Source organism: Vigna unguiculata, chromosome 7 (genome assembly GCF_037176805.1).
Source record: "Vigna unguiculata cultivar grain cowpea cultivar isolate G323 ecotype 2 chromosome 7, ASM3717680v1, whole genome shotgun sequence".
NCBI lineage: Eukaryota > Viridiplantae > Streptophyta > Magnoliopsida > Fabales > Fabaceae > Vigna > Vigna unguiculata.
In genome coordinates, this window is record NC_140798.1 from 736352 (window position 1) to 1016573 (window position 280222).

General features: G+C 28.7%; 22 protein-coding genes, 2 non-coding genes and 11 pseudogenes across 41 annotated transcripts; 16 read left to right on the forward strand and 19 right to left on the reverse strand.

Annotated features, from left to right (window-relative positions):
• Positions 1 to 4385: 4385 nt before the first annotated feature.
• Positions 4386 to 6276, reverse strand: LOC114190651 (protein LIGHT-DEPENDENT SHORT HYPOCOTYLS 3-like). Of its 5 annotated transcripts, none has more exons than XM_028079616.2 (2): positions 5448 to 6276; positions 4386 to 4694 (listed from the first exon to the last, which is right to left on the reverse strand). In XM_028079616.2, exon 1 carries the CDS (start codon positions 6084 to 6086, stop codon positions 5475 to 5477), a length of 612 nt encoding a protein of 203 aa, XP_027935417.1. In that variant the 5' UTR covers positions 6087 to 6276; the 3' UTR covers positions 4386 to 4694; positions 5448 to 5474. The 5 variants fall into 5 exon arrangements, with proteins under 5 accessions (XP_027935417.1, XP_027935415.1, XP_027935416.1 ...); XM_028079614.2 differs by having other exon boundaries at positions 4386 to 4753; XM_028079615.2 differs by having other exon boundaries at positions 4386 to 4779.
• Positions 6277 to 14056: 7780 nt separating this feature from the next.
• On the forward strand, positions 14057 to 17837 carry LOC114190537 (uncharacterized). The gene is made up of 8 exons (XM_028079463.2): positions 14057 to 14358; positions 14479 to 14574; positions 14933 to 15016; positions 15399 to 15559; positions 15811 to 15928; positions 16353 to 16488; positions 16823 to 17001; positions 17418 to 17837. The coding sequence occupies exons 1-8, from the start codon at positions 14113 to 14115 to the stop codon at positions 17655 to 17657; spliced, it is 1260 nt and encodes a 419-aa protein (XP_027935264.1). The 5' UTR covers positions 14057 to 14112; the 3' UTR covers positions 17658 to 17837.
• A 942-nt stretch (positions 17838 to 18779) lies between these two features.
• LOC114192193 (PH, RCC1 and FYVE domains-containing protein 1-like) lies at positions 18780 to 25480 on the forward strand. Of its 3 annotated transcripts, none has more exons than XM_085676172.1 (9): positions 18780 to 18900; positions 19842 to 19928; positions 20048 to 20137; positions 20225 to 20311; positions 20397 to 20498; positions 20743 to 22794; positions 22905 to 23030; positions 23909 to 24324; positions 24987 to 25480. In XM_085676172.1, exons 1-9 carry the CDS (start codon positions 18832 to 18834, stop codon positions 25189 to 25191), a joined length of 3234 nt encoding a protein of 1077 aa, XP_085532298.1. In that variant the 5' UTR covers positions 18780 to 18831; the 3' UTR covers positions 25192 to 25480. The 3 variants fall into 3 exon arrangements, with proteins under 3 accessions (XP_085532298.1, XP_085532300.1, XP_085532299.1); XM_085676174.1 differs by having other exon boundaries at positions 18785 to 18900; positions 24998 to 25480; XM_085676173.1 differs by having other exon boundaries at positions 18842 to 19377.
• Positions 25481 to 26961: 1481 nt separating this feature from the next.
• LOC114192194 (uncharacterized) lies at positions 26962 to 28247 on the forward strand. The gene has a single exon (XM_028081829.2). It carries the CDS (start codon positions 27138 to 27140, stop codon positions 27831 to 27833), a length of 696 nt encoding a protein of 231 aa, XP_027937630.1. The 5' UTR covers positions 26962 to 27137; the 3' UTR covers positions 27834 to 28247.
• Positions 28248 to 28847: 600 nt separating this feature from the next.
• Positions 28848 to 28919, reverse strand: TRNAD-GUC (transfer RNA aspartic acid (anticodon GUC)). Its single transcript has one exon. It is a non-coding gene; the product is annotated as a tRNA-Asp (tRNA).
• A 78-nt stretch (positions 28920 to 28997) lies between these two features.
• Positions 28998 to 29069, reverse strand: TRNAD-GUC (transfer RNA aspartic acid (anticodon GUC)). Its single transcript has one exon. It is a non-coding gene; the product is annotated as a tRNA-Asp (tRNA).
• Positions 29070 to 32908: 3839 nt separating this feature from the next.
• LOC114189998 (malate dehydrogenase, cytoplasmic) lies at positions 32909 to 36424 on the forward strand. The gene is made up of 7 exons (XM_028078734.1): positions 32909 to 33098; positions 34008 to 34166; positions 34280 to 34455; positions 34972 to 35249; positions 35342 to 35477; positions 35566 to 35677; positions 35968 to 36424. The coding sequence occupies exons 1-7, from the start codon at positions 33056 to 33058 to the stop codon at positions 36060 to 36062; spliced, it is 999 nt and encodes a 332-aa protein (XP_027934535.1). The 5' UTR covers positions 32909 to 33055; the 3' UTR covers positions 36063 to 36424.
• Positions 36425 to 40376: 3952 nt separating this feature from the next.
• LOC114189999 (transcription factor MYB14-like) lies at positions 40377 to 42750 on the reverse strand. Its single transcript, XM_028078735.2, has 3 exons — positions 42419 to 42750; positions 42059 to 42188; positions 40377 to 41201 (listed from the first exon to the last, which is right to left on the reverse strand). The coding sequence occupies exons 1-3, from the start codon at positions 42549 to 42551 to the stop codon at positions 40706 to 40708; spliced, it is 759 nt and encodes a 252-aa protein (XP_027934536.1). The 5' UTR covers positions 42552 to 42750; the 3' UTR covers positions 40377 to 40705.
• Positions 42751 to 53870: 11120 nt separating this feature from the next.
• On the forward strand, positions 53871 to 58149 carry LOC114191000 (cryptochrome-1-like). Of its 2 annotated transcripts, none has more exons than XM_028080114.2 (5): positions 53871 to 54957; positions 55358 to 55579; positions 55820 to 56526; positions 57021 to 57654; positions 58013 to 58149. In XM_028080114.2, the coding sequence occupies exons 1-5, from the start codon at positions 54648 to 54650 to the stop codon at positions 58027 to 58029; spliced, it is 1890 nt and encodes a 629-aa protein (XP_027935915.1). In that variant the 5' UTR covers positions 53871 to 54647; the 3' UTR covers positions 58030 to 58149. The 2 variants fall into 2 exon arrangements, with proteins under 2 accessions (XP_027935915.1, XP_085532334.1); XM_085676208.1 differs by having other exon boundaries at positions 54676 to 54957; positions 55268 to 55579.
• Positions 58150 to 61142: 2993 nt separating this feature from the next.
• On the reverse strand, positions 61143 to 65468 carry LOC114189772 (putative inorganic phosphate transporter 1-3). Its single transcript, XM_028078458.2, has 3 exons — positions 65344 to 65468; positions 62557 to 63593; positions 61143 to 61968 (listed from the first exon to the last, which is right to left on the reverse strand). Exons 2-3 carry the CDS (start codon positions 63571 to 63573, stop codon positions 61381 to 61383), a joined length of 1605 nt encoding a protein of 534 aa, XP_027934259.1. The 5' UTR covers positions 63574 to 63593; positions 65344 to 65468; the 3' UTR covers positions 61143 to 61380.
• Positions 65469 to 69154: 3686 nt separating this feature from the next.
• On the reverse strand, positions 69155 to 72333 carry LOC114191902 (serine/threonine-protein phosphatase PP1-like). Of its 3 annotated transcripts, none has more exons than XM_028081350.2 (4): positions 71934 to 72333; positions 70060 to 70619; positions 69773 to 69970; positions 69155 to 69526 (listed from the first exon to the last, which is right to left on the reverse strand). In XM_028081350.2, exons 1-4 carry the CDS (start codon positions 72106 to 72108, stop codon positions 69488 to 69490), a joined length of 972 nt encoding a protein of 323 aa, XP_027937151.2. In that variant the 5' UTR covers positions 72109 to 72333; the 3' UTR covers positions 69155 to 69487. The 3 variants fall into 3 exon arrangements, with proteins under 3 accessions (XP_027937151.2, XP_027937152.2, XP_027937153.2); XM_028081351.2 differs by having other exon boundaries at positions 69155 to 69523; positions 71934 to 72250; XM_028081352.2 differs by having other exon boundaries at positions 70060 to 70630; positions 71941 to 72139.
• A 4628-nt stretch (positions 72334 to 76961) lies between these two features.
• On the forward strand, positions 76962 to 77562 carry LOC146884499 (uncharacterized). Its single transcript, XM_085675830.1, has one exon. The coding sequence runs from the start codon at positions 77023 to 77025 to the stop codon at positions 77299 to 77301; it is 279 nt and encodes a 92-aa protein (XP_085531956.1). The 5' UTR covers positions 76962 to 77022; the 3' UTR covers positions 77302 to 77562.
• A 6698-nt stretch (positions 77563 to 84260) lies between these two features.
• Positions 84261 to 85078, reverse strand: LOC114192286 (ethylene-response factor C3 pseudogene; annotated as a pseudogene).
• An 11180-nt stretch (positions 85079 to 96258) lies between these two features.
• Positions 96259 to 96693, reverse strand: LOC114189870 (ethylene-responsive transcription factor ERF098 pseudogene; annotated as a pseudogene).
• A 1864-nt stretch (positions 96694 to 98557) lies between these two features.
• Positions 98558 to 99341, reverse strand: LOC114189873 (ethylene-responsive transcription factor ERF098 pseudogene; annotated as a pseudogene).
• A 9848-nt stretch (positions 99342 to 109189) lies between these two features.
• LOC146884500 (Holliday junction resolvase MOC1, chloroplastic-like) lies at positions 109190 to 113797 on the reverse strand (annotated as a pseudogene). Its single transcript, XR_014996831.1, has 4 exons — positions 112381 to 113797; positions 111133 to 111244; positions 109838 to 109910; positions 109190 to 109317 (listed from the first exon to the last, which is right to left on the reverse strand). The product of XR_014996831.1 is annotated as a Holliday junction resolvase MOC1, chloroplastic-like (transcript).
• A 181-nt stretch (positions 113798 to 113978) lies between these two features.
• LOC114189876 (ADP/ATP translocase 1, mitochondrial-like) lies at positions 113979 to 114979 on the forward strand (annotated as a pseudogene). The gene is made up of 2 exons (XR_014996508.1): positions 113979 to 114448; positions 114558 to 114979. The product of XR_014996508.1 is annotated as an ADP/ATP translocase 1, mitochondrial-like (transcript).
• Positions 114980 to 120314: 5335 nt separating this feature from the next.
• LOC114192188 (ethylene-responsive transcription factor ERF096 pseudogene) lies at positions 120315 to 120947 on the reverse strand (annotated as a pseudogene).
• A 6123-nt stretch (positions 120948 to 127070) lies between these two features.
• On the forward strand, positions 127071 to 129123 carry LOC114190753 (RING-H2 finger protein ATL16 pseudogene; annotated as a pseudogene).
• Positions 129124 to 131191: 2068 nt separating this feature from the next.
• Positions 131192 to 133977, forward strand: LOC114192559 (transcription factor bHLH104-like). The gene is made up of 5 exons (XM_028082312.2): positions 131192 to 131384; positions 132176 to 132238; positions 132539 to 132616; positions 133062 to 133224; positions 133427 to 133977. The coding sequence occupies exons 1-5, from the start codon at positions 131293 to 131295 to the stop codon at positions 133688 to 133690; spliced, it is 660 nt and encodes a 219-aa protein (XP_027938113.2). The 5' UTR covers positions 131192 to 131292; the 3' UTR covers positions 133691 to 133977.
• Positions 133978 to 136936: 2959 nt separating this feature from the next.
• Positions 136937 to 140383, reverse strand: LOC114189985 (CASP-like protein 5B3). Of its 3 annotated transcripts, none has more exons than XM_028078718.2 (4): positions 140224 to 140383; positions 139170 to 139341; positions 137838 to 137970; positions 136937 to 137450 (listed from the first exon to the last, which is right to left on the reverse strand). In XM_028078718.2, the coding sequence occupies exons 2-4, from the start codon at positions 139295 to 139297 to the stop codon at positions 137256 to 137258; spliced, it is 456 nt and encodes a 151-aa protein (XP_027934519.1). In that variant the 5' UTR covers positions 139298 to 139341; positions 140224 to 140383; the 3' UTR covers positions 136937 to 137255. The 3 variants fall into 3 exon arrangements, with proteins under 3 accessions (XP_027934519.1, XP_027934518.1, XP_027934520.1); XM_028078717.2 differs by having other exon boundaries at positions 140219 to 140378; XM_028078719.2 differs by lacking the exon at positions 140224 to 140383 and adding an exon at positions 139494 to 140137.
• Positions 140384 to 142940: 2557 nt separating this feature from the next.
• Positions 142941 to 151958, reverse strand: LOC114189885 (1-aminocyclopropane-1-carboxylate oxidase homolog 7-like). The gene is made up of 4 exons (XM_085675872.1): positions 151927 to 151958; positions 144063 to 144530; positions 143542 to 143863; positions 142941 to 143189 (listed from the first exon to the last, which is right to left on the reverse strand). Exons 3-4 carry the CDS (start codon positions 143689 to 143691, stop codon positions 142941 to 142943), a joined length of 399 nt encoding a protein of 132 aa, XP_085531998.1. The 5' UTR covers positions 143692 to 143863; positions 144063 to 144530; positions 151927 to 151958.
• On the reverse strand, positions 143698 to 144620 carry LOC114189886 (1-aminocyclopropane-1-carboxylate oxidase homolog 3 pseudogene; annotated as a pseudogene).
• Positions 148551 to 150660, forward strand: LOC114192111 (uncharacterized). The gene is made up of 5 exons (XM_028081700.2): positions 148551 to 148751; positions 149740 to 149854; positions 149940 to 150029; positions 150188 to 150286; positions 150386 to 150660. Exons 1-5 carry the CDS (start codon positions 148684 to 148686, stop codon positions 150485 to 150487), a joined length of 474 nt encoding a protein of 157 aa, XP_027937501.1. The 5' UTR covers positions 148551 to 148683; the 3' UTR covers positions 150488 to 150660.
• On the reverse strand, positions 151325 to 152641 carry LOC114192110 (enoyl-CoA delta isomerase 2, peroxisomal pseudogene; annotated as a pseudogene).
• A 2695-nt stretch (positions 152642 to 155336) lies between these two features.
• On the forward strand, positions 155337 to 161980 carry LOC114190380 (DNA repair protein RAD5B-like). Its single transcript, XM_028079231.2, has 18 exons — positions 155337 to 156132; positions 156740 to 156873; positions 157003 to 157138; positions 157225 to 157278; positions 157431 to 157577; positions 157676 to 157827; positions 157920 to 157998; positions 158092 to 158301; positions 158404 to 158547; positions 158629 to 158781; positions 158993 to 159060; positions 159159 to 159281; positions 159366 to 159465; positions 159690 to 159802; positions 159892 to 160543; positions 160620 to 160691; positions 160779 to 160877; positions 161347 to 161980. Exons 1-18 carry the CDS (start codon positions 155428 to 155430, stop codon positions 161467 to 161469), a joined length of 3264 nt encoding a protein of 1087 aa, XP_027935032.2. The 5' UTR covers positions 155337 to 155427; the 3' UTR covers positions 161470 to 161980.
• A 3869-nt stretch (positions 161981 to 165849) lies between these two features.
• LOC114192262 (uncharacterized protein At4g14450, chloroplastic pseudogene) lies at positions 165850 to 166364 on the forward strand (annotated as a pseudogene).
• An 11993-nt stretch (positions 166365 to 178357) lies between these two features.
• LOC114191739 (uncharacterized) lies at positions 178358 to 181247 on the forward strand. The gene has a single exon (XM_028081107.2). It carries the CDS (start codon positions 179026 to 179028, stop codon positions 180835 to 180837), a length of 1812 nt encoding a protein of 603 aa, XP_027936908.1. The 5' UTR covers positions 178358 to 179025; the 3' UTR covers positions 180838 to 181247.
• Positions 181248 to 184722: 3475 nt separating this feature from the next.
• On the forward strand, positions 184723 to 189701 carry ATBET12 (Target SNARE coiled-coil domain protein). 2 transcript variants are annotated; one of them, XM_028079232.2, is made up of 6 exons: positions 184723 to 184944; positions 186866 to 187022; positions 187978 to 188034; positions 188113 to 188172; positions 188267 to 188352; positions 189333 to 189701. In XM_028079232.2, exons 1-6 carry the CDS (start codon positions 184931 to 184933, stop codon positions 189358 to 189360), a joined length of 402 nt encoding a protein of 133 aa, XP_027935033.1. In that variant the 5' UTR covers positions 184723 to 184930; the 3' UTR covers positions 189361 to 189701. The 2 variants fall into 2 exon arrangements, with proteins under 2 accessions (XP_027935033.1, XP_027935034.1); XM_028079233.2 differs by having other exon boundaries at positions 188267 to 188305.
• A 10898-nt stretch (positions 189702 to 200599) lies between these two features.
• LOC114189506 (AT-hook motif nuclear-localized protein 20 pseudogene) lies at positions 200600 to 202313 on the forward strand (annotated as a pseudogene). Its single transcript, XR_014983930.1, has one exon. The product of XR_014983930.1 is annotated as an AT-hook motif nuclear-localized protein 20 pseudogene (transcript).
• Positions 202314 to 217869: 15556 nt separating this feature from the next.
• LOC114191788 (ethylene receptor 2-like) lies at positions 217870 to 222422 on the reverse strand. 2 transcript variants are annotated; one of them, XM_028081181.2, is made up of 3 exons: positions 221964 to 222422; positions 219266 to 221088; positions 217870 to 218840 (listed from the first exon to the last, which is right to left on the reverse strand). In XM_028081181.2, the coding sequence occupies exons 2-3, from the start codon at positions 221003 to 221005 to the stop codon at positions 218301 to 218303; spliced, it is 2280 nt and encodes a 759-aa protein (XP_027936982.1). In that variant the 5' UTR covers positions 221006 to 221088; positions 221964 to 222422; the 3' UTR covers positions 217870 to 218300. The 2 variants fall into 2 exon arrangements, with proteins under 2 accessions (XP_027936982.1, XP_027936983.1); XM_028081182.2 differs by having other exon boundaries at positions 221698 to 222422.
• A 10094-nt stretch (positions 222423 to 232516) lies between these two features.
• Positions 232517 to 233248, forward strand: LOC114189535 (pectinesterase inhibitor 1-like). The gene has a single exon (XM_028078123.2). It carries the CDS (start codon positions 232564 to 232566, stop codon positions 233101 to 233103), a length of 540 nt encoding a protein of 179 aa, XP_027933924.2. The 5' UTR covers positions 232517 to 232563; the 3' UTR covers positions 233104 to 233248.
• Positions 233249 to 237360: 4112 nt separating this feature from the next.
• Positions 237361 to 252870, reverse strand: LOC114192134 (TNF receptor-associated factor homolog 1a-like). 2 transcript variants are annotated; one of them, XM_028081744.2, is made up of 13 exons: positions 252735 to 252870; positions 251704 to 251921; positions 251518 to 251629; positions 250833 to 250921; positions 250647 to 250715; positions 250430 to 250562; positions 248407 to 248565; positions 247597 to 247945; positions 244611 to 244723; positions 243579 to 243726; positions 242507 to 242979; positions 242221 to 242419; positions 237361 to 239040 (listed from the first exon to the last, which is right to left on the reverse strand). In XM_028081744.2, exons 2-13 carry the CDS (start codon positions 251876 to 251878, stop codon positions 237634 to 237636), a joined length of 3426 nt encoding a protein of 1141 aa, XP_027937545.2. In that variant the 5' UTR covers positions 251879 to 251921; positions 252735 to 252870; the 3' UTR covers positions 237361 to 237633. The 2 variants fall into 2 exon arrangements, with proteins under 2 accessions (XP_027937545.2, XP_027937546.2); XM_028081745.2 differs by having other exon boundaries at positions 251704 to 251906; positions 252735 to 252869.
• Positions 252871 to 257121: 4251 nt separating this feature from the next.
• LOC114190844 (protein unc-13 homolog) lies at positions 257122 to 262006 on the reverse strand. Its single transcript, XM_028079890.2, has 5 exons — positions 261299 to 262006; positions 259652 to 260536; positions 259109 to 259558; positions 258782 to 258968; positions 257122 to 258481 (listed from the first exon to the last, which is right to left on the reverse strand). Exons 1-5 carry the CDS (start codon positions 261875 to 261877, stop codon positions 257538 to 257540), a joined length of 3045 nt encoding a protein of 1014 aa, XP_027935691.2. The 5' UTR covers positions 261878 to 262006; the 3' UTR covers positions 257122 to 257537.
• A 6100-nt stretch (positions 262007 to 268106) lies between these two features.
• Positions 268107 to 272632, reverse strand: LOC114192484 (uncharacterized). The gene is made up of 2 exons (XM_028082218.2): positions 272112 to 272632; positions 268107 to 268651 (listed from the first exon to the last, which is right to left on the reverse strand). Exons 1-2 carry the CDS (start codon positions 272348 to 272350, stop codon positions 268594 to 268596), a joined length of 297 nt encoding a protein of 98 aa, XP_027938019.1. The 5' UTR covers positions 272351 to 272632; the 3' UTR covers positions 268107 to 268593.
• Between the last annotated feature and the right edge of the window lie 7590 nt (positions 272633 to 280222).

A 280222-nucleotide genomic window follows, 5' to 3' on the forward strand; every position in this document is an offset into this window, starting at 1 on the left:
CTATTGAAACAAGGTTCTATTGTGCTTGTTATATATATATATATATATATATATATATATATATATATATATATATATATATATATATATATAATTAGAACCTTGTTAATGTAGTATTTTCTTCATAGGAGTCATTACATTCACCACATTCTCATCATAGTTCACACATCACATTCTCATAAAATCTTAAATCACCACACCATGTTGTATATGTATCTTAGCTTAAATCAAAGATCCCAACTGTTAAAGTAAATAATCTAAAATCAGTTGTCAAAATTTCAACTCGATCTAACAGTTAACGAAACAAAAATCCTATTTTTTCCCAAGATAACTCGATCAACAAAAACAGGGTGACGTCCAATGTTGACTAAGTGGCGCCCAACTCCAACAAGTTAGTGAATTCACTAACTTGGTTGCGCCCAATGGTATTAAAGTCTCGCCCAACATAGCTAAGTCAATAGCCATTATTTGGTTGGCGCCTAGTGGCACTGTAGTGGCATATTACACTACACCATAACTAAAACTCTCTCTTTAAGTTTTTAATTTAGTAATTTGATTCTTCTTGAGCTATTTTCCACTTAATAAATTTCATGTAGTTATAATGTAACTATATCTTAGCTTAAGAAATACCAAATTTAATCAATCAAAGGTCTCAGAGAGGAGTAGACCAACAACCAAGGTTCTATAAGGACAACACACTCTTTGATACCAATTGAATCAAACTCGCTTATCTTTAAAGAAATTTTACCACACTAAACATATTACACACTCATCATTGCCATTTTATAACCACAATTTCCAGTCAGTTAATCATTTCATTCATCAATTAACTAGTTCAATAAAAATTTAGTCATTGGAGACTAAGATACTATTTCACATACTTATTTCCCAACTGCACAACTCAGCTATCAAACTCAACATATAACACAAATTTGTCATTCAGTCCGTCATCAAACATAACCAAAACAATAAAGTGTCACTTGCCCATTTAAAATCCAAATTTACAGTTCAATCAAGTCACACAACTTAAGCATCAATTCAATTAATTACTTTAAACATGTACAATTATCACTCTAAAACACATATACTATATTCATCATAAACCATCATCATCATACATACCTAGCTTCCTTTATCTTGGTTAAACAACCCTTTAATCATAAATGTTCCTTAGAGTTTTATTTCTCACAATATGCTTTAACTACCTATACAAACAACAAATTATATGTCTAAGTAGATATTTACGATTACAATTGAACATAGATTCACTTTGAGTTATTTTAAATGCATCATGTGTGTACTAACTAACTAACAAAAAGTGAACTTACACTGTTGGAGATTCTAATTATTCATAAGTATAAACCTCTTTGTCATGAATTTATTAGTAATTTTTGATCGTCAAACAGATGAGAGACGAACTTTAACGGTTAGAGAGAAGGCTTATAAAGTTATCAAAATTCTTGTTAAATAGATGATGATTTTAATGAACTTCAATTATTATAATTTTGTTTATAATTTAAGCATTTATTATTAGAATATTTTAGTGTTCGATTTTTATAAAAATCATCGATTTGAGCTATGTTATTGGTTTCACATTCAACCTACTTATTTTGTCATATAAAATATTACATAAATTTTTATACTATATATTATTTTGGATTAAAATATCCTAAATAATTGTAGTTGTAAATGGAAAAACTTAGATGAAATACTAATTTAGATCTTTCAAATTCTAATTTTAAAATAACAATTATTTTAAAATAAGTTAAAATTCTCAAAGGATAGATAATTCGAAACTAATAGAACACTAATCCCTCCGATTGCTAATATAAAACATTTTAAAATAATCACACACAGCATTGAAAGCAACTTTTAAAAATACTATTTATGTATCAAATCGGTCTTCATTATTAATAATTTTCAAGGGTTTATTCTCACCATTCTTTAGTAATAAATATAAAACTCGCCATATATGATATGATAAAGATAAAATAAAAAACATATATAAAAGTATAAAAAATACCAACAACTTCTTATGAGAAGTAAAATTACTTTATATTGAGTTTTTCCTATATATCAAACTTACTCGGTTGTTACACCACAAAAAAAATATATATATATTTTTCTTACAAATCCTTCCTATAAGATCAATAACCATAAATTAGAATATTAATTAGTGTAGATTGATACTCTAATTGAGAAGTAAGCAATGTGTCTGATTTGTGACAGTAAACCCACTACAAAGCATACTTAATTAAAGACATTATTGCTTTAATAAATTTCTTACACACCTTTATCTTTTTCTTAATCAAACATCAAACATCTCGACAAATTAACATTGGGAATCTGTACGGAAAGATCTGTAGTTAGTGTAATTCCAAATCCCAATTGAAATCATTCTCTTAAATTATGTATTTATATCTCACTTCATCATTTTCTTCAATCTTCATGTTTTATCCCCTTAAAAGCAATGTGAACGTATATTATTAAAGATTGACTAAAAATTATAATGCTTTTGTTTTTGGAATATTTGATTAATAATGATAATGACTTCAAGAAAAAAAAAGTCTAGCAGGATAGTTATTAGATTTATTATTTTTCCATTAAGGGTAATTTTGGCAAGTTAAAGTAAAAGGATATAAACTTAAAAGGAAAAGTTACAAAGCGTGGTTATTGACTATTTTCCATTGCTAAAGAAAGGTGATATTGATATAATATTTATATATATTATCCAAACTTATTTGTGATTTCTTGTGAATTGGACCTATAGAATGTAATTATGTTTACGATTATCGATAAATAATATGTTGACAAGCAAATATGGAGAGTATATTGCAGACATTTTTTTGTTTGAATTTGGATTTTTTACTAGTTTTTGTGTGTTGCTTTTATATTATGTTTTTATAATAGACTAATTATCATTAATTTTAATGTTTTAAAATATTTTAAAAAAAATTTAAAATATCAACAGTATATTTTTAATACTTAATAAAAAATGGTAAAAAAAAATCAGTAAATAATCTAGACACTTTTTCTCCGCTCAAATTTAGTAAAAATAATATAAGGATGGTCCTGTCCATTACTGCATGCATGTGAATTATGTATTTTGCTTTGGCCTATTCTCATATATTGTGTTTGCTGGGAAAATGTTTAACAAAATACATGCAGCATTCAGAAAGAAAATTACCTTTTCAAAATATAATTATGAAACTAAATATAAATTTCTAAATTGTTAAGTTTAAAAGCTTCTTAAAATTTCTATAATAAACACAAAGCACAGAATCATTTTTATTAATGGATTTTTTTCTTTCAAAAACTGATTTATTCCACCAGAAACTGTTCCCAAATGCAAACAATCTGACACTGTACTAATTAAGTTTCACAGAAGATTTATCACATGTTAAAATATTTCAAAAAAACCATCTGTTCTCCAAAAACAGACAAACACATAGTTCTAAAAGTTAACATTCCTCAAACCACAGAAACATTAACACAATGTTTTCTCTTCCATGTCAGTTTCACCACATTTCTCTGATATCTTTTGCATGACATGTATAATTTTTTCTGTATCTCTTCTGAGATCGATGGTTATCTTCATTACTCCAACGCAAAGTTTAAGAGCATGTTTCTTCAAGCACTGTTTGGACTTCAAAAGTAAATTATATCAGTAAAATAGAAACTAACCCTCTTCCCGATAATAAAAGTACGTTTTACACTATTTAACATAACGAAGATCCAAACACAGATTAAGACACTGAACATGTGATTTTGAAAAACTAACTGAGAGAAAACTCTTCACTGGTTTTTTCACTCCCGCTGAAGTAGGAGAAGTGATCAGAAACCCCCAGAAAGAGAGAGAAAGAAAGAGATTCATTAGATGCACAGACTCCAAGAACCAACCACTAAGCTAGTCACTGCATGTAGAATTTTATGAGTTATTATTTCAAAGGTAAAAAAGCTTCACATTTTCTAATTTTATCACATACATATGTTTCTAAAATTTTTAGAGTGAAGAAGAAGAGACTTGAGACGCAGCATGAGATTGGACTTGCAGTCACAACTCACATTAAAAATTTGCTGATTTGCCCTGCGTGCCCAGAGGACTTGCGCCATATCCAGAGGAAAAGTCTCTCCACAGGGGCCCCCTACCCTAGTATCAGAAAACCGAAAAGCACGAAAACATAGGAAAAAATAAATAAAAATAGATGTACATTTCACACGTACATAATACTATATAGTAAATAGTATAATGCTAGAAATTAACCAGTGGATGATCAAGTGTGTGTGTGTGTGATACTTGAAAAACACTCACTATTAATTCATGTGGAAGGGTAAAAAGAAGACACAAGTAATAGCATTTTACCACATCCAACAAAGAAGACATGGAACATGATCTGCAAATTCATTACTCGTCATAAATGACCCTCCTTCAAGTACATAAACATATTTATTACAAATTTGACAGTGAATAGGTCACACAATAACCCCTCTCACTTCTTTCACACCCTTCGAGCTAGCCCTTCTACCAGTAACACTGCAGTTTCCATAGCACAGTTCTTCTTTTTCCTCAGGGCAAGTCTTACATTGCAGGTTTCAAATCAAGCAAGCATCACAACTGCAACCCTTATTATTGCAATATTATCAAACCTCTGAACACTTCCCCAGCCACGTAAATTATACTTGCCTGAAATTTCCTTTTGTCAACAATAACATCAAGGGAAGCCCTCAACCGCAATTTAAAACCTTCAATAACCTCACATGTCAAACAAATCACAACTTCTGCATAATATAAGAAAATACATAACAAAGAGAAACAAATGGAAACAACTTCACGTACTATGCATATATTACTTAGCATACAAAATGCAATTCACAGCAAGATATATCAAGCATTTAAACTATATGTGTAGACAGGTAGTCAAGCTCAGAAAGATTTAACTTGTGTTGATAGGGTTTGAATTTTGTTGCAATTTCTGATAGTTTAAAACATGACAGATAAATACATTCATGGTTGCAGCTGAAATGCAATTGCACAGACAAAAAATGGTTGTTGAGACTAAAATAAATCTCAAAGTTCCAGATACAATTACAGTTGCAGACAGTTAAAACTTCAATCATATAAATAATAGTAATATAACATGCGACTTTATTGATCTGTCTGTCTACGTAGTCATATATGTCATGAACTTTGTGAAGAAATTGTTAAATGGTTTACTACTATTAGAGTTTTGATCGATCTTTGTATGACATACGGTGAGGTTTCATTAATTCTTTTCTAGGTAGGTAGAAGAAGGCCATGGATTTTTGTTAATTCTTCTAGAATTGTTTTTAAAACTGAACCTCGTATGTAGAAATTAGTTGGGACCATGAACATGTGGTGGACCTGAAATTGTAGACTATAATATAACAATGATGATAATTTGTAGAGTTTATGGTTGAGTCCTTACTATATATATGCATATATATTATATATACTACTGAGAGGTAGCATTTGATGAAGGTGGTTGAGGTGGACGCTTGCGCTTTTTTTTCTCGTAGCTGATGCCTCTAGCTTTGGCCTGAGAGTCACGAACTTCACGAAGGTAGAGTCTCACAGCACGAGCACCAAAAGGGTTGGCCTCAGGTTTTCCACCGTTCTCTTCAAACGCAGCTCTGAGACGCCCTATGAGGGCATCAAGGCTCCCCCATGCTTGGCGCAGAGGACAGGGACACGGTGCAGGAGGGTTTGGATGGCCAAAGAAGGGACAAAGGTGTGTGTGAACCTTGGTTTTCCCGAACTGGTCGAGGTATCTGAGGAACTCAAGAACATGGGCACCACTGCAGCGAGAGAGGGAAAGTGGGGGCCTGTGGTTTCTGAGGTACTGCCCGAAAGTGTTCCAGTCTCTACGCTTTTGGTTCTCGTAGCGGCTTGGGGTGGAAGGTGGTGATGAAGAGGTTGTTGTCGTTGTTGTTGCTGATGTTGTTGTGGAAGACGATGATGCTGAGGAGAAGTTTAAGGATGGGGTTAGGTTTGTGATAGTGTTGTTGAGGCCTGTGTTAATCATGTCTTTGCTTGGAGAGGATTCAAAATCCTGGAATGAGCTCATGGTTGGTTTGTGAATTCTGATCTAGATTGGACTCTTTTCACTGGTTAACATGGTTGAAGAAGAGAAAAAGGAAAGGAAGAAGAAGATGAAAATGAAAACCTGATCAGATCAGATTTGAAGAAGAAGAAGAACAAGAAGAAGAGGGTAGTGTGAGAGGAAGTGTGTGAGGAAAGAAGGGAAGGGTTGGAATAATGTTATAGGTGAGAGAATGAGTTGAAGAGAGGGTAAAAGAATAGTGATTAGACTATAACATGTTTTGGTATGGGGCTAGGTTGAATTTCCTTTGGTTTTTGTGAATTCCTAGAATACTTTTGTAATATTCTAAGCTTGGTTTTTCTCTTTCTTTGAAAAAGCTATTTTACAGAAAAAAAAAATTCAAAATATTCTGTGTATGTGATTAGAGAACCAAGTTCATGCTAGCATGCTTGAAAATGCTCTAGAGTGTTGAAACCTGCATGAAGCTAGGTTTTTGTGAAGAAATTTTTTTTTTTTTTGTGAAGGGATTGCAAATAGGGTATTGGTGTGAGTGAGGCAAATGGAGAAAAGGGAGGGTGTAAATGAGAAAGAAGGGGTGGTGTGTTTTGGCCTTTAGGGCTTTTGTGGAAATGAAAATAGGTTGATAGTGACAGTGAAAGGTGACTGATGCAGACAGCATAAAGTCATGGAGGGTGAAAAAAATATGAGAAAAAAATAAATGAGGGAATAACATGATTTTGTTGCACCTTCCTTTTGGGTTGATTGACAACACCTTTCCTGAAATGACAACTTTGCCCTTCTCTGTCTGATATGACTAACTTTACTTCATGAGTGGGATCATCATCAGCCAGAGCCTGAACACACATGCACAGTAGTAGTGTAGGAATAATAATTAGGGTTTGCAGAAAAAAAAAAATGAAGAAGAAATCATCCTCATGCATTGCATTTCAAGTGTTAATCCCCAGAGATTTCTCTGTTACAGATCATAATCATGAAATCATTGACCACAAAAGCTTCATTAAATTAATACCTAATTGTAGAACTTGATAGATTCTGTGTTAAACACTTAAAAGGGAAGAACAAGTCATTTCTATCACACACACTCAAGTTTAATCTGTGTTAACCTTCTGATGAGTTCATGTGTAGTTAAAGTTCTTTTCACATTAACATTATATCATTTTAGTAATTAGTAAACTCAAATTTTTTGATGAAATGAAGGGCATTTAAAGAAATCCCTAAGTGTTTGAATATATTTGTTTTATACAGTCAATCAAATATTTGAATACAGTAGAGAAAATAAATACTGTCTTCTTAAAGTGAGGTGGATTCAAAGAACTGTATCAGTATATACAGTCTCAATGAAATAATAATGATTAAAAAAAGATGCAGTCTAAGTAAAGATGTAATTCCATTAGAATAATTTTCTTCACTATAAAGTTACCTGGAATGAAAAAAATAATTTACAATGTAATTTTATATTTTTATTTGACTAGTGTGATAAGTTGGCTGACTTTGGTATTAACCAGCATAAAGGTTATATATATTTTTCAATTTGTTGGTAATATAAACTTTATTACATATAATGTGTATATGTGCACAATACAATATAAATGCTTGTTTTTATAATTATAAATTATACATAGCAAATAAATACTTCTAGATATATAAAAAGTATATTGTTGCTAGAATGCATAATTTATATATCATATATTTTTATTTTTAATTATTGATACAATAGAAAATATTAAAATTCAAGTTGTGATTAAAGAGAATAAATATTAAAATGAAAAATAAAAAAAATTAGTTAAAACCATCTGTCATACAAACTTATATATCAGTACGTTAATATTTTAAATTTCTGTTGCCGAGATTGAAAAGATCAAATGTATTTAAATTTTGAAATATACCTAATCAAATCATAGATATATTTGTTATTAAATTTTATATATTACCAATAAATTAATAAATTTATAAAGAAATATTTTTATACTAATCTAGTTTTTAAATTATATAATTTAGTATCATTGTCTAATTTTTTATTAAAATTAAAAATAATGTTAACTAATGTCAAGAAACTTGTCAAATATGTTTCAATTGTAAACACAATCAAATAAATATCTAGAAGTATATTTATATTGTATTGTGCACATATAAAAAATTTGTGTGGATAATTTTTTTTATAGTATATTTTAGAAGAGAAAAAATAATAAATTATTTTTTTTATAAATTAAAATATATTAATGCATAACTTAAAATAAATTAAAGAAGTAGCATGAAAAAAGTCTACAAAATTAATTATTCTAAATTTTTGAAAAAAAAAATAGTTTCAACTTTTCTTATATTTATTTCTTTTAAATTTTGTATAAGTAAATATGTCAAAATTAAATTATGGTTTCTCACTTTTAGTGTGATTTGCATGTGAGAACCGAAAATAAATTAATATCTATTTGTTTAAATTCATATAATGATATATTCTTTATGTGAATTAGTTATATATACTTAAGTTGCTTTATATATGTGAACTAAACTTATGTTACAGATTGTAATAAAGTTTAATTGAATGATGATATATTAAAACAATGAAAATTTGTATGTATATAAAATCCCTATACGTAAAGAGTAGTTAATCTGAATTAGTTAAATTTAACCATGATGCTCGGCTGATTTAGATAGATGCATTATATTAAATTGAAGTGAATTTTTATATATGTCTTTGGGATTATTATTTGGGATTATTTAGAAATAATGGGATTATTTACTAAAATGTTCAACTATTTATGATAGGAAATGAAGAAAATATATAAGTGCTTTTAGCTGTCGCCAGCTACCTATAACTGTTTCCTATAACATAATGGAGTGTGATAATTAGATCATGGATAAATTTCTTTTGAGTTCTAATGACATTTAAAAGAAAAAAATTACTCATTAAGCACTTTTGCAAAAGAAATTAAAAAAAAAAACTATTTTTATTATAGGTTAAAATTAGTCTATGAATAATAAGTTAGAAATAACTAAAGAAAAACTTCATATATAAGTTAATTTTTAATTTTAATAAATATTTTTCAAGTCCTCTAAAAATATATATATTTAATGCATGGAAAAATAAAATCTTAAATTTCATTGTGTAGGTGGTTGCTACAAAAGTGACAATAATGTAGATGATGAATATTGCAACTCAATAAAAGCCATTAGACACTTTTGTAAACTACTTCACTTTTTGTGGATAGCTACTTTTTAAGAGTACACACACAAAAAAATAATAATAAAATTCCTCCAATAGCACTTATTTGTAGAATGACTTTTGTAACTTCATTTTCAATACTAGTTGGAAAAGTGCCTTATCAACGTCTTTTATTTTGTTTTTTTTAGAATTAGTTTCATTTTACTCATTTTTTTTCTACAATAATATATAACTCAAATCCACATTTTAAAACTACTAATTATGTTGTAACAAGTTTGTATTATCTTGAATTCAAAGTGTTAAAAATGGAGTTTCACTCTCACAACCATTAAAGTCACTAGCCCCTCTTCTCTATATATATAAGAAGGAAAAGAGAAAAAAAAAAAAAAAAGGTAGTGTAGTTTAAGGGATAAAAAAGAAAAAATGAAAGTAACAAAATCAAAATATAATCAGAATTATTTACATTCTTTATATCCTATTTTACCTAAATTTAAAACCTAATTTTGAAAAGATGAAGGAGTGTGAAATACTTGTATATAGATTACAGTGATGTCTGTAATCCGACCAAAGTTGGAGAATTTGATTGATCCATGATGTTGGGTTTTGGTAGTGAGCATTAATTTTCTCCATCAACAAGCTAAACATTTTGGATATAGATTTGACTGATTGTAGGTAGACATGGTTACAGCCTCATTTGTCACAGCACCACCACTTCATTATTTTGAAGTGACTGCAAAATCTTTACATTTTATTTTATTTATTAGGTTAGAGTTTCTTACTAAGTATATTTTAAAAAATAAACTTACAAATTGCTTTTATCACAATAAACGTATCAAAAATCAAATTTAATTAAATTTTAAATAGCTTATAACTTCTTTAGGTATTTTTTATTAAATATTTTGTTTTATTAAATACATTTTATTTATTTATTTTTTAAATATCTTTCTATTTGATTTTATTGTCAATGAGATAGTATATTATCATTTTCATCTTTAAATTTTTAACTAATTAATTATTTTTTTTAATCTCTTTAAAGTTGTTGTTCAAACTTATTTTAACAAAAATGAATGGATTGATCAATAAATTAAAAAATGGTATCTTGATCATTAAATTAAAAACAAAAATATGAAAGTAATAATCAAACTATTTGTTAATAATAAAAATCAAACAAGATATTTAACTAAAATAAAAATAAATAAAAAATATGTAAAAATATATAAATTTATGCTGTGTATGTATCTTAATTAAGTAAAAAATTATTAAATCTATTAAAGAGGTATTTATAAATTTATTGTGAAAATTTGTCAATAATATAGTATACAAAATATTTTCTCATAAATTCTTAATTTATTGATCTATCAATAATGTCATTAAATATATTAGTGTTATATTTCATTAAATTAGGTATTTGGTTTCCTATATATCCTATTCTATAGTAATATATTATTACTTATATTTTGATAAATAAATTAAATTGAAAATAATGCAAACAATTCTGGGTTTCAATAATGATCAATTGATGGCTCCCAATAAATGATGTGTAAAAACACACCAAATGGTGATGTTATGGAACGACTTGACATGCACTATGCCATAGTATATAAGAATAAATTAATTAACAAAGCTCATTTTTTTCCATGTAAACATTATCACGTTGAAATCATAATGCATACATTAATCATGTGCTATAAAGTTAGACAACTGAACTATTGATGTAAAGGATAAAGTATGGTGGTATATTAATCGCACAAGAAATTTAAAAAAGAAAAATCACACAAGAATAACTATAGATTATATTTTTAGTAATTTATTGATTTCTATATTTATTTTTTTATTCTTGGTATTTACATAAATATTTTGACCTTTTACCTTTAAATTTTGGATAATTTAATTTTTGTTAACTAGTGACTACTTTTTGTTGTATAACACACACATATATATATATATATATATATATATATATATATATATATTTTGACGGATCTTGACCAACATTGTTGGGGAAGCCAAAATAATACACCCAAAAATACATCTCATTATTGTCACTAACACAATAAAAATGAATACATAACTTAGTATAACGATAACTAAAAAATAAATCACAAATATCTAAAAGATTGTCTTTCGTTCCTTCAGATCTCTAAACTCATCAATAATTGAATCATAACTAAAATTTTCAACTATTTATTTTTCAATGTAAATAATCATATTGTCGGCAAAAAATTCATCTTCCATTTTATTCCGCAATCTTATTTTGATAATTTTCATTGCAGTAAATGATCTTTCCATTGTAACTGTAGAGATAAAAAGAGTTAAAATAGGTAAGAATGGAAGATGAGAACAATTTGTAAGAAACTCAAGACATAAACATATAAAAAGGCTCATTAAATAAATTATTGAACTAATATTTTACTATCAAGTGACGAGGATGGAAGATAATGAAAGAGAAATAAGAAAAAAAATAATAGATCTTTTTATTTTCAGAAACAAAAAAAAAAAAACAAATGAGAATGAAATACGAGAACAATTTATGAAAAATACAACTTATAATGAAAATAAATAATAAAAAATATCTTGATAAATCTTTTTAATTTTATTTTTTATTATATTTGATTTTATATTTTATTATTTATTAGTATTAATGATTATGTTTATAAAAGAAATAAAATATTTAATTTAATATTTATATCAAAATAAAATCAAAATATCTAATATCTATAATAAAAAAACCAAAATACCTATTATAAAAAAAAATCAAAATTTTTGGGGTGGCCATGGCCCCCTGCCACATTAATAATCTGCCAATATAAATATATATATATATATATATATATATATATATATATATATATATATATTATCTTTGAGTTATTTTAAAGATGAATCTTGTTTATTAATTCATTTATACGAGGAAATTATGATTGAAGATGAATATAACTTGGAGTTTATTAAGTTAATATAGATTTTTAAGATATAGATTTTTTTATCTAATCACAATTTTAAGATTTTTTTTTATAATGTATTACATTTGAAAAAAAAACGTAAATCTCAATTTATTAAATTAAATTATTTTAAATATATATTTAATTATTTGTCTTTACTTTTAATATTTGATTGATTTTTTTTTGTTACCAGAATATATGACAATCAGTTTTAAATGCTCAATCGTATAATCTTCATTTAATTCTATTTCAAAATTTATAAAATTGTAGTTTTTTTTTTTAGAATTTGTAGTTTTAGACACGTCCATAAATTTAGGACTAATTGTGGTCATATTGTTATGAGTTGAAAGAGAAAAAGGAGTGGAAGATGAGTTGAGAGAAAAAAAAAATAGAAGAAAAGGTGTCCTGAAAAAAAAAATACAGAAAAGGAGTTAGGAAAGAAAAAAATAAATATAGAAGAAAATATTAAATGAGAAATAAATAAAAATGAAGATCCAACAAAGAGGGAAGAAACTATAACCATTAAAAAGATGTTTTTACTGATCAACAATGTGAATAAGAACTTTTAATGAGATATTGCAACAATATATTATTTGAGGTCAATCAATTCAATAATAATGTACACAAATTATAGTTTTAAATTGTAAAATTAATGAAAGAATGATCTTGACATCATTTTCTCTCGAAAGAAATATACTCATAATGTTAAAAAAACGAATATACTTAAAAAATGAAAGAATAATATCATCTTAAATATAACTATATTTATTTATTTATTTTAATTTAACAAAATTTGAAGATCAAAACACATTAATTCTAATTTTAAGTTGAAGTTTAGATATTACAAACAAAATATCTAATAATACAATTACTTCACCTAACCTTATATATCTTGTTGACTTAACATATTCACCTGTGACGTTATCATTTACCAACAAGACATTAAGAACACATGTCAAAATACTATATTTTTGTTTTGGACACATAAAAAGGCACAAAGAAAAAACAAATAGAAACCAAACTATAATATGGATATTTCAAATAAACCAAAATGATATTAAAAATGCTCATTCATCGAAAACACATAATCTCTGCTTAATTCTTTTATGATAATAAAAACTAACTAATAATACTGAAAAAGTTGATGATGAAAAGTAATTTAAAAGTATTAAAGAGAAAACTAGAGTGAAATATTTGTAGAATATATGTTTAATTTTATCAATTATAAAATAAAAAAACTCCATAGATAAATACATATTGAGAAAGAAGTTGAGAAAAGAAAAGAAAGATAAATATGATTTTAGTCACAGTAAAAATTAAAATTAGTCATTTTTAAAACTTTAATCAAATTTAGTTTTTATTTTTACAAATTCATAAATTTAATTATTTTAATTAAATTTTGTTAAGTTTATTTAACATTTTAAATGTATTTTATGATAATATCTTAGTCCTCAACTTTATAAATTTATAAATTTAGTCATTTTAATTAAATTTTGTTAAGTTTATTTTTAACACGTTTTATGATAGTATTTAAGTTGTTTATCATTTGACACATTTTTACTTTGATGCTAAAACGAGTTTTGAGATGTCTAATAAACTTACCAAAATTTGATTCAAATAACTAAATTTACGTATTTTTATCTTTTAAATTAAGAAATTAAATTAGACCAAAATTTAATAAAAAAAACTAATACCAAATTTCATTAAAAATTAAAAAATAAAAACATATTTAAACCGAATATATATATATATATATATATATATATATATATATATATATATATATATATATATATATATTAGGCACTGTGGAGCCCACCAACTTCTTTAGACATGAAAATATCTTTGTGTATGATTTATGTTGTCTCTGCTTCACTTGTAGAGTCTTGTAGAGTGAGTAGAGTCTGTGCAAAGGATAACCTCCAACATGGCTTCTATGTGTTCCTTCAATGCTTCTTTTTCTTCTTCTTATTCTTCATGTCAAAACCATTATCTTTCTCACCCTCTCAAATCACCATTGCCCTTTATTCGCTCTTTCACCCTTCCAAGAAACACTAAGAAGAAGAGCAGTGCAAGTGTTTGGCCTCTGTTCTGTGCCCTCAACAACCAGCCGTTGCAGTACAGGAACGTAGGAGACTCCGACCTCAACATCAGCGAAATCACTCTTGGCACTGTATGTCATCTTTTTCTCCTACATTCAAACAAAATAAAAGGAACGACATTGTTATTGTTATTGTTATTGTTATTCCTTCCTTCGTTTTCATTTTGGTTGGTACCACGTTGTCGATTTCAGATGACCTTTGGGGAGCAGAACACGGAGAAAGAGGCTCACGACATTCTTAATTACGCGTTTGACCGTGGCATTAACGCTCTCGATACTGCTGAGGCTGTAAGATTGTTCTTCATCTTCATCTGCATTTGCCGTGTGTGTTTAGATGTAGCTGAAGTGTTTCAATTTTTTATTTTATTTTTGTTATTTATTTCCCCCTTGTGAAATGATTTATGACAGTGTTAAAGAAACCAATTACTGTAGAAGATATGATTGCTGTATTGTTTAAGAGAGGAAAGGTTAGAAATTTAGGAAAACCAAATTTCCCAAATGAGTTTTCGTTTAATTGATGGATTTTAGAGATCATTTTTCTTAGAATTTGCCCTTTCAACCCACTCAACTCTACAAATTAGTATGTAAAATAAGATTGTCCAAGCCTGTAAATAAAAACAGACAATTCTATGTCTCTTGATTGCAGTACCCAATTCCAATGAAGAAAGAGACACAAGGAAGAACTGATCTCTATATTGGTAGTTGGCTCAAGTCTCAACCTCGTGATAAGGTATTGAATGCTCATTATACTCTAAAATACATTGTCTATTGATGAAGTGCTAATAATCTGATGACTCACAATAGTTTATAGTCTTTTATTTTAACAATAATGTGTAGCAAATGTGATTTTAATTTAGATCCGTGTAATTGCAATTATACATCTATTATGTTTCAAGAAATTTTATATATTTTTAAATCCATATCTGTCATTGTACCTATCCTATCTAGTTATTAGCATAGTATCTGATACACTTATCTTATTAGTATATCATAGTTTTGCTATATATGATGATGAACTGATCCTGAGAATTGGTTTTCAACCGTTTTGGATGGTTTTTGCTGAGTCCACTCTCAAGAATTTGAAACCATTTGTGTAACATCTCTGTGAATAGATTATTGTGGCTACAAAAGTATGTGGTTATTCTGAAAGGTCGAGTTACGTGCGTGAGAATGCAAATGTTTTGCGAGTTGATGCTGAAAATATCAGAGAAAGTGTGGAAAAAAGCCTTAAGCGCCTCGGCACTGACTATATTGATTTGCTGCAAATTCACTGGTGAGTTTACACAACGCAAACATCTGTGTCTCACTTATCTTTTTTTGTTACATTATTAGTTGTGTATGTAATTTGAACTTGTGTAAATCCGTGGGAAACTTGTTTATAGTTTTCGTTGTGCATTTATGTGATATATCATCATATCAACAAACAAGTTGCAAGTGTTCTCCTATTTGCATCTTCTTGAAACTGAAAGGTAAAAGTTTTTGAACTATTGATTTTTGAATATACGGTGCACTGCTTCATTATAGGCCAGATCGATATGTTGCACTATTTGGTGAATTTACTTATGATCCTTCAAAATGGAGACCCAGTGTGCCATTTGTTGAGCAGTTGCAAGCCTTCCAAGAACTTATCAATGAAGGAAAGGTGACTGATGTCTATTAATTCACTTTATTCCAACTGAAATTATTGATATTTGCTTGTAAGTTGTAACTTTCTTTGCTTAATTTTAGTGTTACTTTTTGCGGAGAAAATGAAGTTGAGAAATGGTAGAATGAATAGTTTGACTCTCAAAAGTTTGGTTGTTTTGCTATGTTATGTGGCCAATGTCTCATCCTATTACAAGCCTGTAAATAGAAACAGACAATTGTATGTCTCTTGGTTGGAAGCATGAACCTATAACCTTCTTGTCCAATCAAGCTAGGATTCACTGTCTCATCTGCTTACTTTTCCAAGAAATTTGTGCCAATCGTAACATGAAATTCTAATATTCTGATCACAATGTCATGTTTCTTCTCTAGTGCATGAGATTGGGATTCAGTTTCTTGAGATTTCTGTGTGTGCATCACAGGTACGCTACATAGGTGTTTCAAATGAGACTTCTTATGGAGTGATGGAGTTTGTCCATGCAGCTAAAGTTGAAGGCCTTCCAAAGATTGTCAGTATCCAAAACAGCTATAGCTTGCTTGTGAGATGTCGTTTTGAAGGTGAGATTGTGACATTCATCATGGATAGCTTTCTCAGCAAAAACATCTAGAAGAAAAAAAGAAGCAAAATCAAATGAACTTTTACCTAAACTGAAATAAGTAAGAAGTGTTGGAGATCCAATATTGATTAGAGATATGACAAATAATAATATATAGATGGATGCAAACCTTATCTTTCTAAGATGAAAAAGGGATAACTTGAATCTTTGCAATAAAAAATGGTCACATGATTTAAGGATCAAAGTGCATATATGATTCTATGTTGAACGGGGAAATTGTACTTTTCCATTTTTGTAAGCTTCTTTAAATTCTTTGTTCCTCTAATTTTTTGCAGTTGATCTTGTGGAAGTTTGTCACCCAAAGAATTGCAATATTGGCTTACTATCCTATTCCCCACTTGGAGGTGGATCACTCACAGGAAAATATATAGATATAAACTCTGAAGCTTCAAAAAGAGGAAGGTTGAACCTCTTTCCCGGTTACATGGAAAGATATAACAAATCAGTGGCAAGGGTACACCATCTAGTTCTTATATTTGGAGTTTAGTTCTGTTTGTGTAAACTTCTCTGCAAATACATGTAAAAGTAGAAAAGAAGAGAAAACGAACTAAATTGAATATGTCAGAATTGCTGAGATATCAAAGTTCATAATGATACCTAACATGATCTTATTTGGAACTAAATTGAACCGAGGAGTTAAAATCAATTGATGCATGTAAGTTTTGGAAAAGCCAAATAAGAGAACTGTTGTAGAAGTTAAGTTCATACATTTATTTGATCTTATATGAGAAATATAATTCATATAATCTTTTCATTTTCTTCTATAATTGTTTGCAGGAAAATTTATACATATAGTTTTAGACTATGTTCTAAAATATGGTGACGATACTGAAGAACCTCCCTATTTTTATTTTTTTTGCTGGATTTCAGGAAGCTACTATAAAGTATCTTGAGTTGGCGAAAAAGCATGGTCTAACTCCTGTTCAGCTTGCACTTGGATTTGCAAGAGATCGTCCATTCATGACTAGTTCAATTATTGGTGCAACCTCTGTGGAGCAGCTAAAAGAGGACATTGATGCTTTTACAACAACTGAGAGACCCTTACCAGAAGCAGTCATGGCAGATATTGAAGACATCTTCAAGAGATACAAAGATCCTGCAATTTTTTGATCATTATACCCTCAAGTTCACATTTGATTGCCAAATCACTACCATTGATTCAACCTGTTCCCCCATTCCTCTCCTCTCTATTCTTTTTGTCATGATTAAAACTATTTAGGCATTTCACTCAATGTCTAAGACAAATATAGCCATATCATGCAACTAATCAGTATCATTATCGGTGCAAAACTAGCCCAAAATTCATACCAAGAACCAATACAACTTAAATCAAATTTCACACAAAAGAAACATCAAACTTCACCATTTCTCAATTCAATCTCGTCATATAGGATTAATATTTAAATTTAAAGTAGCTTCCATTACCCGAGATAAAAAATTCTGGCTCAAAGATTACTCTAACAACTCTAGTTCTTAGAGGATGTTATAACTAAAAAAAGAAAACTCTTTCAAAGATCAAACACATCCTCATAATCACAATCATAGAGAGTTTCACCTTGAGCCATTTTGAATAACATGTATGGACCAAAAAATCACTAACAACTCAAAACAGTACACCATGCAAAAATTAAATTTAAATTTTGATCGATTGGATGTGTAAAACTATTTACAAGAATAAGATCAATTATTTGAAGAGAAAACAAAGAATTTTTTTTATAAAAGAATTTTAAAGAAATAATATTTTTTATAAAATGAAACTCTATTAATAAAACTTTTATTTATAGTATAAGGTTTTAAATAATAAAACAATTGAACATTGAACTATCTACTATTTTCTTGATCTCTACTGCTAGAGGTTATTGGAGAATTAAAATATGATTAAGTCAAATATATTAAAATCACACTTTTAAGAAATAAATTACATTCCCATATACATTCAAACAATATATAATAAATAATACATAAATAATATATCCATAAATTCTTGTCCTCAAAAAAAAAAAAAAAACTTAAAAACTACAAAGTTAAATTTAATTTATTTATTTACAAAAATTAAAAAAGTTATTTTAATTTATTTCTTTTTTTAAATTTACTACTTCAATATAATATTTTGTCTCAAAGAAAATAGAATTTAAAAATGAATAAAGTCAAATATTACTCAGGTTATTTTATTAAGAACAAATGGTTTAACTATTAAAATAAAATTATATAAACGCTATTAGCCCAAAAATAGCTTCTTCTTTTTTTTCAGTTTTAAAAGTAAATTTTGAACTGAAAACCAAACATGTCATTAGTCGGGGAACGTGGAAGCAGTTTCAGAAGGGCGCCAATATCTCATTCCCTTTCCTTTTACGTAACTTTCGCATCTCTCTCTCAATTGCTCAATCCAATCTTGCTCAGAAACTGATCACACACATGTTGATGCAACTTTCACACCCTCTTTGAAAATTTTCAATCTTTTTGGGAGGGACATGATTGATCGTCATCTGGGTCATTCTCTGATTCTGATTCTATAGTACATTTTCAATCTCTTTGGCAGTGCCATGATTAATCGTCATCTGGGTCATTTTCTGATTCCGATTCTATAGCACATGTCATGCACAGCCACCACTGCCATATATGAGTCTGGGGTTTTTATTCTTCATTTTCCTTAACATTGTCCAAATTCTGGGGGAAAATTTTCATCTTGAGGTTTTCGGAGACTTTGATGAGAGGCCTAAGTAGAAAGCATGACGCTTGAGCTTTGTCCTCTTCTGTGGTTTCCTTACAATTTCTCTCAGATGGAATGGCAGATCTTTCTATCTTTGGAAGTTCTGAGCGTGTCGAGCAAGTTAGTTTCACCACCAAAAGCTTTTATCTGAAAAATATTTAAAAGAATGTTTGCTTTGGTTTGTAACAGAAAAATATTAGAACTTTTATTTTATTTTAATTTCTCACATTAGGCATGGATATGCTTGTTTGTTTCAAGTGAGTATTCATTTGTGAAGTTGTTATCATGAAAAGAAAAATCGAAATATTGAGGAATCTTTTGTTATGGTGTATTGATTATAGAACTCTAGTTAAAATTTATATGGGTTTCCCTGGATAGAAGGAGTGTAGTTGGAGATAAGACATGCCTTCAAAGCTTGCCAGTTTGTTCATTTCAAAATCACTTTATCTAAACGAGGAAAATACTAAGGAATCTTTTTTTTTTTTTTTTCTGGAATAGAAATTATCACTGTGATATGATTCTCTAGAGATTATGTTGCTTCGATGCTCCACTTAATTTATTTTTTTTCTTGTTTCTTTATGAAGGCGTTCATTACATTAAAAAAGGGTACTCAGTTAGTAAAGTATAGTCGAAAAGGGAAGCCGAAATTTTGTTCGTTCAGACTCTCATCGGTGAGTGTGTGTGCTGAAGAAAATTCAGTATACTGTCCAAACAATGGTACATGCTTATTATTTGTATATTGAATTTCATATCTCTTCAAGAATGATTTCATATTCTGTGGCATTATCAGGATGAAACAAAGCTGATTTGGATTTCTCATGGAAAGGAAAAGAATCTAAAATTAGCTTCTGTTTCACACATCATCCCAGGACAGAGAACTGTGAGTTATATGTTTGTCTTTGGAGCCTAGATTCATGGTTATGTTAGCACTCTGATAAAGATATCATGGGTTTCCTTTTAACTGCAGGCCGTCTTTAGAAGATACTTGCGTCCTGAAAAGGATTATCTGTCATTTTCACTGATTTACAAGAAGGGGGAAAGATCACTTGATCTGGTTTGAAAACACAGTAATTTTAAATTTAAATTTGTCAATTTCGTATAAATTTTGAATCTGTTGCTTCCCCTTTTCATATCGTTAGATCTGCAAGGACCAAGCAGAGGTAGAGATATGGTTTTCATGCCTTAAAGCATTAATTTCCACTGGAGACCGTATTAAGCGTGGAATAAGTGATTTAACCAATGTGAGTTAAAAAAAATTGTTTAAATGACAGTTTATTTTCAACTTATCTTAGTTTATATATTACACAGTTGCTACTTCCTATTTTTAACTACTTGGTCATGGAAACCATGAGAATTCTTGTTAAAGCACAAGTTGTTTTGCACGGGTGCACACACACACATGTATATATATGTGTGTGTATTATTTCTAACATCTATGTTTTTAGAGCATTTAGGTAAATTAATTCTTTTGACTCTCTCTTGCAGGATAGTGTTGACTTAGTTGCTGGAACACTAGAGTTCGCATCAAGCATTGGCCGTAGCAGGTTTTCTTTCGAATCGGTATCTCATGACTCTACTTCGTCTTGGTCCAGATCGGATACAAATATGCTACAGAGGACAAGTGTCGGAGATGGTTCTCGTATTAGCATATCAAGTATTAGCCACTCAAGTAGTGTAGGATCAGGACTAGATGACATAGAATCCCTTGGTGATGTTTTCATATGGGGAGAGGTTTGGGGAGATGGAAATTCATCTGATGGATTGGGGACTCAAGCTTCTAGTAAGATTGATGTGTTGACTCCTAAGGCATTAGAATCTAATGTTGTTCTTGATGTCAATCAGATTGGGCCCGGTGTACGTCACATTGCTTTAGTTACAAGGCAAGGTGAGGTTTTTACATGGGGAGAGGACTCTGGTGGAAGACTTGGCCATGGCTTTGAAAAAGATTTTGGTCGACCTCATCTTGTAGATTCCCTAGCAATTACCAACGTGTCTTTTGTTGCATGTGGTGAATACCATTCATGTGCCGTGTCTGTATCTGGTGACTTGTTCACCTGGGGTGATGCTACAAATAGTTCAGGACTTCTTGGTCATGGCAGTGATGTTAACTACTGTATACCAAAGAGGGTGAGTGGCACTTTAGAGGGACATCAGGTTGTATCCGTAGCATGTGGCGCATGGCATTCAGCATTAGCAACCACCCTTGGGAAATTGTTTACCTTTGGTGATGGAAGATTTGGTGTATTAGGCCATGGAGATCGAGAGTGTGTATCATATCCAAAGCAGGTACAATTATTGAGTGGACACAAGGCTATTAAAGTTGCATGTGGAATTTGGCATTCAGCAGCTATTATAGAGATTATGGACCCTTCTGGTTCAAACCCTTCATCCAAGAAGATCTTCACATGGGGTGATGGTGACCAGTATCGTTTGGGTCATGTTAACAAGGATAGTTACCTTCAACCAACTTGTGTAGCTGCCCTTGCTGATTATAGCTTTAACCAGATTGCATGTGGGTACACTATGACAGTTGCACTCACTGTATCTGGTCATGTTTTTACAATGGGAGGCACATCATATGGTCAACTAGGAAATCCAAATTCTGATGGAAAAGTCCCAATTCTAGTGCGAGATAAGTTGGTAGGTGAGTTCGTGGAGGAAATAGCATGCGGAGCAAATCATGTTGCTGTATTGACTTCAAGAAGTGAACTATATACTTGGGGTAGAGGTGCCAATGGAAGACTAGGACATGGAGACACAGATGACCAGAAAACTCCAACCTTGGTAGAAGCCTTGAAAGATAGGCATGTTAGGAGTATCTCATGTGGTTCTACCTTTACATGCTGTATATGCTTACATAAATGGCTTTCTGGAGTTGATCAATCTGTTTGCTCTGATTGTCGACAACCATTTGGTTTTACCCGAAAAAGGCATAATTGCTATAATTGTGGATTGGTGTTTTGCCATCCTTGTAGTTCAAAAAAGGCTTCTAAAGCAGCATTGGCTCCGACACCTAGCAAACCACATCGTGTGTGTGATGGTTGTTATGCTAAGCTAAAAGGTGGTGGTGGTGGTGGTGGTGATACTGCTTCAAACTTAAGTAAAGAAATTAGTCGTCCTTCTAGTTCCTCATATGGAAGGGAAAGATTTGAACGGGGAGAGGTGAAGTCTTCCAGAATTCTCTTGCCTCCCATTACAGAACCCATAAAATACCTTGAGATCAGGACTATTAAGCATGGAAATATAGATGAGACTTCTTCCATGATTCGAGCAGCTCAAGTTCCTATATCTTTGCAACTGAAAGATGTGGCATTTCCAATTTCGCTGAGTTCTGCACAGAATTTTTTCAAGCCTCTTATTCAGTCAGGTCATCCTCAACCTCCACCTCCACCAATTAGACCTATGTCACCATATGCTAAAAAAAGACCACCAAGCCCACCTCGTTCTACCTCCCCTGGATTTTCAAGAAGCCTTATTGATAATTTAAAGAAGAAAAATGATCATATGAGTCAAGAATTCTCAAAATTGCAAAACAAAGTATATTTCATAGTTCATTCCACTTTCATATCTATTAATTATGTTCTTTATTCTCTGACCAGAACTTGTCCCAATTAATAAAATTTGTGTATAATTATTTTCTTGCATAGAATAAAAGTTTGAGGCAGAAGAATGACACACAAGACATGAAGATTCAAGAGCTTCACAAAGTTCTTGAAGAGGAATCTTCTAAGCTTAGGGAAGCAAAGGATTTTATTAAGTCCATGACAGATAAGGTATCATAATTCTATATTTTGACTTAACAGTTTAACTCTAGTTTGTTCAAATTATTCTTGCTCGAGTCTTGGAACAATGTTTTATACAAATTCCTATAGTGTAAAATGGAACACTATCCTATATTTATGTGTATTTATTGCATTAAGTTTATATGAAACAAACTCCATTTTGTAGTCCGGACACAGTTTTAGCATCTCTTGCATTTATTTTATCTCTTCAAAGAGATAAATTTGGAAAACCAAGACTGCATAGACATCTTATGATCGGGCAGATGTCCATGACAATCTACTGTTCTTCCAAAGTCTTTCAGCAAGAATTAGAAAATAGATGACTATCTCCAATGATTGTCAACATTCCCTAAAACTGAGCAACAAAAAGCAATCATTTAGTTGCAGTCAGGTTGAGTTTCACAGATACATAATTATTGTTACACTGATTTAATATTATCTGCCATCTTTAATATTGATAACTATTATGTTCTAAGACACCTTAAAGGATCAATAACTTTCTTCAAGCTGAAAGTTAATTATATTTTATTCTTCATATATTTCTCCTGTAAATCCTTGGAGAAGCTTGTCCAAGTACGCCTTTATCATACTTAGGTTTAGATTAGCTTCTAGCTAATGAGAGCTTTTCGATTGAGATAAGTATTTGATTCCTAACATACAAAATACCCCTTATAAGTTTATAGCCTATAGGTATTTATGAAGAAGTTAGCTGCAAAAACTTTTGAAAAGTTAAGACGCACAAGTTGATTTTACCATATGCAAAAGGTTTAATACATTTACCTCCTTGGTTTATTTTATCTGCTTTGACGTTATTGCTTGTGGAGAAGTTTGTATCAAGCTGAACTTGCTTCTGCATTTCGTTTACTTAGTTGAGTGAAGTGATTGAGACTTTGCAATCTGAGACTGGCAATGAGACTTTGAGAACCATGCATGCTCAAGCTGAAGAGTTTCTTGATGAAGAAAAACGTTTGGAAGCTTCTTCCTCTCGACTGAGCCTCAAGTCTAAGCCACAAAGTGCACCTGATTTACCTTCCTCGGATAGTAACTCTTCTGGGGTTGTTCCATCCCAAGACGGAGAAAATACTTTTGAAGAAACCAGCAACTCATCTACATCTAGTACACTAGTGAGTCCACCAAACTCAAGAAATATTTCAAGATTAAGGGACTCCAGCATACATTTGACAGAAGGAGAAAGATCAATCATTGAACAATTTGAGTCAGGTGTTTATGTCACCCTCGTTGTACTACCTAATGGTTACAAAGTTTTCAAACGAATTAGATTCAGGTATAAGAACTACTGCTTATTTAACCAATTTCCACATATTTTCTGTGTCATTATGTTTATCATTGTATATGTTGATCGCTTTTTAGCAGTTTCATAAAAAATCCTGCTTCGTAATGTGGCTACTGCATGTAACAATTAATATTTTTGGTTAAAACGGTAACTAGATGTTGAAATCTCTTAAGATCTTCTATTTCCATTCAGACCACCAATCATGTTATATGATATCCATTTGCTCTTTGTGGAGGTAGTGATGAGCATTGATAGCTTCTCAACTTTCTTTTTTTTTGTTTGTTACTACTTGATATTGATACACTCGTGTATATATATATATATATATATATATATATATATATATATAGAGAGAGAGAGAGAGAGAGAGAGAGAGAGAGAGAGAGAGAGAGATTTAGAAAGACATTTTCTTCTTTTACAGTATTGGCATGAGGAAGGCAAATGTTACCCTTATTATATGAAAAGCTTCTATGGAATTTGGTTTTTGATTTTTTTTTTTCCTTACTTAGTTTGATGGCAGGAGGTTAACACTTTGAAACATTATAATCCACTATATTATACCGTTAGAGTATTGATTTTCTTATTTTAATTGTTTCTGTCTTTAATATTATATCTATCTGTTTTCTCTTTTCCTTTTTTTTTTATTGGGGGAGGGGTGGTGCAGTAAACGAAGATTCAATGAGCAGCAAGCAGAAGAATGGTGGAACCAAAACAAAGATAAGGTGTATAGTAAATACATTCCACCACCACCCACAAAAAATGCCATTACTGGACCATCTGTTACCTCTACAAATGCTGAAGAGAATAGTGAGGCATGACCTTCTTCCTAATGAGGTAGCATCAGTCTCTCAAGTGTAAAAAAACTATATTAGGCTAATTATTGTAAAAAACATGTCAGTATCTACAGCAGTCTGGAAATGACATGGAATAGAGCATAGAATATGTAGTATGGTTTAGAGGTAGCAAAATTTACTTTTGATTAATATGATTTGGATCTCACTCTTACCCTGTAACTCTTCCACTATAAATCCCTGTACTAGTTTTTTACTTTTGGCCTTCAAACACAGCTATTGTTATTGGTATTGTACATTGATACATATGTAATTTAGCTCCTCTAACAAATCTAGAGATTCAATTAATAGACGAATGATGAACTGTGCTACAACCACACTTTACATAACAATAATAAGAATGATACTAACAATTCCATACTTGTTCTGTTAAATTTGATGTAGCAGGCCCTTGGTTCTACAGTGGAAGCAAGTGTGAACGATTAAACTAAATATCCTGAAATAGTTGTTTCAGGCTGATGTTACTACTGCTAAAATGGATATGTTAAATAGAGTGAGTTTCCAGATTTTAACAGAAAGGAAAAGGCTATTTAAATAAATTTCTTCAAACACTTACAAAAGAAAAAAAAAATGTAAAATGAGTCAAGTTTTTCATGTTGTGACTTAACTTTTATAGAAGATTTTTCATTCAACTTTTCCAAAACCAAATGTACACAAGTTATTTTAACTTATGGAATAAGTTCAGTTCATTTTAATCCTTTTTGTCTATAAATACTTATGAAGAAGATAATTTAAACAGGACCATAATACTATTATGAAAAATATCCAAACTCTACTGTTTGATGTTATCTCTTTCTAAGCAAAGTGGAGGGGGCGGTGTTATGTTTTGTGGTGAGTCAAAAATCACTATCCTCTCTAATTGGCTGCCAAACATGGCCTAATCACAATGCTTTCAAAACAAATGGGGAAAGAGTGGTGTAAACTTTTAGTGCCAGTCCATTTTCATTCGTCTAGTCTATTCAACAGGGGACATTCAAATCCGCAATGTCTTCCTTTGGAAAATGAAAGCAGATGTGTCCATAAAATGGTCATTTCATTGATAGATTGAGATAGAGGAAAAGTTAGTACTACAACTTATCCTAAATTTTTATCATAAATTGTTCATGATTACTAATTAGTGTATTTCAACTAACACTCAAATTATTGAAGAGGGTGGGAGTGATTAGACTTAGAGTGCAGGTAAACTGATTTTAAGAAATCTGAAGATGAAGTGATTTTAAGAAGTCTGAAACTCACATTAATTATTAGAGAGGGTGATTAGACTTCAGTGTAGATAAAGTGATTTTATGAACTCTTGAAAATGAAGTGATTTGACCATAATATATTTGAAAAAGATTTATGACTACACAAAACTTAAGGCAGTGGCAATCTAACTGAAACAAAGAAAATGTCATTCTTTTTCCTTTTCTGCAATGGGGAGCGGGGTTCTGATCAGTGATCAACCTGACTTTTACATTAGAAATAAAGAAAAGGAGCCCACAATACAACTCAAAAGTTGCATACTGCCACCACATGGGAAAACCTATAATATTGGTCTTTACAGAATATACTTTTGCTCATTTTTCTCACTATACTTAGCACCCAAGGTTGCTTCTATGCTGTCAATTCTGCCGAAAGTGTTGAGCTTGGACTGATAATTACACCCTTAGATCAAGATTTCATGTTATTTCAATTCATGCCATCAAGTGCAATTTTTTGACAAATAGTGCAGAAAACAAAGCAATGGCAGTTGAGTAATTCTTGTGACAGAAATGTGCTAATTTGAGGCACCAAAAAGATGGTAGCAACTTGTAGAACAAATTTATTGTTTAAAAACTAAAATGGGGCATCAAAGGGTTCCTTCATGAGATTGAAAACCATTTCTAAGAGTTCTTTCCCTCCCTTTAGATAAACATTCTTTCTTCTTCCAAGTACTCTTTCTCTGATCAAACCAAAAACACCCTTCACTTTGTGATGTCTCGCATGAGGCTAGGTAAGAAGCTTCAACCTGCAAAGAAGGCATGGAATAGCTTTTCCAACACAGTCCAATACAAACTCCACAAACTCAACATCCCCAAGTCCTTCAAAACCACCCTTCAACGCCTCCTCTCAGCTTTTCACTCCCTTGGCCATCTCATACACTCTAAACTTCATCACTCACTCACCACCACAAGGCCTCGTGCCACTACTTATTACCATGTTCAACACAAGCACTGTGCAGCCATACACATAGATGACCTCTTTGACAAGGCCAATTCTGTGTCCATGCATGCCAACGACAACAGAAGTGTTCATGCACAAGGGCAAACAAGCAAAGGCAAGGAGAAAGAGGAGCATTCAATCTTAAAGGGTAATTTGGTTGGTGAGTGTTACACCCAAAGCCAAACCCTTTTGAAGAGAAATTTGATATATGAGTGTAGCAACCAGAATCACCACAGTGAAACTACTGTTAAGAGAAGTTTAACTGATAAGCATAGCCCGAATCAAAACGGTGAGAGTAGTGGATTGAACACTATAGAGGATGCATGGAAAGTTGTGGTTGCTAAGTCTCCACAACTACATGTGGATCAAAAGGCAGAAGAATTCATCAGCAAGTTTCGTGAAGATATGAGGCTTCAGAAAGAGAGGTCAATGCTTGAATTTCAGGAGATGCTAGCACGAAGTGCCTAAAGAAATTTCATCACATCACAGCAACTATTTCATTTTTCTAATTTGACATATACAAGATTGATGTATACATACATACATGGAGCATGATGGTTTGATTTGATACATAGTTTCTTTTTCATTTCATTTTGGATTCTGATGAGAATCAAAGCGAACACATAATTTCTTACAAGTAGTTGTTTGTGTGAAGATGTATAGGGAAGTAGTGTTTGTGAGGGACTTTTTCCTTTTTCTTGTGTAAACATAATTTGCATTCATTCTTGTTTTGGTTGAAAATAAGCATCTGATGGATTGTGCATTGTTCTGTAATCTGACAGATAATGAAGTGTGTATACAATGTATTTGAGGGTTTTGTTAAGCTTTGTGTTTGTGGTGAAAAAAACATTTGCTTTAATGTTGTCTGGTTTTTCTTGTCAATTTGTTGTTTGTTCTTGTCCAATGTCCACATGCATCCATTTTCTCTCTAACTTCAATTATTTTCAGTTGCTTTCTCAGGAAATAGTGATTTTTAGGAGTTTATCGAACTCATCCAGCTCACAAGATGGTAAAGTGCCTCAACTTTAATAATGATGAACTAACATCTAGAAAAATAATTTCTCTATCCAACAAAGAGCTATAGTTAACTTTATGTATAAATAATTAAAGATACATAAACGTAATAAAAAATAATTTTATAGTAATGTAATATATCCCCTTATAAAATAAAGTTAGCCACCTCATATATAATATTCTTAACTACATATTAGCAACTATATACAATTATATTAATTTACTTTTGACCACTTATGAATTAACTTCAGGAAAATTGGTTTATCAAATTACATTCTATTTCACTTCGGATGTCAGAAAAAAAAAATTGTGACAGGTAGATTTCAGTTTTAGTTATTAAAAGCTAACCAGTTTGGTATTCGTGTGATGCAATATAAAATACAATGTAGTAAAATGAAATCCATGTAACCCAATGATACAAAAAAAAGAAAAAAAAAAAAAACATGAAATTATAAAATCCACAGAAAACGCCGTTGCCGGGGATCGAACCCGGGTCATCCGCGTGACAGGCGGAAATACTCACCACTATACTACAACGACAAGCTTCGATACTAAAAATTAAATAAACTTTTTTATTAGTAAATACAAAAATCATGAAATTATAAAAATTCACAAAACCGCCGTTGCCGGGGATCGAACCCGGGTCGTCCGCGTGACAGGCGGAAATACTTACCACTATACTACAACGACAATCTTTGCTTTGAGCAATTAAATGAAGTATTTTATAAAATAATATATACCTCAGATTTATGCATATAAACAAAAATATTACGATTAGGACAACTTCAATGCATTCACACTTATATAATTGAAACATATTTTTGGTTAAAGATAGGTTATAATCAATTACGAAGTTCGAGAATGGATGTAACTCTTTTTTTGGATGTCCATTTTCTAAATAAATAAAATATTAATAATATTATATATTTCTTTTTTTTATTTATCTTTAACAAAAATTTTTTTACTTTATTTTTTATTTATTTATCTTTACCATTCTCTTTATATACCATTTTTTTTCTTTATTAAATGGAGGCTAAAGGACTTTCAATAATTGCACTTTTATTGTCAATCAATAAAATTAAATGGATAATAGAAGCAATGACTCATTGATGATTTAAAGGTCATTGTAATTAGTTAAGGATAAAGTTTAGTTAAAAGAAGCGAATGAAAGAAAAATAGAATGAAAGAAAAATAACACAAAACATTATTTGTGACTTTCAATGCAAAACAAGCATAGGTTTGAGCTCTCAAACATTAAATGTGTGTTTTGGATTACCGTTTGAGCACAAAAAGGTTATTGAAGAGCATTAAAAGTCACATTCACTTGTTTGGCAATTTAAAGCAACAACTTGATCATGAAATGATTTTTCAAAGTTTTAGTTTTAAAGACACCTTAGTCATGAAATAATTTTATCTAAAAGTGCTACAATAGTCTAGTCATTATATAGATCAATATAATCTAGATGACTATTGAATTTGATCATAACAAATAATATATAGTTTTATCTAACTAAAATATTCATAAGATAAATTTACAAGAATGTCGCTCTAAAATGCTTATACTTTATACTATATTATCAAATTGTCTTATCTCCATAAATTTTATACGATGCAAGTTCATACAAAAAAAAAACACAGCATGACACATAGTAAATTTTTTTAACAAGACAAATATGATGTTCAAATCTATTACAGTGTTTATAAATTTAGCATATGACTGACTCACACATTCTCATAGAGGTACAAAACTTGTTCTTATTGTTGTATGTTAAAATAGTTGTTATTTCAAGAATAGAATACTTAGAACTAAAGATAATATAAAATAAACAAGGCTACCAACTTATGATAGAACTTTGATATGTGATAAAGATCAACATACCACTCATAATGTTCTTATTCAAGATGCATATAAATAAAAGACATGTCATATAAATGAACTAAAAGCTTTACATAAAATATCAACATATTGTTCATGTGCTTTTATCAAATTTTCTCTAAGTATTAGATCATAATAACATGTTACGAAACAATTTATAAATAGTTATTTTTTTAGAAGAGCTTCACTTTGAGAAATATTTAACTTGTAGAGAATTTTTATTTTTACATATATTATCTTTAGAGAGTTATACTTGTAGTCTTATAACGACTTTTTTGTTGTAAGGAGAATAATAAATATTTTTAACACCGAATAGAAACTCAATTAAAAATACCTAAATTTATTAAGTACTTAGCGCTTAAAAAAGTCGAATAATAATTATGTTTTTTAAGAAGTTAAAAAGACAACTAAAGGTAATTCTGAGTACTCATTAATAAAAGTACTTGTAATCACATAATTACCTCTAGATTATTTAATAGCCATTATCTTGAGAAAAAATTGCAAAACATTTTGAAGTTCTATTGAACTTCTTATATAGAGTCAATACAATTTGTTTTCAGTTATAAATTATATCATTAGTCATAACTATTTTGAACATACTAAAATATTATGGTAAATAATCGATTTAGTAGTCATATTTCATTTTTACTGTAATAAGAAAAAAATTATAGTCTCACAGTATACAAATTATAATTCTTTTAATTTTGTTGGAACTTTGTTAATTAATGGTTAAATCATATGTTTGTTTTTTTAATAATTGTTACATGTATCGATTAAAATAAAAATAATAATATAACAATTTTAATTTTTTTATAAATACACGGGACAATTATTATAGACAAAATTAACGAAATTAAAATTTTTATACTAAAATTATAATTATTTCTCTCTTAATTATAGTACAAATGAAATATGTTTACCAACTATTTATCTAAAATATCATTAAATAAAAATATAAATTTAATTATAATGAATTTTAACCTAAAAGAATGGTGTATACTTTTGATTTCTAATGATGAAAAGATAATCAATTAGACCAAAACAATTATCTTACTTTTACATATAGTTTAACATTAATTTTTAGGGTTAAATATGTTTTTTGTCCCATAATTTTAGAATTAGTCTATTTTGAGACTTTGAACCAATTTAGTCATTCATCTTTCGAAATACATGGATTTAGTCATTTTAATCAAATTTTGATAGGTTTATTTGATGTTTCATACACTTTTCAAAATTGTATTTGAGTTATTTATATTGTTTGACATATTTTTGCTTTAATGGTAAGTCAAATACTATTATAAAATGTGCTTGAATTGTAAAATAAATTTAACAAAATTTAATTAAAAGGACTAAATCTACGCATTGAAAAGATAAATTACTAAATTAGTTTAAAATTTTAAAATTTGTTAGGATCCAAACAATTGATATATTAATTGAATTAGTAATTCACTAATCCAGTATTTGACCAATTGATGACCAGATTCTGATCACACTCCATGTTCAAATGTCAATGGATATATAATATATAATTTATAGAAAATATTAAAAAAAGAAAAAAGAAATAATTTTATGAGGTTAGGAAAGAGATTCTCAACCTTTGAAAAAGCTAAAAACTAAGGTCCACCTTTTACTACACATGTGGCTGATGATGTCTCATTACACGCCTCACACGAATAGAACTGTGCCGTGGACCCCACATCAACGGATGCTCCGTGACCACGCAACCTCTCTTAATGATTCTGTTAAGCATCTACACAGAATATCCCTTCTCCGTCTTATATTTATTATTTCACAAGTTTCACCCCGCCTTTGCGTTATATTTTAAAATTCGTCAAATATAATAAAAAAAATTCACTTCGTCTTAAAATAACTATAGTTTTATTTTTCTGTACATATCGGGAATAATAGTGAAAGTTCCATTATTAAAATAATATTAATTTCTTAATAGATGTATGATTTTTATCCTTTACAAATTCACATATTAATATTATTATTTTTAAATAAATAAAAATATAAAATAAAATTTGTATTTTATGAAAGAAATGCAACAAAGACATAGGTAAAAACAGTTAAACAAAAAGTTTAGTTGAATTGAATTTGATTCTATGCTGAGTTTTTTTTTTTTTTTTTTTTTTTTTTTTTTTCTTCTGTTTCTCTCTTCAAAATACATTATATTGAATGAGACATCTTGATTTTTTTTCTCTTTTGTAATTATTTACAGGTTAATGTATTAAAAAGACATGGTCTACTTTGTTACAAAAGTGAAAAACGTTGAGTTAATTTATCTTTAAATTTAATTTGTGATATTTCAAATAAATTAAATTTAACTATTTGATTGTTAACATTCTACTAAATATAATTTTATTTTCCATTCTATTCATACAATTTTTAAACTAGTAGGGCCACATTAGCTTTATCCAGAAATATTTATGAAATAAAAATAAAAAAAAGGTTTCTTTTTCTATATAAGACAGTTAATTTATAAATAAAAAAAGTTAAAAAATTTTATATATAATTTTATGCACAAACTAATTAATTTATATACATGTTTTTTTTTTTCTAACAAGAGTTTTTTCCTCTAAAAAAATAAAAAATAACATAGTAACACTCCTCTACATTATTTGCATCTTTTACGCTGGTAGAAATATAGAGTCAAAGCGGCGTCGTTTTACGTCTTTCTAACCATCTCCACAGAAATAAATACCCAAGTCCACCCTCACTCCCTCACTCACTCCTAGTGTTCTTCATCGCTTCAACCCTCTTCGTTCCTGTTCCTTCAATTCGTTCCATTTCTTCCAAAATGGCCAAAGACCCAGTTCGTGTTCTTGTCACCGGCGCCGCAGGTAAATCCTCTAATATCCAGAATCTGTTTTTTGTACCGTTCATTTGTTTTAGATTCGTCACGATAGCTTGATTTTACCCTTATGTGTTTTCAATGCGAGATCTGTTGTCCGATTGTTGTTTTGAATTGGTTTGGTTGTCTTAAATTATGGGTCTGTATGAAAATGATGTCTTTGGCTGTGTTTGAATCTTGATCTGCTTATGGCTCAGATCTGTTCCTGTGATGAACAGTGGTGAAGGTTTATGTCTATTTGTTGTGATCCCTTTTTATGTAGATTTGCTTTAGTTGATTTGATTTGTAAGTTTGGCTTGTGATTCTAATTTAACTGTTTGTGAAGTTTTTTTTTTTGTTATAAAGAAATGGACTTTGTTTTATGTTTCATCAGGGAGTGAAAGTTGAAACTAGTTTAGTTTTGAGTATCTGCATTTCTTTTGTCATCTTATGGTATCGTGGTATGTTTCTTCTCTGTGATTGTATGAGAAACATCTTTCTGTGATATTTTTGTGTGGCAAGTTGACTTACTATCTGTTGATTGTATTGTGTGTTTATCACTGTTCTATAAGAAACATTGTTGTCACGGTACACTTAAATTGAACTGAAAATTGAAGCCTTAGTCAATTTGAATTTTTTTCTGGTGGTGCACTTTCTTTTGTTTCTTTATACCATTTTATATTGATTTTTTGTTCTTGTTTTGAAAATGGTGTTTCTGAACTCTCTCTCTGTTTTTTTTTTCCTTTTCAAAGATCTATGGGTTGTTTTAAGTTATTTGTATACCTCGTTAAAAACTTACAATGATGTTTTCTGGTGGTATGATTTGTTGCTATCAGCTGAGTTTGGTCTGCTTGTGGATGCATGGAAATTTATTTGTCATCATGTTGATGTGCTAATAAAGTGCTTTTATCTATTGTAGGGCAAATTGGATATGCTCTTGTCCCTATGATTGCTAGAGGAGTGATGTTGGGTCCTGACCAGCCTGTGATCCTCCACATGCTTGATATTCCTCCAGCAGCAGAATCATTGAACGGGGTTAAAATGGAACTGGTTGATGCTGCGTTCCCTCTTCTTAAAGGTTTGACAACCCTTGTTGAGTGTTGCTTAAACAACATAGAAACTCGATCTTAGAGTTGAGATATGTTGTTTTAGTGGCTTATATAATCAATAGTATGAATTTTTTTGTTTCAGGTGTTGTTGCAACAACTGATGTGGTTGAGGCATGCACTGGTGTCAATATTGCTGTGATGGTTGGTGGATTCCCAAGAAAAGAAGGTATGGAGAGGAAAGATGTGATGTCTAAGAATGTCTCAATTTACAAGTCTCAGGCTTCTGCCCTTGAAAAACATGCTGCTGCCAACTGCAAGGTAATCCCTTTCATCTGAATCTGCAGTCCTTATTAGCTAGATTTGATTAAATTTAAACTTTTTTTTTATTACAAATCTTGTTGTATTTTGTTGGGGCATGTTGATTTTGTCTTCTAATTGAAAGCTGTTAGTTTGTTGGTTCACACAAGTCCAATGAAATATAAGCAGATATGCTTATCTTATTTGCAGCTTTTCTGCCATTAACATATTTGGAGTTGCAATGACTTTATATGTATCCCCGTGATTAGGTTGAGTTTTTGTACTTGCTTGTTGAACTTTGACCACTTTTAGGAGATTCGAAACTTTATATGAACTATGCATTATGGAATAAACTTCACCTAGTTATATATGTGCAGGTGTACTGTATATATGGTGAAATTCTTGTTTCTTGTGATTCCATCTTAATAAAACCTGTCTATTCATGGAATGTATACTGCATGTTATTTTTTTCAAAAACATGTTTTTTCAGTTGTGTTTTATTGGAATATTTATAAAAGATGTTGCATTACCCTGCAGGTTCTGGTTGTTGCTAACCCAGCAAACACCAATGCATTGATCTTGAAGGAATTTGCCCCATCAATTCCAGAGAAAAACATTTCTTGTTTGACTAGATTGGATCACAACAGGGCCCTGGGGCAAATTTCTGAAAGGCTTGGTGTTCAGGTTTCTGAAGTGAAGAATGTCATAATCTGGGGTAATCACTCATCCACTCAGTATCCCGATGTTAACCATGCAACTGTTACAACCCCAGCTGGGGACAAATCAGTCCGTGAACTTGTAGCTGATGATGCCTGGTATGTTGCAAATAGTGTAAATTATGGTAGTTTTTTTTTTTTTTTTTAAGATTGTGTTTATTGAAACATTGCTGCAAATTTTCATCCTCAAGGTTGAATGGGGAGTTCATTACAACTGTTCAACAACGTGGTGCTGCAATCATCAAAGCTAGAAAGCTTTCAAGTGCACTATCAGCTGCTAGCGCTGCCTGTGACCATATTAGAGATTGGGTTCTTGGAACTCCTCAGGTTTGTTAGGCATTTGTTTGATTTTTAATTCAGGTTTTGTATGTGTCTCCTGCTAAGCTAATTGTTTATTTTTGCATTGCTATTTTAGGGCACCTGGGTGTCAATGGGAGTATATTCCGATGGTTCGTACAATGTTCCAGCTGGACTGATCTATTCATTCCCTGTCACTTGTGCCAATGGCGAATGGACAATTGTCCAAGGTTAGTTTTTGTCACATGATACTTTAACAATCACTTCTATGGATGATACTTTCTATGCAACTAAAAGTACGGGCCAGTTTGAGTTTCTAGAACGTTTATTCTTGACAGATAACATTTATAAAACTCTAATAATTAACTGAGCCGAATCATTTTTAGCTGAATAAAGGCTTTGTTGTTTTTCTATTAAACGATGTTTTTGTAATAGTTACACTACTTTTTGAAACAACCACTTGTTCTAACTTGAATGAATGCATCTGATAATTGTTTTATTTCTCCAATAATTTGCTCAGGACTTCCAATTGACGAGTTTTCAAGGAAGAAGTTGGACTTGACAGGAGAAGAGCTTTCTGAGGAGAAGGCATTGGCTTACTCATGCCTCTCTTAGACACATTGGCTTTTGTGATCTATCCCTGTAGGTCGGGATCATGTTTTTGCGTATACAAGTGTAGCTTCAATTTTGAATAATTCTCCAAGACACAAAGGAACTGAGTGCAGAGAGTGTGCTTTTCATTGGCATTACTTGTTGTTTTGCAACATGTAATCCTTTTAGGAGGATATTTGAGTTTACAGTTTTAGTCATGGTATTTAATATATCATGAGCCGCATATTTAGTTGGATTATGTGCTTCTTTAATGCTTTCTACTTTTTGGTGTGCTTGTGGTGCCTTTATGTGTTGGATGCACTAGCGTGCAGACGCATACCTCAGCTCTTGTGCAATAACGACATCATCCATGCTTTTTACCTCTACCATCTCTTTCTCACACTCCTTAAACATATATGTTATTAACTTTGTTTTAATTGAAACATGTATAACTCTTCAGAGAAATCTTGAGAAATGTTCACTTGTTTATTATGCTCTATGAGTAGGTCTGATGATTTTGAAGAGATATAAATACAATGGTAAACTTGGAAACCTAAGTTACTATTTATCCAAAAAATCAGAGTTTACGACAAAAACTCTTTTTTAACTTTTAGGCAGATCAATCTTATCTATGGCTGCCAACATATTCTACTCTTTTATTAATCTATTTAAAATGAAGTTATCATCAAATTAGGCTTATGACCCATCACTTAACACTGCTCACTGATGCAACTAGAGATGGCAAATAAACCCGTGCCTGTGGGTATCATCCGAATCCGTTCCCGTTTTGACGGGGAATCCCCGCTTTGACTGGGTATGGGTATGGGTAATACCCGAAATTTTCAACTGGGGATGGGGATATATATATACCCGCCCAAATACCTGTCCCCGCTTAAATTACTAAACTATTTATAATTTATTAAATAATCTAAAAAATATATATAAATAAATAATATATTTACACATAAAATATAATATAATATAATATAATATAATATAATATAATATAATATAGTATATATACATATAAATAAAATATACTTTTATATATATATATATATATATATATATATATTTACACATATACATGTAATATAATATAATATAATATAATATAATATAATATAATATACATATAATATATATACATAATAATATAATATAATATATATAATATATACGTATAAAACAAATTAATCATTTAACTAGTGAGATCTTTTATAAACAAATTTATAACATTACAAATTTATAAAAATTTAAAAGAAATATATATATATATATATATATATATATATATAAAAGCATAAAATATCTACGCATATACATATAATATATATACATAATAATATAATATATATTATTATATTTATATTATTATATAATATAATATAATATATACTTAAAATAAATATATATCTATAAAAAATATATATATATATATATATATATATAAACATAAGATATCCACACATATAATATATATACATAGTAATAATAATATAATATATAATATAATATAATATATATAAATAATTATATATATATATATATATATATATATATATATATATATATATATATATAAACATAAGATATCCACACATATAATATATATATACATAGTAATATATAATATAATATAATATAATATAATATAATATAATATATATATATATATATATATATATATATATATATATATATATATATATATATATATATATATATATAACATATTTCTCATTCTCTTTGTTTTTTGTTATATAACATATTGACAATTGCTTCAGTTTTAGATCCAAGGTACAAGATGGACATGTTAAAATATTATTTTTATAAATTGTATGGTAATGATTTTGATCTGAAACTTAGTAGGATTCGGTGCTATGATTTGGTTTTGGAATATCAATCAAAAAAGAATGAAACTTCTTCTTATAGAGCTACATCATTGGAGTTGGGAAAGGATGTTGATAATGATGCGAATGAATTTTTAGAGTTTATGGCAAAAAAGAAAAAATCTAGAACTACAGTTATGAAAACAGAGTTGGATTATTACTTGGAAGAAGATAATTTGCCGGTTACACAAGAATTTGATATCCTATCATGGTGGGTTAAAGTTTCCAACCCTTCAAGCAATTGCAAGGGATGTTTTAGCTATTCCAATAACAACTGTAGCTTCTGAATCTGCTTTTAGTACTGGTGGTCAGATATTAACTTCTCACCGTAGTCGACTTCATCATATTACTATAGAGGCTTTGATGTGTACAAGAAGTTGGATATGGAACTCAAACCATCTAGGTAAGTTACTCAAATTTATTAATATTTTTTGTTAGTATTTTTTGTGAATTCTCATCTAATATTCTACATTTGGTGTTTGTAGGTGTTAAAAAATTAAAAGGAAAAGATGTTCTCATGAGTGAAAATGAATCTGATGAAGAAGGTACATTATATTCTAGTAATTAAAATTTTCAATTTCAATTATTATATCATATCTAATTTTTCATTTTTTTTCTATGTGTAGGTGGATCGAATGCAAATGAAACCACTGATCATTTGTAAAATTAATAAATATTTTGGTTATTATAAAATTTTAGTAATGTGTAATTTTTTAGCTTTTATATAATTATTTGAATTTTATTTAGTTGTTATTTGATACTTTAATTTGAGATTTATACTATTATAATATTTTTCTTAATATTTGACATCATGAAAATCAAAAAGAGTATGTTATTTTAATATTGAATATTTTGATAGTATCATGATTCCGTTGGTGTGATTTTTAAATTTTTTTTATAAAAAATATTTAATTGATATATGGAACAATAAAAAAATGGGTATGGGTATAAGAAAATACCCGTTATCCGGTGGGGATGAGGATGGGTCAAAAGTTGTATACCCGTTGGGTTTGGGGATGGGGATGGGGATGAATTTTTATTATGGGGATGGGGATGGGATCATGATACCCGTACCCGCCCCGCCCCGTTGCCATCCCTAGATGCAACTTCATTTAAAATAAAATAAAAAGCTTATATTCCATATTCAATTCATAGCATATGAGTCTTTAGATAAAAGAATTTTTTATTTACATGAATCTTAAACCTTCCCCGAAGAAAATAAGATCTAAGTGAGAATTTAGACAAAAAGTAGTCATATTCATAAAATAAATAGCAGCTTAACCTTACTAAATATATTGGTGAATACCAAATAAAAAATACTCACTTAATAACTTAAAATAACAATATTTGTTTTATTTTTTATTTTAAAATTCTAATAATATTAGTATATTATTAAAATAATACATATTAATATATTATTAAAATGAATTATTATGTGAACTTATTCGGAGAAACGTCAAAGAATTATTTTCTACTAGATATGAGTTGTGATTGGTTAATGTGTTATTATGATTAGGAGTGAGAAAATACACTGGATTTGTCAAGGGATACTCCGTTAGTTTGTTTTGACCATGTTCATCAATTTGATGGACTAAAATACAGTAATTTCGTTTTTGACGGTTGACCTTTTTTCTTTTTAAAATAAAAAATAATTAAAAAGTTTAATTTTTTCTGTTATCTTTTTTAAAAAGATGTAAATATATAATATATAATAATATTGTAATTTAAATTATTAATACTTATATATTAAATTTTAATTATTAGTTATAATAGAATAATATAACATATAAATATAATAATTATTTTAATTTATCTAATTAAAAATATTAACTAATCAATTAAAAATTTAAAAAATATTTTATATGATTAAATATGCTTTAATATTAATTTATACGTATATTAAAAAATTAAAAAATTAAAAATTTGAAAATAAATTAAAAAAATTAAAAAGAAAATGACGGGGTAACCTAACCAACCCATTAACCGGTCAGGGACAGGCCACCTCTAACCATGATATCACTAAAATTCTTTTAACTTCAAATTTGCATTTATTTTTCACTTTGATGTTATCATAAATATTAGTCCATGCATTGCACTTATGTATCTTATAGACTATAATAAAAATTAACAAATTTACCTTTTAACTAATAAAAGATCATTTGTTTAAAAAATATTCTATACTTTTTTTTTTTTTAAGAAAGTCATTTTCTAAGTGTTGTTTTACTTGTCAATCTGAGCAGAGAATGATACAGAGTGATTTTTAAGCATCCATGGGTGACAAAATTTACTTTTCAAAGCAGCCAAAAATAACTTGCAAGTTGCAATTATTTGTTGGACCAATTCAAATTTAATAATTCACATGAGTGAATTAAGTGATGCTCTCAAACATAAATCCAAACAAAAACGACAAGCTCAAAACAAAATAAACAACAAAACACAAGAAGAGTGAAAAAATTGAATACTCCATCACACAATTTTTTGCTATTACAATTTCAATAGCCCTAACTTAATGAAACTTTTTCTGACTAAAACTGAGAGTACTGCACAATATACATAAAAAACAAAGTTAGTGTATGTATATTTTTGCCCTTTTTTTATGCATATATTACATCATAACGCAATATTTTTTTTAACCCTTTACACCAATTTCTTTTCTCAATGAATGACTCTAGATATTCCTTTTAACAGTCAGATATAATTAATTTGCTAATATAATTAATATTGCTTTTAAGTATATTTTTTTTCTATCTGCCAAATTTAATGATGAAAAGTTTATCAGAACTGTGGCAACTCTATTGAGTCTTCTGATCTGATGAATATGTCATACCAAAAATCCATGCCATCATCAAAGTTTGAACCAAAACTGTGTTGTTGGAAAGTTTCCACAGAATTAAATTGTAGTTCATTTGAAATTGTCCAAGAATTTGATGGCATAATCATGGTGGAGCTTTCATCTTCAACTGTTGCCTCTGACCAAAAGCTTTCATCAATAGGAGGCATTGTTGTCTCCTCGGACTCTGTGTCTTCACTCTTGATCATGTTGTTGTTGTTCATGTTTTTGAATGATGAAAAATCACTTGAAGAAGTGCATGCTGATGCTGATGATGATGATGTTAGGGTGCTGGAATTGGAATCAGATCGTTTGATTTTTTGATTGGAAACAACCCTTTTGGTATCTGAATTCAGCAACTTCTTCTTCAAATGAGTGTGCCACACATTCTTAATTTCATTGTCAGTTCTTCCTGGTAGTTTTGCTGCTATTGCTGACCACCTGAAAACAAACCATTATGTTAATAATGTTCTCAGACATGCTAACCTTTTTGCATCAGATTCTTGTTTCAGTTTCTAGGTTAAACTGTTATATATATATATATATATTTGCATGTGTCTGTCTAACATAGATATGTTAGAAGTTGCATGTGATTCGAAAAGAAATGGTATAAATAATAGGACACTAGTATTTTGACACCATATTTTTTTACTATCATTTGATACTGTTGTTTATTATTATTCATTTTTTTTAAATATAAAAATTAACTCTTGTTAAGACTATTTTACTTTTGTAAAAGTTATGAAATGGTCGTGTCAAACAACCTTTTTCTTAACAAGTTAAGGTATATAGACTAAGAATCAGATAAGAGTCTTGATGATCAATGTTTTAAAAGGAAGTAATAAAATAAATGATTTATTAAAATAAACTAAAAAAATGGCTAGGAAATTCATTGAAATTCATTTACAGTAATTTGTTTTTGAGGAATATTAAATTAAGTGATAAAAATCAGTTAATGGATCCATCAATCCTTGATTTTGTATCAAATTGAATGTCTTTCTACATGTATTAATTAACTAATAATTAAGGAATGGACCCAATTTCTTTTTAATTTTATAATCAACATTAATGAAGTTTGCCCCACCACTAAATCTTGATCGTTTCAAAGAAAACAAGAAAGAGATAAGAACCAAACAAAAATTAAAAACGAAATTCACTTTCATGAACAGAATCACACACATTATAGTAATTTCACCATATTATTAACCAATTATTATCATTACTATTATTATATTATTATTGAACTTTGTTTCATAATGCGATTGATCTGAAAGATGAAAGAAGAAATATGAACCCACCTATTTCCCAGCAACTCATGCATCTTGATGATAATCTCTTCTTCTTCACTCGAGAAGTTTCCTCTTTTGATGTCAGGTTTTAAGTAGTTAATCCATCTCAGTCTGCAACTCTTTCCACACCTCAATAGCCCTGAGAATCATACCAGACAACTCAGAATATAAGATCAATGAACACATCATCACAAATCATCAAAAAACTAAAATATACCAACTTAATCATATAAAAAGGTGAATGGAAGCATGCTAATTATTCATCAAAAAGATTGTTTTCTTCAGTTTATCTGTTTTATAACAGTTGAAACATCTACGAGACACAGACACACAGACACGGATATAGACACAGACACAGATATGAAGTACCTGCAAGCTTTGGAAGGGCACGCCAGTTTCCATGGCCATGTTTTTGGATGTAAGAAGTGAGGAGTTGATCTTCGTCTTGAGTCCAAGGACCCTTCTTCAATCCCATCTTTTCACAACAAGGAGCTCTAACCATCTTCAAAACTTGGTGTGGATGTATATGAACACTGAAGAACAATTATAAGTTTTGGTTTTGGTGTTTTACTCTTGTGTGAAGAAGTTTTTGTGCAAGGATTGTTGTTTTTGTGTTCCGAAATATGGGTATTTATACATGGTTTTGATATTGAGCACGCCACTGTTATCAGCCAGAATGGTCCAACGCGAAGACCTAATAAACCATTTTCATATTCAAACCATTCAGGCTTTTGCACCTTCTACGAAATGGAGCACCTCTCACTTTCTCTCTCTATCTGTATATTCAGAAAATCAAATATATATATTTTGGAAATTCTAAATTTTCTATAAATGTTGTTAACATATACAGAATTTAGCTAAATATAAATTCCTGTGTTTCAGATGAGTTCAAAAAGTCACAAACAAGTTAAAAATTGAAATAAATGATAGTTTTATTTTATTTTTTAACCTTTGAGACACATTTTAAGAAGAAAGTTTTGATAAAAAAATATTTATCTTGTATATTTTTTTATGCTTTGCTTTAGTATAATTATGAAAAGTGAGAGTGGGAAAAAAATGTAAAATCATTTTTGAATTACAAAAGAGAAGTAAAATATATATATATATATATTTATTGTTTTAATTGTTTGTTTTCTATGCTATAAGAAAATAAATACTAACTACATAAAAAGCATAATTTGTTATTATATGTATATAAGATATGAAAAAAATTAATAAAATGCTTACAATATAATTAATAACTTTTTTATAATGTTACAAAAAGAGTTTTACGTATATATTATTATTTTTCGTGCTTTTTACATTTTTGTGTTTTTCATTTTTTTAATTCTAATCCTTTCCTTTCGGTCCTTGTAAACAAACACATTCTAAAATTGTAATAGAGTAAATTTTAATAATTGTTGTTGATTTTGTTATGTCTGCTTTTTATCGGAATAATTGCAAATATTTTATTTCAGATGTGAAATGTCTCATTTCCAACACCACAAAGTATATTAAATATCTTATATCGATTACCAATATTTCCAAATTATTATTTGGAGTAATATTTTTACTTTACAAATCCACTTTGTAGGATTATAAGGTAACTCGTAATTAATTTTGGTGTTTAAGTAAGATTAAGGAATAGTTTGAAATTTTCATTTCATGAGTTGAATATTATTCCAAACTCCGTCAAGTATAAGAAATTATGGGTTATATAGGTCTCTTTGTTTGATTGTAAGTGACATTTATTGTGCGGATTCATTTCATCATTTAAAAGTCTAAAATGTTACATCTACTTTGGCACAAAATATATAATACAAATATCATAGCTTATCTTATACTACCATTTTTAGACTTTAATTGACTTCTACTATTTTCATAAAAGTTTTAATATTCTCATTAGTCAATTAAAAATCATGATTAGGGTATAAGATGAGTTATTATAAAAGCTAAAATAAACTTATCATATATTATTAGCTTATATATGATTTTTGTATACTCAACTAAATAAATATACATTATTTATTCTTTCTTTTATACATATATCATATTAAATTTGCATATAAATTTGTACTACTTTTCATAGGTAGTTATAAATTAATTTTCAACTAAATATTCATATAATTAGTACATGAATTTGTAGATTAATAAGAGCTTACTTGACTGTAAAAATTATATTATCTAACTTGATAACTAGACAAGAATCTGCTCCTATGTGTAAAGCACAATCATGTTAAGGGAACATTAAACCAATTTAATCTCCTTATATTGTTATTAAAATCTATAATAAATATGTTTGAATATATGAATTATAATTTTTATTTAAAATTAATAAGTTAACATTAGTTTTTTTTTTGTACTTTTTATGCAATTTCTTATAAATATAATTTTTAGTTGATAAATAAAACCAAAATATGATATATGAATAGGGAAAAATTTGTATTGCCTATTTTTATGTATTTGTATTTGCAATTATCAATAGGAAATTGATAACCATGTATGTAATAATATAGTTGTTTCTGATGGTTAATTTGTTGAGCGTGTAAATTTAGTTTAATAATAAAGTATTGTATTATCGAACTTTCCTTTATATTACATTGAGAGAAATATTTAAGACCTTTGCAGCTTGGCCTAAACACCTCGTTAAGCTTATTTAGAGCTTGCTTTTGATATTGTTTTAGTTATGTTATTACATTTGAAATATGTGATGATACGAGCGTAACATAAGGTAATCAATTCTATTAGATACATATTGTGTGTTAGGAATAATAATTATGTTTTTGAGGTATTATCTGCTTTGGAGTGTAAAACTCCGTCACAGTTTTGTTTTTAAAAGACATATCAAAGGGACGAGTATTTAAATTGCGTTTGACATCGACTCCTAAATAATGTGAGACTTATTGGATGTATCGGAACAAGACCCCAGTTGAAGGCAAGTGGAGTTGTCATTCCCACATACAGCGCCAATGTTTCGACCACAAGTCCGATAACATCATTAAGAACAACCACCACGTTTCTGATGTATTCTCCGCTCTTGAGTGTGAAGTTTTATCACAGTTTTGTCCTTAAAAAATAGACCAGAGGATGGAGAAAGTATTTAAGCAACACTTGCCTAGACTGAATGTAAAAAATTATTAGGTGAATCAATATTAAAAGAAGTTGAACCCGGATAATTTTGTTTAAATAATTTTAAGTATTTCATATATATATATATATATATATATATATATATATATATATATATATATATATATATATATATATATTCGTTTGATTCTAAATCAATTAAGTGCATCATATTAACATAAAGGACTTGTTTTATTAAATATATAAAATATTATATTAGTTTTTAGACTTTTTGGTTTTCCTTTTCGAAATAAATTATGTTTTAAAATTCTTGACCTTAACATACTTATTTAGAATTGATTTTTTAAAATTCTTCCATTATAGTTAAACATTTTATACTTTAACTATAAAATGATGTTGAATATATTGTTTATTGTTGATTCTGAAAAAAAAAATCGTCTCTGCAGAAATTATGTTATATTAAAGATTCAGTTACATACTCAATATTATGCTCACTCAAACGGATATCCCACATGCCTAGATATACCAACTTTTGCTTAAACCAATAATTTAAGTCACTAGAAAATTCTTAGAAACCAATTTTTAGAGATTCAATTTAATCAATAACTAATTTAAATAATAATTTATAGATTAAAAATTATTGATATCCAAAAAAAAGAGTCTATATTATATATAAAATATTATATTTGGTTTACTTATAACTAAATTGACTTCAAACAATACCTAACAGGATTTTAGGTACCAAGAAATTAATGACACTAACTAATTGATAACTAACGCAATAATAGCTTCTAAGTTATAAGTCACAAACCAAGAGGAATCTATTGTTAACTATTTATAAAACAAAAAAAATTATTAATTATTAAAATAATTATTATTATAAATAAAAAATTATAATTGTTCTATAAAGTTATTTACTGAGAATTTGGTTATCAAAGTAATTAAATTATAAATTGGTCAATAAATATTAGTTATTAAGGTTTTGAGTACAAATTTTAAATTAGTCTCTTATTAATGAGTAACAATTTAACGATTAATTATACTTTTATATTTATAATATTGATTATTTTAATAATCAATAATTTTCTATATTATAAATTGGTATCTAAATGGGTTACTACATTACCTACCAATTTTTATTACTAAAATTGATTATAAATCTAAAAGTTTTTTGATAATAAACCAAATATAATTTTTTATTTATAATATAAACTATTTTAAATATCAATAATTTATGAATTGATATCTGAATTAGTTAGTGTACTAATTATTATTTTTTTCTCTAAAACTAATCGTCATTTAATATTTTTTTTTCTTTATTAAGGTTTAACGTGATTAAACTATAATGTTATTCTTATTAAATAAAATTGTTCTTGTTGTTCTTATATACCTAATTAATTAGTCAATTGTCTTGAAAAATTCCACACGATTATTTCTAATGAAAATAAAAATACATAACAAAACTATTTCAACCTTTTTTTTATATATATATATATATATAACTAAAAAACAGAGGCTAGACAGAATGAATCAACTTTTTTTCATGAGCTGTTGAATGTTTTGCTTTATCCATGCATAAGACAAACGACAGGCTTGCACTCTTAGATATTATAACCTAATTTTGAACTCACGTGCCTTCATTTCTGTTGCCACTATTACAACTTGTCCATTTGAATTTTGCAGTCTCTTTCAGACCAAATCCTATGCAAACATTTTAAATTAAGATCGACAAATACAAAACCTTAATATTCTTGAACAAAATTTTTTGGGTTAAATATGTTTTTTTTTTCCTTAACTTTCAGTGAATTTTAAAATTAGTTCATTTTAAAATTTTGGACCAATTTAATCATTCATCTTTTAAAATACATGAATTTAGTCATTTTAATCAAATTTTGTTAAGTTTATTTGACATTTCAAATGCGTTTCGTAATTGTATTTGACTTAACATTAAAACAAAAATGTGTCAATTAATATAAAAAACTCAAATACAATCCTGAAATACGTACGAAACATCAAATAAACCTAACAAAATTTGATTAAAATAACTAAATCCACATATTTCATAAGATGAATAACTAAATTGGTTCAAAGTTTCGAAATGGACTAATTTCAAAATTCACTAAAAATTAAAGGATCAAAATCATATTTAACCTAAAATTTTAAGTGTGTGAAGCTATTTTGTAGTTTTTTTAGTACTTTTATAACCTTGTGTTGGCCATGCATTAATTAATATTATTTTTTGCCCACCGTTTAAATTGCATCAACTTGAAGAGCTATTAAAATCTATATTGCAACTTTGAATAGTTTATAATTAATTTTTAACCTTATTCAGAATAATGTGGATAGAGAAGTGTATATACAAGCATGAACATGTGCTTAGGATATTCATTATAAAAACAAAGATGTGACAAACAATAAAGTCAGAAAAAGAATGCATAAAAGAATATAATATGTTACTCAAGATCTTGTAACTTATATCGAGCAACTATAAACATGTTATTATTAGAATTAAGAATTTTACATTAACTATGAATCAAAAAGTTAAGAAACGTGTATAAGATAAAAAATTTACAAATCAATTTTTGTAAAATTTTAAATTAAAAATGGTCTCACAATATTTTATAAATTATTCATAATTTATTAGTGTTATAATTTTACAACTTTTTCCTTTTAATGAGACTTGTTCCGGCAATAACTTTATATTGCTTAGAAATTAAAACTAAAAACATTTTAAATACTCCTCATTCATTTAACTTTCCAAAAAAAAAAAATTAAGTAAAAAAATCATAACTAAACTTTTGTAATACTATATTTTGACACTTCTAAATTTTTTATCTCTAGAATGAGTAACTAACATAAATTTAAAAGAAGATTTTTAGGCTCAAAATCAAATTTTATTTATTTCATAGAGATTAAATAATAGTTACAAATTTTAGAAAAATGAAAAAAAATTTATAAAAATTCACCTATTTTATAGATACTAAAACGAACATTTAAATCCATTAACAAAAGAATAATCTCCAATAGTAATAAGAATGCCTTTTAATTTTTTTATATTTTTATTTAAATTTATTACACATAATTAGTATTTGTATTTTATATAAATTAATATATCTATCTATACATAATGTTTAGTCTATTTTAATAAAATCTTGAAGATAATTTATGAAAACAACTTACTATGTATGTAAAAAAACTTAACCATATATATATATTATATACTTTGAGCATAAAACATTTTATACATAAATGATTACATGATAAACTCTTATTTTATTGACACTTACAATTAAATTGTTTCTTTAACACTTAAGTAGCTTTTCACTATAGATCTTGAACATCAAATAAGACAAACTAGTTTGATGACTACCCTTGCATTGAAAACTAAGAAAAAGTGTATGCCTAACAATCTTTTGCCGTTATTGTGGAAATATTTTGCTGCTTTTTTTCAACATAAAATGTGTTTTAAGAATTTTCTTTTTATAATGAAAATGGTCAAATAGAAAGGAGATTCAATAATTGTTATAATAATATATAATGACATGTTGAGAGTGTTATCATAATTTTCAAATTCTTTAATATGCATGAATTATTTATTTTATGCCGTAACTATCTTCGTTTAAAATTTTACGTCGATTAGAGATAAGACAATTTTATAATATATAAATGAAGTGAACTTCTAACGTGATATCAGAGTCATTGGTAAAAAAAAAAAAAAAACTTATCCTAAACATTTAGGTCTTACTAAAAGTAAGGGTGCTTTATATTTATATTAATACTTGCTATGGGTATAAGTTTTGAATTTTTAATAGTTAGAGTAATGGAAAACTAAAATGGATTGATGCAAATTTGATAGGCACAAATGTTTTACAACATCTTTGTACGTACCTTCTGAAAAGATACAGCATTAAGAAATAATTTAAAAAAAAAGAGCAAAATAATGACTTATTATATTTTTAGTCCTCGTTCTTTAACCTTTACACAGTTTTTATTAAGTGTTAGTTATTCACATTTTGATTTTAAAATTTGTTAACATTTAAAATATAATGTACTAAAACAAAATCTCATTCAATAGTTATTATAGTAAACGTTAGAATAAGTAAAATGGAAGCTGGACGCATTCAATATATATATTGACACCGGAAAATATATAAAATATTTATATAAAAATGAAAAATTAGCTTCGAAATCTATTCATTTTAGTTAAATTATTTACATTTTTCATTCATGAACCTTCGTATATCAATAATTTTCGTGTTATACTTTTTAGTGAGATTTGATTTTAATCATTAAATGGATCAAAACCATTAACGAGTATTAAATTATGATTTTCTTTTTTATAAATAATCTTAAAAAGGGACGGAGAATTCTCTAATAACTGCATTAATTAAACACATCATCATTTGAAATTCCAGTTCCAATAACTGAGTATTTCTTTTTAATTTAAAAATCAAAATTATATTTTTAGAATAGAACTCTCCAAAAAGAATAGTATTTTCATGTTAATAAAAAGTTATGAAAAACAAAACAGAGAATTATATCAATTTTGACCATTTTCCCAACATCCGTAAACAATTCTCAAAACATATTTGTTGTTTCTTTCTCCAATAGATAGAGACATTCCGTGAAGGAGTTAATTAACCTTTGTCGTTAGCTTTTATTTTTTATTTATTTATTTTGAAGTGCATGCATCTTGAAACGCCCTTAAAATATATTTTATTTTTAGAATTATTAATTTAGACGACCACGTGTATTTGAAAAACAATTAATTTAAAAATCATTATAAAAAAAAAATGTTAGCATGTCTGCTAGATAATTTATTATCCAACAATATTTAAACCTTCAGATATATAAACATGCATATTTCAAGACAACAGTATAAATTTATATACTAAAAAAATAAATAAGCCTTCACATAATAAAATAAACAAAAACATGCAGTGACGATGGGAATTGCAAGAACAAAATTGAGTTTTTTAACAGAACTATTCAAAGAGATTGTTGCAAGTTTGATCTACTTGTGTTTACTACAATTTGGTCAATATTAATTTCAACACATTCAATTAAATGACATCGAATCTTATCATATTAATTAATTATATTAATTAAGGTATTTTTCTAGTAGTAATTATAAAATCCTTTTTACTCTTTCACTTTTGTGTCCCATGATGACTTTAATCTAGTAAATTCAAGAGTAAAGGAATGAGCGTTGGGGGAAAAAAAGTAAATGAGATATTTCATAATTATAGGGAGGTGCAGGAAGAATTTACCTACAATTTGTTCGGCCATTCTTTTTGGGCCGAATGAAATCCAATTAAATTGGGCCATCATTTGCTCTGTTGGTGTTTCTTCTCTTCATGCCATATTACATTATAGCATCTCATAATTAAATTTGAAACTATTTAGTAAGCTACCTACTTTAAAATATTTTTGAATTATACAATCTAAAATTATATTTAAAATTTTTTAATTTGAAATATAATTCTAAATTATTTAATAACAGAAGTATTATAAATTACACATTTTATAAATGTTTTTAATTGCATAATTAATTTATAAATGTTTTCCAATTGTATTATATATTATATAAAAATGTAATTTTTTTTATTCTATAAGTGCCTAATTCGAATATATTGTCTAAAAATTCGTTCTTAATTACCTAATCCGTAAAACACTACTATAATAATTACAAGTCGTATTCTTAATAGAAATTATTTTGAAAACCTACCCAAAAGGTCTTTAACATATTTTGAAAAGATGGAGATTATTTTTATTTAAAAAATGAACAACGTTATTTTAGGGCTTAGCAACGTATTAAAAAGTCTTTTGGCAAGGTAATTACTAATTATGCAATCTTTCTTCCGTGTATGCGCAACTATGATGCAATGATACTTTAATTTGAGTAATGTATTCATGTCTGACACGTATTGTGTTCAATATTTTAGGATATTTTATCAATACTTATTAATGAAATATCTAATTTATAACGTCATAATATACTACAAGAAAATATTTGAAATTATAATCAAATTTAGTGACAAAAAATAATTAGTCATTATATAGTGACCAAATTGACAATTAAAATAATTTCAAAAAATTATAATTGGTCTTTAAATTGATATTTAGAATAGTTTCAATTATGAATTAGTTTCTAAATTGGTCATTAACATTAGCTATTAGATTTTGACTACAAAAATAACTGGTCTCTAATTAAGAAATTTGGATTCACACAATAACAATCATATAATTATTATATTTTTTAAGAATTATCGTACATGTTTTAATATTCATATATTACGTATTGTATCTTATTATTTTGAAAATAAACGTATCGACATATCGGATACGTGTCGTATCCGATAAACATATCATATCTATGTTTTTTGATTTTTATTTATTTTATTTAGACCCTGAATATGGCAATAATTTTGTGCCTTGTATCGTGGATCACAGGATCAAGATTTTGACGTGTTTCATAACTTTATTTTCCAGTTAATTGCTTTGACTCTGTAATTATTATAGTTTGAAAGGTCGAAATTGCAGAGATGATTTTGTCAAAACTACCATAGATTTAATTTAAAGCTTGGTTTTTAATGAGCTTTTGGATCATTTTCAGGAGTTTACTTGAAGTAAATTCATTTGAGTTTAATATATTACTGTATACAACAGAAATATATTCTTTATATTTAATAGAGCTGTATATAAAAAAAAAATTGAAATAAAGTTTTGATAAATGTATTAGTTAGTCTATGTGTGTCTCTCAAATGTCTTCTTTTGGATTGAAAAAAATAATAACAATTAATCAAATTTTGCAATTAATTTTTTTTTTTTGTGGACTATATTTATGCACATTTAAAACAAGGAGCTTAAGGCATGTGACTTGTTCTCCTTCATGTTTTCTTGCTGATTCAAAACATAATTAATGTCTTCTTCTTTTCTTGGTTTTGTTTGTTTGATTCATTTGTTATTCTTTTTCTTCATTGAATTTGTATGAAGGAATGCAATTAAATATAAAAATGAAAGAATTATTCTCTGTTGAGTTTTTTTTTCTGTTTTTTACTGAACATTTAAACACACTATTTCGATATTTTAAAAATAATTTTAATATATTTTAAAATTTAAAATTAATGGTCATCCGTGTATTTTGAAGACAAAAACAAAAAATAACAGACAAGAATCAGTAAAGAATCCAAATTCTCTCAAAATATAATCGACCTTGCAATTAAACTGATATTAATTAATGTTACTGTAGTTTAGTTGAATAATTTTTGAATTGGAACTTAAGAATTGCAAACACATGATTCTTATAAAAGTAACATTTTTAGGTTATAGAACATTTATTAAAGGAACATTTGTTTGTGATTTGGAAAAACAGGGAAGTTGATTTATTTTTCAAACAGAAAAAGCAAAACATAGGAAGGATACCAAAGTCAAACACAATTTAAATCAGGGAAATTAATTAAACTTTTGAAATATTTGAAGTTACTCAATTAAGTCTAAATGTTAAGTTGATTAATGTTTGATGCCTTTATATTTTTCCAAAAATATAATAATATAACAATAATATGTCCATTAGCAAATTGATTTTAATCATTTCAGTGATACTATTATAAAAAAGAAATCACATGTTCTCAAATAAATTGTTTAACATTTTTGTAATATGATTTAGATATAATCAAGTTTCAAATTTCTCATAAATTTGATTATTTTAAATTAGATATTTATTGATTTTTTTTATTGGCTGCTTAAATTAAAAATTTTATATTTTTTAATTGGATTTTTCTGTTTGATGTAGTTGATATTTTTTTTCATATATTAAAAATTATGAGATTTTCTAATTTACACAAAAGAATATTATAATTAATGCAAAACAGTATATGACTTTTATTGCTTTATATTAAAACAATAATATTTTTTTTACTTAATATTAATAATCAAATCTTAATATTTTAACATAAGAAGACAACAAAACAATAAGAGAAGTTTTTATACAAATTTTACATCTATCGTTTTATTTTTAATTTTTTTTTCAAAGAAACATTTTCTTGCTGATGTCGGTAGATGCCAACAAACTTGTGAATGATTGGTAGAAAAAAAAATGTTACTATATAAAGTTAGGTAATACTATTAAATAATATAAAAATCATATCACTTATATTAATTTATTTTTTTCACCTCGGATTTTTTTTTCATTTTCTTAAAAATTTGGATTCTTTATTAATTTTTTTATATTATTTATCTATATACTGATTATCATTAATTTTAATTTTTTAAAATATATTTAAAATATTAACATAATATATTTCTAACACTAAATAGAATAATATATTTCTTAGACCATGTAAAAAAGTACAAGATTTTAAACATGGACAATAATATTTTAATTTACTTTTTTTTTATTCATTTTTAACCATCACTTCAATCACTATTAAATCATCATATCATTAAAAAGAATTAAAATGAATGATAATCGGAGTATTAGGTTAAAGATGAGTAAAAAACGATAGATTAAAATATTATTTTTTTATGATATTTAAGAATGTTTTTCCTGTTGTTTTACCACGTTAGGAAATTACATGGCACGTGTGATGTGTCTGTGAGGCATTATGACCAGCGTCCTTCAATGTGTTCTATCACACGTGATCCACACACATAGACTTTGGTGGGATCCTCACCTTACAAATTTTGGAAAAAGACAATTTCATGATTCAATAACTTTTGACTTTTTGCTAATCCATATTATAGTCTACCTCACTGGGTAAGCCTAATTCACACTAAATTAGTTTTGATTTGCTCCTTCAATGAATGACCCTTCAACAAAACTTCATCATGGCTTGGTAAACGCTGAACATCTACCTCATAAGTTTTGAATTGGGTTTGTTTGTGGCTGGAATTCAACAGCTTTTATCAATTACTCATCTTTTTTTGGCTCTGTGGTTTCTGAATATGCAGTCTTTCTTGTTTTGTTGTTCTTGATTTTGAGGTGAACCGTGCTATTTATGCCCCAGAGCCTTCTTATTGATCTTTAGTCTCTTTTGGTTAGTGATTGGAGCTTTTTTTCCCATTTACACGTTTTTATCATTGGTGGGGTTTGAAATTTGGATTGATGAGTGTGTGAGTGTGAGACATGTGGGGAAATATTTCTGAGTTGAATTTAGGTTGCATGAAATACAGAAAACAAAGAGGCAAAGAAGTTGCAATTGAAGATTAGATAAGATAATCAACCCGTTGGTCTCATATCTTCAAAGTCAAGTCCTTTTTTGACAGTGATTTGAGCTGTGTGGTGCTGATTCTATAAATAGCTTTGTGTTATTGAGAAAATTCCAGATCGAAGTTTTACAGCCATTGCCAGGGTCTTCAGCTGCTCTGAGCTGTGTTGTGCTGGTAAGAATATTCAATAGGAAAGCACAAAGTTTTAAAGGTGAGCAATTTGCTTTTTTGTGTGTAGAAGGAAGCTTGAGGTGAAGTAATTGTAGTTTGATGAGGGTTAAGGCTTTGGCTTTGGCATGTGAAATGTGAAGAATCCTTTATGGGTATGAACAAGACTATTGTTTGGTTTAGGAGGGACCTTAGAATTGAGGACAATCCTGCATTAGCTGCTGCTGCAAGGGAAGGTTCTGTCTTCCCTGTCTATATTTGGTGCCCCAAAGATGAAGGGCAGTTTTATCCTGGCCGAGTGTCAAGGTGGTGGCTGAAACATTCTCTTGCTCAGTTGGATAATTCGTTGAAATCACTTGGAGCTGAACTTGTGCTGATCAAAACTGATAGTACTCTTGAGGCTCTTTTGGAATGTGCAAATGCAATTCAAGCAACAAAAGTAGTGTTTAACCATCTCTATGGTAAGTGTTGCTGTCCAACAAGATATAGCTTTTTACAGAGTTACTTTGTTTGTTAAAGGTGCTTGCCATATCAGTATTGCTTCATAGTGTTACGTATTTTGATGTTATTAAAATATTTGAAAACCCAAAAGTTGAGGAAGCAAGTAGGTTTCTACTAAAATATTGAATTTTCTCAATGGCAAGATTCACTTAATGGATCACATAATACCATTATATTTGGTTAAATTCCACATTCTGAAGGATTATTTACCATGAGACTGCTATTAACAATTTATCTTGAAACTTCATATGATGTGGTAAACATTGATAGGAGTGCTTCATACTGAGCAAGAAAAAAAAACATTATGAGCTATCTCTTCAAAGTACAATGCTAGATATATGCTCGCTATTCTTTTGTCAGATCCAGTTTCTCTTGTTCGTGATCACAACATCAAAGAAAAACTAGTGAAACATGGTATAGGCGTGCAAAGCTACAATGGGGATTTGTTGTTTGAGCCGTGGAATATATATGACGAGAGTGGACATGCTTTTACAGCTTTTGATCCCTTTTGGAACAAATGTTTGCAAATGCAAATGCAAGCTTTGTCATCTATTCCTTCTTGTCAACTAAACCTAGCTGAAGGTATCACTTTAATCAAGCTACTGTGATTTTATTGTTTCTTGAAAATATGATAATTGATATCAGGAGTTTAGATATTAAAATCAATGAGAACATATCATAACTGCTTGTGACAACAAACATCTAAGTGATGATGTTTTTCTGTTCCTATACCATTCTGTCTTCATATTGAAATACAATTGTACACATAAAAAAAAAGAAGTTTCAGATTATAATTTGTTTATCTTGTTCTCCTAATGACAGGCAAAGTTGGGAAATGTTCAATTGAAGAACTGGGTCTCGAGGATGAATCAGAGAAATCCAGCAATGCATTATTAGGAAGAGCATGGTATCCAGGTTGGAACAAGACTGAGAAGGCTTTAAGAGAATTTGTTGAACAGCACCTACTTCACTACTCCAAAAAAAGGTTAAAGGTTGGTGGGGACTCCACTTCACTCTTGTCACCATATATTCATTTTGGAGAACTGAGTGTGAGGAAAGTTTTTCAGTTGGTGCGTGCCAAGCAGATATTATGGGCAAATGAAGGAAACAATGCTGGTGAAGAGAGTGTAACTCTTTTTCTCAGGGCTATTGGACTTAGAGAGTACTCACGTTATGTTTGTTTCAATTTCCCATTCACATTAGAGAAGCCACTTCTTGGGAACTTGGCATATTTTCCTTGGGAAACTGATCCTGATAAATTTAAGGCTTGGAGACAAGGTAGAACTGGTTATCCTCTGGTTGATGCAGGAATGAGAGAACTTTGGGCAACAGGGTGGATACACAACAAAATAAGAGTCATAGTTTCTAGCTTTGCAGTGAAAATGTTGCTCATACCATGGAGATGGGGAATGAAATACTTCTGGGACACACTTTTGGATGCAGACCTTGAAAGTGACATCCTGGGCTGGCAGTATATCTCAGGTTGCTTACCTGATGGCCACAAGCTTGAGCGCTTGGATGATCCTGCGGTATGTCATGTTTTCTTGTAAATTTTTAACATTTTCTTTGTGATAGTAGGTTGCAACTATCTGAGATTCATAATTTATATTCATTTTTGTGCTTGTATGATCAACACAATCTATACAATATCTCAGAATTTGTTGTTGTATTTGATTTTGCTGAAGTGAAGTTTCTTTCCTTTTTTTCCACTTTACCTTGTTTTCTTTGCTTCCTCATGTGTCAACATTCAAAATCTGAGTTTGACTAGACAAATTACTTCCTAGATTTAGTTTCAGATTTTCTTTAATGCATTTGGTATCTGTAGAAAATTTTCTGTTCATATGTACTTAAAGATTTTTGAAGTGACTATATCTGGTTTTATATTAAGATAAACAACAAGATCCTTTTATGGTTGAAATATACATAACAAGCAGAAAATACTACTCACTCAAAGCATTGGAAAATCCTAACACATTAAAGCTAGCACTAGAACTTTTCTAATTTTTTATCACTTTGGGAACAGATTCATGGGGCTAAATTTGATCCAGAAGGAGAGTATGTACGTCAATGGCTTCCTGAGTTGGCAAGAATGCCAGCTGAGTGGATTCACCATCCTTGGAATGCACCCCTTACTGTGCTAAGAGCATCAGGAGTTGAGTTGGGACAAAACTATCCAAAACCAATCATTGACATAGATGTGGCAAGAGAACAGTTGACAGAAGCCATATTCAAGATGTGGGAAAATGAGGCAGCTTCAAAAGGGTCTGGTTCAGAAGGAAGACATGAAGTTGTTGATGAAAGTGAAAATTTGGCCATTCCAAAAGTTTTCTTGAAGAACAAGGCTCCACCGGCCAACTCTTCATCTAATGATCAGAAGGTGCCAACACTTCACCAACCCCAGAATGATCCTCCTAATAGAAAGAGATTAAAATGTTCTGCAGAGATCAATCATAAGCAGAACAGTTCACAAAACCATAGCAAGGATACTGGAGTGTCAAGCATTGATCAAGAGGTTTCCTCCACAGCTGAATCTTCATGCATGAGGCAGAGTTCAAGCACTCATTCGTTCTCTGTCCCGCAACAGTGTTCCTCATCTTCCAATATGAGGTGCTCATGGCAAGATCAGCTTGACATGGAAACCAGTTCAAGCAAAGATGGTAAGTATACAACTATATTTGCAAGGGTCTAAGGAGTTCCTCATGAACATTTAGTACACTACTAAAGGTTTTCACTTTAAAAAAGCAAATATTAAACTATTTCTGTTTTTTTATACAGTAATGTCTTTTTAATATATAATTTCAACTCTCAGATTCTTAACCAGTACCATGAAGATACTGGTGATTAGTGTTTGTGATATTTCCAAAGTGTAAAAGAAGTTAAAAGACAGTTTTAAACAAAGAGCATTAAGCATGTTCAGTAGTTCATGAAAGCTTCTAAACTATTCGGACTTGTACTATTTCTTGGGGAAAAGTGTTTCTATTGGTATGCTGCTAATAGTTAATAATTGCAATGCAGGAGCTTTGGGAGGATGATGCTGCTTGTAATCATAAATGTAGAATATAGTATTAGTTACACTTCTCACCAGGGAAAACAAAAGTGCCATATTTAAGTTTTATTGTATAATGTTTTCAGTTTATGTTTACTTTTCTATATCTCCTATCTCATTAATGCATGCATGCTTAATTTCAATAAAGGCTTAAAGATCTTGAAATCCAAATAGAATAACACAGGATTGAAACATCAGACAAACATATTTACCTGATCACTTTGGAAGGGTAAAAGTATATACCTATCTCATCTCTTGTTTTGTTCTTTATGATGACTTATCAGAATTTGTTAAGTTCTAAAGGTTTATTTTAATAAACTTTTCCACAACTAATGCTCGAAGAAGGAAAAATTGAATAAACTTTCCCATAATGAGTTAAAGTTGGTTTTTGCATTAACTATTGTTGGAGATGCATGCTCAAACTCAGGATTTTCTTTGTCTACCCTCTAGTTCCTTAGGATTGTACTGATATAAACTGTTGTTCAGCATTTGCTTTAGTTGCTAATTATGTATCTCTTACAGCTATATGATTCGTCATGTGTCTTCAAAGTCCTACATCAACTAGAGATAAGATCAATTTATAATATATAAGTGGGTACAATCCTCACTTTACAAGTCGGTTTTGTGGAATTGAGTTAGGTTTAAAGTCGACTTCTAACAATGAGACGATTGGTAAGGTGTGCATGTATACTGAAGAAACCATTATGCTCATAAACAAGTTCTGTGGGTTTCAACTATGTTGCAGTTAGCACTTCAAAGAAACTATTTTGATAAACATATGTTTCTCGTACTCATTTTATGTACAGTCTTTTTTTTTTTTTAAATCTAAATGAATCTAAATTATACACTAACCAAAAATAAAGAAAGTTGCAGATTTTATAAAAAATAACATTCATAAACTTCTTGTTTTAAAATTTTAAATTAAATATAATGTCAATTATTTATGTAGATTGAACTTGTGTTTTATTAATATTGTGTCTAATTTTCTTTCAAAAGACCCATAAAAAACTCACAAATGGCAATTAAGAATATTCATTTAATTTGGTTGAATAACTATATATATATATATATATATATATATATATATATAACGTTTTTGGTGTTCACACTTTTATTTTTCAAATGTATTCCTTACATAATTATTTTTTTAAAATTAAAATAATTATTTTATCACATATATGATTTTCTTTTAAATTTAACTATTTTTTATTTGAATTTTTTTATAAATTTAACCATATTTTATTTTAAGAAATTAGGTACAAAATAAATAAAAATTACCTACAATAAAATTATAAAAATTATCTGTATTTAATTTTTTAATTGTAATAATAACAATGATAATGCCATTATTAATTTTTATTATTATAAAAAAATAACACATATACGTGTGTTTTCATTAATAGTCATTAATAATAATATCAACCACATAAAAAAAACATATGTAGACGACTTTTTGAAAATTTATAAAAGTCATATGTAAAAGTTTATATAAATTAATTTATTTATAAGTTAATTTTCTTTTGTGTATTATTTTTTAATTTTTGTGGAGAAATTTATCCAAACAATAATGTTCCTCAAGTCTAACGAAAATTCCATTAATATATACGTAAACTTCATAATATTTAAATTCTTACTTTGGTGATGTCGTGGCAACTACTGGTTGTTTCTTTCTTCGTGTTCTGATATACAAAAAATAACTATAATAAAGTGTAATGAGAAAAATAACTTTCTAAAATCCATACATTTTTCTTTTGGGAAAATGTTTTCCAAAATTTGTTATAAAAATTTTGTGTTACTCATCTCTGACATGAAAAATTATACTTTTGTAATATCATTGGAATTGACTTTTAATAATTCTGGATTAATTAATTGTAAGTTACAATGAGTTCATTAATTGTTCACAATCTGTAAGTAATTGAGTTGTCATGCTTACGATAATTTAGTTACTTGATTATTTTGATTTAGTTTTTTTATAAATTATTAATAAATAATTAAATTGTTTATTCGAATGTCAATTCCTATAAAAGCAATATTTTATTCAACCAATTGCACAATATTTCCACCGTTGACATTTGACTTTGCAAAAGTTAACAAGTGGAACACCTTATGCTATACCATTACTAAGTTTATATGTATCCTCTAAATAAATTATAATATTTATATTGAATAAATACATATTGTGAATATATTATTAATCTTACGCTATTAGTTCACTAAAACTCTAATTTCTCACAGCGTTTGTGAAGTTATATCCTTTTTAATACTTTTGAATTATACTTTGATTATATTATGATTGTTTTTATGAATTTTTGAATGCATTGGTAATGAGTAGAGGTGTCAAATCTCTAACAAATTATGTTATTTTATTTTTTAAAAGTCCATATTTTAAGAATAATATGCCACTAAAATCTCAAAAAACTAAGTCAAATGTAAAATAAAAAAGTTTATTTGATAATAAATATTTTAGTGTCCTAAATAGATTTGTCTAGTTACCAAACCAAGTAATTTCTGAGTTTAGATTCTTTACTTGTTTTCTGGTATTGTTCTCTACTGAACATCAAAAATACATTGTGTTGACGTTTTAAATATTTTTTTAACATATTTTAAAATGTCAAAATTAATGATAATTAGTATATTATGAATACACAGTAAAAAAAACAACACAAAAAAATAGAGAAACAGCAAAAAAAAATCAACAAATCATCGAAGAATCCAAATTCATCCATATTCGTACTTTCCTTGGATGAATACCATAAATATATTGTACAATCATGTGAAGAAAAATGATTAAGATATATAATAAATTTTAATAATTACACAAGAAATTAAAATAATATTTTGAATAAAGTTAATTTTAAATATAATAATTTAATAAATAAATGAATATAGATCATTCTATTGTATCCTATCTTTTTTTTTTACTTCTAAGTCCAACCTATATTTACGATTTTATTCTCATTATTTATATAACAGTATCAATGCGAACATATATTGTATCAAAAGTGTTAAATATTATTATTAATTATCATTGTTTTTAAAATATCAAGGCAATTATATATCAAACATATTAATAACTTTCTAACAAGGGAGAGTTCAAGATTTTGCATTTAATTAAGATAGTGTAATGGTGAATTACACTCGGAATTGTTTATTTATTATATTAATCTAAAAAGGAAAAGTACAATTACCATGTATCAATCTTAAACAAACAAAAACATACAAACTAGCACAGCTACTACATAATTAATCATGTGCAAACATATCTCACAACCATAACCAAGTATTAATTAAAATGTACAAAACATTAATTTGAACACAAACTTAGATCAGACTTGAATCAAACACGAATTGCCCTATCAGAAACTTCAGGTTCAGCATCAGCACCTGCATCATTCTCCCCACTCAACTCCTCCAGTGACTTACCCTTAGATTCTGGAACAAGCAAGGTGAACAACATTCCAAAGAAGTTGATAACCCCAAGCATGATGAGTGAGTTCTTGATCCCAATCCCTGTAGGGTACCCTGCATCGGTCTTTGTAGGGTCCTTGCTTTGTGCAGCATATAGGAACCCAAATGCTCCCACAATTGCACCAGCCTTTCCTGCAGCAGCAGAGATTCCATGACAGGTTGACCTAAGCCTTGCTGGGAAGATCTCTGCTGGCACAACAAATGTGGTGGCATTTGGACCAAAGTTGGCAAAGAAAAAGGTGAGAGAGTACATCACCACAAACCCTATTCGGTTTGCTTTCTTAGTCCAGTGATCATAGGGTATAGCCAACGCAAACATGAACACTGTCATGAAGAAGAACCCCATCAATTGGATTGCAAAACGCCCTATGTGATCAATCAGAAGCACTGTGAACCAGTAACCTGGCACAGTGCTGCACAATGCTATCAGTGTTTGTGCTCTTGCAATCCTGTATACCTACAACAGAATCAGTGTCAAAACAATTTATACATGATTTTATAAATTGCACTCATTATACACCAGTGTAGTTTTGATTTTTTAACTCGTGTTATAGACAAAGATCGTCGCTTAACCGAAACATAAAATGACGCGGTGACATTTTTGTAATTTTTTCAAGTTTTATGTCTCGATTTAGCTTATATCTGAAGCAGAAAACTTCTTTCTGCTTCAGTTATAAGAAAACTGGTGCCAAAAAGTTGGCCGGTATTTCAAAAATGTCACTATAGTTATATTTGGTATCGGGTGAAATTGAATCAGTGTCAAAAAGGTTTTTTGTCTCGGTTAAAAATTGAACCAAGACCAACAAGTTGGTCAGCATTTCAAAAATGTCACTATGATTATATTTGTTCTCAGATGAAATTGAATCGGTGTTAAAAAAAATTTTCTACCTCGATTAAAAATTGAGCCAAGGCCATATTCTTTAAAAAATTCTGGAACCAGAAAAGAATAGTATAAATAACCGCTCTCAAATACCCTGATGACTCTTGATGACTTATAAGAGATATGTACAAAAACCGTAGTTAGTTCGTGAAATTTATGTAGTACCTCATGAATTGCATTCATTTTCTGTGCTGGGGGGATCCAGCCAATTGCACTGAAGATGTCTTTTTGGAAAAGGTTCTGGCTGTAGAATGCTATGTCCAACAAGAACCAAGTGGTGGTGGTTCCAACCAGATGCAGGCCATGGCGTCTGAGAAATTCCTTGCTGAACAAACCATATCTATGGCTCTCTTCCTGACTCAGTTTCTGCACCTTCTCCTCTTCAGCTTCAAGCTCCACCTGCAACACCTTAGACATGTCCGAAGCAGCTTGTTTTGCATTCTTCGCCACAAGGGCCGTGTAACGTGCAGTCTCAGGCATTTTCATGCGCCAGTAGTAGGTGAGTGCTGCCGGAAGTGAACCAAACATCAAGATTATTCTCCAGACATAGTCAAATGAATGCACGATGGATGCTTCTGGATTTTGTTCGTACGTGGGAAGGTTGTACTTTTGGTCGTAAGCATAAGAAACAATCAACGCGACTATTCCACCAGCCAAGATTCCAAACCCTTGCATGGCAAACACTGCTGCAATGAACGCCCCACGAGTCTTCTTGTTGGCGTATTCAGACATGATGGTGGCAGAAAGAGGGTAGTCACCACCAATCCCAAACCCTAGCCAGAATCTGAAGAAGCAAAGTGTGGCCAAGACACCCTTTGGAGTGGACCCAAAGGAGAGTCCCGAGGCAAGGGAACACACCACCATGAGCACAAGAGTGAGACCATAGACCCTTTTTCTTCCCAGTTTGTCACCGAGCCAACCAAAGAATAGTTGACCGGCTAAGGTGCCGCAGAGTGCAACACCGGTGACAGAAGCTTGAACTCTTGGAGGAAGCGTTCCTGGTTTTGGTGCTCCTGGTTCTGTGTAGTAGAGTCTCCCTAAGAGTTTGGTAACCAGGGAAATGCAGAAGAGGTCGTAAGCATCGGTGAAGAAACCCATTCCTGCTATCACAATTGCTGTGAAGTGGTACCATTGTGTCTTCGCCACATCAAGTGCATTCAACACTCCTAATTGTCCTGCCATTACTGCTCAGAACAAGCTTCCTGCACATGCAAACAAAATATCTTACAATTTGAATTTGTTTCTACTTCACTAATACAAAGGAAAATTATATTTTAACTCCCATCTTTTAACTTCGATCTTATCATGTTTTAGTTTGAGTTATTGATTCTTTAAAAAAAAAAAGATAATGATACATTCTAAATTAAGTTAAAAAATAAAAGATGAAAGTAAAAAAATGAATACATATTATCCTTCTCCTTCCATAAACCTTATATAACTTGCCTCATGAAGTGTCTCACTTTTCTTTTATACATATTTGAAGAATGAAATTTCTCTGGTATAACTTTCAGAAATGTTAGAAAATACTAATTTACTGTGCAGCTCGAGGTAGGATATACTATATATATATATATATATATATATATATATATATATATTCTACTTTTAATGTTGGAGAAAAAAATTGTAATGATTTCCTTATACATACTTATAGTTAGAGTAATTTTCTCATTTCTTAAATGTTGAATTCACGAGAAATAAAGTGATGAATAGTCTTCATTATATTGAAATAAATGGAATTGACATAATAAATATTAACAATATGAATTATTTTTTAGAAAATGACCTTTTGACTACTAAATTTTGACAACTTTTTTTTTTAATCTTAGATTGCATTTTTTAAGTGATTTTTTATTTTATTTTCTTATTTTCAATATTTTAAAACTACCTCAAAAATAACATTTAATGTTATAAGAAAAAATTATCAAAATTTAGTAGACAAAATATCTTTGTTCTTATTTGTTATGACTCGTAGGCCATTTTTACTAATTATAATTCAAAATCATATGCGTCTTATAAGTGTGCCTATCTTATCCGCAATGCATGGTTCTATACCTAATTAATATAACATTAGAGCATAAAGAAGAGAAAATGTGTATTAAATAACAATCTATACATGATAGTTTGGAAAAAAATGCTGCAGCTAATTTTGACCTTTGCAAGGGATGAGGTAAGACATGGATAAACTGTTGTTAACTTTGGAATTAAAAAACTTTAGTGATGATCATATTCAAATGAAATGATACTCTCACTAAAATATCTGGCATAACAGTTTCCTAATTAAAGTAACTATTTTATATGGAAGTATTTTGGATAAAGGACTATATATATTTTGAAAGATTTTTTTTTATTGAAATTTTGTATGTCCCTATTAAAATAAATGAATTAAAAATATAGACAAAAGGGCAAAGGATCTTTGGTTTGTATACATTTGTCTCATTTCTAACTAAATATACTGTCTCATTTACTCACAGACCAGTGGATACAGAAATTTCTATATTACACACAGATAAGTTTCATCATCAACTGAGAATTGGACAATGATATTTTGTCTACTAAATTTTGACAACTTTTTCTTACAATATGAGGTGACATTTTTTAAGTGATTTTGAAATATTGAGAATGAAAAAATAAAAAAAATAGAAAACCACTTAAAAAATAACACCTAAGATTGTAAGAGAAATTTGTCAAAATATATATAATAGCAGTCAAAAAATTATTTCCTTGAAAATTTTGAGATTGCATATCATGTCGAGATCTATCGGAACATAATGATAACTTTTTCTTACTATCTGAAGTGACATCTTTTAAATGATTTCTCTTTTTTTTTCATTTTTTAAAAATCACTTAAAAGATGACACCTCAGAATATAAGAAAAAATTATCAAAATTTTAGTTATCAATTACAACGTAATTTTCAAAGCAAATCAAGAGGGATTGAGAGAGAACAAACCTGCTTGCCACACCAGAGTGAAGGAGTAGAAGAAGTATTTTGTAGGGATTAAGAATATGGCATGGCATTGAATGCAGCTTCACACACACACATATATATAACACAGTACCAACCATCCCTAGAATTAAAGACTTCCAGAGTCAAAAGAATATACTTAGCATCTGCAGCATATGCTTGAGCTTTCATATTCTTGTGCATGTCAACTCTTCAGAAACAACATTAAAATATGTTGGTTTATGTAATGTCAACCAGGTATAATATTGTTCCTACTTGGATCAGAAACAACTAAATAATCAAACCTTGTATTAGTTGCAAAACCAGTATTCAACAAACAACAATGTGTTACCTGTACATGTTTATTTTCACTTTATTTTCTATATACTCATCACATTTTCATTATCATTTTTTTTCACTCCAAACATATATAAAACTAATACACTTGCTTGATGATAGCGTGCACGAACCTATTATTCCATTCACTACACTAACTTTCGTAAAAGACAGCAAAAAAATAATATTAGGGTATTGTTTAATTTGGACTTTGGTGGCTTCATGGTAATTTGTCTTTCAAATCCAGGTCGACGAATGAAGAGAGCGTTTGTAAACTTTATATATATATATATATATATATATATATATATATATATATATATATATATATATATATATATATATATATATATATATATATATATATATATATATAATCATAGGTTAAATATGTTTTTTGTCTCTCAAGTTTCAATGAATTTTAGAATTAGTTTCTCTTCGAAACTTTATATCAATTTAGTCATCCATCTTTAGAAATACGTGGATTTAGTCCTTCTTACCAAATTTTGTTAAGTTTATTTGACATTTTAAACGCATTTTATAATAATATTTGAGTTAACATTGAAGCGAAAATGTGTCAAACGGTGTAAACAATTCAAATACTATCATGAAATGCGCTTGAGATGTCAGATAAACTTAACAAAATTTGGTTAAAAGGACTAAATTCACGCATTTTTAAATGTGAAAGACTAAATTGGTCAAATTTTTTGAAAAATGACTAATTCCAAATTTTACTGAAACTTGAGAGACCAAAAACATATTTAACCCTAAAATCATTTTTATTCTTAATTAATGGGAAACTTTTAAGTGTAATCATTGTGATTTTTTATACACATTTAGAAAATATTCAACATGTGTCTAATTTATTTTGGTCTTTTTGTTTCTAAAAGTGGTTTTAGAAAATCAATTTTGAATAATTGATTTTTAAATAAGATGGGAAGAATAATAATTCTCGTTTAAAAACTATTTTAGACATGAGAGAATGAAAACAAAAATGGGAGGAAACTTTTTTCTCGTTCTTCAAATTTTTAGAAAATTGGAAGTTTTGATCCAAGTTGATAAAACAAAACTACAAAAAACTAAAAGAATATGTTTTATCAGTATTTAATAATATAGTGTTTTTCTTTTGTGATTTTTATTTTTTGTACGAGTATATGAATACTGTTTTTCGATGAAAATAAATGAGACAAATTGGATGAAATGCTCAAACCTACACTCTTCCCATCCGTTATCATTCTAGTCATGTTTTTATATTTCAAAAAAAAAAAAGATAGATTTTATTAAATATTTTCTTAATTTGTGATTAAAGTAACTAAATAAATAAATAATGAGAATAATATGTAATTAAGCCAATAATTAAGCACACAACATGACACATGCAATGATGCAACTCAACAAATTGATAATACAAGATTTGACTAACAACTCAAAGTCCCGTTTATGGTTTGCCACATTAGCAATTTGCAATTAAACTAAGATTTGTACGCGTAAAAAAAAGAGATTAAACTAAGATTTGTACGATCAAAAAATTAAACTAAGATATGATTCGTGGTTGTTAATTAATAAGTCAATCATACAATACTTACCGTATAAATAAGATTTTGTTAAATAATGTCAATAAATAAGAAAAATAAATACTTATAAGCTCTCATACTTTAATTACAACTTTTACACTATAAACAAATAAAAAAACGTGAAAAAAACAGGAATAAAACAAGAAGCCAAAGAATTTAATATATAAAAGCAAACATAATAGCAGTAAGAAAAATTAAAAACTTTAATAGAAGTAAGCAGAAATACTACAAAATTAGAGAAAGAAAAACAAAAACAATTGAGAAAAAAATGTTACAAAATTTAAAATGGAAAAGTAAGAAGAAATATGAAAAAACAGTAAACTGATAAAAAATTTCAAAGCTTTATTACAGAAATTCCTTCTCGAAATTTTTAACTTGTCACTCAATTTTTTTTAAATGTGAAGTTATTTATTTAAACATTTATAGATGTCATAATAACACAAATAATAACTTTTAGCCAACAACCAATTTTATATTTACTAAATAATACTAACATACTAAATTAAGAAAACGTACAAGTTTCAAACACACACTTGTTTTCTTTTTTTAACATGTGGACCACAAAGTAGCACATATAAAGATAATGTCACTAATATACAAATAAAAAACATTGTCCTCTAGTTATTATTTTTTTGTTCTTTAACTATTATTATTTTACCCATCATATATCAATTATTTTGCTTATATCATATTATTCGAGTCAAATCACGCGCCCGCATTTTGTTACCGTTAAATTATGTAGTAGCAAGAAAATATCTTTAATTGATCTTATGTGTGAATAAAAGAAATTAGTTGGTGTCACAATCAATAAAAGTCGCATTTGATTTACAAAAATTACTTTAAGTGGAAATTAATGACAAACAAAATCATTTTTATTATACTTTGAGGGCACTTAGAAAAAAAATAATTCATTTATTAAAAACTAATTATACTTATCACATCATCTTTGAACAATAAGAATTATCTGAGAGAAAATCAATATGACATTTATCTTGTTCAAACCTCGGGCAATATTTTAGTCCATAATTCTCAAGAAGATTATATAATTTATTTGATATAATTATAAATATAACAAAATCAGAAAAGAAAATATTCATAGCATATCTCACTATTTCACAAATTTCCATCATTAACTTCTAATAATATTTTCTTATAAAAATGTTTTAACAATTTTACGCTAAAGAAAATGCAAACTCATCCAAATTAATTTTACAATAAATCAATCTCGAATAAAACTAAGTCACATATAATTGTTAAGTTTCATTGATAAATAACTATTTAATGAACAACCGAACCCTAAAAACCCCAGTGATATTTAACTGATTATCTTTTAATCTAAGGAAGTTTACGAATCCACTAAATAAATAAAAAAACAGTAGGAGTAACAATATACCATATCAAACCCCAGAACCATCAAAATGTTACGAAAAATGATTTTTTAACTACTAAATTTTGATATTTTTCTCGAGGTGTCATCTTTTAAGTAATTTTTTATTTTTCTTTTTTTTCATTCTTAATATTTAAAAATAATTTAAAAAATGACACCTCATATCATAAAAAAAAGTTATCAAAATTTAGTAGTTCAAATATTATTATTCAAGAATGTTTCTGTTGTACATATTATTCAGTCAATACATGTTTTTGTTCTGTTAGGATGAAGTGTTCTGTATATTAAAACAGAGTGTGTTTTCATCGTGCATAACATGTAACGAAGCAAGGTTTTGTTGAACACAGAAAATATGTTCTCGTTATTCACAAATAACCTTTCTAACCCAACATAATTAAGCTTTAATTGTTGGTATTAGACAATGAAAACACGTTTCATCGGACATGTTTATGGAAAAAGTAGCATATTTATAGTACAAATAACATTTTAGCATATTGAAATGAATTGCTGTAACAGGAAAGAAAACAAAAATGCATATGCTGCCATTTATAATACAACAGGGGACATATAACTGTCTCTCACATAAAAAAACTGAAACAAAGGAAAAGTGAAACCTGACCCCTCAAATTGTGGTGGCAACATTGTACATGATGAGAATGTTCCACCACATAAAAAGACATTGAGCTATACTCAAAAAGAAAAAAAAAAAAAAAACAGAAATTTTCCTATGTTCTTCATACCCTCAATTTGCACTGTTGGTTGAAACCTTCCTTCACATTGAAGTGAACACAGTTGTGACTTTGTTCAAGTCAATTTGTCTATGTTACAAACTTTATTATTGGTCTATGTCAGCTCAATGAGGACGTACTCTTGTAGCATCAAGAATTGCCTGCTTCAAAACAAAAGAAAAGATAGTTCACAACTTGTTAGGAATTCAAGTGTAAGTCTAAGTTCTATATTGGCTAGAAATGAAAAAGTAGAGCACTATATAAGGATAAAAACTCATAAATCCATTATTTAAGGTTTTGAATTGAGAGTGGTGTCAATACCTTATATAGTTAGACTCAAATCTTATTGGATACTCCAAAATAAAAATTATACTTTACTGTAATACCAAGAATATCGTAAAGAGCACTACCTTGAATGTAGTTTTGCTCCCAAAACCAAACTTAGGCTTTCTGGTTTCCACTGGCCTGAGTATCTGAAAAGAGCACATAAGTGTCTCATCAACAGTCATCATAGCTCCAGCATTGTCAAACTCTCCACAGTAGTTAGGAGCAGAAAAGATAGTCACAAGTTGTCTATTAGCAAAAAACTCATATCCATCCTCAACAACCTACGAAAAACCAAACACACAGACATAAACACTTGAACAAGTTATACTCAAAATTTGTATATTTCAATGCATATAAAAAAAACAAAAACCTGGTGTGCTCTACAAATCAAGTCAAGATCATGCTTTTCAAGAAATTGTGTGACCAAGTTGGCACCAAAAGTATATGAAACTCCACGTTCATTCTCTCCCCAACCCTCAGTTTCTTTACTGGGATCAGACCACAAGAGATCACAGAGTAAACCACTCTCAGGTACTTCTGTTGGACGTGGCAAACTGTTTATCTGACTTAGATTGTGCAGTTCGGGAGAGAGTCCTCCGTGCATGCACAAGATTTTTTCATCAATGATGGCTGCCACAGGCATGCAGTTGAAGCAATCTGCGAATATTTTCCACAGCCTGACATTGAATCTGCGTTTGCATTCATCATAGAAGCCATAGACTCGGTTTATGGAAGCACATTCATGGTTTCCTCTGAGTAGGAAAAAGTTCTGAGGGTACTTGATCTTGTAGGCCAAAAGAAGAGATATTGTCTCAAGACTTTGCTTTCCACGGTCCACATAATCACCTAAGAATAAGTAGTTGGAACGAGGAGGCAAACCACCATGCTCAAAAAGTCTCAGAAGGTCAGAATATTGACCATGGATGTCTCCTGGTGACATAGTGAAATCAAACAACATATTAGTTCCTTCTACAGATAAAGATATCATATATTTGTCTGGTTTTAATTCTATTGACAGAAATATGATATATTTTATTTCTTTTTATTATTAGATATTTTGTATTACGATGATATATTAGATTTTATTTTTCTTCTTATATTATAGAAGATTGTATTATATATATTAGACAAGTTTTGAATAAATCAATATGAAAACTTTTATTGAGTTGTTTTTCATCAAATACTTCATCTCTTGTGTATATTTTTCCTTCTCATGACTTATACATATCTTAACACCTTCCATGTACTCATAATCAGAAAACTTAAGATACTTGACTGAGAATAGTTTTGTGAAGTGGTCAAGAAACTTAAAGCGGATGATTCAAAACTTGTACAACAAACAAGAATCTGAAGTGACAACTTAACATTCCCAAAAAGTAAATTTGACATATTCGAAGAATATAAGTTCTGCAACATTCTAACATAGTCTAATTGTTTTGGTCTCTACTTAACAGGTAAGAGATTTAACACTTATAACTAAAATCTCAAGATAAAATCAATGACCACATATTTAGGCCAACATATGTTCTACATATTCTAATCCAAACACGACACACTACAATCAGTAGCATTGCCATATCCAACAATAATGTTTAGTTGTTCCATTTGCCAATAACAGCAACCATGGTCCAAAGTACTTTCAGCTCAATTGTTTGAACATAAAAAATCTTACATATATATGTATATAAAACCTTCACCTCTCACTTTTTTTGTATCGGTTTTTTAGTACACATACATAAAAAAAAACAAGATTTAACACTTAAATAGTACAATCACCCCATGAGACTCACTATTTGTTCAATTTATCTTTTTTTGTCACATCAAACAAATCATCAAACAAACAATTTTTCTTTTCTAGTTCTCTGTTTCACTATGCACATATGCAGTATCTTCCCATGAACAGTATGCCTCAAAATCAAAAAGGGACAGCTTTTTGTTGTCCCAAATTGTATTCTAAACCATTTCCCTATTATTTAGTATGAAACTAAAATGTTGAGTTGATATCAATAGCTCCTCCAAAACCACATGGTTCTAAAATCTCATTGCAACTACTATTCACAGTCAAAACATTAATAGGTAATCCAATAACGATCCGATAACAGAGAAAATAATAGATCTAATAAACAACAATAAACTTATAAGGTTTTATAAGGTTATATACTGTAAACTCAATGTAAAATTTCTTATATAAGAAAATAAAGATGTTAAATTAGAAGGAAACAAAATGGGAAGGCAAATAGATACCACATATCTTAATTGGTGGCTCAAGTTCTAAGAGATTGGGCTGCTTCAAGAAGATATCCCTAGAAACCATACAAAGGTGTTTGATTTCTGCCTCTGAGAGCTGCACCTGTTTCCCTGGTCTCCCTCTGACTTGAAGCAGTCTAGTGATTATGCCATCAAGAACCCCACGTTCCATTGCCCTCAAAGACAACCAACACCAATGCAAGAAGAAGGGAAAAAGCAAAGACCAGGAAACTTATGTTGTTGAGTCTTATATAAGTAGCATTTCATTGGAAAAAGGAAAGAAAATAGGGACATAACTTGAACAAAAATTAAGGAGGGAATCAATGCCTTGGTTTTTGATATGTAATCTTTTGAGGGTCACTTTTGGTTGTGTCTTGGAAACGAGTGGTGGCAGTTGAATTGGAAGGACAAGAATATATTCTGTTGAGGAAAGACTAGAATTTAAACCAAACTATTAGGCAATAACAGAGACTCGTTGTGGAGGGAAGAAACGAATGAAGAATAAGATTAAGGAAGCCATTGAAGAACAGAGTGGAATTTTATTTACTGGTTCACTCAGTCTTGGTAGTGTTCAACATATTCTCTGTAGTACGTTTTTTCTAACTATGATCAACAATTTGTCTTATCAATCATAACGAATCATTTTTTAATCTTTTTACTTACGTTTTATATGATAAATGACAAATTTAGTTCATCATTATGTAAACAACAATTCAATTCTTGAGAGAACCAAAAATTTTATTTTATTTTCTTAGTATATATATATATATATATAAAAGAGGGTTAAATATGTTTTTATCCCTTAACTTTCAATGAATTTTGGAATTAATCAATTTCTCGAAACTTTGAACCAATTTAGTCCTTTATCTTTCGAAATACGTGAATTTAGTCATTTTAATTAAATTTTGTTAAGTTTATTTGACATTTCAAGCACTTTTCATAATAGTATTTAACTTTAACATTAAAGCAAAAGTGTGTCAAACAGTGTAAACAACTCAAATACAATCCTGAAATGTCTACGAAACATCAAATAAACCTAACAAAAATTTAATTAAAAGGACTAAATCTACGTATTTGGAAAGATGAAAGACTAAATTTGTCCAAAATTTCCAAATGGACTAATTCCAGAATTTCATGAAAGTTAAGGGAACAAAAACATATATAATCCAAAAGAATACAACTTGATACCTAAAATTTATAACTTAATTTCTAATTAGTTTTTTTCTTTTTGCAAAATCTATCTATAGATATTTGTCACATTTTCTTAAACATTGAAATCAGAAATAAAAAATTCCGTTATTTTATAGACTAAACTGATACCAAATGTACTTTCAAATTCCAAAATAACCATTTATCCATTTTAATATTTAGAAGACTCAAATTTGAAGCTTTTCACATTCATACTAGTATTATTTTGGTAATTTTAGACTATTTTATTATTTATTTGAAATTATTGAAACTTATAAAATTATAAACGTAATGAATAAAAATAAAAGTTATTAGTTTTTCTTTTTCTTGCACTTAACACCGTGTGGGGCCAAAGAAATCTTTGAAATTGTTGAATTTAATCTATCGCAAATGTTATTATGCTATGAGTACGCGTGAAAGAATTTTTTTTTCTTGGCTGTCATTAATTGATAGATTCTTTTAATTTCCTTTTCAGAAACTTGTTTCTAAAAATTAATAGTTGTTCAGATATTAAAGAAAAAATATTTAGGAAAAATATAAACTGAATATATCTTTGCTATATATTATAGAGCTACTTACATAAATGACTGTTTTAAATAGTTTTAAATAAAACTAAAAAATATTTTTATTTAAACTTTGAAGTGGGTGATTTGTTTCATTCTACGAAAAGTGTAAAACAAAAAACTTAATTAACCCTTATAAGTGAAATAAAAAGTAAGGAAATAGTAAGAATTGGAATATATGCTAAATAGAATAAAATTGATGTGATGTTTGAATGGATATAAATGAAAAGAAAAGATAAAAAAATTCTCTATATTTAGTTGGATGACAGTACGTAACTAAATAGACATTATAAAAATCTTTTTATATCTATAACTAAGTAAAAGGCTATAATGTCAATGAATATTTTATTTGACTTCTATAATTATAATAGTGTATTGGTATTATTTTTTAAATCTCTCCTTAGTTTGTGTATACTTCTTAAATTATTATATTTTTAAGAAAAATGTTGTTTGTTTCTATTAATAAAAAAATAATTTTTGTATTTTGGAAACAAAGAGTGAATAATAAAGAGGAATAATATTAAATGATAGTAAAAGAAAATATGGTGTCAAGATATTAATATTTTTTTTAATAGTTATATTCCTACACACGCATGCATTCTGTACATAGTAAACTACTCCTTGTTCATTATTTAATCTTTATTTTATTTTTTATTTATTTTTTAAAAATACAAAAAGCACTGGACATCTGCTTTTTCTTAGTAAATAAGAAAATAAATTGAATTTAAAAAAGAAAAAAATTAATTTATTGGTTTTCTTAATATTTTTAAATTTTTGAAAATTAGCTTTTAAATACTAAACCTGAAAAAGCGAGACCCTTTCTTCTACTATTTCCTCCTGGTTAATAAATTTACATATTATGTGAAACGTTTTTTAGAACTTTCTTTAATCAAGGCAAATAATTTTTTATAACTTTTCCGGTACTTAAATTTAATTTTTGAGAATATATTTGATTAAATGTTTTAAAAACTATTTTTTAACATAATAAAATCTCGTGATTTAAAAAAAAAAAGGTAAGAAAGTAAGTTTTTAAAAGTATTTTCATAGTCAAAACTATGTACATTTCTATAAATTTTCATATTACATTAAATTTTTCTTGCAAATTTGTTAAAAAAAATTTGCAAAAAAATAAATTTCTGTCATTTTTTCTAAGAATTTTAATTGACAAGTAATTTTTTGTAGATAATCATTTCCTCATAATTTATTATGAAAAGTGTTCTATAAAAAATAGTTTACAAGAAAATTGATAACAATTTCTTACAATTTTTTTTTTAATAAAATTTGTAAGTATTTTATAAATAAAAAATAAAACAAAATTATCAGAAAATATTGATTTTTTTTAATAATGATAGTTTACAGCCATGAAAATGCATAATATATAAGATTTGATAAAGAAAAGTAAAACTAACAAAAGTTTTTCAATCTATTAATGGTTAGTTAAAACTGATAATTAATATGTTTATTAATTCTGCATAGTTTGTTAGATAAGAAAAAGGGGTTGAAAAATTCTTAAATTAAAATTTAGGTGTAATTAAAGATTAAACTTGTATGGTAGTGAGAGTGGGTAAAGAAATTGAGGTTGACGTGGACTGAACAGTTTTGAAATTTCTTCAAAATTCTAGAATCATCTCTGCAAAGTTAGACTTCCTAATATTGTTGAAGAGTTTGAATGAACAAGTTATTGTATGTAGTAATTTCAAAAGTATGAACTCACCTAAAATAGTTTCTTTTTTTTCTATTATAAAACTAAGATGAATGGGATAATGAATTTTATTAATCACGATAAATGGAAATGTTAAAATATAAGAATGAAACTATGATCTGTATAGGTGGGTGCCTCTGTGCTACAGCTTGCAATTTAGGATTACATAATTATTTTATCTCTCTGATTTTTTTAAAGACTTTTCAAATATTTTTTTCAGAATTGGGATGAGTAACGGTTTAAAAATAAAACAAGTAAAGTACTCATTTTAGTTATAAAAAAAAAATATCAATTTTTTTTTACTACTAATATATTTTTATTAAATTAATTATAAAATTATGTTTAACTAATATACCTCTATTAAATTAATTATAAAATTATATTGAAGAAAAAAAAACTTAAAAAATTATTTTATTACTAATATAGCTCTACTAAATTAGGTATAAGTTTATGCTTAAGAATAAAATTTATTTAAAGTATTATTAGTGTATGTTTTTGATAGGTATTAAAAATGATAATTAATGAGATAAAACCTTTATTTAGTAAATTATAATTTTATTTACGAAAAAAAAAGTTGTTAGATATCTTTATTCTCTTATAATCAATCCGAATTCTATTTTCTTATTTTATCTTTTTATCTCTATTTGACTTCTCCTCTCTCCTTACTTTCTTCTCTTGTAAGAGTCATTCTTTTAAGGTTTTGGCATATTACATTCTTTCAATCTCAGATTATTTGGGTACCAATTTTTTCATTCTCATTATTGGTTAGTATGTTTTTTTATTTGTGTTGCTGTTGTTTTTATTCTGTTTTTTATTTGTATTAAAATTAGAAATATGTTTCTTTTATCCAGTTTTGTTTTTCGGTATCAAGAGTCTTTTTTTGCATATATTTTAATGAGGAATTGAATTTTCTTTTTACAAAACTATTAAATATAGTTGGGATCACTATTCTAGTCAATAATATATTAATTGAAACATTATTGAAAGTTGAGTTTTTTGTAAAAAGATAATTAAAGTTTAGGAAAAACCTAAGTTTCGGAAAAAACGTATTAGACGCAGAAAAAAACAATTTGAGGAAAATATTAAAAGTAAATTTGTAAAATCTCTTCAAAAATCATTTAGAATCGATTATTTTTTGTATATTGTAGATAAAACAATTACTACATATTTGAACAATTTAAAATATGCAAAGATATCTATGTAGTTATATCTAACACATAAGTTAAACTTAAGAAATTGTTCTGAATTCACATATATACCATAACTACCAAATAATAATAACAATCAACAATCTACTAAACCTATCTTTTAACAAGTTCATCCACTCACAATCTACTAACCTACCATTATTATATCCCACGCCAAAGACAAAATCTGAGGAATGGGTCAAAACTTTATCAAACTCAACATTGAGTGCAATAATGATTAATCTTATCTTCATTACGAGTACAACTCAAACAAGAAAAATCTATACACTAATTTAACCTTGATAGCAATGCACCACCAACAATGCATTAAAAAAGACACATGCCATTATAAGATAGGTTCCAACAACACTATAAATATGCCATCTTATGCCTCTTATACTTGCACCATAACTCACAAACATAAAACCCAACATCAAGAACAAAAAATGTCTTCCAAATTCATGTCCTTGTGTCTCCTAGTAATACTTGGAATGACCCTTCTGGTCACCGCTTCCCTAGCTGATCGTCGTCTACTTTTCACGGAGGAATCCTCCGTAGAAGACGGTCATGACCACCACCATCACCATCACCACCCACCTAAAAAACACTGGCCTCCAACCACACAACAAGTAGAAAACAAAGAACACACTAAGGAGGAGGATGGCCACTATAAGCCTCCTCACAAGAAAAATCCATGGAAGAAGCATCCTCCTTTGGGAAACTAGTTTTGCCATGCATGCATGCACTCTTGTGAAGTATATATATGGTTTAATTAGAGCCTAATCTTTTGGCTCTTGAAATAAAGAAGTTTGATGTTATTTTCTTGTATTCGTAAGTTGGTGTCTGCTTTGAATATACTTTGGCTTTGTCCAAGGAATACATGTGCATGCTACATGCATGCAATTACGTGTAATCTAATTTCTATTTTTGTAATATGCAGCTGTGTGAGAATTTGATATTAATGAATTGAATCTGTGTTTCCTTTATCATTGGTTTCTTTTACTTTTGGTTTTCGGATTAACGCACTTCATCGTTTTACAATGTTGTGTTTGTCAGTGTCCAATTGTGGTATATTCACTCTCTTGCTCTTGCTTCACTCTTAATTGTGATAGATGGCAGAAGGTTTAAATAATTCTGGATTAACACTTTCTCATACAGTAAAAATTCGTTTAAGTCCGCATTTTGATATTGAGGATTTGATACAAATTTTATTGGGATGCGGACTTATAAAGTTTTATGAGTCATATTACAATATGAAATATTATGGGTCATATAATTACAATATTAAATATTATGAGTGTCAAAAATTTTTAGGGATTGTGAAAATATGAGACATGGAAGATATGTTACATAAGGAACTTTATTTTATTTTATTCATATGAGTAGATTGCAAGATTCTCCTTATTTATTATCGGATCAAATCAGTTAAATCAATCTAAGATTCATATGACAATTCTTTACACAATTGTCAATCGACAATCTCAGGTGAACGAATTGAAAATAGTTGTCAAATGACTTTAGGTGATTTTTTTTTTCTGAAAATAAAGTCACAAAATTATTGATCCTAAAATTTTCCATTTCCAAATGCGGATTTAAGCGGGATGCAAACTTAAATGAGTGCAGACTTAAGTGAATGTTGATTGTAATTAATCTCAATCAATATTTACTAAATATGTATTTAAAGGTTTTAATTATGAAAAATTGACAAATATTTAATTATATACTCTATGGGCATTATTAATGTCAATCAAAAATAGAACTGCCAAATAATTTCTCCAACCACGCATGCTATTTTTAAAGAGCCAAAATCAAATTTCTTTCAAAATTCAGATATGAAAAATATAATTAATTATTAGTTTTATAGAATATTATTCTAAATAAATCAGACTTAATAAAAGAAGTTCGCTTTAATCAAAACCTTTAATGTAAAAATGACTTATATAACAAAAATAACTTATTACAAGAAAATAATTATTTAATATACACTAATTCATTAATAACATCAAAATTTCACGACATATATAATGAACTTAAAATTATATTTTAATTTATAAGCATGCTTTTTGAAGATTAGCTTTAAATTTAAACTAAACTAAACTAATATGTTCTAAATTATTTTTTAATTAGAATGATGGAAACATTTTAAAAAATATAATTCAATTTTCTAAATGAATAATCTTGCAATAACCTACTTTTTCGAATAATTGAAAAGGACCATTTTAAAAGAAAGAGAATTCCATTTTGTAGAGAGAAAAGAATATGGTAAGAGATAGTGTAAGGACATTTACAAAGAGAAATAAGAAAAACAATTTTGAGTTCTTATTCATAAAATTTAGACAAACACATATCACAATATTTTATTATATGTTATCTTGTTTACATATTAGTTTCTTTTTCGTCTAAATAATATTAATTTCAACTTCAAATTTTCAATATTAATAAATATTAAAAGAGAATTACAATCAATTTAATTAATACTGGCTTAAATAAATATAAAATCATATCATATCATAAATTAAATTAATATTAATTATTCAATCTTATATTTACTTATATTTAAATAAATATAAATATAAAAAATATATTGGAATCAACCTAATCAATATTAATTTAAATAAATATAATATTAAAATAAAATAAAATTATAAATTAGACCAATGTTATTTTTTATATATTCAAATTTTTTTTTGAACTTTTGAGTTAAAATTAAGTTAGCCGACTTCATTTAAGAATATGATGGAACTAATACTATAATATAAGTGTCACTTATTAGCAATCTTATTAAGATCTTTCAAATATACTTATATCACGTAATTATTGGAGTAATTTGATAAAAATAAATTCTCTATCGTGTTCTCTGATTTAATATTCACAACAACTAATATACTATTATATTTTATTAAATATATTTTATCAACCCAATCATTAAACTCTAATTATAACTAGAGATAAATTTTATTGCCCAAATTGCTTCGTTTTAGAAGACTTAAGTCTACACCTTATCATAATCCATATATCCCAATTCTTTTTCGTTTCAAATTACTTGTAAAAATATAATAATTAATTAATCAAACCCAAACATATAAGCTACCTATAGCTTATATCTCTCATAATCTTATTTTGAAACTTTGGTACAAATATCTTGTTTGCTTGTGAGAGTAAGGAAGAAATTATGATGGAACAAATATAAGTAACAACCCACTTATATCAAATAGGAAATATATAATATTTACTCTTTATAATATAATAACAATAACACTTTCTATATGTATCAAAAGAAAATAAATATGTGTTAAATAAATAAAATAAATCTGTCATGGTTATTTTCAGTTATTTAAGAAAAGTACAAAGATTTTACAAAAATATAAATATTATTTTTAATTAATTAAAAAATAAGCTGTTCTATTATTATGGCTCTCACAATGTATTATTTTAATATCATCTTTACATCAAAGGAACAGGGTAGTGAGTAAAATTCACAATACTAAGTAAACAAGGGGGTGAAGTTAGAAAAAATAGGGTTGAGAATAAGCCCATGGACTTTTTAAATTTGGACAACCAGATGGCCCAAAAGAAAGGATTGAATATCCCATGGGCTTGTGAAATCTATTAAACAATTAAATATTTAATAACATTGCTAAACTTCATTAGTCAACTTGTAATTATTCTATGCTTTGGAGAAAAGTTTGGTGAATGATTTGATGATTAGCCTATAATGAGAATACTTGGAGCATTTGTACTTCTCTTTCAAAAATGTTAGCCAAATTCACTTAATCATGGAAGGTGGGAAGCATAAACAATCAAAGTTAAATCACATATTTCCACTAAATACCAAACTAACCATGCTAATCCTACATTAAACAAATACCCTAATTAAGATGAAATTTCCACTAATATTCATTAATCACACGGGAATGATTAGATTTTAATAATTATATTTTAATGGGTTAAATATGTTTTTTGTTCTTTAACTTTCAGTCAATTTTGGAATAAGTCCATTTCGAAACTTTGGACCATTTTAGTCTTTCATCTTTCGAAATACGTGGATTTAGTCTTTTTAATCAAATTTTGTTAGTTTATTTGATGTTTCGTACGCATTTCAGAATTGTATTTGAGTTGTTTATACTGTTTGACACATTTTTACTTTAGTGTTAAGTTAAATACTATTATGAAATGCGCTTGAATGTCAAATAAACTTAATAAATTTTGATTAAAATGACTAAATTCACGTATTTTGAAAGATGAAAGACTAAACTGATCAAAAATTTCGAAATAGACTAATTCCAAAATACACTAAAAGTTAAGGAATAAAATCATATTTAACCCTATTTTAATTATTCATGTTATCATTTTAAATTCTTGACATTACTAGTATAATCTAGAAAATTCATGAGACAACAAAGTTGATATGTTCCACTTTAAGACCACTGGAAGAAGAAACGAAGAGAAAATGGTGGAAAATTAAGAAGGATATAATAATAAGCTAAACCCACGTGAGTATTAAAATTCAAAAGAAGTCACAAGATTTTGGATTGTGGTCCATTTTCTGAGTTTAGACCAAAAAAATGAATTGGCAGAAGAAGCTTCTTTTTGCCTCAAACTTGGACTGTAAAACCTGACCAGGTGGAGTTTAATATTATACTTAAGAAGTTTGGATTTGATAACGTTTTTGGACATTCCACCAACTTTGTATAAGGCTCTTTCCTTGCCCTTTCCATTTTCATTTTCTTCAAAATATTTTTTTTCTCCTTCTTTACTTTTTTCAATTCATTTTCCACAATTAAATTTTGGTTTATTGGTACCTGTCTCACAATAAAAATATGTTTTTGAATAACAAAAAAAAAAACATGGTATTAAGAACTTGCTTGGAAAAACTTGTGCATAAGAAAGAGAATTCTTAGTTTATATACGAATAACATTTTAAAATGAATTAAATATATATGTAGTTCTTAAATTTTGATATGAAATTGGAATTCGTACATGTTTTCTATTTCAATAAACTTTGATTTTCAAACTTAAAATAATCAATGGATATAATCATTCTAATTCAATTACAACGGTGTTTTATGTTTATGTTTGAGTTGTTTACACCATTTTATACATTTTAACTCAAATGTTAGTCTAGACAATTGATTATCACATAAGAAAATTAACATCATTGAATTAAAAGTACAATATTCAGTTCTAAATTTTGAGAACTAAAATATATTAAAATTTGAGATTAAGATGAATTGTAATTTTACATTCAAGTCTAGAAACTACAAACATATTTAATTCTTTTAAATAATTGGTTGTAATAAATTAATTTTACTTTAGAAAGTAATTTCAATTTTTTTTCTATTTATCTCTCTTGGTTTACCGATGCCAAGAGTTACATATAATATATTTCTCTTTTCTCATCTTTCTTTTTTGGATGTATCGAACGCATTTCATGTTAATATTTGTATTATTTCACCATTTGACGCATTTTCGGTTCAATGTCTGTTGAAAAATTCGTTTGACACCTCAAAAAGAGTTAACATAATTGGGTTAAAAAGATTATATTCATTTATTTTTAAAATTTAGGGGTCAAAATATATTGAAGTTTCAGATAGGGATAAATTCCAATTTTGGATCAAAGTTCAGAAACTAAAAACATACTTAACCCTATTTAATCCTATAAAAACATGACATGTGTAAATCTCACTTTATACATCAATTTTGTGAAATAAGGTGAAAATAATACTAGTTATTATGACTTTTGACTTATTAATCAACCATCTTCATTTGAGTCTTTGATTTTTGTAAGCAATTAGTTATTAGTTATATAAGATAGAGAAACCTAGCCTCCTACCATGGCAAGATAGGTATGCCACTTGTTTTGAACATATATATATGTCATGAAAAGGAACCATTTATACGTCATAAACCGTCTTTGAAATAAATAAATAAAAGTGTTAAATCAACATGGGACCCTAAATCATGCATCATCGATCAAACAATTTTTGGAAATGTTATCATCACTTTTTATGATCGTTATCGTCATAAAACTATCACATAAAAACACTATTCCTTCTTGTCTTCCTTCATCACACAATTACTTCATAAATATAAAAAATTGTCAAAAAGTCTGAAAATTATGCACCCTTCAAGACAAAAGTCATGTCATGCGTAAGAAGGAATTTAAATTTTCTATTAGAATTTTTTATGTTGTTCCTTTACTATATTTTTATATTATACTGATTATTACTAATTTTAATTTTTTAAAATATATTTAAAATATTAACACAATATATTTTTAATACTCAATAAAGATAACATAAAAAAAATCAATAAAATATTCGGATTTTGTAAGAAGTCCCGTGCATGGTTACACGTGTGCAAATATTGGCCTTACAAATTGACTCAAAATGCTACAACAACTAAATCAATAGTTAACTGATTTAGAAAAGTAAACTCTTACTTGATAAATGTTTTTGTTATTTCAATGTTAGAAATTATAATATCTAAAGATGCAATATGCTATATTTTAATGTATGAAGGACAAGTTTTTCTTTTGATAACTTTCATGAATTTAATACTCAAACTATTGGTTTCAATTCTTCTCCAAGTTTTTATTTCCTTGAATTTAATAACAGTAAATTAAAAGTCCCACAAAAAAGACAACCTAGTATCGAAATTTTCTATGGGAGGAATTAATCTTTGGTTGTCAAGTAGAGAATATACTCTTGGGTATGTTTAAAATAATATTTTTAAATGAAAAAAAAAAGAAACACAAATTTAATTTTTTAAACTTATGTTAGTTTTTTTTTTTTCCTTTTTACTATAAGAATCATCAAATTTTTTGAATAATATATATTACAAATCTAAAAAAAAAATTGTTTTCTTTCTTTCAAAATTTATCCTCGAGCATATTCCTATAGCGTATACCTTATAAAAGTCACACATCCAACAGTAAACTTTTAAAATAATTCACACGTGCCAATAGAATGAAGAAAAAAAAATTCAAGAAATTCAATTGTATTAAATTAAATACACATGAATCTCTTAAGGAATCATGCAATAGTTTTTTTTAGAAAACAAGAAGAAAAGTTGAAATTATTTATACATATATTTATCCAAAAAAGACAAGACTTATCTACTACGACTGTTCCTTTTATGTATATTAACAAGCCAGCTAAAAAGAAAAGGTCCCAAATATTACATATTTTGAACTTAAAGAGAAAAACAAAAAGAAAAAGTTCAACTCAATCAACCTGATTTGATAATTCTAAAATGACAAAATAGCAAACAAAATTAATAACATAGAAAAGTCAGTTGAAAGGACCATAACTCGTAGACATATCTTTAAGACTTAGGGTTTTACAAGAAATAAATAATGAAAACAAAAAATATACGAAATATAATTAAACATTAAACAAAAACAAACATGAAAAAATGGGAGTAAGTCGAACGAAGAAAAACTTGTATAAATATTTATGAATTAGGGTTTACTAATGATCTAAGCACATGATTAAAAAATCATAGGAAATATAACTAAATAAGATAATAAAAGAAGAAGAAGTAAATAATAATAAAATAGCTTGTGCTAATTTGCTTCAACATATTAAAGATTAAAAATAAGAAAAAAGTATACTATGACTCTATTTTTTACTCTTATCATTTATTTAGTGTAGGTCATTAATTCTTTCAAAAATAAAGATAATGATACATTAATTAGTGATCTATATTAAACCACGTTAAATAGTAAATGATGAAAGTAAAAAAATAGAAATCATAATATCGTTGTCCTAAGAATAATGATTCTTATGCTTCACCAAATACATCTAGCATCACCAGAAGACATCATTAACAATTGTTCTAAATACTCTTCTCCCAAGTCTTCCAACACAACCACATTCTCTACCCTAACAACACCATCACTCTCTTGAGTCTCTTTCTTCTTCTTCTTTGCAGCCATTTTGCGTCCCAAGGAATGTCTTCTCTTCAAGGCCACAACGGGAGAGCAACCTTCAAGTTGAGAGAGTGAGCAATCCATGTCTCTCAACGACTCCCTCACCTTCTCCACAGGGAAGTTGAGTATCGCGGCAGAGCCCCGCATGGCAAAGGCGGCTTGGTCATACGCCAACGCTGCGGCTTCGACGTTGTCGAATGTTCCAAGCCATACTCTTATGCCATGTCGGGTGGAATCTCTTATCTCTGCCGCGAACTTTCCCCATGGTCGTCTCCGCACACCTCGGAAACTCTTACTATTAGTATTACTGTTATTACTACCTTTGTGGTGTTGTGAATTCACCTCTTCTTCTTTGATGATGAGTTTGCATGAGTTGTTTTTCTCTTGATATGATGTGATCATGCCATAGAGAAGCATCTCTTCTGGATCGTTTTCGTTGAAAGGGAGATGGTGATGAGGGGATCCCTCTGAGGATTCTGAAGAGTGTGATGAATAGAGAATGGAAGAAGAATCCATTGAAGATGGTGAAGAAGGGATACGAAGTAAACAGAGTTGCTCTGTTTTGGATTAGTTTTGGAACCCACGGCTTTTCGCTTATATAGGCAATGAAAATTTTTTAGTCAACACCTATACCTACTTCACACTTGAATAAAATAAAAAAATAAAACCCTTAAATCCACTTTAATTTTTTCTCCATACAAATTTGTAAATACAAAACATTGTTCCAGTCATTTTTAATTCTTGGTTTTTAAAAATTAAATAATTTTAATGGCTATAAATATGTCATATAAATTACCAACAATAGATATAGTTAAAGTGTTTATATGAAAGAAAAAAAGATTATTATTCTAGAATCAATTGGTGTTATGTTAAAGGTGATACCGTTGGCTATTCCCAAACCATGTTTCCAATTTTCTATTTTTATATTCTTCTTTTTGGAGGATAAACAGAGATTAAAAATTACAATAGAACTTCTCATTTATAATATTCATGTTTGGAATAAATTAATGAAACAAAGTGTGTTGAATGTTTTGGTGGGGAAAGGAAGTAACATGTTAATATAGAAATGTTAATTTACTATAGTTAATAGATACTAATGACAAAAATAATTATGTTAATATTTTTTATAATAAAATTTTACCTTTTTATTGATTAAAACTATATTTTATGATTTATTTCTATTGTTTTAAATTAAATTTGAATTTTTTAATTTTTATTTACATGTTAACCATTTAATTATACTTTTTCACTTCACTAACAAGTTCTTATAAGTAATTATTGTAATTTTGACATCTTAGCTATATTAATACTAAAAAACTCATCAATTATTTATTATATTAAATAAAAAATAAAAAATTGAATTCAAAACATAGAAAATTTATTCCTAATTCAAATAATAAAAATTACACCTCATGAACATATACAAAATATATTTATTATATAAAAAAATTTAAATAAATATATGAAAATAAAACATTATATTATTTATATTATTTTTTATTAATAAAAGATAAACTAATAAGTTTATCATCGTAATATTTTTTTTCATCGAAAAATATGATAAACTTTAACTTAAAGTATTACATAGTATTCTAATATTGGTTTTTTAATACATCTTTAAATATTTCTGATCAAACATCACTCTTTTCTATTATTTTTAATTAATTTAGTTAATTTAGTGGGGAAATAAATATTATAATATAGTTAAAATAAATAGTATAATATAATATCATATTTTTGTCTTTTAGTGGAGGCTACACAAATATTATTTTTATTCTCAAGTTGTTTTCCTTTGTTTTCTTAAAAGTAGTGGGGGCCTGTTTTAATTTAAAAAAAATAAAAAATGTAAGATACAGATGAAATAGTTCCAACTAAAAATGGTCCAATTTAATTTAGAGGTTACAACTTTTTTTATCTAATTAGACTTTTATTTTTTAAATGGTGGTGTCAGGTATATCTTGATAGCAAAATAAGTAACACTTCTTACTGAGTAAATAATTTTCGTGTGTACATATAGTTTTCTAGAATTACTCACTATTATTTTATAATAGTGGTCAAAAGTAAGAAAACGTTTATTTTTTTTATGTAAATTTAAATAACTTATCTATTATATTTATTTTAAAATTTTATTTCAATATATACATCACTATTACATTTTTTCTTCCTGTTATCATAACTATTTTTTTCATATTAATTAGATTAAAGATACAATTGAAACCTTTAATAAAATTAGCTAAAATTGTCGACTCATTTTATGACAGGAGTGCATCCCTGTATTTACGGCGGAACATTAGGTTGAAAATCATTGAACATACGTAACACACGTCAAGCTCACAAGGAAATTCATTTGATTTTTATTTTTAAATATGTTTGGATAATGTTTCAAAGTTTCATATTATTATAAAATATATTCCTGTAGTTTAAATTAAGTATATATTTTTAAGGGAAGCAAAATGTAGAGGAAAAAAGAAAAAGAAAATGCAAAACTTCATGATTTACTTTAAAATCATTCACCTTTTTAAAACAAAATAATTTAAAAAATATAGGCATTCTTGAGATAAAATTTATATTGAATAATAAGGTAGGTATGTAAAGTTTAACTTGAATATAAATAAGTTAAATATTATTTATAAAAAAAAACATGTTTTAATAAACTACTAGTTTAAAGGGTTAGACGTTGATGGTTAACGATATTTTTCATGTATTTGCAATTTATGTAGTAGTGTATGTGACATCAATTATTTCAATTATTTTGTGGTAAAGGTTATGTGAGCCGTATTATAATCAAATTGTGATATTTGAACTGTTATACTTTTAAATAAAAAGAGTTACACCTTGACTAATAGTTATAGTTTTTGATTTAGTAATAACTGTTTGATCATAACAATTGATATCAGAACTAAAATCATGATAATAAATGATAAATACATACGTAAAGAAGGAAAGAAAATAAAAACATGTACATATAAAAAAAAATGTTTCCAGGAAAAAGAAATTTACGTTAAGAAGGGTCAATTTTATGTTCTTTCACTATCATGTTTGTTGTTTTATTTGCAATGAATTGTTTGGTCGATTTAAAAGTTAGAAAGAAAAGTAGGATTAGTAGTGTTGATATTGTATTGGACAAAAATAGTTGAGAAAGCTCCAACGTAGTGCCATGGTGGTAGGCCCCTCAATGTCTTTTTAACGGAAGAATCATAAATTAAAAGGGTTCACATTCTTAATTAAAAAGAAAAGTCATCATAGACACAATTTTAATATATTTATTATAAAATTAATGCATTTATCATGTATATATAAGGGTTAACACTTTTATTTAATTATTTTTTAAAAGAAATATTGTAGATAATTCACATAAAAATTAAGTCATTCAGATACAAATTACTATTTCACTATTTATAAGTGATTCTCACTATTTATACTATGACAAAAAACAATTCTTGTAAAAATTTTTAATAAATTTTACGAAAAATCTGATGTAGTTTAAAAAAATTTTAGTAGTGTCTTTTTTGTTGTGTTAAGTTTTATTTCTCTACTTATTTATTTTCTTTTAATTTGTTAGAAATAAATGGAAATAATGTATGAAGATTTACAAGATTATAAATTTCAAAATCTCAGACTTCTTTCTTAAAAAGAAAATTGATATGCTGGTAAATTTATTAACGAGTGATCATAACAAAACTATTATAAGAATTAATGGTTCATTTGAGAGTGGTTATCACAACTTTATTTTTCCAACACTTATAATAGTTTTGTTATGATCACTTATTAGTAAATTTATCAGCATATCAATTTTCTTCTCAAGAAAGAAGTGTGAGATTTTGAAATTTATAATCTTGTATAATTAGTTTGAGTTGAATAAAACAGTGTTTGGGTTGCATGAAGAGTATAAAAGCATATTTGATGTGAAAAACAGCATGGATCTAAATTGATAAAGTTGGATTAAAAGCATATTTAAGAAAGGGTTGATTTCAAAGTTAAAAAGTATGTTGAAGCTAGATTTCACCACTTTGTCCCTCTCTTATATCGATGTAATTAAAATTTATAAAGATGCAATAAATCATGTTCTGGAAGTTCTCGTTAAATGTAACTCTAGGTCCATTCTTGACACCTAGAGTCTAGAGTCTAGAGTCTTGAATCATCAAACTTCAGAATGATTCTCGGTGAGTGCTTGAATGAATTACTTGCATTAAGATCATGACTCTATAACCAATTAAAGCCTTATTAAATCTATTCCTAGCATCTAAAAGCAAGAAGAGAATTAGTTGAACCACAACTTGGAACCAGTTCTCACTCAATCCAAAACCAGTAAAATAAGACAAGTGATCAGTTCATTCAACAACAAGTATAAACTAATTCACAAACATATAATGAAAGCATATTTTGATAAATGAAGTAGTACCAATACTAGAGAGTTTTAAAGAGTTACATCGTTACTTCAATACTACTAGATGAGAACATTACAACATATTACAGTGCTTGATGTTTTCTTTTGCAATGGATTTGGTAGTGTGGCTCAAGCCTCAACTATGCCGCTCAACTTCACTTGTGCCGGTTTTACTCAAAATTACTTGAAATTTATTCAACTTTTTTATTTTTCCACTTTGACATTATATTGATGTTGGGAGTGATTTATACAGAAATTCATTAAAATCAAAACAAAGTAAGTGTCAAATTCATCTCAAATTTATCGCATATTAAATACTTATCAACATTATTGAAGATTTGTAATTTTGTACTATAAGAGTTTGTAATTTTATTTAGAAGAAAATGTATGAATAAAAAAACTATATGTTAAGCAATAATGTTCTTAGAAAAAATTATATAGAAAAAATAGTATATGTTAAATAATATTATTTTTGTTACAATTTTTCTTGTTTTTTTATATTTTACTAATATATATGTTTCATGTAATAACATGCTACATATGATAAATGAACTTTGAAATACTGTTTTTTTTTTTTAATAAATACACATGGATATATAATTACATGGTTCTTTGGTTTTTGAATTGTGTACTTCATTGGATAAATTTGTGACTGCCACAACCGTTGCATCATAAATGGTTGCCATTTACACATGCAATGATTCGACGAATGGGAATGTAATGAAATTATGTGGTTCACTGAACACTGACACAAAAGTGCAGTGTCATGATTATAGGAAATTATATGTAAAAGAAATTTTTTAGGTTTACAAATCCATTTGAACTTCTATAAACATTGCATCAACCCAGAATTTCATCTTCTTCTCAGATGTTATCAATGCTTGACTTCTTCACTGTGACTTCACTTCACTTTCAAAACTTGTCATAACCCTAATTCACGCTTCACTTTACTAAAACCTATGTCTAATCTTCTAGAATTATACCATTTAGTGTAAATGAGTTGACGCAAAGAATTAGGATATAGATGTGACAACTGAGATTTTAGCATTGCGAATAATCATTAATTTGATTCTTCAATGCATTCTTTTATTTAGTCGTTTTGATGAGAAAAAGAAAAACTCTAGATTATTTTTTCTATGTGTAAATATAGTTTGTGATGAAATAGTTTTTCATTTATAGTTAAATTGATTCTTAAAATCATAATTCTAATAATAAACATTCCTACAAAATTTAGTCGTAAACATAATTATAAGATTTCTTATATACATTTAAAACATTTTTTTTAATAACATTTCACACATTTAAGATTAAATAAAGGAATAAGTTTACATTTTTGTTAAGATTTTGGATATAAAAATATATTTAAAAAATATAAGAGATGTATTATATAAAATAACTTGTAATTTATTTATCAATGTATTATATACAGAGAATTAAAATGTAACCGGGAGTATTCTTAATTGTTTTAAACTTTTTTATAAAACTCTCTTATAATCTAATATCAGTAATTGATCTTTTAAGAAAGATCACCGATGTGATATAATACCAATAAAATATTAACTCAATTTACACATAAATTATTGGTTTAATTAGTTGAATAGTACCTACTTTGGTTTGGATGTGTCAATTTAGTACCTGTTTATAAAAAAATGTCAATTGCATTCTAATTTTTAAAGAAAATACTTCAATTAGGTCCCTTTCAGAACAAAATTAACAAAATTTAGTGATAAAAATCATAAATAACAAAACATGGGTTAACAATTATAAAAATGCAATATGTTATAACGTCATTTTTAATAAAAGGTATGAGTATAACATTTTCAATAATACTCACATTTTTTTAATTGGGACTTAATTAAGACATTTTTTCAAATATCAGAATAATTTTAAAAATTAATTTAAATAGAAGTATTAAGCAAATATTTTCCCAAGATAATGAGTTTCGAGTCAACTTAGTTGGTAAATATAGGGTATAATATAAGTCACAATACTATCTATTATTTGATTGTTTTACGTCAACTTTCTATTACTTGTTTTGTTCATTCAATTATAAAATGAGAAAATTGCTATCTCTACTTATCCTATGTTAAGCTCCCAATGATTTCTTTTTATTTTCTTTCTTCTTCTTTTTTTCATTAAAAGAAACACTTCCTCTTTCTGGATTTCCTATTCTATGATTTATCTAAGTTTATGGATTAAAGTTAAATAGCCTCGTTTAGTAAATTTTATCATTAAATAAATCGAGGGAAATTGTTGATGGAAGTGAATGTTAGTAAAACCTTCTTGGTATACATTTTTATGTTAGAAAAGTGAGAAACTAACAGAGAAAATAAGTATAAATATATAGATTAATTATCTTAGTATTGTAGTTTTTTCTTTTATTTTATATGCAATGATAATCGTTAATTGTTAGTATATTATAACTGAGAAAAACAACATTCTTTTTTTTCAAATCCTTCAAACTAATCTTATAACTTAAATATCAGTGAGAGAGTTAAATTCACAATTTCTTTTTCACCGTGTCTTCCAACTTTCTTATTAAGTCATCTTATAACTCCTAATTACAATATTGTAGTAAATATATATAAAATACTTTTTTCTACACAACAACTTAAAAACCTAAAAAAAAAAACGATTAATTCAATAAACAAGTATGACGATAACTGAAATATGAATACAAATAATCACATCGACAATTAAACAAATTTAAATGAGTGGATTTTTCGAATAATTTGTTTTCCCTTACATGAATTTGGGATCCTCTTAAATTGGGTAAGAAAGGGTTAATGTGAAAGGTTTCATTAGAGATTATGTGAAGCCAAAATGAAAAGGACCGTTGATCTTGAAAATTATTGTTTGTTTTTATAATAAGTGTGTGTGATGAAGAATGATTATCCATAGAAGATAGCACACATAACTATCAATCACAATTGAAAGTGGGTTCATTCCCCTTTAACCCATTTTCCTAATTTCACCAAATTTAAGATTTTGGTTAAGCTTTTAATATTCTCACCAATGGAATCACAGTGTTATTTGAAGGATCTTTCATTGTCAAACTTTAACCATATCCATCAATAAGCATCTTTGAAATCCATGACTTTTCCCATATGCATGCAGCTTCTCAGAAATTCAAGAGCTTAATTTTAATTCTTTCAACTCATTGTTATCCAGATATTTATAACATATTTTATCATTTTAAAAATTATAAAAACCAATCATAAATAAATTAAGGGTTAAATATGTTTTTGATTCCTCAAGTTTCAGTGAATTTTGAAATTAGTCTCTCTTCAAAATTTTATACCAATTTAGTCATTCATTTGTAGAAATGCGTAGATTTAGTCATTCTTACCACATTTTGTTAAGTTTATTTGACATTTTAAACACATTTTATGATAATATTTGAGTTAACATTGAGGCGAAAATGTGTGAAACAGTGTAAACAATTCAAATACTTTTCATGAAATACGCTTGAAACGTCAAATAAACTTTACAAAATTCAGTTAAAAAGATTAAATTGGTCAAAAATTATAAAGAGAGACTAATTCCAAATTTTACTGAAACTTAGGACAAAAACATATTTAACCCATAAATTAATAGTGATCAACTAGTTTTACTAACACTGTATATGTAACAAAAAAGTTAAATATAAAAAATCATTCTCTATATACTTGTCTGTTTTATTCTTACAAACAAAAATTTAAACATTATCAATTAAAGGAGGAGTTACCTTCTCTTAGATCTTTAAATTATTGAATGGATATTCGCTTTTATTATATTTTAATGAAACGAAATTCATGCCTGTTATTTTATTTAAATTTACACTTATATTAAAAAATGTATATAAATATAATAATAAGTTATTAAAGTATTCATATATTTCATTATGAATTATTTTATATTTAAAATATTTCTCATACAAATTTTTCTTTTTATTAATATTTTCTTCGTAAAATTTTGGGAACTTATTTCTTTCAAAAAAGTTATAAAATACTTCTCTTTTAGGCAATAACAAAAATTAAATAATAAAATAAATTATTATTCAGATAAAAAATATATACTGTAAAAAAATAAAGATTAAAAAGAATATATAAAAGTACTATCAAGTATGTAAACTAATTCACGATGAATTTTTGTTTTTTTTTTGTCGTGGTCTATACTGTATCTCCAAACATAGCACTTTTTCTCAGGATCCATTAGTATATAATAAAAAGATCATTTTTTTTTCTTTTCATTTAGAAACTTTAATTTTTATATTTAAAAAACTTCTATTTTAATGTTCATATATTTTATTTAAATTTAAGTCAACATATTATTTATTAAATAAATAAATGAAACTTCGACTTTACTGATAATATAAAGTGAGTACTTATTTAAAAACTGAAAAAAAAAATATATATATATATATATTATTTTTCTCTTTTACTTAAAAAAAATTGCAATTTTTTCCTGTTCGAATAAAAATTATGTGACACATAAGCACACATAGTCAAAAAGGCAAACACATCTACACTCGCAGACAAAAGGAATTATTATTATTATTATTATTATTATTATTATTATTATTATTATTATTATTATTATTATTATTATAGACACAGACGCAATATTATTATTATTATTTATATAGATTTGAGTTAAGATAAAAAAAGTAATTAATTTTTTAAAATTTATTAAATGTAAAATTAGAAAATAAAAAATATAAATATATAAAAGAAAATTTTAAAATAACATAAGAGATTTTTAAAATAATAGTTAATAATAAATTATTTATAAACTAATTAATTTTTAAAATAATATTAAGAGTAAAACTGAAAAACGAGATGTGAACATAAAAAGAATATTTTTTTATATATTGTTATAAATTATTATTATTATTATTATTATTATTATATATATAAGATAATTTTAAAATTTATAATTTTTTTTAAAATTCCATAAGAAAAATCGCCACGCATCTGATATAAAACTGTCGTAAGAATGTAAGAATAATAAATTTAAAATATTTAAAATGAATTCCATGTAGAAAAATACGCATATGTATACGTATTATCAAAAACACTGTGTATGCTTAAAAGTAAAACTATTCACATTTATAATTTAATATAAGCATGTATAAATAGGAAAGTATTGTAAAATGGACTGTATTCTAAAGAAAAAAAAAAAAAATTAGTGGGGCCAAGAATAGAAAAATCAATTTGGGCTCTGGACTTAAAATTAAAAAGGCTTAAACAAAAGTATGATCATAATGGTTTACGGGTGTCAATAGGAATCAGAAAAGCCATTCTCTTCACAAAACATCAGAACTCATCTTCCTCCTTCTCACATGAACGAAAATCACATTCTCTCTTCCATGGTCTCAAGAAAAAAATTAATTTTGATTAGATGGGTAAGTATTCAAAAACTTGTGGGATTCACAACTGTATCAAATCTTACACTTAATAAAATAGAAAGTCCAAATATTGTGTTTTAAAAAATTTGTGCAACACTTGACAACTCGTATAATTTACCGCTAAATTAGAAGACAAATTTCATAAAAACAAAAATAAAATTATTTTTGTATTTTATGAAATATACAGTGTACAACAATATATGATGAAAGTTTCAATAGGATTGAGTTTCATGATTCAATTCAAAGCAAAAAATACCAAACAATATAATAATTCCTTATCTAACATTCATATCTTTTCTAATAAGCCACAATGTCTTATTGACAAGTCTAAACTTGAATAATAAAAATTCAATATCTAGCAATTTTTGTTACGAGTTCGATTAATGATCAAGATTATGATATTATGAATAACTAAATTTTCTATATCTATGTCTAGCTGTGAAATCTATTAATTGTTTTATCATAATCAGGTCTTCCAAACTATCTTTAATAGAATAAAAGAGTGATGGAAAGAAATTATATTGAATAATATAATTTACAAAGAATTAAAAAATACATTACACCTAACTCCCATGAATAAGGGAGTTAACTACTCCTTAATATTATGAGTACTAGAATCATGATGAAGATAAATGTCACTAACCTTTGTCATGTTCTCTAAAAGAATTATTTTTTCCTCTTTCACCCAAAAGGGAGGTTTTTTCCAAAATGCGTGTTTATTTCTCATAAGGGTTGTTCATTTTAACCTTTGTCAAGTCCTTTATTTATAGATTTTTCAGATTGAACTAGGCATGCAGCTTTATATTTGATTTTTGTATTAGAGTAACCAACTTCATGAATATATTTTCTTGCTGATAACTTTGGTAATTAAATTTTGTTGATATTTTTTCTTAATTTCTTTTATATTTCCACTTATTTACACAATATTAAATATGCAAACCAAATACTTATTTATTCCATTTTTATTAAATAAAATGCTTATCTCCACTCCTTCCTCCTCTTCATTTTCCATCTCTTGATCCTCGTTGGTTTAAGTCTTTCCATCCTCCTTGATTGTAGAACCTGCTTGCTTTGAAGTTGGATTTGGTAACCAAATTAGCTTAAACATTAGATTGAAACTAGATAAACTACTGGGATATATATATATATATATATATATATATATATATATATATATATATATATATATATATATATATATACATATATATATATATATTATGTTACTTAATAAATTATGTATGTACTCTATTAATTCAAACAGATATGATAAAAGATGGATGGTGTGAAAAGGGGGACGAGACAAATACCTACATCTGCATTTTCAATTAAAAAGTTCAGTATTCTCCATTTTGAGAAAAAAATATTATGAGAGATTAAACTTAAATTTTTCTTATCTTTGTATATAATATATTTCGATTAATTGTGTTATTAAAACGTGTTCAAGCTTCATACTCCTAATTATGTTTGAAAACATATTTAATTAAAAAAAAAAATTAAACCACCGACAACATCCATCAAAAACAATTCCCAAAGGAAACTTATCCTCAATGCTCATCATAATATAAAAGCAACGACAAACATTACAACTTAGGCAGAATACTGAAACAACCATGTCCCAAACACAGAAAATGACTAATACCATACATAACTTGTTCACCTTTTCTTTCCCTTATCGTACTGAACATCCTCTGTTCAAATACACCAAAGGATTGTGAATGGTTTCTTGTTTCAATGATTTAAACAAGGATAATGATATTTTGACTACTAAATTTTGATAACTTTCTTTTACAACATGATGTGTCATCTTTTAAGTGGTTTTGAAAGATTAAAAATGAGAAAAATAAAAAATGAAAAACCACTTAGAAGATGACACCTAAGGTTGTAAGAGAAAGTTGTCAAAATTTAGTAGTCGAAGATCATTTTCTTTAAAAGAAAAGGTGATTAGATTCAACAACACTCAACCTTGTCTGTTATTTTTTTTCTTCAAACTCAAGAAGCTCCTCCAACACCTTATCATCCAAATACTCAAACTCAAAAACCTGTCTTTGTTGTCAACCATTCGCATGAGTAATGGATGATGACGACGATGACAACGACGATGGTGATGGTAAATTTTGAGGATAAACCCTAACATGAGAACGGTACTCATTAGGAAAATTCAAAATTGCAACACGACCCCTCATGGTAAAAGCTGCATGATCGTATGTCCTAGCTGCTTCTTCGGCACTCTCAAATGTTCCTAACCCCAACATTGACCCTTGCTTAGAAGGGTCTCTGATCTCCGCCGCATACTTCTCCCACGGCCGCCGTCGGATGCCGCGGTACCGGACTTTTGTCTCCTTCAACTTCTCATGCTCTTCCCTTTGGATTTTCTCCCTGGAATATGCTTGCCTTTGGTTATCCATAATGTTCTTTGTGTTTGTTACATATCCTTTAGATAATATTGCTACTTTTGACCCTTTTGTGAACGTGTAGATGGAAGTCCCTTGATGAAAAATGTGAAAAAAAGGGAAATAGTAATTTGTTTATTTAATAATGAAAGTACATATACTTGACATTTTTCAAGAGTGATGTTTTTTTATTTTATTTTTTTCCTTTCTTATGTATGCCCCACTTTTAGAAGTACTTATATTCCAGAAAAATTATGTTAGATAGTAATAGTTATGATTCTTGTCAAAGTGTGTTAAATGGAAATCGTGTTCACACTCATTTCACATATGAAAAAAAATATTGTCTGAGAATCATGTGAGTCTTACTGTATGATGTTCTATTTAAGATATGTTTGGTATAATAATAATATAAAAGCACACTTTAATTATTTTATTTAAATTTTAATTTTTAAAAACTTAAAAATTTGACATTTGTGTTAGTTGGTATTAAATTTTATATTATATGTTAGCATACTTTGAAGAAGTTTTTTATAAGGTTCCAATCATAATTTTATAAATTAATTAAGATTCAGGCACTAAAGATGCCTAAATAATCAATTGAATCACTTATTCATAAACTATGTAAATAACATTAGTTAGCAAACGATGTATTATCCTATTATATTTTGATATGTATTTGATATAAATTATTATTATTAATAGATCAATTAGTAATTGAATCTTGCAATTTGACCATATTTTATTTTTATTATTTGTTTATATTATACGTTTATTTCTTTACTTATTGAGAACCATTAATGAGTATTTTCATTTACATTTTGCTAATTCTACTTTAATATTAGGCTAATTCTTTTATTGTTCACAATTTAACTCACCTAATAAACTCCGTAACAAAAACAACTTTCCATTTCCCTAAAACATGTTATCTATTTAATAAATGTTGTTAAGAAATTATTCATGACTGTACGGACGTTGACTACGGAAAAATGTGTCTCTAAATTATTTAGGTTACAAATGTTGAATAGGATTGGACTATGTCAAAGTTCATGAATGGAGCAACAATTAATATTAATGTGAACAAGGGGAAATATTTGTCACCATATTTTCACTTATCTACACAATATTACAAAATATTAAATATGCAAATCAAATATTTATTTATTCCATTTTTATTAAATAAGCATTTTATTTCTACTCCTTCTTTCTCTTCCTTTTCTATCTCTTGCTCCTTGGTTTAAGCTTTTCCATCCTCCTTGATTGTAGAACCTGCCTCCTTTGAAGTTGAATTTGGTAGCCAAATTAGCTGAAGGATTAAATTGAAACTAGATAAACTACTAGGATATATATATATATATATATATATATATATATATATATATATATATATATATATATATATATATATATATATATATATATATATTTATTATGTTACCTAATAAACTATGTATGTACTGTACTCTATTAATTTAAATAGATATGATAGGAGATGGATGGTGTGAAGAAAGGGAAGAGACAAATATCTACATCCACATTTTCAATTAAAAAATTCAGTATTCTCTAATAAAATAATAACAAATTTGGACAATATTGATGAGGAAGGTTGAATTGTTATCCTAATCATGCATGAAATTTTTGAGAAAAAAAATATTATGAGATGAAACTTAAATTTTTCTCATCTTCCTATATAATATATTTTGATTAATTGTGTTATTAAAACGTGTTCAAGCTTCAAACTCCTAATTATATTTGAAAACATATTTAATTAAAAAATAAATAAACCATCGACAACATTCACCGGAAACACCCAAACAAAACTTATCCACAATGTTCATCATAATATAAAAGTAACGACAAACATTACAACTTAGGCAGAATACTGAAACAACCCTGTCCAAAACACAGAAAATGACTAATATATCATAACTTGTTCACCTTTTCTTTCCCTTATCGTAATGAGCATCCTTTGTTCAAATAAAAGGATTGTGAATGGTTTCTTGTTTCAATGATTAAAAGAAGGACAGTGATATTTTGACTACTAAATTTTGACAACTTTCTCTTACAACATGATGTGTCATCTTTTAAGTGATTTTGAAAGTAATGAGAAAAATAAAAAATAAAAAACCACTTAGAAGATGACACCTAAGGTTGTAAGAGAAAGTTGTCAAAATTTAATAGTCAAAAGATCATTTTCCTTAAAAGAAAAGGTGATTGGATTCAACAACACTCAACCTTGTCTCTTATTTTTTTTCTTCAAACTCAAGAAGCTCCTCCAACACCTTATCATCCAAATACTCAAACTCAAAAACTTGTCTTTGTTGTTCACCATTTGCATGAGCAACGGATGACGACGACGACGATGATGGTAAATTTTGAGGATAAACCCTAACATGAGAAGGGTACTCATTAGGAAAATTCAAAATTGCAACACGACCCCTCATGGTAAAAGCTGCATGATCGTATGCCCTAGCTGCTTCTTCAGCACTCTCAAAGGTTCCTAACCACAACCTTGACCCTTGCTTAGAAGGGTCTCTGATCTCCGCCGCATACTTCCCCCACGGCCGTCGTCGGACGCCGCGGTACCGGACTTTTGTCTCCTTCAACTTCTCATGCTCTTCCCTTTGGATTTTCTCCATGGAATATGCTTGGCTTTGGTTATCCATAATGTTCTTTGTGTTTGTTACACATCCTTTATATATATTGCTACTTTTGACCCTTTTGTGAACGTGTAGATGGAAGTCCCTTGATGAAAAATGTGAAAAAAAGGGAACTAGGAAGTTCTTTATTTAATAATGAAAGTACATATACTTGACATTTTTCAAGAGTGATGTTTTTTTATTTTTTATTTTTCATTTCTTATGTATACCCCACCTTTAGAAGTACTTATATTCCAGAAAAATTATGTTAGATAGTAATAGTTAAGGATTCTTGTCAAAGTGTGTTAAATGGAAATCGTGTTCACACTCATTTCACATATGAAAAAAATATTGTCTGAGAATCATGTGAGTCTCACTGTATGATGTTCTATTTAGATATGTTTGGTCTAATAATAATATAAAAGCACACTTTAATTATTTTATTTTAATTTTAATTTTTAAAAACTTAAAAAGTTTACAGTTGTGTTAGTTGGTATTAAATTTTATATTATATATTAGCATACATTGAAGAAGTTTTTTGTAAGGTTCAGATCATAATTTTATAAATTAATTAAGATTCAGGCACTAAAGATGCCTGAATAATCAATTGAATCACTTATTCATAAACTATGTAAATAACATTAGTTAGCAAACGATGTATTATCCTATTATATTTTGATATGTATTTGATATAAATTATTATTATTAATAGATCAATTAGTAATTGAATCTTGCAATTTGACCATATTTTATTTTTATTATTTTTTTACATTATACTTTTATTTCTTTACTTATTGAGAATCATTTATAAGTATTTTCATTTACATTTTGCTAATTCTACTTTAATATTAGGCTAATTCTTTTATTGTTCACAATTTAACTCACCAAATAAACTCCGTAACAAAAAGAACTTTCCATTTCCCTAAAATATGTTATCTATTTAATAAACGGTGTTAAGAAATTATATGACTGTACGGACATTGACTAGGGAAAAATGTATCTCTAAATTATTAGGTTACAAATGTTGAATTAGTTTGGACTATGTCCCAGTTCATGAATGGGAGCAATAATTAATTAATGTGAACAAGGGGAAATATTTGTCACCATATTTTTTCTGTGTAATAAAATGTTTAGAATAATCTTTAGAGGAGTTCAGATTCTATACTTTTTTTTTTCCTTTACTGAATATTAAAAATAGTATTTTAAATTTTAAATTTTAAATCATTAAAATTAGTGATAATCGATATATTATAAAAACACAGTAGAAGAATAATAACAAAAAACTCAGTAAAAAATTCAAATTGTTTTTAAAACTCAGGTAAAACTAAGATTATAGGGAGTGATTTAAAACGTATTTATATTTACTCATTAATAAGGTTTACATCAGCATGAGTTCAAACTCATGTCACTGTGAAACACAAGTTCATTTCTTAATTAATACTGGACCAGCATTTGTTGGCATTTGCCCTCAAATTACACTTGAAAAAAAATCTAGTTATTATGTTAAGAAATAGAGTATTAAGTAATCAAATACTAATAAATGAAATTTGTGTCTTTTTTTTGTCCTTTAAAACGTTATAATACTTTTTTATTCCTTTTTAAAGTGTTATATATGTAAATTACTTTTGAAACTAAAAGTTAAACAAAAAAAATAACTATTATAAACAAAAAGAAATTAAAATAATGATCAGAAATCTCACATCAACTAGAGATCAGAACAATTTTTAATATATAATTGAGATATAAATTTTGTTTTAGTTTTATAGATTTTAATTAGACTTAAAATCTATTTCTAATAACTAATATTTTTATGAAAAAAAAATCAATAACTAATAAGGAGCAAAACATGTTTAAACCTAAAAATATTTTCTATTAATGCAATTATTTATTGGTTGTTGGCAATTTGTTTTTTATTAGACTGATATTTTATTTACTTGTTTTAAGAAGAGAAAGACTTTGAAAAGAATAATCTAACACAAAATTATACGTAAATATCATTTCTTTTTACATTAAAACAAAAAATTTAAGTTCCGACGGTTATATACTTACACCGATTAACGATGTAATGAGTTTAAATTTTATGATATTCACTCTAAAAAGTTTATACATTCAACTTATCGAATTATATAGTAAAAAATATAACATTAGATAAATATATATTTTAAGTATATAAATAAAAACAAATTAGATTTAAAATCTATTTTGTAACATAATATTATAGTTATTTAAAATTTATACTAACGAAATTTATTATTGAATCTGCTATGTTATCCATTAGCAAAGTTATGAAATCACCATAAATACGCCTGAGAAGTATATATATTTAAGGTATATTACAATATATAAATAAGTATAAATTTCATTTTATAAACCAGAATTAGATTTAAAATACATATTTTACTGTAATTATATATTATAAAAATTAATAGGCTTTGCTTATATAATTAGGTTAAGAACATTTGGTAATCTCAATAATTGACATTTTAGTTTTCCGATCGAGTTTTTTCATATTAAATGTGAATTTATGTTAAACGTAAATTTATTTTATAGCATCTCGATCCGTCCAACTAGTATTTATCATCGATTGGAAAGTGGTATAATGAAAAAGGCTTTTTTTTTTATATATTTTCAGATCTAACAATATTCAATAAAAGGGAATAAAGCAGTGATGAAGAAAAATAGATTATATACACAAGTAAGTAAATGTTTTATTAAGGGTGAAATATGTTTTTGTTCTTTATCTTTCGGTGAATTTTGAATTAGCCTATTTCAAAACTTTGGACTAATTTAGTTCTTTATGTTTCGAAATACGTGAATTTAGTCTTTTAATTAAATTTTGTTAAGTTTATTTGACATTTTAAATGCGTTTCATAATAATATTTGACTTAACATTAAAGTAAAAATATATCAAATAATATAAACAACTTAAATGTGTACGAAACATCAAATAAATTTAACAAAATTTGATTACAAAGACTAAATTCACTTATTTTAATATATTTTGACAGATGAATAACTAAATTAATCTAAAATTTTGAAATGAACTAATTTCAAAATTCATTCATCGAAAGTTAAAGCACAGCAATATATTTAACCTTTTTATTAAATATGTTAGGAGAAATTGTAACGATTATTTGAGAGAGATAATTCAAAAGTTAGGAAGAGTGGAATTGACTTGTGAATCGATTGAAAAGCAGACGTGAAACACGTTGAAGCTTGAAGCACATGTTAATCATGAAATCACATTTCCTCAAGTACTCATAATATTGATGGACCATTTGAAACATTATAATTAACAACAATTCCATCAACCAATAACTTCATTCACAACACTTTCTGCTTTCTAATTACGAATCTATATCTCTCTGTATATTCTTAGCAGTGAAAAATAAGAATCAAAAAAACTAAAATGAGTTAATTTATAAGTTCAAATAAATTTACGTATAAGCTAATATATATATATATATATATATATATATATATATATATATATATATATATATATATATATATATATATATATATATATATATATATATATACTGAAAATATTTAGTACAATTTAATAAAGCATCTTATGTTATTTATACTTTTATGAATTGTTAATTTTATAGATAAATGTTATTTATGATAAATAGTTTTTTAGATTTATTACATTTATCTTATTTTAATCACATTTTTTACTATGTACTATTTCATTTTAGATTTATTATTCTCTACTATATTTATATTCCTCTACATATAAATATAATCATTTGCATGAAAAAAAACCACAACAAAACCTGTAACTTATTAAGTGTTTCTCCTTTTTGTTGCACTTGATTGGTTATTCGTCGATGTAGCTTGGAAGAGAAACATATATCGTTATGCATGTCTCAACTTAAACTTTTTCTAATCTTTCATTATTTAATCTTATATTGTTATTCTTTGCTAAAAAAATTGTTTGGTTTGATTAATCTTTCTTTTATTTATATCTATGCATTATCTATAATAATATATAAAGAGATTTTCTTTTTTGTGTCCACATCTCAAAATACAAATTTACCCTTTAAAATATAATTATTTATAAAATTTTTGAAAATTGACCATTACTTTTACAAACTTTTTTATAAAATCGTTTATCTCTGCTCTTCTCTTTTTCTCTATTTATCAACAATTATTTTCTCATCTTTACTGATATATTTCACTTTATTTTTAATAAATATAATTTTATTTTATATATTATAACTTAATAACATTACATTATCATCACCTACTAATATAATATCACATATATTTAAAAAATGCGTACACACAAACGCGACAACGCCTGTGTGTACGTTATTGTTATTATTATTATTATTATTATTATTATTATTATTATTATTATTTATTATTATTATTATTATAAATTTTCTAGACAATTTTTTTTGTTTATTTTTCATTATTCCTTTTATGACTTTTTATTGTAAAATTAGTGATAATATTATATAATATGTTTGTCATGACATGAATATGATTATGTCAATTAAATAAGTCTTTTATAGGTAAAAAAGATATATTTTTACTCGTAGCAATAAAAGAAATTGTGGCACGTTAATGCTCTATTTGTTTCTAGGTATTTACTATTCACGCAGACAGAATTAATAATAATAATAATAATAATAATAATAATAATAATAAATAATCAGTTATTAATATTTCTACCAAGTTTTTTTTTTAAGTCTCTTTTGAATAATGAAATTGAGTTTGAAGACTTTGTAATTAGGTTGGAGACTTTGATATGCTTAAAGCTAAAAAAATACAGTAGTTAGGAGATTCAATTAGTAATTAAACAAGTTATGTGGAATTATAAATGTATGAATTCAAAATTTGTTAGATATTTCACCCAGGTAAAAATGTTGATTAATGAATTTGATATCATCTTTTAGCATATTTCTTGAGAATTTAATATATGGCACAAGTGGCTTCTTATAAACTTTCAAAAGCTAATTCAAATTTGAAGGAAACTTCCAAATAAATATGAATCGTTCTATATAAATTGTTAATTACTTATAAATGATCGGAGAGAACCGGTAGTTACGTACTTGAAAGATCCAACTAGCCATGTTGATAAAAAAAAAAATCAAATATATCATTACCTATTGATTATATTACATTAAGTTGTGAATTATATAACAAAAAAATAAGTCAAATTTTTTATAGTTTATATTCGCAGAAAACATTCAAAATTTTGTGGGCAATAATAGTTTTATATAGATTTCTCACGGTAAAAAAATGTATGGATAAAATGAGAAATGTTTCTCATGAATTCTTACTTTGGGTTGGTAATTTTTTATATGTATTTCTATGGAAAAGTTCACATTTATGATTCGATGCTTTAATTTGGATCACGCATCCATATCTGACACGTGTCTATATTTGATATTTTAGGATATTTTACCGATATTTATCAATAAAATATTTAATATATATAAGTAGTACTTTTGTGATGATAATAATTTATAAATTTGTATGTTAACTTTAATATCTATGATTTCAATTTGGATTCATACAATAACAATCATATATTTATCATATTTTAAAAATTAATATATATTTTTTAATATGCATATATCACATATGATATCTTATTATTTTCAAATTAAATGTATCAATGCATATTATATCCGTGCATCACAAATTCACATATATTCTTGGTGGATAATTTTGCACATATATTGTCATAGATAACGGAGCAACCTATTTTAGGAATATTTCTCATGAATTTTCCTAATAAAATTTCATGCTCATTTACCACAAAAAAATTCATGAGAAATATACAATTTAAAAAAGTAATTAAATATTAATTTTACTATATAACTAAATTTATGCATTAAAAATATTTAATTAACTAAACTTATGCAAGTTTTCATTTTCAATATTCAAGTGAGATAGAGACATATTTTCATGGTGGAGAATCGTGATGAAATGAGTTTTATTTCAATAAGATTATTATTGGCCTTTGATTTTGAAAGAACTGTATTAAACATGCAAGTGTTGTCAAGAAGATCAAAAGTTTTGGTCAGTTCCAATGAGTGAATTGAATTCAATAATGAAATCTTGGAAATTTAGACGATGGATAAACAATTTAATTGAGAAATAGTTGTGCGCTTATTGAAAAGTTATAAGTATAGTAGTTGTTCTAAATTATTTCATTAAAGTAAGCAATTCCTCTAAAGGATATTTATAAGAGTGTGTGTTAGGATCCAGATTTACCATTTGAGCAAAAATTATAGCTAATAGTTAGTGATTTGGTCTATCTAATCTCCATCATAGGACAATTATGCAACCCACAATAATCTCTCACTTAACAATTGTCCATTATGAATCAAGCACTTATCACTTGGCTCTTAACTCTAATACCAATCGTTAGGATCAAGTGTTTACTACTTGGACAAAAGTTATAGCTAATAGTCAGGGTACAACTTTTTTTACTTAAGAGTATAACACAAGTCCACGTGTCACGATTCGATTATGATCCGGTCCACTTGACTTCTACCACGGGATAATTGATGTCACCTAATGTTATTGATTTTATTGAAGAATAGATAGTATACCAATTTGAAATCCTAAAATATGATATTGATAGGTAAAGTTACAATGTTTATTGGAAAAAAAAAGTAGTTTTATATGCTAACTCAAGAAATATAAAGATGTATGGATCAACACATTATTTTACTAAGAAAATGGCCAATTTTGTTAAATTGAGAAACATATTGGATTTTATGGGCATATGAAATTCTCCTAAAAGTTAAGTTAAGCCTCCAATTTTGGATTATGATGTTCAACAAATTAATTGATCTTGATGAAGAGAGAATCATTGCTTTAGAAAATACAATTTGACTAAAAGAAGGAAGGCTAAGAAGAAGTCTTTTGCTGAAGCTGCTTATGTGTGGAATTGTAGCTATTCATAAAGAATATAAAAGGTTTAAAGAGTGATTTGTTAATTATTTCACAACTGTATTAAATAGTCTAATTAATAATTTAAAATGTTTTAGTATTGTTGTTAAAAGAATTTGCACATATTTAATTAATATGTACTTTTACTAATTTGAACTTGGAATGTAAATATTGTTTATTCAAATTTCGCAAACGATAATCTATTACATATTAAGAAAATAAGATACCACTAAAATTACTACATTATCCTTTTTTTTTTATTGATAAGTGTCATAAAATGTAGTTTTTCGTCATTTTAAAATTGTGTAACAAAAGGACCTGGGTTCAAATCCTACAAAAACCAATTTGTTTTTATTTTTTCATTTATTTATAATTTCAACTATAATATTAATTATAAGTAATATTATTATTTGTAATTATTAATAATTATTATTTGTAATGTTTTTATAAGTATTATTATTATTTGTAATTATTAATAATATTATTATTATAAATATTATTTGTAGTGATAGTAATAAAATTATAACCAATATTAGTATAATAATTATTATTATTATTATATGTTATTATTACATATTATTATTGATATTATTAATATTATTATTATTAATAAAGAAGTAATTAGAAAAATTATTAACTATAATATACAAAAATTAATACTTAGTAGTAAAATTATTAGTATTACTATTAGTATTATTACTATTATATTTTGTTATTATAAAAATTATTAACATTATTAGTAATAGTAAAATTGTTGTTGTTATTATTATTGTTATTATTATTAGTATTATTAACAATATTAACATATAATATATTAATATTACGATTATATATGATTGTTATTATTATTAAATTTATTGATAATATTAATAGTAGTAAAAATATTAGTATAGTATTACTTATAATATCAATATATAATATATTAATCTTTTTATATATTATGAAAAAAAGAACTAGAAAAATTTATTATTACTATTATTATTATTATTATTAATGATATTATTATTAATAAAAATACTATTATTATTATTATTATTATTTACGGTTATTAGTACCGTACTTATCATAAATAATATTAGTATTATTATTATTATTTCAATTTTGACACAAGATTATACTTTAATTATTTACATTTTTATTATTTGGATTGTAGTATTTAAATACACATTTAACTTTTATATACTATGAGATTATATTTTGAATTACTTATATTTTTATTTGTTTTTTCTTTACATTTGATTAATTAGTTGAATCCAAAAAAGTAGTTACTAAAATTAGTAAAATAATAAAACTAAAATGTAATTTTTCATTATAAATAATCATTTAAATTTTTAAAAAAATAATTTAGTATTAGTATTAGTATTAATATAATAATTATTATAATTATTATTATTTTTTGTATTTTTACTTTAAATAATATTAGTGTTATTATTATCATATTAATATCAATCTTAGTGTTATTATTTGAATTGTAGTATTTAGATACACATTTTACTTTTATCTATTACGGATTATATATTAAGTACTTGTATTTTTATTTGTTTTGTTGTTGATTTATCTTTACATCCGAGTAATTAGCTGAATTAAAAAAAGTAGTTACTAAAATTAGTAAAATAATAGAACTAAAGAGTAATTTTTTTATTATTAATAATCATCTAAATGTAAAAAATAATAATATGTTGAGAATTGTACTGACTTGTAAGTTGAGAATTGTACTTTCTTATAATAATATGTTAGTGTGTTTTCTGTATTTTTTTATGGAAGAAACCCTATACCTATTTTTCAAGTGGTTGGTTTTTTATTTTTCTAATTATATGATTGTATACGGGTTGAAATATCCTAAATTATCTCATATGTATAAATTATTTCGATCAATAAAAGTCCATTTTTTGTATGTCACAATTCGCTCTTTTTCTTTAATCGACGTGAGATCTTTAATATATATTTATGCCTAAGAATGAATGTATCAAGCATGAGATTAAATATTTATAGATGTAAGAGTATTATTGTATCTTTTTGATGTAAAGTTTTTTAACATTTCAAATATAAAAAAAAAATTCAAAAGTAATTTTAATTTGGTGGTTGTGATCATTGACTATTTAGTATGAAGTAAACATGATTTTACCATAAAATTATTAAATAAAAAAATTATATGAGCAAGATCAATTTGAAGGTGCCAAAATAAATAGATATATATATATATATATATATATATATATATCTTGAATAGTGAAAATTACTTTGAGATTTAATATTTTTGGATGGAAAAAAGGACATTTTAATTTAAACTTCCGACGGAGTCTGATAGAATGTATAGAAATAAAACATTTTTCCACAGATACATTAAATCAAAAGGTTTGGATTAATAAATCATTAAATATGATATTTATTTATTTTAAATTTTCCTAATCCATATATATGTGCTAGTGTCGGAAAAGTATATAAAGTTTCATAAAACAATGAACCAAGAATCTCAAACACCCCACTATATCATGTTATACACGCTATTTTGAATTATTATTGTCTGTTATTCATGTATCTATAAAAATGATAGTTTTGTCTATTTAGATATTGATGTTTGTTATTAATATATTTAATTAAAATCTCAAATCAAACTATGCATAACTATCGATCCTTAAATCCAAAAGGGTAAAAGTTATCTTTTAACATGATTCGTGGTTGAATGATTAGTTAGATTGACAATAATCAAACTATGCATATATTTTTTTCTATTCATCAAACTCTTCACTTAATTCCCTAAAGTCTTCTCTCGATTGAATTTTAAATCAACCAAGCTTTTTACCTTATTTGCATACACTTTTGTGATGGTTATCCTTAATTATATTCAGAAGTAGAATCAAATGTTTGAAGAGAAAATATTGGCATGGTAATAAGATAACAAACAAAAAGTATACAATACTATTTAGGCCAAAATTACAAAATGGAAAGAGAGGGCAGAAGAAGAGAACTGAAGCTCTTAAATATGCCAATTTTCATGTTTCAAATTTGTCACAACAAGATGGTTCCAAGCTTTTGCTTTGATCTTGACCATATGCTGCAATTAGTAAAGCCTCTGCCCTTCCTAAAACATCACAAATTCGTTAAAATCAAAGCATATTTAGAAGCAAGAATCAATCACCAAGAACACTATCTTTTCAACAAATTTTCAGAAAACCTACAATTATGGCTCATGGATGTTTCACACTTGATAAGCCATTGATAATTTAGTGAAGGTCCAATTTTCATCGTGTTTTATAAAGTTAAAATGCGTGTTTTTCAAAGTTTGGAGACCAAAATCATCAAAGTGGAAGTACAAAAACCTTGATCACATTTGACAGAAGGGACTAAAAACATATTTTTCTCTAAAAAAAGAGGAATCCAAGCAAGAGAAATATTATCCACAACATGACACTGGAAGGATCTTTTCAGTTGAGTAATAAATCTGTAGTACTGGAGTACAAGGCACTTGGATAAATTGTAGGATCTTCAAAATTTTAGCAGCAAATTTTTAACATGATTAAAAGAACCCTTTTGAAGACATTAATGATAATCAAGCACCGACATGATAGTTAACTAGATATAAAACAAGTCAAGACAGGTACCATGATCTTTTTTCCTACTTAACATGGAAGTCAGTGATGGAAATAATGTGGATGCAAGTCTCCTGCTATCATCCTGCAGTATAAAATATTCAAATGCTATTACTAACAAAGCAGACTCAAAAAGATTTAGGAAAATACACTAGCGTTGTGAACAATACAGTGAATGGATAAAATGTCAACTTGTTGCTCAAATTTCATTTACTTTAACATTGTTGAGAGATGGCATGTGTTGAAAATTTTGGGTTTTGGGTAGAGAGGGAGGAAGATACTTAAAGATAATGAAACATTGCCTTTATATTCACTAAGATGTATTACAAAGTGTTGATGCATTGTTTGATATGCTCATAAAACCAGGGTTAGTATATTTGGTCATGCGTCAAAGTGATGTAGAATTGGTTAGAATTGATTTTCTAGCCCAGAATCAATGTGTTTAGTTTCCAACTTCAGTTAAAGGATAAAAATTCACGTTAAATGAAAAGCAACTAATTGTTGCTTTTATGCTAGAAAATTGATTCAGCTGGAATCAATTCTCCAAAACCAAACACATGACCGAATCAAGTTTCAAATAATGAATCATAAATTTATTTCTTGAATCATAATTTTGTATCGAACCCTATCCTAAACCCAGATTATAAGAAATATGATGTGCAAAATAATTCAAAACTTACTGTAGCAAACTTGAGAACTAGTACTCAATAATAAATTACATTGCCAGGGATAAAAAAAAAGTAAGCATCATTATCCCAGAATAACTAACCATCTGATTGAGAAATGTGATATACAATATCAATTGATACTTCATCCAAAGGTCCAATAATATTTTCAGAAAATGCACATGAAAAATGGTAATATCGGTTTAACATTTCAGATGTAAATCATAATCTTGTGACTTCTTACATTAGTGACTTTTCTACTTGAAACCAGCCAAAAGCAAAAATGAAAAATATTCTGGGTATTATTAACTTGATGCAAATACAGAGTGATACAGGTAGAAAGAGATACAAGGAACAAGAAAAGGAGGTAAGGTCCTAAATCTACTAGAAAACAATGAGAATTCTTACAATAGTCTCAAAAAACAAGAAAATAGAAAAAAATAAGTCAAGACTTTAGCGTGCAGACTAATAACTGTTACGAAATGACAAAAACAGATAATTGAACCAAATTCTATAACGATTCGTTTTCTACCATTATTATAAATAGCCAGAAATAGTTACTAAAAGCACATAACCCATAAAAGGAAGTTTAGAAAAGGTTTGCACATGTAGAGATATTGAGATAAAAAAAATACAATATACCAATTGGAGCATCAAAACTACGAACTAACTGAACAACAGACTTCGCATCTAAGCGCCTTCGAGTCCTATTTTTCTGGCCAACAAGTATTTTCACATGAGGAGAGTCAAATACCTGCACATGTCAGAGTAATGATATGAATACAGAGACAATGTTCAGAAACATAATCTAGTAGCTGTTTTCTAAATATGAATCAAGAGGCCTAGAGGATCTAATGCCAAAACAGTTCACAAAAATACAAATATAATTTACTGTTAAGATCAATCCTCATCCAGATTCCGTTGCCTCGTTGTTATGCAGAAACCTAGGTGTAATACCATACACACCATTAGTCCTCAGCCATATTGTAATTTATCAATTACTCCCCACAAAACCTAATCGATATGATTCTTTATCTAAGGGATGCGTGCAAATTTTCCTGACAGTTTTTTTTTTTCATTATGATGATAGCAAAGGATCACTCGTTTTGACTCCTACTGAGAATACAAGTTTTTATGCACTGTACTACTACTTTAATACAACCTCTCATAATTTTAATACCAAACCACAGTTCTATTACTATCAGCATCATCCCTTCTTCATATACCTATGTATCATTACCATTTCTTCTTGCTACCAGATATGCGTAACTGTGCATGCTTAAAACTTTCCAAGCCTCAAAACTTAGGCACAAATCCATAATCTCATCCTTCATACTACCTTAAGCATCTAGGATCCTTTTGCATGCATTTTAGAAAAAAATGTGCCATTATATATCTAGTAAACTATCCCCGGTAGAACTCAACTATTCACTTCAGATGTATACCTTCTTCCTCAACGGAACTTCCAATTAAACAAGTAAATAGCATAACAGGGCACACGTTACAAACACCAAAAACACAAAGCACAATCTCTACCAGTCAATTTGCAACAATATCTACCAGCATATAGGTGTTAGAGATATTACTGACGATACTCTATTAACACTGCTTTTACTCCACCACACTTAACCCCGACAAATCTTCAGGAAAAAACCCAAGTGGCACACATGTATCACTTCAAAGTTTCATTCTTATTTACCCTGATAAGATTTTAAAACAACACTCCTCTGCCGCCATTGAAACCACAATATAAAGGCATTTGAAGAATTGCAACAAAATCTCTACCATGACAGCAACTTAAAACCTTGAGTAACGCTATCAATGCAACATTACCGTGCTGAACAAAAAGGAAATGACTTTAACCAACAAAGACGAAAATAAACACGATACCTGAGCTGAACAAACGGAACCGTTCATTTTCAACAGAGACATCTGGGTCAATTCCAAGGACCCATTTGGAGCCGTCATTTTGTTGGGTCGGGTCATGCTCAGAATTTAAACGAGGGGTCTTTTCTGGAAAAGGGTAAGAGAGTGAAGCTAACCAATTTTCTTTGAATTGGGTATCAGAAGCCTTAACCCTGCGCTTTTTCTCAGGAACTACGATTGGAGGGTCACTCAGATTCTGGGTTTGGGTGAGAGTGGAAGGAGAAGCAGAATGAGAAGAAGAAACACAAAAGGCCCTGAAGAAGATTTTGGGTTTGAGTTTGGGAGAGAGTTGGTTCGTAATATGGATTTGGAATTGGTGGTAATGCGGTGTGAATTGTAGGGATTCCATGAAAGAACATAGAGTATCTTAATACATGGCAGGGTGGTGGAAGGCTCCATCATAACTCTTAATACCAGATGAAAAACCAGAACGGAGATGGAGCTGACCAGCAACCTTGTCCATGATTGAAGGGTGTTGGACCTGATCAACCATGGTGGCGTTCCTGAAAAAAAGTGTCCAATGTTAAATAAAGTTAGTAAATTTAGCAATCTGACTGTAAAAAGAAAAAGCATTGACCATGAGCACCATTAACTAATGAAAATCCACATTTAATAAAAAAACCATTTAATGAATGTTTGATGGTCAAAAAGTATACACAGAAAGTTTAGAACTGAAGACACCAGGAAACCCAAATGTTCATCAAAAAACGAACAACTGAGTCTACCTATAGTAGACGAAGTCCATCCCCAACATGACAGGCAAAACGCAACCACAGTGATAATCATAATAAACATAGGGATGATCGGTAAATTTAGTTAATAATGATTAGCCATGCAAAAATAAATTTTACAGACTGAGGTCCTCAGACGGAAAGGTCAAGTAAAACATGCGCTGCAATTGACTTGGAATACAATTTTTCAGTATATTCATGATATGTTTTAAAATTAGTAAAATCATAATCAGTAAAAAAACTAAAAGAAGAAAATTGCCTTTGTGGGAGTACAAATGGCATAGATCTCAAAAGCTATATCCTTTGAGAACAGATCCACATTCTACTTCCAAAACCAGAAGGGACACTAAGACAGATAAAAGAAAAAAAGAAAGAAAAATTCACGGGTTCAAGGTCGATCCATGCAATACGTCAGATTTATATCCGACCATAAAACATAAAAAGTCAGCCTAAATTCAATAAATTCGCATGCACCATTAAAGAAAAGAAAAAAGACCCATCAATCAAACAGGAAAAAGAAAAGACCTTTGTACTAAAACCTTAATCACAAATCTTAAACCCTAAATAGCGCCTGCTTACAGATCAAACGCCTTCGCGATCAGATCACATGAAAACAAACAAACACAGATCTCTCTCTCACTGCTTCAATTTTATGAAAAAAACAACAATGGCCGAAACACAAAAGAAATAACTGATCAGATCGAACAACAGATCATCAGAAGAAGAAAAAAAAAACACCCAACTGTACAAAGTTGAAAAATTGAAAAATAAAAGATCATGGGGAAAAAATGAATACAAGACAGTAGATGCAGCGTCCAACACCCTTCAATCATGGAGAAGGTTGCTGGTCAGCTCCATCTCCGTTCTGGTTTTTCATCTGGTATTAAGAGTTATGATGGAGCCTTCCACCACCCTGCCATGTACCAAAGACCCTCTTTTGGGAACTACTCAAATGCTGCATTGCAGTATCCTGTGATGTCCTGATGCAAAACTACTATGATTTGTCTGCTGCTGCAACAACAACTTCCCCTGTTTTTGCCGTAGCCCCAGCGGAGAAAGGCCATTTTCTTATTGACTTTCTCATGGGAGGTGATTCTGCAGCTGTCTCCAAAACCGCTGCTGCTCCCATTGAACGTGTTAAGCTTTTGATCCAGAAGCAGGATGAGATGATCAAAACTGGAAGGCTTTCTGAGCCCTACAAGGGTATTGGTGATTGTTTTAAAAGAACAATGGCGGATGAGGGTGCTCTTTCTCTATGGAGAGGAAACACTGCAAATGTCATCCGTTATTTCCCCACCCAGGTTAGTTATCTCGTAATTTTCGTTTGGACAAAATAGACACTGTTCTCTAGAGATTTAATTGGTGTTGTTCTTCAATCAGCTTAGATCTTCGCTGTTTGAATTCTGTCAGGCTTGGAACTTTGCATTCAAGGACTATTTCAAGAAGGACAGAGATGGCTACTGGAAGTGGTTTGCTGGGAACTTGGCCTCTAGAGGTGCTGCTGGTGCATCATTGGCAATACTCGTCTTGCCAATGATGCTAAGGCTGCAAAGAAGGGAGGAGAGAGACAATTCAAGGGTCTTGTTGATGTCTACAGGAAGACATTGGCATCTGATGGTATTGCCGGTCTCTACCGTGGTTGTAACCTCTCATGTGTTGGAATCATCGTGTATCGTGGTCTGTATTTTGGATTGTACGATTCCGTGAAACCAGTTGTCCTCACTGGATCATTGCAGGTTGGTGTTCTGTCCTTATTACTGCTATTTGTGATATATGGTGTTGTGTTGGGTCGTAGTTACTTAGTGGTGATATATGTTGTGTTGTGTCGTTAATATTCACAGTGGCAAGACTTTAAATGGCAGTAGTTATTTTATCACAGTGGCAAGACTTCTTTATTGATTATCAGTAGGCAAGATTCAGGAACATGCATAGGACAGTACACACAACTTAATATTTATTGATCACTACGCAAGATTCAGAAACAAAAACATGTAGAGGACAATACACACAAGTTCATTACCAACAGTACTTATACATTAAACATTAAACATCAACATTGGAGCTGAAAACAGCAACACAATGCCATTATACGGCAGCCCAACAACATACATCTTAATAACATAGCAAAAACATCTCAATTCAAAAATGAATCTAACAGCATTTTACTACACAAACATGAACAAAGAATCCAAATGCACGATTAACGGCAGCAGCGAAATTGAAATTGGGGGAAAATTTAAGCAACACCACACCAACAATTACGATTCACAGAATGGGTCCAATCCAATCCAAAGAAGGGCAAATCACAGCAACAACAACCAGATATAGACCATAACCTCCAATTATGGGAAACGAATTTTAGGGTTACAAAAATCAGAAATTTAGGTTACAAATCGAAAAAAAGGGAACCAGAACGCAAAAACATGTCTTCGCGGTGGTCGTGGCGGTCGGAATCGTCCGCGAATCGCAGTCCGATGGTGGATCTGTGTTCTCCCTGCACTGCGTTCTCTCGCTGCTACACTGCTTTCGTGTTCCTGGCCAGCGACGTGGTGGATGTCACGGTGGAGGAGAGACGCGAAGTGGTGGATGTCACGGTGGAGTTAAAATTGGTTTTCTTTCTAAGTAACCCTTGTGATCTCCATTGTGAATGCAGCTTCCCTTGCCTCCTAGTTTGGCCCCAGTTAAAGTCCCAATTTTTTTCTGTGCTTATACGTTAAATCCAACAAATTATTTACCGCAAGCACTGCATTATCTGATTTTTAGAGTGTCAGCTTATCTAGTCTGCATAGCTATTCCTCTGATTGGTCAAAAGAATTATTATTGCTCTCACTTGTTAAATTCCCCTCCTTGCAGCATGGATTCGATGATTATCATTGAAGCTTCCAAGCTTCGAATGAAGATGAAAGAAGTAACTGGAACTCGATGCATTGTTGGGAATCTTGAAGGAGTCGTCTTTGAAGTTACTCTTGAATAAAACACTGAATATGTGGTTTTTGGTTTTCAGAAATAGACATTACATGTGACAGAAAATTTATTTGGGGTGAGCAATGCTTGGTGTTTCTATTTCCATTCATAGCTACTCCTCTGCAGAAACCATGGTGTTGATGACTCAGGCACCATGGGCTTGATATGGGGAAGATAAAGAATATGCAAGAAAGAGAGTATATCTTTCTTCTTTCTCCATGGACCAATTTCGTCTCTTTCTTCTTGAACACAAGGAATCTCAGCCTGGGTCCCCCAAAATATGAAATGATGTAGTTGCTCCTAAGGGTTTTTTAAATTTAGATTCCTGCACCCAACAAATTTTATTTGTTCTTCACAATCAACTCCGGAAAGAAATAAAAAAACCTTTCTGAAAGATTATTTTTTGGAAAAATTTAAAAATTTAAAATATTAAAACTCCGGAAGGAACAGATCATAACGTTCGAATGAGTTATATGTGAATAACAATAACTTTTGATATGAAAATCGATCGGAATCAAACGTGAGTTTAAATCCCATATTAACTAAAATTGAAAAAGTTAAGCAATTAAGATTCATAAATCCACTATCTTAAAGTTTTGAATTAAGAGTGGTGTTAATTTTTTATGTATGGGTTGTGCTCATGTTCATTAGTATTATATCTCTCCAATGATCATTTCTCGAAAGATCCAACAAAAAATGAATTAACACCTTGTATGGTCATTAGATAATTTATATATATTTTCTTTTATTAATCTACTGAAATATCTTTTATTAAAATAATCATATCATGAATCGTTGAGTTTTAAGACAAAAAATAAAAAATACTTTGAATATTTTTCACATGAAGATAAGGATAGGGATAACTCTTCTTTATTTTATATGTTTAGTCTTTTAATATTTTTTTTTTGGATTCAAGGATTGAAACAAGTTTCTCTGGTTACTCTTTCGACACGCCTTTATGTATATAGACTTCTCTCTAAGGAAAATACTCCTTAGTCTTCTTTCCTCTAGTTAGAATTTTAAGAGAGATATAAAAGAGGCTAATGGTTGTTTTGTTATGTGAGTTTAGAAAGTTTAGGATGAGTAGTATTGTAGTAAATATAAGTTGTAGAAAGTAGCTTTGAAGATATTGAATGTACGAGTTTAAATTGATTTTTCATAGATATTACGATAAGTGGTATTAGCTTCATCCACCACTTCTAAGAATGATGGTTGTCTAATTATAATTTTTTAGATAATTATAAATTTTTTAACTTTTAGAATTATCTAGACTTATTGTTACAATTTCTAGATATATATATATATATATCTAAGTAAATATGTTTGTAACTTGATCTTCTATCCTACAGTACTTAAAATTTTCTTATTTTGTTTCGTCTCTCAAGTGAAATGTGTTTAATATCTATGTGGTTTGTTCTTCAATGATGAATAGATTCTTTGTCATTATTGTAGCGAACATGTTGTCATAGTAAATGATAAAATAGTTATCTTTTTACTCTCTTATTTGTCCATGCATTCTTTAAAACCATAATATTTGACTTGTAGTTTTTGTAGCTGCCACGTATTTTGCTTTTGTTATTGATTGTTCTATTGTTAAAATCCCGGTCCAGGTGAGAATGCATAACCTTTTTTATTTTTTCGTCTCATTTGTCGATCATATCTATCATTGTCATTGTAGTTAACTAGTCTTAAATTTGTCATGGTTTTGTACAATGTATCAAACTCGTACATTATCGATCTTGTCTACTTATTAACAATGTTGCCAAGCAATTTTGAGTTTGTCATAGTTTTGTAGAATACCAAACTCTCTTGTACATTAAAGATATCTTAAAATTCTTTTTATTAATCCAAAGTGAATTCGACTTAATCTTTGCATGAACCTTGATAAAAGACTTATAACGTACATAATATATGGTCTTGTGCGTGTTAAATATATAGTAAGCTTTCAATTAAGCTTTTGTTGTGTGATGTGTCACCTTCCAATGCTCAATCAATTTTTTTTGTAGCTTCTCATTTTACATCTTGAACTTCTTTAGCAAAGTCTCTAGGTTTTTTAAAAGATAAATATTTTTTTTTTTATATATATATACATATATATGTATATATATATATATATATGTATATTTGTATATATTTGTATATATACAAATATATATTTGTGTTTAATATTTTTTAAAAGATATATATATATTTGTATATATATATATACATATATATGTATACATATGTATGTATATATACATATATATGTATATATGTATATATACATAAATACATATATACATATATATGTATATATATGTATATATATGTATATATATGTATATATACATATATACATATATGTATATATACATATATATATATATACATATATACATATATACATATATATACATATATATGTATATATATGTATATATACATATATACATATATGTATATATACATATATATACATATATATACATATATGTATATATACATATATACATATATGTATATATGTATATATACATATATATATATATATATATATATGTATATATGTATATATACATATATATATATATATACATATGTATATACATATATACATACATATATATGTATGTATATACATATATACATACATATATATATATATACATATATGTATATATGTGTATACATATGTATATATGTATACACATATATACATATATATATATACATATGTATATATATATATATGTATATATGTGTATACATATATACATATGTATACACATATATACATATATGTATATATACATATGTATATATATATATATACATATATATATATATAAATATATATATATATATATATATATATATAAATAAAGAGAATAAGAATATATATTAATCTTGAGTATTAATGTATAGTATTGATTCATTCTTATTCCTTTGTCTTAAAAGAGAAAGAAGAGTGTTGTCTTAAGAGAGAAAATGTATCTATTATACAAGACAAAATAAAATATTATCTGTTTCTCTCCTTATGTAAAAGTAACTTGTTACAGTCAAATTGATCGAAGGTAATGAAATATTTTTGAACCTTATGAATACCAATATTTTAAAAATAATGTAAAGTTAGTAGTACCAAGAAGCATGTTAAACAATTTATTATCCATGTTAAAAAATTTGATGGTTTTTCAAATTTGGAGTTTATTTTTATTCTTGTTTAGGGTCTCAAAGGTCTTTTTGTTGTTTTCCTCTCTATTTTCTAAGTTTCAATCCAATACTTTTGTTGTCTTATGCTTTTAGTACGATTAAAAAGGAAAACGTTCTAACTTTTTCATCATAACATAATAGCTGAAATTGTTGATATTTTGTCCCTTATATTTTAATCTTATTTTGTTGAGCAAATTGTATTATTATTATTATTATTTTTATTTATCTTCTTAACTCTCTTAGAAAACAAGGATTTGTTAGGAAAACTCTTTACTTTCAAGTTCCTTTTTGTTTTTGTCTTTATTTGTTGTGCGAATTTATTTTTTTTCTCAACAAATCTGCACTTGATATGCTGGGTAGGGTAGTGAAAACTCCAAACCTAAATATTTAACAATTTTTATTTTATAAAATAAAAGAATAGACTTTGTAATCTTTATAAGTGACATTATTCCATAATAGAAGGTATGTGGATTAAATTATGATTAAATCATATATAGTACTTAAATTTTTTCTTTTTTACTGTTGAATTATACAAATTAAACTAGTTGATTTGCTAGACACAATATTATCACAAGATATGTGGATTTATAAACTCTTGAATAAATTTAGGTTGTCACTTAATATATCTGTTTAGTACATTAATATATATATATATATATATATATATATATATATATAAATAATATCTTCATAATATCTTCATGTAAAAAATATTCAAACACATTTTAATCGAAATATTTGAAAATTTTACATCTATATTTTGTAGAGAGATTATTAGGAAGATTCAACACCAATAAAATATGAATTTAACTCACACATAAGAGATTAACATTATCTTATATAAAATTTTTTATGAATTTATTTGTTTTCATCTTTATATTATTTTTAACTTTCTCATTTTTAATCAATAAAAAATTTAGACTCACATTTAAATTTCTCAAACAAAGATCAGACCTTATAACCTTAAAGGTAATGTCTCGCATGGTTATAGAGAGACAAAGTTTTGAACAGTTTTCGGAAACAAATATGATGAGACATACCTTGTATCAGGTAAAACTTAATACATATCATATTTCACTTGCCATGCTTATTTTTGTCTTCATCATAACCAAGAAGCTCCTCCAACAATTTGTCATCAAAGTACTCAAACTCAAATACTTGACTTCCTTCTTCATTTTTTCCTCTTCCTCTTCCTCTTCCTCTTCTTTCCACGTGTCCATAACCTGAAAAGGACACAGACGAAGAAGAAGACGAAGAGGAAGAAGCAGATGCCGGCGAAGGAGGGTATTCATCAGGAAAATTTAGGACTGCAAAGGGACCTCTCATGGCATATGCAGCTCTGTCATAGGCTCTAGCAGCTTCCTCTGCTGTGGGGAATGTTCCCAGCCACAACCTTTGACCATGTCTCATTGAGTCACGAATCTCTGCTGCATATTTTCCCCATGGCCTTCTACGTACTCCTCTGTACTTTACATGCTCTTCTTCATCCATGGCTTTTCCCTTTGAACCCTCTTCTTCCATGGATCATACGCTCTTCTTGCTAGAGACACTTCGAAGAGTATATATCATATTATATATGCAGATGCAATATTTCTAACCATGTGTTATTGTGACATGTGCAAGGGATTAAGGTGGAAGCTTCCTCCACAACTCACATAAATATAAACAATGTTACTTCAATTATTTATTACTGTTAATATCATCTAATTTCACATTAATCATATTTAAGTTCAAACTATGGATAGATTTTAACTACTTTCCCTTTATTTAAAAATATATCTTTTCGACTGTATCGTTCAATTAATTATATATGATTCTATTTCCAATCATTTGTTAATATTGAGTTTAAATGAAGGAAAATGTAGAAAAATAAAATGTAATCAATAATATGAACTCATTTTCTTGATCAGGGTAAAGGTTGCTTAATTTCATTTATGTCTTGAGTTTGAAGGAAGTGATATTTTTTCCCTAAAGTGTTATTGATATAAAAAATTAAAAATATTGTGAATGAAATTTCAATTATTAGTTGAAGCATATTTGTTTACAGTATCTTTCTCTTTTCGTGTAATTGAGTCTGGAGAAAGAATATATATGAAATAAGTTTACTTTTTATTTTTTATGAATTGGTAGAATTTAGTTTTATGTAAAGTTCTGATTTTAGTTTTTTTATTATATTACATCAACATATATTTTTAATACTATTTAAAAAAAATCATATGAACATTTTTTATCTATATTTAAACGTATACAAACATATTAGAAAAAACATTGATATTGAATATTGATTGGATGAAAATCAAATTTTATTTTACAAAACCAAAAACTAAAATTCTTTTAATTAAAAATGAAAAATAGTGATTTTAAATTTTTAGCAGTATGAAAAAACAAAGGAAAAAAAAATTTGAAGCCAAAATTAAATCTCTCATTTTATTTAAAATAACATTGTTTAAATTTTTATAATTTGATGTTATAAATATATGTATCGATAGATTGATCACACACACAAAATTTGAATGGCTTTTTAACATTTATTGCGGGTTTAATTTTGAGATTCGTATGTTTATTCTAAGAAAATTATATATAAATGTGTTCTTAACTATTTAGTATGCCCTATTATTAATTGGTTATCAGTCATATCATATTATGTCACAAATGCTAGTGATATTATAACTTATTTCTTTTCATTTCTTTTATCACTTTTGATTTGTCGACACATGGTTGGTGAGAAAATGAGAATAGTAAAATAAAAAAGTTGATATGTTTAGTAGAGGACAAATAAATTGAAAATAATTTAGTAAATTATAATTTTTATTGTAACATTTCTATTCATTATTTTTTATGTTTGCCTTTAATCAAACACGTTTAAGCTCAACGTTAACTGTTTCTTGTTTTCTTTGATTTTTACCATTTTCACTCGTCATATTTTTCTCCTGAAGCATGTGAGAAGATCGAATTTTATATTTCTAGGTCGTTTTGACCATAAACTTACAAAATAAGTTCTGTTAAATTGTTTTTACGGGGGTTAAGTTATTATTGGAGGAACGGCATTAAGTATGAAGTTGTCTTTTTTTGACCGATTTCTTCTTTTTTCTTTTTTTAAATGTCATCAGAAAGTTGATTATAGATTTATGTAGATCTCACAATAAAGTCGTCATTTTATATAACAACTTCTCTTTTAGTTATTTATTTTCTTTTTAACATTACAGTTTTAATTTTTTTTTTCAAATTTTTGACTTTTCAATATATATTACAAAATTTTGTTAACAGGATTGTATTTATTTTCTTGATAATTACTTTTTTGGTAAATTTTCTTTTTGTTGGTACAATAAACTAATTTAATAAAATATATTAGATAATAAAAATGACATAATAAAAATGATATAATAAAAGGAAAAATGATGAAAACCGAAAAAGTAAAAGAAAAATTATAAATTTTGAAAATAAAAGGAAAAATAATGAAAACTGATAAATTTGAAAAAAAAAATAATGAAATCTGAAATATTTGAAAAAAAAGAAAAATAATGAAAAGCGAAAAATTTGAAAGAAAAAAATAAAAAATAATGAAAACAAAAAATTTTGAAAAAAAAATTGAAAAATGCATTCGATGTTAGAGGACGACTTCACTTCTCAATTGAGACATAAGTCGTCGTCTCCAACGATATTATGGAGATGACGATATTGTTTTTTTAAAAAAAAAAAGTAAAACCGGTCAGGTGGAAGACGACTTCATTCTTAATGTCGTCCTCCCTCGTAACGACTTGATCCAATTTTAAAAAACAAAAATCAATGGATCCTATTTTACAATTTTGTAGTGAAACAGACCCTGGAATAAAATAAAAAATAAGAAAACCGAAAAGATCAGTGTTTTTCACCTTAAATGGGAGGAGAAAATATGAGTGTGTGTTGGTTTTTTCCACAAAAATATGTATAAAAAAAGTGAAGCATAATAGGAATAACGTTGTTAAATGTTGAAAAAAAGGGTAGTAAAGTGTTTGCATGTGACGATGAAGAAGGTTGTCTGGTGTGGTTCACGTTGAAAAGTAGAGCGTCCATTGTATCTGGATGGTCAAGGAGGTGGCTCTTGCTTCTTTTCAAACTCTTTCTCTCTTCACTTTAATCCTTTCTTTTTCTCCTTTTTTTGTTTCCTCAATTCCATATATATTCAGTAGTCATCAATTCACAAAGGAAATAAATACTTCATCTTAAAGAAAAGACAAAAAACAATCACAAATTCAAACACGTGCTCATCTATACTTGTATTAGTTGGTAGGTAAATTAACTGCAGTCAAATGGTTGGTTTCCTTTGCTTTTTTTTTAATCATGTTCTTTTTTCACTCCAAAAACATATAATACATACAAAATTTATATATATATATATATATATATATATATATATATATATATAAAGTTTTTACATTGAATAGAATTAAAAATGTTTAATGATATATAAGAAAAAAAATCTACAAACATTAAGTTGTAAGATTTTACATTCGAAGTGATGTCAATCTTTTATAAATCTTGTTGTAATAGAAACTCAATGATAAAATTCAACTAGCACTTGTAAAGATGGTTAGAAATTCTGAATATAACTTAAAAATATCATATTAAGTAAGAATGAAAAAGTATGGTAGGACGATTAAGCTATATATAAACTAATTAGATAATATTAAGGAGTATTTTTTGTTTGGAAGGTATGGGTTTCATTAGAACTTTGTACATGGAAGATAACCTAATCGCCACAGGCATGGTTTTGTAGATTCACTAATTATGCTTACTTTTGTGTATATTCACATAGCAACCAAAATTATACTTTGTTTCTAAAGGAAAAAATGGAAATGTTACAATTTTTATCGTCTATGTTGATGACATAATAGTTATGAGAGATATTTAGAAACATTAGGCATTGAAAGATAAGTTGGCAAAGAAATCAAGATGAAGAAGCTTAAGCTTTTGAATTACGTACGTTATTTGAATTGAGGTCTCAATATCATATTCAAGTATATTTCTCTCTCAGACGAAAGTATGCATTGAATTTATTGAAAGAAATTAGGATGACAACATGCAAACCAACAAATTCTCCAATTGAAGGGAGATTGAAGTTGTATATTTGGAAGATCAAACTTTAACTAAATGGGAAATATCAAATACTTGTAGGAGATATCATAAACTCACAAGAAGATTGTTGTATCTCTCACACGCTATACCAAATTTAGTTCATCCTCTTATTGTGTTTAGTTAGTTCATGCATAATCCAGGTGAGAAACACATGGATGCTTATATACGGATTTTAAGGTACATAAAAGCTACTTTCGGAAAAGGAGTTATGTTCAAGAAAACTCCAACTACAAGGATGTATGATTTATCACTATAACAAAACTTTTAAATAATGACCAATTTTAGTGACTACTAGTTATTAGTAACTATAGTGACAAATTTAGATACTAATTTATGAAACTAAAAGTTATTGGTTACTAAAATAGTCACTATTATGAATAAAAAATTATAATTGGTCACTAAATTTGTCTTTTAAAATTAGCTACCATGATTTTAGTTACCAAAGGAAATTGATCATTAAAATTAGCTACTTAGATTTTGTCTACCAAAATAAATTAGTTTCTAAATCAATCTCTAATTAATTAGTGACCAATTTAGTTACCAATTATAATTTTTTATTTATAACAATGACTATTTTAATAACGAATAATTTTTAATTTTGTAAATTAGTATCTAAATTGGTCACTATAGTAATTAACTATTTTTTTATTCTAAAATTTATTGGAGGACATCTTATCATGTAGAGAAGCAATAAGCCAAAAGTTATAGCTAGATCTAGTATAAAAGCTTATTTTTGGATTATGAAAACTTGTGACTCTAACTATATATCCAAAATTTAGGATATGCACGTAAACATCTTGTTCAATTATATTGTGATAATAAAGTTATGTGATATTCACAATCTTGTCCAGGAGACTAAATGAAGCATGCGGAAATTGATAGTTTTTTCATAAAAAAATGTTTGATAAAAATAGTTTGAAATCGTCAATTTTTTTTATATAAATATTCTTACTAAAACTATGGCAAACTAGGTTTTTGAAAGATTATTAGATAATTTGAAAATGTACGATCCATTTACCAACTTGAAGAAGAGTATTAAGAAATATTTAATCTAAATTATAAATTTGTGTAGGCATGTAAAATATTTTATAACTAAAACTTTCTTAATTTAATCTTGATTATGTACTTCTTATTAACTCCTAATTATTGAAATAAAATATTATAAGAACAAAATATCTATATTATATTTATATATATATATATATGAAAATTATCAAATTAATTCTATAAGCAATTATTTTAAGAGGATATTACCTTAGTTCAGTTGGAAGACGCCCAAAATTAAAATTGCATGGATGAGATATAGAGTACTCCCACTATATCTATGGAATTGAAGCTGCATAAACAATTTTAGACAACAAAATGTTCATATATGGGTGCATTAGTAATATTACTTTTGAAGAAGAAAATCACCCACTAACCAAACCAGTGTGTGCATTTTTTAAAAACGAAAAACAACAATGGCCGAGAAAATCTCGAACCTTGAATATGAGTCTGATCCGCAGAGGTATTATTCAGTATCAGAATGTTGGGACAAAATAACATCCTTCACACGTAGTTTCAATTCTTATGCCTGCAACTATTCGAAAACAACGTCGTCTTGCGTTTACTTGACTTTCACATAAGAATTTGTGGACCAAAACACATTTACAAAACGTTAGACCCACTCAAATTTAGTTAAGATTCAAATGTTGTGTGAGTCAAAGTCTCATGTTAGATAAAAATAAGAAAAATGTATAGTGATGTCAAATTTATTATCTTAAGATTTTAAGTTAAAAGTAGTATCAATCTCTCATACACATTTGGTTCATCTTATCAGTGTTATGTTTTTTCACTTCATTCCTTACTCGAAAGACTTGTTTACAAAATTGATGCTTAGTTTTGATTAAGGTCACTAATGTTTAACTTTTTAATCAATGTCTGTCATGTCACATATTCACTCTACAATCAATGATGCAATGTGCATCATTCACCTTCCAATTATTTACTCATTCTTTCACAAACATGGGTCACTTAATTTCGTTTCTGTAATTAGATCAGATATGAGTGGCGACCACTAACAACATATTATATTAATTTTCATGGTTTATTATGAACATGCGAATGATTCTAGAGCTACTTTACATTTTAATCTTACGGATACAAAGAAAGTGAGACAGAGTAAATGAAAGACAAGTCTCTTAAATATGCATCTGCATTAATAACTTTACCAATACAGAAGAAATGAAGAAATTCAAACTCAAGACTTTGACACATTTTTCACTCTTGAGGTCAACACACAGTTTCATCGGTAAAGACTTGGTCATTGATGAACCACTGTCACCATTGTAGCTGGACCACCACTCACTCTACAGAGCCTTCATTAAAAACTGACCCATACGTTACCCTAAATATTGGACAATGACCAAATACATTCCAAGTCTTGCATAACTTTAGGAAACAAAATTTTTTTTAGACTTGGTAAATATGACCAAATTTATTTCTAGTAAGAAACAATAGTTGCCTTTGATGTAATTAGAAAAGCCTATCGCGTCATCTTTTAAGTAATTACAAAACCAACTTGCAGAAACTTACTGATACTTGTATATCAGTTTGTAAAATAAAGTTTGCATTCACTTATATATTATAAAATCAATCGTCTTGTATCGAAATTCACCGAAGTAATTTGAGATAAGAAGGTGATTTGAGGTAAGAGCAAGCACGGTTTGACAACAGTTTTTCATTGAATTTCAAACCCTCTGGTGTCTCTTCACTACCACCCCCTAGTTTATAAGTCTTCTCAGTCTTTCTCTATTCTCACTACTTACTTGTCCTATATTTCACTCCTCTTTACTCTCCAACCACTCCCATTTTCTGTTTGGATTTGGGGAAAAACCATGGCCTACTACTTCAGTTAGTGCATTAAGCATATACTAAAGATTCTGCAGGAAAAGTGTGATAAGAGTCAATTCATGTAACATATTCCAAGATCTAAGATAACCCTTTTGTTTGCAGAATCTGATATGGATTTTGTGAGCCAAAGACACCTACTCCATATACATACACAAGCTGATTCACCCTGCACAGTTCCTCCAAATCATGGTATTCCACACCATTCTGGTTCAAATCTTCCTCTCTTAGCAATCCTTGTGGTTGGAATGTTGTTCACAACTTTCTTCCTCATAGGCTACTACATGTTAGTTATCAAGTGCTGCTTCAATTGGCCCCATGTTAATCACACAAGACTGTTTTCTCTGTCAAGACAAGGTGAAGAAGATCCATCTGCAGGACTCTCAGCAGCATCTGAGCCAAGAGGGTTAGAGGAGGCAGTTATCAGGTTAATCCCTGTGATTCATTATAAAGGGGACACAAACTTTGGAGAAAGAAGCAACATTGATGATTGTGCAGTTTGCTTGAGTGAGTTTCAACAAGATGAGAAGCTGAGAGTTATACCAAACTGTAGCCATGTTTTTCACATTGATTGCATAGATGTTTGGCTTCAGAACAACACTCATTGCCCTCTCTGCAGAACAATTGTGTCCTTGACAACCCAACTGAACCTTCTCAGTCCAAGGCCTTCAACTCAAGACCAAAGCCAGAACATTGAAAACCATGTTGGTGATGAAGGTTTTGTTGTGATTGATTTGGATGGTGAAGGTGATAGAGGCCAAAACCTTCAAAGAATAAGACAAGAGTTACCCACCACTATCAGTGTTTCTTCAGCAAAGAAGCTTCATAAAGTTAGCAGCTTGGGAGATGAGTGTATTGGCATCAGAGCCAAAGGTGAAAGCTTTTCATCAGTTCAAGCCATGAGGAGGTCCTTTTCCATGGATTCATCAGTGGATGGAAAGTTTTATGGTGCAATTCAGCAGGTTTTGCAGCAACACCAACAACATGAACATGAACACGAACTTTTTCATGAGATTAACACAGTTGAAGCCTGTGATGGCAGTGGCAGAGTGAAGAGATCATTCTTTTCTTTTGGACATGGAAGCAGATCAAGAAGTGCTGTTCAACCTCTTTATTTGGACCCCTGAAATTTTTCTTCAGATTAATTGTTTCAGGTGTCTAATTTTCGTTGAAGTTTCTCTTGGTTCTTACAGTTTAAACTTAATGATTTTTATTTTTTTTTTATGATGGAGGATGAACTTGGTTTAATATCTAGTACTTTTTAAGTTTTATCAGAATCAAGAAATCTCTCTGAATATAAAGAAGTTACTGTTTTTTTAAAAGAACATATTTCTAACATTTCTCATACTATTTATAAGACAGATTCAACATGAAAGTTATTACTTGAAAAAAAAAAAAAAAAAAACAGTTTTTACAAACTTATTGGTTAAGATGGAAAAATGTGTCCTGTGGTAAAAAGTCTTGGCAAGACCCTTTCTAGGGACGTTGACTCGTTGACCTACATGACTTTGGGAATTGTCCATTTTTGGAGGACTTTTGAGTCTTCTTCCTTATCATCTCTTTTTGACTTGGTAAGTTTCATCTTCACCATTGTAGTTATAATTACGTGTGTCTCCTTGTTTAACCAATTTTTCCTCTACACTTGGTCAAACTCATGTTTTCTCATGAAACTATACCAATTGTGTTTTCATGTTGTAGAATATTCCTACTTGCGTTTTATAGGGTAAATTGTAGCAAAAGTTGTTCACCTAAAATGCATAAACGTGCTTTCCCAACTAATTCTACTTTCAATGAATTCTTCAACTAGTAGTGTCTATGTCCTTCATCACACGGGTAAGTTGTACTTAATTTTCTCATGTAAACAGATAAAAAAAAACTATAAAAACAGGAAAAAAAATAGTTTCCCGAGAATAAATTATATTTAGTCAACTGTTTTTAACATTCTCGTATAAAGAAACAATAAATATAAAAAAAGGTAAAAAAGAAAAACTCGGTTTTAGCCCTTGACAAAGAACACAAGTAGACAAAGAGTGACAAATTAATGCGAAGAAATAAATATTGACTCAAGAGGTCAGAAGTAAACAATACTCTAAACAAAATTTTAAAGAATTTTAAAAGACAAAATAGTAAAACTAGAAAAAATTACGATTACCAAATAGAGTTAATTGAAATAATGCATAGACTCTAAGAAAATCATAGATCAAACAAACTCAAGCAAAAAATGCAACAAAAATTGTGTTGAACTCTTCAATTTTCCTTTCGTGTTTGATTCCTTATTTTTATGTGGGTTTAGAGTGTTTCCGATAAAACTTTTCTTACACAACTAGTTTTTCGTATATGACGTTTTTTAATAAATTTAAAAATAATCTAACTAATTAAAACTCTGTTAATTATTTTTTAGAATAAATTATCCAATAAAAATTTATTGAAGCGTAATAGTTTATGCAAGTCGTACCAGTGTTTATTTGATTTCTTCTCTTATATATACAATCTTCCAAAATTTTATATCAATATAAAAATAGTTTACACTCTAACTTTTATCTATTAATTTATATCATTTATATATATATATATATATATATATTAAAATATAATAATTTCACTACCTTTTTTGTTATTTTTTGTAATTAAATAATTATGATAACATAATTATAATTCAGCAAAATAAGATAAGGATAAGAATGTTTTTAGTTTTTGTATTTACAACCGAAATTGAAATGTGTTTCTTTCTCAAAATTTATATAAAATCCATCCATATATTTTAGTAATACATGAAATTTTTCCTCCAAAACAAACACTTTTAACTTTTAGGTAACATGTCTAACAGTCAAGTTAATTGAACTGACGTGTCAAAACACGTGGTTGTGGTTAATATGTGTAATTTAAAAAAAAATGTTTATATATATATATATATATATATATATAGATAGATAAAGAGAAATAATTATGGAAACGTATTTCATGTATTACTAAAGTAAATGAAGAAATTTATATAAACTATGAGGGAGAGGAATTCGTCTCTGAAAAGATGTGTCATTAACTCTTAAATAATGTGTCTAACAGTTATACTAACTGAATTAACATGTTAGAACACGTGACCGACACGTGTAATTTGACTTTTTTTTTCTTTATTTATATATATTTTTTGTTTTAGTTCTGAAGTACGCATTTAATTTATTATCATAAGACAAATTTTATATAAATTTTGAGAGAGAAATATTTTCAATTTTACATGACTAAAAAAATATTTATCCTAATAAAATGCATCATATAAAATTGGTATTAAAAATTCATATAGTATAAATTACAGTTAATATTTTTATTTATATATAAATACAAATATTAGCTATTAAAAAAAATTAATATAAAAATGTAAGTAATAAATTCAATCCCGAACTTGAACTTGTGTATCTAATCAAATAAATAAATGCTTACCGGTAATTTATTTTATGAACAATTTACGAGTAACTTAACTTATTTTCATAGATTTAAGGTATAGTTTGATTACAGCAGAAAACAATAGTGAAAAAAGAAATCATCTACATCAACGTTATTATTTTGGATAATTCAAATTAATATTTAAATTAAAATATGTCAAATTATAAATAATTTATATGTTAATTTAAAATGTTATTAGATACATAAAATATTTAGTTTGATTAATATATATATATATATATTGTGATTGAAGATTAAATTGTATGACAATTTTAAAATTAGATTAATTCTAATTTCGTGCAAGATTCTAGAATAAAAAGGTATTAAAAAAACAACGGGAAGTAAGTTAGATAATATAATTAATTATATGTTTAAAATGTAAAATATTAAACAATGATTTATCATAAATTTGATTTTGATGAAATGAAAAATTTGGGTGCTAAAAGCCAAAATACTGTTCTTATTATTCGCGTATGGAATATTTGAAGCCCTTTTGGTGTGAGAGAAGATAATAGGGCGGTTTGGTTAAAAGAAGTGGCAACCGCAAATGGATCCCTTAGATGACAGCAGCTGTTGGGATTTTCTCGATTACTCTTTCATCGATCAAGCGCCCCCTGATTTCCTTTGGTCCAATCACAGGTTTCTTTCTTCTCTTTATCAACTTTTCAATTTTAACTATTCTTAATTTCATCATTGCATGTTTCTTTTTTTGGGGCTCATTGTTGATCTTCATGCTATTGATTTTGTGATTTCGTGAAAGTTAAGATTACCCTTTTGATTTGTTAATCTGTATCGTTGATTGATTTGTTCCTTGTATTTTTGTAGTAGCTCAAGTTCATTCGTTTAATCAGTTTTTTTTTTTTTTTTAAATGTTGATGATTCGGTGATGTATGATGAAAGATTATTGTTCTTTTTTGCGGAATTTGGTGTTGCATGTTTCGATTCGTTTTTTTTTTATGTACCCTAATATGGATTTTGATTCGAATGCTGCATTAGCTCCCAGGTGTTAATTGTTGGTGTGTTATTATATGTTTGTGTTTTGTTACTTAGAGGGAAAACACAGGTCATTCATTTTTTGTTTTATTTTTCTTATTATCCTGATGTTTGGTAATCAATGGATTGAGTTTTCTTTTTTGGGTGATTCAAGCTTCTTTTTTTTTTTGTAAATTGTTTTATATTTTGTTGTTGCTTTTGTACTGGGAAGTGTAAGATACTGGATAGAGCTAGTGGTGTCTATTGATGCATCTAACCAAATCGCACTAGAGATGATGAATATTGTCTTTACTTAATGTTGTGTGGTAAACTTGGTGTCTATGGATTAATGTAGCCTAATTGCATGGTAGGACAAGAGATGATAGTTGTTGTCTTTGCTTAATATTTTGTGTGGCAGATGGCTGATACTTTTTTCTTTTTTTTCCTGTGTTTGCAAGTTTGAGCACTGAAATTGACATTCCAGATGATGCTGTTGCTTGTGAAGAGAACACCAAGAAGAGGTATCTTGTCTGTTGCTTTTGAAGTGATGTACAATGTGAAAATGTGATGATGTAATGAAAAAGTTGATGAAAATGTTGTTTTGACTCCATAGACTATCTTTTTGTGATTTCATTCATCAACAAAAAGATGAGAACTTTATTGTACATGTATCTGATGTAAGTCTCTCAGACACCCATTAAATCTGAGCTTATGCTTAACATAATTGATTGAGTTGCCTTTTTTTTTGTGTTTTTGTTGGGGTTGTGATGCTGTCTTTTGAATCATTTTTTTGTGATCAATTTGTTGCAAATGATTTGTAGGGGGCGTACTGATTCATGCTGTAAGGCAGGATCAAAGGCATGCCGTGAGAAATTGCGGAGGGAGAGACTCAATGAAAGGCATGCACGCTTTTATATATTGAATTTATAGTTGATGTAACAGAGTACTGGCTGAACTTTTAGCTTTTCCTGTATCTGTTGCATAAGGAATGTATACTCTCCTCATTAATTTCTGGTTTCTTCACACATTTAGGTTGTGTTTCATGTATTGTTGTCTTAGATACTTGAGTGAGATACTTCACATGTGTATGGTAGTATACTGAATGTGTGAAATTTACAACTCTCTCATTCAATTCTCTGAGCACAAGGCAATACCAACTTCCATTAATTGCCAATTGTTACATTTCTTTGATAACTTACGGGAAAAGTGATCTTAGTTTCTAGATACATAAGATAACCAGGTATGTTAGAGACTGATGTAACAATCAACTCTTCCTGTTTTGTATTGTGTTTTTGCTGCTTTTTGTAATGACAAAAGGGAAAAATTTGATTGTGATATATGCAGATTCTGTGACCTGAGCTCTGTGTTGGAACCTGGGAGACCTGTGAGAACAGATAAACCATCTATACTTGATGATGCTATCAGAGTGTTGAGCCAACTTAAAACCGAAGCTGAGGAACTCAAAACAACAAATGAAAAATTATTAGAGGAAATAAAATGTTTGAAGGTCAGTATTGTTTCAGACATATTCTGTAGTGAGTTGAATGTTTATTTCTCTTACTTTCTGCATTCTTTGTTCCATTGAAGACGCCTTAGGAGTTCAAACCCTCCAAAATAGAGTTGAAAGTTGTATCATAGTATCTGTTTCAAAATTCTGCCATGTCAAAGTTGCATCATGTCAAAGTTACAGAATTTTTTGGTTTGAACAGGCCGAGAAGAACGAACTTCGTGAAGAGAAACTTGTTCTGAAAGCAGATAAAGAGAGGATTGAGAAGCAGTTGAAATCCTTGCCCATTGCACCAGCAGGGTTTATGGCACCCCCTGTAGCTGCTGCTGCTGCTGCAGCATATCAAGCAGGAATGAACAAAATGGCTGTTTATCCAAACTATGGATACATTCCAATGTGGCAATATCTTCCTCAATCTGCCACAGATACATCTCAAGATCATGAGCTTAGGCCTCCTGCTGCATAGTGTTACTTCTGTTGTGCCTCTCTGCATCATTTCACATTCATCATTTCACAACACTCTCAAAGTATTGACATGTAAATAGTGTCATTGCTTTGATTTTTTTTTTCTTTTCCCTTTTCACTTGCTATAATGTGCTAAAATAGTTTTACAAGTAAAACTATGATGGCTATGACATGAAAACTAATGATGTCCACTGTAAATTGCCCAATTCTTTACTTGTCAGTACCTTCTCAAAATTCTACATCTTATTTTTGGTGACTATGTTACTGATATGGAGTATGTTTTCTGGATGACTGATTCTTCATTGGGAAATCTGAGTATGTTTTTCTCCCTAGAATCACTAAATTCTCTTCTTTTTTTCTTTATTTAAATTCTTCATAAATGAGTTTATTAAGTTACAACAATCACTATTATTTTACTAGGTGAGGTTAGTTATATGGATTGCATTATACCACTTTCCCTATCATTTAACTCTGTTGAAGACCAATAAACATTAACAACAAAATTGGGTTGATTAAGTTACCTCAAATTTTCTTTTATCTGAATTAATAAAAAACAATAACTTTATGAAAAAAGGTTTGGTTTGGTCCCATATATTTTTTGTTATTTTTTTTTAATAAAATAAATTCTCATGCTTTGGTAAATGATAGATGTATTTTAGAATGTTAGCATGACTGAAATGTTAGATATATGGTAATGTTTAATATGGACTTTCCGGAAAAAATATTTTTTTTTTCTTTTTAAAATCCTAATTTGACATTATAAAATACTCTTAACTTTCTTCTTTAAAAAATAATATAGTTTCCATTATTATATAGAATATGAAATGTTGATGTGATTCCAATAAAAGGCACTTTATTTTGAGTGTTCGTTTTACATGCTTTAGGTGGTGCCTCAACTTTATATAATATTTTATAGTGATTATTCAATTAATGGTTTAAAGTATTCATCAATTATCTTATTGTGGATGATATGATGCTGAATTTCCCTACACCACAATGCTTCATAATGTCAAATGAAGAAATAATTATTTAATCAGGATTTGGTGGTGATTAAAAGTGCACTTTCCATGTGAAAATTTTAGGATATCCTATCAAAATTATATGTATCTCTTTCAGAATCATAGATCATGATAATATATCTATATAAAATATAAATAATCTTTATGCAACTTGTGTGAAAAGTTAAAAAGGAAATCATTTTAACCCAACCATTTTATATAAATGATTCCTATTTATTCATTTTAAAATCTTATATTTTATTTACGTCAAAAATGTTAAATAAATAACTAAAAGAATTAAATTTTCTCTGTGAAAGTTGTAATTTAAGAATTTTATATTATCTCTTAGTTCCATATTATTACTTATAATGAACCACTCTTAGTAATAATTCTAGTTGCAATGCATGAAGAATATATAACACTAGAAACTCTAACAAACTAAAAGGTCTAAAATGATAAGAGTGGTGATTTATTGACACCACTATTCCTTTTATTTATACTTATTCTACAACCCTATGAACTAATATTTTACTGGAATATAATAGCTTATTAGAGAAAGTAATTATATTGTAGATGCATTTAATGAATAATGGTGTCAAGATATTATTTTTCAAAGATAATTATACTATTGTTTGAATAATTTATAAACATTTCTATGTGTTCGATGTAAGATATTTAATTATGAATATTGAAGCAAATCTTTAGCTGTTAGATCATCTGAGAAAATTTTCTTATAGTTTTCATATATTTCAAATAACTTTGGTTATTTCTTATATTATTTTTATATCTTTGATTTGTCGATACATATATACAATGAAAAATATGAAACATATCTTAAAGACATGGTATATTACGTTTTCTTTTATACGAGTCATTATTTTCATTAGAGTCGTTTGACAAAAAGTTTAGTTTTAAACCAAATTAAATAAAGATAAACATCTTATTTTAATATTGATTTAGTACTAAATAAATCATTTTAAATAACAATTGAATGTTAAATAATATTTTTTATAAAAACATATCGTGTACCCTAGTCCATTCGCTATTCTTGTCTCATAAAAAATATTTTAAAGATATTTTATTAGTAGAGTTTCTCTTATTTAAGTGTAAAACTAAATTTTATAGATCTTAACATTCTACTTTAAAAACAAAAACAAAAACCTAACTTGATTTATATACATTGGGAGAATTATTTGAAAATAAAATGATTTATTGGACCATTTTATAATCCAAAAGGTATTAAGTGTTGTCAAATAAGTAACATTCATTATCATCTTTTAGAGAGAAAACATAATTTCCCTCATTTTTTTAAGAGTAAGGTTCGAAATTCCTAGGGCCCCAATCTAGTGAATTAAGTTCCCACTACCACAAATTAAAGTAATTTTAGGAGAAAAAAAGTCAACCAATGAATTTTAAAGGGAATAATTAATGTTGGGTAGTTGATAACCAAATAGGTTTTTTTTTTTCTTTTTATAAATCGAGATAAGATAGTGTTTATATATATATATATATATATATATATATATATATATATATATATATATATATATATATATATATATATATATTTCACTTAAATAAGTTAGCTAACATGGTTGTTTTAATTGAAACTAAAAAAAAAACAAATTAGGATAAATTTTCATTAGTTTGGATTGTTTGATTTTCTAAAAGAAAATGAAAATAGAGATTTGAACCAAACCCATTCGGTTAATAATAAGTTGATTTGGTTCAACCAATTAGATGTAAAAAAAACTTCAAAAAAAAAAAACTCATTTTTTTTCTTAATTGGGTTTCAAAAGAATTTTTCTTGAGAATTTGTTTAACTTTTATGTGTAAATTTATGGTTTTAGTTTAAAGGGAACGATTTTCTATTTAAAAAGCTTCTTTTAAATTAAAAAAAAAATTGTTTTAAAATATACTATGAACTTTGCCAACATCAGTAAATTTTGAATTTGAATTTTTTATGTTATTTCTTTGAACTTTCAAAATATAGTAATGGATACAAATTTTAATGTTTTAAAATATACTATGAACTTTGCCAACATCAGTAAATTTTGAATACTCAAGCGTAATAAAAGGACTACATAAAAAAAACTCAGTAAACTCAGCAAAGACTTTGAGAATCATCTAACCAAAACATCATCTGGTATTAGCAACTAAAGTTCATGGAAGAACAGAACTTTAATGCAGTTCTTTTGGTGCTTTTGATATTTTTGTCCAAGAGTTTCACCTTAGGAAATTTATGCTAATTTGACATAAAATGTAAATATTTATTGTGTGAATGATCAAGCTAAGTGTAAAATAATATAAAAAAAAAACATCTCAAGTAGCTGCATCTAAGCTTTGTGGTAGACACTGGTTTATATCTTTGAAAGGCAAAATCATATATACATTTTTCCTCCCCTTTACAATCTGCATTCTGAAGCTACCCCAGGTAAATTTCAGAGTGCAGAACTGAAGTGATTCATTCCCTCCTATCAACAGCGTGAAAAGATAATTTTGAATCAGATGAACTTGAGTCGGATGAGAGAAAGTTGTGGAAATGTTTGAAGAAAGAGCAACAGTTTCCTATCTGGTAGCTAGTAGGCAAAACATGATTATAGATGATAATAAAGTTGAAAACCAGCTTAGGAATGCTAGTGCCACAGAAACCTGGTACTTCTGACACTCCTCTCCAGAGTGGCAGTGTCCCAGATCATGAAAGTACAAAACTGTTATTCCAGCTGAGGCAGAAGCTGCTGCTAGTGACAGTGTTGCTGTTACCTGTGGAGAATGGACAATGGTCAAGAACAAAAGTTGTCATCATAACAGTAAAAGTAAGTGCTACTGTGAAAAAGTAAAAAAGTAAGTCTAAGTCTCACATTAAATAAAAATAAAAAGTCGAACACCACATAAAAAAACTCATAAGTTCACTGTCTGAAAATTTTGGATTACTTTAAGTAATGTTAATCTCTTATGTGGATTGAACTTAAGTCACATGTATATAATCTCTCCCTAATGAACATTCTTCAGAAAAAACCCATCATGAATGTTCTTATGAAAAAAATATTCTTTGTATCTTCTACTGTGGACATACTTTTGAAAGAGATATGAAGATTATACAAAAATGCAAAGGCTGGGAAAAGAGTAAAGGTTAACCAAGAGACTAACCCAATCTCCAACTACAAAGAGGCTGATTAGTACTGGGCTGAGAAGGGACTGATGTTTCACCAAAGAAAACAAATCCAATAAAAATAGCAAAAAACTCCAAATGATTTGTAAACCCATTGAAGCTATCAAGTAACTGCACAATTACCAGTGGAAGAGTCAGCATTCATTTAAAATATGCTGTATCCAACATGCATGCATTGCTATTGAAGTATTCATGAACAGTGCAAGTTTAATTTCTTCATCACCACTTCATCAGAAGAAGCAAAAAACTTCATGAGACATTGTTGTGTAGAAAAAGAAATAGCATAAAATTGAATAGTAAACAGTATAATTAGTAGGAGGTCTATCACAGTCACACTGCATTGAGGTTCAACTGCAGACCTCCTTTGCATGCAAGCACTTCATCTTGACCATGAGGCTAGTTTCTTGTACCAAGCTGCCAGATCAGGCACCATTTGTACAAAGTGCCAAAGTACATAAAGACACATTCAGAGGTTTCTCCAATTCTAACATTCAAGCATAAAGTCAGTGACTCAGAAAAGAGCTTTTAATCGATAGATTCATGGTTATAATGTATTCAAGAAGTGCATCATGATGTTGAAGTAAAATCCATCGCCTCTTTATAGGGAAAAGGACAAAATAGAAATGAATGGAACATCATCTAAACGAGTCCAGATTCTCTACTGGTATTGGGCTTTGTGGTGCTGTTCTATGTTAAGGATTAATAAAATCACTTATTGGACCTAAGTAGTCAGTGGTAAGGCATTTTTTTCCTCAGAAGGTAAATCAAAGTATACATCTTCAGTGCTTCATAGTCACTTGGAATTGAATAGTTCAAATACCAAGTAGGTTGCGTTCTCACAATATGAAAAACAAAAGCAACCATAGTGCATTCTCATGAAGCCACTCATTGCAATTTACTCAAAAAAAAGATGAAAAAATCAACAAGAATCCATACATTCATAAATCATCACTGTTGGATGAAGATCAGATGATTCAACATCTCATATATGAGTCATTTGTCCCATGGTTCAAATTGGTTGAACACATTGACATCTACACATATTCAGCAATCAGAAAACAATATACTAACATATGACACGATTAATGTCTTTTGAGAACACAACACTCATGAAATCTCAGTCATTCAGAAACATTCAGCATTGAAGATGAATCAAGAAAAACATATAACATGGGTGATGTAATGTGTTTTGAGAACACAACACTCACACATGAAACTCACACCAAAGTGAAATAAGTGCATGATGGATTTTTGCAGAAGAAAAACAAAATCTTGGCTTGAATGAGAGGAGAAGGGGATTGACTGATTACCAAAAAGCGGTCAAATTAAAGAATCTGGATGTGGTGGCCATGGAAGCAATTGACCCAGCAGCAAGAGTGAACTGTGTCATCCTAAGAACCAGTCCAAGAACAGAGCCAGGACCCCCACAACAATTCATCTTCTATCTCCGCCAAATCAAATCAATGATCACACCCTCAATGCCTAACAACGAACACCCATTTCCAGATTTCAGCCCAAAAACAGAACAAATCATCAACGAATCGAAAGGTGAGACTTTTAACATCAACTTCACACCCCCATCACACCACACAAAGTCACAAACAAACAGAAAGATAAGACACAGAAATAGAGACCCAAAGGAAAGAAGGAGTGGAAGAAGAAGACAAATCAGAGATTCCAAGTTGAAATTTGAATCTGGCTTAACACAATCCAACAAAATAGACAGAAGAAAGGAACAGCACAGAGCACAGAGTGAAGAGATGAAGGAGCAGAGAGAGAGGCCATGAACAATTAATGTTATCAATTCATTATAAATTCACTTTATTTATTTGTAAGAGTTTTTAAAGTATGAGGACCATGATAACCATTTGAAAGATTTTATAAGTTAAGTACTTTTCAATATGCCATTTTAACTTTTCAATTTAATTACAGGTGGATGCACATCAGCGTTTCCACCGTGCTTATTACCTAATAAAAGGACACTTACTACAACATAAAATTTATAAGCTAAAAATAGTTATGATCTATATATTAGCACAGATGATACTAACGAGAATCATTCATCAATCTTTTTTTTTCATCCAAAAAATAAAATTTAAAACCATTACAACTTGAATTACCTGATCTAAGATCAATGTCACTCTACATTGGATGTTACTTAAAGAAAATAAAAACTTAACTATATTAATATTACAAGTTTGCAGAATTTTACAGCTTTTTCTTTCACTAAAAAGATGATCGATCTCATTTCACTAACAATAATCTGTCATATACAATTTGATATTTCATAAAAAAAAAAGTAAATTTATATCAAAGTTTGAAAAGAAAAATATTTTTTGTATGCACAAATTTAACAAACCTAACTCAGTGTGTGGCTTCATCGCAATGATATAATTCTGTGATATTCAAGTCAACAAGCCAAGTTATAGCCTTCCTCCACGCCACAGTTTTTGCCTTAATGGGTTGAATATTGCCTGCAAAAACATAAGGACTTTGTTTCAGTATGTTAGTATCATAATTTGTTCTTTTTTTTTATAAAATTTTTCTTTTCAGATAAAATTTGTGTGGTTTCCACTGAATGCGTAGAGATAGGAATCTTCCAATTTACAGATCTTCCTTTTCGTACTCCTTTTTTTATTGAGTTTTGTATGTTTTAATGTTATATCTTTTTCGATTTTTTCTAGTTCTTTTTGGAATTCATTATGAATTCGTCAAGAAGTGGACTTATATACTCATGAAAAAAAAAAATCATAACTAACCAAAGCAAATTCATGAAAAAGAAAACCCAAGTGTAAAGAACATAGAGAAAAAAGAAAAAGCATAAGCAACTTGGTTTAAACAAAACAACAAATACTTGGTGGACACACATAAAACAGTGAAAAAAAACAAAAGTTTAAAAATGGAAGTGACCCCAAAACATATAAAAGAAAAATAAATAACCCAATTATCAACAACAATACAAAAATAGTATTAGCATTCCGTAAACGAAAGATAAAATAAAATAAATAACAATGTGTGAGAAGCTTTTATACTCCCTGAAATCAATGTTTGAACCAAAATGAACAGCACCTTAAGCATCCTTTTAGATAAGTTCATTAAAGTCACATTAGATTTCTCAAGTTTTAACTTTCTAAAAACTTGAACTTTAATCTCGCTCGCATTTTGTTTCTGGATTTTCAAGCGAAGCGTAAAAGGGTGATAATCAAGAAAGAAAATTTTGACTTTCATCAATGAACTTGATGTCATCTTTAAAGCTTTTATTCTAAATTCTTCAATTCTTCTTCATTTTCTATAAAACTTGTTGATAAGTAAAGAAGTCCTAATATGTGTTCTATGAAATATAAAAGAAAAAAAAAAGACATTTTTAGGAGGAAGGAGACTTCTAATCATGTTTTTTTTGTAAACTTTCTAAAAATTTTGTGTACATTTTGTTCTTATTGATTCATGCATTCATAAACACGATACTTATTTCTATTATTGTTATGAAAATTGTGAATATTGTGTTAAAATCTGTCATATGATGGAACTTTAATTATGTGCCTTCAAAGGGATGTAAGGATTATTGTACTGTATGCCCATCGGGCCATCGGTAAGGCGCAGTCCTCCGGTTCATCGAATAAGGCTGGGAGCGTTTGCAAATAAAACAGGACCATCGGTCAATCGGTCCCACAGATGAACCATATAGCACCGTCGGTCGATCGGTCCAACAAACATCACAAACTATCTCAAAAGGGGACCATCGGTCGATCGGTCCCACAAATGAATCGCGTGTTTTCTCACAAGATTATCTGTCGATCGGCCCTACGTGCGAATCACATGTTACCCTCTAAGGGACCATCGGTCGATCAGCCCTACGTGCGAATCGCGTGTTACCCTTTAAGGGACCATCGGTCGATCGGTCCTACGTGTGAACCACGCGTCACTCTTTAAGGGTCCATCGGTCGATCGGCCTCACAGATGGACCACACGTTAACTTGTAAAGGACAATCGGTTGATCGATCCCCAAGTCGATCACGCATTTACCCATAGAGGCCCGTCGGCCGATCAGTCTCATAGGTGATTCGTGTAGCACCCTTTCGTATGACCATCGGTTGATCGACCATATAGACTGATTATTCGTTTAAGGTTGTTAAAATCATAAGATAACCAGCTTAGTCAAGCGGTCATCGGTCGATCGGCCAAACGAGGCTAGTCAGCTGGGTTAATTAACATTAAAAAGGTCAGTAATTTTGATTAGAGGATCATTGGGTCGTGATTAAGGAACCTTAATCACAGGCCCACACCGGAAACTATAAATAGGGCCCAGAGGTAGGTTGGTGAGGATCTTAAATTCGCATTTATGACTGCAGTTACATTTATACACCGATCGGCCCATCAACTGACTTAAGCATCGAAGCCTTTTAGACAGGTACCCTGATCGTTCGTTCGACCGATCGAGCGAGGAGAGAGATTTCTTGGGGAAGAAGCTATTGCAGTTGTGAAGAGAGGATATTTCAAGAAGAAAGGAGTACAATTGAAATGGTTCTTGGTAGGCGCTTGATCCCTACACCCGAAACAATTATCCTTAAGCAGTTTGATGATTGAGATGTAAAACGAGAGTAATTTACTCAAATAAATTTAATCCAAATCGAAGAGTTGTGTGCTTTGTAAAGAAAAACAAAAAACTTCTAGTTTTTGTGTAATTCCAAATTTATTCCATTTTCATTCTTATTAACTTGATTAATGAGATCAGTAATCGATGTTGAATGCCACTCATTCAACCTCACATTCCTATGAGTCCAGATGCTTTACTAGCTTTTTTTAATGTTCTTATGTGCTTAAAATTAAAAATACATTGTGTTGATATTTTAAATATCTTTTTAATATATTTTAAAATATTAAAATTAGTGATAATCAGTGTATTATAAATACAAGTAGAGTAACAACAACAAAAAATTCATAAGAGGATATATTTTTAACAGAAAGAAACACTTTATCAACAATCATGAGAAGACATGAAAATACTTCATGAAGGTTCAAACACGAGAAGAGAAAAAGCAAAGTATTTGATAAGTACTCTCTTAAATACAAATAAGTTCTACTCAAATCCTAAAATGCAACATAGGAGGAATTTGATTCGCACATTTACGGTAGTGGGCTAAAAACTCTGCAACCGAAAATTCTCTGTATTTTGCAGGATTTTCTTCTGATAATAACTCCTTGATGGGACCATAAATCCTTGCATTCGAATGAGAACTTGTGGTGAAAAAACATGCAACAAAAGCTCTTGGACTAACACGGTTCACAAGTACTCTATGTTGAGCGCTCTTGAATTTCTCATTTGAGAGAAGCTGGTGTTCAACAAATTCTAAATCAGTCATGTTCATCAGTGTTAAAAACTACATTGACCAGAGATAAAGATAAATTTACCATAAATAAGATAAATTTACAAAGCCGATAATGCAGGTATACCCTATCTATTTAGGCCTCTTCATTCTTATAAAATCAGTTTGTAAAGTGAAATTTACATGGTAAATTCATATTCTCTCAGATCGATATAAGATCTTTGACAATCTGATATTACACTGATGAGGGAAGCCAAAGTAAGTTCTTGGATCATCCACTCTTCATTTCAGTTACATTTATAAGTAATGTTAACCTTTTCTATATTCAATTGAAGAAGAAGAAAATGCAGAAGCATACCTGCAAAAAATCACCGATGTTAACAACAAGAGCCTCAGGTAAAGGGGGCAAATCAATCCACATGTCCTCATGAAGAACTTGGAGGCCACCAATTTGGTTTTGTAGAAGCACTGTGATGAAATCAACATCAACATGCTTTGTTATTCCCATAGTCAATTATGGTTCAGGACAGGGTGGATAGTAATGGCTAACAACATACATCCCCCCATTGCAGCCAATATCAGCTAAGTAACTTGGATCCAAACCAAGAGCTTTTGATAACAGTTCAAACAGTAAAGTTCCCAGTTTTGACACTTGATTTGTGTATTCCACAATAATGTCCCTACAAATAAATGAAGTTAGATTATCTGATATGAAACTTATACTCACACTTGAATTAGAACATTATCACTATCCAATATAAGATTCACACTTCACACTTCACAGAGTGTTATCACTACTCAATATGGAACTTAGACTCATGCTTAAATTATAGAAACATTATCACAAACAGAAGGAGAACAAAAATTTGAAACACCCACCTGCATACAGATGGCAAGTGTCCTAGTGTAGGGAGATGAGTAGTAAGGTCACAGATGAAAGTGTCTTTCCAATTAGCTGGAGCATTGGAATATAGATTGAAATTGCTGTTGAAGATAAAAGGTTTCTTATCACGAGTATAAAATTTCTTCTTGACCTCACTATCTTGCTCAAAAAATCTTACCACCCCATCTAACATCTCCTCCAGAGTGTTCACTGGGATGCCATGATTCACAATATGAAAGAAACCCCATGTCTGTGATGCTTCTTTCACTCTCTCAACCACCCTTTTCCGTTCACCACCATCTCCATGGATCCTTCCAAGGTCAATAATAGGAATAGTGTAATCTTTATGCCCTGATTCTGAGACCCTTTTGAAATTATCACGGGGGTGATGGAATATGCAAGGGATCTTGGTAATGCCTTCATCAACAAGTCCTTTCACACCAAGCTTTGTCTCATCAAAAGCTCTTTTGTTGAAATATCATTATCCTTGTTATAAAGACCTTAAACTTCAATGCAAAAAAATGTTGTCTTCAAACTGCACAGTACAAGATCATCGTTTTAAACAAATAACGAGAAGGAAAAAACAATGATAACATTCAATTAACCACCCTCAGTTAGAACTTCATAAAACTCTGGTTAGAAATTAGTTACCTGATGAGACTCCCTCTTTCACGATCAAAGCCACGAGTGAGAAAAAATGAGAAAGAAAAGTGTGTTTTTATGTGGAGATCACAAGTGAGAAGATAATGACTGAGAAAAACACGTAGCAGCCATGCACCATATTTGTTGTCGATGATAAATTGGAAGAATGTGCCGTTTTCACCAGCTTACATGTCACATTCACGTTTTTGTTTTTACTTCAGAATTGCAAAAGGAGAACAAATGAAACAACGTGAGCAAGACCCATTTTCTATAATAGATATTATAATTTGTACATCAAAGAATTATCATCGTAATGAAAAATGATATTTTGACTACTAAATTTTGACAAGTTTCTCTTACAATCTTAGGTGGCATCTTGTAAATGGTTCTTCATTTCTCCATTTTCTCATTCTTAATATTTCAAAACCATTTAAAAGATGACACATCATGTTATAAGAGAAAGTTGTCAAAATTTAGTAGTCAAAATATCATTGTTCTATCATAAATCCAAAGTCAGTCAACATGAGTCTAAGTAGCATGTTGTTCAATACATAACAAAATGTCTGAGTGGTACATTCCCACTACAGCATTTCAGAATTGCTAAGATAACTTCACCTCAAAATTTTTAGGATGGAAACGCGAGTCGGTCTGGACTATTTAGGCCCGATTCGTATTTGGTCCATCAAATAAGGAAAATGATTTTTTAACTACTAAATTTTGACAATTTTTTTATAACCTTAAGTGACATTTTTTAAGTGGTTTTCTATTTTTTCATTTTCTCATTCTCAATATTTCAAAATCACTTAGAAGATGATACTTCATGTTGTAAGAGAAATTTGTCAAAATTTAGTAGTCAAAATATCATTGTTCATAAAATAAGGATTAGGCTTGCTCGTCTTGCATTTTCAACATGGATCGAAAAATCTAGCCTATTCCGAATAAGTGCGGGTCTCATGTCAACTTTTTTTTTTCTTTTAAATTCTTATGATAAAATTTTTGATATTCAATAAATTGAGGAACCTTAACAAATTTACAAAATTAAGCTAATATTTTTGAGTGTTGGATGGTAGATTGATAATTCAACATTTTAATCATATTCATATTCATATTTTGATATACACAATGTATTCTTTAAATCTTAGGGAAATCAGAAATACATAATACTTATTTTCTCAATCATACAAGAATTTAGAACGTTGATGCAAAAGTCCAGAAAAAAGTAACCAATATATACAATTGCAAATTTTTTTTATGTAAACTGCGGGCTATGCAGACCAAATTTTTGCAGGTCAACAAGCTCAATATCTCAACCCGCACGCGTTTTTCTGATGAGCAGGTCCGTCGGACAAGCCTATATGGTCACTCATACCTGAAATCATTATCTTTGTTTAGGAAATATTGTGCTTTTGAATCTTATAATTTTTCGTGAAGGAAACTAGTGTGAAATCTTTAATTTTTATTTTTATATAATTTTTTAATTACTATTTACTATTTATATACATATCATAGGAGATTTCTTAATTTTTCAATTTTTCCGCTTAAAATAAAAAAAAAATGTATAAAATTCAAAATCTTATTTTTCAGTTAAAATAGATAAAAAAAATACAATATACCATGGTAGTGTATATTAAAAAATTATAATATGTTTTAATTTTAGAAATATATATTAGAAGCATACAAATAGAAAGTATATATAAAACAAATATGTAAGGTAAATATGGCGCTTAAAAAAAAGTTTGTAGATAATCATTCTTCATTTTTGTTTAGTCTCCCATTTTATATTCTTAAATGGACATATTATAGTTGTGTTGCAGTTCTACAAATCCTAAACCCTAAAGTAATTCAGGTGAGTTTTCATTAATGCTTTTTATTTTTATTTTTAGGCTATGCAAGTTATGGGTTTAATTTTAGAAGAATGTGATTTTATCAAGCATTTACATTAGAGTATATATATAAACCTAGGTGTTTATATACCAAAATATAATATTCACAAACCAAACAAATTTTTTTAGACTATTTTCACACCATATAGATCTACAACAAACCTAAATAAAAATAGCAATAAATAAAGAACAAGAAATATTTATGAGATTTAACAGTGAGTCTAAATCATATATTAATTAAAAATAAATAAAATTGAGTGATATATAAAATATAAATCTATAAATCTATTGTTTTATAATTTTGAAGATAGTGTCGATTCATATGTTGAGTTTAGGTCTCATTATAATTATGTTTCGGTGATGAATTCTCCCAATCCATCAAATATAATTTGAATGCTTGAATAAAGAATAATATCAAATATTAGCCGTTAATGCAAACAAAAACTTTGATTTAAAAGTTGATTATAGAATCAAATATCAATATAAGTACATTTCATTTTAAGTTTGTATAATGGTAAAATTTGTAGAAAAATTTTCCTTACTTTTTTACCACTTAATTTTTAATATATGCAATTTAAATAATTATTAGCAAAGTAATAATATCTCATTTTAATAATAAATTACATGTTTAATATATTATATTTTCATATCATCATAAATATATCATTTCAAACAATTTGAATCAATATATAATACAAGTTTTCTTCTTCTAAGGTTAGTTATATCAAATTGAAAAAACAGTGACATAAATTAAAACAGCCGTTATGTTTAGTGTTTGAGATCCAAATGAGTTTAGACCAACCTAATCGTGAATATAGAGTTCCACCCATTTTGAAAACAATAGTTATAATTTAAAAAAAAAAATAAAACTATTTTCTTTTATATATATATATATATATATAATTTTTTTAATTGAACAAAAATTACCAAATATAAAGTGGGAGTTGTCAAATTTGTATGTCCTATTTAGATTATGGGTCAAGAAAGGCTGACATAAATTTTCCAATTAATTGTTGGGTGAGGCCACCCATTTTGCAGGCTATTATTAAAATGGAGTGACATGTGCATATATCAAATTAATATATTTGTTTTAAACTTTAAAATAATGAGTACTTTGTTATAAAAAAAATTGCATAAAACATTGTTGTATTAAACTTGATATTTTAGTTCAATTCATCTTTTAAATGTATAAAAAATAATATCATATAAACAAACAAATTTATTTATTGGTAAAAGAAAATTAGATATACAAAATATTATACTAAAATAAAAAAGTTTTATTAGTGATTATATTGAATCTATTTGTTTAAATATTTTTTCAGAAAAAAAATTGATTTTTTTTAAAATAAAATTAGTTATTTGGTTGATTAGACTTGACTACTACTCTTCATGTTGACTTCTTTTATGTGCAATTATGTTTGATTTACTATGAATGTGATGGTGGCTAAAGAGATCTAATGAAAGCCAACTTGTTAGTGGTGGTAGGTGATGCATTCAATTGAAGATAAATTATTTTTTTAATCCTTATTATATTATAAGGCATGTGAGAAATTATTGATCATGTTTTCTAAATTTGTTTAGTTAATTAAATATTATAAATATTTATATTTTGTATTAATGAATAGTGAGATCTTGAAACAATAGTAGTAATAAACATTAATTTGGTATATTGATAATACCTTAACTTTTTTAAACTAAATCTATTAATTTAATCAGTTTGCGTAATTATGTTAAAATTATATTACACTAAAACTAAATGAGAATAAATTAAAGTGAAAGCAACAAAATAAATGATTTTTACTTATATTTATTTAATTCAATTAATTAACATTGCTTGCTTAACACCCTCATCTTGCTTAAAATTATTCCAAATCTCACTCATAATAATAATAATATTATTATTATTATTATTAATAATTATCTCTTTTAATAATATGAGCTTAACCAAATTGACCAACTTTCACTTTCTCTCTCTCAAATATTATATTTGATTTGGAGTTCCTTGTTTCACTCTCCTTCTCTTTCTCTATAGTCTTCCCCATTATTCTCTCTCCGAGCTTCACTCTGTTCACCTCTGCAAAAGGGAGAAAAAATGGGGTTTTCCTCCTTTCTGGGTCGAGTTCTCTTTGCCTCCCTCTTCATCCTCTCCGCATGGCAGTTGTAAGTCACCCTTTTGACAGATCTATCGGATTTGTTTAAAGGAATTCACTTTCCACGTTGTTTTCGGTTTTTGGATGTTGGCTTTTGTTCTTTCCATTTTGTTTTCGATTGTTGGATGTGGGTTTTTGTTTTCTCGCCTTGGTTTCCAGGATTCAATGTAAAGGGTCCGGCTTTTTAGGATTTGGAGACGCATTTTGAGTCCCTTTTATGGCTGTCATAGATGGATTAATGATTGGATTTTGCTTTCAATTTTAATGTGCATTAATGAATGGGGTTGTCGATTTTCTAGAATGTAGGTGGCATTGTGGTTGGTTGTTGATTGTTTATTGTCTTTTGAGCAAGGGATTATAAAATGGTTTTGTGACCGCGATTTTGGCTCAAGGTTAATGTTTTTGGAGTCTCTGTTGCTGCAATATTGACTGCATCAGCAGTATTTGTCACCAATATCAAAAGATCGTGTTAAGACCTTGCTTTTGACTATGGTATCGTCTTGAACTTTTAAGTGGTTTTTGAATATCCGTGAGAATCAATGTGCTGTAAATTCTGGAGGTGCATAGTTTTTTAGCTGGTTTTCTTTTGAAGTTACTCACTTCGATTCATTGAGGATTGTAATTTCTGCATTAAGTAGTCAGACTTTGATTATATCATGTATCGTATAGAGCCTAAGCTTATAGATCTAATTGTGGAGTCAGTTTTATGTGTCAAGAAACTTCAGATTTAGGTTATAAATGAATCTAGTTATGAAAAACAAGATAAATCTCATTGTCTCATTGTTTCCTTTACTGGCCATAACCCCATTAATGAAAAACAAGATAAATCCCATTGTTTCACATGCTGCAGATCCTGCTCCAAAGACCAATATTAACTTGTTAACAAAATGTTGGGTACCTTAAGAAATTTTGGTTTGCTAATGTACTACTTTGTGTGACAATTTCTTATTGTTGCAAGTTTTAGTTCTTCTGTGTTGACATAACGTTTATAATGCAAGGTTTAATGAATTTGATGCCAATGGTGGACCCATTTCGAAGGAGTTGATTCCCAAGCTCACTGTTGTGAAGAAAAACTTGTCCTCCAAATTGGGGGTAGCACTACCACATATTGAAGTAAGGCCATGTTTTTATCTACTGTCCTTTTAGCTGTATAGATTTCATTATTTAGTACCATTTCTGACTGAAATACTAAATACAGGCCCGGCAATTCATTTCTGTTATCATATTTCTCAAGGGGGTTGGTGGGATTTTGTTTGTGTTTGGCAGCACAGTTGGATCTTTTCTACTGGTAAGGGCTTGGTTATATTGTGAAGAGGATGCTATTCTAAATCTTAAGTGTTTTTTTAAAGCTATTGTCATTGTTGTGCTTCAAATGAATCATAAATTCAGATTTTTTTTTTTCTCTTTTTCTGCATCTAAGGTTTTTGTTGTTGTTATTTGTTATAGCTCTTGCATTTGGCGCTTACCACTCCACTTCTGTACGATTTCTACAACTATAGACCTGGCAAGCCCAAGTATAATCAGCTGCTGAATGAATTCATGCTGGTTTGTCTAAAACATTTATGACTTGATGTCTTGCTAGTTGATGTTTTCATTTGTGTGAGAACTTGATATATATACTATTGTGGTTGCTTTTGATGGCAGAACACGGCACTTTTTGGGGCATTGCTATTCTTTATTGGAATGAAGAACTCAATTCCCAGGAGCCAGCTCAGGAAGAAGACCCCTAAAGCGAAGACAGTTTAGAAAAATAGAGCAAAAGAAGTACTAGTTTGTCAGAATGCTTAGTTTCGGCATTCAGTATTTGATCTTCAGCTGAGTTTGGAATAGTTACTTAGACTTTATTAAGATTATTTTGTTTATTTGTCAGATGGACCATATTTTGATGATTATTGGCATGCTTCCCCTTTTACTTGCAATTATATTCTACTTGGCATAAAGAAATGAAAGCTAAGATATGTTCAGATTTGATGATCAATACTTCATGAGTAAATGAATTTCCTTGTTGGAAGCAGAGTGAAAATTCTTACTAATACCACTTCATATTGTTTGGTTTTAGTGCAGTTCAACATCAATTAAACATGGTACCGAAGACAAAATTGAACAAATAATTTGTAAATTCTGTGGAGAACATTGATTTTGGACATATGAACATCAAAACTTTGGTCCAGCTTCTAAGACTGAATCAAGTGAGGGGTTAAAATCAGATGTTAATGCATGAGAAACAAACTGAAATCCTCAGTGAAGTGTTGTTGTAATCATCATTTTAGGTAGTCATTTTGATTGAGACAGGTGGTGGTGTTAACATAGACGCCATCAACCCATAAAATCATTCGGTCCCTTTAATGGAACCACCAAATAAATTGGGTTCTTGAAGCCACCTACCCATGAATGAATCAAGATGGACCGTTTTCATTCATGATGCTCTAAGGAAAAGAAAAGGTAACAACAATAACAAGCTACTGTCAACAGAAAAAAATTCCTCACCAAAGTCAATAGAAACATTAAGTATGATGCAAGGGATTTTGAAAAATCTCTACATAATAGATAATCAAATATAAATGTGTCATAAAATCATAAACATATAGTTAAACCATCATGTAATAATTTGTCTAATTGACATAAAATAGCAATTGTTACTGACAATCTCATTACACAAAATAGTTTATTGTTCACATGGATTCAATATGAGAAGTAGAGATGCCCAATTTTGAACTAGATACGATTATTGGACACAAGATTCCCCTACCCTCATGTGACCAAGTAAAGATGCAACTGGCTTAATCACAATGAAAGTGGGGATGGCAAAAGAGAAGTGGTCCTTTTGTGGAGTGCTTATGCAGAAAAAAATTCTCTCTTTAAGCAGGTGGTGACAGTTTTTCATTCAATTCAATAAGTTAGATGGGAACTGAGTGCGATGTTATATCTACTATTATATTTCAACAATGGAGAAAAGGTTCAATTTTCACATACATCACACACATCAAATCAAAATTTTGTTCTTTTAAGAACTAGATTATCAACTTCTATATATGTATATATCAAAATGTTGATCTGCTCTTTTTCTTCAATCTCATATTCTCCCTTGTTGTTTATTCAATTCATTACAAAACACTAAATTCCTGTTATTTTCTTCAAATCTTGGAAACAATGGATTTAGGTGCTAAACCCAAAACATCACACACTTCAGGGAACAAACTCTGTCTGATTTCCACATAAGCCTCCCCAACCCACTTCCTTCGTGCCAACTCCTCCCCCAGGCTCATCGCAGCCTCGACGGTACCCTCCGCGCTATCGTGCGCCGAGCGCACAATCCCCATCTCCACCGCCTCCTCCGCCCTCACCTTCCTCCCCGCGAGCACCACGTCACGCGCCGCCGCGATCTTCTCCCTCATGACGGCTGCAAAATAGTCAGGAAGCGTGATGCCGAGGTCCACCTCCGGCATGTAGAGGACGCCGCGGTCGGCGCGCATGAGAACGTGGTCGTGCGCGAGCGCGAAAATAGCTCCCGCGGCGGCGGCGTGTCCGGAGACAGCGGCGACGGTGGGGATGGGAAGGGAGAAGAGCGCGGCGAGGACGGGGCGAAGGGAGTTCGACATAGTGCGGAGGCGGATGCGGGCAGCTTGGGGGTCGGCAGCGGCACGCGCCCAGCGGAAGTCGAAACCATTGCAGAAGAATCTGCCTTGGGCGGTGGTGACGAGGGCGGAGGCGGAGGTGGCTTGGGAGTTGATTTGGGTGAGGGCGGCGAGGAGGGAGGAGAGGAGTGTCGGATTGAGACGGTGTTGTTCGTCGCTTTCGCTGGTTAGGGTTAGAACAAAAAGTGATCCTCTCTTCTCTAACGTGCACATCGTGCTATATGTGAATGTGAGGGCCCGAGTGTAGGGACGGCAACAGAGGACAGAAACGGGATTTGCTATCAGTCTCTCTCAAAGACAAAAAGTCATTTTTATCATCATACTCAAATTTAATGACTTTAATTTTTTTACCAATCCCATTTTTTGTCGGATAATGAATATATATTCATATCTATATATATATATATTTACCTTTTACTTTTTTAATTAATTAATTATTTTTTATAAAAAAATAAATTATTATAAGATAAATATATTCTTATCAAATATTCCATATTAAAAATATAACTGCTTTTTCGATATTTATTATTTAGAGAAAATTATATATATATATATATATATATATATATATATTAAATTTGAAAATCAAATAAAATTGTACTAAATTAATAAAAATAAAATTTATAAGTATTTAAAAAAATGTAGAGAAAACAAATTTATAGATTGAAAGATATTTTAAACGTGTGTTTATTTTAATTTTTAAATTTTAATGAAATGTTTTTTTATATACCAATACATTTTATAATATATTATTTTATCAGATCACACCAAAAATAAAAATTAAACTAATAATGAAATTTTAATATAATTTTTTTTTATTTTTTAAACTTTAATATATGTTAAATATTAATAAAAAGTCAAAATATATTTTTGGATCTAACTTTTGTCAAAATTTATCAAATTAGTCGTAATTTTGTATTTCCTACCCAAATAGTTTTTGTTAATTTTGTTTAATTTGGTCCTTTTTTTTCTAACATCATTTAAATAATTGACGATGAACAGTAATCGTGCCACTTCATGTCTTTTGTGGTTTTTTTATAATTTTTTTAATGTTCATTTGTCAATTCATCAGTGTGTCATGGTCAATGTTTTATATTCAATTTAGTATCTATATTGATTATTTTTGTTCAATTTAGTCCCAATTTTGTTTTCTCAAAATTATGACCAAATTTAATATTTTTATAAAAGTTATAATAACGTGAATTTTAATATATTTAATAAAGCATGTGAATTTTAATATTTAAAAACTAAATTTAGTCTCAGGTTGGAGAGGAACAAAATTTGTTCATGTTACACAAAATTGAGACTAAATTGAAAAAAAAATAACGAATATAAAAATCGACTTAAATATAAAAAATTGGCTAATGCATGACACATTATTAGATTGACACTTGAACATTTAAAATAAATTAAACAAATAAAAAAATCATGAAGTGACACGTGACAATCAATGTTCATAATTGTTAATGATTTAATTTGTGCTAGTAAAAAAAAACCAAATTGAACAAAATTAACGAAAATTTAGACTTATTTAAGCACAAAAATAAAATTAGGATAGATTTGACAAAATTTAACAAAAATTTGGATCAAAAAGTTATTTTAACCTAATACAAAAAATATATGACAATTACATTATATTATCAATTTATAGTAAATAAATTTAATTTGTAATAAATTACATGTATTAGAAAATAAAAACAATTATATAAAAGTTTCAGAAGATAAATTCGGATAATACTCACAGCATATGAACTCAAACAATATTTCTCACCGAATAAATTTATTTGTCATATCAGATATGTGTGTGTGAGAGATTAATTAAATTTAAAATTAAATCCACTTAAAACATATTTAAAATAAGTAATTTAAAATTTTGTTTTTTTCTACAATTATTTACCATAATAACGGCTAATATTTGTTCATAATTAATTTTGAATTAATCTCTTGTTCTACAATTATTTACAGCAAGTAACGATGCCATTACACAAATCATTCCGTGACTTTTGCAATGTTGCCTGCAAAAGGTTAACAATTCATTTTATTTTTAAAATGATTTAAATTTCTATTATTACGAAATGTTTATAATATTTTAAATTCACTAAATTAATTTATATTATAGAGACTAATAAATGAATATATTTTTATAATTTATAAACATTTACAGACAAAAATATTTTTAAAGAATTAAAATTAATTTATATATGAGTTAAATTTAGTTAATAGATAATCTCTTTTTCTTATTTTCTTCTGTAAAATATATTCATTGCTAAACTTAAGTCTTACGTCAATTCTCAAAGACTATTACTTGAATATATTTATTTCTTTAATTTTAAAGTAATTTCCATATCTATTATAACGAAGATAAAAATAAGTCAATTTCAATTTTTTTATATGGTTTAAATATAATTTAATTTTTATAAAGTTACCAAGTTTTTATTTCATTGTTTTTTCTCTTTATGAAAATTGAAATCATTGTTTCAGTCTTTATAAATCTATTTTCTCAATTTTCATTTTTTTCAAAATTTTGAATAATCACTTTAGTCTATCAATTGATAAATATAATCTATTTATGAATCTCAATAATTTTTTCCTGGTGTTATATACTAACATCATATTAAAACACGTATGATATGTTTTATTTGAAATCATCAAGTTACATATGTTTCAACCTTAATTAGTCGTCTTATATAATATGAAGAACAAAAGACTGATTTTTAATTTTGGACAAATAAAAAAGATTACTGTAACAAAATTTAAACTCATTTGTCTCCCAACAATTAAAACCATATTTAAACTTTCTTTATATTTATAAATTAATTAATTTAGCATGGAGATTAATTATTTTTGAATTAATACATAAACCAATACTTGAAAACATGAATAAACAGCGCCAAAGTGTGAAACAATTTCGCGCCACTGAAAAACCCGCGCTTACTCCAATAAAAACCCTCTCTGCCACTCTCTCAACTCACTCTCGTCGTTTTCTCTTCGCTTCATTTCGTTTCTTTCTCTCTTTCTCTTTTTTTAGTATTTTGCAACGTTTTTGTATCCATGGAGGAAGAAGAACCTTCCATAACATCGCCACTTCCAGGAACGTTACACAAGTTCCTCTCCCGCAGTGGCAAGCCTGTCTACGCCGCGAAGCCGCTCACAGTGATGCGCTCCACCACCAGCAACGGCGGCGCACGTGTTCTCGCCGCGCAGCCAAACCCTAATGAGGACAATCCTCTCCAAGAAGAAGGACAAGGCGAAACCGGCTTCGATGTTTCTTATTTCACCGCACTGAGCAAAAGGCAACAACAACAACGACAAAGGCTTGAGGCGTTTCTCAATGGCACGAACACGAAGGTCGCTTCCAAAGGAGAGTCTCTGAAACCGATGGCGCCAATGGAAGAAAAAGTAGAAGAGGAGGAGGAGGAAGGTGATGAGGCAGAATCAACTCCACCGGTTCAACCGGTTAGTATAGTGTCGGAACCGGTTCGACCGGTGCAGGAAAAAACGGTTACTGATGACGTGGAGGTGGTGGAGGTGCGCAAGGCTGTGGAGAAGAGGAATATTCCTAATCTCGAGGACGGGGAGTTTCCGGAGGAGGCTGGGTGGTTCTTGCTTGGGAGGAAGGTTGAGGTTGCGATTTCCACGGCCAGAGGAGTGAACAGATTGGTGGACAATGAAATCGTTCATTTCAACTTTCCTCTTCCGACTTACTCGAGGAAGTCTCAGTTGATCGTTCGTGTTTCAACCAAGCGTTCTGGAGAGGTGGTTGTTGTCATTGATTGTTGTTGAGATTGTTTATGTCTAGTCTAGGTGTTTTTGATATTTAACTGAATTTGGTATATGTTTGTAACTATGTTTATGTACGTATGCATACGTGAGTGTGTGTACGTGTGCATGCATGTATATATTTACGGGCGTGTTTGTATACATTTATCTGTGTGTGTGTGTATATATATATATATATATATATACACACACACACCAATGTGTGTGTGTGTTTTCCCTTAGTCCAGTACTAGCAGCTAGTCTCTTTAATATGACTAATCAGTGTTTGAATATCAATATTTAGTGCCTAAAGTGATTCAAGAGTGATGTATGGTGTTACATGATGTGTATGCATGTAGTGTACTATATATGTAAATATAAGGTCTACATGTGTGAATGTACCTGGTTATGAAGGGTCGGTCCATTGAAAATGGGTACTTCTAATGTGAGGAATTAATGTTTGAATATTTGCTCGATAAGGTATCTGTTGATTGTTTCTGATTGAATATACCTGTGGAAGACAACAAATAATATGTGTTAATTGAATTTGAGTTTACGAGTGTGTAAGAGATAGGCTTGATGGTGCTTTGTGTGGTGGCTTTAGGTTGGGAGGATGCCAATGGAATGGGCAAAGATTGTGATTCCGCTTATGCGTTCTGGAAAGGTCAATGTTCGAGGCCGATGCATTGCTGCCCCAGATAAACTGGAGATGATGCAAGAGATTATGTTTTTAGTGAGGTATAATATTTACAGCTATATCCGTTGATACAGTTAGTGTCGTAGGAAGTTTTTTGTGTATTAATTACGATTTGAAGTTCGAATTGTATTGCGTCTGTTGGTAGGTGAATTGTTGAGTTTTTCTTGCAGCTTTTATATTCACAACTCTGTATTTGCCGACCGTGTTGACACCTCTTGGAGGCTAGAGGCTTGTGGTAAAATTGATGATACTATGTATCCAATTCTTGCCCTGCTAAAAATGCTTGAGATCAAGCCATCTCGAAAGGTAATTGACTCTCCTCATCTCTCTAATTTTTGTTCTTTTTTTTTTTAATTATGCGTCTGTAATCGCTGGTTGCTACATTTAACTAGGCTGAATTCACGCCAGAAGATATAGATTCTCGAAAGCGGTTGCTCTATCCAAGTGTACGTGCTACTATTTTCTATTCTTCTCTTTTAATGTATTATAGCTTGCATGATGTTGTCCAAGATAGAGTATTCAGTGTTGTGAATGTTACTTGATCCTGTAAGTAATCTCTTCGTGCAAAGACGCCTTATTATGCTGTTGATTTCAACAGGCTGAGTCAGATGAAGCTGCAGCATTGCCTTTGATCAAGCGAAGAAAGGGTGGCGAGCCTATTCCAGAGCAAAATAATGACGAACAAGCTCTTTCAGAGTCAGCTTTAAACAAAATTGTTGGAGCTGCAGAAATCTATGACTTAAAGGTAAGGAGCTTTGAAGTGTTTTAATTTCAAATGTTTATATTAAAACTTATCTCCATGGTTACTTGTAATCAATTACTTTGCCTCTTGTATGCCTTTAGGAGAAGGAAGCCCCAAAGACACTTACGTGTAATCTAAAGCCTTACCAGAAGCAGGCCTTGTATTGGATGGGTGAAATCGAGAAGGGAATGGATGTTGAGAGTGCAGAAAGAACTCTGCATCCCTGCTGGTCAGCCTACACTATATGCAAGGGGTAAAGTACTAATAGAAAATTATTCAACAAGCATGATTGGGGTTTTCTCCTCAATGCTGTTATGCAACTTAACTTTACTTGCTTTCTAGCAGAAGGACTATTTATGTCAATATATTTACCGGAGAAGCTTCAAAGAAATTTCCCAAATCAACTGAGATGGCAAGAGGAGGAGTGAGTTTGTTGAAGCCGTAACTTTTCTGAAGATTAAATCATTTTACCTGCTTAAAAAATTGGTTTTATTTATGCTTTCGTCTTTGGCTTTAGATTCTAGCGGATGCAATGGGACTTGGAAAGACCGTTATGACAATTGCTCTGATACTCAGTAATCCAGGCCGAGGCAACTCAGAAAAGAAGGATGCGATAAATGGATATGATGATATTATAGCAAATAAAAGAAAGAACGCTTACGCGATGCATAAAGTTGAGGGTGGCACCCTTATTGTTTGTCCCATGGCTTTGTTAGGTCAATGGAAGGCGAGTGTCCTCTGTATTATACCAAATCGAGAAAAAAAACATGTCTTTTCTCTTCATAGTGTAAATGGTATATTATAGTTAACAAGTATTTATAATCCGCAGGATGAGCTTGAAACGCATTCAAAGCCTGGTAGCATATCCATATTTGTTCATTATGGTGGCGGAAGAACTGATGATCTCTTGTTCATCTCAGGGCATGACGTTGTCTTAACAACTTATGGTGTCCTATCAGCTGAATACAAAAATGTAAGAAATATTCCTTTATATTTTGTACCATTTTTGTAGTGAAACCTTCTTCATATAGGGTTCTCTGGCTTTTGAAACCAGAATGGAGACAATAGCATCTACCACAAGATCCAATGGTACAGGGTGGTGCTGGACGAAGCTCATAATATAAAAGCCCATAGAAGTCAGGTTTCCCAGGCTGCTTTTGCTCTCTCAGCACACAGCCGCTGGTGTCTAACTGGAACACCGCTTCAGGTTTGTCTTTTTGTTTTTCAGGCGAACATTATTTGTAATCACCTTATAATTGCAAGGTTAAAAGAACACTATTCCACGTGAAATACAATGTCCATCTTTCCCAGATAAAAAAAATGTTTAGTTCGCCTGTAACTTGCTACTTTATTATTAGATTTCGGGTATTATTTATTCAGAAGAACTCACCTTTTGTGAAATGTGATTTCCATTGCAGAATAGCTTGGAGGACCTATACAGTCTCTTGTGTTTCTTGCGTGTTGAACCTTGGTGCAACTCGGCATGGTACGACAAGAATGTGATGCTAATTACATGTTTGTTAGAGAAAAATTCTTTTATTCAGAGAATCAAAATTTATTTTATTGATGGAAACATGTGCACAGGTGGCAGAAGTTGATTCAAAGGCCTTATGAGAATGGTGATCCAAGATCACTGAAGCTGGTCAAAGCCATTTTGAGGATGCTAATGCTAAGAAGAACGAAGGAATCGAAAGATAAAGAGGGAAGGTAGTGATTCTCGCTTCACTTGAATTGCGCATTTATTGCAACTCAAACGTATATCTTTTTAATAATGTCACACATGTTTTCCAGGCCTATACTTTTCCTGCCTCCAATTGATATTGAATTGATTGAGTGTAAACAATCGGAATCTGAACGGGACTTCTACGAAACCCTTTTCGAGCGATCTAAAGTAAGTTTTGTGCCACGGCTTCTGATTTGTGCTCAGTTTCGAATAAAAGTTTGTTTCAATTTTATCTTTTTCCATGAAGTCAGTAAATTTGTTAATAGTAGCTGTTCTCAAACATCGTTTTATCTAGAAACTAATTAATATCTTGAGCACTTTGGATTCCTGTTGGTTTTAATGTGCTTGGAGTGTTTACTATCTCAAGACTTTTATCATCCAAATGTAAACAGGTTCAATTTGATCAGTACGTTGCACAAGGAAATGTTCTACACCATTATGCCAATATCCTTGACCTTCTAATGCAGTTGAGACGCTGTTGTAACCATCCGTTTTTGGTTATGTGGTAGGCCTGGCAAAAACACATTCAAATGCACTTACATGTTTCCCTTACCCAATTTTTCTGCCTGATACTATTTTCCCTCGTATATGAAGCGGAAGCGATTCCCGTAAGTATGCAGACTTAGGCAGACTCGCAAGAAGAATTCTTCAGTCTGATACTGGTTCACCCAACGAAAGCAATCATGATGATCCACAGCAGCAAGCAGAGATGAGCAAACTCGCAGATATATTACTTCTTAACTCTGCTTCTCCGGACTCTATTCAACCTCGTGCATACATCGAAGAGGTTTTGGAGAATATTCAAAAGGGCGATACTGGAGAATGCGCGGTATGTTTGGAATCTCCAGAAGATCCTGTATTTACACCATGTGCTCATAAATTTTGTAGAGAATGTCTGTTCAGTTGCTGGGGCACATCAGCGGGTGGAAAATGTCCAATCTGTCGTAAATTGCTCCAGAAAGATGATCTGATCACTTGTCCATCTGAAAGCCCATTCAAGGTCGATATTAAGAACAATGTGACAGAGTCTTCGAAGGTTTCAAAGCTATTCGAATTCCTGGAACGTATTCTGTACTCACCCTCGGGTGAAAAGAGTATTGTCTTCAGTCAGTGGACTTCATTTTTTGATCTCTTGGAGAATCCATTGAGGCGGAGAGGCATTGGCTTTTTGAGATATGATGGAAAATTGACGCAGAAACAGAGGGAGAAAGTTCTGGATGAATTCAATAAAACAAGGGAGAAAAGGGTAATTGAAATCAATCTTAACTATTTATTTTCCATTTCAATCGAAAATGTCGCCACTGAATCACTTCATGTTACAGGTTTTGCTGATGTCGCTAAAGGCTGGTGGTGTTGGCTTGAACTTAACTGCAGCCTCAAATGTTTTCATTATGGTCTGCTACGCCTATTTCTCTTCTCTCCATTGTCTACCCTGTCGAACAACACCAAACTTCTGTGTTAACATTGTGTTGTAAATGTAGGATCCATGGTGGAATCCTGCTGTTGAGGAGCAAGCAATAATGAGAATTCATCGCATAGGACAAAACCGTAGAGTTAAAGTAAGAAGATTCATTGTGAAGGTTAGCCAATCCATTTTTTCAACTTGCTTACAACCTAAGCAAATACAATTCAGATGCAATCATGCATACCTCCCTTGCCGACTTCCTAATTGGTCAAATGTTTCGGAATGAACTTGGAATATTCAAAGTTTTCTCTTTAGCCAAATGGCGCCACTTTATTTGTTATTAATTGATAAGCCTAGACTTCCCTTCTTTTTCCCTGCTTTTCCTACCAAATGTTATGGGTTACCCCTTTGATTATTTTATTTTAAATGGCTTTGCCTTGATATAGTTGAAATTTGTTCATTATTTTAATGCTCTGATAATTTTTTCTCCGTGGTATTTTCTCACGTTTTTCACAAGCAGTCTGGCACCTTTTATCCTATTGTTGGGTGACTTGGACTAAATTTTGTTCTTTTGGTTTAAATTGGCACGTTATTTTGACTTTATCTTTCCCACATTTTTTATGGGTGATGTGAATGAACTACAGGACACAGTGGAAGATCGTTTGCAACAAGTGCAGGCCAGAAAACAAAGGATGATATCTGGTACCCTCACCGATGACGAGGTTCGATCTGCTAGGATCCAAGACCTCAAAATGCTATTCACGTGAGATCATTTATTCATCTACAAACCCAATTTTGTATAGCTTTTTGAATCCTTTCTACAGTGAAAGGCTTCTTTTTCTTGTGTACATACATCATTTATTGTTATTTATTTTAACACAAAAGGAAGCCCACTGTTTTTGTTAATCTGTAGGCTTTAGTGGCTACTTCCTTTTTTGTCATCTTGTCAGTTTAGAGAATCGGAAAACCAGGAATAGAATTTTCCAATAACTTATCACGTTAAAGGTAAATCAATAAAATACTATTGCACCTTTTTTTTTTTCTAAGCTACTGAATAGAAACCAAAAGAAACAACGTAGTTCCTAGAGAAGCCAAAACGGAAAAGCTTTTGTTGAAATGAGGACGGAAGCATATTAGGCCACCAAAACTTATGTTGACTTTATTAGCCATACGATTGTTTAGTCAAGTCTTTTAGTCATGTTGATGTACTATGTTATTTATTGTAATTTTAATTTCTTCAGTTTTTCAATGACTTTTTATAGGTGTTTTGTGTTGTCATCCCAAATATAAACATTAATTTACTCTTTTACTTCAAATAGAGTTAGTATTTATTTATATTTTGCTTTATTTTAATATCACACAATTTATTATTCATTATTAATTTGACAGTATATTGTTATTTAGCATAACTATTGTGTCTCCACCAATATTTTTTTTGTTGTCAATCGTAGTCATCCACAACTAACGGGAAACGTTAGTTGAAATTATTTTAGAATCATTTGTCCGCAACTTGAATATGACAGATGAAATTAAATGCTATTCGAAGTATGGTTAGACTTGTTTTGAATACCTGTTTAATTGAGTCGCAAAAATATACCGGCTTAATCATTTTTGCCTTCAAAATAATGACAATTTAAAAAAATATATATAGAGAAATTTTTCTTAGATTTTTCATATTTATGTACTTGTCATACAATTACTTTTACTATAATCTACAAATATTTTATATTGTTTAAATTTTCTACCAGAACAGTTTTTCATTTTCTAAAAATTTGTCGCATTTTATATCCATATTCGAATTGAATATCTGTATTGACTCATAATGCAAACAAAATAATCTTGTACTATTCTTATGAATCTTCGTACATTTAACATAAACACTTGGGGTGCATCTAGTGAGAAAAAGATCTTAGAAGTACACTTTTAGCGCGTTTTTCTATTTGTTAAAATTTATTGAAAATTATAAAATTATGAAAGAGATTTATTAAGTAAAATAAGAGACCAGCTAAATTTCAAATGTTAAGTAATATAAAAGTATGAAAAGCTTTTGGGAAACGTATGTGAAACATTTCTCTTGTTTTAATAAACCAAAAGATTTGGTCACTCTCATGAAAAGAAAAGTGTGCAACAGAAGGGCGTGTTGTAGGATATACGGCGTGGAGATACACGTAAGAAAAAACTTTTCTTTTTAGACTAATGAATGCAATTTTTTGTAAACACACTCCTATATTTAAGTACTAAATCAATGTAACTAAGTCTAGAATAAATTAGTATAACTTATGTTTTAGGATATTTTTTTCTTAATAATACAATCGTTAATTACAATTAAAAGAATATTCTTTTTCTTAAAACTTTTTTATAACATAATGAAAATAAATGTCTTTTTTATGATACATCTTTCATTTAATCTACCATAGAAAAACTTTTATTATTGAGGGGCCTATCTTGTTCTACTTCAATTTTTTCAATAGAAAATTTGTATGGTTATCTGGCAATACTTTGAGATTTTTATTATGGGTTGAAATAGATCGGTCCATACCATTTTTAATTTTCCTCTATAGATGAATGTAAACATCAATAGATGGGTTTTTGTATTTAGCAAATTATTAATTTTTAAATTTAAATTTATTCTTGTATCTTATTGTCTAGTGCATAACCTTTTTGTTTCAATATAATACTCATCTTTGCAACGAAATAAACAATATAGACACAAAAATTCAACCATCAATCTAATTCAAGTTAAGCAGCTTTAAATCTGAGGAAATTGGTTTGAATTCAATACTATATTTAAAATATGATATTTTCATGAGTTATTAGTATAAAGATTTATACCATAATGTGCCAAGCCATTTATCTGACACTATATCATTCTAATTTAATTAACAGTTTTAAATCCGACTTAAAATTGTACGATTTACGTTAAATAATATGTAATAGTCTCCAACACTACAGCATGTCTGTAATAAAATTATTTTATTTTTTTTTATAAAAATTAACAACTATACCATGTACTATAATTTCCTAATATATCAAAAAACTAAAAAAACATTATCAATACATCGTATTTCATTTTTTTTCATTTGTAGAAAAAAATTAAAGTTGAATGTGACCCTTTACCTACTTGACCAGTCAAAAGCACTCCTTGGGCTTTATAGCAAATCTAGAACTTGCCACTGGAACCTTAATATAAAAATTTTAAGAGGCAAAATTAAGTATAAGAAGTGTTAAATCAATAAATTCACATTTTAAATAGAAATTATATATATATATATATATATATATATATATATATATATATATATATATTCTTATATCGAAATTAAAACTATTACAAAGATTTTGAACTATTGTACAAAATCTAATATACTTTCCGTATAGATTTGTAAGAAACTTAAGAATGAATTAAAAATGTGATTTTCCTTTGAATATTTTAAAATATTGTAAAATAGCATAACAAAAATGTGTGAATAAAATTAACGAAAACAATGTTTAAAGTAATGGCTGAAAATTAAAATGTATAGTCTTATTTCACAACTATTTAGAATATATATATTTAAAAAGTTTAATTATTGTCTTTTTAATTTCTAACATTTGGAGTGTGTCTACAAGTTTAAAATATCATTTATTTATATATAATTATAATTATAATTATAGTACTTCAAAATTATTATTTAGAGACTAATTAATTTCTCAAACTGTCTTAACTTAATCCTTCAAATACAGAGCTTACTAATTGAATCGTTTTTCTTTTTTCAATTTTGATAGATTATCATTATTATTATTATTATTATTATTATTATTATTATTATTATTATTATTTTAATTTGAAGAACCAAAGTCAAATCAATCTTATATTTCCAGATTGTAGATATAATTAAACTGATAAAAAATCATCTTACACCATGATTAATATCTTAATGTATAAACATTATTGAAAATAAACATTTTACTAAAAAATAATTAATTCAGTTACATTTTTCAAGGATGATTATCTATTGAGATTATCTAACAAATCATTTCAATTTATAAAATTTACTTATTTAAAACCTTTTACCCTCATATTTTCACCTGGCCTGGCTACGCTCATGTTATTCTTAGCTTTTAATTAAATTTAATTTCACAAAAAGTAATAAAAATATGTTTAAAAGGAAACAACTCATCAAAGATGGTAAATTTTGTTTATAGAAACTAAATATTGAGAAAAAATTAGGAAATATTCCACAAAGATAAAATGATTAAATAAGAGTCTTCCTTAACATTAGTAAAAAAAAGTATCAATATAAAATGAAAAATAATAGAAACACTCCATCTAACATTATTTCCAACACTCTTTCTATTATTAGTTAGAGAGTTAATTAAAAGTAGTGTTTCTTTAGGTTCTGAATTATAATTCAAATTCCCTAAAAAAGAATTATTATTCAAAAAAATTAATTAATAAAAATATAATATTAGTAAAATAAATATTTCTCTAGTTCATTTTATAAATAAACATAATTTCCTAAATTTACATTAAATGATATTTATATTATTTATAGTTTGAAAATAGAAACACATACAAGGTCAATAAATAATTACATTTCCATCTTCTCAAAGTTTTAATAGACATTAAATTCAATAACTTTCTTTCATCAATGAATTACATTCACCTTACTTATACTTTTTATAAATATAAAATTACCTTTTTATTTTATTTAAAAAGATTACATTAATTAGAATTAGTTACGTAATTAAAATTAAAGTAAATAAATTAAATAACTATTTTAATAAAATAACATCTTCCATAAACAAATAACAATATTTTATGAACAATGAATACATATCACTTACTAAAACAATATTTTTTTCATTTCAATTTTGCTCTTGTGATTTTTAATCCGTTAATATACATTATGGTATATAAATAAAGAAGACAGAATAATAATTACTAAAGTAAAAATTTGATACTGTGGCTTTAATTTTCCGACAAAATAATATATCAGAAATAAATGCATAGGAAAACAGTAGAAAAACGAAAAGCATATGAATCCATAAACCAAACCTAACCCATCCAAACCCAGCCGAGCCGAAATGAGCCGAGCCGGTTCAATGATTTAAGTTTGAGATTCCAAACGTGTGCACCGCACGCCCCTCTATTTATACCCCTCAACTTCTACCCACCGTTTTCTCTCTCACACACCACACTACTGTCTCTCACTTTCTCTCTCACCGCCATCAATCTCACACGCGCCGCCGTCACCATGGCCGATTCCCGCCGTCCCCGCCGCCAGCCCAGCCGCCTGCAGTCTCACGCTCCCTCGTCGCTTCAGATAAACCGCTCCGTCCAGTGGAACGTGGCCATCCCGCTGCTCTCCCCGCTGGCTTCGTCGCCGCCGCCGCCTCCTCCTCCGCCGCAGAAGGATGAGCCACTGCAGCATCAGCGGCCGCCGGAGAAAATCGTCTTCAAAAAGTGGCAGCACCCCGCGGCTCCGTTCTGCTACGAACCACCCTCGGTGGTTGCACCCTTCGTTAACGTGTAAATAACTAAGAAAAAAAAATGATTATGTGATCTAACATGTTTCCATTTCCATTTTCAATTTTTTTTCTTTGTGTAGACACGTATATAAACCCTCATAATATTAAGTAATAATAGTATGACCAAGTTTTTTTTCTTCTTTGGATTAAATTATGACTTCTTTTTTTTTAATTTCAAATTATCTACTTTGAGTCTTCTATGTCTCTCTTGTTAAATTATGCATTACAATTTTGACTATGGATTTAGTTTTCATTCACTCTCAATTATTGAACTTAGATTTTTTTTTGTTTATGTATTTTTTAAAAGCTGTGAAATTGTGGAGGGTTCTTCAATTTTTTAGATATTTTATTTTATGTTTTGATGAATTTTTCGTTCCATTTTAAATAAATATTTGAACTTAAAGTTTCGATTCATTTCAATTAAATTAAAACTTAAAATATGTACAGTTTGATTTATGTACTGTAGACAAAAATAAATAAATAAATAAAAGCAAATTAAAATGAGTGTTAACTGTAAATTTGATTTATGTTTAATTTCTGATCTGCAATTTTTCTTTTCGAGATTTTAGTTTTTATAACTTAATCAAAATTGAAATCTCTGTACTGTTTTTAGTTTGTAGGTGTTTTGGTTTACTTTGATATGCTTAATTATTAAGAAATACTTCAACTAATTAAAATGTAAGAAATAACAAATTAAATTATACAAAGTTAAGGCAGTTAAAGTTGTGTTTTTTTTTTTTTTGCAAGAAATGCTAAAGAAATGGAAATAAATAAAGTAAAATAATAGGTTAGGAAAAATGAGATAAAAATTATAATTTAATGTTATATAATAGAAGAAATGCAACAGTGATCACGAAAATGATAGATTAATTGTTGAAGATTAATTGGTATTTTATAAGTGCAGTGATTGAATTGTGTTGATGAGATGGTTTGAACGTTGAAGATGAGGAAGTTGAATCGTGTTTGGATAAATAGTTGTATATATTTGACATTTGTGGCTCTCCTCTTGACACCTTTTCTCTTTTTTATATATATTGTTGCTTCATTCATCAATTCTCTTCTTTTTCTTTGCCATTTCGGAATTTCAGATCAACTAAATTCTTCTTACACTATTCATCCTTTTCTTTCAAAATATTTTTTACATCTTTGCGCAAAAAAGTACAAATAATAAGAAAAAGAATATTATATAACTAATATTTAACTTTTTCTTGTAATATAAAGATGGAAATGGGGTGTAATATAACTCAAATTTGTATTCTTAACTTTAAACATGCATAAATTTAGTTCTTTAAACTAAATTTTGTTAAGTTTATTTGATGATTCAGGCGTGTTTTTTATAATATTTGAGTTATTTACACTTTTTGACATATTTTCACTTTAATAATGGCTAAAATATTATCATGAGATGTGTTTGAAATGATAAATAAACTTAACAAAATTTAATTTAAAAGACTAAAGTCACACATGTCTACAGTTTGAAGACTAAATTAAGTCAAAATTTTAAAAATAGAATAATTTTATTTTTTACTAAAATTAAAAGATAAAAATATATTTAACCTATTTTTTTTTTTAAGTGAAGAGATATAATCAAACATTTGATTTTGGTCTCATCAAACTTATTTCATGCAAGGAAAAATGTTTACTTCAAGTTTCAATTTTCCACTACTTAGCCTAAAAATGTGTGACTAAATTATATGACGATCCTAATCAACTAGAAACTTCTTTGTTCTGCCGGAAAGTCATTTAGGTGTGAAATATTGGATTATTTTTCTTTAGTATCCACAACTCTGAATTTGTGACAGAATTGTTAATTTTTTTTAAGGCGCTATCGTGTCTTTCTATACATTTTTTAAATATATGTTATATTATATTAATAAGTAATAATATTGTAATGTTATTAATTTAATATATCAATTAAAATTATATTTATTAAAAATAAAGGGAAATATATCAGAACATATGAAAGAATAATCATTGATAAATAAAGAAGAAGAGAAGAAGCAGAGATCCGATTTTATAAAAAACTTATAAAAGTAACGGTCAATTTTTAAAAATTTAATAAATTATTATATTTAAAGAGTAAATTTAGTATTTTGAAATGTGAACACAAAAAGGAAATCTCCTTTATATATTGTTATAGATGTAGCCAAGAAATGAATAATGAATAAGTTTATAGACAGGATTGTAATATTATTTTTAATAAAAATTTTAAGATAATAAATTTATAAGTTTTTTTTATTTAATATAAAATTTTAACAGAGAAGAATGTTCAAATTATGTTATATCAGGAATCTGACTTCTACTTCCTATACATATTTAAAGAGAAAAATAAATTATTTTTTTTATAAACTAAAAAACTAAGTTAATAGTAGATTAAAAATGATTTAAGAGAAATTCTAAAAGGAAGTACTTCACAAAGTTTTTTTTACTAATAGTAATGGAAAAACTTGTTTAAAGATGTTTTCTTCATTAAACAAAATTTTCGATTTTACTTTGAATATTCCCTTACTAGAGTTAATGCAAATCACACACAACTCAAATTCAATATCTGTTATTCAAGCTAAAATGTGTACATTATCAACTGACTAATGACATAGAAGTTTATATTCTAATGTAAAGATTAACAATTTTTCAAATTTATGGATAATTAATAATATTTGTTTGAATATATAAAAAAAGAAGAAGAAGGGTTTGAGTTTGAGCATGAATGTTAATTAACAGTGGTGAGTTTGTTCTTGTAATGCATTGTAAAGAAATGAATGGAATTATGAGTGTGGTTGATGTGCATGCACCATGACACAAACATAACCTTCTTCTCAGAGTTAAGTCATTTTCTGACTGCAAATTATTAGCAGAAAAAGGACCACTTTTGTTGAGAGCTATTTAATTTATGTAGCCCTATGTGGCATGTGAACTTCACAACAAAACTGAAACAATAAGTGTCTATATTACATGTGAAGAGATGCCACACCTAGGAGAACAACAAATTAATCATCTCTATTATTTTACCTCTGCCGTTACTATCATCTTATTGTTTCACACTTTGCTAATAAATTTTATCGGTTAAATATATTTTTGGTTTCTCAAGTTTCAATAAAATTTAGAATTAGTCACTATTCAAAAATTTTGATCAATTTAATCCTTCATTATTAAAAATACGTGAATTTGGTCCTTTTAACCAAATTTTGTTAAGTTTATTTGACGTTTCAAGCGTATTTCATGATATTATTTGAATTGTTTACACCGTTTTACACATTTTCACTTCAATATTAACTCAAATATTGTCATAAAATACGTTTAAAATGTCAAATAAACTTAACAAAATTTGGTAAAAAGGACTAAATTCATGTATTTCTAAAGATGAAGGAATAAATTGGTATAAAGTTTCGAAGATGGACTAATTCCAAAATTTACTAAAACTTGAGGGACAAAAACGTATTTAACCTTAAATTTTATAAACTATAAAATGGATTAAACTGTTACGAGTGATTCGATAGGAATTTGTAATAGTATTAATACAAACAATAAATTTTTCTAAAATATACTTTTAAATAGCTCTAATATAATATTAAAAAATAAATTTCAAGTCTGACTCAACTCTACATAATTAATATTTATTATAAGTATAATATAAGATAGTTATATCTTGTTCACTCAAATCATGATATTATGAAGAAAAATGAAAGAAAATAATAGAAGATAATGAGATGATTATTTATATAAGAAGTTGAAGAAAGTGGGTGTGAAGTCAAAGACAAAAAATGGTATAGGCACCAACATTTGAAGACAGAAGATTGTGGAGATTGATCCCATTTCAATGGCCAAACTTAGAGATTCCAAAAGAAATTAAAGAAGCAAAGGAAATATTCTATGGCTTTCTTTTCTTAGTATTTGTGCTTTTTTATTTTCTTTTCCAAACTATATACTATACATTATGCACATACTAGTGGCTATGAATTTTTCTTCACTTTTAATTTCCACTTTTGTAGCCACAGTTCTCAAATTTTTTATTCGTGGCAAAATAATAGTTGTTATCTAAGTTTAAAAATCATGTATCTTATCTTAACTAAATTGGTCGTAACAAAATTTTTATCAGATAACATTTTTTTGGATGCAATGACTTTCTTAAAAATAGTTTAATAATGGTTATATATTGTTAATATAAAGCTTTTGTTCGATTAAATCGGCCACTACTAAAAAGAATCATACTTTCATTTTTTTTTAAAAATACTTATAAATTTTGTCATGAAAAAAATTGTAGAAAATTACTGTTAATTTTTTTTTTAAATATTTTGTATAAAACATTTTTTCACAATAAATTTTGTAAGAAATATTTACAGATTTTATAATTTTTTAAAAAATAATTATTCAAGAAGAAATTAATTGTCAATTAAGATTCTTAGAAAAAATAGCAACAGGAAAAATAATTTCTTACAATTTTTTTTAACAAATTTACAAAAAAAATCTCATGTAATATGAAAATTTTTAGTAATGAACCAACATACCATTTAAAATTAATTCTAATATAACATTATTTACACTCTAAATATTTTTTTAAAATAAAAAGTGAATCTATATTCCTTTCTTGTAGAAGTTTTGTAGAAAAAATGATCCAAACTTAATAACAAACCTAATTCACATTTAATGTTTCCAAATAAATTTACCTAGATTCTAAATCAAATTAACACTTAATCACGTGAATCGGTAACATTTAATTGTTGTAGTTATTTTTGGTTGTTGTTTGGTTTGGGAAAAAGGTTACTTTCCACAGCATAGTGTTATTATTCAAAGTGAATGTGCACGTGTGGTGGAACAATTGACTTCAAACTTAGGAACATCACATATGATACCATAAATGTGTTGGACCTACTTGTCGATTGCTTCATGCAACTAAATTTCACTTTTATTTAAAACATAAATGTGCAATTATTAATAAATTGATGAATATACTTTATAATATAAATGAGTTGGATCCAGATAATTAACAAGTAAGAAGCATATATAAGAAAATAAAAGGAAAAAAAAATATTTTAATTGAAATGTGGAAAATTGGGAAGGAGATAAAGAAATAAAGTGGTCAAATATTGATGATATGAAAGTTAAAAGAGCATATATTCTGAAATCTTTAAAACTGTTGTCACTTTTGGACTAACTTCAAAACTATTCATAATATTTTTTCATGTGACATCTTTGGCATCTTACCTTAAACTTTTTTTTCTACATATTCAACACTAACGTCAAATGCGCGGTGGCTTAGCTCCAAGCCAGGTTTTTAAAATACACAAAATATATATATATATATATATATATATATATATATATATATATATATTATGACTTTCATCTTTTACTTCGTAATTTCTTTACATAACTTAATGTGAGCTATTAATTAATTTATCATTATTTTTTTCTTAAAAAAATCAATGATCCATAATAAATTACATTATGAAATAAAAGAAAAGAGTAAAAAAATATATATATATAATTTTCATATATATATATATATATATATATATAAATCAAATTTGTGGATGTTATTTTAGTCCCTAAAGTTTTGATTAAGATTTTGGATGACTGTATAAATATACTAGATAAATTTGTGGATTTATCTAGTTATATTATTAATTGTGAATTTATTTATTTATTTAGTAGTTTTACTGAGATGTTACAATATATCTATCTCTTTGTCTTCTATCAAAATAATTAAACTATAAAATTTCAAAATATTCTATCTTTATTTTTTATATAATTGTATTATGTTAAATAAACAAACTTGCATGCTTTGTTTAGTAAAGGGAAAATAAATTGACAAAGCGATAGAAAAAAATTAAAAGTAAAATATATATGGAAGGAAGCATATCAATAAGAGTGGAGGATGTTAAACAGCAATTGCCTAACTTCTTCCAGTTCTCGGTTTGCACTGGGCGTAGCCCAAACTATTTAATCTTTTTAATTTTTTATTTATGACATGCTGGGCTAAGCCCAATGATTACTGGTTCCAAATATTTAGGGCCAAGCGTGCTTTTCCATATTCAACTTCAAGTTTTGCTGGTGAGGTAACATGATTGGGCTCAGTCCAATATTACTTGTTTTTATGTCTATTACTTGTCACACTTGTTTGTTTACTTACATACTTCCTTTATCCTACAAAAATATCGGTCTTTTCTTTCTGCACTTCATGATTACTACATCCTTTTATATTAAAAAACCAAAAAATAATAATAATAATAATAAAACTTGAACTTAATCTCAATTTTCAATGAGTATAGTTTTTCTATTTTCTCAATGATACAAACCCTAGATCCAACATAATGTTTGAGGTATCATTAGGAAGTTATTTAACAAATTAAAGTAAGTTTTTTCAACAGAGAAATTAAAAATACAGTATATATTAACAATTAAATAATATAAAATCGACTAAATTCAAGTAACATTATTTAAAAAAAATATGAAAATTTTTGATATATCATGCACAATTGAATCAACAAATTATGACACCATTATATACTAAAATAAAAAATAAAACTTATGCAAAAAAAAGAAAAACGTGTGGAAGAGGAATTAAAGACCACCCTTATCCTCTTTGTGTCCATGCTAACCCCACAGTGTGTGCTTGTAATAGAATTAAATATCTGTTCAATAATTGATTATTTTCTAATTTTAAAATTAGAATTATTCAAATGAAAAATAAAAATAAAAACTTGACTTGCTATCTAACTTCTAACATGTGATTTTGTTTTGTTTTGTTTTCTAAATCATAAATCTTTTTCATGGTAATAATCATACATAATCAACCCGAATAGACCAACACTATGTTTGTCGAAATAATATCAAATTTAGTTTTTTTGTAGGGTTTTGAAATAAAGTATTGCGAAGAGAAGATATAGAAAGAGTATTCATCCATATTACACTTTTTTTATAGAATGAAAAAAATAATTATGTATATATTGCAAAAATGAGTTTCTTTAATCTCCTTTCGAGGAAAAAGAAATAAAAAAGAGAAAATAAATATGATTGAAGACACTTTTTAATAGGAAAACCTTCTTTTATATAAGTATGAAGATGAAGAAGAAAAGCACAATGATGAGAGAAAAAAGAAAGTGAAATGCAACAGATTTCGAAGTAGCAGTTGATAAGCTCAATACGTAAAGTCAGTTTCTTTTTCTTGACAAAACAACTTTTTTATTCCAACATTTATCCAATCTTAAACAACAACATGGGACCCATTCTTCTTCTTCGGCTTTTAGGTTTTTATTTTTTTCTTCTTTCCACTATTTTATATAATTATATATTTTTTCCTTAACTTTTAGAAAATTTTAGACTAATTTAATCATTTATCTTTTAAAATACGTAGATTTAATTTTTTTAATCAAGTTTTGTTAGATTTATTTGATGTTTCGTACGAATTTTATAATTGTATTTGAGTTGTTTATATTGTTTAACACAATTTTGCTTTAATGTTAAGTCAAATACTGTTATGAAACGCGTTTGAAATATCAAATAAACTTAACAAAATTTGATTAAAAGAACTGAGTCTATGTATTTCGAGAAATGAAAGACTAAATTGATCCAAAGTTTCAAAATAGACTAATTTCAAAATTCACCGAAAGTTAAGTGACCAAAAAAATATTTAACTCTTTATATATATATATATATATATATATATATATATATTATTGACTGGCATTATATATTATCATGAACTATTTATTTTAATTTGAAAATTACATATATTTTGTGTGTTTTTCCTTTCATGATTACTATTGAGCTAAATCACTTTCTACCAACTCTTAGTCATTTTTCTTTCTATACTCTTAGTTTTCGTTTTCTGTCATCAATTATTATAACCATGATGCTAGATACATGCATCGTAATTTAACCTAAAAAATTATCCTCACTTGTAGAGTAATACTTATTTTAATATAACTACCTTTTCCTCCTCTTTTATCAAACTCATTCCATTTTTTTCTCCATTTAACCTAATTAGCTTTCTTTATGTTGTTCTATAACAAATAACAAATTTGTGTTAGGAATTCAAGTGTGAGTCTAAGTTTCGCATTGACTAGAAATGAGAAAGTAGAGCACTATATAAAAATAAAGATCCATAAACTCATTACCTTAAGATTTTGGGTTGAGATTGATATCAATGTCTTATATGATTGGACTTAAGTCTCATTGGTGTTTGTTCTTCCCAATAAAACTTCCTTTATAAACCTAACAATTTGAACCCTAATTTATTATAAAGATTATATTTCTTTTAAATCTACGTGTATATATATATATATATATATATATATATATATATATATATATATATATATATATATATATATATATATATATATATATATATATATATATATATATATGATAGATGGAACTCATTATGAAGATGGATAGCACGAGAGAGGCCACATGATGAGAATTTTTAGCAGAAAAGATAAACAAAAGTTCAAAAGGAAGCATGATCCATGATTACTGAGAAAAAAGCATGGTGATTGTGTTAGGTTCATCTTTCTTTTTGTCACTATTTGGTTGCCCTTTTGCAGAGTGAATATCCATGTGCCTCAAGGGTTTATTTTGGTTTTGGTCACCAAGTGAAGTAACTTTTTTTAATTAATAATTAATATACTGATTAATAAATTAAAAAAAAAAAAAAAACAATGACACCAAATCCCACTAGGGCAAACTTTTGACAAAATTCCTCGTAGAGTCTTTTCCCAAATTCATTATTCTGTTGGGTCAGTTTTCATCGGAAACACTATTCTTAACAAATCAAAACCACTCCAATGTCATATAATGCAGGCGAGGGCATGAACCGAAAGGGACAATAGAATTGGTAGTTTATTATTATTTCAATATATCCAATAGTCTTATATCATTTAAGAATTGAGATCGATAATAATTTAAATATTTTTCTTCTTAATCATCTGAAACAATATTTAAAGACAAAAACTTTTAAATTTTGAAACAGATAATATATCGGTTATGATAATTAACTCTAACGAGTTAATACATTTTTTTTTCTACTTTTACATTACCATTTTGTTGCATGGATTAATATTTTATGAACTGTATAACTTGGTCTCTTAAGATTCTCGATTCATCTCGTGCATTTCATACATGGTTATCCGTCTTTGAAAAAAGAAGAAGAAGCAAGATGTTCCATTTGAAAAAGAAAAAGAAAAGGAAGAAAAAGTTGGTAAATGAAGAAGTGGACGATAAGAATAGAAAGCAAATAAAAATCAAATGTACTCTTATAATTGTTTGTTTACTTTTTATGTATATGTAAAAATTGTGAAATAAATTATGGTCACAATTTTATATATTCAAAGTATCATGATTGACGTTGGTCTGACGAAAACTCATAATTTAAGTCGTTTCAAAGTCTGTTTTGGTTTAATTTGTCTAATAACATGTTGGAAGCTTGAATTTTAATTTTAAAAGAAGTCTATTTAATTGAATAGGTTAGTCTAGGGTTACGAAAAAAAAATCTTTGGACAATTTCATATTCATTCTATTTTTTTTCTTCTATTGCATCCATCGTAACTATATGTTACGAGTCAATATATAATTTTTTAAAATATGTTTGTAATCTTTAAATTTGGACATGGATTTATATTCCAAATTTTAATATATTTTTGTATGTAAATGTTAGAAATGAATAAATATAAGTATGTTAATCTAATAATGTTAGTTTCTTTTACGTTTTACATCATTTTTTATGTTGTCATAGAAAAGAAAGAGATATATTAAAGAATATAAACGGTTCAAAAATCATCCTAAAATGTTAGAAAACATAAAAATATTTAACGTATAATTAATTATAAAAACTATATTTATTTATTTTTATAATTTGTAGACCAAGCTATATTAAAATTTTAAATAAAAAAAAATCTATTTTATATAAAAATTTAACAACTAAAACATATTTACCCATATATATATATAATTAATTTTATTTAACTTTTTCTTTCTTATCAATGTGTAATGTGTACGAGTGACTTCATATATTAATTCTTGTGTTCCTTCCAAATCCCTCTCTCATCATCATCATCATCATCTAAATTAACATGCATTGTTTAGACCAAAAGTCACGTCGGATCCAACGTTAATGGTATGTTTGTTTGGTTGGACTGAAAGGATAAAAAAAAAGAGCAATGTTATGCATGGAGGAAGAAGTCAAATTTTCCATAGTTGGTGTCCTAACTTCTCCCTTTTTGACCCTAATTTTTTCTTTTTCTCAAACTACTTTTCCAACTTCCTTGTCCGTTTCAATTCCTCACATTTTGGGAAACCTAATTAATTACTATTATTGCATTTTTCTTTTAAATTTAAACTATATGACTAATAACTATACAATTAATTTACTAATGTATAATTTATTTAAGTACAAATATTTAAATTCAAACAACACGAAGAAAAAGGCATGACAAAACATCCACTAAAAACCATCCATTTTTTTTTTGAATGAAAAAAATTCAATTTTACAGATACCAACATGATCATTTACATTGTTGACATTTGAAAGAGTTTTTTCAATCATGTTAATTCATTTTTCATGAATTAAATATAAATCCATTTTTTAATATTTATAATATGGGTTAAATATGTTTTTTGTCTTTTAACTTTAAGTGAATTTTGAATCCATTACGAAGTATGTGAATTTAATCATTTTAATCAAATTGTGTTAAGTTTTATTGACATTTCAAGCGCGTTTCATAATAGTATTTGACTTAACATTAAAGCAAAATTGTATCAAACAGTATAAACAACTCAAATACAATACTGAAATACAAACGAAACCTAATAAAATTTGATTAAAATGACTAAATCTACGTATTTCGAAAAATGAAGAACTACATTGGTCTGAAGTTTCGAAATGGACTAATTTCAAAATTTACAGAAAATTAAAGAACAAAAAACATATTTAACCCTAATTTAAAATACCGGTTTCTAACAAAAAAAAGTAAATATCAGTTTAAATTTATTGAACTATAGTTTGAATTTCTACTATAAATTTTCAGTATGTTATTTAATAAATAGATATGGAGATACTTATAAAATGTTAGTAATATACAAAATATTATTTACTTAACTTCCCCTGAAAGATGAAAGACATTTGATTGTCTTGTACTTGGTATTCCATTCACTCTTCAAATTGTTATAAGATTAGAATATATGACTCATTCAATAATTTCAAATTTGGTTGAATAGTCAAAGGGGTTATGATTTTGAGCCACAAATTAAAACCCTAAGTCTAATGCAGTTTTATCATCATTTCCTAGCAATGATGAAAACTTTAAGTAGAACCTAAAAATTTCTCAGTTTATGACTTTTATTATGACTGGTTTTATTTTTGACCAATTTTAAGCAAAATCAACTTATCTCTTTCACACCCAAAAATTCCCACGATTTTGGTTGGAAATTTCAATTAGGGTAAGCATCCCTCCAATTCAAACCAACCTCTTTGTGATCTTGCTGATACAAAATGAAGAAAAGAAAAAAAAAATGCTATTTAATCTCTAAAAAAAATTGTTGATTTCAACTAATTATTTTAAAATACATGAAAATATATGACTTGTCATTGGATCACAATATAAGGTTAATTTATTCTAACGAGAATAAAAAGCCTAAATTTCAAGATATTTAGATTTATTTAAAGAATCGTTATTCTTTATAATTTTTTCATACTTGGGCACTTGAAATCATACTTCTTTCTAATCAAATAGTTAAAAATAAAATTACATATTAACCATGTCGCACACCAAGATTAAGTCTTTTTTTTTTTTTTGTAAAGAAATATCACAAAAGTTCAAAGATGAAAAAAAGTCATAATCTTAAAAACCACAATGGAAAGAAAAGAAATAAAAAAAGACTCATTTTTTTAAGAACAAAATTCGGTCTCTAATATTTTAAACTTTTACACCTAGAGACAAGATACCATTAGCAACTTTTTCTTCTGTTAAGCATTGAAAATTCAGAAAGTGTAATAGGAATTTTGGTGAAGCAAGTTGGATAGTTAAATATAATTTCCCCAAATTCTAAAGAATGGGTTAAATAAGATTCACACATTAAAAAAAAAATGGAAGAGAGGAATTGAATGAATGAATGGAGCAGCTACAATGCTTCCAAATTTAAAAACCCCTTTAGTCCACATTCCACTTTCTAAAATTCTGATACCACTTTTCTAACACCAGACACCAATCATCAAACAAACCAAACTCTCACACTTCAAAAACCAACACAACACAAACACAGAACAACCTCTCTCTCTTGTTATTGCTGCACTGTTCAATCAAGTACACCCATCATCTTCCCTCTCTTCACGCCTGCCATAGCACTCAATTTTGTGGTGCATGCTAGTAACTACTACTGCTTTTAACTAACCTCTCTTCACTTGGATTGGAACAATTTTCAACCTTCTTCTGCTTCTTCTTCTTCCTCCTATTCTCATCATGCCACACCTACCTTTCTTCTCTCTCCCAATGTTTTAACTTTCTTCAACACCCTCTGACTTCTCCACTACCTCTTCCATTTACATCATTTCCTTTCGCATCCTTGCTTATTTATCAACATACCCCTCAAACAATTCATCCAAAGTTTGCAACTTCGATAACCCTTTGGCCTTTTCTCCTTCTTCCCCGTAATGGGTCTCTCTCCAATTTCCCTCACAGAGTTTATCCGTTCTGGTGTCTGACCTTGGGCTTTCGCTTTTCCCTGTTCTATGTTCCCAAAGGTTTAGCCTTTGGGTGGTTGTTTTTGGTGTTGCCACATCCCATTTCGAAGAAAGTGTGTGTGTGGCTGCAGCTATGGTTGCTGAAGCTTGGATTGTAAAGATGGGTAACCAGGTAAGTTCCAATCTCAAGCATGCCCTTCTTCTTGAAACTTTGACAAAGAGGAAACAGAACCACAAGAGGTCAGAGACCAAGGAGACCATAGGTATTCTTTCTTTTGAGGTAGCGAATGTGATGTCGAAAACCGTGCACCTCCACCGGTCGCTGTCGGAGTCTGAGATCTCAAAGCTGAGGAATGAGATCTTGGGCTCAGAGGGTGTCAGGAATTTGGTGTCCTCTGATGAGGGTTATCTCCTTGAGCTGGCTCTGGCAGAGAAGCTTGAGGAGTTGAATAGGGTTGCCAGTGTGGTGTCTAGGCTGGGGAAGAAGTGCTCCGAGCCTGCCCTGCAAGGGTTTGAGCATGTGTATGGGGACATTGTTGGTGGGGTTATAGATGTGAAGGAATTGGGGTTCTTGGTCAAGCACATGGAGGGAATGGTGAGGAAGATGGATAGGTATGTTAGTGTCACTAGGAATTTGTACAGCGAGATGGAGGTGTTGAATGAGTTGGAGCAAGCAGTGAAGAAGTTTCAGCATAACCAGCACGAGGAGAGTAGGAGGGCTTTTGAGCAGAAGCTCATGTGGCAGAAGCAGGATGTGAGGCATCTTAAGGATGTTTCCCTTTGGAATCAGAACTTCGACAAGGTTGTCGAGTTGTTGGCAAGGACAGTTTGTACCATTTATGCTAGGATTTCTGTGATCTTTGGAGAATCCGCCATGAGGAAGAATACCCTTGGCCTTGCCCTCGGTGGAGGCTCGCCGGCATCACAAAATGAATCTGGTTTTGTGTCTGGAAACATCAATGTTCAGACAAATTCAGAGAGGTTGAAGCGCAATCAGAGCAGAAGAAATCGAACTCATTCTGGTTCTGTTGGGAGAGCAGAGAGAAAGGGAACTACTAGTAGGCCTCAGATTGATTTGAAGAGAGGTGATTTAGCACCTCTTCGACCTGAAGATTTTGGTTTTCCATGTGGAACAAGTCCAGGGAGACTTTTCATGGAATGCCTGAGTTTGAGTAGCTCAGTTTCAAAATTTGATGATGCTGATGATGATGGCTATGTGGTGAACCGGGAGGATCAACATAGTAGCTGTAGAAGTGCAGTGATAGGGAGTAATAGCATGAAGAAGGACCAATTGTGCTATTCTGGTATTCTAAATCATGCTCAAAATGGTGTTCCTTTCACTGGAGATCTTAGACATGTCAAATCTGGTGTACAAAGTTGCTCTACATTAGGTCCCAAAAGTAGGTTACTTGTTTATGCTCCTCCTTCAACACTTGGAGGCTGTGCTCTTGCATTGCACTATGCCAATGTGATAATCGTCATTGAGAAGCTGCTTCGTTACCCTCATTTAGTGGGTGAGGAAGCAAGGGATGATCTATATCAGATGCTACCTACAAGCTTAAGGGTATCCCTTAAGGCCAAACTGAAGTCATATGTGAAGAATTTGGCCATATATGATGCCCCTCTTGCTCATGACTGGAAGGAGAATCTTGATGGAATACTGAATTGGCTTGCTCCACTCGCTCATAACATGATCAGATGGCAAAGTGAGCGCAATTTTGAGCAGCACCAGATTGTTAGCAGAACAAATGTTCTTCTGCTTCAGACATTATTCTTTGCCGACAGGGAAAGGACAGAGGAATCAATCTGCCAACTTCTTGTCGGGTTGAATTACATATGCCGGTACGAGCATCAGCAGAATGCACTGTTGGATTGCGCCAGCAGTTTTGATTTTGAAGATTGCGTGGAGTGGCAGTTGCAATGTGGAGATTCTTTTATCAGTTGAGTACATTTTGGATTTTCAAATCTTCCACGTTTTCTTGACTCTAAGTATCTTATGAGGATATCATCTCAATACAAAGTGGAAAGAACACTAGGAACTTGTTCTTTGAGGATTAATATTGTTCAAGACTTGGAAAGCATAATTGTGTTTATATTACTGTTTGACTTCTGCAGTGGATAAGCAGTCATAGTTATAAAGGGTCATAGAAGTTCATTCTGAACTTGTATATATTTTTATGTACAGATTGCTTATTGCTTAGAGCATGCTTTGTTAGAAACGTTATCATGAATAGCACAGAAACTGCTACTGGTTTCTTAATCCTTAAGCCGGTGTTGATTTGTTGGTGCTTGTATTTCTATTCAAATTACATTGCTTGAAATTTGCAGATAGTACTTACAAAGGGAAATTTTGTACATGGATGGTGTCTCTCTATTGGTTACCAATCTATTAAAATGCTTGTTCCTGCTATAGACCCTTGAATCTGTAACTTTTGAACTCTCAAAGCTGAGATTTTGTGTCTTTTATATCTGTGTTGCTCTTGTGGAAAAAGCTCTCTGAAAATGGAACATTAAATTGGCAACTACTTTTCACAATCATGAAAAGATGCAAAAACAGTAATACTCCCGAGATTCTATGAATTTCTTTTCAACAAGAAAGAAGAGAATTGACTTCATTCTGCTGAAATCTCTTGATTTGTTTCCATTATGGTGGTTGAGGAGCATGTCCTACATTGGTGTAGAGGCCTAGATGAGATTACCATATTGATGAAAGCAGTGACTTGTGCTGTCACTGCACTGTTTGAAGCCTTCATAACTAACATAGGAAAATCACACCATGACAAGACTGCAATGACATGGCTGATCCACCTGTGTGATATTCATTTATAACACTGCTCAAACTTTATTATCTTCTGCTTGATTTTGCTTCATACGATACCTAATCCATGCATTGACTTTAGTACGGTTACAAGTTCCACGTCAAGATCATTCATAAGATAATTTTATAATATATAAATGAGGTATAAATCTTATTTTACGAATCGATTTTGTGGGATTGAGTTAGATTTTAAAGTCCATTTCTAATAAGTACAAAAACAATATTTTTATGTGCATCTTAATACATTTTTGTTTCCAAATTTTAAAAATAAATGAATATGATCATCACATTAATTTTCTTTTACATGTTAAATGGTATAATCACATCAAATGTTAATATAGAACATCATTTAACACGTAAATTATATTCATTATTATTTTTAAAATTTGTGGACTAAATAATTAATGCTTTTCTGAATTATGGTAAAAGTGGTGTGATTTGTTGATTTACTGGTGTATTATTAATATTATTATGTTAGTGGGAAGAGAAAGAAGAAAGAAGAAAGAGTGGGTAGCATGTCAGTTGAATTAATATAATTAATTACTAAGTCCAGGCTGGGAAAGTAGATGGGTAGAAGATGGCAATAAAAAGGGGTTTCAAAGAGTGTGAGTGTGTAGTTGGATGGCATTAATCTTTTGTGGGGGTTGGGTTGGGTTGTTTTTGTGGGGATTCTGGTTCTTCACTCCTTTCATCACTTGCTTTTCATTATGTCACACAAAATCAAAGACCCACACTTCTTAGATTCTTCTTTTTCATTAACATATATCTTTGGTGGTGGTGTTCATCAAATCACACCCCATATAACTTTTTTCATCACCATGTTTTCAAAATTACTTTAATATGTTTCAAAAGTATTTTAGAGGTTTTCTTTTGTTCCTTCATAATTTATTTTCTTAGATTTTGTTTGTTTTATTTTTGTTTCTATTTAGTATTTTTCTTAGTGTTATTTCAAATGCTGATGAAAAAAGTCCAGTTTAATTTAGATAATGTTTTTATAATCTAACTTGACCTATTTTATTAGTTTTTGGAATCTTTCTATCATACCAAACTTATTTTTACTGCTATAATTTTTAATTGTGAATGAATGTACCAAGATACAATAACTCTAATTCAACATAAAAAAAGACATTTACAAGTAAATATTACTGAATTTTATTTTAAAATTGAATACTTATTGCAGTTCTTACTAATGTATCAATATTTAAGCTATAAGATGTAAAGGATTATTTAGAAATAAAAAATGTTAATACCAACTTCCACTACATTCAATTGCACAAAAATCTGCCACGTTTTAAAATTTGATTACAATATATGTAAAAAAAAAAAAATTAAACCTAAGATATAATCATGTCAATTGAAACATCCATGTCTAAAAAAAATTGTTTTCTTATACATTATTTCTGCACCAATTTCAACCAAACCTTGAACTCAATTGAATAGAGTGAATTGATTTTAGGGTTCTAAACATAGAGATTGTAGAAAAGTGATTAATAATAGGTTGTTGTGTGCTTGGGAAGCACTTATAACTTCTCCACCAATATGGTTTCTTGTCAATTTTTAATTAATGTCTTCTTTACAACCATGAGTACTTTTGTACCATTCTTCATGTCACTTTTTTAATCCATTGTGGTAAGGTTTTAAGACAAATTTTGTGTGCAATTTGGAACCCAAAATTTAATTTCCAAACTTTGGTATTTTAGATAGTGATTTGATATGTGATAATCACAAATATTTTTAATTTTAATTAGATTTTTGAAAATTAAACTATGTGTGGATCATATGTAGTTTTATTAACTATGCATGTTATGGTCCCCACTAAAACTTCTTTAGTAACATTTTTCAATGTGAATGAATATTTAACTCACTTGTGTGTCCTACTTGAAGAAATTGCATGTGCACACTTTCTTATCAAACTTAGAATTTTTTTTTCCAATAGCTTCCAACACCTCTTCATGGTTCTTTCAAACTTAGATGTGACTAATTTTTCCTTAATTAAACATAAAATTTTCATACAATAATATTGCAAAACATTTTTACAAATTAATTTATGCGTAAATTAGTTTTAGCTTATTCTTCAAATAAATATTTAAGACAAATTATCTACAAGAGGTAAAAAATAATAGAAATAAAGAACTATTTTTTTTTTATATAATTTGGATTACCTTACTAACACATGATGTGAGTGTTGAAAATTTTATGTTAGTTTTCTTAACAAATTTATTTTTATTTTTGTATAAAATAATTTTAATTTATAAGAAAATTATTTCGCTTTTTTAATTTTCTATTTATATAAATATTTACAAACAAATGTATTCAACTATACATTTTTACAAATAAGAAGGTTAAGTAGGAGTACCCTTTTATGGGTAGCTCGAATAGTTTATCTAGCAATCTTGCACAGAGAAAAAGTACGTAAAATGAGTTTTAATTTTGTTTGATTAGAAAAAGTTGCAAAAAACCTATAAGAGAGAAAAATAAATAAAAAATGAAGGTAGATTAATCATGAACTAATATATTAATATCTATAATAATATACAACATTTTCTCAGTGTATAATTTTTTAAAAAAATTATTTTTAAGTGTAATTATTTTCTATATAAAACACGTAATCACTAACTTTCTTGCAACGAATCTATTAAACTTTTATTTTTAATATTTCATACACTAAACAAATGAAAAATATAAATTAAAATATATTTTAAAGAATTTATTTTTCCTTTTTTAATATTTCAATCAGAACCCCTTCAGTCATTTATATGAAATAAACAATATAAAAGTTGCATATCAAATAAAATAAGTAATTAAAACTTAATTTTTTAACTTGCACCCTTGAATTTTTAATAAATTAATAAATCTACACCAACACATAAGTGGTAAGAGCTTTTAATCTAAAGTACCTTAATTTTGTTTTTTATTATAATTATTCTGCTATCATATATAAATAATTTTATTGATTAACAATGTAAAACACTTTGATTTTACATTCATGCATAAAAATAATTAAATTCATTAGTAAACACATCAGAAGATACGACACCGTATCGATCCTGTGTTCTCATGAGTTATGAACCCAATCCAGTTACACACTGGTTTCTTTCTCGGATCTGAAAAGAAGAAACTTTGTCACCATTTTCAGCACAGATTCTTGGCATCCAAACACGAACAAGATCTTGCACATAATCATCAAATTCTCCGCGAGTCCTGAGACTTATTGCGAGCAATGAGTTACAGAAGGTTTGTTTTCGAAAAGACACAATTTTGATCTTTAATCTGTTCTTTCGATTTTTATTTATGCGTTTTAAATTTTAAATTGTAAAGCCTAATGCGCGCCCTCGACGATCTTTTGTTCATGTCATGTGTTTGTGCTTTGTTCATTCGCTGGTTGCAACCTTGTGCGGTATGAGGTTGGGGTAGTTTTCAGGTTTGAAGATTTTGGGGGCAATGGTGGATCTAGATGTTGAATAACTTTTTCTGTGGTATTGGAGTTCATTAAAAACAAGATATAGTAAAAATTTCAGTGAGAGTGCATGTCTGGTTTCAACTTGTTTTGGGGGGAAATTGTTTTTCTTTTCAATTTCTCAGTTGGCATTTTGAATGTCGGCTGTTTTAAGGCAAAATAAAGTAATATAATTCCAGAAACACGTAGAGGTTTTGAAATTATGGTTTTTGTTTTTTTAAATTAATCCAAACTAAGTTTGCCTTGTAAATTTAGTAATATGCTTGAGTCCACACTGAGAGGTAGAAGTTATCATCATGTCTGCTGGGAAAGATGTGAAACAATTGCTAAATTGTCAATGCTTCTTCTACTGGTTCTGAAAAATGGTCAATTTCTAAATTATCACACCTTGGTTGTGTGATAATTTTATTTGAAGATATAATATTTAACTTTTTTTCTAACTCACGTATGTGAGACTTGTTCTTCAACATTTCACACAAATTCAACTAGCTTGACCCAAGTGTGACTTGTCTTTAGTTTTCAGCCTGGGCTTGTTAAGTTTTGGGTCTCAAAGGCTACAAGTTTTGCTTTCATTTATTATAGTGGCTTTGTGCTACGCATTTTTGAGTTTTCAAGGCCTCAGGCTTGATTTTATTTTGACACTATTCTTTTGTCATAGCCTTTTAAAATACAAATTTTGGGCCTTTCACTTTCGTTTGTCACTCTATTTTTTGCATGGAAGGATTATTCCTTCTCTTATTGATTGCAATGATCGAGGAGAGTACATATGTAGGTAGAATGGAGAACCATAAAAGGAAACGGAAAATTTGCAATTTCTAATATTAAACTAGGAACTCCTAAAATACAGAAACAGAAATAAAAGAAACAGAATATTGGTATATAATCCCTTTAATTATGCTATGCAGCAGGATCACATAATATTTGAGTTTGAGATTGCCTTCTGACGAGTTCTATACCTTTTTCTTGTGTTATTTCAGATTTTATATTGTCAACATTTGTTTTAGTTGTACTCTGCTGTATTTTTTTTTTCTCTTAACTTCTATATGAGGGAATTGTTACCAAAAGAAATCTGTAAAATCTATTATCTGAAGTTTAGTTAGGTGAGGAAAATTCATTGGTATAGTTATGTAAGCAACAGGGTATAGAAAATTGTGTGTTTACACGACATATGCTATCATTTTCCATGTAACGAGTGTTGGCAGTAGCTTAAGGCCTATCTTGAGATAAATACCCTTGTTTGATTATTGTCAAATCGGTTCCCCCCATAAGACCTTGTCTCTGATAGGTTTTAGAACTGCATTTTCTCTTGCTAAATTTGCTTTTGCAAATCTGGAATCATCTTGATTCACACTGCTTCTCATGAATATTTCTTCTTGTTTTATAGTTTTTCAGGAAGTGATTGATTTCATTTATGTTGTCAGCAATTATTCTTTGCCTTTTTTTAAATTTTTTTAACATTAACATGATTGACTATTGAAATTAGATTGTTTCATGTTTGGAGTTCAAACCGTTGAGAACCAAACCAACTTTTGAGTTACCGTTATCCTATAAAATCTGATATGGGGCACTGCTAATGTTTATTTTCTTCTAGTAGGCTTTGATGTTCTTAAGTTGATTTCTTCGTTGTTCTAAATTTTTTTGAAATATTATTACTCTCTTGTATATTAACTCTCATAACTGTTTAATTTTTAAATACAGAGATAATCGTCCGTCTAGATCATCACTGGTAGATGGTTTTGATAGTCTGGAGGAGGGTGGTCTAAGGGCTTCTTCCTCTTACTCGCGTGAAATTAATGAGCAGGATAATGATAAAGCCATGGAGACTTTGCATGACAAAGTTTCCTTTTTGAAACGAGTAAGTTTTATCTATCCAAGTACTGTTTCTTTTTTGAAGTATTAAATAAATTATGGTCTTCGTGCCTGGCTCTATGAAATGGAAAGATTCACGGAAAAGTTCTGCCAGTGTTGAAAATATTTCTTGCCATGGCTCAAATTTTGAAGTTTGGCTATACTTTTGGCATATATGTTGTTTCTAATTTGTCCATTACCGTTTTGGATCATTAGCTGAGATATTGGGAAATGTCTGCCTTGTTTCTAATTTCCTGCTCGATTGTAAAAACGAATGTGTTTGTACTTTTTTTAATGGGCATCAGTTAATTTGTAAATAAGGGATTCTGAATTTATGTTAACTGCAGGTCTGGTAGTGCTTGCGATTAGTTCATCAAGGTTATGTTTGTGCGCATGTATGCCGTGACCTTTGTTCCTTCTTAAGTGTCTTTTATGGTTTATATAGGAATTGAGAAGTACAATTAATGTTCTCATTCGTATTAAAATTATTATCTGATTTCATATTATACCATTTACCTCTCTAATTAAATAAATAAATATCTCCCATCTCTTATTATTCGTCCTTTGTGGCAATTTCATGATAAATGTGTAAAATAATTAAAGATTATATTTTATATTTGTCAAAATATAGTAATTAATTTTGTCTTAGACATTTTAAAATTATAAGTAATAGGGAACAACATTTTACTAAAAACTGATAGTGAAAGGGGTGAAGGTAGCAATTGCTGGCGAAATCTCATCCATTTAAACCGAATTTTTCTTGTATTTTTTGTATTGGATTTCTTTTAAAGTATGAATGATTGGCCAGTTACTACTTTAATGTCTAAGAAATTATTTAGCCTATGGGTTTCGTTGGATAAGGTTCTAGTTATTCATTTACTAATTTGCTTGGAGGAACCACTAAAAAAAATGATCTGTTGATTTATATTTTCTTGGACTGTTAATATTTACTTGATCAACAGTTAACAGGTGATATACATGAGGAGGTTGAGAGTCATAACCAGTTGCTTGATCGGGTGGTATGTAAACAATACACTTCGTGTGTTTCTGTCAGAAACTCTCTTCCCTTATTCTAATTGGCTTCCTTTGTAAATTAGGGTAACAAAATGGATGCGTCAAGGGGTATGATGATGGGAACCATGGATCGATTCAAGAAGGTAATGTTTTTCTGCATTAATGTGCCTCATTTTGTCTTGTTTTGATTTCACATGATTGGAAAATTATTTAGTGTGCAGAAACCGGATTTTGTAGGTTTTTGAGAAGAAATCAGCGAGGAAAACGTGCTCATATGTAGGTTATTTCACACTTGCCTTCATATTCATATACTATCTTATCAGGTAAAATGATTCAATGCTCTTTTTCCTGTTTACCTTGACATGACTGAAATGAGTAGTTATGAGAAAAATCTTAGATCCTGTCTTTAATGTTATAGATGTTTATACTTCTCGGTAGGTTCATAAACAAGGTAATCTTTAAGAAACATAATTAAACTATCAAATGCATTTTCTTCTTGTGCTCATCCTTGAACACAAGTGCTGTTGAGTTTCTGACAATTTTGCTAGGACTCACAAATACAGTTCTTGGCTCATTTCTGCAGAAATAAATGAAATTAGTGAGAAATGCAATCTAACACTTTAGCTGCAAATCTAGGACCCCTAGTTAGTTGGAGCATTTTATTTAAATAATAATAATAATAATTATTATTATTATAATGGAATGTAATGAAATGCATAGCTGAATAAATTTTAAAGTACCTGAAGAGCGGAAATTGTAATGAAAATGTAAGAAAGAATCTAGCCAACATGACGAGAAATGCCAGCAACACCCTTTTTTGAACACATTTTTTATTATTGACTAAATTTGTTTTTTTTTTTGAATCTCAGATTCTTTTTAAAGAGTTTCTATTCTATCCTGATTTTGTAAACAATTTTAGTCAGCATGAGAATGTATATTAAAAAGAGTGTTAGGTAGTGGATTGCTAGAACTTCTCAAGACAATTTGACGCTGGAATGAGAATCTGGGATTCAAAAATGAGGATGCGAAGTTCAAAAATTTCTCGATATATACTTAAAATTTTCTCAAGATGAGGGGGTGCATTTGCACACTCCAATGCAACAGAGGTCCCCCACCTACACTCTCTCTTAAGCACACTTGTTGGATGAAATTCTCTAACACAAAGTGAATTACCCTGCAAAAATTCCTCATATGTACGAAACATAAATATATTTGTCTGGATCATGTTCACTGGCACACCTGTAATGAATAATAACACGAGATGTTTACTATTCACTGATGCAAGCTAGCATTTACTTTGCAGGATCCTAGGATATTTTACACTTGGGTAAGCACTTGTTGCTAAATGGTCGTAGATTTGGTCCTGTGATGGATGTTTGGAAGAAAAATGATGAAATCATGCGGTCTTGTGCTGCAAAATGTTGGAACCATTCTATTCCTTTTTGGCTGAGATGGTTTGAGACTAACCTGTGATCGCAAAAACTTGTTGAATACATGGCTTAAGGAAAGTCTATATTGTATACTTCCTCTGTTGACCTGGTTCTGTATCCATTTTTTCATAGTTGACAATTGTAGGTTTGAGATCATTTATTATGTAAATTTCTGGAATATGAGATGATATATTCAATTGTAAGTAGAAAAAGTATATCATAAAACTGTTTTTTTCTTCTTCTTTGGATGATTCACTTTTATCTAAAACCATATAAATCTATACTTTAGGTGTTGGAAATGCTGTCAATTACTATGAACTTTTAAATTATATATTAAGCTTTTCAACTTTATTTTGGTACTAAAAAGTATGGTCTTGCAATTCATCCTTGGAGAAATTTTTTCAAGAGATCATGTGATGAGTATATCATTGCATAATGCGAATTTGTCATTATCATCTGATGATAACTTTCTTTCTATGCATCAATCACTGATTTTATCATTTTTTGTATAATGTTGATACAGTCAAATTAACTATATAAGGTATTACACAAAGAATGGATGATAACTAAGCACATCGAAATTAAATTTTGAACACTGACCTTGACATCAAACATTGGCATGTGGACAAAAAGATTGTGAAAGAGATTATGAATAATCTAATAATAAATAACATAATAAATATAACTGATTACTTGTAGTTTTTCTTATATCTCTTTGCCTGATCAAGTATTTCAATTCAGGTGTTGACAGTAACTAGTGATAAGAAACATCAACAACAAAATGGTGAGAAAGTCAATAACATCTTTCATGCTTTGTTGATTCAATTTGAATGTTCATGCTTGTTTTTGCTACTATTTGCTTCTTTCATAATTTGTCTATTTGGATTTTCCTGATGGCCTATAGAGCTTTGTCACCATTGGTTCCATTTCCTGAAATATTAGTACCTTTATTTGGGATGATTTAGTGATACTTTTGTTTTTGTCTCTTAGCTATTCTTTTTCTTCACAGAATGAGGCATAATTTCCAAGTGTGATCACACTTGATGGTTAACATAAAAAAAAAAAAATTATTATAATTTTCTTTGTTATTAGGCCACACTTTATTAAATTCAAGTTTATTCATTTTTTAATGGAGGATGGAATTGTATTGTATGAACCTAACTTATTTCGACTAAAATTATTAGATAATAGTATCTAAAATGTATAACTTTTTACAGTGAGTTTGCCATACACAATGTATAGCATATCTAAAAAATATTAGAAAAAAAAAACGAAAATAAAATACAGTTTCTAATAAAACAAAATAAAAAATACAATATAATTAAAATTATGAAATTTGTTGTATGCATATCTCTATTACTTGATTTGTTTATTATGTATTTTATTTTCACAAAACGTTCTTATATGATTTATGTTATTAATAAATTTTTTTCTTTTTTTTATATCATTATGATATAGCATCCCAATCATATATGAAAGACTCAAAGGGAAACTCATATCAAATGTATAATCCAATTTTAAAAACAAGCAACCCCAAATAAGAATGGAATTTAACAAGTATTTTCACATATGTGGGAAATGTGACAAATGGGTTCAGAATTAAAAATACTTAAAAAAGACCGGGGTACACTTAGTAAATAGGAAAGTGCAAATATCAAAACTGTAAAACTAAGCCCTGGAGTTGAATGGACCCAACTTGGTCCATCAGAATCCTAAGCTTAGCCCAGAATACTGCTAAGAAACCAGCTTCAATCAAATCACATGGCTAACAAAAACCAAAATAAGATAAAATCATAAAACTAAAATAAAAATATAAAAAAATATGAGTTTAGTGTTTGTTCCTAAAGTATATTCTTACACTACCTATGTCTTTTATTTATCTTTAAATGTTCACTTCAACTAGAAATAAAGTTAAACTATGGTATATCAATGAATTTTTATTTTATAACATTATGTTAAATTTTAAATATAGTATCTTAAAATGGTACAAGAATATATTTTAATCATCAAGTTTATTAGGTGTTTCGTGATTCTTTTACATGTTATCAGTCTCTTTTAACTTTTTTTCTGATATTTTGCTTTTCAAAAATTTGTTTTCTGGTTTTCATTTTTATTATTATCCTTGCTTATTTGTACTCACTTTTTTTTTCACTATTATTGAAATTGAAATTTCTACTCCTATCCATTTGTTTAAGAAATAAAATTATAAATTAATTAATAAACCATCCTTTATCATTTTCTCTCTTTCTTTATGTTGCCTCATGTACAACGGAGCTCATAATAATAATAATAATATTATTATTATTATTATTATTATTATCTTACTTTTTGCAACTTTAGAAAATTAAATTTATCTTTAATTAATTCTATAAAAATAAAAATTAGTTAGACATAAGTTGAAAATAAAATTATATGTTAATTATCGTTTACTGGTCAACTAATTATAGACCAACATATAGAAATACTAATAGTCTTAATGTTATTAAAAAATATAAAAAATTAAGAAAATATATACAGAAGATAACGTTGAATGTAGTAAATATTAAGTAATATATATATATATATATATATATATATATATATATATATATATAATATTTGTGATCTAGGACACCTAGTACCATATAAAAAAAAAAATTAGACATTCAATAATAATAAAATTCTAACTATATGACTATACACATAATATCTAAAAATGAAAATAATATAATTTTACAATTCAAAAAAGTTAAAAGAAAAAAAAACAATTATGATAATAATAAATGCTTTATATAATATTATGTTTTTAAAAAAATTCTTAGGTCATAAAACTCCTACACACAGCTAGAACATTATATCACGTTTTTTATTTTTTATTTCAAAAAGGAACAATTTTCATTGTTCATTGAAATTGATTAAAAGTTACACAATTATTACTATATCCCATTCTTTATGTGATGAATTCCTCATTATATATTGCTCCTAAACAATATTAAAAGAAAATTAATGTAAGAAGCTTTTACATCATTTTTACTTCACTAGTTAAGTTGTGCCATAATTGATGCCCTAGATTCACTCAACATGAGGACATGGTCATGGGACCATTGTAACACCACATTGTCCATAATTTCTTATCTTCATTAACCCAAAATATTAAGAATAGGTTTATTGATGCTTCAATTCTTTCATGCTATGTTGGAAATACTTTATTTCATTAACAAAGTCTCAATTATTGAATTATATATAAGGATGTAATCATTATAAAAAAAAAATGCACAATTTCACTTTTATAAAGTCTAAGACAACTAAGTTTTGAAAAGAAAAATTAAACATCCAAAGTTTAAAAATAGTAGGAGTAAATATTAGTTTGACGACTTAAGTATGTTTTTTTCCCTTTAAATTATTATAAAAATATTATATTCATCTCTAAATTAAATTATAAAGTATTTCATCTTTGTATAATAAAAATTAGTGTAAAATATTCTTCCTAATAAATAGTATATGAAATGTTTCTTATGCGGCAAATAAAATGTTATAATAAAAAGTAGAATGAAATATGTTTTTAAGTCTCTATGCGAAATTAGAATTTATCTTATTATGTTTTAAACCTTAATATATATTTTAATTATCAAATTTTAAAAATGAATAAATATAATCTTCTTGACCTAACAATTTATTTATTTTTATTTGTTAAACAATATTTCTGGATAATAAAACAAGGTAAACGTTTTGAGAATTATGTTATTTCGTTTATAAAATTTGGGATCAAAATATATTAAAATTACCAAAATATATTAAAATTTGAGAAAAAAATGAATTTTAATTTTGTGTCAAATTTTAAATATTAAAATCTTATTAACCTAAAAAAATATAGTCTATATAAATATTTTATAGAGAGAAAGTACTTCATAATTTAATTTAAAAGTTAAATACATTTTTTTTATAATAATATAAAAAGAAAAGCATATTTAACTTTTGATCCTTAAAAATATTCCATTAACATAATAAATATTGCAAAAACAGTCAAATAGAAAAAGAAGAAAGAAAAAACACTTTCCATTAATTAACTAATCTTGAAGAACCAGTTTAAGAATATGAATGAATGACCTACCCTATTTAGAACAGAATCAAAACAATCATTGTCTGTGTTAATTAATCAGTTGCATTTACTGCTTCTCTTTTTCAACAATCATACAAAGAAATTCTCACTTATTATATACTACTTCACAACTTTGTTCCTTTTTTTCTTGTGAGAAAGAGTAATCCACACTACACTCCATTCTTTTTACAATTAGTTACCATTTTGTGTTAAAACTTTTCAATCACTGTTAACAATTTATTAATTAACACAGACAGAGTCTGACCCACTAGAAGACTAATGTCACAACTGGAGGAACCATAATTATTCATAAAAAACAAAACAAATTATATGGTTAAACCACAAACCATAGGATAAGTGTTTTCATTAATATGTTTACATAAAAGAGAAAAATTACCAATAAAATTTGAAGTATGATTATTATTTTTTTTTTCTGATCAGATTTACGGTTTAGATTCTGTAAGATGAGATTATATATAGTATACAGAGTTAAATATGTTTTTGTCCCTCAAATTTCAGTGAATTTTGTAATTAGTCTATCTTCAAATTTTTATACTAATTTAGTCATTTATTTTTAGAAATGCGTGGATTTAATCCTTCTTACCAAATTTTATTAAGTTTATTTAACATTTTAAACGTATTTTATGATATTATTTAAGTTAATATTGAAACGAAAATGTGTCAAACGGTGTAAACAATTCAAATGCTATCATAAAATATGTTTGAAACGTCAGATAAACTTAACAAAATTTGGTTAAAAGACTAAATTAATCAAAATTTTAAAAAATAACTAATTCTAAATTTCAGCAAAATTTGAGGGATAAAAACATATTTAACACTAATATATAAATTTTTTAGTAAAATTTTAATTTTTTATTACAAAATAACATTAATATTTAGGGCAATAGAACTACCATATATTCAATAGAAAAAGAAAAGTTGTCCTATTATATAAATGTCTATGTCTAACAACCTCGTATTCAACAGTTAATATTTGATGATACTTGGCTATGAAAATATATATATATATATATATATATATATATATATATATATATATATATATATATATATATTTGTAATATTAGTTGAAAATTCGTTTTCAAAAATGGATTATAAACTTTGTTACAGTGACACATGTTAGCACCAACTTTACCTAGGAAGATTCAAATTCCCACAAGACAGACAACCTTTTCCAAGGCGAATATCACGGTCACCTAAAAATCCAATTACATTACTTTATCTTATATTTATCTACATTCAAACCCTATATATCACCATTTTTATATCTATAATTTCTTTTTAGCCACTTCATGTTCAAAAAATAATGATTTTTTTTTCGGCTTTAAATACTTGTTGCTAAATTGATTACACCAAAACTATTTTTTATTTTTAATTTTTTTTATCATCTAACAAATGTGTTCACAGGTGAATTTTTAGGTTTAACTCAATTTTATATCGACAAGTTATAAGGTGAGGTTTACGCTCACTTATATATTATAAATTAGACCTTATATCTTTAATAAATGTGAAATTTTCAACACATTCTCTCAAACTTAGATATATAAATCTTGAATGTGATATTAAATATTAATGGATAGTTTGATAACAGATGACAAAATAAATTCAATAGAGAACAAATCTCTCGATAACAGACCTAACAAATAACGAATATCGTTAAGATATGTTTTAACTCATAACTTTGATACCATGATAAAAAAACATACTTTAAACCTACTCAAATATTACAAAATCGACTTGTAAAGTGAAGTTTACACATACTAATATATTATGAATCTGACCTATCTTTAATTAACGTAAGATCTTCAATTTTTTGTTTACTATTTAGATAAACTAAAGAAATAAACCATCTATAAAGTATGAATTATTTATATATAAAATTTGACATATTTATAACATAAAACCTTAACTTCATATTTATAATCTTATTTTTCTTATATATCATTTAATTTTTTTTATTATTTTTCATTCTTTTTAAAACTTCCATTTAGCAACATAAATTAATTAACTTCATTAAGAAACAAACTCTCTATAAAGTATAAAATCTAGGAGAAGTTAGATCACATAGTTTGAGCATTGAGACCCTTACCTATTTCCCTATTGTTAATAAATCAACTCAAACTCAACTACATAATTTAATGAATCCTTATGCATATTAATAATCTGACTAGTTTGACTTTACATAGTTGTCATCTCCCAACTAATTTCATACTTTTTTTTTTTAACAAATATAACAAATTTATGCAAGTTACTTGCATGAGAAATCGATCACCTTAGAATTTGATATAATAGAAGAAATTGTCAATTTCATCATTAAAATTTCATGCTTTATAAGTTTTATAAGGTGGAATTAATGAATTTTAAAATTCACAAACTATTATGTTATGATTTTGAGTTTTCATTACTTTGATATAATCATTTTATTTGTTAATAGCTTTTGTGTAATTATTCATTAATGAATTAATGGTTGTGATAGTTAAATTTTGACTTTTGTAAAATATTTACTTTTAATAAGAAAACGTAAATAAATCTAACGTTTTTATCTTAAATATTCAATAATTTAACTTTTAATAATTGTTAATTAATTAGTTAATTACATTTGCAGTTAAAATTAAAATAAACTATATAATTATTATCCTACATAAATTCAGGGTTGTTATAATTAAAATTTGACTTTGATAAATATTTTATTTCTAATCACGTAAGTTATAAAAAAAATATTTATTAACAAAATATTTAAAATAACTATCATAAATAACATTTATGAATTAAGAAGAGGGTATATATATATATATATATATATATATATATATATATATATATATATATATATATAAAATAAAAACGTTAGTGTTTTGATTTTTAAAATTTTTAAATTCATTTTGTCAGTTGACAATTTTTAATTTGAAAAGAAAAAGAATTGAAAACGGTATGTTTTGCTCACGACTTTATATAGGCAAGTGTTTTTGTATCGTGTTTTTGTGTAATGACTTGAACAAAATGAAATAGAAAATCGTGTATGTGGTGTAAAATTTACACAAGAATTGATAAATCTATTTAAAACATTCATTTTGGTAATTTACAAAAAAAAAAATATACACCATTTTAGTAAAAAAACCTAAATCACCAGTTAATTGATTTTTTATTTGTTTAATAATTGAAAGTTCGAAAGATTATAATAGTACATTTTCAATTTCCATTCATATGCTTTTATTATACAAAATATTATATCAATTAAACCTTTGAAGTATTGTGTAATATAGTAATGTAAATCCATCCTATATATATCATACTCATCAATTCAACCCTTTGAAAACTCTTCCTATATTTCATTTTATAATTAGTAGAAGGAGTTCAAAATATTCTAATTAATCCATTTACAAAATAGACATCAATGTTAATTAATCAAAATATTCCTTAAAGGAATGCATGAATGCACCTGTCTGAGAACATAAAAGCTTCTGTTTTATAGATTAATATTAATGTCTCTTTCTCCAATATTTCTTTTTAATGTTCTGTTTTTTATTGAATGAAGTTAATTCAAAATCACTAATTTTAACTCATATAACTTCTTAATTTGGACCAACAAATTTAATAGTTTTTAATAAACTTCACCCCATCATAAAAAAAAAAAAGTGATGAAAAGTATCTTCTTAATCAAATATAGAATACTTAGTACACACAACCAAAAGGTAATAATAATTCTTCCTATTTTAATCACTATTATCACCATCATCCATCATCACAGCTATTTTTACCATCTTCATTTGTTGTTATCAAATTTGTGTGTTCAACAAGATTTTCAAGTCATTTCTAACTTATTTAATTTAAAGAACTTCTAATTAGTTTCTTTCAAGTCACTTCATTTTTAGCTCATAATTATTAAAATACTTCTCTTCAATCATTTTAAATTTATTAGCTGATTTCTGCAAACACCTATTTTTAAATACTTAATTAATATTTCTAATTTCCAAAACGTCTAATGACATATTAATTGTGTATCCAAATATTATACATTTTCCTATTCTATGTCTCTAAAATTTCCCCAAACACTGAATTTAATCAGCTAATTTATTATTATAGCTTTCAATTTCTTCCTAGTTATATATATATTCATATTCTGTTCCTGCATCATCTCCTTATAGCCAGCCACACCAGCAGAATTCAATGATAAACCTGCAAGTTTTCTTGCTCTAAAGCATCACAGTCATCATTTTCTTGTAGAAGAATAAATTGAAATTGAGCATAAAGAGTTTTAGTGCAGAGGCCACTATTACTGCCACAATAACACATCTGATTGTGACCATGATATAAAGAGTACAGATTTTTTATTGTTTTTTTTACTGTTTTGTGTTTAATATTAAAAGTATATTGTGATGATATTTTAAATATTTTTTAATATATTTTAAAATATCAAAATTAATGATAATACAGCTCGATAAAAGAACAGTACAATTTCAACAGAGAATCCAAATTCTGATGCACACAAATGCAGGTTTAAGATCAGTGTTTGCTCGAATTTCTGGTCAGAGTTTGTGGCCAAAGATCTGGTGTAGCAGCAGAAAGCGAAAGTGTTCATGTAAACATATTAAAAAATCAATTTCTTTTTTAAATTATATACAAATTCAAATTGACAATTTCTTTTTTAAATTATATACAAATTCAAATTGACAATTTCTTTCTTTTAATATACTACCGCATGCTAAAGTTGTTTTTTTATATAAGTTAGTCAAATGTAACAGATTACGAGACTGTTTTTTTAGCAAACTAGACGTATGTATATCTCTTATGAAAAAGTTAGAAATTAATCTTTTTTAACAGTTATTTATTTAAAGTTTGACTTATATTAACAAACGTACTCCAGAATCATTTTTTTTCGCGTATATAAGAGATATATAAACTAATCTCGAGGAAAGATATTTATCTAAATAACGAATTCAAGAATCAATTTTTTCTGTAAATCATACAAATTTGTTTTAACGTTGACGGATTCTTTATTACATCTATCTTTTGTTTTTTTGTTAATTTGACCAACAAATAAGGATAATCTTTCTATCTTAACATCTTACTTTTTATACCGGTTAAAATCGAGATTTAAATCATAAAATTATAAGATTATAGGATTTATACAATATTGTTGAGTAATTAAAAACCACCATTTACCTAATTAAATTAAATATTAACAATTAAAATTAAATTTTTAATAAAAAATTAATACAATTAAAATTTAGTTGCAAAACATCACTACATTTCTCAATTAAAATTTAATACAATTATAATTTTCTAATTTGTTGTCACAAAACGATCAAGTTACCGCTACTTAACTATAGTAACTACTTAACTATAGTAACTTCAGTATTGTTAAGTTAGTAGTGAACAAATTAGATAGGGTTAAGATAACCCTGAGTCGTCTTACGAAATTGATTTCAAATATTTGATTCTTATAAAAATACAACTAAAACTAGTAACTATCAAAATATGGGGTTTTGATATGCAAAGAATGAATATCACACAAATAAAATGTTATAAACATTGTAATAGTAAATTCCACTCTTTTTCAACATAGGAAGATTCCTTCATCGGTTATATAGAGATTATTGTTACATTAATTAATGTTGTTGATTTACAAATCAAATCAATCAATGTAAAGTCTCAGTTTATTTGTTGACATTCTCACTTTTAATCAAAGTTCAAAGTACACAATCTCAATTAAAAGTGAGAATTTGTAGATTATATATCCACAATAAATTCAATCAAATACGGTCTCAATTAAATTTTACTATTCCTATTCATATCTATTTTGCTTCCTCACCAAATAGAAAACTTGATTAATCAAAGTAAAGTCTTGACTAATTTTAGTTAAAGTGATTACCTTTAATCAAAATAAAGTTCGACAAAAACTTATTTAATCACACGAAAATTTTTAAATAAAATCAAAGTAAAATCTCAATTGAATTTAAAAAACCTTTAACTCATATGATTAGCATGCGTGTAGATTTAAAATCATTATTTTCTATTCAATTAAAAGCAAAAGACATAGATAGATTTTATTTTTTATAATATGTATGAAAATAATTATTCGATTTTATTAAAAGTAAAATTTGAACTAATTTTATTCTTTAAAATTTTAAATAATATGTATGAAAATAATTAATATAATAAAATATAGAAATAAAAAATAAACAAAATAAAACAACAAAGGAAACATAAATTAAAAAATAATAATTTGTTATCAGTTTTTATATATAACATTAATATAAATTTTACTGTACAAGAAATAATAATTAGTAACGTTTATTTTATAAAAATAATAATAAATAATAATGTTATAATTAATAAATATTAAATATCAATCATAATCTCTACTTTAACTACCCGTAATAAATTTTTTATTACTTTGAAATTTAACATAACAAATGTTTTTACATATTGAGTTTGATAAGAAGTTTTGTGCTAAAATGGAACGTTGATGTGTAAAAATATTGGTGCCCCAGACAAGGACGCTCTCCCCACCTGGCCATTTGCACAAGACCCCACAAAACCCTAATTTCCAAGACTCTCCAAAAGCAGACCTACTTGTTGCCATTGCATATGTGTAGTGCCACCCACAACATTAAATAAACAAACACTAATGCAAAGGGAAAACATATTTTGTAGCTCCCCAAACCACAACATGCCTCACACCAAACAATAAAATTTATGCATTTTTTTTTTCACTTAGTATTTAAGCATTTTTGTTTACTCTTTTTTCTATGATCTCTCATAATTATCATTGTGCTTCTGTAAAGGCTTTTTCATCTCTTCCATCTTTTGTCCACTGAGATCACTTACTTATACAAATAGTCAAAATATAAAAAAAAAATAAAAAAATGAAGGAAAACACGTTTATAAAGTAGAACACTTCCTGATCGTCTGATCTACAAACAAACCATCTTCTGATGAAAACCCGTTTCTTTTACTTGATTAAATAATCAATTGATTGATCAATCAATCAATTAATTAATTAATAACTAATCTCTTTCATTACACCCTTTACTTTGATTCCCTTGAGCCATTGAATCTAATTCCTCTCCTCTAACATCTAAGCACCATTTTTCCTTTCCCCTTTTCTCTCTCTCTTTCTCTATTTTCTCTCTCTCTCTCTCTCTCTCTACCCTTCCCTCCATTAGAGAGTGGAAACACCATTCATATTAGGTCATGGATACAAGAGATACAAGAGACACAACCCCTCTTTCTTAATTTCTCCTTAAAACCTAGTTGTGAAGGGTTTGACTTTTGTTGTCCCTTGAATTCAGAAACACACAAACCACATCAAATCTCCTGTTGCTAATAACCCATAGCTCCCAAGTTGCCAAATTGCTTTAAATTTGCTTAACCTTGTTCTTGCTTTGTCATCACAAAACATTCTAGGTTAAGAAAACAGTGTGTGTCTGAAAAACCTTGTTCAGATCGATCTTCTTGTTTCTTTTCTTCTTCTTCTTCTTCTTCGAACACACTCTCAACAGCAATTCTGGCTAATCCGTGGTGGAACAGTCATCAGGTGGGGTTGGGTGCAGGGGTAGACCCTGCGACCAATTCGCCATCTTCAACCTTAAACAAACGTCACATGGACCTTTCCATCAACGAGAGAAGCTTCGGCAGAGAAAGAGAAGAGGAAGAGGAAGAAGATAGAGACAACGGCGATGAACCCAAAGAGGGTGCAGTGGAGGTTGGAACCCGCAGGCCCAGAGGGAGACCACCGGGCTCCAAGAACAAGCCCAAACCACCCATCTTTGTCACCAGGGACAGCCCGAACTCCCTCAGAAGCCATGTCATGGAGGTTGCCGGTGGCGCCGACGTCGCCGAAAGCGTCGCCCAGTTCGCTCGCCGCCGCCAGCGCGGGGTGTGTGTCCTCAGTGGGAGCGGTTCGGTCGCCAACGTCACTCTCCGGCAACCGGCAGCGCCGGGAGCGGTCGTGGCACTGCATGGAAGGTTTGAGATTCTATCCCTGACCGGAGCGTTTCTGCCTGGCCCTGCTCCGCCAGGTGCCACCGGACTCACTGTGTATCTGGCCGGAGGACAGGGCCAGGTTGTAGGAGGGAGCGTTGTTGGTCCTCTCGTGGCGGCTGGACCAGTGATGATCATAGCAGCCACTTTTGCTAATGCTACATATGAGAGGTTGCCGCTTGAAGAGGAGGAGGAAGACGGTGGCGGTGGCAGTGTCCAGGGCGGAAGTACTCTGGGAGGGTCTCCTCCTGGAATTGGTAGCAGTGGCGGTGGTGGCGGCGGCGACGGTGTGAGTGGTGGGAGCCACTTGCCCGGTGGGATTCCCGATCCTTCTTCTTTGCCTTTGTATAACCTGCCACCAAATCTTCTATCCAATGGAGGAGGCCAAGTGGGGCATGAGGCTTTCGCTTGGGCACATGGCCATGGAAGACCACCTTTCTGAGTTCACAACTTTAATGTTGTTGTCCTCACATGATGCTGGATATGGGTGGTTCGAGATCTAATGGAACTGTGACGATGATGGTGTTGTGTTCTAGTTTGAGAGGTTAGGAATTGAGGAAAAGAATTTCAAAGATTTAGAAAAGTGGAGTAGTAGTTGTGAAGAACGTTGGAGATGAAGAACGAAGACTGTTTTACTTAGCTCAGTGTATATGTATATTGGAGTAAGAACTTTGATTTCTGTGTTTCTTCTTTCCCTTTCGCTTTATGTGTTTGGAATAATGATGATGGATAAATTTCTGAATAGTTTAATCGACTACATTTTAATTCATCATCTCTGTGTTATGGTTCTTTTTATCCTTGATATTTTTGTTCTTCAGATATTATATTCATGTAAAAGATACATATATTTTACTTGGATGCATGATATTTTTATATTATTCATGTTTTAAATATATAAAATGTGGTATAAAATAATAGTTCTCTTTCCTTATTTGGGTTCTTTCTTAATATTATTATTGTTATTATTATTTTACTACCCACTTACTTTGTGGCTATTAAATACATGATGGGATGATTGATTAGACTTGCAGGATGTGAAGAAGTTTTTTTTGTTTCTGGGGGAGGAAAATTGTGGTTTTCTTCACACACCATTGGATTTGCTTCTTCTTCTTATCGTCTTTTTCCTTCATTCTTTAACTGTTCTTTTTCTACTGCTGAGAACAAAGTGAATCACTGTTTCATGACAAAATGGGACACACATATAGAACATTCATGCATGATGTGTTTCTCGCACACAACTTTTACCTAACAAATTTACTTCTTAATTATATTTCATTTTCAAGCATACCATGCTGATTCTTAATTAGGGTTTACAACTTTGCATATGCACTTTGCTTGTTAAATGCACATAGCAACCATGGCTATCTCTCAAGGTGAAAGATAAATTGTATAGACCCAAACTTTAATTATATTAACGGTTAGAAATTTAGAGTCTAAGTCCTACATTAGTTAGAAATAAAGATGTAGAGTACTATATAAAAATAAAAATTCATAAATTTATTATCGTAAAATTTTAAGTTGAGAATTGTGTTAATATATTACATGATTATACTCGAATAAGAAAAATAGAATAAGTATTTAAACATCTATTTTCTCTCCATTCTTTTTAATGGTAAAAAGCTTTTAAAACAATGTATAGATAGATGTAATATAAAATATTTTAAATAATGGGAGATGGCTTGCCTTTTCTGTCTTGGCAATTACTGTTTGGGTATTCATATAATAATTTTAACAACACTTTCCGCAATATATATATATTTTTTACATTTTTCAATCACATGCTCGTATTATTCTTCATTTCTTTCATGATAGTTAAAGGAATAGTTGCATTAAAAAAATTTCCTTACCATCATTGCCAGCTTCCTTGGACACAGAATCTTAAGGATCTAAACCAAAAGAAAAATGTGGGAGTCAAGCAATTTATTATCTGTTCTAGTTTATATTGCACATACTTTATTTTAATTAATGCATTTTTAGTAAAGTTTATTTCTAACTACTTTAATTTGTTCTTCCTGTTCCACCTTAACCCAATTGAAATAATATTTTTAGGATCTAAGATATTATCATTTTGGAGCTTAAAATTTTTGTTACAATTTGATTTTTAAAAAACATATCGAATGGTTGAAAGAAAAAAAATATATATTTAAATTGCTTTTAACATTAATTTTCAAACGATATAAGACTACTGAATGCCGAAACAAACTACCAATTGAAATAAGTTTTAGTTCTCACAAACAAAATTAATGTTTTAACTCTAAATCAATTTAAATAACATGAATATTTGCTTTGAAATCAAGAATTTTGTCACGATTTTATATTTAAAAAGTGAAGAATAAAGGTATAATTTTTTTTTATGTCTTTCAATTAAATGAATTGAAGTTATGTACCATTGTTGCCCTAAATTTTCACTATTATAACCACACAGAGGTGAGCTATGTATTTTAATTGAGTAATGTTAACAAACTACACTGTGAGTGTGAGCTATGTATTTTAATTGATCATACTCATTATTGCTTTAGCTTAAAATAATTTTTTTAATGTAAAACATTATCTAAAATGAACTTTAATAGGAATTTCAACACAATTTTAAATAATTAATCAAACACACGAGCATGGTGATCAACATTTCAAGAAGAATATTCTTGCGTATACGCATTTGTTTCAGATTGTTGTACCTGCTTCTTAGACTTTATAGAACGATTCTTCTAATTGTTTTGTTTTCAATGACTATTATAATTGATTAGATATAAAATGATTTGGAAGTACACTTTACAAATATGAATAATAATTAGTAAATACACACAATCAACGAAATACTATATTAATTATTGATTGTGTGTATTTATGTGTGTATTTACTATAATATCGAGCTTTAAAAATCTAAAATGTGTATTAATTTTAATAGCCTTAATTTAATATATATTTTTTTCCCACATAGATTCACTTTCAATTCCTATAGTTTTTGTGAATACAATTAGAAATTGTATACAATTTTAGTTAGGGATTTAGTCTTTCACTCTTTCAAAATTAAATAATTTTGATCCATCATTAATATAATATTTAATTAATAACGGAGGATGTCATTGGAATAATATGCCTAATAGTAACATATTTTTTTTATAATACTGTTATTTATAAATACCATTTTTCAAACTATTAAATAATATATTAATATTTGACCAAAATTACTTAATTTGGGAAAACTAAAATATGGGGAAAAATATTTGTTTACAAAAGCTTTATCAGAAAACAGAATATGAAGATTGCTCACATACAAAAAATCTCACAAAAATCATCTAACTATATTTTTTCAATAATCATTACAAAGTATAAACATTTTTAGACTCTCAAACGAGTTGAATTCTTAGTTTAACGGTACTTAAACAAGAAGAATATATGAATATGAAACTCGATTTTTATTAATTAAATCCAGTTAATTAATTTATAAAAAAAATACCATGTTAGTTGATTAAAAAAGTATTTTATATTTAATTAGTGAAAATTTTATATCTTCCATTGTTTAATCTGAAATTAGAAAGAAAGAGGTGTGATTAATTGTCTTTTTGATTTGTTTCTCCTTTTAGAAATTCTAAAACATTCGATTTGTCGCATGTGCACCTCCTCAGTATTGCACAAACTAAGTGTAGAACTGTGTGTAATGGGGACAACACATTAATGAATTGATTAATTGAACATCCTTTGCAATTTGTTGAAAGTAGATGATGTTGAATTTGGATTCTCTACTCGTTTTGTAAGAGTTATTTATCTACTGTGTCTTCATAATACACCGATTATAATTAATTTTGACGTTTTAAAATATATTAAAATGATATTTAAAATATCAACACAATATATTTTTCACATTCAGCAGAAGATACAGTACAAAAAAATCAGTAGAGAATTTGGACTCGAAGCTACTTGGTACTGTTTGGAGCATGGCTCTTCCTTGTTTGCACATGGATTGGATCAAATTGCAGAAACTTTTGTCATCACATAAAGAAGTTGTGAACATTATTGAGTCCCCAGAAACTTCATGTAAAGTTCATTGTGAAGAATAAGGATTTTTGAGTCCATGCCAACACAGTAACATAATTGAAAAAATTACCTTGTCCAAGAACTGTGTAATTAACTATATTATTAATGGAAACATTGGTTCCTCCAAAAACAAAAACAGACAGGGAGAGAGATGAGATAATGTTTGGCTGTATGTGCCTTGTGCAAAGTCCCTACTTCTTCACATTAAAATATGCTTCCAATTATTTTCCTTCATCATTTTAATAATATTATTGTGATTGCTGCTTTTGTCCTTCTTATCTGTTTGAGCACATTAAGGGTCATTACATACTATTAATAATAATAAGGGAGGAAACATATGTAGTTTTGGTCTCACATACAAACCTTCAATATTTTATTTGCCACACACACTTTGGGGTTTGAGATAACAAAAATCGAAATTTAATTATCACATTTTAATTTTTCACCTAATTCTACTTTTCATTTATCATTTTTATACATTTGTTATGTACTTTTAGTTACTCAAAGTTTTATAATTTTGCTAGTTGAATATTTTAATTAGTGTAAATATATAATTTGCATAATTTTTTTTAATTAGATATCTGAACATATCATAAATGTCATAAGTCAATGGCTCTCATGAGCACATTCAAATTGTATAGATGGACTAAATTTGACCATTATAATATTTGGATATTCAATAGCACATGAAAGATTAAAATCACATATTTATTGTATTCGAAGAATCTAATCGTGAGATTTGAGACAGGAAAATTAAACAATTTAAGTATCCGAAAAAGCTAAAATATAATTAACTCTTAGATTTGGTTAAAACTCAAGTTAAGTCCATATATAAAGGAATTCTTGTGATAATATCATTATAAACGCTATCCACTATCTGAAAATCATTGATTATATCATCGATCGACCTTATCTCTAATTGATACGAGACTTTTAAGACATTCTCTCACGTTAAGGTATGTACATATTTCAAATTGTAACATTTAATATTAATGGATAATCTGATAGTAAAACTCAATAACGAGTGATATCATATTTTAAGCGGTGAATTTTAAGTATAACTCAACCCTACAAAATTAATTTGTAAGGTGAGGTTTGCACCCACTTATATATTATATATTAGTTTTATTTATAGTCAATGTAAAACTTCCGATATACTTATTTTATTATAAGAGATGATAACCTAATTTGTTTTTAAAAAAAATGTAAAGCAAATGCATGTATATATAAAAGAATTATTGTTAATTATGAGTATTATAAACTGAAAATTTGATTCAGTGTTTGGAAGTGATGGAAGGTGTTTATGGTGTCAGATCTTATACCTTATTATAAAGGTTTGGAAGACACATGCCACATAAATTAAATTTAGAAGAGAAGAAGTTTTGTTGAGTGTCCTATAAGATGTGTTTGAAAGAAGGAAAGACATAGTTTAAAAATGTTAAAGAAAGTGTTGTATGGATTCAAACAACTAAAGTGTGGTACAGAAAGATAAGTTTCTATATTATGCAACACGGTTTTGAAAATTGCACTTTTCAGCATGTTTTACACATTGATATTTTTTTTTTTTAATATTTTGTCATTATAGGAACTGAAATTACATATTTGGTGAAGGGTGACATGTGATTTTAATTTAAAGTAAATATTATAGTATAACTCTTGAGATTTTCTCAAATTATATCATGACCCAAATTTTTTTTTAAAATTATATATAAACTTCTATTTTATTTTAAATAGATTATATTATCACTTTTTTTTTTCAAGTTACACACCACCTTCCTTTAACAAATTCTAATAAGAAAGATCACTGTAATAGTAAATAAACGGTAGTAGGTATAAATGTAATTTAAAAAAAATCAAGAAGTATCATAGTAATTTTTTCTTTAATTTATTTCTAGGATTACTTTCACTAAAATTGTTTTAAAATACTGCTGCTTTCAACACAATTCAGTAGTGTACATATAACATAATTACATTGTTGATAGAACAAGAAGAATTGATTAAAATATATATATATAAACTTAAAGTAGCTAAAAATGATGAGATCACTGACTTTAGTGACAAATTTAATAACAAGTTAAGAAACTTATTTAATGTTTATAAATTAATGTAAAGACTTTTACCTAAATCAATTTTTATTATAATAAATTTATTATAGTGAACAATAGTTCCATAAAAAAAATTAGAGAACTAGTGATTGAAAACGATGTAAAAGTTACTCACTGTTGAACTCATTTTATAAATTAATTAACTTTTTAACCGTGACAAACTCTTCTGGCTTAATTCAAGATGCTGGTACTAAACATATTAAATCAAACAAGGTGCATTGTTAATTAACTTCTCTTATTTCATTTTTTTATTAAGTCTAAGTCAATTTTAATTAATTTATAAGATGAAATTTATATCTAATTATATATTATGAATTAAAATTATTTTTAATTAATATGAAAATCTCAACATATTTTTCTCACGCTAAAATATATTTCAAACGTAAAACTAAATATTAATAAATGGTTTGATACAGTTTTATAGTTAATGAAACAATTGACCTAACAAATAATAAATGTCGTTAAAATATATTTTAACTCATGATTCTTCCATCATATTTAAAAATTAAAATTTTTAAATTAACTCAATCATATATAAAATGAGGTTTATATCTATTTTATATGTTATGAATTGATTTTATTTTTAGTCAATACAATACTTTCCATATTTTTCAAGAAAAAATTACTAATTGTGAAATATATATTGAATATTGTATTTTTATACTCTGTTTTATTTATAGCCAATGATATATATAAATTTAATTCAGCTAGTAATGATAATTTACTAATGCACAAGGTATATGCATGCACGTAAAGCTAGTCACATCATGTTTAATATTAATTTAATATACATATTTAAGTGTACATATATAAAAGAAGAAAAAAAAAACTTTTTGAGAAGCCTAAAATTGAATGGAATTGCATGATTAATTTTAGTGCATAAAGGTGATAGGATTAAAATATGAAAGGTGGGGAAAGAAGACTATTGTTGACATGGTGATTTTTGTTTTGATGGATAGGATGATAATTAAGAAACGAATCAAAAAACAAAAAACGACAAAAGATTGAAGTGACATGGGAAAAATAAAAATTATGATGAATTATTCAATTCACCCCATCCACAACTTTAACCTTTCACAATCTTTCAAGACAAAAGAAACTTGAAAAAGGATCTTGTCTTTTCCTCTTCTGTTTTTTTTTTTTTTCTTTTGTCCCAGAACAAAACCTAGATTAGATAGCAAGACCTTACTGTGATGTATGTGAATACACAGACATTTTCTTTTTTTTCCCATACACGACAACATAAATATCTATGAAAAAACTGCTATGCACTATTTTTAGAATCAATTTATATATGTCATTGCAGGATTAAGAAATAAAATTATTTGTCATTTTTATTATGTTAATTAAATAACATTTTGTTAGAAATAGTTTTTAAACCTAACTCAATTTCATAAAATCGGATTTCTAGTTGATATGGGACTTCCAACACACCCTCTCACACCGAGATATATACATCTTGTGCGTGAGATTAGAAATGAATGGATGATCCGTTAGCAGTCCCATATCGGATAGAATAGAATGTCCAAGAAAACTCGTTAGGATAGTCTCTAACAGGACTCTGATACCATGTTAAAAATATGTTTTAAACCTAATTCAATCTCACAAGACTGGTTTGTAAGGTGAATTTTGTATCTCACTTATATATTATGAATGTGAGACTTCCAACACATTTGTTTATTTACTATAATAGAACTTTATTAATTCCACGTATGTGTATAACAATTTGTGATTACCCGAATGAGGGATACTTAATTAAAATAAAATAAACTATCTTCTTTCATTCTAGTTTTAGACTGAAAAACAGTTGTTTGTTTTTGATTGATTGTACAAATATGATGATACCTTATACTTACTTGTATTGTCAACATTTGAAATAAAGTTGAACAATGTTTAATAAGTGATGCATTTAATAGACATATTTTTCTTTCAACATTTTTATATTGAAAGTGATAAGTTATTATTTGAATTAATTATGATATACTTCATTAAAATATATAAATATTGTAAATGTTGCGCGACTTTGATTATAGCATATATATTTTGGCTAACACACATGTTTCAAACAATAAATTTGCATTATCCTTGGCTGCTTAAAGACAGATATATAATATAATAAGACCTCACATGTATGACCTTTTTAAGATTGGTGTTTATAATGTTTAGTTTATGAGTATTTTAATTATGTGATTTTAATATTTACATTTTTTAGTATGCATCCATATTTTAAAATATTTTAATGATATGATTTTAGCCCATTGTTAGCTTCTAATTAAATATTTGATAGATTTTGTCATTGTAACATATGTGGCGTAGTCAAATACATATTTGACATGTCACAAAAGTAAACGTGTAATATTAATGGACATGCAAAAAATTAGAAAATAAATTATCCCTTCATTTAGTAAACACTACTAAATTTGTTTAATATTTAGTTAAAAAATTATAAAAAAATAAAATTATATAATTATTATTTTTAAAAGTCCGATTTCGGTTAATACTTTTTATAGAGAACACTTTTAAGTACAAAGAATACTTAAACCTACGTACAAATAATAAATCAAATCTTTATTTTGAAACACATCGTAAGAGTTGAATCACTCCTAAAAAAAAGACAAGGAAAAATTCTTCATTTTTTCAATTAAATCAATATCACTACCTTAATTTTGTAAAATATATCCCACAATACTTTACTTTTTCATCTTTAAATATGATTTTGTTTTTATACATATAAATTCCATTGAGACAAACCATGTAATGTATTTTTTATATATATTTTTTTCCAAATTAAGCATAACAATATTGAACAAAATGAAGACTATATTTAGGTAATAAATTAATAATGGAGTTGAAGTTATAACTTTGTACTTATGATCATCCATAATTATCCCCATGACAAAATTATCAGTGACCAAACTACTATTTTTCTCAACCTTTATTATGAAAATCATCACCATTCAACAAAAAGCAGCCATCAATCACTTCACAAATTCTTATACCCTATTTCAAATTTAAACAAAACAACATATATTTACATTAATAAAAATTAACTTCAATTAAAACACAAAAAATCAAATTCACCACCTAGTCATCATATCACATAATTTGGAGCACTTTCATAATACCTAAAACGTGAAATTTTTAAAAAATATTTATTCAAGAATATTTTCATGAACGTAAAAATGGAAATAATTATATACCACCTGTCTCTATTGGTTGGTAACTCACCTACTTATAGGCTTTGAAAAAAAAAAACTTAAAGAAACAAAACGTAAGCATTTTTACGATGAAACCTGGAAAAGAAATGAAGGAGAAAACGAGATTGGACCATCCAATATTTGACATATTTAATTGAATAAAAAATTTAGCAAATACATTTGAGTAGCTCCTCGATTTTTTTATAAGCCGAGAAGATATACTCAATCATTCAAAATTTCCTAAAATTGTAACAAAAAACTAGAGCAATTGATGGGAAAATAACTATTTTAAGCAAGTTTTTCTATTTAGAAATATTACAAAAATATAGAGCAATTGATGGTCAATGATGACCTTTTCTCTTTATCACGTTAATGTAATTAATAGAAAGATTATCATATTTATGAAACTCATTATGTACTTATCCAAAAAGTTCATGTGATTAGCAGTACTAATTAACTTTTCCTTTAACTAGAAAACAAAGCATATATATTGAACAAGTCAAAGTTTTTTAATCCTAGTCAAGACTTAGTTCATTAAACCTTTTTTTACTATTAAGCTATTGATACTGATTTTGTTAATTACTAATTAGGTTTAATTAGTCTGAGGATACCTACTTTTTCGCTTTTAAAAATGTGTCAATTGAGTCTCAACTTTTGAAAAGATGTCTCAATTAGATTATTTTCAACAAAAAATTATTAGCACCATGGTATTGATACTTAAAATGACTTACAAAATTAAGTATTGATATTTATATTAAAATTTAGTGGTAAAAGTCATGAATTAAGTTAACGGCTTTAATAATTTTTGTCTGAAAGAGACCTAATTGACACATTTTTTCAAAAATTAGAATTAGATTGATACATTTTGAAGAACAAGTACTAAACTGATACATCTGAACCTGAACGAAAGTGGGTACTATTCGACTAATTAAACCTACTAATTAATATATGTGAAAGACCATTTTAATGAGTATATTCTTTCATTTATTTATGAATCTCAAATTCAAAAAATTCTCATTTTTAAACCTAAAAATTTAGTTATGTTTGAATAGTTAGTTTAGAAAAACTTTACCAATCTGGTTTAATTGATGAGTGGCATTAAAAAGAAATTTGAAGCTTAGTGGTGAAAGCATCCTAAATGGGAGGACCCATATTTCACATGGAATCACGTGTCTTAGTTCCTAATCCACAATTATTAAATTCCAAAATTGTTAGCAACTTGAATGCAACATTCCAAAGCAAAAGTTGGAAATTTGATGGACCCCATTTATTTGTTAATCCAATAATTATTAGGTGTGTGAATATTATAATAATCACCCCCATGAATGGGCATTAATAAACAAATATATATTCTCTTCATCTAATGCAATCAACTAATTATGTTGAAAAGAATCCACTAAGCTTGCATTAATGAAATTTGGACCGCCCATTAAACTTTTTTTATTTGCAAAAGTGATAGTGAGGACTAATGAATAAAATAAGTTGGTATGGTGGGGTAGATTCAAACATCATCAAGAAAAATCACGGAAAATGTTGGCTTTACTCTCTAAGTCCTAGTCCTTTTGTTCATTCTTGTCATGGACTCCACATCATCTTTTACCCAAATCAGATGGAGTTTTAACCTAATTTTTAAAGAAAAAATAGTATCTTTTTGTGTCTTCAATTGCAAATATTGATGTGGGTTTATACTATAACAACCGTAACAAATCTTTAATCACTAGGGATTATAGGAATTAGGGATGATCATGGATTTAATTTTTAATGATCAATCCACGTTCATTTTGAATTCAAATAATTGGATTAGATTTTCGATCCAAATCCAATTTTTCAAAAAAATTAGATTGGATTTTTTTTAAATCCAGATCCAAATATGTGGATCAAGTTCAAAATCCATATTTCATAAAATAAATTTAAATTAAATTTTTTAAAACTTGTATCCATATACCTGACACCATAGAATTTGACAAATTTTTGGTCGAAGCCAACGAGACCAAATTTTAGTATGGGACGGACTCGGCTGACTTTCGCTCGGGAGTGACATATTTGTAATAAGGACCTCGATAAATATTAGCCAAATTTTCCTAAAGAAAGAATAGTCAAATTTAGTTAAGTAATGATCACATATTTGTAAACAATCTATTAGTGAATAGTAATTTATTCAAGTAGACCTTAATGTTATTTTAACATTTGAGTTTAGATTTATTCTGTTTCTATAAAATTGAATTTTAAAATGAGAATGAACAAGTTTAACCATAATCATGAGATCATTCAATAATTTGTTATTAATGGAGGAGTATAACAAAATAGTTACGTTTTCTTTATAAACTATATCTTTAACATCTCATTGACTATCTTGACATTAGTAAAAAATAACTATACTTACTACTATTGCAAAAAAGAAGATTTATGTCATACATATGCATACTATGTTAGTCGGCCAAAAAGCCAAACATAAAATATAGGTGATAATATTTTGGTAACGATTTGATAAACTTAATAGTCTTATATTATTTAAGAGTCGAAGTTAAAGATAATTTAAATATTCTTCTTCTTTTTAAAGTGAATAACATTTCAATTGGAGTAATTAACTCTAGAAATATTAACTTCATGAATTTGGGGTTGAAACATTAATGTATTTGTAGGAACAAAAAACTTTATTAACCTTGACTTGTTTCGTTACACTCAATAGTTTCACATTAACTAGAAATCGAGTTCAAAGACAAATTAAATACTCTTTCAACACTTCAAAACATCTTTTAAAGACAAAACTGTTATGTAATTTTGAATTTCACGATAGCAAATAAGAGAAAATTTTCTATGTTGGATTACCTAGATTTGATGTAGAAAACTCTGGTTCGTCTTCTTCTTCATATTTTTTTGTATGAGCTTGTGATTTTTCAGACAGGTTCTTCATGGACAACTTTGTTTGTGCCTGTGCATGTGGCATTAGAGTGTTTCAATCCTAGACTTTCTGTCCAATCACATTGTTGGGTCCCGCTGAAAGTGATCAATAGTATGTCACCTAAGAAAGTGCTTTATATTTTCAGTTTGTTGTTAAAATTGAATATATGGTTAACAATTTCCATCATAAATAATACATGAATGTCTCTATTGGTTGATATTGAAACTTTGGAAAAATATTTAAAATTACATCAACTGAATTTGTTTAGTCCACTGGAGTAAATGTTTTAAATTGTTTAAAAATTATAGTTTAAACCCTAGTACGTAGTACATGTTTTAAATATTTTAAAATAATGGTTTAGATACGTATATATTTTTAATTAATTATAATTACAGGGACTATATATATATATATATATATTAATTGAAATTATTCAAATTAATAGATGTTTAAAAGAATAGGTATTGAAATGTGTTATATTTATTTTAGTAATTTTATTTATATTTTATTTTGAATTCATATATATATCGAATAGGTTTTAGTTTTTATTTGAGATTTAGCATGAATGAATGATTAATTATCAATCAATTGTAATAAATTTTTAATTTAATTGTTTGCTTTGGACACTTTTAAGATTTTTGTTCAATAGATCAGTATTACAATTAGAAATTCTTATACATGAGATTTTTCTTACAAATTTATTAAAAATATCTACAAGAAAAGACTTTTTCTGCCATTTTTTTAAGAATCTTAATTCACAGGTAATTCCGTGAATAATTATTTCCTACATTATTATAAAATTTGTAAGTATTTCTTATAAAATTTGTTGCAAAAAGTGTTTTGTACAAAATATTTTACAAAAAAAATTTGTAGCAATTTCTTGCAAATTTTTTTTCATAACAAAATTTTCAAGTATTTTTTATGAAAAAATTTTTAAAACAAAATTGGCAGGATATATGAGTTTTTTTAGTAGTGTATATATAACCTTCAATTTGATAAAATTAAGAAATTTGACTGAACAAGTATGTTTTCATGATTGAATTTCCCCCTATTTTAATCTTTTATATCTTGTGAGACTATTTTTCTAAACATTCCATAAAACCTTACAATTTTTCATAAAAATACTATAAAAAGAATTACACAATATTAAACGTGTTGAAGTAAACGCACCAATGAATCTTTTAGCTTGTCTCAGATTAGACGAAAGAAGAAAAGAAGTCCCACAAATAGGCACCTTAACGATGTTGAAAATGTAGTGTTTTGGAACATTGTGTTGGAGTTTTCAACATTGAACACACCACTTGACTTAATCAATATTTCTTGCAAGTATTAATCTGTTTAATATTCTTTATCTGTTTCATTTTTTTTATATTTTTACATAACTACTACCATATGTTTCAGCATAACGTATGAATAAATTATTGCAATTTGTGTACATATATGACATTAGAAACCCAGTTTGTGACTTACTTGCCATTGTACGCAATTAATTTAAAACATAGACCAAGAACAGCTTTTGTCTATTGTGTGATGTATGATAATAATGGTATCAGTTTATGACTTGATTATTGTATAAATACTTTGACTCTACCATTATTATAACACTATAATTTTGTACGAGTCCAGATTTTCTATTGATTTTTTTGTCTCTGTTCAGTATTAAAAATATACTGTGTTGGTTTTTAAATATTTTTTTAATATATTTTAAAACGTCAAAATTAGTGGTAATCAATGTATTATGGAGACACAGTAAAAAAACACCACAACAAAATCCAAATTCAATCTTGTACCTGCCAATAAGCTTACTATGAATACTAAAATTATAATATTCATGCTTAAGGAATTTTAAATTTAAGATCGGGTTAGAATAGTTTGGTACAAGTTGGTTCACATGTAATATTTTATTATATAACATATGGTATTCACTAATTCTTAGAAATAAGAATAATTTCTCCCTAGTTCTATAAAAAAAAAATCACTTGTTCGTTAAAAATTTTTTAAACTATAACAATAGAAGAAAATGTGATGCAGTTTATTTATTTATTATCTCAATATTCTTCTGAAACTGTTGGGTAATTGCATCAATAAGGGCCCTAATGAGAACTGGGCCATGATGAAAACCATGGGCCACCTAATCTTGTTCCTAATCCATTTTTCTCATTACTTCACACATCATCTTCTCATCAAAATTAATTCTTTTTGAGACTAAGTATCACCTCATATTGATTTGGTTCATTAAAACTAATATATATCATTAAATAATATGATATGAAAATGCAATGTTTTATTAAAATTTTTATAAAAATGTTAAATAAAGATATTTAATTTTTTTTCTAAACATATACTTTAGTTAATTAAATATTTTAATGTTTCTTAAGATTCTTTTCAAAATTGACAGTTTCAATTCAACTCTGTTGGATTAATAGAAAATTTGATATAGTTAATATATTTACAATATAATATAATAATTAAACAAAAAATAGTAATAATAATAATAATAATAATAATAACAATAATATTAAGGGCATTTAGGTTAACATAAATTAAGTTAATCAAAGCATTAACATATTAAGGGTTAATTATGTTTTTAATCTCTTAACTTTCATTGAATTTTGGAATTAGTCTATTTCAAAATTTTAGATAGTTCTTCGTCTGTTGGAATACCTGGATTTAGTCCTTTTAATCAAATTTTTAAAAAATAATTTCGGAAGTATACTTCATTGAAAGACAGTAGTTAAAAAAATGATAGTTATAACATCATGAACTTAATGAAAATACTATATCCAGGTTCCAAGAAGTAAATCAGAATAACACCTTTTTCCCTTTATAAAATGATAAAACAAATGTCTCAATACATCAATACATTGAATTAAAATGAGATTGTGAAAATGGTGTGTTTCGTTTTTTTTTTTCTTTTTATATTTTCATTTTTGTTATTTTGTGAGGGACTAGGAAAAAAACCAATAAATAATGAAACAAACCTATCAAATAGACAAAGATTGAGCAACTAAAAGGTAAATAGGTGATTCTTCTTTTTCTTTTTCTTTGGTTGTTTTGTCTCCAAGGAAAAAGTTCACAGCGGAAAATACGTTATAAAATTGAAATTTGGGCCCTTAGTTTTTAAGGTTGTTGGGGGAAAATAAATTAAACAGATGGGTCCACATGAAAATGATACAAGTGTTGTTCCATTTTACGTGGTAAGGTTCATTCATGGTTTATAGTTTACTTCGACCAATATTTGTTCGACCAATATTTGTCCGCATCATATTTTAATCCATCTTTTTTTATCTACGTTTAATTCACTATTTCAATTATTATTAGATCATTTATTTTGATTTTTTTTAAATATGTGATGTGATGATTTAATGATGATCAAAATGGTGAATTAAAAGTGGATAAAAAAAGTGGGTAAAAATATCATTGTTCTATTTGTTCATGTAACTTTTTTTTTTCCTTCTACTATGTTTCTAGTGAGTATTTATTCAATGTTTGGAATGGCTTCATGCATGAATTTGAGACTCTCCTCTAAAAGGAAAACAATTTGTGGAGTTGTTTTCTAAGGTTACTAGTGATAAACTCAATCATTTAAAATTTAAAATCTAAGAACAAAAATCTCTATAATAATAAATGTTAAGGGATTGAACATTGAAATGGTAAGTTAATATTATTAAGGATATGAGTTTAAGTTGTATATTTAGTAAAAATAAAAAATAAGAAGATATCGGATATCTTACAAAGAAGATTATTCGTAAATTCAATATCTTAAGATTTTAAATTGAAGATAATATCAATTTTTTATATAAACAGGACTCGTGTCTCATTAGTTTTATATCTCGTGAATCTGCCTAAAATCCATTAGTAGCATTAGAATATGTGAGTTTGTAGATTAGACTCATTTCTTATAAATGTTATATCTTTTGATCAATTTTGAGAGATTCATATATAATATGAAGGTTCTCAAGGGGATAATCCTTGTAGCCAAAGTTGTGAATTCAGTTCTTTGTTTCTGATTTCTCGATGAAACCAAAAAATATTATGCATGCATACGAATTGAAAGAACATACACAACACTAACAACTTGAGACAAACAAAGAAAACTAATTTGTATACCATTTAAACTTGTAATGAAACTTGAGGTATAATAATGATTCATGATCTATAAAAGATGAAACATTGCTGCAAAAAAAGAAAAAGGTAACCAAAAACCTACTAAGAATATGACTGAAAAATACTGTATAAAAACTTATTTTCTTATATGTTTAAGTTTACCGAGGAAGTTTTATTAGGGAGATACAATACCAATGAGACCTGAGCCCAACTACATAAGATATTGATATCATTCTCAACCCAAAACCTTAAGACAATGGGTTTATGAGTCTTTATTCTTATATAATGTTTTACTTTCTCATTTATGTCTTATGTAATTGGGTTCAGGTCTCATTAGTATTGTATATCTCCAGTGAAATTCTCTCTATAAACCTAATAGTTGCAAGGACTTAAACTTGCGGCATGAATTCTCACATGACAGTATTTCCCTGCAACAGGATTCTTCTGAGTTCACCGGCAATTCCATGCAACAAAACTGGTTTTCTTATGACTCCATTGATGCCAACTTGCATGCATTTTTCCCACAAATCTTCTGTGCTTGCAGTCAAGGCCACAATCACTGGCCAGTTTCTGCTTCCGAACTTGCGAACCCTTGATGCAACTTCAAATCCATCAAGCTCGGGCATGTGAACATCCAAAACAATCACCTGAAAGGAGCATCCACCACCTCCAATCACACTAAGACATTCAAATCCTGAACAAGCACATGTCACAGAGCATCCTAGTTTCTGCAGCAACTTCTGAGTCACTGCTCTATTTACATCATCGTTGTCCACCAACAACACTTGCAGACCTCTGAAAAAAGAGTTCGAATTTGACGGCTCTGAACTTTCCCCGGTTTCAGAGATCGACACAGCAACCGATCGCTGCAGTTGAAACCGTAGAGAAATGGCCATCACCTGAGCATGACCTTCACCGTTTGGTACAAACCATATGTTCCCTTGCATCAGCTGCAATATTCAGAAACAAAGCACAAAGTCATTAGAGACAACAAAATTACAGAACATAGATACTACTAGTGTTGTGTTTAGTCTCTGAACTTAAATTGAAATTCGTCTAAAACTTTAATACATTTTGATCCTCAAATTTTGATGTGTAAAATGCATTTTATGCTAACAATGAATTGGTTAACTCGTTTGACACATTCTTATTTTAATGTTAACTCGAAAACAAGCTTGACACGTACACAAAATCTAATTTACTACCTGGATTAAAATAATTATATTCATTCATTCTTAAATCATCTGGATTAAAAATCTAATTTCACATAAAACTTAAGATACTAGAAACATACATATTTACTCCAAACTACTACTAGAAGAGTATTATCATGATGAACTAGTTACACACACCAAATCAATGTAACTAAACTCACCTGAATTATCCTCTTGCAAATGCTGAAGCTCAATCTTTCCTCAACCCTATGAGTAGCACGCATTGTGCCAGGAAGGTGCCCTGAAGGAACTGAATTTTCCATTTCAGATTCACCAATTTTGATCCCTATCTCAAATCTGATATTTACATCCCCATTTGAAGAGCTTGGTCTCCAATTTGTCCAACCCTGGTCACTCCTCCCTTGACTTCCAGTTTCTGCATAAACCCGCAGCACAAGAACCCCTCCTCCTTGGTTACCATTTATTGCACTCCCAACCATATGCAGAAGCACTTGGAAAACCCTCTTTTCATCACCTACAACATTATCCGGCAAAGACTTATCTGCATCAACAACAAAGCCAAGGCCCCTATAAACACACATGAACCTGGCAAAGCAAGCTGCATCCTTCACCATATTATGCAGCCCAAAAGGCTTCATCTCCAGAGGGAATCTTCCATCATCCCTTGCCGACCAATCCATGGCATCATTCAGCAGGTTTGACATCACAGTGCTGGCTCTGAACATAGAATCCACAACCACTTTCTGCTCACGCTTTAAATTCTCTTCCTGCATCACCGAAAGCAGCCCCATGATTGAGTGCATAGGCCTTCCCATTCCATTACTCATCACTTTCTGAAACGCTGCTCTGGCCTGGTTGGCCCTCATAGCATTCATCTTCTCCACCTGCAACGCTCGGTTCTGTTCCTCCAACTTCTCCCTCATCATATGAGACTCCTCAAGAATCGCAGCATGAGACAGAGCCACCGCCACCTGATCAGCAACCACCTTAATAATCTCAAGCTCTTGAGTGCTCCACGATTTAGCCTCCGTCACAGGAAGAATCAAAACCAGCACAGCATAACATGTCTGTCTTAGCTCCGGTGTCCCCCCTTTGAAATTGCTAACCCGAAGCATCGGCATTCGGATTGCAGCAACCGGTCCTGCCACACCAGAATCTCCACTGCTGGCAGTGGCAAGCACCGAATCAGAATCAATCACGTTCACCTCATCACTCCCCTTGATTCTGGCAACATCAGGATCAGTTATGAGAATAGAACAGTTGAGATTCCTCCCATTCAACTCATGAGTAAGGTTCATCTCAGTCTTCTCATCATTCGGCATCCAAATTGCACAGTTTTGCAAACCAAGCGTCTTGGAAAGTTCAACCAACGTGGTGTACAGAATCTTGTGCCTATCCAACGACTTTCGAATCTCTTGAGTAAGCATTCTCACATGCACCGAAGCCTCCTTCTGTTTCATTATAAACCCAACCTCCCTCCCAAGATCCCAGGTCTTTTTCTTCAGCATGAACTCCCGAACCTTCACTTTCAACAGCAGAGGGATGAGAGTGAAGAGAGTTAGCGCAGTGGCACATGACACCAATGCGGTGAGGGTTTTGAACACAGTGATTGCCACCATGAGTTGAAAAGTGTGGGGACCATAAGTCCAACCATTGAGCAAATGTGTCATCCCACAAAGTACAATGAAAGCGATGAACTGAAAGAGGACCCATTTGAATGGGAGGTTTGAGCAACTAACAAAGTAAAGAAGCTCAACAGGGATGGAGAAGTAGGCCACAGCAATCAGAAAATCACCAACCCTTTGGCACTCCAGAATGCTCTCAATAGTCCAGAAGCTCCACTCATCATCACAGTTACATCTTTGAACTTCTGTTCCACACACACGCGTCACCACCACAAACCATGTTAACAAGACTCCAAATGACACTGACTTTAACATTATCCCTCTGTGCACCTTCTTCAATCCATTCAGTGAATAAGAAACTCCAAAAATGTTGCTTCTTCAACAACTATCTTCTCCTCCTGCCACAACACAGTTAAATAAGCAGAATTAAAATCTTCGTAAGATCCAAATCATAAAAAACACCACAAGATCCAAAGGGGAAAAAATACATAGAGAGAAAGAAAAAGGTCTAGGAAACTACAATTCTTTTTGTTTTGACCCTTTGGGTGGAATGGCATGAATCAGTAAATAACACAGTAAAAACGGTAAAGATAACATTTTTCGTGTGTGTCTATATACAGATATATCCACATATGGAATAAACAAATGAAAAAAAAGAAAACAAGGCCAAGACAAAAGCTCCCTCCCTAAACACCCACACAAAAATCATTAAAAAAATAAAACTACTCCAACAACGTTCACTGCTTAAAGATAAATAAAGAAAAGACCCAGTTATGCAGACCAATCTTTCCTTTTAAAAATAAAGTGTCTGCAAAACAAAACCCAATAATTACTTAAAATAAACAAAACTCAGATTGCAATCATACATATAATCCAATCCTGATTAGATCGTAATTAACAATTATCTTATCCGTACCCAGAGAGACACCAAAACCTGAATAAAAACACACAACACATTACCAACAATACCCAATCACAGAGCGTTTGAAAATCCTTTGAGAATAAACCTGAAGAGAGACAAAACGCTTCTCACATTCGACATATTGCAAATCACATCCAAGAGGTTAAAATAACCTTCTCTACCAATCTGTCAAACCTTCCAGACACAAAAAACGTGCCACGCCCCATTTTTCTCTACGCATTGATTAAACAAGTGCAACCCTTTTGATCATTAGGAAGAAAGAACAGAAAGAAACCAGCTTTACAGCATGCAACAAATCCCACCACTGAAAAAAGAAACCTTGTTTACTGTGGTCAAATCAAATCCAGGTACCTCGTGCCTTGTAATCCGGTGAGTGGGGTGTGTTGTGGTGTGTGACAAGCAAAGGGTGTAGCAGGAGTTGGAAAAGAGCACGAGTTAAGAGACACCCAGATGGAGAAAAATAATGCAAGTGGTGTTCTTGTACTTGTTGTGGATGTTAAGGTACTGCTGCAACTGCAACTGCAACTGCAACTGCTGCTACCACTGCTACTACAACCACAATAAAAACAAAAAACAATAGCAGTAGTTGTTTTGTGTTGGAGTATATAGAGAAAATGGAGAGAGAGAGAGAGAGAGAAAGAAAGGGTGTGTGATGATGATATGTGAGAGAAGTGCAAGCAAAATGTGGTTTTGTTTGAAGAAATGAGAGGCAAACCAAACCACAAACCATAAAAGGAAAGAGTATAGCGCCGTTGTTTCGCGAGAGAAGAGAGAGAGAAAGAGGAAAGAGAGAGAGAGAGAGAGGGTCCACTCTTCTTACATGAAGAGAACTTAGACGCTCTTTTGAACTGAGATGTCTTTGTCAGTCTCGAAAAGATTTGAATGTTTTGTATTCTGTTTCTCTTTCTCCATAGAACACAAGCATACCATTTTTATTGGTATGTGTTTTCTCTTCTCTCTGGTGGATAAATAATATTTACACAAAACAAGAAAATATTTTCCATGCTGTATCTTGTCCCTTTCCTTATCAGATACTCACCATTTTTAAAATATTCACTTATAGAGTAAAATATCATAAAATTGATTGAGGATAAATTCTGTAAAATGATTATAATCTGTTTTGTATTAAAAGAAAACTCTGGTTCTTTTAATTGTTGAATTTTATTCAAAACAAAATGGTTTTGATCAGTTGTTCTTGTCTGTTTTGAAAAGAGTAGAAAGATAAGATGATGGTTATTTTTATTTAATTAAAAATTAAAATAAAACACTCAACACGTAATCCAACTTATGCGACTTTTTTTTTTTCTATTGAAGGATGACGGTAATATCTACTGATATATTTAAATACATGTTTTATTTTATTTAACCCTAGCTATATATTGAAAAAAATATTAATGTTATTGAATTCATGTTTGTGTCCTGGTCATGTTACTAGACATAATGCATTGAGATTTTGAATTTATTGAATTTTTTTGTATAATAAATATTTTAACATTTTATAAAGTAGTATGGTAGCATACGCAATCTAAATAATAAATTTTTATTTCATATAATTAAATATGAAGTAAATAAATATTTTTAAATATTGAAATTATATTATAATTAATATTTGTGACAAATACATATTTTGAACACGTAAGATATGTTCTAAATTCATAATAACTAATTTTTTTTATAATTTATAATAACATAGGTTAAAGTAAATGCAATTGAGGCCTATATGTCTGAATCTATTTACTAAACATAAGGAAAGTAGATTCTAAATAAAGTGGAGTATGTATCTAGTATATATGCATTATATATAGCAAACATTTATTTTATATATTTTAAACATGAAATCAATATTTTAAACATATAAGATATCTTCTAAATTTACAATAAATATTTGGAGACTATTATTAAATATATATATATATATATATATATATATTAAATATATTTAATGATAGTCTTAGACTTTATATGTTATAGGACTGATTGACGTAATCATTTATAATAGGCATTATCTCACTCTTAGTTAAGGATGATACTAAAGTAATAACATTATTAATGTTCATATTAGAATATCCTAAATAGTTTTGGGTAGGTCTAGTTTACTTAGTCTAGGTTCATTCAGGTAAAGTCCAATAAAATAAGTATAAAAGGTTACAAGTTAAATTTGGTCGTTTATTTATCGTTATATTTACTATATCAAATAAATTGTTAATTTCGATTTAAGAGTATCTTTATGAACGTCCAATTTAATATCTCAGGGACCATTTCATTAAAAGAAGATTATGCTATAATATATGTTAGGCTGACTCGCCGGTAACTTATTGAGGTAAAATGACAGTTTAAGATAAAATGACAGTCCAAAACTATAATATTCGAGTCGTTGAACGAAAATATAGTTCGTCCAACAAATTACAAATGACAATTGATGCAATTTACTTTGTGCAATATATCATACAACTCTTCCGAATTTTCAAAACATAAACACTTGAAACTTGAAGTATAAATTTCTCAAAAAATAAATAATATACAATTTATCAAAATACTTCATATTCAATATAAATAATATAAATTTCTATAACATTTCATGTCAACATTTTAAATGTAAAGATTTTTCAGAACACAAAAATTAGTATAAAAAACAAAAAATTAAAGTAAATTGTAAATAGAGTAGAAGTATATCCTACATATCTAAACATACAGCATTTATTATCTTGATTACAACACAAAGTTTGATATGAGGTCAATGATAAATTTTGTGAATTAATTCATGTTTAAACCAATGGTTGCAATGTATTGGATGGTGGGCAATAATCTGCTTTCACATTAAGACAAAGTTCCAACCTTTATAATTTAATTTGCACAATGCCTTCCTTTGAGTTTTTTTTTTTATTAAAAAAAAATGCTTCTGCCTTTATAATTCAATCAATATATACCAAAAATAAAGATAAAAAGAAAAAATACAAAGTAAAATTTTAAAAAGAAAATAAAAAGCAGGCAAAAGGTAGTTAAGAATGATTAAAAAATAATACAACAAATATTAACATCTTTTAAAATTATTTTCCTATTCTCCTTGTTTATTTTCCTAATCTAACGTTTGCGGTATTTTTGTGAGAGAAAGTTGTCTGTACTATGCGTATGAACAAAGTAGCAACAAGCGTAAATGTTCGGGATTTTGTTTGATTTTAAGCGGAAAGGAAAGAAATAAAACTAAAAATAAATAAAGAGAAAAAAAAACAGATTTTTAAATAAATATATATAATAATAATAATAATAATAATAATAAAACGTTAAATATGTTTCTATTAAATATAAATGTAAAACTGAAATTCATTTTTTTCTTGTATAATTCTTTTTAAAATTAAAAAAAAAAATATATATATATATATATAATAATTTTAATTTATTTTTTATAAATTTAATAATACTATAAACCGATATTTGAATGATAATAACATGTTAAATTATATAAACAATTTCTTATTTTAAATATTATTTGATATATTAAATAAATTTAACATAATTAAATTAAAATTATTATATTTTTTTATTTTCAAAGTTGAATCACCATTTTACATGAGAGACATAAATAAATTTTATTTTTGCATTAAAATTTAAAAATAAAAAATATTTTTTAAAATCCGAAAATTGAAGCACCGACGAAAATGGATGTATTAACGTAACAGTGAGAGGAGATTTGAATTGTGGTTTGATGAATCTGCCATCCACTGCTCAAAGTAGAAAAGACACCATTCTCTCCCACACCTGGAACAAATCAAATCCTTCCATTCTAAACAAAATTTAAATTATATATATATATATATATATATATATATATATATATATATGAAAAGAGTCAAAGATTCCACTTTAATAATAAATAAATATCAATGGTTTTAAAGTTTATCTTCCAAATGTTTCTACATTGGAAAAAAACTTATTTTGATATTTATTTTTTTGTTATGAAAAATGTCATGAAAGTTTAGGAAGTTATCTTAAAGTATTTTTTTCTCTTTTATTGTTTTGGTGTTTGAGAAAAAAAATTAAGAAAAACATTTGTTGTTGAATTTGCCAAAGAAAATGAAATTCAAATTTTTGTTCATATAAAAAATATTCTTTTAAAAAAATAATTAAATAATAATTAATTTTATAAACCAAAATAATTAGATATTATATTACATAAATACTATTTTATAAAATAAAATTACTGGTATCTAATAACTTTTATTATAAATAAATAATTATAATTAATTTATAAATTAGAGTATAAATTAATCTTTAAAATTGTTTACGAAAATTTTAATTACTTATTATTATTAATTTTAAATTATTTTATATTTTTAAATCAGAGAATTTTAGTTACTTATTATTATTAATTTTAAATTATTTATAATTTTAAATTATAAATTAATTTAAATATTAATTATTTGATAGTTAGAATTAAGAACTCTTATTTAGAAACTAATTATAATTTTTTTATAATAAAAACTATTTTAGATATTCCTAATTTACAAAATAGTGTTTAAATTAGTACTATTTATTTTTATTTAATTGTTTTCGAATGTCTTAAAGTAAGCAACATGAACTAAAAATTATATTCAAATTCCACCTCGAATTCAATAAAATACATGAATAGAAAACTTATAAAACTTTTACACTTTAAATACAATACTATTTATTTTTTCACATAAACTGTCTGAAGTTTAACATAATAATAAGAGTAATTTATAAATTTATTTATAAAATTCTAAACTTAAATAATTTTTTGAACTATTTTACTATTTTATTTAAGAATTTAAATTTAATCAAATGTATTTTTTTTAATAATGAATATTTGTAACTATTGTTTAATTAGGAATCAAGACGAAAAAAACGTTCTTTTTTAATCTTTAATTCCGAGTCAAACTTAAGTGATAATAATTATAAATGTGTGTTAAAGATGAAAAAAAAGCGTTTATTTTTTATTTTTAATTCCAAGTCAATCTTAAGTAATAATAATTATAAATGTGTCTTATATGATCTTTAACAATTATTACTGTAGTATTTATTAGGTTTAAATACATTTTTTGTCCTAATTTTTGTAATGTTTGTTGCAGATGGTCCTTATTTTGAATGTTTAAAATGGTCATTATTTTTACCGAATGTTTAAAATGGTCACCATTTTTGCAATTCGTGTTTTATTTGGTCCTTTTTTGTGACGCCGTTTAAATCATTAACGGAACATTGTATAGATGGCACGACTTGTATTAGGGTGTGTTACGTGCCACCTGTACAATGCTTTGTTAATGATTTAAACGACATCACAGAAAAGGACCAAATAAAACACGAATTGCGAAAATGATGACCATTTTAAACATTCGGTAAAAATGATGACCATTTTAAACATTCTGTCAAAATGAGGACCATCCACAACAAACACCATGAAAATGAGGACCAAAAAGGTATTTAAACCTATTTATTATTATTAGTGTCTTTAATCTAAATAAAATCTAAATAAAACAACTAGCAACTAACTTTAGGAATCTAAATAAAATCTTAATACATTCAAAGACTAGTTGTTTGGATTTTCACAACTACACTAATAATAAATAAAACCAATGTGTCTTATATGATCATACCAATTACAAAAAGCAAACTCCATTATAGAAAATTAGGGAATTTTAAGTTATTGATTTATGAGTCATTATAGTGCAATAGCAAAGTAGAATGGTTTTAGCATGAGAAAAAGGCATAAGAAGTCAAATATTAGGGTTAGAATATTAAAAATAGTTGTTAATGGTGTAATAAGAAACAGAAAGTTGATTTTTCCATTGCTTCTCCACGAAGGAGACATATGTGAAAGGAATTAAAAAAAAAAAGCATAAAGGAATATTTTTAATTAGTTGGTTTTTGATTGAGTCAAAGCAAAAATTATGATACAATGTACTTAGGATAGATACATAGATAGCTTTATATAATATAACTATTACTCATTCTATTCATCTATTGGAATATACCTAGTTGGCCACTTCCCTTTGTAAAAGTTCCCAATCAATGTTTTCAGAACAATATATAATTAATTTTTTATAAGTATTAAAGTTTTTTTTATATATATTTCATTAAACATGTTATTTAGTAAATTCAATAGGGTGAAATTATATTTTGATCTGGTTCTATTAAATTTTTTTTGCTTAATTATATATTCCACATTTTAATTATCATCACTTAATTTATTTTATATATTCTACCGATTAGAGGTCATGCATTGTTAACAATGCTGAAAACTTCTATGATGAGTTATAATGACATTTTTATAATTTAGACGAGGGTGATGAATTTCTAGATTTATTTAACCACTTGTGATATTAAATTATGATTTCAATGTTATTATCAGCATGATATAATCATAAAAGGTTATAGATCAGAAAAACCTAGGAGTCTACATACAGATATGGATTGAGGTTTGATTTAATTTAACATGTTAAAAGAAATCAACTAAACAAAAATATTTGGTTCTGTTTGAATGTAATAATGAATTTAAATAAAATAAATAAATGTAATATTTTCATTATTAAATTATTTTTGTTGTCTACATTTAAATATATTGAATAATTTTATATTCTTTATTTAGAAAACTAACAAAGAAAACAAACATTATGAAAACAATCTACATATCGTTTATACTCATAACAATCTTTATAGTATAACAAATTTCTTAGTGAGCTATGCATTAATTGAAGAAAATATTCATTAAATACATAAAATAAAATTTAAGTCCATAGCATATTACATTATGTTCTAGTACACTTAATAATCTTATAATAATTTTGAAGAAAACATTATTCCATTATTTTGAAGAAAAGATGAGGAAAAGGAAGGTCTTATAGGTCAAACAAACCACTTATAGAGTTGGGTATTTATTCTGAGGGTCCCCTACCGAGACATATTATATGAATTTACCTATGATTTTTTTAAGGGAGATAAAAAATGTTTCAAAAGTAAAATATATTCAAATGTAAAGAATAATAATTAAAGAAAGTAAATATATTAGGTTTCAAATGACTATGTAATATTACTACACTTTCATAATCTATCTTAATTGATATTTCATTACTAGAAATTCTCATGCTACATTATTTTTTTTACAAATTTGTTAAAAAAATTTGCAAGAAAAGATTTTTTTTCTGCAATATTTTCTAAGAATTTTAATTGACAGGTAATTCCTACAAAATTATATAATTTGTAAGTATTTTCTATAAAATTTGTTGTGAAAAGTGTTTTATACAAAATATTTTGCATGAAAATTGTAACAATTTCTTGCAATTTTTTTTAACAACAAAATTTGTAAGTATCTCCTAAAAAAAATTTTAAAACAAAATTGGATAAAAATATGAGTTTTTTTTGTAGTGTCAACCATAAAACAATATATTAAAAATTTCAGATCCATTAAAAATAAAATTAATTTATAGCCTATAAATATGGATAAACTCCACTTTAATAAATGTTTGTGTGAATGATTTATCAAACTATTTTTCTAATTAATTAAATAAATGAATAGTTAATTTATTGATTTTGTCAAACACATTCTCAGATTGACTTTATGAGTATCTATCTTTTCTCCATCTCTTTCTATATATATATATATATATATATATATATATATATATATATATATATATATATATTATAGAATCGAATATCTATTTTATATTTTAAATGGTTGAAAAATATGGTGTGAAGTGAAAGTGTTGCTATTTCTGGCATAATGCACATGCCTGCATCCACATTCACATGCTCATGCAACACACCATGTGTACCAAATAAAAGTGCTTGTGTTGCACCCCATCACTCATACACAAAAATTCATATTCAATTCCAATCATAGGAAATTTTATTAGGTAAAAATTGAAATTAACCTCTAAATTTTTAATAAAAATCTTATGATAAAACAGAAAAATGTTAAAAACAATATTTATTTTAGACGAGCCACTTCTTAACTACTATCATCTTTGTGTTTTTATAATTTAATTTTTTTCACATATTTTATCAATCAATTCAATGTGTTACACCCTGAAAAAATAAATAAATGGTGTTGTTAACAAATTTACATACTAAAGTTGTTTTTTTTTATGTCCTGTTTACTTTTTATAATTTTTTGTAAAGAATAATTATAATGTCCCACAGTTTTTGAAGTGTGACATAATTTAATTTGGGCCTATCGGTTCTGTTGGGCTACTACCAATTTACAATAGTCAAGTCTTTAGTTCATAGTTATCTGAAGGTATTGCTTCTTGGTTACTGCAATTATTAACTGCACTCCCACGATAATAGAAAAATACTAAAACATCCTTTATCATAGACTAGATCATTGATCACTGCAATGCCGCCACAGAAAAAGAAGAGGGAAGAACTTTGTAAAGGAAGAAGAAAATATGCAAAATAAAAAATGTTCTGAAAAGGTATTTTTAGAACTTATCTTATATATTTTGAAAAGTTTTTTTCCAAACACATTTCATGCAGAAGTTTTCGATAAAATTTATTTCAAAAGGTAGATATATATTTCGAAAAGTTTATTTTGGAAATTTTATTCTGAAAGGCCTTTTTCAAATGTATTTTATATGTTCCAGAAATCTGATTTTTTAAATTTTAGTCCTGATTTTAAAATCTGTTACAAAATGTCTGGAAATCCTCTTTTGAAAAGTGTTTAAAATTAATGTTTTAATAGAATAGTTGCATTAAAAAAAATCTCTCGTTATCATTCTCAACTTCATTGTCAACTTCCTTTGAACGGTGCATAAAAAATATGTAAAATGATTTGATTTGAGGAAAAGCAAACAATTAGAAAAAAAATAACTAATTTAAATATTACTATTAAATAATTGTTAATTGATTGTAAAAAAGAAGTTATTAACTGTGATTTTTTAATATAATTAAAGAGATATTCATTTCAAACTAGTTTATAAAATAAATAATTGATGGGTGACAAAAATAATTATCCTATATTTAATTGTATTAATTAAGAGTATTTCATGGAAAAACAATCGATGCATCATAGTTTTAAGTAAATATTGTAAAATAACCCTGCATTTTTTTTTCTAAAAGAATTGCATATACAGACGAAAGAAAAAAATGTTTCTTCGTAAGATAATTATGTTTTTCTAAAAATTATAACTGCAGTATTTTCAGATTGAGAAATTTTAATTTACTAAATAAATGTGAAATAAAAATTAAAAAATGGCAGAAATACAAATATCAATTAATTTTAGTAAGAACACATATGCATGTTCATATTTTCTTATAACAAAAAAAATTACAAAAATTATTTTTATTATGATTATAAGAATAAATTTAAATAATTTTTATAATTTGTCTTTTAGATATTTTTTTATAATAGTTTTTTAGTTAAATTTAAAAAAAAATGGTCAAAATGAAAAAAAATGATTAAATTTAAAATAAGTAATTGGTAAAACTAGTATGTGTTCACATTTGTATAATAAAATATAATTAAATTTTATAATTTTATTATTGGTATTTTTTTTGTTTTGCAGATAAATTTTTCATCATAGATAATTGTTCTAATTTTTAAAATAGTTAAATTTGAAAAGAGGACTAAATTTAAAAAAAAATCAATTAAAGGGTAAATTTAGTACAAATTTATTTTAAAGATATGTTATGTAACATCAGAAACAAAATGTGGATACCAAGGATAATTCCTTTTATATAATAATATAAATAATTATTTTGATTTAAAAAAAAATAAAGACTGAAATTAAAAATAAAATAAAATGTGTGTAAAAAAAATAATCTCTTTATAATAGTATTTGATTTAAAAAATACTTAAAAGGTAAAATTGGACGTAAACCGTGTACAACAATACTAATATCTTTATAATAGTATAAATTACCATTATAATGTTTTATGTAAAAGTTTTTCCCTATATTTTCTTCAAAAATATTAGAAATCTAGATTTGTTTTTATAAAGAACGAGAAATATTTATAAAAGAAAAATCTACCGATAATGCAATTAGTACTATTAATAAGAAACCATTTTTTAAACAAATTAGATTCATAATAATCTTTAAATGAATCTGCATAAATTGTTGACTTTTATTAGCACCATTCTAAAAATAACCAACACTCTCTTTATGCAAATAGGAAAAGTATTCGAAACAACAGAAAAAAAAAACATTAATGTATTTTTTATTATGGTCAAATTTGGAAGATATTCGGTATTTTCTTTATGCAGATAAGTAGAGTGTTACCTGATATTAAACTTAATAATTTTTAAAAAAGAAAAAATAATTAATGAAATTGCATTAATTGAAAACATAAGAAAACAGACAAAAAATAATATATATTTTTTATTATGGTCAAATTAGGAAGATATTTCAGTATTTTCTTTATGCAGATCACCAAATTACATTCATTATATTAAACTTAATAGTTAATTTTTTAAAATCTTTTAATTAACGAAATTGTATTAATTAATTAAGGATTAAATATATTTTTTGTCCATCAACTTTAAGTGAAAATTGGAATTAGTCTTTTTTCGAAACTCTGGTCCAACATTTCGAATGCGTTTTATGGTAGTTTTTCTAGCTAATATTGAAGTAAAAATGTGTTTTATGATAGTTTTTTAGCTAACATTGAAGTAAAAATGTGTCAAACGGTATAAACAACTCAAATATTATCATGAAATGCGTTTAAAACATCAAATCAACTTAAGAAAATTGGGTTTAAAGGACTAAATAAATCCACGCAGTTTTACAATTAGAAGACTAAATTGAATCAAAGTTTCAAAAAAGGACTAATTCCAATTTTCACTCAAAGTTAGACGACTAAAAATATATTTAACTCATTAATTAATTAAGCCTTATACCCGTTATATTCGATTGAGAAGTATAAATAAGTGCATCACCAAACAAAATTTGAAGAAACCGCTTAATCTTCTTGTTCTGAAAGAAAAAAACCAGACACAACAATGGTTTGCAATTTGTGTTCTTCCCTTGTGTCTGTGTTTGCGATTTTCTTGGTTGCTTCAACCTCGTATGCAATCCCAGAAAGTGAAGTGAAAACCATCTGCAACCAAACTCAAAACTCTTCGTTTTGTTTGGCTCTTCTCATGTCAAACCCTAACCCTAATGCAGGCCTTGTTAACGTAACACAGTACACCATTGACGTTGCAAGAGCAAATGTGACGAACACCATAAAATTGATTAATGATCTGATTGGTCATAGTAATGGAAGTTCGAAAAGTCACTACACAGAATGTTTGGATCATTTTGGTTCAGAAGGTGCTCTTGGTGACATTGATTACACTCAAGAGATGCTACAGAAAGGAGATTATCAAGGTGTGAATGTGGCTGCTTCTGCAGTATCAGATGATGTTGAAGATTGCATTTCAGGAGAGTCACCAAGTGATTCTCCTTACGATGATCCTTCTGATCTTCCAAAATATGCTGCAGTTATTCAATCTGTTCTTGGTGTTATTCTTGTTCTGTCAAAATATTTAAGGCACTGAAATTCTTGTTCTATCAAAATGTTTAGGGCACTGAATTATTTCATACTAATTAATTCTGCAAAATGATTACGAATAAGTTTTGTTAAGATTATGATGATGATTATTGGCTCTGTTGATGATTAGGTTTTGTTGGAAAATTCTGCAGAATGTGTTGTGTTTCTACTTTTTTTTTTTTTATTCAGATGTGAAATTTTACTTAGAGAGACCCAATTGAATACCACCTGCACCAAATATTTGTTAATTCATTGGATTCTCTTCACAATTCTCAACAATTGAAAGCAAAGATTTATTAATAATTTTTAAAAACAAACAAACCCTATTGTTTATAAATAATTTTGTATGGGTTGAGTTTAGAGTAAATTAAACTCATAACTTAATAAAAAAATGGATTGGGTTTATTGTTTTTATTAGATATAAGTCATAAGATATATTATTTTGTTGAAATTTATAATTTGAAAATGTTTATTTTTAGAATTTATCGAATAAATGTTTTAGAAAGGGGTCATATTCTTAACAAATAAACATAAATAAAATCTATATTATTATTATTTAATAATTTTTGTCTAGATTGAATTAATCTACATCATCCTTATATAAAGGAAATATATATTTTTTTTGGTAACTACGTAATTTTGATATCATTAGAAAATGTTATCATTTAATAAATAAAACATAATTTCTTTATTTAATAAAATAAGTAGTCAATACACTTTTGGTAATTATTTTTTATGCTATATTTTAATTACATAATCTTATCTTTTAATAAATAAAAATAATTTCTTTATTTAGTAAAACTATATAAGACGAATATATGTATTATGTATATTTTGTGTCATCTTTTAATTAAACGAATATGATGCTGAAGAGTCTTTTCAATTTTTTTAATTTATTTTTAATTAAATAAAAGAAATATATAATAGAGATTAAATATAGTATTAATGGATATTAAATATTAGTTATCGAAAATTATTGTGGAATGTAGAAGATCTCATCAAGTTTATCTCATAAATTTGGAATTCTGTGTTACAATAACCAATTTTTATTTTGTCTGGTAACCATTGAATATCATTCCTCCATCGATTGGTATTTGAGTTTCCGCACTTGATATTCAATGAGTTTGTTTATACAAATATGATGTTGAAGAGTCTTTTCAAATTTTTTTATTTTTTATTTTTCAATTAAATAAAAGAAATAATTAATGGACATTAAATGTAGTATTAATGGACATTAAATATTAGTTACACACAAAGAAGAGAAAATTAAGAAGAAAACTTCACACATCCCAACACTATTTTAATGTGATGAATAGACCAAATTAAAAATATTTGTGTTCTTTCTCTTTCTTCCTATATAAGAGGAAAACTTCTAGAAGGTCAATCCAATTACACTTCTGCATCCTGTTATTGGGTATTGGGAACTGGTCGATTAACTGTAGGATTTATTACTCTTTTGATTTCATACTCTAAAACTGTATTCATTTATTTTTCAATGTTTGAGAAAAAATATATATCAAAATTTTGGAAAAAACAAATTCTAATTTCATATCAATATTTAGTGATTAAAAACATATTTGATCATTTTTTAAAATTATTTTATATTAATACAATAACATGACCTTATTTGGAAAAGAAGTATTTAAAGAATTTTCTTTTCCGGTGAAAAATAATTACATAACTTTTTTATTTGAAAATAATAAACACACATATCATTTTTACTAAATTATGTATTTTAACATTTTTATGAAATTATATATTTTGAAAATCATATTATTTTAATGCAATAAACATTAGTGTAGACGCATATAACGGATGAAGTCAGATTAAATTTGATATAATGAAAAGAAAAAAAAAAGTTGTCCAATTTAGTTAAGTTGAATTGGGTTAGTGGATTATTCATCCAAATCTATGGGTCACAGTTTTAGAAAAGAACAATTTTCTATTCCATTAGAATTCATGGTAAATATTTTCCTAAAAAAAAAACTTCACACCAATATACCCTTATTCTCCCTAATTAATAACTTTTTTTTTTTCATATTTCTGTAATCAATTATCAAAGTTTTCGTATCTTGAGCGTCTAATTTATTTTTTTATTCCTTTTGCCGTCTGAATTTGAGAGAAGGATAAAAAATTTGCAAAAGCAAAATTTTATGGAATTGAAGTTTTTTATGCATTTCTTGTTAAACCAATTAAATTCTTATGAGTTAAATATGTTTTTATCCCTTAACTTTCGGTGAATTTTAGAATTAATCTATTTTGAAACTTTTGACTAATTTAGTCTTTCTAATCGAATTTTGTTAGGTTTATTTGATGTTTCGTATGCATTTCAGAATTGTATTTGAGTTGTTTATACTGTTTGACACATTTTTTCTTTAATGTTAAGTCAAATACTATTATGAAATACGCTTGAAATGTCAAATAAACTTAACAAAATTCGATTAAAATGATTAAATCCACTTATTTCGAAAGATGAAGGACTAAATTGGTTCAAAGTTTTGAAATGGACTAATTCCAAAATTCAGTGAAAATTGAGGGACGAAAAACATATTTAAACCAATTCTTATTAATCATAATATGAAAAAGCATGATTTAATTTTGTAAATTTAGAGACCGAAAATTAGAAATCGATTCTAAAATGACGAATAAGGATTTTAATGTGGTGATGGGTTTAATACAGAAGGATAACTCATGTTTTATAGGATAAATCAGATAAATCTTAATGTAGACAAATAGACAAGATATATAAAATTACTTCATTAATCTATTTTAATCAGTTAAAAATTATTTTAAAAATCTTCATTTGTCTTTATTTATTTAATAAAGTTTCATGCAATTTATTTTTATCATTTTTTTACTTGATTAAATATTCATAATTCATCCATAAAATCAGTACTACCTCAAGTTTCTATGTATAAGAATTAAAAAAACTAATTGTGAAGACTAAAAAGTAGTTAAATTGATCGGTAGTTTCTCAGTCATATTTAGAACTTCATATAGTACTATATCGATAGATAACATAATACTAAATGCAATTTTTCTCATATTAATTAATAATATTAAAATTTTGTTCAAAGATATCCATAAAATGAAACACTTTACCGGTACTTGTCCTTAACTAGTATTTTGCATTTGGTTATACCATATCAAATGTATTTCTGTTTTACAAGAAGGGAATTTTAAGAAAATCTTAAGAATCAGTAAAATTTAATATAATTACTATTCAATAATTTGATGATAAAAAAAATTAATAATCAATGCAATTGCAAGTAGTTTTATGTTTCTTATATGTAAAAGAAATGTTCCTATATTTATTTATATATATATATATATATATATATATATATATATATATATATATATATTAAATTAAAAAGATTTTTAAAATTGACTACATGGACATGCTTTTCTATTGAGATTCTTTACAAAGTTCTGTTTTTTTTTTCTAGCTGTATTATGTATTAAAAAATTAACATAAATATGAAAAAATGTTAAATTTTAATAAAACCTCTTGAAAGTACAATGGAAATTGATGTGTTTAACTTAAATTTAATTTCTTTTACCTTTTTAATCACTTAAATATTTTTTTTTATAAAATTGAAAATTAACTTCAAATGTATTGATATAAATATTAGGTAGTTACTCAATACGATAAAGAAAAGTATAAAAAGTTGTTTGAAGTGGATTACAATTTTTCCTTAAATTATAGGTCATCTATTTCTTTAAAACCCTTAAAAAATAAAAAGAAATATGCACGTTATAAAATTATGCCTCTGACAGTTGCTAATAAGACTTGGATGAAAGAAAAAAGAGTAAATATATTATCGTATTAGTTTTTTTTTAGCATGTTACTTATACTCGTGCAATATATTTTATTTTAAACGTTAACTTTAAATTAGAAACATAATAAAAATACAATTGCATTTCAAACAAAAAAACACAACCAATAAAAGTCTAACACGATCTAATTTTCTGAAATAAGACAAATTTTCACTTTGAAATGAACAGTAAAATTTATTTAATTACTGTTCTATATTTTTTCAAACGTTAATAAATAATTGGATCCAAAAATAGTATTCCCAAACACCCTTGAAAAATATAATCTGTCAAATCCAAAACTGGTATAACTTGATCATACCAGTAACATATTTAACGATCAAAATAACAATAATAATTAATTGTAAACATAAATGATTCGCAATCCAGTTCATAATGATCTCATGAAGATCTAAGGCGAATAAAAGAAGCAGTCCCTTGTAGAATATGTACAGAAAAAACTCAACTTTGAAGATTACATTGACAACACGAATGAAAGAGTATCTATAATCCCAGAAGGCCCAAATCCCAACACTGTTAGAAGCTAGGACATGTATAAATTTATGAAAAACTGGAACCAAATTAATCGGAAACACTCTTTACAAAATGTTTTCCTATCATGGGGATACAACCTCACTCCAATCTAAAGAGACCCAACAATTTCCTGAAATACATTATTACACTTGTGGATGAGACCACTAATTTTAATTCTTCTCTCCCTCTAAGGACCATTTGAAGGCCTGAATACAGTATAACCATTCACACCATTCACATTTGCCATGTTTGGGTAATCTTGATAGTATGAGTAACTATTCTCCGTGTTTCTCATGCCTAGATAAGATAGATCAGAACCAGCAACCTGCCACTGGTTTGGAGTCAGACCATCTACCTTGCCATTTCCATATGATGACAGTGTACTCGCCGGAGGAAGATAATCCGGCCGCATATCGAACTGCCGGCCGGATGAGCTATACCCTTGTTCAAACCTGGCATCTTGGTAACTTCTTGATCTCTCAAACCTACAAGAACTGGTGGATGATCCCAAATCATCATTTGTACCCAAGTCTCCAGGAAAAGTGAACTGCCGATTTAGCAACTGTGGTCCATCATTGAGGGAGTGGAAGGCTGGACTTGCCCTGGCTGCCTTCCCTGTAACATGCTCCTCATCAAGAAGATCATTTATGATATCAAGGTGTGGGAACTCATCCACCAAACCGCTGCCTTGGTTCTGACGCCTGGATGTGCAAGCAGGGAACTCACTAGATACATTGCCCAACGATCTACTGTCTACTGGCTTGTACAAGTCTAGGTTTTGAACATCATTAAGTCGGGACGGTGGTTCATAGTGTAAGTTTCTGCTGGCTTCCCTATGAGAACTATCAATCCAATTTGGTCCATTCTGTAAAACATCCCGACTAATCATACTAAAGGGAACACCAGATTGGGAAGCATTTGAATCCAGTTTGTCAGAGCTCCGGGATAAAAATAGTGGTGATGAAACCAGTTGTGGTTGTGAATAGCCAGGTGATGAGTTTACTCCTGAACTAGAGCTGCAATGAGGGAGACTGGCAGCAGTTGAAACTGCAGGATTCCCCATCATTGCATTTCTGTAGGACTGGGGAACATAGCTATGGGTAGCAGGCGAGGGATCAGGACCCAACCTACCAGTTGCACTCACAGAGCGTGCAAGTAATGGAGCAGTTTGAACCATGGAGACAACGGCGGCAGCGGGCCTGGGACCTCCAGGAACTAGTGGAGCACTAGAAGGCCTTGACATCATAGCCACTTGTGCCATAGACCTTTCGGATAATCTTGGCGGTGAAGTTTTCTGGATCTCTGCCTTTGGACCAGTTGCTACTTGCGATACAGAAGCTGAGGATGAAGACAACTCTTTATCAGTTGGTTGTGAGGCACTAAAAGATGTTTTCCTGGCATGAACGGGATCTCCCATAACTTTAGTTTGGTTTTCTAACTCCTTTTGAACAGGTAAGTTTCGAGGAGGACTACTGGATGAGGATGGCACTGATGATTTCTTCTCTTTTTGTAGGCTTTCATTGTTAACAGTCCTTTCTGTGATAACTCGGTCTTTGATGCTTTGTTTATTTTGTAATGACGGTGTAGCCTCTTCCTATCAAATAGAACAGTGAAATAAATAAAAATTAAATCAATCATCACTTTTACTACCATTCCAAATTTAATCTCACACTTGAAAAAAATAAGTGCACATATTGAAGTACAAAAACAAATCTTATCAAGTAGTAAATATAAGAACATTTTTTCATGTATTTTATATTTAACCATTCTGATTTGCAACACTGCATGTTGTTGTTTGTGACTTATTTTATCTACGAACAAAGAAAGCTAGCATGTCATCCCAAAGTTAGACTATCATAAGAACATATCCTACAAGAGCCATAAACATCTCTGTAGTAGAAAAGAGAAGCATGAAAGGGCAAAGAGCTATTCATAAAAGAAGCTAAGTAAACAAAGCTAGAAAAGCTGGTTTGCGCCAACAAAAAGCATCTCAAAGCAAGAGAAAGCTTGTCTCATCAAGAACAGACTTTAAATGTGACACCACATCAACAACTACCAACACAATATGCAAACAAAGTCTTTCAGAGAAGAGAAATGTGAATTGTGTGAATACAAAAAAATATATATATATATATATATATATATATACAAACAATTTGAAAAGCAATCTCCTCTAATAGTTTGAGCCTCCAAATCTAAGGATCAAAAGTGTCAAATCTTTGCCGAAACAAAGTTATATTGAATTTGTACTTCAATGTGGAAAGCCAGGAGTGACGTAGCATCAACAATAGTTAGGTCTTCTCAGTTTGAGATTGAAAGGGTGTTTCCAAAAGTAGTATACAGAATAGTTGTATGTAATCATTAATTTGATAAGTGAGACCCTTTGACATAGCTTATGTTGAGTGAACCAAGTATAAAAGTTATAACTATATTACATCCAATGCTTGCAAAACCTTAGACGTTGATTCCAGTGTAGCTTACGAACTAATATTGATTTGAAAGGTTTTCAAAATCAGCTTAAGTTTTCCATTTATACAACTATCACTATTCAACCCCACATTCTAGTGTGTTTATTTGTATTTTAATTCAACAGTGCATAGGGTCTATGGCAGAAGATCGAATACCTCTTCACTCACTACAAATGTCTATTCTATATTCAAAGTGAGCTTCCAAATACAACAGTTGAAGATTGATCTCTTTCCAGTACTTTCTGCAAACCCAATGTCTTATTTTTCATTTTTGATCAGCAAAATGTTAGTTGTTAGTATTTTATTAGTGGATGAGTTGAACCTATAATTTCTCGCACCCTCTTTTCCAATTTTACCCAATTTTACCGTTAAGCCAACCTTGTATTCCTGCAAACTAAATGCCTTATTTACATACTTCACACTATTGACAAACAAGTTTTTGTAAAAGAACATCTCAATCTTGTTCTTGACGTGTGCTACAATTTCATGCCCAAAAATTAACTTCATTATTGATAGTGTCAGTCATGTCTTCCCCCTCCCAAAGATCAATGCGCTGCAGTAAGGAACAAATTGTGCCACTTAAAAGGCACCATTACATTGGTTTTCACCTTCTAACAGGGTTGTGGACACTGATTGTCGCAGATCCACATCTAGAGTCCGTGTTTTCTACCACTAAGATTCTCTTAATGATCCAAACAACAAAAAGTTGTAGTCCTTCAAACTATTATTGTAAGGTTGAGTTAGATCTAAACTTACCTCCTAATATCAACTTTGGATCCAATCCTTGTTAACTAAACTCCATGTTTTCATGCCCAACGTTATCCACTGGATCAGCTGTTCATCCAGTTTATCCAAAACTAGATCTCTAGCTAGTCAAGTCACCTCTATTCGGTCATCCACTGACTTGGTGTTGTCACCAAACTCAGTTGTACTGTAACCAAATAAAATTAATGACTGGAAGACCTGCTCGAGGTTGAAATCCAAAAGGTGGCATGTCATACTTTATAAACTAGTCTGAGACACCACAACACCCAAGGAAATTGGCACACATGCACAAGTGTGAGACACCATATAAGGAAGTAGCAACAGCTGCTTGTAAAAGTGAGTTTAGAGTTTGAAATTTGAGATAAAGTGAACACTTGCACATATTGGGTTTTTTATCCTGAACCATGGGGGTAAGCTTAACAGAATAACAACCACACAGCAACCTACATCTTTTATTATTTGACATTATATTTGCAGATAAGGTCAATTTATAGTATATAAATGGAAGGAATCTTCCTCTTATAAGTCAGTTTTATAAGATTGAGTTAGACTTAAAGTCAACTTCTTAACATAGTATCAAAGTCATGGGTTAAAGTTTATCCTAACAAAGTTTGTTTGTTAGGTATATTATTCCATCCGCTATCGGACCACCGATTAATAATTAGTCTCACACTTGAAATGTATATGTCTCAGCGTGAAAGAGTGTTAGAAATCCCACATCAACTAGAAATAAGACCAATTTATAGTATATAAATAGGTGAAAACCTCACCTTAGACCTTAGAAACCAGTTTTATAAGGGTGAGTTAGGTTAAAAATCTACTTCTTAACAATTAGTAAAAAGTTATGTATACATAATAAATATCAGTTCATGTGGTTCAACTATTGACCAATACCTAGATCAATTCTGTTGATTTGGACAACACGTGTCATACCAACCCATCGTTTATTACAACCATCTCAGCATTGTTGCCTTGGCTCACAATCCAGTTCTCCAATCTCAAACCAAGCATCTTCAGTTAGAAATGTTTTGTTAGAGAAAAGGTTCTGGCTAAGTACCTTGAATTGTCCCACGTTCCAAGTTCCATCTTTAGACTGGTGTGTTGATATTCTTACAAAACCTCTTGCTCTTCTAGGTTCTGTTTACTTCAGTCCAAACTCAACTTGGGAGACTGTTACGCTATTCGTCCAACATAAGCTTGTGGGGTTATTATTAGAAAGCATCACTTGCTTCATTTTTTGTTAGTGGATTCCTTTTGTCCGCCCACTGTTAGTAGTACCTTCCACCTATAAGTTAGTGATGCTTACCTATTGTAACCATCCTCTTAACAATCAAATATGCAGTTACAATTCTAACACAGAAATTCTAAGTTTCTATTGCAATACAAATGAATTTTATTTTCTAATCTTCTAAAATCATTGTCAATCAGCAAAAACTCCAGGTTGACCACTATGGTAAAAAAGAAACATGAACAAATTAAAGCCGATGTGTACAGTAACCGCAGTAAATTATGAAAGGATATGCTTATGGTAATAATACCACCTTTCTGACAACATGTTGATCAAGCCACTTTAATCGATCCTGCAAAGAGAGAACAGCACCCTCAGGCTCAGATTCACCTAACTTACGACTTTCAGATTCATTAACATCAACAGTATCCCCAATAGAACCGGATGGCTGACAATCCATTTCGTTTGTCCAACTGCCAGCATTACATGATGCTTTTACTTGGTTCTTGCCTCTACAAATTAGTGCCAAATCAAATTAACACACCACACAAATCCCTAACATTCATCTACTTGAAAGAAACACTACACTATATACTTACCTGCTAGGAAACTTTCGGACTTCGAAATTTGAAAAGGAGTTCCCCTTGTGACTGTCATTCAACACCACTGATGGTAAGGAATCAGTGGAACATGTTGAAGAACTGTCATCCATTACTGAACTGCTTCTTTTCTCAGCCATTCCATTTTGTACAGATGACATACTACCTATACCATTGCTACTAGCCTCAGTTGGAGGATGGACTTCTGATGCATCAGTATCCCAATTTACAGGACTCACATCTCTGTCTTCAGAATCAGGTTGAAGCACTTCACCGACCCTATCCACAGAATCAGACACATCAGAAGCAACTTCCAGGGTATCAAGCTTTTCATCGAGAGTTTGTACTTCCTCCATGTTAGAATGTTTTTTCTCATCAACAGCATTGTTTTGCTGTTTGTCATGTAGTGCCACAGCTGGTCTCTCCTCTTTGACTTTATCCTTTCCTTTTCGATTGTTCCGTTTCTGTTTAGCCTGCAGTGACAACAAAGGATTTTTTCAAATAGAGAAAAAGAAAATACAACTACTTTCACCAGCCACATGCATATATCATTCATTTAATCTCACAAATAACAACCACACCAAAGTAAAAGGAACATCAAGAAACAACATCTACGGAGAATTATAGTTTATAAATTTCTGTAAAAATATTTTCAAATTAGTTTCAAGTAGCCTAAAGAATGCTTTAGTTTGTCGTCACTTAGCAATTTAGGCAAACGGAAGGCTGGAAAAGAAAATAAAGGGCCTTACATATACATTAAACATAAATACAGGCAAACAATGTATTCATGATCTCATTATAAACAAACAGGCCAAAAGCTTGAGGTTTTAATACACAAATGTACTAGCTATAGCAGTTATATAAGATAAAAAATAGTCATGCTACCTGATATTGTGATGCACGTTCTGCAGAGAAACTAATAAAAAAGGTTTCATCCTGAATCTAAAGCTCTAACACCTAAATCTTGAAAATTACATAACAAGACAACTACAGAATCAATAGCGTCTGTGCAATCAACTTTAGGACATGTAACATCCATTAATAATGCAGATTAGATGAGTGATAAACGGACCTGTTTTTTCTTTGACTTTTTTTCCCTCTCATTTCCACGTTTTGCTTTCTGCTCACTTTCAGCTAGCCAGGCTGCCTCTTCTTCACGAATGAGCTCTTCTTGTCTCTTTAGAGCAATAGCTTCTTGATAGGAAACCTCAATTTTATTGCTGCACCCATTAAGTAAATATCAGGATAACCTCATTCATTTGAATCCTACAAATAATCGATGAATACACAAACAAATCTACACAAAATCCAGGTAAATAGTGAGTAAATAGCAAGCACTGACTCACTTCTGTGTAGAAAATGATATTGCACTACATGGGCATGGATAACCTTCCATGGACCTCAAAGTTAACTACAAAGTGCCGGACTGAGACACTACTGGCTATCCATCATTCTCTATTGTTTCACATGATACTATTATTAAGTCAAATTCTATTCATGTCCCATGGTTGCATATTTATATATCACAGATTCTGAACCATGTATAGTAGAGAAGGAAAAAATTCTTCCAACTTAACCTCCAGAGTGTGATGCCATTGCCTGAAAGCAAGGTCTAAGTGGACAAGTGCAAAATTCATCATTGCTCATCCACTATTAAATAATACATTTAATAGAACTTTTGCAAAAGAAATCTTCTTCATGCTACCGTAGACTGCACATTTGAAATTTGATACACACCCCATCCATAATTATGTATAAGCATTGAGCATAGTCTTAAAGAGAAGTTTGTGGATTGCCTAGGCAAGTCCATGGTGTGGTGTCTAAAAGCACACATGAACAATGCCAACTTTTAGAACCGAAAATTTCCGCAAACTGTCATCATATTAAACCCTCATCCCTCTAAAACATAACAGAACAGTGAATTTTTTTAAATCGTGAAACAAAGTACAACCATCAAACATAAAATATAACATTGGATAGAAATGCAAAGGACTGGTGTGAATTAAAAGGAATCCTATTCCTAAAACAAGAAATTCAGAAGAGAATCTATAAATGACAAGTTAACATAAGAAAACTAGAAGAATTCAGAAATAACATATACTACCTGAATATATGGGCAAGGACAAATATTTCCAAAGTCCTGCGACCTAATTCAGTGAGACGCCTTTCATCACGCTCAATAGAATCTTTGTTAAAATCCTCCCCCGAGTTTCCATCCTGCCAAAAAATGGTGAACTAGGTTTCTCAGCAATCAAAAGAATTTTGGAACTTTCAATATAATATATTTATATAACAATTCCCAGGTTACTCAAAAATCTCCCTTTACAGGTGTAATATATGTCCAAAACTCTAACTAGGCTAAAACTTGTTTTATTTTTAATTTTTTAATATTATTTGGAAAATTTTATTGCAAAATATAGTACACCAGGCCATACCAATATGATATAAATTACAAATGTGGTTTCCTAAGAAAATAGAAATACAACAACCCAAGATGTTTAGACCTAACTCAGTCCTACAAAACTGACTTACAAGATGATGTTTGCACCAACTTATGTACTGTAATTGATGTGGGATTTGCAACGCGCCGCTTATGTTGAGAACTAAATATCTTGAGGGTGAGACTAGATGTTTGTACATAGTTTGATAGCTACCTGGTAGTAAGGGTTGCAATAGGCTTAACAAATCTCACTAGGATATAGGTTAAGATGTATCTCTAGTCGATGTGAATCTCCAACAAAAACAAATGACAAATCATCTCTAGAAATTTAGTTTTCTTTGCTTTAGATGATCAATGAATGAAAGAATAAAGAAGTTTGATGACAAGGGAGAGCCAATGATGTTTCTTGGATACCATTCAAAAGGAACAATATATATTGGCTTGGCTAGCTCAGATAACACCAATAGCTTACAAATCAAGGAACTTGAATGGAATGTAGTAATGGAGGAAGAATGAGGGATGAAATGAAAAATCACACCAGGAAGTTGGTCACAATACCTCACAACAAAAGGCCAAATGGAATGAAATGGGTCAACAAAGTGACGGTAAAACTAACTGGAGAAGTTACTAACTACAAGACTAGGTTGATTGCAAAAGGGATTTTTGAAAAAGGCTGGTTTGAATTATAATGGTGTTTGCACCAGTGGCAATAATTGAAACCACAAGACTAGAGATTGCCACAACCACTTTTGGAGGTGGGTCATTAAATGGGACACGAGAGGAGGAGGTTTATGTATCAAACTCTTGGTCTTGAAGTGACAAGGCGTGAAGAGAAGGTGTATAAGTTGAAGAAGGTTTTATATGGACTAAAAACAAGCCCTTCATCGCTGGAATAAAATAATAGATTGCTTTCTTTTGGAGTTGGGTTTCAGCAAGTGTACAACAGAATATGGAGTCTATATGAGAGCTATTGTACGGGATTTAACGATAGCTTATATCTACGCAGATGACCTCTAGTTATTGGCAACAATGCAGCAAAGATTGACAAGTTTAAAAGGAGAATAACACTGGAGTTTGAGATGACAAATTTGGAACTGCTATCCTACTTTTTTTGGGATGGCATTAGTATCTACAAGTGATAGAATTTTCATGTATCACTTAAGAAGAAATCAGTGGTGGTATTGTCTTTGCTAGAATAGTTTATATTATTTTTGAGAAAAAGTTGTTGTGTTGTATCCATTTGTAATCCCCAATCCTAGGGGCAAACTATATTATTTTTTCCTCTTTTCTCTTTCCTTTAGCTTCTGCTGTAAGCCACTAATCCTTATATATGAATAGAATCAGAAGAAGAGATCCAAGTTAAGATTTCTCAAGTTCTTTTCTTATACACTCCTTCATATTGGTATCAAAGTAAGTCAATCCCACTCTGCCTATATTGTTCGGTGAGAGTGAGAAAATGTCGTCTGCCATTGTCTGCTACCACCATCCCAAAACACCATCTTTTCTCTGGCAACCAATGCATCTCTCCGAGTAGCACCATACCTGACTAGTTGCATACACTAGTTCTCATAGACCATTGCATGTTGCTTTGAACAACTTAGGCACAAGTAGCCCACTTGTCACTTCCAATCACTGAAACACCATCACACCACCTCCGTCAATTTCACCAGCTTCCTCTGTCCATGTTTCAACTTCCATTATTGTCTTCTCATCACAATCCATGTGCAAGTCCTCTTGAACACTAGAGGAACCCAATCTTTTAAACCGTTTTTTAGTTTTTCATTTGTCGTCACCATGTCTGCAAGTGTTGTGGAACATCTATCCATCGACCTGCCTACTTGTTTTTGGGTCTCCCGATTCAAAAAATATTAATGGTAAAAATTATTTATCTTTGTCTACATCTGTTGAGTTTTGTTTCCTTGGCCAAGATTATCATGATGACTAGGAAAAAGACAGTAGTGAAATATCATTAGAAAGTGTTGAACAATGGAAGAAGCTAAACTTCAAATTTATCCTCTACTATGGCAATCTATGGAAAACAATATATTGGGGACCCTCAAAAACATTCAAAACATGAAAAAGTAGTGAAATATCATTAGAAAGTGTTGAACAATGGAAGAAGCTAAACTTCCAAATTTATCCTCTACTATGGCAATCTATGGAAAACAATATATTGGGGACCCTCAAAAACATTCAAAACATGAAAACTGTTTTGAAAGAAGGCTCAAAGAATCTTTGCAAATGATATTCAGAAGTTCAACAGATGAAGACAAAAATAAATAATTTTTACCGTTAATCTTTATAGAATTAATTGGGAGACCCAAAAACTTCCAAATTTATCCTCTACTATGGCAATCTATGGAACCCATTATATTGGGGATCCTCAAAAACATTCAAAACATGAAAACTGATTTGAAAGAAGGCTCAACGCATCTCTGCAAATGATATTCAGAAAGTTTATGATCATTCTCATAAATTGGCATGTCTTAACCCAACAGATCATGGCATGCATCTTTCATAGCTAAAGGCCAATCTACTGTTAAGGAGTTAAACACGTTATTATAAGCTATCTTCCTGGAAGAAATTAAGAAGTTGGACAAGTTATATAATCAAAAACCTCAGGTTTACCAAAACCCATTATATTACTCACCTTTGTTCGATTTTGAGGACCTTTTTCATCTTTTGGAGGCAAAGGCTCAATAGCTGCTCTTTCAAGTAGCAGTAGAACATCATCCACCAGTACAAACATATCTTTCTCAGCACGGACAATTGGCGCTGGCATTTCTTCAGCATCCAACAATTTTGCCCTTCCTTTCTTGCACTTAGTCTGACCTTCAAGAGCCCTCAACCCACTATACAAGGAGTCCATTACTAAAGTAGAAGTTACTTCTTTTTCTATAAAGAAGTGTTTCACAACTACTTTCAAAATTACATTTGTCTTTTCCCTTGACATGCGACGCCTAGAAGTTTGATCAATTTCCCGCCAAAAAGTACAGAAGCTGCAGATAATGCAAAGTACCATTTAGATCTACCCATAAAATCATACAACACAAATCAAGTGGTAATGATATAGATACAGTATATACATATATGTCCCAATCAAATATGTACGAGGACAGATTAAATTTGTTATAGGTTATACTACACAGAACAAACTTCATATTTCATATGCATAAAAACTATACAAGATGATAGAATAAAGCATAGACCATTATCAAATCAACCAGATTAAACTAATAAGTATCCCTCTCGTCATTATTTTCTTCCCAATATGCCTAACATTTTTTTACATTCAGGATTAAAGGAAAACTAAATTTAGTACGAATTGATACTTCAAGCAACATGAACTTTTTATACGACATTTAGAAGCCCATTATAAGTTACAGCATGTATAATGAAAGCATTTAGAGTACATATACAAGTCAAAAGGGTCATGTTATTGAAGATTAGCACGAAATACCTTGACCACCTAGCTTTATCCTCTATCAACTTCCCAAGCTTGCTTCTTCTTTCCTCCACAAAACGCCGGCAAATTTGTTCTACATTTGTCAAATATACCCTAACAAGTTCTCTCCTATACTGACAATCAAGGCACCGAAAAGGCCTGTCAGCTTTCTCCCTGCACATAAATAAAACTGGTTACAAACATCAGACAAAAGCACCAAGGCATGTTGGATTATTTAAAAACTCAAAATAGCAGTACCAATCTTGCAGCAGCACAAGTTTCAAAGGGGTAAATTTAATAACTAAAACCAAGTTTGTCATGTGAAAGGAGAAAAATGAAAGGTTTTAGCACAATCTTTGTGTAACATAAGAAAAGAAAAACTATTTTAATTGCACGAGGGGTGTTAATCCCCTAATTAAGGTGTTGTGTAAGATGGATTTAGATGAGAAACCAGCAATGGGATTTATTTATGAAGAAATGGATATTGATAAGAGAAGATACAAAGTCTCCTTAATGTAGTAAAAGGTAATAATAACTAATTACCTTTCACTTTTTGATTTTCTAATTTATTTTTTAGAATTAATACTTTTTTTGGAGATTAATTTATTTATTTATATCTTACTTAGCTACACTCACCTTCGAGAAATCAATGATCAAAGATGGGACAGCCATGGCCTAGGCCAATGCATGTTGAACACTACTATCTTAATTCCATGTTGCACTATAATAGTGAATTTAAAGCCTATTCAAAGTGAAGCACTGAATGTATGGTTGTTTAGATAGGTTGGTGGGAGACATTGATGAGATCAATAACATTGACGCCCAAATTGAGAGCTTCATGAGCAAATATGGATTTTTGGTAGCCTAATAGCTCAATGTGCACTCAAAACCAAAATGCTAGCACAATGGTAGGGAACATATGGTGAAGAACATCCAAAATTACTAATGTTTGCTATTAGAATAGAGTTTGACTTGTAGTTCACCCAGTTATGAGCGTAACTAGAGTGCTTTTGAGAGAGTAAGAATTTAAATTTATCAAATAAATTTATAATTATTTACCTATACCACTTAGTAGGCAAGTATGATGTGCTAATTAATTTTATAGTTATACTAAACAAGCAGGATTTTAGAAGAATAAATGACAGTTATGCTAATGATCTTGCTTCTGATGATGAATGGACTGTGGAGGAGAATGAAGCAAATTCGACTTTGGACGCTTTAGATGAAGACATCTGAGTTGAAGTGGTGCTAATACTACACCTATGGATGACTTGGAGGAGTTGGCATTAATGAAAATGAAGATCATGTGGAGGAGGATGACTCTCCTGCTTTTAATATGAATGATCTCCTTGGATAGTTTGTCTGTATTAATCATCTATGAATATTAGTTATTTTATGAGTAATTTTGTGAATTGTAATCATATTTTTAGTTGTGCTATGTATTGGATCTTACTGCTTTTGAATTTTTAGTTGTGCTTAAGACTTACTATGAACTATTTTTACTGTCCATATCATTTTAAATGCATGCACAGGCTATGAATATAATTTTCCACATATGCAGAACTCTTATGATTCGAGTTATGATTTTTAACCCTCTTTTCTATCCTCAAGTTTGACAACATTATCAGCCACAAAGTCAAAAAAAGTGGCTGCATGCAATAAATTCAGCAAACAATTGCTGTTTGCTAGCGCACAATCCAGCAACATATACTGCCCAGAAACAAAGTGGTTTTGCTTCATAAAGTCATAAAACAGTATGAGCACACACCACAAGTCAGTAGCACAAACAGAGGACCACCAGCTCCCAAACTGCTAAAGCAAGAAAGCAGATGGGCAAGATGACCGCTACCGCATTTTGCTGTTAAGGCAGCTATTAACAACTGAGAATTACATTATAGAACATTCATATATTCTTCCAAGTAACAAATGAAGTCAAAACTATGCATAAAACCATATTAACAATCGCTTAACAATATAAAAAATGGTAGAGCATATTAGTAAGATTAAAAAACAAAATATAAACTAATAAATAAAATACCTAATAACTTGAACTTGCGCTTTTATTATCAGATTGTCAGATGCGTCAACAAATCCATCATACACTTTTGAGAGCTCCATAAACTTTTTCCATCCCCAATCATGCTCCTTCTTCCAAAATCGGTGTAATGTATCTAAAATACTCAAGTAAAAATAACTCAAACACTATTAAAGAAATTGTAAACTCCAATAATGAAGCCAACTATTTACCAACCGACCAGAATATTTTGATTTCTTTGGATCTTTGTTGACCACAGCTATTGTAAATTGCGCAAAATGACTCCATCCTGTATTACCCGAAAAAAAAGAAGGGGAGAACCAAAGACAAGTCATGTACTACGGAACTAAGAGTAGCTAGTGAGACTAACCATAATTAATGCATATGAAAAATTCAGGAATCAAACCTGGAAGAAGTTTGTCATGATTAGCAACACAAAGAAACAGAGAGAGATGATTGCAGACATCACAACCTTGTGGATAAATTAAAATATACCTGTTACATACCACAGCATGATTAGAAAAAACATCAACTAATATGTACTACATATTTCAAGTCATAAGGACTGCCTCGGCAAACCATATGCACCCGTTCTATGATCATGCTCTACTCCTGATATACTTCACAACTTTCAAAAAAAAAAAAACATTTTTCTTTGTTTGAGAAACCAAACTCTTGTACAATCACATTTTTTGTATATGTCTTAAAACTGCAGAGTACTTGAAAGAAATGTAACCCCAAGTCCAATATTTATTTCCCCCTTAATAGTGAATTTTAGAGATAATTCAAACAATAAATTTTTCAAGACTCACAAGTTCATAATAAACTTGACACTATGATTGAATGAAGCCATAATGGTCAAATAGACTGCAATAACCGTGTAAGCAAATGTTATTAACCAAAATAGAGTTAAATGAGGGATGGAGAAAGAAACAACATCTTGGACCACACCTCTTCATGAAACAACGAGCTTCAGAATAAACAAAGGCATAAAGTTGCAAATCAAAATTATACAGACAAACAGAGATGGTTAAACACTAAAGCACACCAAAATCCAGGCAAGGCAGGTAAGTTTATCCCAAGTCACATACCACTTGTAGCTGCCAACCTCAAACGGACTACTGCGAAGTTCCCTTCTGGTAATCTGAGAAAATTTTTCAATCTTCCATGTATATCTTCCAAACAATTCTGAAGGTTTTGGTCCTGTTAAGATAAAACAAATTAGATTTTGATCACCTGTCAGGGGAAATTTTGAATTTAAATTATTACAAAATCACCTTCATCATCCTCATCAGTGTCCCAGTAAGGAGGTGAAGTTGACGGGCTTCCATTCTCCACCTGCTCGGAAGATCGCCATTCAGCCACTGCTTCCCCAGATTGACTATGCTGCCCACTAAAAGTTCCCTCTGAAGACTTTCCCACTCCAGATTCCTCACTCGTAACCCCAGCCATTCCCTTATCAACTACTATTTTGCTAACACTACTCTTACAACACCTGCCATGTCAGATATGGAATCACACATACAAAGTGCAAATATGAGCCCCCTTAAACCCCACATTACATTATAACATTGAAAACCGTTCATACAATTTTAGACACAACACAAATAAACTATTGTAACATTAAGTACTCCATTTTTAACTGCATCACAGGAAATTCTCGAACATATACAATTATAATGATTAAAGAAAAGCAAATTTTCGTAAAACAAGTTATTATTTCCACACAAAAAATAAATAAAAATATTAAGAAGTGCAATGCATTGTCACGGAAAATTGAAGATAATACAGAACGAATTCAAACAGTAGTAGTTCGCTAATTAAAACCCATCTAACCAATCACATAACAAAGATTTGATTCCTTCACCCCATTTCTTAAAATCCAACATGCAACAATATAGATAACCCCGAAAAAAACCCTCCAATGTCATTAAAACCCAAAAACCCACCTCATAAAAAAAATAACTAGAAATAAACCATGGATAAAACCCTAATATAAAGATTTAAAAAGAACAAAAATAAACCCCATGTCAATCAAATAAATTGGAAAAAGGGAAATTCAAACTAGTAGGTAGCAAGTTTAGACAAATGGAGTCGGTTGACCCAAATTGCATGAAACCCACAACGGAAAATTCGTGATAAAATAAACGCCGGAAAAAGACCGAGATCTTGGGCAAAGATTCCCGAGCAAAACATGTACAGAAATCGAAGAAATGGCGCAGAGGAGCAGCGAAAAAACAGCGTAATAAAAAAAAAATCAACAGAAGTAAGGGAATCGAAAAAGTCGGATCCCAATTAGGGCACACACCTGGAATCGAAGGAGCAGACAACAACAATAACTGAGATTTTAGAGAGGGAAAGGCGAAGAGAGAGAAAGAGCGTGAAAGAGAGAAGAGCAAGAACAACACAGAGGCAAAGGCATAACCCAAAATCGAAAATTAGTATTTTTGTTGTCTTTATTTTGTTTTTTTTATTATTATTATGTTCTTATTATTATTAATTTGTTTTTTTTATGATTATCATATTCTTATTAATTTGGTTTTTTATTTTATATTTTCTTATTACCGTTGATTCAAAGATGTAATGATTTTTTTAATTAGTTTGATGTTTTAGTGAGGAATCTTTGTACTTGAAGGTGGATGAGGAAGGTTGTTTATGAAAATTTTTTTACAAAGTTTAAATATCATTACATATTTAATTAGGTTGGGTTTACTTTATTACAATTTTATTACGACGTATTTACCTTTTTTTTAATGTAAACATAATAAATAAATAAAATGGTAATATATAAGCATCAAAATTAAAATAAAATAGTATTAAAATTAAAGTTTTTATCAAAAAAATTTTCTCTACTTTTTTGTCTTATCTTCCTTCCCACTCCCTAAAAAAAGACACAAACTAGATTGTAATAATTGAGAAGGAAGAGATAGAGATTATATTCCTTAATTTATGCTTAAAATGTACTAATTTAATTTATTTTAATTTGATCCATCAGGTTAAAAATTTAACAAGATCACCCTAATTGTAATAAAACAAACAGAAAATCTTGTCTATTTTGTCAATCTTAAGAAAAAAAAAATTCTAATGTTTGATTTTCTTGATATATAGTTTTTAAAAACACAATTATTATTATTATTATTATTATATAATTTTAATTAATTAATTAATTAATATCTCTAATTAGATAAAAAAAACAATTTTTATCTCTACACGTAACATTCATTATAAACTCAACAACTTTAAGTGATTCCTCAATAACATAAATAATGAGAATATTATACATATCTATATAAAATAAAGCTATTATAATTCCTTAAAATTATATTTTAAAATAGCATTTTTTTTTAAATCTCAAAGTGTTTCAAAGTATGAAAAATAGGTTCAATTTAATTTTATACAATTCAAACTTTGTACAATTATATTTTTGTACAATCTAAAATTTATACCACAGCACAATTGTTCGGAAGTCATCGCAAAATTAACTCCATTATGCACTAACACAAATTCAGTAATCATCAAAAAATTATTGGTCATCATTAATGCATAAAAATCATATCAGATCATCTATGTTATCACTTTATAATTCATTAACAATCAAATATATATATATATGTATATATATATATGTATATATATATATATATATATATGTATATATATATATATATACTCATATATAGACAAAACATGAAGCACCAAAACTCTCACAATTTAATTGAATCAACCTTCACCAAATTATTTACAGGTATTGCATTTAGCAATTCTCATTTTATGGTAATTTTAAATTATCAGTTCCCCTTACATGATTTTAAATAGGAATATCTATTGCATGTTTAATGTGGTCGAAGATTTTAGTTGAGTGATAAATGTTGATGCTGAAATTAGTCATTTGATTTTTAGTATTGAAAAGAGTTGAGAGATTTGTATTGTGTAGAATTGAGAGTTTATTTGATATATTGGTATTTTGGTGTTTCATCAATTTATAATATGAATTTGTTTTGAGAAGTGATGTGTGAAATTTGATCATGTAGAACAATAAGTTTGAGTGTTGTTGCTGTAATTATATTGTTATGTCTATATGTGGTATGTTACGTTAAGATTTTGTTTGTTGATCAAGTATGGGTTGGTGGTAATGAGTTGATGTAATGATAAGGAGTTTAATGAGAAATATTGGTTGTTCAATTTGGTCAGTTTGGTATTATTTAGAAAACATTTTGAAATGAGTTTGAGTTGAGAAAGTAAAGATACCAAACTGAGTAGTTAAACAAAATCCCATTTTTTTTTTCATGAAACATATGATGTGGCGCTCAGCAGCTACATGGTGGCATTGAGCGCCAGCTTAAATACCTAAAGTTAGTGGTAAATTTTGTGACAGGATGTTGATCGGTGGTTTCTACTGCTAAACGGGTTCAAGTCAATGAGCTTCAATGACCCATACCTTAAGCACTCTTAAGTTAAAGAGCTCCTTTAGGGTTTTCAGCGTTGAATGACAATTTGTGTCATTAAGCACTCCTTTGATAATGAGCCTTTGTGCACACTAACGTTGAGCACGTCCTAATACCACTAAGCACCAACTTATATTGTGTTATGCTTTTTATTGTTTTCATTATCTATGATTTTGTGATCTTTTGATTTATGCTTTTCATGTGACTATTGGTGTGATCCAAGGTTGAAATGGTATGATTGATGGTGATGTGGGGATCCAAGGAAAAAAATCCTATTTCATGTAATTAAGTAATGTTGTGTATTGATGTAAAGAGTCAATATTAGATATTTATCCTAATACTATAATAACATTCAGACTCATATAAAGTATAATGAGTTATGTGGTAATCGTGGCATGAGGTCCTAGTCTAGAGACTTCTCCTTGGCCTAAGATGCGAAAGGGATTAACATTATGTGATAAGGTGGAACTCAATCGCAATGGCTATATAGAATCTGTAGAGCACTAGAGAACAAGTACAAAAACCACTAAGAGTCATACATTAATGCATGCATCCAGATAATTGAGTCCAAAGTTGTCTTAGTGTGAATGATTATTTGATATTGTCTGGTGTGTTGTGTTTGAATTGTTGAATTGAATTTTTTGATACGTGATAAAGTGATTCGCAATGGCTTTGTAGAGCATGTAAAGCACTAACCGACACCAAAAGTACAAAAATCACTAAGAGTCATACATTAATTCATGCATCCATGCATCCGAATAATTGAGTCCAAAGTTGTGTTTGTGTGAATGATTATTTGATATTGTTTGGTGTGTTGTGTTTGAATTGTTGAATTGAAATTTTTTATTGATTGTGTGTGTGAATTGTATAAATGTCATATTTCTATAGTCTGATTTCTTGGAAGATTGTATTAATATATATTATACTTTGAACAATTTGTTTTTAATATTATTATAAAATGTCTTGTTTTATTAAATTTATACTACTAAAATAGGATGTTACAACCAAAATCAATAAAAAATTCATTAACTTTGATATTTTTAATTACTTACAATTATTTAATATTTAAATATATTTTGATTCGTTGGTAATTAAAATATTTTATTCAAACAATAGCAAGAAATTATGCAAGGATTTCAATATGTACATTCAAGTAGAAGCTCTTTTTTAACAATTTTAGAAGAACAACACTTTTTATAATCTCAACTAGAAAAAAAATATTTAAAATATTTAAAACACATTGCAAAGCTTTTATATAAAATTAATCTAATCAATTGTATTAAATATAACTATTATAACGCTCATGATTGAATTTAAAAACAAAAGATGAGCAATTTAATTAATTATTTATGGATATAATCAATTATCAATAAATCTTGTATCAAAGGCAATGAAATGAACCTCACATGAAAAAAAAAAACAAAGGTATTAACCACATTACATACTCACATATGAAAGCAAATCAACATTCATAAATTATGAATCATAATAAATTCATGTTACATTATCAAAGTCTAACTATCAATATAAATTTTCAAAAATCTTTATACAAAATAAGTTATAAATAAAAATTTAGAAAAGTTATGTAAACAAACATTTGCAAATCAATTTATATAAAACCCAATTTTAATTTATAAAATATATATTTTTTTCTTTTCTAGAAATGCTTATCGAGAAATTTGCTTAAACAAATAAATTGCAGAAGTTATTTTACATTAGCTTCTACACAATTTGATTTTTAACTTATGTAAGTTTATGGAAAAATTATTATTTTTATTTATTTTCCAAAATGTATTTATTGATAAGTTCATCGTACATGCCTACATCTAAACAATATAAAAGAATAAATATGCATTGGTAAAGATTGTTTAACATGACTCTGAAGTTTTACTTACATAAATCAAACCAATGCACTATCAGTTTCATTCATAATTTGAACGTTTTTTGGTTATAAGAAAAACTTGTTGTATGATGCTTGAAAAAGAGTCTTAGTTAATTTGTTATGCACATTATTAACTTGTAGAACAATATTTTTAGTAGTGTTCTTTCTGAAAGAAAGTCTTTTAGTTAAGGACACTGGTATTTTGACACCATTCTTTTTTTTACTATCATTTGACATTATTTTTCATAATTTTTCTTTTTTAAAAATATAAAAATTAACTTTTGTTAAGACTATTTTATCCTTATACAAATTGTTAAATGATCGTGAAATGGTGTCAAACAACCTTTTTTCTTTAGTTAACACTAAAGTTAGAAAAGAAAATACATTTTCCTTTCGGCTAATTGATTAATTACAAACACAAATTCTGAGAGCAGTATGTGTAGGCCTACTTAATATATGCAACATCAACAAACTAAGCTAAGAAACTGCCATATTTTTTCTTCTCTCTTTATCTCCCAAAAAAACAATTAAAGAATATTTTGTTGTACTTCAAATACAATTCAGCAAATATTCTGCATTAGTCTCTTGTATGTTTCAATGCCTAGTGATGAAAACAAAGCATTGCTTTGTTCAGCCCATATATTCTCTACTTTGAGTGCTTCCAAATATACAATCTTGCTCTCCCTTCTTGTCACAGTGCAAGAATTGTAGAGCAAGAGATGCATCATTGCCAATGGTAACTCTGTGCTTAAATTTCAGCAATAGAGATACACCAGTTTTGGCTTCACCTTCTCTTTGCTAACTGGAATGTCCTCTTCAAGAAAATATTTGCAGATCTGTCATTTCTATGGCACAACACCCTCAATATTGTGTTAGGATCAGACCTGTTCCACCTTCCTGTGGTCGGTGGCATAGGCAATTTTTGACCAGTTCCCATGACTCCAATCCCACTTGTTTCACATGTGGCAATGCTGAAGTCGTCCATCAACTGTTCGGTGTTTTGCCCCATCAAAGCAATGACACCCTTCACAACTGCAGCCTCTCTCTCCACCAAGTTTTCTGCTATTAGTCCCTCTCCACAAGTGCAGAAAACCCGGTTCAAGCTGTCAAAGTCCTCTTGGATCATCACATGATCAGACCTGTTAAACACCCTTGAGCTTCCACCTGCAAGCAAAACCATGAGGAATGCATCAAATGAGGCCTTCATCACTTCTCTCATTGCAAGTGCTTGAGCTCTATCTGTCACAAGTGTTGTCATCAATGTGATGTTTTGCTTGAGAATCCTCAGTGCTGGCTGAATTCGCGCATTGGCTACATCACCAAGATAGAGGCCGCCATAGAAGGCTGGGTTGGAGTCTAGGAATATGAGGCGGTATGCTGCAACTTCTGAGACATGTTGACATGCTGTTGGGATGGAGGAATTGATTATTTCAAAATAGGGACCATTGTGTTTGCGATTTGGTGAAGGGTTTACACCACGGGTGTGAGAGAGTGATTTCTCAATGCTGTTGATGTGAGAGAGGAGGTAGTGTAAGGTGTTGAGACGAACATAGAGACGTTGTGTGCCGCGGCTAGTTGATGGCCTTGGATGATGACCTTCACTTATGTGATCTGTCTCTGAGGAACTAGCACCGCAAGGGCTAGCTTTCTTCAACAACTTGATGAACTTTGAGTCTCTGTTGCATCTTGTCAAAGGGGGAAGCGTAGGAATATAACTCTGCTTTGTACCTGAGACATAATAGATTTCTCACCATTTTGCATTGGTAAATCGCAATTCTTGCGTCAATGTAGTAGTGATTATTGATCAAAAGCTAAGTATGTAGTAGTGTTATCTAAAACATTTTGCTTGGTTAAGCCTAGAAGTGATAAGTAATGCAGTCTTGCAAAAACTGTTTACTTTCATGTGCAAACATACAATCCCAATCGCACCAAGTGAAATAGAAATCTTTAGTTTAATAGTTTTTATGTGTATTATTTATTCTCAAAAGAGAACTATTTTTATTGTTTATGCACTAGCACAGTTCTTACCACATGCTGCAACAAACATCATGTAGTCCTGGAATAGGCTTTCCAATCCATCTGCTAGTTCTTGAACTATATCTTCAGTTATTCCCATTGGAATTTTGAAGAATTGTTCTATAGCTGTATTGGCACAGTTAACCAGTTCTGCAACTGATGGTGCATATGGCTCAGATTTGGACTTTGGATTCCATGTCTGCAGTGAAAGAGAAAGGAAATTAACATTTCATTCTCAGCTTTATTGTAAATAACAAATCTTTTATCCGATCAAGTGTTCTTAATTGTGTCCTTCCTTTTAATCTTTGATGGAAAGAAGATCATTGACCCAAAACTTACTTCAGTTTCTTTTGCTCTTTGCAAACAGTCCTTTCCACTGCTCAATGATTCATTTATCCATTTTCTTAAGAGGTTCAATATGATTGAATCAACTTCATACGGAACCATCTCTTTCATGGCTGGTTTAGCATTATCTTCACCACATTCCTCAACAACCATTTGGAGCAAAACCTTTTCCACCTTTTCAGCCCTTTGCAACACCTCCACGGTCTCACGAGTCAGTGAGGTCACCTCACCTAAATATTGCCTCAGAACATGCCCATAGCAGCTGTGCATCATCATTGCTGCAACTGCTCCAGCTGCTGGGTGCCATTTCCGTAGCATTGGAGTAAAATTCTCTCTTTCCTTTATTGCCAAATCTTCTGTCTCCTGAGCTAGTTGAAGAAGAATTTCCCTGAAATCTCTCTTTATTTCCAATTCAATAGCCTTGGTATTCAATGCACCAATTATCTGCATTCATAAAAAGAAATATATGTACACACACGCGCACTATAATAATATAACATACCAAGGTGTAATGAGAAGATAAATTTAGAAACAAACCCTTTCAAATGCATGCTTTATGGTAGATCTAATGTAATAGTCAACCCTATCCCCAGATGAGTCCACTATGGTTATATCACCCTTCTTTCCCCCTTCACCATCCTCAAATATTGAGAGATCTTCTCCTAGAATCTGTGAGACTGACAACACTACAGGAAGAAGATTTTCAATTTGGCCAATATTTCCTCTCTGGAAATACTCATGATAATTAACCAGTCTCTTCTCAGCCCAACCCAGGATTGAACTCAACACTGATGTCAATAACTTCACATAGAATGACTCCTTTTCCCTCTTGGCATCAGTGGCCACCTCAGACAACATGGCATTTGTGGCACAGAGAAGATCAGGTTCAATCTGTCCAGTTAGCACATATTGTTGAAACAACACCCAGGTGAAGCACACATTGTGAATAGCCCTAGTGATCCCCAAGATGGACCATGTCTTCTTCATCAGTTCAAGGAGCTCATCAACCTCATCAAGGACTAATGTGTCATCCCTATTGTCAAAAATGGCTTGAAGAAGAGAAGTGTACAAGTGAACATTCAAAGGGAATCCATCAGCCCAGTGGCAAATATCAGTGGGGGTGCCATTGGAGCTTCTCCATGCCAATGAAACTACTGAGTTGGAAAGGGTTCTCAGAGTGTCAGAGTTTTTGCCAGTGTCTATAGGTCTGGACTCACTACTGCGAATGATGTCCCTAAGGCGCATGGCAAAGGTGGTGGCTTTTTCTATAGGGATTGAAGGGTGTGTGAGAAGCCCGGCTTCAAGGATTCTGAGTTGCCTCTTTTGCCACATGTGATACTCAACGGAATCACTAAATTCAGAGGGTTTTAAGTGCCTCAGAAGTTCTAAGGGGAGAATGATAGTTTCTGCTCTTCTTCCTGCCTGCAATGTTGCAGCATTTTGAAAAAGTTAGACCAACAAGTGCTTTATATGTTTATGTGTATAGTTAGTAATACTCTATCCAACAAAAAAGTTCAACGTATCAAAAGTTATATTTTTTTTTTTCATATTCTATATTCATCATCACAAGTTATGTCTTGATTTTGTTCCTTACTAGACCTCAGGTTTCTGAATAAAAATTTTCAAGCAATAAAATACATGAGGGCAAGTTTGAAACTAAAAGTAACTTTTAGTTTATATCAATTCAATGAAACGAAATGGAATCACATTAATTAACCAATTTTAGCTAGACATGTAATCTTTTTCCTTTTTTTCTTTGTTTGAGGAGAATAACAAATTAACTTGAATGTCTCAACATATCATACATTCTTAATATAGTTTTAGAAAATTCAGTTTCACAAATCTAGTTATGAACTTTTCCATTATGGCTAATGCATGTCTTTGGTCGTCACATGCACACACAAACATATATAGATATAACCATAATCTTTCCTCTTTTATAACAAAAATTACATGACATTAATAGAAGAATCACAGAAATCATAATAATAAGGTTGAATCAAAAGGTAATCATAGTAATGAGGTTGAATCAAAGTCATCACATAATTTCAACAAAAAACATAAAATCACAACCAAAACAAATTTCAGAGCAAATAATAAATTCAAATCAAATAATAATGATTACTAAGTTAGCAACATGTTACGTGCACACATGCAATGACCATGCACGTGCTTACTACATACTTGGCCAACAAGGGTCCTCGTTATGGTTTTCCTTAATCGATTATCGTTGTGCTCAGGCACTCTCATCTGCTGTCTCATGATCTCCGCAGAAGTCATGGGCCGCCGCGGTCTCGGCGGCGTGTTGTTATGAAAAGGGCTTCCTCCGGCTACCGGCGAGGATGGCCCGCCGCTGCCACCAGACACCATTCTCCTGGAAGGTGACCTTTTCAACATCTTCAACCCTAGGGCCCGCTTTACCTTGCTTGTTGGCGACATCACCACATTCGGTGACTTCACATCGTTCTCCTGGTTATTCAAGTAGAACGCGTGCAATTGCCGGCTCCCAAATCCCGGTGAGGATCGGCAGGCGGTGAAAAATATTTCATAGGCACATTCCCTTACATCATCCTGACTCAGTCTTTCGAGTACCAGAAAAGGCGAGACCAGATCACTGATCTCGTCTTTCCCGGCATACTCGAAACACGGAGGATTACTGTGGTGACATCGGTGACAACAGTTGTAATTGTAATCTTTCCGATGCTGTGCCGTAGAAGAAAGCAAGGGGCCTGAATATGAATCCCGGCGGGTTTGCAGGCCCATAAGGAGAAGATGGGTGATGGGTCACAGGCCTAGCGGTGAATGGTGGCGGCGACCTAAATAATGACTAAATGAATTTTTCAAAAATGGGCAGAGAGAAGGAAGCAACTTTGTTTGTCTTAAATGAGGGGATAAGAGAGAGAGATATGAAGAATTTTAAGGCTATGGTTTACGTACCCTAATGACAACACTTTTCTGCATGGATGGTGCATGAGAGAGGGAAGGAGAGAGATGAGTGATTGTGGCTTTGCCCACGTTGTCATCTGCGAAGAATACGACAAACAAACCAAAGGTGGTGTATTAGCCAAAATTGAAGAAGACTCGTGCGTTTTTCTCGGAAACATTTTGTTTTTACACTACCATGCTTTGTTGCGACATGCAAGTGCTAAATTACAGGGTGGTTTTACCCTTTTTTTTTCTTTTGTGTTTCTGTCACCTTCTCGTTTTTGTTCAGACATAGGTAGTTAGTTTACGTAAAAAATATATTATGAACTAAATATTTTACTTTTATATTTTATTTTCTAACGTGAATAAACTAAGTCGAAGAATAAAAGATAGAAGTAAAAAAAAATAAGAGTTATATAATATAATTTTCCTTAATTTATTTAAAATTTAGATGAGACTTTAGTTCATAAAACTTTAGTTCATCATGTTATTGGTGAACGAATATATATATATATATATATATATATATATATATATATATATATATATATATATATATTCTTTTTATTATACTTTTGACCTAAGAACAAAAGAAAATAGATAATTTCACACTTAAATTACACTCATCCGCAAATATTTTAATAATATAACAACATATTAGAATTTTAAATAAAAAATTATAATTAAAATATTGATATTTTGAGATTGTGATGTAACTATTTTTTTATTAGAAAATTGACATATTTTTAGGGTTTACACTCATTTAACACACTTTATTTTTTACTTTCCTCTTATGAAAAGTAAATTAATGAATGCAAGCATGTTAACCTACTACTATTATCCATTCTATTTAAAGAATGCCAAGCTTAACAAAAGAAAGTACTCTAATTATACATATATACTTTAAAATATTATAATTTAACTTTTTAATTTAAAAGTACTAATATTGTTTTATTTTTGTGTATAATAGTTTTTAATTTAAAGAGTCTTTTATTTTTGTGCATATACATTTTAATTTAGTTTTATCTTTTAACTATTTTTTAAAATTAAAATAATTATCTCAACAATATTTAAATAACTTTTTTTAATTAACTTTTTTTTCGATTTAACAGTTATTTTTAATTTAACCATTTTTTAAATTAAAATAACTATTTATAATAAAAACAAAAAAATACAAAATAAATAAAAAGTATATATAATAAACTTTAAAAAATTATTTATATTTATTTTTATAATTATAATAATAATACTTCTATTATTTTTTTATCATAAAAAAATAACTTACGTATAAAAAAATAATACAGTGTGTATTTTCATTAGTAATATTAAAATGATGTGTTTTATTTATAAAGAGTATAAATTTTTCACTTTTGTTTTCTTTTCTCAATCATCGATACCAATAAAATCAATCTGCTTATAAATTGAAAATATAATTAAAGTTATGAATCCAACAATACAAATTAGATATTATATTGTAGCATAGATATAAAATATAACCAGTGACACAATTTGGATAAAAATTTAGGAATGTCATTAATATATATATATATATATATATATATATATATATATATATATATATATATATAAATTATTATTTTTTATTAAATAAATAAACTCTTCATTTCCTCTACTTAATTATTTTTTTTCACATTGATTCACGGATTTATTTCTCTATTTCTAATATTTTTTATTTTATTCCAATTTAAGATTATTTAATTAATTTATTATGTGTAACAAATTTTGTAATACAACCTAGATATATTCATAAAATTTTACAAATTTAAACTGAAAACAAAAAATTCATAAATTTCCTAATTTAGAATTATATTAATATGAGGAAAACTATATTCAAGGTTTATGCCAATTTCATAAAAGAATTCTTAAAATTTTGAGTGTTCATACTAATGTGAGGAAAACTTAAGTTGAGAGAAATATCGTAATAGAAATAGAAAAATCATAATCTTAAGATACATAAATCATAATAAAATATTAATCTTGATTCATGAGATATATTGTGATAATGCATCTCTTTTTCGATTATCTTTTTATCTTTCTTTCTACTATCATACTTTCTTGATAACTTATTGAAAAAAAACCTTATCTACAAAATCTTTTGTTTTATTAACGAACATCCATCAAAATGATTTTTATTTTATTTTTGAAACAATAAAAATACACAAATAAATAATATATATAAATAAAATGATAAAAAAAATTTCAAAACTTCATTTATATATATATAATAATAATTTATAATATAATTTTAAAATATATAAATTATATATAAAAATAAAATTAAATATTTTCTCTTATGCACGAAGAGAAAATATATTATGTTAGATATGATGATTTCAAGATTCCAATAATCAATAAATGCTATAATGTGTATTTAGATTTTTTTTAATTGATGGTTTGATGATGTTAGAATCATAAATGAATGTATTTGATGCATATTGTAAATATAATTTAAGGTAACATGCAATGTTACTTTGCACAAGAAATTATTTCTAAATGGTAACTAGTGATATGTAGGAATGTCAACGGGATGGGTAGGATACGGGTAGTAGCTCTCTCGTACTCTATCCGCTGGATAAATATCCGTCCCATATCCGTACCTATATCCGTCGGGTATCCATTATGCGGGTATCCGTCTATTTTCTTTATATCCGCGAGTATCTACGGGTACCCGCGGGTATTTACAAAATTATTTAAAAAATAAATATTTAATCATAAATTTAAATAAAATAAAATAAAATACATTACTGTCATGAATTTTAAATAAAGTTCAAATAAACTCAAGTCCATATAAGTCCAAATAATTATAAAAATGAATATAAAATAACGTTCAACACAATGGAAATTCTTTAATTAATGTTTTGATCAACAAGTCCACTTTTTTCGATTGATTCCTGAAAAATAATAAAATAATAAACTCCAACTGACACGTGTCAAATATTCTTATTTTGATTCTATCATTTGACAACAAGGATACCATAAACGTCATTGTCTATATAGGGTTTGATGTAATGCTCGATTTCAAATAAGGGAAAGAGAAGAATGTCAAGAGATGTACTTGGAAGAAGACAACGTACCAATACTTGAAGCTGGAAGAATGAAGACAGAAGAAGATAAGATGTGCAACTTAGAAAATATTAGATCAAAATGTTTTTTACTAATATATATATATATATATATATATATATATATATATATATATATATATATATGGGTATTTTTGTGAATTAAAATTTAGCGGATACAAATATCTACGGGTACGGATACTATGATACCCGTACCCGCCCCGTTAACATGTGGGTATAAAAAAATCCGTACCCGCGGGTAGCGGGTATCCATTTTTAATATCAATTTTCTATTCATTACGGGTTTTATTCGCGAATACCCGCAGGTATGAATATTTTTGACATCCCTAGTAATATGTTTACCCAACTTACATTTCTTTAATCAAAAGTTTATTTTAAGCATTTCAAAATTAAAAAAAAAATAATGAAAAAACATAAAACTACAAACATTGAGTATGAGCAAATGGCCAACTTTGACACTGAGCTGAAGCTTTTTCCAATCAAGAATGGTGAAAACAATGGATGAGCTTCTTTTCTTTTCACCAACAACTTCAAGCAACTCATGATTTTAACAACACAACACATGACTCACAACTTCTTCAATATAATATGGACAATAAATGAGCTTACCCAATTAATATAAGAAAAAAATTGTTCACGTGTTGCTCACTCTTTGAAATTTTAAAAATTTATTCAGTAAATAATTATCAATTATTAATTCCAAATAGACATAAATCATATAATGGCTACAAAATCATTATATTAATTTAAAAATCATTTACTAATTCAAACATCTTTCCATTATTGTAATATAAAATACTGTTCCCAAACCGAAATCGCCCGGAGGCCTGAAAGATCTAATTGGCACACAAAAAAAAAAACACCCAAGAGCCAAACACATTAAGATAACTGAAAACTAAATTAAACAATTAGAATTAATAGATAAAAACATTTAAAAATTGGGACAGATTTTTTTCTTTATGTATAACTGGATGGTGACAATGTATTGATAATTTTTGTTATAGTCAATTGATTAAAAACAGTTAAAATTTCTCTAAGATTGTGTTGGAAATTTGGCAAGTTAGAGTGAACAGGCTATCTACTGATTCTGTAAACAATCTTATAGCATCAACTATAATTACAACTTTTTTGAGTCCTATTTACAATAAATTCTAATTTATCAATAGTATAAAACTACACTAATAATGCAAATAAACTATCATTCCCTTCCATACAAAAACCTTTCTTACTTTTAATTATTTTAACCAATATGAAACATTAGTTAATGTTGTTCGATATAATATAGTCAAATTCCTCAGCTTCCATGTTCTCTTTTCACTAGGGTGCTCTACAATGGGGTGTTCTATGACACATGTTTTGGTTTATCCCAGAAAACAAAGCGTCCAAAGAGACTATACATAGTGTTATAGCTGAAGACCAAGTAATCCCGAAACCCCATCTTCAAGATTTTCATTGGATCATGTGTCTTCCATGTTTTTTTTAATCTTATTTCGTGTCGCTCAAGAACAGTGAAGCTTATATTTCAGTTTGTTTATCAATTTAAGCAATTGGGATTCTCTTTCGTATTGCAGAAATATGGAAATTATGAAGCTCTAAACTCTTCTCTCACTGTGAATCAGAATGTCACAGAAAATCCCATTGTGCCATTTTCTGATTTCAGGCTAGTTAGCACTTATCTTCCTCTCTTTCTCACATTTAATGTGTATATGGCAGTAAATTAACGGTTTTTGAGTTTTGACAGGATTGGGGAAAAGTGTAATGAGCATACTAGTGGCAACAATAGGAAGAAAGTAAGGTTTAATTTGAATTTAAAGATACATCAGCCAAACCTCATTGAATATCAAATTTTAGATAATGAGAGAGAAAAAAAGTGGCAACACCTATGGTGAAGCAGGGGGTCTGCGGCTTTGACAATGACATATCCTTCTAATTATAGATGTTACAATTACATAGAAGACTGTGATAACGAGGATGATTCTAATAGTGATGCTGATAATGAAGACGACGACGACAACAATAACAACAATGAATTTGATGATGGTGATAGTAGTGAAGAGAATAAAGAGTTTGAAGCATGTGATTGTTTGATCAGAACACAAGACAGAAAGAGTTGATTAAGCTGTATTCCTTGGTGGCAGAAGAAGGAATAAAGAATCGATTGCCACTAGCTCCCACTGAAGCTTACTTGAAATCATATTTATGTGGACAGAACAGAAGTAAGTGCCTGTTTGCTGTAGTGTAAAGCAATCAAAGCAAAAGTTACACCAAGTAATAAGCAAAGGGGGAAGGTCATTGTTCCACCAGAGTCAAAGAAAAGCACGCCCTTAGCCTCAGAGACAAGCTTCGATTTCTCACCTTTCATGTCAGATTCAGAAGTACATCACTCCAACTCTTAGCCTCTATTGTCAGAAATTGCAGTTGATTCTAATTTTTCGAACTGGCTCGTTTCTATGAATCCTATTGCTCTATGACTACAGATCATTCTTAACGATGCAGGCATGAAAGAGAATAAAAGATCTAGAATATATTAATTCATTGACTCGATTTGTGGAATTTTAGTTGGCAAGGAATCACATGGTTGATTACAATATAATATTGGCACCCTGTATGTGGACATCAATTATAGAAGAGGAGCATGAAGTTTGATTCTTATGTTTATTCCTTCAACAAGTTGGTAAGGGCAAGTTGGGATGACTGAGTAGTGGTCATATGTGTAATTCTTATCCTGTGTTTTGCTGTCAATAGTTATGCATAAATAAAATTGGAGGGAGGTTTTGTTTATGTTTGTATTCATGTTGGACCTAGAAAAAAAGAAAGTAACTCTAACAAAGAATCAATTAATTTTTCAGTTTTATAAAAAAATAAAGACTTGATCTTCTTCAAGATAACTTCCGATTGATAAAACTCAACTTCTATAAGAGTTATTGTCAAGTCAAACACATGTAAGTGTAGATTCACATAAATAGAACTGAATATAAATGCTTATTCTAATTTTTCGACAGCAAAGGGCAAGCAGTACACAAGGACTGTTTCAGCATAATTGTTTGAGAATGAATACCCAAATCATGAAAAATTGTTCCATACATTGGGGAACAAAAAAACAAAAGGAAATATTAAATAAAGGTGCCTCCTCTTCAACTAGAAAACGGTGGTAAAAGAAATTTAGTGCAGAGGTATCACCACTCACATTTCTATCATGTGTACTTGATCTACATCCGAGAACTCACCCCAAAGTCCGTATATGAAATCATCTCAAAACCCAGTGAAGGTGAAATGGATACACTAGGTAGACATGAGAAGCTGCTTGTCTAGGTTTATTGGACTGTTGATCCCACCTCAAAACACAGATCAAACCTGCTGAGTTGTCAAGTTTTGTTCAAAGTCAGGGCTGGCAAGCCATAGTAATGCCCCCTGATCCAGCAGAGTTCGAGACAATTATCAAGATGGTTTCTACATTATTGTACAGATGCAAGAATCTGAATCCTCATCTTCTGAATCACTGACATCACTGCATACAGAATGAGAGACCAAATGGGAAAGAATTATTGTATTATCTAAATAAATGATCCACATAAGACTGATTGTCACACCCAGTTACATTTTGTTACATTATAGTTGTATTGCATATGCATTGAAATTTTATCCCAAAAACACAGACAGAAAATGGAAACATCTTTACTTTTTTCTTCTTACTGTTTTCCTCCTTTGCCTTTCTTTAGTTGAAATTAAACTAAAGAGTTTAAATAATATTTTAGTACAGTTTAACACATCCTTAACCCCACCAGCATAGGAACAACTCCTACACATCCGAATGAGTTCAGCAGATAAAGAAAACACACAAAATGAGAAAGTATATTTTATCTGAAATGGAGAACAGTTGCTCACTTCAAGCAATATGGCTTCTATGATATATTTCTGTTTACATGTATCAATAAAAATCCTTAAAACTAATGATTCCATATTAATTTTTTCTACTTTTCCCCAAGGGTTTCTATATGTCACAAGCTTTATCCCTGTAATTTATATTTTCTGTAGGTATCACCATAAGTTTACCCTCGTCAACAGATGCAATCATGTTTGTAACCTATCCTATATAAATAGGAACATAAGTTTTTCCCCCTAATAGTGTTTCCTTAGTCTCACTAACAAAGTACAGTAACCAATAAATCCCACCTCAGTACATCATAGGTTATTCTTAAGAATCCTTTTCAACTTCTTCATGAGTGAGAGAAAAATGAAATTCCACCTCAGAACTCACATAAATCCGTATTTCTCTTCATTTTTTTCCAGTCTGTGTCAAAATAAAACACCTTATGCACACTTCATCACCAAAATTAGCCTGCATGTCCACTACTTTTTCTTCCTCTAATTAGCCCATCATTTCCAGAACAAAGGTTCGTAAATTAACCTAATTAGTGCCAACAACTTACATTGACAATTTCCTTGTAGTACAATTAAAATCATCACTGATTATCAAAGATTAAAAATTTAGCAAACTGGAGTTTAGGGCCTTGAAAGATTCACACATTGGTTTATCCCTCCAAAGATCATCTACATCAGTTAACTGTTGGTTACTCTCTTATAGGTTTGTATGTGTACAGTGTCATGGCTTACATTTGACATCAGATCTTAGTTTGATTTAACCTAATAAATTTGAGATCCTCCTGCTTTCTACTGTTGAGTTTTCTTAGGACTTACTGTAGGGCAGTTTATTTTATGAGTATCTTTGTGATAATCTGTAGATGGTGTTTTCTTTGAAGTGTACCCAATAGGATTGGAATTTGGAGGGCTCTTCGGTTCTTTCACTTTGTGTCACCCTCTTTGACTAAATAATTCATTAAAGTGAAGTATATTTTGTCCTCTCTTAAGGGTTACCCTCTCCTATTGACTCACAAGTTTCTTATCTCATGACATTCCTCGAAAAATATACCACTTACTCCTTTGCTTCATAGCAGTTATAGCAAAGTGAAAAAGATTAAGGAACATTAAATTAAATTCTAAACTAAAGATTTATTTTCTAAGACTTACAACTTTGTGTGCAGCAGACTTGTAAAATACTAGCTAAGTGATGTTTGAGTTTTAATTAAACCCACAGCTTTTAGGATTTGCATGGAATTTGATATGCCATAGCCCATCTTTTAAAATTACATTCCCGATCCCCACATTTTTTTTTCTCTTACCTAAAGAAATGGAATTTGATATGCCATAGCCCATCTTTTAAAATTACATTCTCGATCCCCACATTTTTTTTTTCTCTTACCTAAAGAAAGGAAATACATGTAATGGCCTTTCAACCTCCTTATTCATCATCAGCATTAACGAGTTCAAAGGCGGTTGAAAGGCCCCTCACATGTATTCCTTTAGGTAAGAGAAAAAAAAAATGTAGGATCGGAAATGTAATTTTAAAAGACGGGCTATGGCATATCAAATTCCATGCAAATCCTAAAAGTTGTGGGTGTAATTAAAACTCAAACATCACTTAGCTAGTATGTTACAAGTCTGCTGCACACAAAGTTGTAAGTCTAAGAAAATAAATCTTTAGTTTAGAGTTTAATTTAATGTTCTTTAATCTTTTTCACTTTGCTATAACTGCTATGAAGCAAAGGAGTAAGTGGTATATTTTTCGAGGAATGTCATGAGATAAGAAACTTGTGAGTCAATAGGAGAGGGTAACCCTTAAGAGAGGACAAAATATACTTCGCTTTAATGAATAATAGTTAGTCAAAGAGGGTGACACAAAGTGAAAGAACCGAAGAGCCCTCCAAATTCCAAGCCTATTGGGTACATTTCAAAGAAAACACCATCTAAAGTACCATCTACAGATTATCACAAAGATACTCATAAAATAAACTGCCCTACAGCAAGTCCTACGAAAACTCAACAGTAGAAAGCAGGAGGATCTCAAATTTATTAGGTTAAATCAAACTAAGATCTGATGTCAAATGTAAGCCATGACACTGTACACATGCCAACCTATAAGAGAGTAACCAATAGTTCTAAAGATCCTAAGACAACATAAACAAATGAGTTAAGCTGAAATTGATTTTTCTTTTCTTAACAAAAAAAAAAAAACAGTAAAAATCAAGAGTCAAGACTAAAAATTGTTTTCTATAAAACAAGGTAAAGCCATTAATTAAGTTGAAATTGACTTATTCCTTGATAGAAGATAAAACAAGATCTCAAGTTCCAAATTCATATCTTGGAAATTGTCAGCACTGAGAAAAGGTCCAAAAGTCCAACACCAAAATAGTGAAATGAAAAGGAAAAAGAGGAACAAAAATGTCTATATTAGAGGAATGCACCGGTTCAAAGAACCTCTAACGAAACACTAAAACCAAGCAACCATTAACTATCACCACCACACAAATATTCTGAGTATTATAAATATAAAATATATCAGTTTCACATTTCAACCTCAACTTGCCCTTCTGACAGAGACTTCGACGTTTAATTACCTTATGCTGATCCAAATACTCCTAAAATAAAATATAGGTAATTTCAAAGAAACTAAAGAAGTGATAATCAGCATAAACTCCTCCGCAGACCAAATCAAGGGTAATGAACATGAAGATGACAGATACCAAAGTTTCCACAGAGTTCATTAACTCATTCAAGAGGAGTTGCTTATTTTGAGTGAAAGATTTAACAACAAAAACAAACCACTAAATAGATTTACAGATTGTAATTACCACCCTAAACAGCAAAGATTTAGCAAAAACTCACCAAATGCCCCAAATTGGAAGAAAAAAAATAAACATGTCAACAACTTCTTTCCTCTTCTTACAACAACACAAAACTGAACCAGTCAATTAGTGTGCAATAAATGTTTCAGTTATAAACATTAGAACATCCAAATCATAAAATTTGAAATAAAAGAGAAAACAAATCTAACAGAAAATAACAATTCTTGAATTCAAAGAAGCCAACATAAATTCGCCAAGATTTACCGAATTGATAAAAAAAGGTACCTAGGCTCATATTCCAACACCTCAGCAAGTTTGTTTCCATTCCTATCATTCCATTGCACTTTCCGGCGAGTCTTGTCACAGTTTCTGGACATGCCGCCTCTCCGAGGAGGCAACAAAGAATTGGAATCGCTATCATCATCTCCGTTGACATGATCTTCAACCTTTTCACTCCGCAAAGAAGAAACCACCACAGGTTTGTGTTTATCGATGATGCAACCATTAGCATCCTTGGAATCCATATCCACCACCAATCGCACACACAAACACAAACAGAAGCAAAATTTCAAGCCAGAAAATATTTAGAACAATGTGAAGACTTGAAAGAGACCCATTTGACTAAAAAACATGTTCGAATATCGAAATCTGAAAAAGATCAAAACTTCGAATTGGAGGAACAAGTCTAAGTAAGGTCAACGCTTTCTCCACGACGCGGATGCAGGGAGATCAATGGAAACAAACAATGAGAAGGGAAGAAATTGAAGTGAGAGTAAATTGTAGAAGAGAATCTCAGTGTCATGAATAAAAATTTATTTTCTCGAGAAATGAGGAAATAAATTTCGGGTTGCAAAGTACAACCCAGCATCGGATTTTATATATATATATATATATATATATATATATATATATATATATATATATATATATATATATATATATATTTAATTATAAAATAGAGAAAAATCCCAACACGTAAGAACTTGAGAAAATAAAAAATAAAAAATAAAGAAATTGCCCAATAATAATAACTTGTTCTTTCGCGGAAAATCTTCACAAACAAAACCTATTTTCCAAAAAAATTGCAAAATTACAAATATTTACAGAGTGATCTCTTAGTCTTTTCGCTTGTCGGGAATTTTACCTTTTAAAAAAATATATTAAATTAAATATTGTTATTAAAAATTTATAATATTTTAAAATAAATTTTTATTTAAATTTTATTAAAGTAACTGATTAAAAGAGTCTTTTTGACCTATTCTTTGTGACGAGGAGTTTAGTTTTTTCTTTTAATGTATTTCTTCTCGTAATATTCGTCTCCTTAGATTTAATGGAATCATAGTATTTTTTGTCCGCAAAGTTATAAATGATTTCTAAAAATTATAAAAAAAATTGGATTTCACGAAAAAGTAAGTTGGTCACTAATTGGATCTTTTCTATATGTTTTAAGATTAATCTTTTTACACTTTAACTGTTTCATGTAATATTTGTGTGACTAAATATAATGTTATTAATTAGATCAATGAATTATGAAATTTGTTTTTTTTTATAATTAGTATTTAATGAATAAAAATATAATTTATTTATATAAAATAATCATATATATTTTACATGTTCACTTTTAAGAAAAAACATTTTAAAAAATTGAATTACATTTATAAATATATATTTTTATAGTTTGTTTCAAACTTAATTTTAAAATAGTTATTATTTTCATGATAAGAATTTTGGATTTTTAATATATCATCAAATTTATTTTCAGCGTTAAATTAACATCTTATTTAATAGTTTAAAATTATTAAACAAAATATTAAATATTAATAAAACAAAACAATTATATATATATATATATATATATATATATATATATATATATAATTGACACTAAATTTAATTATTTGGATTCATGCATCTGGCATCGAGTTCATTATTGGTGTGCACATATGATGATTCCTAAACTCTACAGAATTTGGTTTCAATGAATTATTATTCAACTACTCACAAAATAAGTCTTATTCGCGTTTAGGACCAAGCAAGTTCACTATTCCCAAATTCTGCAACACAAGTGGTTATTATCCAACCACTCACAAAGCAAGTTTCATTCGCGCCTAGTACCAGACAAGTCAGTGATTAGGACTTTCTTCTTCTCTTCACCACATAACCTACTTTGTTCTACTTAAATATGAGTAGTTATTAGAGAAATGATACATTCATATTGAATCCTTATGCGAAAGCATACACTAAAATACCACCACAGAATTTTTCCTTGATGTTCTTTCAACCACATCATAATAATACATGCTCACAACCATCTATCAATTTTGTTTAAAGTAATACAACTATAAAATCCAGTTCAAACATGAACAAAATCTTCAAAGAAATCAAAACAGGAAAACAGGAAAAAAAACATAGGACAATCTGGCGCTCAACACCATTTGTCTCGTAAAGATCAGTGTTCAGCGCTAGATGACACTACTCAACGTCCTGAAGCTAAAATGCTCTCAAAGTTGTATATGTCCCTGGCGCTCAACGCCACTTAGGTAGTGCTCACCACCCACTGATTTGCATTTTTGACACTCTATGGTGAAGGCTACCGCACAACATCACACCAACACTTTAAATTTTAAGTTTTTGAGCAATCTATATATGTTTTATTGTTCAAATTGGTACCTCTACTTTAGGTAATGATACAAAATAGTTTTAAAATAGTAGTAGATGGTACCAATTTTGGATTTGATATATGCAATTTGGTCCTAAGTTGAAATTAAATTAATAGTGATGGTCAATGCTTTACAAAGTTAGTCGTACTTTGATGATTTCGAGTGACTTTTAAGATTAATATTTGACAAAATGTATATTTAGATGAACTGTATTTTGTTATGTTATTTTAATAAGGTTATAACATGTAGAAGTTGAAAATATTGATGTTTTATTTGTTAGATTACTGAATTGATTTGACTTAAAATATGACGTTACATACTAAAAATGAGATTATATGAAATAACTAGAGCATCTATGTGAAAAAGAAAATCATTAATTCATTATGTAAATGTTTTGTATTTAAAGTAGTGTTAATCTCTTATTCATGTTTATTTCATATAATAATTTGTTTCTTTTAAAAACCTCATTAATGTATTAAAGTCATTATTTCATCTTGATAAAATACTTAAATGGTTGTGATAAAAAGAACACCACCACAATAACATGAGTACAAATAAAGGGTGGGTTGAGCTCAATATTAAACATAGGTCATTGAACAAACAATATATTTTGAATAATGATTTAATCACGGTACATAAAATACTTAATTAGTAAAAAAAAATCTGAAGACATATTTAAATAATTATACTATGCATATATAAAAATATAAAAATGTAATTAAGTTTTCAACATCTTATTAATAATATTTTAATTGATACTTTTCATTTAAATATTACTTTAGAAATACATATTTATATTTCTAAATTAGTTTATGTATTTGTTACACTTATATGAAAACAACTAATATATATATATATATATATATATATATATATATATATATATATATATATATATTTCTAAACTAATTGAACTAGTTACTATATATTCTTATATATAATATTATAATTTAAAATATTTATTTTACATCTATTATTATTTCTTTTTAGCAAAAATATTCTCCACTCTCTTTTTTATTGGAATAATTTTTCACGTAATTAGTTTAAAAGTCTTTTTATCAATCACCTCGAACAATATTTCTTTTATATTTATTTTTCGATTTAAAATAACTTTATTATACATTTTAAAATATTTATTTTAATCCAAAGTATAATATATCTATACATTATTAATTAGTTACGAATTCCATTTTATAACAATTGATCAATTTTAAAATATGTATTTGTTATCATTTATAATCACATATAAATAAATATTTATGGCGTGCAATGTTGAAACTAAAAAGAACTAATTATTATATCACTTGATAATCTTATCATACCTGACAAATTGTATATAAATAATAATGTGAAATACTTCGCATTATTAATATACTTCAATTAATTTTTCAATAACTATTAAATGAGATTTCTGTCAGATGGTGATGGAAAAAGACCTAATATGTTTCAGACATGTGATGCACAATGCAGGTTCTGTCTTCCTGCATGACTCTATTCATAAAATCGTTTTTTTATTTTTTATTTTTATTTTTTGTTATGGATAAGTTGTAACATTTCTTAATATAACTTGTGTACATGGTTTTTCCTTTTATTCTTAATATAACTTGTGTACATTCCTTTTATTCTATTAAAATCAATCTTAAAAATAATGAGTTTACAAAAACTATAACGTAAGTTTTCTTTTCTTCATCTACAAAGAAGAAATAATGGTTTACATTTTCAATTAGAAGTGGTTTTAACGACTATATTTGATTTTTTTTTTATAAAAAAAAAATCAACTATAGATATATTTTCTAAGAATCAAATTTTATTTTAAAAAATTATCATCATTCTAAAACTTTTTTTCTTTCTTTTCTTTAAATCCCTAACTTCATCTTTCATGTGTTTAAAGATTGGGCTACATAGGACCAAAATCTTGAAAGAAGACTCCTCACATTAGTGGTAGATTTTGACCAAAATCTTTGGAAGAGCCAAATAATATACTCAAATTTTATTACACATATCTAAAGTATTGTCCATGGTTTTTCACATTCTTGCATTTTTTAGTTATTTTTTTCAATGAAATAACCATATTATCTACAAAATATTCATATTTCATTTTATTAATGTTCATAAATTAATTCAAAAGTTTTCACAAGCTTTAACTTCATTATTATGTGATGAACAACCACATTGTCCTATTTTTATCTTCACCGGTAATTTCTCTTTTATCAATTTTAAAAAATATTTTATTCTTTTATTTTTCATCAATACAGTAAAATCCTATAAAATGGTATTTTAGAAGTGATATCAGTTTAAAAATGTGAGACTCAATTACTTAAATATTAAAAGGGTTCAATATAAATAATTTTGTTATAAGCGAGTTTCATTATTTTAAAACACACAATCTCTCTAAAAATTACTTTTATAGAGTTCTTTGACTTATTTTTAGATGTTCTTGTCCTCTGTTTGCCTAATTGAAGATTTGAGACTATAGGAATGATCCTCACAGCGAGTCTTTCAATTTGGACCAATTAGTTTCTCGTTTGTGTAAATTAAGTTTTGGTCATTTTTTCTGTCTCTTTATGTCCATCGTTGCATGTGAGTCTTCTTTCACTGGCATGCACATTTATAATCATCAATATGAGTTTCTACTGATCAGTGACCATACTGGTATGTCTTGATCGTTCTTGTGATGTTTCTATGTGTAGATAGAGCATATTGTGGAGTTAGAAGTGTTTTGGTGTTCTTAGAGTTGTTTGGGCCGATTGAGCCGCTTTGTTAGGTAAGGGAAGTTAGTATTGTTTTGCTATACAATGTTTTTCCTAAATTAATGAATGCATGTTCATGAATTTGATTTGTGGTGAGTATGGTTGTTTTTTTCTTGTGTGGTTTTGAATTATGCCTCTTGTAGTTGAATCCACATGTTGTGGGAATATCCACTAGTTACTTGTGTAACTCGTTGGTTTGAATTTTATTTCTTATAGTTGAATCCACAGGTTGTGGAAATGTCCATTGGTTACTTGTGGAACTTGTTGGTTTGAATTTTGCTTCTTAGAGTTGAATCTACAGGCTGTGTAAATATCCACTAATTACTTGTGCAACTCGCTGCTTTGAATTCTACCTCTTGTATTGGGGGTGTCAAAGTGAGTCAACCTGACTTACACGAATTGGCTCACCACATGTTGAGCTAAAAAAAGGGTTAGCTTAACTCCACTCAGTTTTTGATGAGCCATAAATTTTTCAACCTGACTCGACCCACCATGGATTGATAGGTTAGTGGTTGACTCACTTACAAATATTTTTTTTTCAATTTATTTGATATATTTATTCTATTACAATAAAAATGAATTAACTCAAATTATTTTTTATAATATCGAAATCAAAGTGTTTATATAATTCTCAAAATATTATAACAAAGATAATAACTAAAAATTAAAATATTAATCTTGACAAACAAATAAATTAAATATTTAAATTATTTAAACATTATTGAATATCACTATAATATTTAAAACGTATATTAAATTATGAACCTATATCTCCTTTTAAAATATTTATGAAAACTTTATGTCTCAGTTAACCTATATTGTACCTCACGACTTTTAATAATTTTTATTTTTATTTTTAATTGACTTTTTCTCTTAAATTTGACCATAACACAGTCATTGAATAATCAAATTCAATTTATTTATTTATTTAAATCAGATTGTATGTTGCTAAAAGACTAAATTAAATTATTCTAGTGGATAGAGAATTTTTTTAATTATTTGTATATTTCTTTTGAATTCATCATCTAATTTAAGACCATTTAATTTGGAATAGTTATCCTTGAAGATTGAAGAATTGACTAGTGTATAGTCAAGGAGAAGTCAACCACTACACGTACCTAATACATCCTAATTAATATTCCTCAACTTTTCAATTGTAAGAAAAAAGAGTAAGTATAGGTAAAAATCAACAACTACTTTTACAACTTAGGAATTATATCACATATAAGGCTATAAATTCAAATATAATACCTTTTTCTTTTTCATTTATAAAGCCTAACATCACAAGGCATTTTAAAAAATGCCTAAAAAAATCTAAAAGTTGAAAAGAAATAGCCTTCGTTATATTTTGTAAGGAAAAGGGTTTTTCAAAAAGAGCTGAAAATAATATAATTTTGATACATTAGAAAGAAATGCAAAATGTTGAAACATACAGAAAAAAAAAAATATATATATATATATATATATATATATAAAAAGAACATGAAATTTTTTGAAAAAGACAATTATGCTAACTTTTTCAGAAAATCATGATTGTTGGTTTGATACGGAGATTTGAAGGTGTGAAAAGAAAATAAGAAAAAGAAAATGTTGTTGAAAATGGTGTTACGTTGCTGTCACCAATAGTCACTCTCAAGAAACCCAATCCTCTGAACCTAGACTCAAACATCCTTGTATTGCATTAAAACACAAATTTCTAAGAGTTGCTTTTGGTCACACTTTCTTGTAAAAGATAACACTCTCTAGAAGAAGCTAGAATAATCAACTTTACAACTTCTCTACCCATATTTCATTATCGTGTAACTTTATATTAAATGACAACTAGATTTGTAAACACGATATTGTTGGAATTTTTACATTGAAACAAATGTTTGGATTTATTAAATATAACTAAAAAATATTTTACTTTTGAAATATGAGAGAAATATGTATGTATATATTTATTTTGTTTTATTTTAAATTATTAAAATATTTATACTTTATTTTAAACTTTACATAATTATAATTTTTTTTATTTAATATTGAATTTAAATATTTGATTTTATATTTTAGTGTTTATAGTTGTTTGTCACTCAATTAACGTTGTTAAATAAAATTAACGTGGTTTTTTTGGCTAAATTGATATTAATGTCATTTTGAAGGTAAATTATGTGAGTCAATTCAATGAAAAACTTAATTAGTAATTCGGTTGTTATATTTTTTTTTATTCAATTAAGTTTTTATATATTTTTAATAAAGATGAAGTAGTTTTTTTCCGAAAGTGTTGTTCTCCATAATCTCAATACATTCTAAAAAACAACAACTTAATTCATGTGTCAATATCTGACAATATAGTAGACAAAAAATAAAGATATCGAATTTGAAAGATACAATCTCAATAATGCTAATTTCATGAAAGAAATCGTATTGTTTTTATTTAAATAATATAAAGATTCAATTGAAATAAAATAAAAAAATACAGAAACAAAAATAATCATAATCTAAATATGAGGACCAAAATTTTAATTAAGTTTCGCTATTAAAAAGGAAAAATGTGTTTTTTATGGAATTATTAATAATATTATATTTTTATATGATTTTTATTATTTTATAAAAAATTAGTTTTTACAGTAAGAAGAAATAAGTATGGTCAAATTTATGTGTACTCTACCATGTTGCCAATTTAAATGTCATTATTATGTTTAATTTTCTTAATTATACTTATGTCATGTCTCATGTTGATTTTTACTCAAACAAACACAGTGAAAATTTTATATTAAATATAATTGAAAAGTTGAGTTATATATAAGGAAAACAAAAGATATATAGATATTGAATTTTAAAATTTTATACTAAAAGTGATATTAAACTTTTATGTGGACAATTCATATATCACATACATTTGTCTTTCTACTCTATATCAGTAAAAGGAATTAGAAAAATGATGCTATTAAAAACCAAATCAACATTTATAAGAACACAAGTTCTTCAAGAACTAAATTGAAAA

What these genes read in the sequence shown, in the direction of transcription:
- LOC114190651 (XM_028079616.2), bottom strand. Translation starts at nt 6,086, where the DNA reads ATGAGCTCATTCCAGGATTTTGAATCCTCTCCAAGCAAAGACATGATT.
- LOC114190537 (XM_028079463.2), top strand. Translation starts at nt 14,113, where the DNA reads ATGGCTTCTATGTGTTCCTTCAATGCTTCTTTTTCTTCTTCTTATTCT. An exon ending in AACTTATCAATGAAGGAAAG is followed by an intron (nt 15,929 to 16,352) that starts GTGACTGATGTC and finishes TGTGCATCACAG; the next exon opens with GTACGCTACATAGGTGTTTC. An exon ending in TGTGAGATGTCGTTTTGAAG is followed by an intron (nt 16,489 to 16,822) that starts GTGAGATTGTGA and finishes AATTTTTTGCAG; the next exon opens with TTGATCTTGTGGAAGTTTGT.
- LOC114192193 (XM_085676172.1), top strand. Translation starts at nt 18,832, where the DNA reads ATGTCATTAGTCGGGGAACGTGGAAGCAGTTTCAGAAGGGCGCCAATA. An exon ending in TCTCAAAATTGCAAAACAAA is followed by an intron (nt 22,795 to 22,904) that starts GTATATTTCATA and finishes TTTCTTGCATAG; the next exon opens with AATAAAAGTTTGAGGCAGAA. An exon ending in TTCAAACGAATTAGATTCAG is followed by an intron (nt 24,325 to 24,986) that starts GTATAAGAACTA and finishes TTATTGGGGGAG; the next exon opens with GGGTGGTGCAGTAAACGAAG.
- LOC114192194 (XM_028081829.2), top strand. Translation starts at nt 27,138, where the DNA reads ATGTCTCGCATGAGGCTAGGTAAGAAGCTTCAACCTGCAAAGAAGGCA.
- LOC114189998 (XM_028078734.1), top strand. Translation starts at nt 33,056, where the DNA reads ATGGCCAAAGACCCAGTTCGTGTTCTTGTCACCGGCGCCGCAG. An exon ending in TCTTGTCACCGGCGCCGCAG is followed by an intron (nt 33,099 to 34,007) that starts GTAAATCCTCTA and finishes TATCTATTGTAG; the next exon opens with GGCAAATTGGATATGCTCTT. An exon ending in GGGTTCTTGGAACTCCTCAG is followed by an intron (nt 35,478 to 35,565) that starts GTTTGTTAGGCA and finishes TTGCTATTTTAG; the next exon opens with GGCACCTGGGTGTCAATGGG.
- LOC114189999 (XM_028078735.2), bottom strand. Translation starts at nt 42,551, where the DNA reads ATGGTTAGAGCTCCTTGTTGTGAAAAGATGGGATTGAAGAAGGGTCCT. An exon ending in TGCCCTTCCAAAGCTTGCAG is followed by an intron (nt 42,189 to 42,418) that starts GTACTTCATATC and finishes TATGATTCTCAG; the next exon opens with GGCTATTGAGGTGTGGAAAG. An exon ending in CATGAGTTGCTGGGAAATAG is followed by an intron (nt 41,202 to 42,058) that starts GTGGGTTCATAT and finishes GTTTGTTTTCAG; the next exon opens with GTGGTCAGCAATAGCAGCAA.
- LOC114191000 (XM_028080114.2), top strand. Translation starts at nt 54,648, where the DNA reads ATGGGTATGAACAAGACTATTGTTTGGTTTAGGAGGGACCTTAGAATT. An exon ending in AGTGTTTAACCATCTCTATG is followed by an intron (nt 54,958 to 55,357) that starts GTAAGTGTTGCT and finishes TTCTTTTGTCAG; the next exon opens with ATCCAGTTTCTCTTGTTCGT. An exon ending in TCAACTAAACCTAGCTGAAG is followed by an intron (nt 55,580 to 55,819) that starts GTATCACTTTAA and finishes TCCTAATGACAG; the next exon opens with GCAAAGTTGGGAAATGTTCA.
- LOC114189772 (XM_028078458.2), bottom strand. Translation starts at nt 63,573, where the DNA reads ATGGCAGGACAATTAGGAGTGTTGAATGCACTTGATGTGGCGAAGACA. An exon ending in AAATGAATGCAATTCATGAG is followed by an intron (nt 61,969 to 62,556) that starts GTACTACATAAA and finishes ATTCTGTTGTAG; the next exon opens with GTATACAGGATTGCAAGAGC.
- LOC114191902 (XM_028081350.2), bottom strand. Translation starts at nt 72,108, where the DNA reads ATGGAACGTGGGGTTCTTGATGGCATAATCACTAGACTGCTTCAAGTC. An exon ending in GCCACCAATTAAGATATGTG is followed by an intron (nt 70,620 to 71,933) that starts GTATCTATTTGC and finishes CTATGTCACCAG; the next exon opens with GAGACATCCATGGTCAATAT. An exon ending in GGAGCAAAACTACATTCAAG is followed by an intron (nt 69,527 to 69,772) that starts GTAGTGCTCTTT and finishes TTTGTTTTGAAG; the next exon opens with CAGGCAATTCTTGATGCTAC.
- LOC146884499 (XM_085675830.1), top strand. Translation starts at nt 77,023, where the DNA reads ATGTCTTCCAAATTCATGTCCTTGTGTCTCCTAGTAATACTTGGAATG.
- LOC114192559 (XM_028082312.2), top strand. Translation starts at nt 131,293, where the DNA reads ATGGATCCCTTAGATGACAGCAGCTGTTGGGATTTTCTCGATTACTCT. An exon ending in GAAGAGAACACCAAGAAGAG is followed by an intron (nt 132,239 to 132,538) that starts GTATCTTGTCTG and finishes AATGATTTGTAG; the next exon opens with GGGGCGTACTGATTCATGCT. An exon ending in AGGAAATAAAATGTTTGAAG is followed by an intron (nt 133,225 to 133,426) that starts GTCAGTATTGTT and finishes TGGTTTGAACAG; the next exon opens with GCCGAGAAGAACGAACTTCG.
- LOC114189985 (XM_028078718.2), bottom strand. Translation starts at nt 139,297, where the DNA reads ATGAATTGTTGTGGGGGTCCTGGCTCTGTTCTTGGACTGGTTCTTAGG. An exon ending in TTTAATTTGACCGCTTTTTG is followed by an intron (nt 137,971 to 139,169) that starts GTAATCAGTCAA and finishes GTAATTGTGCAG; the next exon opens with TTACTTGATAGCTTCAATGG. An exon ending in TCTTTGTAGTTGGAGATTGG is followed by an intron (nt 137,451 to 137,837) that starts GTTAGTCTCTTG and finishes CATTCTCCACAG; the next exon opens with GTAACAGCAACACTGTCACT.
- LOC114189885 (XM_085675872.1), bottom strand. Translation starts at nt 143,691, where the DNA reads ATGGGAATAACAAAGCATGTTGATGTTGATTTCATCACAGTGCTTCTA. An exon ending in ACATCGGTGATTTTTTGCAG is followed by an intron (nt 143,190 to 143,541) that starts GTATGCTTCTGC and finishes GTTGAACACCAG; the next exon opens with CTTCTCTCAAATGAGAAATT.
- LOC114192111 (XM_028081700.2), top strand. Translation starts at nt 148,684, where the DNA reads ATGGGGTTTTCCTCCTTTCTGGGTCGAGTTCTCTTTGCCTCCCTCTTC. An exon ending in ATCCTCTCCGCATGGCAGTT is followed by an intron (nt 148,752 to 149,739) that starts GTAAGTCACCCT and finishes TTATAATGCAAG; the next exon opens with GTTTAATGAATTTGATGCCA. An exon ending in TGCTGAATGAATTCATGCTG is followed by an intron (nt 150,287 to 150,385) that starts GTTTGTCTAAAA and finishes TTTTGATGGCAG; the next exon opens with AACACGGCACTTTTTGGGGC.
- LOC114190380 (XM_028079231.2), top strand. Translation starts at nt 155,428, where the DNA reads ATGGAGGAAGAAGAACCTTCCATAACATCGCCACTTCCAGGAACGTTA. An exon ending in GAGATTATGTTTTTAGTGAG is followed by an intron (nt 156,874 to 157,002) that starts GTATAATATTTA and finishes TTTTTCTTGCAG; the next exon opens with CTTTTATATTCACAACTCTG. An exon ending in GCCTACACTATATGCAAGGG is followed by an intron (nt 157,828 to 157,919) that starts GTAAAGTACTAA and finishes GCTTTCTAGCAG; the next exon opens with AAGGACTATTTATGTCAATA.
- LOC114191739 (XM_028081107.2), top strand. Translation starts at nt 179,026, where the DNA reads ATGGTTGCTGAAGCTTGGATTGTAAAGATGGGTAACCAGGTAAGTTCC.
- ATBET12 (XM_028079232.2), top strand. An exon ending in AAGTTTCCTTTTTGAAACGA is followed by an intron (nt 187,023 to 187,977) that starts GTAAGTTTTATC and finishes CTTGATCAACAG; the next exon opens with TTAACAGGTGATATACATGA. An exon ending in TTCATATACTATCTTATCAG is followed by an intron (nt 188,353 to 189,332) that starts GTAAAATGATTC and finishes TTTACTTTGCAG; the next exon opens with GATCCTAGGATATTTTACAC.
- LOC114191788 (XM_028081181.2), bottom strand. Translation starts at nt 221,005, where the DNA reads ATGTTAAAGTCAGTGTCATTTGGAGTCTTGTTAACATGGTTTGTGGTG. An exon ending in TTTGCAAGAGGATAATTCAG is followed by an intron (nt 218,841 to 219,265) that starts GTGAGTTTAGTT and finishes TGAATATTGCAG; the next exon opens with CTGATGCAAGGGAACATATG.
- LOC114189535 (XM_028078123.2), top strand. Translation starts at nt 232,564, where the DNA reads ATGGTTTGCAATTTGTGTTCTTCCCTTGTGTCTGTGTTTGCGATTTTC.
- LOC114192134 (XM_028081744.2), bottom strand. Translation starts at nt 251,878, where the DNA reads ATGGCTGGGGTTACGAGTGAGGAATCTGGAGTGGGAAAGTCTTCAGAG. An exon ending in GAGGTTGGCAGCTACAAGTG is followed by an intron (nt 250,922 to 251,517) that starts GTATGTGACTTG and finishes GGTATGTAACAG; the next exon opens with GTATATTTTAATTTATCCAC. An exon ending in GTCCTCAAAATCGAACAAAG is followed by an intron (nt 244,724 to 247,596) that starts GTGAGTAATATA and finishes ATTTTTTGGCAG; the next exon opens with GATGGAAACTCGGGGGAGGA.
- LOC114190844 (XM_028079890.2), bottom strand. Translation starts at nt 261,877, where the DNA reads ATGGGCCTGCAAACCCGCCGGGATTCATATTCAGGCCCCTTGCTTTCT. An exon ending in CGAGGACCCTTGTTGGCCAA is followed by an intron (nt 260,537 to 261,298) that starts GTATGTAGTAAG and finishes GCAACATTGCAG; the next exon opens with GCAGGAAGAAGAGCAGAAAC. An exon ending in GATGTTTGTTGCAGCATGTG is followed by an intron (nt 258,482 to 258,781) that starts GTAAGAACTGTG and finishes ATTATGTCTCAG; the next exon opens with GTACAAAGCAGAGTTATATT.
- LOC114192484 (XM_028082218.2), bottom strand. Translation starts at nt 272,350, where the DNA reads ATGGATTCCAAGGATGCTAATGGTTGCATCATCGATAAACACAAACCT. An exon ending in GTGTTGGAATATGAGCCTAG is followed by an intron (nt 268,652 to 272,111) that starts GTACCTTTTTTT and finishes TTCTGTATGCAG; the next exon opens with TGATGTCAGTGATTCAGAAG.